The 275,321-nt window shown below is 33.5% G+C and overlaps 3 protein-coding genes across 32 annotated transcripts; 2 read left to right on the forward strand and 1 right to left on the reverse strand.

Annotated features, from left to right (window-relative positions):
* Nucleotides 1–10,278: 10,278 nt before the first annotated feature.
* On the reverse strand, nt 10,279–103,165 carry LOC143233934 (leucine-rich repeat flightless-interacting protein 2-like). 9 transcript variants are annotated; one of them, XM_076470845.1, is made up of 14 exons: nt 102,624–102,770; nt 100,351–100,474; nt 93,693–93,837; nt 50,787–50,873; nt 50,145–50,213; nt 41,566–41,667; nt 38,412–38,582; nt 35,809–35,901; nt 26,242–26,413; nt 24,923–24,972; nt 21,669–21,789; nt 19,468–19,547; nt 18,747–18,851; nt 10,279–13,497 (listed from the first exon to the last, which is right to left on the reverse strand). In XM_076470845.1, the coding sequence occupies exons 3-14, from the start codon at nt 93,777–93,779 to the stop codon at nt 13,393–13,395; spliced, it is 1,242 nt and encodes a 413-aa protein (XP_076326960.1). In that variant the 5' UTR covers nt 93,780–93,837; nt 100,351–100,474; nt 102,624–102,770; the 3' UTR covers nt 10,279–13,392. The 9 variants fall into 9 exon arrangements, with proteins under 9 accessions (XP_076326960.1, XP_076326961.1, XP_076326959.1 ...); XM_076470846.1 differs by lacking the exon at nt 100,351–100,474 and having other exon boundaries at nt 102,742–103,165; XM_076470844.1 differs by lacking the exon at nt 100,351–100,474 and having other exon boundaries at nt 102,624–102,801.
* A 9,156-nt stretch (nt 103,166–112,321) lies between these two features.
* Nucleotides 112,322–140,037, forward strand: LOC143233939 (uncharacterized). Of its 22 annotated transcripts, XR_013018423.1 has the most exons (7): nt 112,322–112,514; nt 113,236–113,384; nt 117,236–117,317; nt 129,463–129,603; nt 134,214–134,296; nt 138,000–138,072; nt 139,314–139,376. XR_013018423.1 is itself a non-coding variant. In XM_076470863.1 (6 exons), the coding sequence occupies exons 3-6, from the start codon at nt 117,258–117,260 to the stop codon at nt 139,370–139,372; spliced, it is 333 nt and encodes a 110-aa protein (XP_076326978.1). In that variant the 5' UTR covers nt 112,322–112,514; nt 113,236–113,384; nt 117,236–117,257; the 3' UTR covers nt 139,373–140,037. The 22 variants fall into 22 exon arrangements, 5 of the variants coding, with proteins under 5 accessions (XP_076326978.1, XP_076326979.1, XP_076326980.1 ...); XR_013018424.1 differs by lacking the exons at nt 138,000–138,072; nt 139,314–139,376 and adding an exon at nt 134,642–135,832 and having other exon boundaries at nt 113,236–113,385; nt 117,270–117,317; XR_013018426.1 differs by lacking the exons at nt 138,000–138,072; nt 139,314–139,376 and adding an exon at nt 134,642–135,832 and having other exon boundaries at nt 113,236–113,385; nt 117,273–117,317.
* A 39,729-nt stretch (nt 140,038–179,766) lies between these two features.
* On the forward strand, nt 179,767–260,855 carry LOC143233942 (diuretic hormone receptor-like). The gene is made up of 15 exons (XM_076470868.1): nt 179,767–179,870; nt 196,775–196,839; nt 209,304–209,384; nt 217,966–218,114; nt 222,203–222,328; nt 223,123–223,220; nt 230,530–230,630; nt 231,315–231,441; nt 232,893–233,043; nt 241,362–241,446; nt 250,543–250,609; nt 254,285–254,370; nt 255,283–255,415; nt 256,446–256,487; nt 258,992–260,855. The coding sequence occupies exons 4-15, from the start codon at nt 217,994–217,996 to the stop codon at nt 259,151–259,153; spliced, it is 1,299 nt and encodes a 432-aa protein (XP_076326983.1). The 5' UTR covers nt 179,767–179,870; nt 196,775–196,839; nt 209,304–209,384; nt 217,966–217,993; the 3' UTR covers nt 259,154–260,855.
* The last annotated feature ends 14,466 nt before the right edge of the window (nt 260,856–275,321 follow it).

Raw genomic sequence — 275,321 nt, forward strand, 5'->3', positions numbered from 1 at the left:
GACATTTTTTCCTCAAACAATATGTTCGAAAACCGAATTGTTCGAGAAGGGAGTCATTCGAGAACCGCGATACCACTGTATTTTATTATTTATCAGCATAATGTTTCAGTAATACTAGAAAATTACCATGATTTTTCAAAATTTTACAATTTGACAAATCTTTTTTTTCCTAAAGAGTAAAAGGCACGAACAGTCTGATAAAGAATGAGTTTATTCTGAGTTCAATATTACGCCTTCAAAGCATCAGCAGCATGTACAGAATCAAGATGATAAATAAGTTTAGAATGGTTGCTTAAAGTATCACTAATTTTTATCCAGGTTTAAAATGGTTTATTGACAAGCAATACTTTATCACGTCGACTGTGCACTGGGAGAATGGTACTACAAAAATTACATCTAATTTTGGGTTGTATAATAACCATGGGTATTTTTCAAGCCATGCTATTTTAAACTTGGGTTACACCCATGAGAAAAGGTGGTAGGAAAATTTGTAGGTGATGCCAGATTTTTATACAGAAGGAAAAACTTTTAAGTACACTGCTGGCCAAAATCATAAGGCCAATGAGCATAAAGAAAAATATGCATTTTGCATTGTTAGACTCAACAACTTATTCGAGTAGAGCTTCGAAAGATAAAAATAAGATAAGGGAAAATAAAAATAAAAACCTTTTAGAATTTAATAGGGAAAATGTGAACATTATGAAATTAGCCTAAATACTAGCTGGACAAAAGTTTAAGACCATACCAAAAAGAAGTCTTGAACAGGGTAGGAAATGCTAAACAAGAGGTTTCAGTAGTGAGTTGCACGGCCGTCATTGCGAATAACTGCAAACATTTGCTTTGGCATGGTCGCTATAAGAGTTTGCAGAATACTGGCTGGAATGTTATTCCAAGTGGTGAAGATGGCTTTACGAAGATCATGCACTCTTTGGAACTGACGTCCATTATTTTTATAGACTTCCTTTGCCATCCATCCCCGAACATTTTGAATGGGGTTTAGTTTGGGCGAAAACGCTGGATGGTCCAAAAGAATCACGTTATTCGCCATGAAAAAGTCCTTTGTCCTGCGGGCATTGTGAATTGCAACGTTGTCCTGCTGAAAGGCCCAGTCATTTCCACACAAGCAAGGGCCTTCAATCAATAAGGATGCTCTCTCCATCATGCCAATGTAACCAGCTGCTGTTTGACGCCCCTGTATAACCTGAAGCTCCATTGTTTCATGGAAGGAGAAAGCACCCCAAATAATGATGGAACCTCCTCCACTGTGTCGTGTAGAAAATGTCTCCGGTAGGATAACCTTATCGTACCAGTAACGTTGGAAGCCATCTGGACCATCCAGGTTAAAAAATTTTCTCATCAGTGAACAAAACCTTCTTTCACTTTTCTTCGTCCCATGTTTGATGCTTCTCAGCAAAGTTTAACCGAGCTGTTTAGTGGTGTGGAAGGAGGCGTGGCCTTTGAAGACGTTTACGGTTTTTAAAGCCTTTCTCTCGTAGATACCGTCTTATTGTTCTTGAACTGCATTCTGCATCTGTAAGGGCATTAATCTGGTTCGACGATCGGCTGGTGTCTTGCCGGACAACCTGTCGAATCGTCCTGCTCAACCCCGGCGAAATTTTCTTGAGCCGACTACTTAAAATTCTCGTTCCGTATCCCTCAGGGTCTTTTAAGAAATTTGCCAACTTTTTAGCCTTTGCCATGTTTTTACCCAATGTAACACAGGAGATGTCAGTGGGAGATGTTGACAACGCTAATGCTTGAACACAAATGACTAAATTATGTTACGTGTTTACCGATTAAAGCTTAGTTTCAGTATGGTCTTAAACTTTTGACCAACTAGTATTTAGGCTAATTTCATAGTGTTCTCATTTTCCCTATTAAATGCTAAAACGTTTTTTTTTTTTCCCTTATCTTATTTTTATCTTTCGAAGCTCTACTCAAATAAGTGTTTCAGTCTAACAACGCAAAATGCATATTTTTTCTTTATGTTCATTGGCCTTAAGATTTGGGCCAAAAGTATATTTGATGGATTACGAATAGTTTGGCATTTTATCAAGTAATTTTGTTTTTTCAATAAATTGCTCATGTCAATGCATGGCTCAGTGACCACAGAAATGCAATAACGAATCTCTGTAGAATACTTGATTGCTATAATGCAGTGCAATGATTATAATACAGAAAGAAGAGAGTTTGTCAGTACATGAAGCAGTTTGAGATTCAAATAAATCAGTTTGCATATCATCAATGTCATATTAATAACATACAATTATTATTAATAATAATTGTCTTAATAATAACAACCTCTCGGGCTTCACGTCCGTCGTTGACATGAAAAAATGACTGAGATGGTTCTTGGATTGTGTCATTATCAGTGTCTGTAAACAAAAATATATAGCAATTGTAAAGAGACACACGGCATATAACTTTAACATGACACTGTAATTTATATAATACACTAAATCAATAGTAAAGATTATTCTTGTACTCATCTATATGCAGACAAATTATAACATCATGTATTGGTATTCCTATATCAAAAACAAGCATTGTAACCTAAAACACCAGGAATTTAAAAGAGCATAACTTAAGTCAACTCAACAAATTGCATGTAAAAGGCTATATTAGTTACTAAAACATCAAATCTACATAGCACTTACTGTACTGTTCTCATGTGCCAATCTTTTTCTTTTGTTGGCAAGAAATCTTCATATATCGCCGCAATCAGTTTCACGTAGGCGTTTCATTCTGTCCGATAAGGAGTGCCAAAGGGCCATCTTATTTATCGTATATTGTGTAATCTCGTGAGCAAGACTTTTACTCATGTAGCGGGTAAATTTTAAATAGGCTTAAGATTAGTACAATTCTCAACTCCTTACTTTTGCGAAAATAAAATCCTACAAAAATGCTTAAATCTCAGACCCACAATAACTTTATAATTCTACTTCCGTGGCACGACGAGGCTTATTTGTTCTCAAATCACGATTGTTTAAGTTTAATGCGAGTGTCATGATTTGGATAGTTTGTATATGAAGGTTGTCATATTTAGTTATTTCTAGAAACGACAATTTATTGCAAGTTCTTTTACATAGCTGTTTACGAATCATACATTGTGTAATTTGTAGGTTCAATTGTCGTGAATTAGCGATTATTATATTATGACGTTACGTTAATAGAACTTTCTCAATTTTTCTTTTTGTTTTAATTAAGTATTATTGAACCAGAACAAACTAGTATTGTTTGGCATGTTTAATAGTTGGCATTATTATATAAGCAGATTTTTTTTCTGTTCTTATAATGAAAAAAATACGTTTAAGTGGGTTTGATACAAAGTGCACTTGGTTAAAAATATTTGAGACTTAAAGTAGTCGCTTAACTTACAAAATTCGTTGTAAAGATACTTAAAATTTAGTTAGAACGAGAAGAGATAGAATCAAAATGAAAGTCTTAATAAAAAAGTTTTTCAAGTTAATGAACATTTCATACATAATTAAAAATAATATACTTTCTTGAAGAAAATATCAATTGTTTTTATAATTTTGTAGCAATTAATACAATAAAATATCAGACTTATTTATAATCTTGTTTAAAAATATTCTTAATAAACGAATCGAAAATTGTCTTTGGAACAGTAATTATTGCACCAGAAAAGCTTATAAGCTTTTAACTTCTAATAATAAAAGAAGTGTTTCTGTGAATAAATAGAGTTGTGTTCGATTTGATAACTGGACTTTTTCTGAAAGTTTGCCATCTTCCAAACTTCCATCTAAGCTTTTGTTTTACATTGCTGTTTGTTTGTTTTTAACTTTCTACCATCATTTGTGGACAAATAGCTCTGAATTCTATCTTTCTGATTTATTGATTTCAGCAATCGAAAGAAAAACTTTATTGTGGCACTCAACTTCATTCTTGTACTAAATGTTCTACAAACCTTATGAAAAATGCTATTTCTCCATGAGACCACGAATATCCGAACAGTTCTTATTCTCTATCTTTGATGTAGGAACCAAATGTGGTTATGATGATAGGTGACTATCCACAAATATTTTTTTTAAAATATGTGTTGGCGAGGTTATTTTCCTTTGTTCTATCCCCCTTTCCGTTTTATGCCTAGGTGGATTTCCACAGATTCCAGTAGCATCAAATGCTTATTCCACAGCAGATAACCCGATGTAGCTTTCTTGTAAGAAAAACACACTCACCCTCAGGGGTAATTTTTGATAAAATTGTAAATGTTAGTAAGGTAACTACTTTCCAAATCTTCCGTGAATAAAGTACATGATAATGGAGAAGTGAAAAACTTACAGTAAATTCTTTTCCTACTCATAAAATCTACTTTCATTTTGAAAAAAAAATGAAGTTTTAACACATGCTTTAATTATTTGTAAAGATGATTTCTTATTTTATTTTAATGTATTCTCAAAATATGCAACGCCATTTTCAATGGGTACTTTAGTGAACAATGAAACAAAATAAAAAAAGACAACGATAATGTCATTCTAATAAAGTGTTAACTATGTATTTATTTAAAACTTTTTAAAATGAAAAATATTGTTATATGAATTTTGCTACATTGTACGTAAAACTTTTAATTTTAGATACATTAGGTATAAAACTGTCCCCAATCTTATCGACTGTAAGCAAATCACATAAATTTACTTTGCCTGTAAAATTATTAAGAATATACAGTTTTAAACTTTTTCTTTTATCATTGGGAGAACATTATTTGCACGATTAGTTTTACTTCTCGCTCAGACCTTTTGTCAATAACACTATGTAACACAAATTTTGTTCCTGGATAGTATGTGTTATTTTTTAACTGCTTATGTTGTAAAAGCACAGAAAATAGCCATTATTGTCTTCAAAACTTTGCTTTTGTGACCTGGATAATGGAATCGAGAAATTTACCTATTTTATATGTGAAAATAACCTATTTTATATGTAAAAACGGATAAATTTGCACATTTTCATTTATATAAGATCTGAATAAAACAACATATGAATCAAGATTTACATATATTTATACTAAGGTTATACAAAAATGAACAAAAATGTTGAGAAATGAGTAGTTTTTCGAGATTTGCGACTGTAATGTAAATCACTTTCATGTATCAGCCAACAAATATGGTCTCCCATCATGTTTTCATTAAAAGTTCCCTGGTAGCGGCGTTCAAAGTCTAGTATATCTTGGTGAAAGCGCTAGCCTTGCTCCTCTGAGTAGGCTCCCATGTTCTCCTTGAATTTATCAAGATGAGCGTCGAGGATATGGACTTTCAGGAACATCCTGCCGTAGTTCTTCATCGGATCCTCAACCAGTTTCACATAATTTTTGCTCTTGTAATTGCCCAAGAAGCCCCAAACAACTGCAACAAAGCTGCCCCAAGCTTTTTTCCCTTCCTACTGAGCTTCTTGAGGAATTCTGTGCACTCCAGGATCTTCTTTATTTGTGGTCCAACGAAGACATCAGCTTTAACCTTTGCCTCAGACAGCTTAGAGAAGACGTCTCGAAGGTACTTGAAGGCTGCAGGTTCCTTATCAAGAGCTGTGACAAATTGTTTCATAAGACCCAATTTTATGTGTAATGGTGGGAACAACACCTTCTAGAGGTCCACTAATGGCTCACACTTGACATTGTGCCTCCCCACAGAGCACTCGGTTCGTTGTGGCCAGTGCTTCCTGTTGTAGTGCGCTGAGGTATCTCTGCTGTCCCAAAGGCAAAGATAACAGAGAAACTTGGTAAAGTCTCCTTGGAGACCCACCAGGAATGCCACCATTTTGAAGTCTCCGATAACCTCCCAGCCATACTCATCATACTTCAAGGCTTCTAGCAAGATCTTGACGCTGTTGAATTCCTCTTTGAGGTGCACCGAATGAGCCAGAGGAAGAGACGGATGCTTATTCCCATTATGGAGCAGCACAGCTTTGAAGCTTCTAGATGAACTATCAATGAAGAGGCGCTACTCATTCGAGTTACAGGCAATTCCAATTGCCTCGCACAGGCCGGATATATTGTGGCAGAACAGAACCCATCTTGACAAGTGAAGTTCTATAACATTCTAGAAAGTTATTGAAAATTCTTGTAAGTTTGAGAAAATTCTCTCTCAGCTACTCAGCACTAAATCTACCTGGAATGTTCTGGAAAAATGGGTAAATTTGAACATTCATTTCATTACCCAGGTGAAAAGCAAAGTTTGAAGAGAAAAAAGGTCTTTCCCATTTACTTTAGGCACAAGCGATTGGGAAATAACACTTTCTGCCCAGGAACAAGAAAAAGTAAAATGTATGTTACTTAGAGTAATTCCTCAATTTTCATATCACAATTTCTTCATTTTATAAGTACAATTTGATCCCTTCATCGTTTTTGAAAGCAGTCACGTCTTGTTCCTTTAAATTAAACTTCCCTGGTATGAAAATGGTAAGTTTACGGCTTTACAACGGGTACCTATGCCATCGACAGTGAAATAAAGGCATATGATGAGAAGCTACATATTCATTGAATGTCCTGGTCCTGGACACAATGTGGGAGTTAAAGCAATTTCTGCAGCAGTGATGCTACATCATATGGTAATAGATTTCTTTAAAAATAAGGCACAATGAATAACACTTCAGGAACTCTGGGAAGAACACTGAAGGAGTAAGAATTAGCATGGATACTTCTTGCTGTAAATCAAAGTAAAACATGAACAGCGTAGATTGACGATTGTAAGTTAGGCAAATATGGCCTTTGTACTTGTACGAGTAGTTTTGAACACTGAAAGACATGCCATACCATTGATATTAACCATCAAAAAAATGGTTCTCAAACTGTGTTGAAGCTAACCGTCGTCAGAGCTTTGAGGCAGAAACTTCTTCAGACTTTGCGTTATGCAAGAATGAGAAGGTATTAAAAAAAACGTTACACATACATGACCAAGTGTGAAATAACGGTTTTACTGACTGCCTTCAATTTAAGATGTTAAGTGGTGATGTTAACTGTACATTGTGTATTGCCCAGAGGATAAGCTGAACTAGACAAGGCAAATTCCATCAGAAAATTATGGTTCTCTTTAGAGAGAAACGCCCTCGATGTTGATGGTCCATTTCTAAAGAATAATTGAGGAAGTCGATGTGTTGTTCATTATTTTACAAGCGAGTTGAGGCTTATCTATTGGCCCAAATTTTTAGCCTAGTACAAAAGCACCTTTTATAGCTCAGTTCAAACACAATTGAAGAAATTCAGACACATCAAGGTTTTTATTTCAGTAATACGATATTATCCGTGTTGTATATGGTGAAGATGCCCACTTCCTCTTTAACACACTCTTATAGTTTTGCAGAGCAAATGCTATAAATTATCAAATGGATGTTTGCAAAGTTTGTTAATCTTGATAAAACAAATGGAATGAACATTTGCATACACCTTGATGGCATAATAATGGACAAAAATTATCAACTGGTTGTTTGCCAAACTTATTCATGTTTGGTAAAGAAATACTTCCCCCTCTGGATGTGATAATGAATACTTCTCCCATAAAAAGAATACACAACACTGTTCTCAATAACATGTGGAGTGGATAAGATGTGCCATAACTGATTGCCATGAGTTAGCAGACGTACCAACACCTAGGAAAGGCCACGATATGGCAGAATATAAGTTATGGCAAAATAGTCAGAGAACAAACTTTTGTGAGTGGTGACTATGTTTCGATTTGATACATTCCAGTGGCACAGAAGCAGATCAGCTTTACCTGCATGGACCATCATTTTCAGACCCAGACAGACCGGTTCATTAACAGATAGTGCAAAATGTTCACGTACTGTGCATAGACATGCAGAACTCGTTGACAAGTTGCGATTATATATTACTAACAAACTTCTAGTGCACCATCTTGATCACGAACCAGAGGTTGAAACTGGCGAGTCAGTGAACGATGAAAATATTGGGTCATGTAATTTAAACTCAGCTGATGAAAAAGAAAGTGCCGAAAGAACCTGTCTTGTCACACGGATGTTGTCAGTACTCAGTAGGAATGTAAAGTCACCGCATTACCTACAGAGATTGTCGAGGATATTTATACATAGTTCATAGATGTGCAATTTTTTTCTGCTGGGTTCAGGTTGGTGTAGTTTGATAATTTTTTCACTCTTATTCATTTCAAGTGGCAAACTTTTTTTTTTATTTCTTAATTTTGTGCAAAGCTGCTCGAGAGCTATCTGCGCTTGCCGTCCCTAAATTACCAGTGTAGTAGGGGAAGGAAGCTAGTCATCACCACCCATTGCCAACTCTTTTACTAACGACTAGTGGAAATGACCGTCATATCATAACGCCCCCACGGCTGAAAGAATGAGCATGCTTTGGTGTAACAGATGTTCGAACCCTCGATCCTCAAATTACGAGTCAAGCATCATAACTTCCTGACCTACGCGAGCTTTGTTCAAATGTTTGGCACGCGTGTTTTCATATATATACCATTTACTCAATCTTATCTGCTATATGTTCATTTCTTTAAACTTAAGCACAAAGCAACACAATGGGCTATCTGTGTTCTGCCAACCATGTATATCAAAACCCGGATTCAAGTGTTGTATGTCCGTTGACATACCGCTGTGCCACTGGGCGGACTTATCTACTGCAATACCTTCTGTAGCGTATGCCTTTGTGGACATATGCTAACCATTTCGAAGTATATGTTTTATTTATTTTACTTTTTTTGTAAAGTTTCTAGGGAAACTTCTCTCGTATTTCTAACATTAATCTCTGTATAGAGATCCATGGTTTTAAGTATTTTTATTTGCAGTTCACCGGAATTGTGTTTTTTTCTCAGCGATAACAATGTGATCAATACACTATGCTGTCGCTTCCTTTTCGCAGCTGTGTAACGCTCCGACAAATCGTTTGAAGGAAGTCTATGAATAAAAATTTGAAAACTGCTCATTTATGATACAAAAGTATGAACAAACAACTTTCCTGGCGAGATGGACATTGGCGTAGTGAAAAAAAAAACGACAGTGAAACGGACATTACTCTTCGTGGCACTTCAACATAATGTTTATCTCTGTTTCAGGTATTTAATATTGGAGTTAAAGAATTTAATTATAGAAATTATGAACTTAAGTATGTTCGTTTATTTTAAAACAAAGGCATATTGGAATTTAAGAGCGCAAATAATATTAAAACGCTTCACGAAACCAATTAAGCCTCTTATAGAATAAATTTAGCAGTTATGGCCATCTTATTACAGAAAGGATGTCGTTTTCTTAGTTCACAGCTACAAAATTCTCTATCTGCACTCTGCCGATCACAGAATCGAACCCAGAATGTTTATTAGTCCACAAACTTATCATTGGCCAACTGAAGGATTACAACAAGGATAAAAACACATTGAAAAGAAATTCGAAGACGCACTACTGTGATTTTAACTTTTAAATAATTTGTGAAAAAAGTCTTGAAGATTCGATTTATCTGAAAAACTTCAAAGAACAAGAGATAATTTACTTGATGTGACTATGAACTAACACATAGCTGAATATCATTTCTTCATATTGAATATTCTGGCGAGTTGTTTTAAACTGTTTTATTTGTTTATTCAGTTCCGCACAAAGCTACTCAAGGGACATCAATAGATGTCCATAATTATGAAGCCCGGCATGGCCAGGTGGGTTAAGGCTTGCGACTCGTAATCTGAGAGTCGCGGGTTCGCATCCCCGTCGCGCCAAACATGCTTGTCCTTTCAGCCGTGGGGGCGTTATAATGTGATTATTCGTTGGTAAAAGAGTAGCCCAAGAGTTGGCGGTGGGTGGTGATGACTAACTTGCACTGCTAAAGTAGGGACGGCTAGCGCAAATAACCCTAGAGTAGCTTTGCGCGAAATTCAAAAACAAACAAACCATAATTATAAAGTGATATACTGTAGGAAATGTAGCAGGTAAGCACCGACTCTTGAACTATTCCTTACCAATGAATAATGGAATTGATTATTATAATGGCTCCAGGATAAAAAGAGTACGTATGTTCAACGATGAGTTTCAACCTCACTTCTCGTATTAATATAGCGAAGACATTTTAACCTCCATAATTAAAAAATATTCTTTTTTTTTCATTTTGTAATCAAAATCTGTTGAAACAGTGTTGTCCTGTATCAACCAAAAACGAAATTCTCATAGTGCTTGCCAAAGGTAAATATCTAATTTTTAAGATGTATTTTCAATTTCAAGTAAAATGTTTACAGTAAAGCATTTTTCTAGTCAGTAACTGATAATTATTGTAAAGTTTATTTAAAATTAAAACTCCATGTTTTTCCATTTGATCTATGGTTTCATGCTTATGAAATTTTTTATTCAGTAGTACAATATAAATAATATTGAAAACTTACTAAAGACTAAGTTAGAAATTAGCAAAACCAATAAAAACAAAGTATACATTTTCAAATTTTACATATAATTTTTATTTGTGGTACACTTTTCCCTAACTTAACTTAGTTCTGGTAGAGTCAGTAAAGGCACTGCATGTAATGTTTGACTTGTAAAGAACCTGAACTACACATTGTTCACACTCACTTTTTACTCAACAGAAAACCTTCTTCTATAGCAACAATAACTTTCTTCGGTACAATAAAGATACTATTGTTAACCTATATTCACATTAACATGCAAGTTGTGTTAGAGAAGTAACAAAACATTATGATACTGTTGCAGCTTTGTAGTTTAAATAAAACAGTTAAGATCCATTAATCTAAAACATTTATTTAACTTCTGTAACTACAGCACATGTTAGTTCCAAAGGTTTCTGACTGCTCCAACAAAGTTAACAATTTACAAACATCAAATTCTGTCGATATTACACATGTAAGTACACAGACTTTCTGGTAAACTAATAAATCAATGAATATTAAAATTTTTATTTATAAGCTCTCTTGATAGACAGGCAAGCTGACTTTGCAGTCTTTTATCAAATGACAACTCAAATAATGGATGCCCTGTTTATTGGAGAGCTCTGTTTCAAAAACAAAATTACATATGATACACAAGTTATTTATTAAAAAATGTCTCTGCTCTACAGAGCCAAACTAATTAATCACATGAATGAAAATGATTCACTTACAACACAGTACATATTTAATTGGAAACTCAGCATCCAGTAAAAATTGGTTCAATTGGCACTTCACTTGCTTTACAAGCCAATACTCAGCCATTATTCAATCAGGAAAATTTAGGAAAAACAAAGACACAGCACAAAACTGATAGTGATTTCTACAACTTATTTTTATACAGCAGAATTGAAAGTCAAAACCATTTAAAAATTCTTAATAAATTAACATCTAATCAAACACTTTTTGTTAAGTTTTTCCTACATATTGATAACTAAGTGAGCCAAAATACTTGAATTATTTTTGACAAGCTTCAAACGGTTTATATTTGAATTTTCACAAGAAATTATATACCATAATCAAAATTCAAACATAGTTCCCATGATATTAAAATAATGCCATCTTAAGAGGTTTAATAAAGGACAAGCTACATCCTTGTAAAAAAGTATAAAATAAAATACTGTTTGAGCTATCACGTTTTCTTATTTTTAATATACTTGGTCCTCTGTCTCATAAAAAACAAACTTAACATAGCTCAAATCCCAAATTACTAAGACTGGCTATAGCAAATAGTTGAATTATTTAAAAATAAAACTACACAGATGTCAGTATAATTTCTTTGAAGAAAATGTCAAGTATCTGTTACATTTGTCTGCAAACATTATCACAAACTGCTGTTACAATTGGAAATGTTTTATAAACAAATCTACTAACAACTTTCCTTAATTGGAATGAATAACCCTGCAACTTGTAGATATGTTTTGTTTTATACATTATGAGCCCCAGATTTTAGTGTTGTGAGTCAATAAACTAACAAGTGACTCGCATAATAAGCTACTTGTAGGAACTTGTTCACTTACTTAATATAAAACAACAAAACTGGAAGAGGATGTTTGATATGTAACTATGTATACAGCAATTTTTAATTATTGCATTCTTGTTGTAAAACTTGGTTTGGATTCAATAGATTTTTTATATTAAAAATAATCAACTGGAACAAGCTAGATACTATTACAAAAAACAGTCATAATATTACTGGTTTTAATAAACATGTCTTAAAAATGTTATTCCAAACAGAGCCTAACAGGATACCAACAGAAAAATAAAAATTGTTTAAAGTTTATTTTAAGAATAGTAAACTGTCTCAAACTACATTAAAAACTCATTAAACAACTTGTACTTGCATTACACTTCCAGTTAACTGAGGAATGCAAATTGTTTTGCAAGGTTTTAGCATAGATCCTTGTAACTACATTTAAAAATAATTGTATTTATTAGGGATATTCTCATTATCACAAATTACAATATGAAGACTTCTCAATGATATTTTTGTACCTATTAGAGCTATTATGTAACAAGTTTAGTCTGCACAACATACATTTATCAAAACCTGTTTCTTGGAATAGATGAATTTCTGGGAGGCTTAAAAGTAATTTCAAATTTTATTTTAATATTACATTACTGTAGTGAATCTTTAAAAAATAGTATCACATTGTACAATTCAGGAAGTATCCTTAACTCATATCTAAGAAAGTGTTTTCAAAAACTAAACTTGTTAATTTTCCTGGTCTAAAAGAAAGAAAGAGTCTGATTCCTATGAAGCTTAGAGTTGGAAAAGTTACTCAACTTCAAAATATAGTTAGGATCAAAGAAAGGTTCATTGCAACCCAGTTTTAATATTAAATAAACTTACTAAAAACACACTTAAGTATTAGTGTGTGTGTGTGCTTATGTATACAGACACACACACACACACACAGCCAAGTGTAAGAAATGTGTTCAGCAGCATATCACAGCTTGAGCCTTCAGGTCTACAGCATGGCATCGTAAATACTAGGCCATGCTCAGCCCACTGTTTGATTAATAATATACATGTACATTTCAAAATTTTAGAACTGATGAATGAAAAAAAAATCTTGTATCTTGCTTTAGAAGCAACAGCAGCAAACCAATTCCTTTAAATACAACACCCCACCCCATGTGTTTGATTATTTTGTGCATATATATATTAATCTGAATTGTACGAAACTTGTTTTATTATTCAAAATAAACAAAAACGAAATTCCTTGTTGGAGCATCTTTTGATTGCTAATCCATGAAATTGTTTCCAAAACATAAGATAATCAAAACTATCAAAGAAATTTAAACCTTTTAAAATATATATAAGATGAATAATACATGTAACTGAGATGTGACGTCAGTGAAATTAATATAATATTGGGGAGTTAGAAAATAAAGAAAACAAGTACATTTTTCATTTATGTACATACATGTATAATCTTGACAATCATTTATTAACAACTTGCATTTTAACTTTTTGAATAGTGGCTTATTTAAGGATGGCATTTCTTGTTGATTTTAGCTTATCCATTCTCTTCTGAAGATGACAATTTGCAGTTTCAAGCTCTTCGATTCTAGTCTGAGCTTCTCGAACCTATAAAACAGCGTACAATTAATTTCTTTTTCACATGCAAAATTATGAATAAAGACTCAATAATTGAAGAAGAAATTGCATATTTGATGTAATGAGAAAGTTGCTTTAATTTCTACAACTTGTCTAAAGTGTTAAAAAATTAAAATTACCTTCATTACTGGTAACCAACTATGGTTTTATCATACATAAATTCTGGAAATTTCTGAGAAGAATATCAGCAAATTAAAATGTTTATGGTTTAAAATAAGTCTTAGTCAAAATACAGTGCTGCACCATCAAACTTGTCACAAGGCAAAAGCTATAATGTGGGATATAAGATGTATTGGTTTTTGGAGGTAACTGCAGAAGTAGTACCCATACTGCAGTGGGAATACACTACCTACCAGTCTTAATCCTCATTCACAAAGCTTTGCACATAAAGAAATAATAATAATAATAATAGAGCAAAATAAGAAAATATAGAATTACAGAAGAGAGTAAAATGTGGGTGCGTAAGCTCACAATGTCCAACATCTATTGTCATCTTTCACTACATGCAGGCACTTGTGGGAAGGTGACTACTTCTAGAAGAAAAGAAATGAGAAAGAAGTAGGGTCCTACCTCTGAGTGTGGAGAGTAAGAAAACCTTACCTCCAAAATTTGGCATTTTAGTCTCCATTATGGTATTGAAGGTTCACGTTAACAACGTAGCACAGCAGACAAGTTATATCACACATACTTAAAGGTATTTTATAAACCTAGAGAGCTTTATATGTAATGTCTTTCTATCATATGAACATAGTTCCAGAGCCATCCTAACATTTACAGGAATATCACTTACTAACTAATATACTTTTCCATAACTTACACTGATCTTTTATTTGTCACATTGAATGTGAGAATTATCTCATGGGGCACAAGCTAAAAAAACTCTAAATTTGAGAAGTAAAAAAAAGAACATCTTCTCAAGACTATTTATGTTTTTAGAATATATGAACAAGGCCACAAGTCAAGAGCTGTCAAGGACTTACTCGTTTTTTTCATGTCATGACCACACAGAGAACACATCTTAGTAGGTTCTTTGATTTGATGTTGTTAAGCACAGATCTATACAGTGGTCTATCTGTGCTGTTCTCATCATGTGTATTAAAACTCGGTTTTTAGCATTATGTTTTCAGTGTTACCACTGAGAGGCATTTCTTTGAAACCTGACTTACATATACAAGAACACACAGAGCTTTTTCAAAATTTCATACTAAATTGTGACAAACAAGAAATGAACCAAAACATATTACAAAACACTGTTATACTGTTAACAATATTATTCCACTATTACATAACTGATATAAACAATATTTCATAACAAAAAGCTCCTAAAATTAGCCTGCAAATATGTTCAAAATATTGTAGTAGTTTACAATATAAAGTTAAAAACTGGCTTTGATGAGGCTTGATATGTACATTTCTACAGTTGTAGGTACTGACATTAAAGGAACTTGTATAGTGTTGAAAGCTGCATATCCAGTTGGCTTTAGGAATTGAAGCCTAAGGCCTCAGATTAAGGTGAACCCTGCAAAAAATATATAGGCTATAATCTATTGCTCGATATACAAAGAGTACTGTGTGATTGTGATTAGAATAAAGCATGGCTGTTTAACCAATATCATTATTAAAGTAGCAACTGCTTGATAAAATGAATCTTGCAGTCAAAATAAATCCTATTTGAATTAGCAATAAAACTGCATTTAAAAACTGTTTCTCATTTATAAATATTACATTATTTCTTGGTTTAAATATAAATAAAATATTCAAATTTTATAGGTCTGCATACAAGAAGCCATGTTATTGATTTCTTTATTTTATTTAGTACAAAACTTTCTTACTAATCTATTCAGTGTAATGGATTAGGCAACTAAAACCTAAGTAATAAAAATTGACCAGCCAAAACTGACTACAATTATAGAAAAAGCAGGCAAAAGAGATGAAACAATATTTTAGTAGTACATTGTACCCAATGTATGTGTGTGGGAAAGGGGGTGGTTGCATCATTTGCTACACAGTAGAGCTGTAAATTTGAAAGATTATATTTTGTTGCTTGGAAACCATGTAAACTGCCTTGCATAAAAGCATATTCGGAATGAATAGGTAATAAATATTTAATTGCTATGATCATGTTAAAAGAACATCTTTACATAATGTAAAATGTTGCAATTGGAAATTAAACCAGTTTAAAATTGGGTAAGGTGGGTGGTAAGTTTTTAAGGAAGAAACTGAGTATGCACAAAGGGAATTCACAAATTCTATAAGCTCTGGATAATCCAGTCCTATGCATATTTTTCTGACAATATTATGTTATTTACAAAAAAAAAACTACAATATGCATAAACAAACAAAACTTTTTAAATCTTACAAAGAAATTTTGAATATTAATATGAAAACTACTTCCAAATAGAAACTTAATGAACTTTTTCCACTGTGACTCAAAAAGTTTTTTATATCAAACTATCCTTCTAAACTTTATTGATATTCCTAATAAAATAATTCTAAAATAGCCAAGTAGCAGAATTATGGTAGTAAAGTTATAATGAAAAAACACTAAAAACAATTCATTTATATATATACAGTGTATCTAAATTAACATAATGTGGTTCCACCTCTTGCTGATAGAATGGCTTTGACTTTGGACAGGACATTTCAAAGTTCCTGAAATGTATGTTGAGAAATCACATTCCTTCTATTGACATAAAGCCACAGCAGCCTAATTCATTCATCATAACATTCAAGGATAACAAGGGACTCCCATCCATTTAGAATAAATAAACCTAATAACTTAAGCCCTGATTATTTAAATATGTATTGAAAATTCCTTAAACTTGCTATATCCATCATATCAAGAACAAAACTGCTCCAAACATCAACCATCCTCTTAAAACTTACACTGTTTAAGTGGAAGATGATGCCCACTTTATCAAAATTTACATTTGCTTCCCCTTGTCCTACTATTCTTACTATTAACCCTTTTGCATTGAGCTCAGTATAACATAACAGTTCATGCACACATTTGTACATTATGTATTTACTCTATAATTTTTGATAAAGTATGTTTACATTCACAAAATTTTACACTTTTAGTAAAAATTACAAGGTTTTTGTACACAACAAAATTCAGATTTTTCAATGAAATATTTTTCCCAAAAGATTTTTTTGTGAAAATAGTCTCTTTGCTAACTAGTCTGAGTGCAGTGATTTCATGTTGTGATTAAAAAAAAGCTATTCTTCAAAAAAATCTAATATTATTTGTGCAATCTCAAAAATCTGCTAAATACATTTGAGATGTTTGTTTTCAGTAAGACTTGATATTTTCCAATATCTTCTATACCCTGTGCAAGGTTTATCAATTACTGACCTTGTAGCTATAAAAAAATAGGGTAAAAACATAAATTATGGTTTTCTTGTACTAGAATGGCTGCATATTATAGCACAAAAATACAAATGTTTAGTCTAAATAGCTCAAGTCTCAGAATATTATAGATTTATATATATTCTTCTATATTATATTGACCTTCTAGTCATGCCTAGCTAACATCACATAACTTGCATTGATGTGATGCATGTGCACACATGTTAACATATCCAATAATATAAAACTGACATGGTCTTAGTTGTGTTTTAGTAGACTAGTATTTTGTATTATACAGTAACACTTAAATTATTATATATGTATATAAATTACTACTATTTATAAATAAGTTATGAAACTTATTTTCTTTAAAATACAGAACAATAAATAGAGAAGTAAAGCAAATAATTCTCTCTTCTAGCTACATTCTTAGAACATAGATACTGCTGGACAGAGTTTGCTATGCCTTTTAAAATTTGTACATGAAGGACATCAAAAAAAAATTTTAGATTCTATATATACAGTTGAATAACAATAAAATTCATAAATAACTATATTGATATCGTAAATTCCACTGTAATTTATTAAGCTTAGTAACAAAACTGTATTTAGGTATAAAAAAGTATGAAATATTGAGCAGACTAAAGACATAACCTACGTCCTTGAAATCTTAGATTAAAAGAGTGTAGATGCCTTTTCACAGATTAAAATGGCTTAAAAAACCAAAAGGGAGACATTTTGAGCTGTCAGTTGGTTAGTCACATCATATATTGTAAGAAGAACATATAAGTCTCTCTTTCTACAAATGAAAAGAGATGAAGGGAGATACTGTGTTTGTTTCAGTACATAAGCCATATTTCAGCAAAATAAAAAGATACGAGGTTCTTATTTTATATTTTGGTTTGACAAATATTGGTAATTTGAGTTCCTAATTTTTACAAAAATATAAACTTAGTATTGTGACATCAGAAATCATTCATGACCTTTTGCAAAAGGGTTAATATATAAAAAATATGATGCACTAATACTATCCAATTACAATAATGGTCATGAATGCTTCCATCAGCCCTCCTCTAACTCTTTTTTTTTTTTTAAAGAAAAAGATTTCAGAGACATTAAACTGTTCTTGTATGACACCCTTTCCATCCAAGTTGTCATTGTTGTAACCCTCAATTAAACCCTCTGTAACAATTCAATATTCTTCTCGAGGTAAGAAGCTCAAGACTGAAGACAGTATTATAGAAGAGGCCTAACCAGTGACATTTACAATGAAATAACTTACTTAGCCTTATATTAAATATTTCTGTAAATACAACCCAAAATCCTATTTCGCTATTCTTCTGTGGTCACTGTTATATTTATTGATATAGTTTCTCTTGCAAAGCCAAAAATGTGTGCAAATTATGTCAGTAAAGCATATATTACTTGAGCTCCTGCAGTATTAATAATTTGTGAAGTCACCTTTCTATAACAACTAACATGGAATTAGAGCTTAAAGATGTTTAATCATTGTCAAAGAGTTCAATAAAATAATAAATTAATCTGTTAGCTAATTATCTGGCTCATTAACAAAAGAATCTGAGAAAGAATTGATAAATTTTGAAGAATTTGTTTCCAAATTTTCATCTAACTACTCTATATGTATTTCATATTAAAATGTCTATTTTCATTTAGCAACTTTCCAGTTGTTATGTAAGTCTATGTAAATCTTTATTTCATTTCTAAAGCATGTACAATCTTATTAGATTTAAACTTTTCTCCAAAAATATGAGAAATGTTTTCTTGCCAAGAGTAATTTTTATAAACTGAGTAAATATTTCACAAAAGAAACATATCACCAACATTGTAAACAAGTGAATATGACACTCACTTCTCTTTGAAGTTTTCTCTTCTCAGCTTTTAGTTCATCCTCTAATTTTTCAGCATTTTCTGCTTCTGTCTTGTACCTGAGAACTTGGCTTTCCAACCGAGATACCTGTTAGGAAAATAAAACAAACAAAAGTCTACCATAACTTCAAGTAATAATGTACCATCAAATACTAAATGTCACCTTTTCTACTTTTAAATCTAAAAGTATTATAAACGTTTTATCATGAAACCTTAAATATTTAAAAAAACATTGGAATGTAAAAGGTAAACTTCCAAAAAAAAAATCACCATTTCAAAACGAAATCATATACTTCAGAATAGCACCCACACTTTTTTCCACAAGTCAATCAACAATATTCAACTTATTTTGTGGAAGAGGGGTAAAAGGTACTTTTAATTAACTAGAAGAAGTAACTTATTTCTATAATTAACTGTTAAAATGCTGTAAAAAATCTAATCATTTCCTTTCATGACATGATTCTGAGAAACAAGTGCTCATCCCCTTCCCATTTACAAATTATGGGTTTGGTTATTAACGCAGTTAATATAATAAATGAAACTTAATTTGAAAGAGCATAACAGTTTATGAACTTTACCTTCAAGTATTTTCTAAAACCAACTTTATTTGAACAAAAGCAGCATTTCACAAACAGATGTGCATATAGAAGAGAAGTGAGTATTAAGGTTGTGTATACTTCAAAATGAAGAAGATATATACTTACACTACTTTGTAATGTTGAATTCTCCTGTTGTGCTTTTTTCAGTTTAAATTTATAGTCACCGAGTTGTTTATTTGCTTCTCCTGGTTAAGAAAAATATTGTTTTATTAAATGTATGTTGTTCAAGATGCTTAAGATCCAGGACATCTAGCTAAAAAAACAAATTTATTTCACATGAATTTCAAGAAGTACAGAGTACTTGGTTAAATTCTACTAAAATAAACTAGGGTGATTTTTCACTGATAACTTTAATTTGAAGCAGATTCAAAATCCTAATATCAAAACCAAAATGAAAATATCAGGACATTCAGTTAAACTTCCTAAAGACATAATAAATTTTAAGAAATACAATATAAAATACAAATTATTTAATATTTTCATTTAAGTTTTTGAAATAATGTACCAATCAACTTTTTACCGAGAACATACAGAATAAATCTAAGAAGTTTACCAATCTTCTATAGGACCATAAACTACTTATTTATGATTTTATTTAACTTTTAGTAAAACTGATTATGTTTTATCATAGAAATATTAACATTTTACTTTCAGCCATCTTTATGGGTTGATGATGGGGTTATGTTAGTTTCTTACAGATCAGAAAAAAAGAGAAGGAAGTAAAACACAGCTATCTAGAAAAATCAGAAACCACATCAACAAAATTGTAAAAATTTATTCTTGATTTGACCAAACTGTAAGATTATAAAGCATGTTTTAGCAACAAATAAATTCAGATTTTAAATGTTTTGATTATAATATATATATTAATGATGGAGCCCACGTAGATTGCATTGATGTCTCAAATACATTTTTCTTAACTATTTATGCACTAAATTGCTCATAGGTTTATGACTGTTGTTTACAATGGCCTTAGTAACCTGTAAAACACACCCACAAAAAATACTTATAATTACAATTAATTATATTAATTACTGTTTGAGTACTTTGTGTAGTTGACAAATAAAATGAGTAATTTCATTTAATTATTTTTATTCTTTTTTACAATGAACGTTCTGACAAACAAAAACATAAAATTACAACAAATATGATGCAACATGTGAACTACACTGATAGTAAATGATATGAAAACTGTCATATTTTCAGAGTTAAACTGGCAATTCAGTTCAGTCACTGTTACAAACACTTCTTCACTTAGCTTATAAGTTTACATACCTATTTAAGATGCTGCAAAGTAAACAAACAAAGACATTTCTCACAGTCCACAAAAAGAGGTAAAGTTTGTATTTATATAACAAAAGAGGAAACAAAAATCTACTATGATTCAAGTTTGATATTTAATAAATGACAAGGTAAGAGGCCCAAGGTTAAGAAACTGCCATATCACATATTTTAATTTTCTTAGACAAAATAAAACAAATTTATACACTTCAAAACAATACCTAATGCATTACATTATAAAGTACTTTATTGATCACTATATTAGCTAAAAGCAATTGTAAATTATTACAATGAAGTTTTATGCAATATGTACATAAAAAGATAATGACTTACCTTTAAAACTCTATTCATTATATAAACTTGATTAGCTCAATATTAATAATCATACAAAATTCTGTGTTCACAGTTTGCTATTTTAAATAGCAGAGGAAATTGTAGTCTAGTTACTGTCATCATTGCAACATTCATCTGGTAAATACAACTAAATAGTTCTTAGTATAAGATTTTTCCTTACACACACATTTTGTTTATCTGATAATTATTTAGTCCTTACATAATTTGTTACAGAACTTTGATACATGATTGAATGGTATCTGATATAGAGATAGGGTGGCCTAAAAACAACACTATACATTGGAACACTTAAATTCAGTATAACTTTAATTTTAGTTTTTATATTACATTGTCAACTGTACTGCAAATCTTTATTCCAAACTGTACTTGTTATATTTTAGTAAATGTGAAGCTTTTTTACCAGCCACCCACAATAAAACAAATTACATTTGTACTTAAAGTACATTACTAACATAATACCATTCACACAATAATATCAAATTAAACAAGTGAACTATAACAAATTAAGTAGTTATGCTTAAGAGTATTCTGCATTTTGATGTTTCAGCAAAATATTACAAGTTTAATATCCAGGTTTAGTTAATATACAATAATTGCTGTATTAAAGCTATTTCCAATGTATGTCAGTATCTCTCAGTATGCATTTCTAAAGACAAGAGGAAATTACTTACTTTGAATCTCTAGAAGTTTTGTTTCAGGACCATTGGATTGTGGATCATGTACTAATGTTAACTGTTCCAACTTGGCTGTTTTCTGCTTTTCTTCTTCTAAATCACATTTTAACCTGTGTATCTAATATATTAGAAATAGCAATTAAAGAAATTTTGTAATTAGAATGCTTTTAGGGGTTAACTAATGTGAAAACAGACAGATAAAACAGTTGTTCATGGATTACTTACTATGTACATTACTATTCAAAAACTTTATAGAATAACTTAATAAAATACCAAGTAAGCAGAAATAGCTGTTGTTGGATGATGTTAAATCCTAATTTGTTGAGACTGAGAAAGGTAAGTGCTAGATGTCACAAGTTAAACAAATCCACAAATTAATGATTCATGCATGACCACATGTACATGTAAGTGAGTATTATCACTAAGTCTGTGCAGTGTGATCTCCCTTAAGGTTTGGAAGGGCTCTGATGCATGAATTGTAAATAACTCCTAAGAATGTTTTGTGCCTATTGTTTAATGTAAAACTTGTCAATAATAAATTTTAATTGTCAATAGTTGTTTCCTGAGTGATGGTCAAACGGGGCACTGAATGGAGGTAAGTAAATAGTTTGATAATTACTGTATTGTTCTAACTATAAAATATTTTGGTCTTTGTGTTATAATGTTGTCTGCATACGGCAGATTGGCAGGAGATCTATAAGAAAAATGCATATCGAAAAACTATGGAAAACCAAGTGATCTTTAGTGAAAATGTTTCAAAGGCCGTGGTTGAATCTTTCAAGGAATAGGAAAAGACATTGTTCTAGAGTGAAAATATTTTTTGTTAACATACATTTCAAACCAGTTCCCAAATTTCAAATAACAACATCAACACTTTGGAAAACCCTGTCCAAATCTTAGGTATTAAAGTAACTCGAGCATTATCTGGAAGAATCACTTTAAAAGGTTAGACCATAATCTTCCTTCCAGTTGACATAAGGTAACTGAAATTTCAACACAACAACAATAGAAAAAAATTGCACTGTACAACATACGAGTAAATGCTTTGTAAAACAAGAACAATAGTTTAAATATCAGCACTACATGCTATAAAAACAGCAACCACAAGGTTCTCTATCAAGGACTAATATTCATATATATTTAGGAGGGCAGAATATATAATAGAGATGAACTGTAAAGATTTAATTTTAACAGCTTTTTACAATCAATGCAACATGTCCAATTATACTGGAAAACATTTCAAGCTTTGTCTTACAACACATCCTTCTTCTAGAAGTAAACAAACATATACTCCATTAAGAATGTTTTTTAAGAACATATAAAAGATAATTTTTTTTTACAAAACATATGAAACATTCTGGAGTCAAGATAAGTTTCAAGTTTATTGATATGAATAAACTGAGCATAATTAAATAAAAATGAGGAAATTAACTACATATTAAGATGACTGGTCCATACTTAAATATTAGAAGTGGGCTGAAGTAACTGTTAAAGAAAAACAGAGGCAACTTTACTTGGAAAAAAAGAAGATTGATTAAATTAACCATACTGACCATGTACTACAGTTATGACACAGTTTAGTAATAAAGAAAAATAAAACAGCTCATGTAGGCTAGATACTATGAAAAGGAAGAAAACATATATCTAGTTCAAACGTATAGCAAAAGGGGGTGCAATCATGCCTAAGCTTCAAAGGTTAAGGTCTCTCAATAATAAGCTTAACTCTAATAGATACCCTAAAAATGAAAGAGTTAAAAGCTTGAAAAATACAAAAATAAAAACAATGTAAAAAAAAAGGTTAAACAATTTATAGATTCTAAAAATAACTGCAATTGGAAATACTTTTTCTAAAATACAACACTGGTGGATCATACACAACACACTGGAACACGCTATTCTTTGCAAGCCAGAAGATAGTGAAGCAAGATTATTTTGTCTTGTGCTTATTGCATCATGCCTTGTTTGACTTAATTGTTTATTAATATTTGTGGAGTTCAAAAAGGAAGTAAATATAAGGATGGTTATTATCAATCATTTAAAAACAATACAAATGAGATAGTAGGAATGACTTTTGCATATAATGCTAACATGGCTATACTACACAGTGTAGTATTATGTTAATAGACAAAACAGGACAAATGAAGCTTAATTATACTTGAATAGTTATATGAATTTTACTCTATGTTAATCTATGTCTAGGCTATAATGTACAGATTATGCAAATACAATCTCAACATAACCTTGTTTGTATGGTTTTTGAAGGATTGATATTAGCTGTCTTTACATTTACTTCCTTTTTTTGAAAGGTTTTTCTTTACTTGTTTTTCTTAATGCAGTGTTTTAATACACATAGGAAGGTTTCAATTGTAATATTTATTGTTTATCTATTACTAGCTGATAATTCCTGTTTCACCCTATATTTAACTTTTTTAAAGGAACACAATTTCTATAGTAGTGCAAACTTCTAGGGGTAACACTAACATCGTTTACACTAGAATTATGATTACATATTTAATTACTTATACTTAATAATATCTATACAAATGAAAGTACTCCACTCAGTGAAACTGGTTGATTACATTGTTTTTTTTTTTGAGTTATCATGTGATAATAAAGAACTGAAAGAAAGAAGAACAAGAAAGTCAAACTTTTTGCAATAATATTTACAGAGATTATCAGAACTTGTGATGAAGTCATTACATAAATATTGTGTTATAAAAGTAAACACTGCATGGTATTATAAAGTTCTGATAACTTGCTGATGATATCTTTAAAATATCATTTTGATGAACAATCCAAGCCATCCTTATATTGACAGTACTACTGCATACCTAATAAGCTGTTAAGGACATGTAAATTATATATGACTACATACATATCACCAGAAAATTATACTTTTGTCAGCTTCATGCTAGAAAGATGTGCAAAAAATATTTCACAAAGTGACAGTAAAATAAATAAAACAGCCAGGATTTTGATGGGTCTTGTTGGATAATGTTCTTCTCGACACTATTAATTGAAACTACATCATGCCACAGTTTAGTGATGAAATAAAAACTTTTGATTAGCTACAAATAATAAAATAGGTGATTCAAACATAAATGTAGGGTTTCCACTGAAACATATAAAGGCTAGTAGGGCATAATAAATTTCAATGATTGGAGATCAGTATACAAATACTAACAAGACTTAAAGGATTTGAGTCCTTTTAACTCACTCCCCCTGCCCCAATTACACAATTTTCAACTTACTTTGTCTAGTAGTTCTACTTTTTCATCTGCATATCGTTTTAATAGTAGATCTAGAAAAAATATAAAAAGATCCTAAAAAATAATCCAAATGCAAACAACTCACTAAAATTACTTAAATATTCTTTTAATCACAAGTTCTTAATTTAGGCCTATATAAAAAATACACAATATTGTTGTTGTTTGTTACCTTTCCATTACAAATTGGGTGGAATCCATCCAGCTTGTAACCATGAAAGAAATTATACCATGATTTTTAGTAACATATGCACATGTTTACAAAATTTTACAGATCATTGTTAACCATTACAACATTTTTGAATTAAGTATTATGATCTCTTAACTAAATAATTTTTTGTATGTTTTTTTCAGAATGTTGACTAGGCAACAAATGACTGAAAAAGCCACTAGGGGGATATTCTAAACTTCTGATTGGTTATTCACATGTCATAGGCAGAAGTATATATAATGAAGTATTTACAAAAAATGGAAAGAGGTTTTATTCAGTACAAGAGCAATACATCAGAAAAAAAAAGACAGGAAGCTATTATTTTATATTCTATCTTATCAATAATTTGAGTTCCTACTTCATGCAAAACTACAGATTTTATATTTCAACAAAAAACAATTTGAAAAAACACTTCATTCAACAAACTACATGACAAAAATTGATATTTAGGTGTGTATTTTTAATATTTAATTTTAAATTAAGAAATTAACTCATGTATATTAGGATTTCAATTATAACCCACAATTTGATGCCAAATTTATAAACATAAACTCCTAACACAGTCATTCAATTAAATTTTGAATGCAAGTCAACAAATGCAACCAGTTACCACAGGATGACTTGTCTGAGTAGGATTAAGCACAAAGCTATGGAAAGGCCTATCTGTGCTCTGCCCATCACGAGTATCAAAACCCAGTTTTCAGCAGCATAAGTCTGCAAACATACAACTGGGAGGACAGAAATATATATATAACTTATTAAACTTAAAATCTGATACAGTCTTATGATGTAATATATTAGTACCACTGCATGAAAATAATGTTTTATACACTGAAAAGTAGTAAAATAATTTTTTGTCAAGCTTAATATAGTTCATATAACATGAATACACTTGAGAAATGTTGAGAAGTTCATTTTTGCACTTTAAAACGCTTTACAAGTTCCTTAAAAGCCAATATATGTGAATCTTTTAATTTACACAATCTATGGTCACTTACAGATGAGTTGGCCCTAAATATCAACATGGCTTCCTAAAAGAACTTACTCATCTGATAAACAAAAGTACATATGATAGATATCATCAATAACTTACCTAATGAGCCTTCTCCAGCATTTCCTAAAATCTGAGCAACTTCTTGAGAAACCAAAACAGATTTGTTCTCAGTTTTCTGAGCTAAACTGTCTGGAGTGCTTCTGGAACTGCTGCAATTAACATCTCCATTCATAACAGTTTCTTCTCCTTCCACCAAAATCAGCCCATGTTGCTATAAAACATTAAGTCTCCTGTCAATATTGGATTTTTAAGATAGCATGATCATGAAAAAATATGACAAGGAGGCTTGTTTCTAATAAGATCTGTGGAATGTAAAAAGAATGTTTCGGACAAACAAAACTGTAAAAATTTGATTATTAGGTGTCAAGTTTCTGAAAGAGCCCTTTATTGACACAATTATCATGTTTCTGGAAAGGTTTGATGATTTGGCATCATTTCCTCGAACATTTTATAAGTATATTTGCTGTGCTTTCCCAAAAGTCAGTTGATTATAGTTAACATAATCCTAGAAAAAATTTAAGTAGAAAAATGTTTCTGAATGAAATATTTTGATAATTAAAGAGAATGGTCCTCAAAAAAAAATAGTACTTTGGACATAGAATATATTGAAAAATGTTGAATGTTTAAAGTAAAACTCCTTAAAAAAATTAGTTTCTTAGTATTTTAGCAAATGTCTTTGTTGTTTGTACACATATCAATAAAATACAAGCTGGATACAACCAAAATGTAACATTTTCCTTAACTGAAAATATATTTTTGATAAATACTCTCCTATTCACAAAAAACAGCTTAATCCCTTGGGTATCAGCCTATGCATTTTGGAAGCTATTAGCCTTAAACTAACTCCTACCTAAAAATAACATGTTTAACATGAATGATGTTAGTGCAAAAAAACATCTCAAAATAGCCTTCCAACATTAACAGGGTGAAACAACTTTCTTATAGCTTCTTTCTTAGATTAGACATGAGAAAAGTGCACCAAAAGTGGAGAGGGATGGCTGGAAAGGATGTTGGAAGTGAGTATCTATATCCAAAATACATTTTTAGTTAAGGAAAATGTTAAATTCTGAGAAGATACCTCATCTTGACACACATAATTCCTACAATTCACAATGACATAGTGGAAAAGCCAGTGCAAACATTGAATATAGATAAGTTCCCTTCATAAAAATCTCACAGGAAAAGACTATAAAGTATGACACCATAAGGTACAAGATTCACAGAGGCACATTCTTGAGAGATTAGTGTATAATTTTCATATGGAAAGAAGAGAAAGAAAAGCAAAAGAACCCAAAGTGCTGCAGGGATGGGCATAATAATTTGCATGACCAACCAAGCACACACACAAGTTTGACAAGCCAAAAAGCAAGATGTGTTTAGGGGCTTGACCAGAGCATACTGCTTCTGTGTCTCACCTCAACTCAATAGAACAAGATGACAGCAACAAGTTCATGCTGCATGAAGAGAGCACACTAAATGTTTGAGAAGTGGCCTATACTACACAGACAATGTCACCCTCATCCTACTTCCTACCATATTGTAACATACACAACCAGTGAGGAACTCTCAAAGCTCCAACACCCTAGCAACTAAGAACTGGTAAGTGGCAAGGTAACCCAAAATAACAGGTCCAATATATGAAAGCAAAGATTTACTCCCTGCTGGTTGATATACAAAACTGGCATGACATTGTCAGAGTGGATCATGACCAACCACTCCACAAGAGAAGATGACTAATAAACTGTGAGAAGTTTGAATATGTTGATGTGGAGTACAACAGGGAAACACTTGTATAGAAATGGAGATCCAGTCAGGGAAGAAGATGCACACAGTGATATTGGCACAGTTGAGTCACAAAGATGAGTCCTCAACAGGAGGAGAAAGGAAACTCACAACTGATGACAGTGGATCCTGATGCAGGTGCCAATGATCCTATAATATCCACTGCAGGAGATGCATGTGTGTGCAGCTTAAAATGTGCAATTTCAAGGAAGCCAAGTCAACAAAAATGAAAGAACTTCATGCACAGGTTGCAAGAATAAGTGCTTACTTGTGGTCTTATGGGTGGTGAAGGCTTAGTTCAGTTGATGATGGTTGAAGAACATATTCAAGTGTACCAAGTATTGGCTAGGCATGAGAAAAAGACGTGGAATGATTAAGAGAAGCCAATTTTTCAAGTACTAATGGAACTTCATCCCCAAGTTAAAGATATGGCAAGTGAACACCCCCATAACTCAACTCAAGACGTAAGGAGCAGACACAATGCTAACAAAAAACAACAACATGAAACTAGAAGACTAAATTCTGATGAATGAAACAGAGAAAATGGTTGGAGGAAAGGGAAACCAGAACATGTTTAAAAAGTATCCAATACATCAACTTTGGTCATCCACATATTGGGTGAAAAGAACCACTGGAAATGAAACTGTTCATCTGGAACTTTAAGACAAATTGAAACTAGTTGAAAAATAATAAGTTAATAACAAGATACCAGTTCCACAGTTTTCTTAAAGGGCATGAAGAGATAAGAGTAATATCACAGAGTAGAGGAAAGTATCCTTGAGATACTTAAGGTAAACACGGTCAGAGGAAGGAGAAAAAAAAAAAAACAGGAATAAAGAAGAAAGAGAAATAGAAAGAAAGGCCATGAGCAAGAACCAGAAGAACCCATCTCAGTCAAAAGTGGAAACCAAAGACAGGCAAAGTGAGACACATAGGTGCTTACTGGCCCAGTTCCAACTGGATAGTCAGAAACAAGACAAGCAATAACTTAGAAATTGGGAATTGGAAACATAGGTTGAATAGGCCTCAGGAGGGTAAAATTGAGGAAAAAAAAACACACACAGAAGATAATGAGGATAAATGCTAGACTGCTCTGGACCAGGTCTCCAGGGAATCATAAACACCCCAAAGACCTCTGGACAAAGTAAAATAGCTCAATAAAGATCACAAAGATGAGAGCAAGGCAAGCAAATAGTAGTGAAGAAAGCATCCCAACCCAACAAGTCCCAACATTAAAGGAACCAAGTAAGGGGAGATAGAACAGAAATAGAAGATCAAGTTAAAGTGTTAAAAACAAGAGAAAGAACCTCCCCAGAAAATCCTTCAAAAGCACAATGAAGTGTCTCAGAAATAAGGTGAAAAGATGAGAAGAAATATAGGAGAGCATTAAAAAGAAAATAAATGTGTACCAACTGGGCACTAGGAATTAAGGGATCTACTTCCCTTAGGTAGGCATGTAGGTATTTAATGTTTATTGGCACAAAGCTACAAGGCTATCTGTGCCAGACAAGATGTGGTACAGTATAGGTATAGGGTAATTAAGGTAAGAAGTAAAATATGTAAAATTAAGAACTGCCAGGAAGACTGAAGCGAGAAGTACACCCTTGCTGACAGTCACCTAAAGTTGGCCTTTCCAGTCCTGGGTTCAAGTCGAAATAAAAATTGAAATGTGCAAAAGAAATTGTGTTAAAACATTAAAATGTGTAAAAAAAAATCATGCTAAAACACTATATAGTCCAATAAAAAACCTTAAATTAAGTGTAAAAGACCAGTGGCTCCTTAAAATGTAAAAACACGAGTGAGATGGGCAATATCACTTATAACATGGGCCAAAGTCAAGGACAAACCCGCCTTACAAATATAGTTAAAATGGTGTTGTCATTCTTGGTTATAACGACGGCATGATAATAAAATGTGATTGTGGTCTGAGTGCCACATAGACTGCACATTGGTGCAGCAGTTCTAGATAAAAGGAAGTGGTGGGTTAAAAACTGCAACCAATGTGTAGCCTTGCCAAAACAACCTCCTCTCTTCGATCCTTACAGAAGCAAGAGGACCAAAGATTAAGAGAAGGTTTGATTTGAAAAAGCTTGTTATTGTGTTGCTCATTCCAGGTTGCCTGCCATCTGGTGTACAGTCTGGATTGATAACTGGACTATAGTCCATGTATGGAATGGGTACTGGGACGATAGATCCATAACAGACAGACAATTTGGAACCATCTGTATATATAGGAATGGATGGATCATATGAAAGATGTTCAGCAAAGAAAGAGCGATATTTCCAATCGGGTGTATCTGCTTTCCTCACACGACTCAAAGATAGGTTACAATTGGGGACAGTAATGTGGTGGAATAGGCTGATTTGAAGAAACTACAATGTTATTCAAGGTTAAATCCAAATCTTCTAATTGTGCCTGGATATGGGGACTAAAAGGAACAATGGTAGATTTTCTGTTATTAAAAAGTGTGGTCCATTGTGATTGGAAAACACAACTCCAGGTAGGATGCTGTGGTAAGGATCAAAGTTTGGAAGCAAACATTAGAGACAGTTGCAAACAGCAAATATATAGAGGAGTTCAGGAGATTGCACATACAGACTTTGCACGAGAAGTACAAAAAGCTCCAATGCAAAGCCGAAGCCCCTGGTGATGGACAGGATCCAATATTTTAAATGCTGAGGTTCTGAAAGAACCATAAACCACAGACCCATAGTCAAGTTTGGATTGGACGAGGGCACGAAAAATTTTGAGTATGGAGTATGGATCTGCTCCCCAAGAAGTAGAAGAGAGGACACGGAGAATGTTCAATGCTTTTAGACATTTGTTACAAAGTTACTTCATGTGCAATATAAAATTTAATTTACAATCAAATATAAGAACTAAGAACTTTGCCTCAGGGACAAAAAAAAGTACATCTCATCAAGACGGAGTTCTGGATCTGGGTGGATTCCCCATTTGCAGCAGAAATGTATACAAGCAGTTTTAGAGAGTGAAAGTTTAAAACCATTTGTCGTGGTCCACTTCAGTATCTGATTGATTGCAGTTTGTAGCTGCCGTTCAATAAGCCTCATATTTGATAATTGACATGAGATGTGAAAGTCATAAACTAAAAGATTGTTTGCAACTGTATGGGGTAGCTGTTCACTGATGGCATTAATCTTTATAATGAAAAGTGTGACACTCAGAATACAGCCCTGAGGGATTCCAAGTTCCTGTGGGAAAAATGAGAAAGTGTTGAGCCCACACAAACTTGGAATTGGCACTTCATTAAGAATTGCTGGATGAAATGGGGTAAGTTTCCACCCAATACATACGAATGAAGGTTTTGTAAGATGCCATATCTCCATGTTGTATCGTAAGCTTTTTCTAAATAAAAAAAAACAGTAACAAGATGTCACCTCAAAAAGGCTTCTCTGATTGACGTTTCAAGAAAAATTAGTGGTCTATCATAGAGCATTTTCTTCCGAACCCACACTGAATTGGTGAGAGGAGGTTGTTTGATTCAAGAAACCAAATGAGGCAGGCATTGATTATCCTCTCTAAGATCTTACTGAGACAACTTGTCAAAACAATGGGATGGTAGTTCGAAGGAATTGTTGGATCCTTCCCAGGTTTCAGAATAGGGAGTATGATAGCTTGTCGCCAAGCATCTGGATAGACATTTTCCTGCCATATCCAATTAAAAACAGCTAGGAGAATAGTAACAGAGTTCTGGGAGAAGTGGCATAAAATCTCATAATGTATATTATCAGGTCCAACTGATTTATTGCCAGACCGATGAATAGCTAGTTTCAGTTCCATCAGTGTAAGAGGGCGATTGTAGTCATAAGAATGGTCAGTTGAAAAGGAAAGAGGCAGATTCTCTGCCTGTGTTTTAATGGCTAACAAGGAATGGGATAAGTTTGAAGAGCTAGATACATGAGAGAAGTTCTCAAGAGTATTGGCAATGCTCTGTGCATCTGCAACTTCATGGCCATCAGATATTAAGATAGAGAGGGGGGCAGAAGTATATCTTCCACTCACCCTCTGGATCTTATTCCATATACCTTTTGTGCTGGTGGTTGAAGAAATGCTGGAGGTGTATTTAATCCAACATTTCTTCTAGCTTTGACATCTAACTTGCCAAGCATGTGCATAGGCTTGCTGAAATGTAATGCAGTTTGAGAGTGTGGGGTATCTTCAAAATTCATCCGAAGCACACTTCTGAGTTTTCTGTGTTGTAGAACAGGCAGAATTCCACCAAGGGCAAGGATGCCGTAGGAAACATGTCGAGGTTTTAGGGATGCATCGAGTAGCAGCTTGTATAATACTATTGGCTACTGCTGCTATACAATCATCTATGGATGATTTACATAAGATGGCAGGATCAAGTTCTAAGAGAGTAGTGAAAGAAGGCCAGTTGGCCTAGACCAACTTCCACCAAGGTACATGGATTGGGTGGTACTAATCACGGCCAATCTCTCGTAAGATGATGGGAAAAATTATCACTACCTTGTGGATTAATATCAACCTCCCAGGAAAAGTGAGTGAGTAGTGAAGGGGAACAGACAGAAAGATCTATAGCCGTAAATGACTGATTAGATGCATAAAAATATGTGTAAGAGCCAGGTTGTGGCTCAGGAGCATATGCTCTATGGTTCACCCTCTCATATCAATACAGAAGCCACTTCAGAGGGGATTATGCCCATTAAAATCTCCCAAGATTAAAAAGGGGGTAGGCAGTTGCTCAATGAGTGTATCTAGGACTGATTGAATATAATGCATTTCAGGTGTAAGGTATAGAGAACAAATAGTGATGGTACAACCCAAGGAGACTCAGATGGCTACAGCCTCCAAGGGTGTGCTCAAAGACAGGGACCTGGTGGGCATATGCTGATCAACCAGCAATGCAACTTCCCCATGTCCCCATCCTACACATAGCCTGTTGTTCCGGTATAATGAATAGTGGCAGATAGTAACTATATTTGTAGCTGTAGAAATGTTTCCTGCAAAGAAAGACATATGGGATGATAAAATTCAATCAGATCTTTGATGTCAGTCACTTTTGATTGGAAACCTCGACAGTTCCATTGGATTAGCATGGCCACGTGTAATTATATCAGAGGAGAATAAGGTAGAGTCCTTCTGCTTACGACTGCATTTTTTTTCTTTATTAGATGTGGGTCTATTGCCCTCTATGGATCCTGCTCTAGCTCGAATGGTCGAGTCTGAATTTATCGGTACGCGTACTGATGATTGAAAGCGCGGACGAGTTGTGTGTTTAAATTTTGGGGTATCAAGAGAGGGAGATCCCATTGAAATATCTTGACTTGAAGAATGTGAAGTTTGGCAATGACTGGAAGGTGTGATCAGGACAGAGATGGAAGGAGACACTGATTCGCGAACTGTGTTAAATTTGGAAAGTGTTTCATGAAGATTTGCTGATGAAAGTTGTGTAGGGGATAGGGTAAGGTCTGTTTGGACTCCTACTGTAGTAGTAAAACAGGTTACAGCAACATAAGTTCTGGTTGGAATAGGTAATAATTTTTGAGCCTCTGTGTAAGCGAGATTGTTAACTGTCTTGATATGTTGTACTTCTTTTTCTTCTACTCATTTAGGGCAAGAGGTAGAATAAAAAGGATGGGTACCATTACAGTTTATACAATGTGGTTTGAGTTGGCATTCGGTGGCATCATGGTCTTTACCACCACAACAGGCACAGGTCAAAAAACCACAGCAAGATTGTTTTGAATGATCAAATCGTTGACAATGGAAACATCATACAGGATTTGGAATATAAAGGTCACACCTGACAATTCAGATATTCTGCTTTTATTGTGGTGGAAGGACGTGGTACAGTAAATGTTGGTATTAGAACATTTGTTGGCTCCAGAATTCCATCTTTTCGAGTGAAGATTCTGCATACTGCTGTGACACCTTGGCTGGTGAGACCTGCAAAGATCTCAGATTCATGGAGAGTCCTTAAATCTCTTTCAACTATGGCTCCTCTGGAAATATTCAAAGTAGAATGAGGAGTAACACCAATGGGTATGTCTCCCAAGACCTTTAATGTCAGAAGGAGTTTGGAATGCTGTGATGAAGATGTTTCCACTAATATGTCTTCCAAACGTAGCTTTTTTTACTGATTTAGGAAAGCCAGCAAGCCCTTCTGAATAAAAAAATGGGGACATCTGCCCTAGAGGTTTATCACTTAAGAAATGCAAAATTAGGAATTGTGGGACAGATTCAAGTGGTGAGTTAGGCTGTACTGATTCATCAATACATGTTCATTTTCCGGCAGTCAGGTTTTTCTCTATGGTTTCAAGTTGTGTTATTTTTTTGTTTTAGGAGTATCCATAATAAATAAATTTTTTGGTGCCCACTGACCCCACCCACCATGGAGCCCTACAAGGGGACACACTACAGCAACACCAGGGTTTCATGAGCACTATACCTGAACACCAGTGTCAGACACAATGTCCATGACACCCATTGTGGACATCCAATGCTGGTACTCAGTTGACCCTGGCCCAAATGGACTAGCTGACTGATCCTGGGGGGCCATCCCAAGACCATCCATTTACAGGAATTCAAGGCCAAAGTGGTGTGTTGGAGTTGGATCCCTCCACCACCAGGATTCTCTTCTCCTCTTCACGGTTACCCCGCACGGCAAACACGCAGGTGGATGTTTAGATTCCAGAGGAGGTAAACTGTAAGAACAGAACCTTCTCTGGGAGGTCCCCTCACCATGTACAGGAATCCACATCAAGAGGTACTTCAAAGCAAGTAGAAGAGATTCCAAGAATTAATAATAAGCCAGGATAAAGAGTTGAGTAGGTAAGACATGTAAGAATGAGAGCATAATTGTTTAAGAAACAAGTCTGCATGAACTCTAGTATCAGGTACAGAAGAGAAAGCAAAGTAACCCTGAGGATGGGTTTGTTGCAGTTAATATCAGGAGGAATCAAAAGACACTGGAGAAAGATAAAGAAAAGAACATCTGTAAGATAACATCCAGAAGAAAATTAAAATGTTCAAGATTTTCTTCTACAGATGAAGAAATACCCAGAGCAAACCCTGGTAGGGAAAAAAAGCCAGTCAGAATCAGTCATCCTGGCCATACTCACATCATGTTAACCAATGGCCTTCATATTCTCCATAGACAAGCCTCCACTAGCTGCAGATCTCATGTTATTAATTTTTTCCCCATCACAGAACGAAGTAGAAGTTTCTGTAGCTTGAGAATTCACAATAGGTAAGCAGGAAAATTTTCTCTCTCTCTATTTTACTTTGGTAATGAGAGAAAAGAGCTACACTAGAATAAAATTTAAATTTTGTTTACTATTATAAATAGTACATAACCAAATAATAAGTTTCAAAACATGTCAGTTCTGGACAATGCTGAGGAAAGGAATGAAGTAAGTTTGAGCACATTTGTTTAGCAGAGTTACTATACAAAGAGACTGTACTGTCTTCCTATTGGTGGAAGGCTATTGTCATATGATGACGTAATCATGCGCTAGTGTCAATCATGTTAAACACATTTTTAAGTAGGAGTTATCTCAAGGCTAGTGACATGCAAGTCTCATAAGCAGATGTACAAAGGATAAAGCTATGTGAAAGATGAGATATTGTCTCAGGATACAAAAATCACTTTGTAGATTCAGAGAGCAGCAGTTATGCTGTCAGGATATCAAACAAATATTTAAATATCACACAGAACAATTACAGTATTTTAATAATAAAAACTAAAGTAAGATAAAAAGGTAACTATAGATTATATAACTTGATTTTCTTGGAAACATTAAACTGATACAACTTTCACATTCATTTATGAAACTCACCTCTATTAAATCATCTTTTCGTCTTAAGTTTTCTTTTAAAAATACAATTTCTTCTTTTATTTCTTTAGAATCCCTAACTAGCTGATCATATACCTAGTAAAAAAAATGTTTTAAATGAAATGTATCATTATTATTAAAATGTCTTTAAATTTAAACATATTTTAATATCCAACCAGTTGTGATCAAGTGCTTATAAAACAGTAACAAGAAAAATTTCATTTGAGAAATGCTTAGTGAGACAATCAAAAGTTAATTCAGTGGTCCTACCAGTGTTTGTCTCCAATTAATGATCAGCATGCTGTTGTTTAGAATAAATAAAGCTACACAAAAAACGTTTGCCCTTGTTGAATGGTCTGTGAATGCAAACTGCTTTCTTGGTGAACATGTACCTAGTACAAGCCCAGCAAACAGGAATAACCAAGCTATTTGATAATTTTATAAAATGTTCCCTCGAAATAATCTTTTTTAAATTACTAATAATAGCTACTTTTGTGACATATGTTAAAATTACTGGACATAAGATGAATGAAAATATCAGAAACATCATAAACAAGCAATGTATTGTTATAAAAAAATATTAATTACAAATAGTGATGTATAATACATCTTGTATTTTGATGCACTAGTGTATAAATGAGATTAGGAAAACTAACATATTTAAATAATATTAATGTAATGTAAAATAAATTATCCTCAATAATCCCAAGGTTTTCTTAATGTGTGGTAATGTAGCTGTTTACCTAATACATTAAACTTCTTGATCCATGAAAATTCATACAAATTTCAATAACTTGATATAGCATGTTCTAAATGACAAAATATAGCAAGCTGTTAACAGATACATTTCTTTTCTGGCAAGCTCTTTAGAATCTTGAGCATACAAGAAGTCATTTCTCAAAGCTTAGTTCCACAAATAGCATGTACATAAGATTGATATAATTATTTCAGTAAACAGAATCGAGGAAAAAAACCAAAAAACTGTATGATTTAAAAACACTTCATTTATTAACAACCATACTTCACCTATAAAACCACCACCAGCCACCTACAAAATTAATCATTATAATAATTACCTAAAACCTCTTTTAATTTTTTGTATTTACTGTTGATTACAGTTTAATAGTTAATAAAAAATCACAGTACATTTTTTTAAATAGATGGCTCAATTTATAACCAGAAACAAGTTTCATGTTGATTTTTTATTTTACTGAAAAATTGACTTTTTCTGAAATTGATATGTTTGCAGTTGTTTCTTCTTTTTACTTTCATTTAAAATTCTTTGGTAGTGAAATCATAAGTGATAGTATAAATTTTATTTTTTGTTTGTTTTAAATTTCTTGCTAAGCTACACAAGGGTAGCTGATCCCTAATTTATCAGTGCAAGACTAGAGGAAATGCAGCTAGTCATCATCACCCACCAACAATTCTTGTGCTAATCTTTTACCAATAAATAGTGGGATTGACCAACATATTATAAAGCCCCTATGGTCGAAAGGGTGAGTATGTTTGTTGTGACAAGAGTTTAACCCACGACCCTCAGATTACGAGTTTAGCCCCATGACCACCTGGCTATACCAAGCCTAGTATAAATTTAATAAATAAATAAATTACATGTGTTTACATAATAAACAATAATAATGATATTTAAAATTCTGCATTTTGTTTTGAAGTTAGTGTTTTGAGCAATATCTCCCGGTTTTCATTTATTTTGAAAAAGTCTCGGTCTTTCAATAACAAGGTATTGGTAAATCACAAGCTATATTTGTAGCTTCTTCTCGTACTGAATTTCTGACATTTTTCTCTTATAAAGACATAGCATAGTATTGGAAAATAAAGTAAAAAACTTGATAACTTAGTTACTTCAGCAAAAAAATCAAAGTTCAAATTGACTGATCTCACATGGAGATAGGGTCGCGAAAATAACAAAGTTTTACTGAAAAATATTTGAAATATACTTAGGAATCACACAAAGGAAATTTTACATTTTTGAAATCAGAAAAAGTATTTTTAATCTTATCATGAAAATTACTTTACACACAGACTATTCATATATTAATGGACAAATCTTGATTTTAGTTTATTAAAAATACTTCACTAAAAAATGTTTCTTTTGTATGTGAAAGACTAATGTCAGCTAAAAGACTGATAAACTTTGTGAAGAAATACTATATTAAGAGTTAGACATAAATGTACAAAGACTTTTTAAAACAAGTGCAAAGAGAGCATGATGTTGATCAAATTGATCAAACCCATGCTAAAAAAAAAGTAAAGGTCAAATACATTTGGTTTTATATCTTTATAACAGCTATTTCTTTCTCAAACATTCAAGTACCTTCCAAAATATTAACAAATGAAGTAAAAATTCTAATATTTTTAAGGCATTGGTTATCCACCTTTAAAATTTGAGTAATTCAAGGAATATTAGGAACTCTAATATACAGATATTCTGTGCTATATTTATGAAAAATAAAAAACAAATTCATGAATTTCTGTTGTCTAAATGAAAATTATCTTTCATGTCCACAATCAACTACATAAAAAGAAAGCTGTGTATCTGTAAGAAATAGACTTGCAAAAAAAAAAGAAAAAATTACATATTTTACCCTTGATTTCTCTTTGTAATCTTTCCTTATCTGAGCTAAGTTTTCTTCCATTTCTTCTAGTTCATCTTTTAAGGTTTCAACATTATAGCTAAGAGAGGATTTCTCATTGTCCAACTGAGCATTACTAACCATAGCCTTTTTGAATTTTTCTTCAATGTCTTGTATCTGAAGCTGAAAAAAGTAAGTACAAAATAACCCACTAATTTTACATTTGCACAATTATTTGACAGAAGCTACAATTTTTGTGAAAGTGAAAAAGACTCTTTCTTAAGGTAGTAGCTAGAACAAGACAATTTAAGTTAACAATTTTTATGCAAATATTTAATTCTGTTAGCTTTGAATCAATATTTTAACTTAATTGCTGACATTATCACAAATTACTTAATGTGGAAAATAAAAAATAAGTAATACTAAAACTTAATTCCCCATAGATTACTTTCAGGTAAATCAGTTACAAAATTATTTTATAGTAGAATTTGCAAACTTTTTTGGTTTTGGTTTATGTATGTATTTTTCACTACAGAAATTAGTTTCTTTGATTACTTTTTTTTAAATCTTAACTAAAATGTTTAGTGAGAGTTCAGCAAAAATCTTATTAAAATAGTTAAAACTTAATAGATACTGAATGCTGATTTCCAAGTAATTCAAGATATTTGCTAATGCAGCAGTATTTATTATTTCCTATATTTATAAATGTTCTTGAACTTGGAGTTTTAATCTTCACTCTAATTTTTGGTTGGTTTATTTGTCATAAGCATAAATTTAAGAATATTTTAATACCATATATAGTTTTAAAGAAATATTTTTTCCTGAATATACACACACACACACACACACATTTATTTCATCTTTGTTATCTTTAAGAAAATGTGTCTACAAGACACCAAAATTGCTTTAAAAGTGTGGTGCTCTTATTTATTCAATAAAAGATTTACTTGTATGTAAATAAAACTGAAACGTATTTCTTTTATTCATACATACAACTTACATTTTATGTTATGAACAGGATTCGAATCAGGGTCACTTGAGCTTTAAATCAAACATTTACTACTTTTACTCGACAATGTAATAACTTCAGATATTTTCTGCTTGTACATGTATACCATATTAAAATACCAAGTTTTAGTGAATGTTTAAAAGCTTATATCAAAATAAGTTATGAATTAATGATTTTACAGTACTTAAAATATATTTTACTTTTCACTAATATTAGAGACAGATGATGCTTCTTCAAAAAACATGTACTTAGATTTTCAAAAAATACAATAAATACAGGCAACACAAAAAATGTTCTACCAATTTTTAAAATAAAATTGGTATAACCTTTATGATTACAAATTATGCAAAAACAAATCTGCCATTAGTTCATGCATACACACACACAATATCCAGTAATTTCCAAGAAAGAAGGTTCTCACTATTCAGTTGTTTATTTAAACAATCCTGATTTAATTTTTCAACTGTTTATAGCACGGTCATTTACAAATCACTTATATCTGTTGAAAAGCTGTGGTTTATTTAAATCTGAATTACTAGGCCACTTTTATAACTTGTAATAATTTCTCTAGCACTTACTCCCAGTACATTCTAAAACATTTGATTAATCATAAAAAGTACATATTAAAAAAAGAATGTTTAAATTTTTACTTTTTTAAATAACTTATAATAAACTGTTACAAAGATAGTTACAAATAATTACATTATGAAAGCAGTTTTCTGTGTAAGTGTAATGCAGAAAATATATAAAAAGACTCACTATTAAGGCAATGATCATTAATTGTTTGAAAGATACTTTAATGTTAAATTTTATTTAATTTTAACAAGCCTTAAATAAGAAACATCTGAGCAAAATATTGGGAAGTTAGCATCATGAAGTTGTTTATTATGTAGGTATGGTCCTGGGAAAAAAATGACCAGTGCAATGCATTGCTCCTCAGTCTCAAATCTCTCTTATAACAATGTAGGAGATTTTTATAAAGACCTAACTTAGGTTTTCAAGGTTTTAAAAAGCTATTAAAACCTTCACTTTAGCCACACACATCCCTAAGGTGGAGAATCAGTGAGTTGCATAACAACTAAATGTTCTGGTATCAGAAGAGCTATTTTTTGCAATGATTTACACACCAAAATTTGGGATTTTAAGTTGAGGAGTGCTAAAGCAATATAGCATTTCACCTATTTCAACATATGATGTTCATCAAGACAACTCATTACATAAGGTTAAAGCTGATGCCTTCATAGAAATTGCCATTTATTATAACATATTCATCAGTATTAAAAATGAAATACGTGAATAAAAAATAAGGATGATGTAGGGATGACAATGCCATAAATTACAGAACCAAGGTAGGTAGAGATGAATACATAAAGCTATACATAAATAAATAGTTACTGCATCAATGTTACAAGCTTATGGAAATTAGCCACAGTAATACTCAATTATTCAGTGTAAATGCTTTATTCAAGCCTGAATTCATGTAAAGAAAGGAATTCAACATTTATTTGTCAAGAAAAGTTTTTTCTTGGAAAGATTTGGTTATGTGTAGAGATTTTTCATGGTTTTGTGTACTTATTCCTACCTTGTTTCTATACTTTTTGGTATTGCATCATCCTTATTTTTCAAGTTATTTTTATTACTGGTTACTTGTTGATATCATCTACAAATATAGGAAACCCTTTCCTAAAAAAAGCAGATGTCTTGAAGTAAAATGATCAATATTTTTTCAAATTTACAAATGTTTAACTAAAGTACAACCTTAACAAAAACATTTTTATCCATATGTATCTAATTGTATCTTTACAGAAACCTGCAGATATTTCACTCAATTTGTGTCTCAAGTACTGACATTTCAACTAACTTGTTAAATAAAATCTCTAAGTGATAAATGCATGATACCATGGGTAAATAATGTTTAAAGTTTCTTATTACTTTTCATAAAAGGAACATTGTAATGATATTAAAACAGAATCCTAAAAGGACAAAATATGATGACACATATGCAAGGAATTAATTATACAAACATTCAAAAATTGTTTTCAACATTTAAAGTGTTAATTTAAACAGATCAGATTGAGCTTAAAAGAACATAACTTATAAGCCTCATATGTACACTAAGTATTATACTCATTTCTTATATCACATTTGCAAACTTACTCTTAATTCTCTAGAATTATCAACAGCCTCTGTAGAATCTTCGCTGCTCCGTCTTGAGCTTGTATAAGAAAATGCACTTGAAATGAAAGATGATGATCTGACCTAGTAAGAAAAAAAAAACACTTCTTAATAAATGTCACCTTAAAGCTACTTAAAGGTATCACTTTCAGAAAATATTCATTTGGTTATTTTCAGCTTATTGTATATAATTATTATATAACCTTATCTTTAGTTAGCAACACATTTCAACAAATTAAACTTAACATTCTGCTACTATCCAGTTGTAAGTTATTGTGTATCTTAGTTCACTGGATGTACTGTGTATCTACCTATCTGTATATGCATCCAAAATAATAAATGCAGTGTAGTACCATCTATAGTACGGCATCACAGATAGAATTACATATGAACATTTTACAGTTTGGGTATTCAACATTCATAAAATTAGAAAAATAACTATGGTATAAGCAACAACTATTTCTTTATCACAAAACACAATTTTAATTAAAAGTACTGTCTTCACAACAAGAACATAATAGTAGCAGAATGTTAAGTTTAATTTGTTAAAATGTGTTGCTAAAACTGTAAATGAGGGTTTGATGATATTTTTAATGATGTAATTTGTAAACACATTACTAGAAAATGGAGTTATCAAAAAAAGAGTTTTGTTGAATAAAGGGTACCACTTTTAATTTATAAGAGCATTACAGTACAGTCTGAATTCTTTTCCAATGCAGTACTTCCCTGAAAAATATTATTAGAAAATGTTCACTTTTTCTTTCTTTTTTTTCAATGGGATATGAAACTTATAATTAGTAAATACTAGCACAAACAGATGCCCAAAGTTTCACTTAGGGTAAAAGAAATAAAAAACTCTTGATATAAAAACACGACATGAAAGAATGCATACACTAAATGTGTGTCTACCAAGAAACCAAATTAACCAAGCAAACCTCAATAACTTTTACTAGTTTTTCAACTGACTGATATCAGTAGTCTAGAAGAGTTTTTATAATAGATAACCCATATTAGTTTAAAAAATGTATAAAGATTTCAGCAGGTTTTAACTACAAAGCCAAAAAAGTATTCAAAAATTATTGTAAGATTCTTACAGTGGACTTTAAAAAAAAATTAAATGGGTGAAAATTTGAGCAGAGTGAAAAAGGTGCATTGTGCATGAGTTTGGACGTACAATACTAACATTAATCCCTGTAAGTTGTAATAACCAGTGAGTTTCAGACAAATTTTATAGTACAAACTTATGCAATGTTTAAAAGATAAGCAAAATGCTGAATCAAACCAAAAGTTAAACAAAAGCTCAGATTTGCATTTCAAATAATACAAACAAAAAAAGTTTACTAGCTAATGGACACAATTCATAAGGGCACTGTTGTTGCACACCATATTTACACAACCTAGTTGGACTTACTTGTTACAGTGGAGCGCCGTTAAGCCGCGGTATTTTGGGGGTCAACCTGCTTAACCGCAGCTTAAAGCTTTGTGACTGAAAAGCCGAAGTCGCCAACAGCTCCGCCGAGGAGCCTCATCCAGGCTATTGCGTGATCATCATATTGAATTATTGAATTAAAAATAATACTTTAATTATTGATCACTTTTTTCACGAATTTACTGCGGATTAACTTTAATCTATGGAGAGGTGTGATTTGGTAACAATGGCGGCCTCCATAAAGCTGACATAGAGAGCGGATAAGGTAGATTAACGGTCAATTTCTATTGTAATATATTTTATTTATTTCTCAAATTAAAGCAAATCCTTTATAAATATCTCCTTGAAGTTATAAAGCCAGGATTAAATTTGTAAGCCGTGTTTTTACACGTTCTTAAATTTGCGGTGAGCCGCAATAATCCTCGCTCACAAGACTTGCTACAGCGGCTTAAGCGATTTCGCAGTTTACTGGTCCGCGGCTTAAGCGATTTCACGGTTTACTGGTCCGCGGCTTAAGCGATTTCACGGTTTACTGGTCCGCGGCTTAAGCGATTTCACGGTTTACTGGTCCGCGGCTTAAGCGATTTCACGGTTTACTGGTCCGCGGCTTAAGCGATTTCACGGTTTACTGGTCCGCGGCTTAAGCGATTTCACGGTTTACTGGTCCGCGGCTTAATGGCACTCCACTGTATTTGGTAACAAAAAAGACAAAAACTGAACTTTCACACCAGATAAAAAATTCAAAGAACAAATATGAAAATAGTTCAACATGTATGATTCATTTACATTCCCCAATAAGTAAAAAAACCTACAATTGCAATCACCATAAAATGAAACAATGTTATTGATCATTCTCTGGTAGAAAAACCAGTTACAAGAGTTCATGATAAATGTGAAATATGTATTTGTATACTTATGATTTATATATGCATTGTAAAGGAAAACTTATTTTGCTTTTACAACTATAACTACTACTTGAGAAACAAATCTGAAATTGGATTTGGTACCTGCCTGTTATTCTTTACAAACTTTTCAACAGCTGATCAAACAGAATTTTTGTTTTGTAGTATTTAATTACAATTACAGTTTTGTATTTAAGTTATTTCTAATATTAAATAAATTTCATTGAAAAGTTCTCCATCACCTCGTGATTATTTTAACTGCATAAAGTTCAAGAATTGTGTATTTGCATATAAAGATTTTAAAAATTAATTGATGAGAATGGATCAAATTTCCATAAACATTATCAATGACTCAGTTTAATATATACATGATTCACTGAATAATAATTGTGAAAAACTTATTCATACATTTTACTAACAAACTACACTTTATCTAAAGAACTCTGAGAGTCTGTGTGAACTAGTACCTTCTATGCAATGATCAAATAAAATAAAAATATGCATTACAATTAATGTACCACTTTAAAACAAAATTAGTTAAACGATTTCATAAAATGCAAAGATTATATATATATTTTTATATTATGCCTAATATACTACTATATGTATTTATGAATCATTTTACAAGTTCAGCAAAACTGAACTGAAGAAATTTCTTGAAACTGTGTATTTCACAACTGTCTTAATTCTTTTAGGTTGAAAACATATGACTAAAACATAATGCACCACAAATATGTGAAATGTTTAGCTTACGAATTTCAGCGTCGTATTATGAAAACCTTATATCTTCAACAACCACTGCACATGTATATGTGGGAAGTAAGATTTCATGCAACTTCAAGTAAATATTTAGCAAAATTATGTTTATTATTTTTGAACACCAAAGATTCTGGAATAAAAAGTAAGTTGAAGGAAGGAATCTGAAACTATATGCAATTTTGTATCATTAAATTGATACCTTTCATATAAAAAACTTCAAAAACACAATTTTGTTTGTAGTTTCTTCACAAACTAGACAGAAAAATTAATATTTTCCTACACTGAAAATATATTACCAATTGATACTTAACTCCTCTCACAGCTATCCTTGATTTAACTGCCCTTTAGTGTGCAAACATTCATTTGCCATTAGCCTTGAAACTCCAATCTAATTCAATGTGTATACCACATGGTTAAGCTAATTAGCATGTGACAACCCTCTCCAACAGGAATGTGACAAACCCTCCAATTGCAGCTGACTCCATGCAGTTTGAGCCCAGTCTTCACTTTGAAATTAAGCATGAAAAACAACAGCAGAAGAGGAGGGGATGGGTATACTCACTGATTATGTGGTGTCAACAGGTATGGTGCCACAATGAAAGGGTGGAACAAGGCGGCAATTTCAAATCCCTAAGAAAGAGAAAGGTGTGTTAGGATGGCAAGAGGCTAACTCCAGTCCAAACCAGTGGCACCAGAAGGAACTTTGCTGGTCAATAGTAGAAGAAGAGCTCTCAACCATTTACTTCAGGTTTAGAAACCAGAAGGAAAGAGTAACCTCATTCCAAGAACCTGAACAAACGTGTGTGCAAATCCAGCAGAACTTGCAGAAAAAAATCTTAGGATTGTATATCCAAATAACATAAGGAACTTGAAAATACAATGCAAAGGGGTCAATTTCAGACCAAAGCCAGTAGACACTGGGGATGTAACATTTGGTCCATGGTAAGAAGAAGTTTCCAGATCACTCACATATGAGAACTTGCATTGGTTAGTCTAGCACCAACCAAAACCAGTCACCCAGAAACCAAAAACCAGGTTGCAGTAGGGAGGAAGGTTCTAACCAGAGTGGCAAACTGTCCAATCCAGATCAGTGGCACTTGGAATAAAATATCAGACCCATGCCTTCTACATAGGCAGAACCCAATCACCTTACTCATTTGAGTAGAACTGTACACCTTCAGGAGAATTTCTCCAGCAGTTAGGAGACAGTAAGTGGTAAAAACTCCTATACTCCACTGGAAGAAGAGAGAAAGAAATGAAATGAAAAATTTTAAAGGAATGCATCACTGGAGAAAGTGCAACAGGTAACCACAAAACCCTATTTTGTAAAGCAGAGTTCTCAACTCTGCCAATCTAAGGAAAGCTAGAGATGAGCAGCAATTTCTTTCTGCTTCACTTGTGTTAATTCATAGGCAGAACCCAATCACCTTACTCATTTGAGTAGAACTGTACACCTTCAGGAGAATTAAATGGTTTTCAGACATAGGTCTTTTTGTTTCAACCATTGCTGGCTTTAGGATAGCCATATCATCTACTTTGTTCTTCTTGTTTTTGTCATTTATTTTGGCCAACGTGTCTTTATTGTCCTCCTTATGACACTCAGTTGCTGGACAAGAATCTGAAGGTTTTTCTTCATGACCATAGTGTATGGTCCTGTACAAACTTACTTACAGTTATGACAGAAAATATTTGTACCCCTGTGTCACAAGTAGTTTTTTCCTCATAACTTAAAAAGTATAAAGATTAGGATAATGAAAGCATAGTGTGTTATAAATATTATACTTACACACATCTACATAAATTTTTATATAAATTAAATGACAAATAAACTGTTTATAAACAAGTAACCAAAAATAGGAGCAGAAAGTTTTTGTACATTTCAGAACATGTGAAAAAACTGATATTCCCATAAAAATTTTGTTTAGTTTGGCAAATAAACTACATTATACCATTCCAGAACTAGACACTGGGTTCATAATTATTGGAATTTAGTCAGCAAAAAATGTACTTCCAGCAATTTAGTGCTGTCTCAGTCATTATCTGCTTGGTCATCATAAAGAACAGGAAACAACTGTCCAGTGATTTAAAAAACCGAAATATTGTAAAATACAAGTCTCGTGTTTCTCTTTCCAGTGTTGCTACACAACTTAATGTACTGAAATCTACTGTTCAAAGCATAATTGCCAAGTTTAAGCTTACAGGATCAACTGCTAACCTCCCTTGTTCCAGATGCCCCATGAAAATTCCAGAAAGAACAAAGAGGAAGGTTCTCAGAAAAGTTAGTAGAAACCCTCGTTTAACATGTAATGACATACATAAACTGGTAAGGGAAACTGTGGTTGAAGTAAGCACCTCTACATTTACGAATATATTACACTCTTCTGGGTTCAAGCATGCCGTCCTCGTAGAACTCCATATTTAAAGCCTGTTCATTTAGAAGCATGTAGATAAACCCTTTACCTATTGGAAGAGTATTCTTTGGTCAGACAAGACTAAAAATCGAGCTTTTCAGCCACAATGATATTCGCTATATTTTCCGTAAGAAGGGGGAACGAAATCTCCCAAAGAACACTGTCCCTACAGTTAAACATGGAGGTGCTTCAATCATGCTATGGGGTTCCTTCAGCTCTACTGGTGTAGGCAGCCTTCACCGAGTTAACAGAACCACGAAAAAAGAAGAGTATGTTAATATATTAGGCACTTATATCAAGAATGATGCTCGGAACTTGCGGCTTGGGCGTCGTTGGATCTTCCAGCACGACAATGACCCTAAGCACACATCAAAATATGTGCAATCCTGGTTTCAGAGGAAACATATAAGCATTCTAGAGTGACCATCGCAGTCACCCGATCTCAATCCAATTGAAAATGTTTAGCATAAGTTGAAGACCAGGGTTCATCTGCATCATCTGAAAAACTTGCAAGAGTTAGAGGCCTTCTGTAAAGACAAATGGAAGAAAATACCAGTCGAGTACTGTCAAATGATCATGGAGGGCTAAGAGGAGAGATTGTGCTAAGTAATTCACCTGAAAGACTACACAACTAACCATTAAAGTAGATGCATAAACACTTTCTGCCCCTCCTATGTTTGGTTATTTGTTTATAAACAGTTTATTTGTCATTCAATTTGCATAAAAATTTATGTAGATGTGTGTTAGTATAATATTTATAATATACTATACTCTCATTATCCTAATCATAATACTTTTTAAGTTATGAGGAAAAACTACTCACGACGCAGGGGTACAAACACTTTCTGTTGTAACTGTACAACATTATGTATTGTGAGGAAGAACTGGCAACATGAGTGTGATAGACCACATAGATCTCATGGTACAAATTATGGATATCAGGACATTAGGAAGTGATGGATCTGACTGGATGAAACACAGAACAATTGCTAAGATTCAGGAGAAAGGGAGTGAGAGCCACAGAAATGTTCTGTGCATAGTACATCTTAAAATCTGGATCTAAATGGAATGAAATATGAAAGGAAGACAAGCAGGAGTGAAAGCAAAATTGCCTTCATGGGTAGCTGATGTTTTGAAAAGGAAGTAACTATCAGGGTATAAAAAGACACAGGTTGCATGGTACAAAATGTGGTGAAACAAGTACAACTTACAAGTTCACAAGCTAAAAGGAGAATGTGTATTCAAGGAAAGGTGATATAAAGAAGAATGGAAAAGGCATGAAGAAAAACCTTCAGATTCTTGTCCAGCAACTGAGTGTCATAAGGAGGACAATAAAGACACGTTGGCCAAAATAAATGACAAAAACAAGAAGAACAAAGTAGATGATATGGCTATCCTAAAGCCAGCAATGGTTGAAACAAAAAGACCTATGTCTGAAAACCATTTAAAAAATCAAATATCTAAGGAAGGGAAGTTGAGAATCTATGCCAGATAGACCAACAAAGGAACACTCTCCACTTCCATTAATACACAGATATGAATGAGAAATAGACAGTGAGATAACAGGGATGCTGCATGTGTTGATAGTCCTGAGACCCTTGCAAGTGACCAGATGAAAGTAACAAACAGGTGAAGTCAGGGTGTGGGAACAGAGGAATGAGTATCTCTGAGTTAGTTTGCCAGAAGAGTAACTGGGTGATGCAAAGCTGATAGTTCCTGGAAAAGGAACAGAAACCATGATTAAGCTTGCCAGAAAGGAATCACAAGAAGAAATCAACAAAAAGTGACATGGAGAAGAGAAATTAGACAGAAGAAAGATCCTTCCAATACTAGCTGAATGTATTTAAAGCCAAAGCCAAAAGACGTAGAACTCAGGTTCAAAACATAAAGTTTGGCATTCAACTGAGTGGCAAATGCATAAAGCTGGGAAGTATCTCAAGAGAACGTAGCCATCAGAATATGTGGGGGTAGAGAAGCCATTACATGACTAGCAATCTCATCAGAAAAGGACATGCAAACCATGACAAGTCAGCAATTGAGTTTGATGGCTGAGCCCAGAAGAGAAGCTCTGGAGTGTTAGAGCATAAGAATGGTGATCAAAGTCCCCTTTTCAGGTGATGCAAGAGACAATTATCTTGTTTTCAGAATGAATCATAACTGTCATGCTCTGTAGAGATGACAGAAATTGAAATATCACCTAACATACAGCAAAAAGTTTCAAAAGGTTGATATGAAGACCTTTAAAAACTAATAACCTGACATCTACATATTGCAGTCCACAACCAACCTTGACAAAGAGGTATCTCTGAGGAGGAGGAATAGGTACTCCCGTTGTCATGTTACCTGATCATACTGAAAGGAAACAGGAAGGAATATCTATAAATACAGAGGATCCCTTTTGAGGTGCCACCGATCTTGTAATACCCACTGCAAGAAACGCAGGTAGATATGGCACAGAGAGATAAGTCTCCAGTGATGCCCAGTATTCAACAGAAACTAAAACTCTCTTGCAAGGAGAGAAGGTGCTAATAGTATCTTTTGAACTGAAAACTCCCTGGCTTGCACACCAGAAGGAGAAAACTGGGCTCAACTAAGATGCGAGTTGAAAAAACATTTCCAGAATAACAACATACTGAGTGGGGTGGATAATGGATTTCTCCATTTTGCAAATCCAACTCACTCAAGCAGCTTCTCAGATGAGAAGTTGAGTGGATGTGGGAGACTGTAAAAGATGGAACCAGAAGAAGCCAATGAAGGAAACTGAGACAAGTATGATTTAATGGTAAACCAATGCACATTGAGGACAAAATCCAGATGGGAGAAACAGAAAACAGGATGCCAATACTTGGTCTTCTTGGAGAAAAAATATTGAGAATACTGGTAGTGCAGGAGAAACCCCTGAAGTATGTAGAGGGTGTGGTATAATACTGACAAAATATGGCTTATATTTCCTCCACTGTCAAATCAAGAGTAATAGTAACTGTAAGAAAAGATAATTGTATCAGAAAGATTAATAATATAATTGTTTACCAAACAAAACTATTAATTAGCTGTACGCACCTCTCGGCCAGACCTCCCTCGTACAGGATCACTGGGCAAATCATAATATTTATCACTTTGTTGATCTGCCTGAAAAAACAAAAAAGTAATATCAATTTCTATAAAATGATGATTTTGATCTAAACTTTTACAATGTTCATTTTCACAATAGTATTGCTTTTAATGAATCTTGAAGGAGGTTACTTTCTTCTGAAACAAAGAAATATGACAAAAAAATAATCACTACACAAATAGTATACTTATAGTAAAAGTTTTCTCTTAAGGAAGGTTGTGTTCAAACCAAGTTTTGTGTATTTCAGAGCTAAGTGTCTGGTTCACATATGCAGACATTACTTCCCTGTTCTTCTTTTAAAATAGCAACACTAAATATTATGATTTACATTTATTAAGCAGTCCACAAACTTCACATATAATATTTAAATGACTTTTCATATTTTAGCTCATGCACAAGTTTAACTGTTTATAATTTTTTTCAGCCTTACACTGGTGCTGTTGGGCACGTCTCTTAACAACAAATCAAGTAAGTCCAATAACAGGTTATCAAATTAGTATATATATATATATATATATTACAAAAATTTAAAAGCAGATCTTAGTAGAAACTACTAAACTATATTATGCTAAAAAAAAAAAGCCCATTACCTCCTGTTGTTGTTTTTGTAATTCTCTCATTCGGATTTCTCTTGCTTCAGCACGAGCTTGCCTTCGAGCTGCTAGTCTCGCTTCTGCCTGGATACAGAAAAATAATGCATTAAGAAATTTAACATAATGTAAGATACATTCACATTAAAATGTTGGTTGTAGGCACAATCTAGTGTCATGAAATACTGAAATATACTCAAAATATTACTAGTCTTTTTCTAATTCCTTTGGATACATATATTAGTTACACAGTATATCTCAAAGTGTAGCTATCCTGAAAACAGTAATGTGTATAATAGCTACTTGTTTTTGAAAGAAGTGTGTTGTATAACAGTGTTGTAACAAAATGTTATCTGTAGTTGTAATGTTATCAAATTCAGTGTCATTTACAAGTCTAACAGTGGCATTAAAACAAACTGATGTCCTATTATTTCATCAAATGATGGAGAATTTCTCTTTGCATACGATTTATATTTTTTGCTCAACAAAAAAGAAGTAGAAGGTAATTGCTTTAATGTGTGTACCATGAAACAAGTAAGCATTTGCAATCGTTACTGAATAATTCGTGATAACCTATAGTGCAACCTACACCCAGTTTTTCAGGCAGTTACACAAATTCCAGAACTGTGGATTAGAAAAAATTTCCATGTCATTACTAAAACTACATCTTGGATTTTTTTAAATCTCATACTTACTCCTTTCCTAATATTATTTTATTACTCCTATTTAACCAGATTTCATATTTAGGTCTTACAAGAAGTGTCAAAACATTTTGTTAAAAACTGAACTCATGACTAGGTCTTTTCATTACATTACTCAGCACAATCCCTTTATATTCCAGTAGTTTGTTCAAATACGATGACATCTATCTTGACTGTTCAAAGTGCTAAAGCCATTTATCACTAAACCAGTGCTTCAAGCAAGAAAAAAAAACCTGAAATTTTCATCGTACTACATACGTAAACGAGGATGGGCCTTTCAGGCATGAGAAGTCGTCAGCACGTGTATGTACTCGGTATAACTGTTTAAATGTATTTAACGTATTCACGATCCCAAACTGAGGTTAACCGTTAACATATGCACGCCTCCAAAATATCAAGTCGTTGACATTATCCATTCGATACTCTCTCAAACCAGCGCCAGATTTCCACATATGGTGAAATCCGGGGTTCATACCTACTGGCGTTCAGTGTTATTTGGTTCTTGTCACAAAACTAGGCCAGGCTTACAAATTTATGTTTTTAAATACGTCATACCGTCACGTCTGTAGCAAGCAAAGTCAACTCTAATCGTTTACAATTCTCGGCGCACGGTTCAAATTGACGTTCAATTAGCTTAAAACAAATTTTAAATATCGATGTTAAAGTACAATAAACAAATTTTTGTCTCAAAACTTTTGGACACCGTTTTCACATTGGTTCAGTAAAACAGTGAAGGCAATTCAACTATTTCGTCAGACCAACCGTCAATCACCAGATGATTATAAATAGTCACGTATCAGAACTTAGATACAGTTTAATGTATTGCTAGTGTGTGCTACATATCCACTAAATATTAACGCAAATCACATTACTTAACCAGCTATGTCACAACTTAAAAAACACGCACAAAAAACAACAACAGGCGACTATGAATATTTGATAACGATGAATTACTTTCATACTTCAATTTTTCCAATTTTGATGAGTAACACTAAAATTAAAACTAGAACTTTAGCTATTCCAAAGTAATTTCGATGGTAGTTTTTATCTTTCATTATACTCATGCAAACAAATTTTAAAAAATCTCTATATTCGTTTTATAGAAGCATCACACTATACTATAGATACTTCCAATGGTAGATAATATCACAATAGGGGGACTTAGATATTTTTTCATAAGAAAAGGCTTCTTCCCAGGACTAACAGTGTATAAATTTTAAAAACTTCAACCTGTTTGTTAAATGTGGGAAGAACGTTTTATGGGAAAACTACTTTTCCTCTTTAACTTTACACACACACACACACACACACACACAGAGAGAGAGAGAGAAACATTTAAATCGTCAAAGAAACAGAAAAATATATCTGTTAACCGTGAACACAAAAACCACAAAGATTTAATATAATTATATTCAAAATATTATTGAAATTTAAAGCAAACAACTTTTTTCATTGTTAACTTCAAAAGGAGTCAAAATCTACTAATTTTTTCTTTCTTCCGTTCAGGTTCTTCTGTACCTTGCATGTTTCGAGCCTAAATATTATCGGACCAGTTTAATAAAACTGGTATTTTTCTAGCTATAAGGTTTTGGGAGTTGGATAAAATATGAAAATGTCTAGTGATATTATTTTTCGATAGAATGGCACAAATAATATAAGAAATAAATAAACATAAGAACCACTTTTTACATTTAAACACCAACAAAAATACCGAAATCACTTTGAACTTGTGCGAATACTCACCTTAGGAAAAAAAAAAAATTGTATAAATATATTAAAGGTACGATAGAACAGATATATCCCTACCATGTCATAACTTCGAAGATAGTGGCACCTAATATACAGGGAAATGTATATTGATAACTTAGAGAAAAGTTATTACAATACATTTTACAATAGAAAAGAGTAGCAGACATCAATACGTTGTTAGTGCACTACACGATATTTATATGAGAGAGAGAAATACATGTGTAATCTGTCCAGGATTCGAATGAATCTACAGAACTAGTCCAGTCTATAAATACAACAACTTGATATAAATGTCAGATTTTATGTACAAATATGAAACTCAACATACTTACAAGCTTCAGGTGCCGAAACTTTACTGGCACGATGCCAACAAATCAGTGTCCCCTCATGGCCTGTACGGCATCCTGGTGGTCGATGTGAACAAATAATTTAGCAGACGAAAGGTTTTTGATCATACATACGTGAGTAATTGGCCAATCAAAACTCAGGATAGCTAAAACTATCTGCGTAAATGTGAAAACTATCACGCTATAATCAGCTAATTGTTTAATATGCTGGAAAGTAAAAGAGTTACAAAAATGAATAAATATTTCTGCATAGTATTACCAGTTTCGTGTACAGTTTGGCCCCTAGTTTTCACTTCTGGGTCCTTGTAAAGAACCCCTTGAAATTACATTTCACAGATTTGAAATAAACTGATATACAATAAAAATAAAACGTAAAAATATTTTACTCTAATTACAAGAGAACATTAAAATGTTAAGAAAGATGTGAATCTTTTATTTGTATTATTTAAATGTAAAATTGATAGATTTGCATGAGCTTGTCTTATAAAATACAGTAATATTAATATGTACACTGCAAAAAATGACAACACAGGAATATTTTTTGTTTTTTAGGATGGAATCCAAACTGGTTAATCTGTTTGATAATATTATATATAATAAACATCACAACAGAAGTCACGTCTGCCTCATTTTTTACATGCACAATCACAGAAGGGCTACGAATGTGGTGGATATGCTAGACAATGTAGATTTTCTTTACGGGATTAAAAATTAAAAGGTAACAGGCTTATCTGAATTAAAATGCAAAGATATTTGTGCAGACTAGAACACTGTAAAAATGTATCTCAGAACGGCTGGTATGGGTATTAACACTTTTACTAATAAAGAAGAGAACAACGATTCCACCTTCTTAGGTCATCTTCAGGTTAACCTGCTTTTAAGAATGTTTGTCAACCTGAAGGTGACCTAAGAGGGTTGAAACGTTGCTTTCCGTTTTATTAGGGAACGTGTTAGTACACATACCAGCCGTTCCATGATACATTTTTATTTCAAGTGGGTTTCTCGTCATCAAGAGGACAAAGATTGGAACACTGTTATAGCTGAAATGATAAGTCATAAGATCGTACAGTTATCAGATATGAAGGTGACAGAATTAGTACAACGTTGAAAAATCAAAACGGCACAAAGACCGTAAAGACAATTACAATGTAACAAAGTTAACTTGTTTACAAAAGCAAAATTGTACTGAATCAAATGAATTAGCAAGCTCACAGTGCTGACACTCGGCTGATTCTTCTTTGATGACGAAGTTATTCAGGTTTCTCAGCTTCTAATAAATACCCATAACCTTGATAGTTGGGTTAGATCAACCGACCCTTGGTTGGTGATAATAAACGTTAGTTTGTTTTGAATTTCGTGCAAAGCTACCTGAGGACTATCTGAGGTACTAGTCCCTAATTTAGCAGTTTAAGGCTGGAGAAAAAGTAGTTAGTCATCACCACCAACCGCCAACTCTTGGGCTACTCTTTTACCAACGAAAAGTAAAATTGACCGTCATATTATAACACCCCCACGGCTTAAATGGCGAGCATGTTTAATGTAATGGGGATTCGAACCTGCGACCCTCAGATTACGAGTCAAGCGCCATAACAACCTGATCATACAAGGCCAGATAATAAACTTTTAGCTAAATTTGGTGTTTGTGACGTGATTGGTATTGAGAATATTGAGATAAAATATCATTTTAAGGGCTTTGTATCATTATAAAGCTCTGCCAAACTCATAGAGTTAGTCATTCAGAAGTCAGAGAAATAGATGATTTTGACAACACTGATTGTCAAAGTTATATACTGAAAAAAAAACTAAACAAATTGAGCGCTTCACAACTGAAGTTAAATAATTTGGTGATTTGGGCAACTTATAAATCGATAAAAAGATAAATTCTTAGCACATATTTATAGTCTTCTGGGTCCGATTAAAGGATAAGATGATCTACTGATTCATGATGTAATTGTAGGGAGAATTATATCAGAAGCTTTTAACAAAAATAATGACAGTGACGCTATCTATTTAGCATGAGAAGCTAAAATAAAAATAGTATGTTGGACTTTGACGAACTATTTGTATTTAGAAGTTCATTCACAACAAACTGCCAAGAAACACCTGTCACTAATGCTTTTGTTATTAAATTTGGACCTCCAAATACTACTGAACAGACTACCACCACAGCTCATTCGACACAACACCAAAAAATTATCATCTGACACTGCGTAATTACTGAAATCAGAAGACACTATTCCCACTTTACCATATACCAGAAAGCGGGGACTGCTTCACATGTTTGAACTTGAAATAAGTAGCTCACATGACAGATTACCACAGATCTTGTCAATTTTGTATTCCAAATATACACTGAAATCCAAATATTTGTTCTAAACAGCTTGATAACTGAAAATTTCACTACAGTCCAATATCAACTATAGCATCAGGTTCATCTTACAGCAAAGGAATTTCGCTGTTTCAGTCTCCTGACTTTGATAGACAGTGGATGTATATGAACATCTTTATCAGGTCCGACTCTTCAGAGCATGTGAATCTTTTGCCATACTTTTACACGACAACCACCATTGCTAGCTGCAGCTATTATTCTTTCAGCTGACAGGTTAAAAAGTCCAAATATTTAGAACATGCTTGATTAGATAAAGCCCAAACTTCATTTACTTGTTCGTTTGATAACAAGCAACACAACTCTTCGTTTGCATATCATGCAGTAGTAAGTCTCTTAATATGTTGATAAAAACTCCAGTGTATTATTGCCACCATTTTAAGACCAATTTCACTCAGGTGCAACGATATGACGTTCACTGTCAACTGTACGAAATGCAAAAAAGCACTTGAATCAGGTTCAATCCTCATTTTTGGTTTTGATCAGCCAATCAATATAATAGCTGTTTAACAGTTAAATAACAAATACTAATTTATGTTTTTTCATAAGATTTTGAGTCCTCACGATTATGTAAATAAATTTTGCATATTCTACTACTATTTGTAACTTGTAATCAAAAAAAGGGGAAGTGAAGATTATTAGTAAATATATATAATAAACATAGAAACCTTTAAAATGGTAATGTTTCGTATATATATAATTTTACTATACATGTAGCAATTTTAGTCTTAGAATGATCCAGAACCATAATCTAGAAAACCTAGAGGCCAAAATGAACATGAAAGTGATATTATAATCCTCACATTCGTGTAAATATTTGAAGCCATCTTCAGCCTTAATTTGCCAATTACAAATAAAATTATGATTAAAAAAAAAACCTTTAATGGCAAATTACTTGCTCACGTTTGCCATCAGGATGTCGTACGGTTCGCCAGAGGCGCTGATCAATTGGTACCATAACAGAAAATGTTCCGAACCTAAAATTGTACAAGAATGTAAAGTTTCCCATGTGAAAAAAAAAAGTGCATAATCAACGTACTTATCCAATGAACTAAATGACACTTAGATGTCTGGATCATATGCATCACTTCCATGAGCAGAAAAATATCCCTGTCCAAATAAATTGTATCAAATCGTGCTAGCAGTGTGGTGTCGGAAAGTGAGTAGATGTATGGGTACCACAGAAGTGATGCAACATGAGCACAGACTCTCATTGTCCCTACCCCTAAGTGACAACCTGATGTTGTTATAGAATTTCCATAAGTAGTAGACTTTGGATGTAAAATGTCGTAACTGGAAGTTGATCCATTGCATATTACTGTGTCAACTGCAATGAAACTCGTCGTAACTATCAGTGCCTGAAGATAGTTATAAGTGTACGACTTTGCCTGTTTGATTTGGTAAACGTGCCGCTAATGATTATGCCAGTAAAAATCATGAACTGTAAGGACGTCAAATAATGCGAAAACAGTTGCAAGTAGTTAATATAACATGCTATAAAACTAAACAAACATTTTTTTCTCAAAAACTAGTTGGCAAACATCAACAGATTCCTGTTTCAATTACACGAAGATATGACCACCCTGTAACGCGTATATGTGGGAAAATCCTTTATGCATACAAGTGCTACTAAAAAGAAGCATCAATCCAGATCTATGTCCCCAGTACTTCATGCAAAAACCATCGACTACAATACAATTTAAACAAAAATAGATCTAAAATAACACACAACGTTAAAATAGGTACACAGTTAAAAAAAAAATTTAATTAGGTCAATATGCGACCACTAGAAAGTTGACTCTACTCACAAATAGATCTATTTCATTCATGTTCTCACACAATTGTTGAACTTAGTCTCAGTATGTTCAGAAAGTATGAAAACTGAGTTTATATTTATAACAAAAGTCGTGTAATTTTGTTTCTTTGTTTAAAATTAACCACAAAGCTACACAATGCTCTGCTCAGCACGGGTATAGAAACTCAGTTTCTAGCGGTGCCACTGTGGGAGAAAATCGTGCAATAGAAAACATGTAAAAGTATACTGTGTTGAAACTAAAATAATCCACTCTTATAAATTGAACCACCTAATATATATCCATTACTAACCAAAAATTGACACAAAAGACAGATTAAAGGTTCGATTTTCCAATACTTGTACACAATAAGCTGCTTCCAGCTCTGTGAAGAGTTCAAAGGCAAGTGCCTCCAAATTAACACATTTATTACGTATTTAAGAAATACCCACTTAATTATTGAATAAGGTTTTAAGACATATTTGTGGGATAACTGATTTACTTCTTTACACATTTTAGTCTCTAACTGAGAAATAATTACATTGCCAAGAGTCATTTCATCAACATAGGGATAACGAACACTAATACAGCTATATTTCCGCCATATTTATGGTGAAGATATACAGATAATATCCGACATGGTTTTAAAGGAGAAAAATAAATGGTGTTTATAACATGTTAACAAACAACATAAAGACATAATATGTACAATAAAAAACAATGAAATGATTGTACAAAGTTCATTAACGTAAACTTAGGGAAAAAAACATTTATCTTAAAAATTTACAACAAAAAAAAAAAAGACTCACAGTGGAACCCGTGTAAATTGGTTTACACAATATTTTTAAAAAATCGGTAAAAGGATGTACAGTAAGAACAGTGAGACTATGCATCTGATAAAAACATGGAAAACGAAGTTCAATATATACAAAAATGCTTCAGAACAGCCTCTAAATATAAATGATGACACAATCAAGAAAACAAGAAACCAACAATAAATTTACAAAAACAAGAAGAGGACAGACAAAAAAAGGTTTTAAAAGGAGCAAGAAAATGAATTAATTTATGGATCAAAACTACTTAAAACTGTTATTAGTAAATCATTAGTTTTTTATATAAATTCAGCAACAAAACACAAATGACACGTAATAAAGTAAAATCGTGACTTAACCAGGAAACAAAATCGTTTTCTATTGAAAATATTTAATAATCAGTTATCTATGCTTGTAATTGAGCACAGGGCTACACAATGAACTATCGTGTATCGAAACATGGTTTCTTACGTCATACTACTGGAATGCTATGAAAGATACGGTAATGACACAACGCATAAGATATAATGTTTAGACTGCAATAGTTTCTATCGTTGTAAATCCGCAGACATAGCACTATGCTACTGGAAGGCTATGAAAAATACGGTAATGACAATGTATAAAATAGAATGCTTAGACTGCAAGAGTTTATATACAAGAGAAACGGGTAGAAAATAATGACCAGATGCAAAACACGTGTAAAAAAAGTTAAACATAAATGTACATGCGACAGAAAAAAAGACGAAAATTTTCAAACTGTTAAAGTATTGGATTTATAGAAAAATCCAAAGAAAAATTGGAAGCATTAAAAATCAAAGGAACATCTTGACATCAATTAAACATCAGGAACACATTTATATCTGTACTAATTTAATTACATTAAAAAACAGATGGAGCTAGCATGATCATTAACACAATTATTTGATTGGATATATATGCAATTTGAATGTTGTATGTGACCACTGTTAGAAACAAAAGTTTCTAATGAAACACGAGTGTATTGTATTATTTTTCAGCATCTATTTGAAGCCATGATACATAATAGGTTAAAACAAACTCTTCGAATGCCATTTTCACATTCATTTTTAGTATTCACACGTTAAGTTTATTAAATTTTTCGTAATGTTCATGATTAAGCATGTATTCTGACAACGGATAATGTTAAAATACAGGTATTCTTTGATATAAAATGCCTCTAAAGATCAGTGTTATAAAAAAAAAGTGCTTAGCCTTAATAACATTCCACACATTACAACAGGGTCATCCACACAAACACAAGCGAACCTTACAGTCACTATTTAACTTGAAAAGCCAGCTGTACTAGATTGTTACATTCAATCGAGACTCGTTTGGTTCCCCCTCTTCAGAATCGAGGTTTTGTTGTTTTTTTTTTTTTTTTTGCTGCTGTTGTTATTTTTAAATACGAGTCATTAATGAGAAAAATGTAACAAAACGGCAATCAGTAAAACCTAGCTGAAATGTTACATTGTTTCACGCTTTCATGTTTAGTAACCTTTGTAGCATTTTAATAAAGCATGAGTACTTATTTCAATTTCGAATTAATAAGACTTTTAAATGAAAATTAATAGCAGATTCAGTACACACGTCAGCGTACATAAAACATTTCATGGTATAAAATGTATTTATGATGATAAACTTGGTCTAACTGTTTTTAGGTATGAGAAACAAGATATCACCGTTAAGTGTATAGGTTTTTGTATTTAACTACAAGAACAAAAAACACGAAATTTGGCAAAACATTTTCTATGCTAAATTATTCATCAGTTCATACAAAATTCATTATTCTGGCAAATACATTTTTCAAATAAAAATTGTCCATATAATTAATGTTTGCAAACTAATAACCCATTAATACAAAACTATCTTCTAATGACATTATTATTTTTTCTTCAGATTTTTCACTCAATAAAAGACCACATCTTAAAGAAAAATAATGATCAGTGAGATAAATCAAGGTTATTTATATATATATATATTTATTCAGTCACGGAAAAAAACACTGTGATGCTACATAAAAGACACGAATTCTACAAGCTATTTTACTCTATAAAAATATACAGATAGGCCCTTTCAGTTAGGCTAACAGAATAAAATACAAAAGCCAACTTATTTAGCTTAGTTCATCAAACTTGTTAACATTAATAAAACATAATATGTTTTGAGGTTTACAAATGCATTGTAATTAATTGAAGTTCGTTCAAACTTAACGTACTCCTGAAGCTATGTAAACATGTTCAGAACAAATGTTAGCCATCTTCACACATGTTGGCTAATAATGTGAACACTGAAATCAGTAAATAAAAGAAACATTCTGTACCAAAACGTATGGCTATTATAAAACGTTGATTATTTTAAGCCATATATGATGAATAAGCATACAATTTAACTTAAAATTACATCGAGTACTAGTTATTATATACTCACAAATTCCCAAAGTGAAGAATAAATATTCCAGACACTCTGCATTTTGTGCAGCCAAGACCGTTCACCGGATATATACAGTTACGCAGCGTGGGTGGCGTTATAAATTACACGTGCTCACAGTAATTGATTATTTAAGAACGTGTTTTACACTCTCTGCTAAGCGTACTTTACAAAGTCATTATTTCATAGAGAAATAATGCACACGAAAACTAACATAATTTTGAGTTCAGCCAAGTTATGAACCACTAAGCACCTTTACAAAAACAACTATTGCACGTTGTGAGCTGCGACTAGCACCTTACCCTTCTCTTATCACGTGCGCCAGCTTACGTAATAAACACACGTGTTAGCCACATAACCATTTTCGACACTATAATATACGTCACTGAACAAAATAATTACACCCAAGAGTGATTTTGAGTATTGCAATAAGACTATGGGGTAGAAGTGCAAAATCTCACAACCAATTTATTTCCAAAACTATATTTCTTATGTAAATAACACGATAAGAGGAAAAACAAATTCCACTTTCCAAAACTTTCAATGATTTTTTTAATTTACTTAAAAATTGTCACCGATGGAAATTTTTGTGAAATATTATAAAAGGGTTCTGTACCTCTACCATTCTATATAGTAATACGCACGCTGATACATGTCCTAGCATATAAAACAATACAAAAGTGGCGTATACCCACACACACTACTGCCCAAATGCCAAACTTCTGACACAGCACAAACTTTACATTTCGCACCTGTACAACAAACTCGTGATCAGAAAACCACCTGTATCCCAACACAGTTAATCAACAAGATAAACCGTACATATCTGTTGGAGCAAGATGATTTTTGCGAGTAGCTTAAACACAAACGAGTAATAAACGACTTACTTTTTTCATATGTATTTTGAGACATCACATAATGAATTATTACTTTTCGGCTTTATTCAAAAGATTCCAAAACAAGATTTAAGTAAAGACTATCCATAACTGTCAGATATTTCCTTCAATACAAATATATTCTGTGATAAAGTATTTAACTGAATAAGACCTCCATCAGTTTAGTAAAGTTCTAGTGTACCAAGCTAGAAACAGTAGCTATCTTAAGGTCAATATCTACTACTATACACCCACACACACATACAATAACATAAATTAGGAAAGACGGCTACCTGCCCACCTAGTTTGTACTTAATTGAGCCAATTATCTCTCATGGTCAGTTCTATGAAGCTTTATCGAGGGTACGTTCATTCGACCGTTAAAACAATTGTCTCTGAAGATGCAAGTATTGAAAATGTTGTTACAAGAAATTTTTAAAACAAATTATTCAATTTAAACGGCGGCTATAAATGTCTCAATTCTGCATATTCTGGTACTAGCAGTACAATATCATTAGAGATAAGAGATGCCCGTCTGCTCATTGCTAATAAACATAGAGATAAAACGATTTACATACAGTGTTGAAGTACCACTCTGGATACGCATGTTAATTTCTGAATGTAGGTGTTGTTAAAATGTAATAAAAAAAAACTTTTTTTACTGCAAATTTCCTAAATCATTATTTTGGTGTTATGTCGTAGAATCAAAATGTTTTAAATGTCAATCTCAAGAATACTGTTTATGTCGTTTTATGATAACAAAAGTGTAATATTATAAAATCTAAATGACATGCAGTGCAATCAATAAGAATATTTCAACGTTTTTTTTTCGAACAGTTTTGTTGTGCAGTTTCTAATATTTTGTTCACACAATCAATCGTCTGTTAACAAGTGTAAACGTAGATGAATAATTCCAACGTTTCAAGAAGGGGTGGTTAGAAGTATGTAAACAGGGATGATTTATTCAAATCTTTGAAAGTGGAGTGAGTACTCACAGTTTCAACACCGCTGAAGATTACTTGAAGTTAAAAAAAAACTTTCGAAAGAGCATATATGACTGGCAAAATATTCGATTTTGTGTGATGAAAAAATCGGAACTCAATGAAATATTACACTTTATATTTGTTGAACTTTGACAAGTTCTAACAGCGTGCATATAACTGTATATATATATTTTAAACACGAAGATAAAGGTGCATTTCGGAAGACCTATATGTGTAAGGTCGAAATGATTGTTTTGACTATGGTCAGTTTAAAACGCAATTCATGAGCATAGCCATATCTGTTACATACATTTTTTCATTGGCGTTTCATTGTAACTAGTAACATCGATTTTGGTCTGTACAACTTCTTTAATTACTCTACGTTGTCATTACTGATTTGTTTAAAAGACCGCAAAAATAAAAGCTTGCATGTATAGAACAACAGTTACCAATTTCTAAAATCATATCCAACTGATATTCATCAGCATTGTCCACTTATTGAACGAAGGCAAATAAAGCTTGTATGTAAACATTAGTGCCTTTGTAACAAGGTTCCAAATGTTCGATTTGTTTCAGGGGGTGTAACCAGAAATGGCCATTGGGGGGGGGGGTTAGCTTGAGTGCTTGACGCAAGTGCCGCAGGCGCGAAGCCATGCTAGATGGTCCGGGGGCATGCCCCCCAGGGAAATTTTTTAATAAAAACATAAAAGAAAAGCCTGAATTATGCATTCTAAGACCACCTTTTTGGCAAATTTCAGAATGGCACATTGAGGTGTGCCTTATGTTTTTCAATCATAAATAAATATATAGGCCTATATAAAGGGTGGCCCCGTAAGTCCCTACCCATCCATATGTTATTGTGTTATATTCAATAATACTAATGATGAGTTGAAGGCAGCTGTTACCTCGGCATTTGGAACAATAATCCCTGCTATGTTGAGGAAAATATCTCACAGAACATGGCGTCGCATATTATGCAGCGAGAATGAGGAACAGCACACGGATACACTGGATATATGGATGGGTAGAGACTTACCAGTTATCAGGCCCAGCAAAGTTGGCCTACATTCCTGTCATCAACATATAAAATATAGTCACTCAGGAGAGTGAAAAATATATGTATAGTGTCTATAAGCTGTATTCAAATATCATGGACAGTGTATGTTCAGATTCCCTGGATTGCAAGAATTAGCTTCACAAATAAACAGTAGGTGGCACCGTGGCTGGCTGGCAGCATCATGGCACTAACCTAGTACCATTGGCGCCATCTATACTGAATCATTCACTATAGATTGCGCCAATGGTACTTTGAATGTGACGTTGACAAACAGAAGTTGCGATAAACAATCATTCACTATGTCAAGCCTGAAAAAGCAAAGGACACTGCATGGGTTCTTTAAACCCATTCATGAGGCTGAACCTGATAAATCTGCTGCAGCCAATCAGGTTGAATCAGAATTGTCAACTGAATTATCAGAGTCATCACCGTGGCCTTCTACCAGTGCTGCCACGACCACCTCAGGTCCAGTCTGGGACATTGGAAATTACATTTCTGATGATTTCAGCATTGGTAAACAGGTAAGTCGACTCTTCATTATATTAATTTTGTATTAAAAATCATACAAACACTCTGATTAGTTTTAGACTGAATATTCAATGCTGCTAATGATTGTAAACCTAAAGCAACAGGATGTTAGGCCTGCTCTGTGAAGTACAGCTCTAAGCCTTTCTCTTCGAAGTTATTATACTCTTATAACAAACTTTCCTATGTGCAAAATAACTTAATTAGAACTATGTTTTTCTGTCTCTTTTAGATAAATGCTGAAACCAAAAAATGCCTCACTGAGAATGCCTGGAAGTCAGGGAGTGATTATGTTTTCCTCCAGTGTGATCCAAGAAAGCTGCGTTTACAGCATCGTTGGCTTTCACAGTGGAGATGGCTACTCTACAGTAAACATGCAAAGGGTGCTTTCTGCAAGTACTGCGGACTTTTTGCTCCTGATGGTGCTGGTGTTGGAAACCAGAAATTGGGACAACTAGTGAAATTTCCATAAACAAACTGGAAGAAGGCTGTTGAAGGCTTCAAGGCACATGAATTGAAACAGTACCACCAAGACAGAAAAGAAAAAGCTAACAATTTTCTACAGGTCGTAAACACAAGTTCATCTGTGCACTTGCAGGTTGATGCAACTTACAAGCAAGAAATTGAACAGAACCGCCAATATTTAATGCCTATTGTTGATACTGTATTGCTGTGTGGGAGACGGTATTTAGCTTTGAGGGGAAAATATGATTCTGGTCCAACGTTTGTAGGTGAAACTGATGAGGAGCCCATCAATAATGATGGGAATTTTCGGGCAATTTTGCGCTACAGGGCAAAGGGTGATGTCAAGCTTTCAACAAGCCTTAAGAGTACAAAGAAGAATGCTACGTATCCGAGTTCTCAAATTCAAAATGAAATCATCAATGCCTGTAATACTCATGTTCTTGATGCTTTGGTCAACAGGGTTAATGCTGCAAAGTGTTTATTTTTTTTGCTGATGAAACAACAGATATTTCAGGCATTGAACAGTTTTTGCTGTGTGTTAGATATTTGCATGCCAATGACAACTCTGTTGCAATGAAAGAAGATTTTTTTGCAATTTATACCTGTTTATGATGTGACAGGCAGAAACTTGGCTGATGTTATCACAACCAATCTGACAAAATATGGTATTGACACGGTTTACCTGCGAGGACAAGGGTACGACGATGCTGCTTCTATGAGTGGGAAATTCAATGGTGTCCAGAGACACATAACTGATAAATTCCCACTTGCACCCTATGTACACTGCAGTGCCCATTCCATAAACTTAGCAATTTCTGATGCTTGTAAAGAAGTTCCTGTGCGAAATTGCATGAGAGTAATTTCTAGCACTGAAAACTTTCTCAATACACCCAAACGAAAGTACATTTTGGCTCTTTCGGTGGAGAATAAAGCACCTGAATCGAAAAAAAAAAAAGTTTAAAAGGTCTCTGCTCCACCCGGTGGGTTGAGAGGCATGACTCAGTCATTGTCTTTCTAGAATTAATCCATGCAGTTGCAGATGCCCTTGAGATCATATCAGGTTGGCAAGACAGAGATTCTGCCACGCAAGCCAATCAATTGTTGTGTTCTATAACACAGCCAGAATTCATCATCACTCTACTTACCATTGCTAAATTGTTTTCCTTTAGTTTACCTCTGTGCAACTTACTGCAGCAACGGAACATTGATTTAGGTGCTGCGATGCATCACGCAGAAATAGTGGAAGATTTAATCAGTTCGTTCAGAAATAATACTGTGAATGAAATTAACAACATTTTCTGTGAGACTCAAACTCTGTGTAGTGAGCTTCAAATTGACATCATAATGCCAAGGCAGGCTAAAAGACAAATGTACCGTGCTAACCCACAAATCACTAGCCCTGAGGAGTACTTTCGTATTGTTGTATTTGTAGCATTTTTTGATCACTTTCTTTCACAAATGTGTGACCGTCTGTCCAGTCACAAAACTCTCCTTACAAACTTCATGTGTCTACTACCATCAGGATCTGCCACAAAACGGTCAGAACCTACAGCACAACAATGTGACCAAATTAAAGAGTTGGTCAATATATACAAGGCTTACACTGACAGCACTTCTGTAGCTGCAGTAGGTGAACTTAGGGTTTGGTACAAATCACTTGCGAACAACAGACCCAAAACGTCATACATGCATATGCAATGTGCAATGCAGAAATGTTCCCAATCATTTCTAGACTGCTGAAAGTATTTGTCAACGAGCTCGGTGGAGCGTTCGTTTTCAACTCTCAGAAGACTCAAACCGTATTTGAGAAATACCACCACTGAAGATCGATTGAATGACCTGGCCTCATTATACATTCACCGTGATATTAAAGTTGAACCAAACTGTGTTGTAGATGTCCTGGCAAGAACGAACAAACGTTTGAGCCTTTCATAGATATCCGATTGTAGTTCTCTAGTTCTGACAAAACTTGCTGTATTAAACAAGTGTTCAATCAGAAATTTGCATTCTACCATTTGTTGTGTGTGAAATTATCTGCCATTCAATCACAGATCTTTATGAATCTTCACAGGTGGCAACTGAACTTGTCTAAAAAGTGTGGGTCCACGGGGGGGGGGACCTGGTTACGCCCCTGATTTTCTTTGGTTCTGATCCAATTTTCTTACCGTATTCAATACTATTAACACTCGAAAAAAGAAATCTTTGAAACAAAAACTTTTTGATTCACCTTAAATTTATATTTTTAATTAACTTTGTTACAATTCACTGAATGAACTTGCCATTCGAAAACACACTATAAATACATACAAACGACATAACATGCTTTTAAAAAATTAAAACACAGCTGTGTAAATGGTAAGTTTGTTTTGTTTATTAGAAGCCTAAGGCTTTTTCTGCACAGTCCGTAAATTTGAACTTCCGACCAAAGGGAAGGCACCCGACCGGCAGTACCTACCATTAATTCTTCGGCTACACTTCAAACAACAAATTGTAGAATTGAACGTGACATTATGATGTCCTTACTGTTGAAATATCGAGTTTGTTTACCGGCGTCGGGTTTCAATCCCGCAACCCCCAGGTTACAAGTCGAATGCCCTAACTATCATGCCCACACAAACTGTTAGTGGGAAGAAATATGTTAAACAAAAACGTGACAGGTCTCGACGACTACACGTATTTCATAACCAACAAGCTCTACGTTTATCTTATAAAACGAAACTTTGAGCCTCCCAGCGGAAGAACGGTATGTCTGTAGACTCAAAATGGAGAAGCCGGGTTTCGATACCCGTAGTGGGCAGAGCACAGACAGTCCACTGTGTAGGTTTGTGCTTAACTACACACAAATAAAACTTTGAACGTTATACAAATGGGCAATCTCATCATAAAGAAACGTTAACCATTCTATAAAAAAACTAGAGAAAATAAAAAGTAAAACGGTTTAAAATTTTCCTTGAAATCCAATTAGATTCCGTAACAATAACAACAAAAATGTAACAAAATATTTTGCATGAAGAATCAATTTCAGACACTAATCCAAACAACACGTGGGCAAGTTTTGTTGCTATGTGACTTATACCTTACACGGACACAAGTTGCCTGCAACTGAAAGATGTATATACAGCTAAAGGCTACAGTTATAAATTAACAATGATGACGTACTCTCTCTCGTAGCTTAGTATACCATTGCCAATTAAATCTTCAATTCAAATTAAATACTTGTGTTATTTTATTTACGTCTTAAGTTTGTGAAAATATATAAATTCTGAATGAAGTATTCTAAAGTAAACTGCTCTAAATGGCTTGCGACCCTAATAATCGGGATTACGATATCCGCGGTGGGAAGAACACAGATAACCTATTGTAAGTTTGCGCTTAACAACAAACCTACTATAATAAAGGTTAGAGGCAAGGTTCGTGCTGTAAAATTTTGTCAGGTCTTAAACAATGTAATAGTTGATCTAATTTGAAAGATTGTTGTTAACTTTCAAATGTGTGTATATTTATTTATAAATATATATGTTGATAAGATCTGTCACACCAATATGATTGATGTCCCAAATAAATCGTAAACTAAGACGGAAGCCTTTTACAAAATAACAAAACTCAATTTTTGACACTCATTTTTCAAGCTTCATACGAACTAAATCTTCACTTTAGGCTACAGTTTCTCACTTGATACTTTGTACCGTAACAACAAACTGACCAGTTGCCTTCTCGGCAAATGATCGCAAAACCGCTACAAAAATTGTACTTTATGTTGATTCCAATTTCAAATATTATTGTAGATCATATACAATGTCCACATGCTAAGTTTTCAACCGTTTATGGCTATGTTAAAATAGATTGCTGTACGTCTAATGCAACAGTGATTAACAGTATCATAAAGTGAAGATCTTAAATTATTTAAAGCTTTGATACTCAGAGTGTAAGCTAATCATATCATGACTTATTTAGAATTCAGAATGATTTAAAGTGTCTTATGATATCGACCAATAATACCCACATGCCGAACCTGATTATCTTAATTTCCTCTTTATTTGCTAATATGCCGCTACATGGACAGGTTTGTTTGGTTTATTTTGAATTTCGCGCAAAAATAATTGAGGGCTATCTGCGCTAGCCGTCCCTAATTTAGCAGTGTAAGACTAGAGGAAAGACAGCCAGTTATCACCACCCACCGCAAACTCTTGGGCTACTCTTGTACCAACAAATAGTGGGACTAACCGTCACATTATAACGCCCCCACGGCTGAAAGGGCAAATATATTTGGTGCGACGGGGATTCGAACCCGCGAGCCTCAGATTAAGATTCGAGTGCCTTGACTACCTAGCCATGCAGAGGCCTATATGGACAGGCAAGTAAAATAAAAAAGCCGAATTAGCTCACGTGAGTTGTACATATACAACAGAAGTTTTAGGTTTTGCTTTTACATTAATTACACATCTTTCGACTCTTAAGGTATGATTTCCGCGCAGATCTAACATGTCACAATACACATGCAAACTGGTTTTTAAAGTTACAACATCAGTATTTATAGTGGTGAAAACTACACAGACATTGCATCGAAACAGGCAGCTCAGTGACGTAATTAGTCTCCAAAGGAAACAAAACTATGATTCTGATGATATGTTACAACCTTTGTAAGTTAGTCAAACTTCACGAAACACTTTACCTTGAGAATGAAGCAAAATACCTTACAATTATTTTCCAGTTCTACAGCTATTTATAGTTAATTATTACAAACCCTTATGCCTTCAGTAACAACGATAGAATTCTTACAGTTCTGGTTCGTTGCACGTCTACCATGAAATAAACCCTGAATCGGAAGTTGTTAAGGTTGACTTTAACAGTACGTTTGTACGTACGTAAACAACCTGTAAAAGTTCTGATGGGAGTGTGGCCGAAGCCAGCTGACCTCTTCTTTTGGTAACTGCAACTAAACTTGTTTGTGAACTTAGGTAGACCTGGAGAGTGAGTGCTCAGCTTAAAATGAGAAGAAAAAAAATTACTACGGATCACGCCCATACAGTTACATTCAGTATTTCGTTATCAACTGCATTTGTTGTGAATTTACAAACTATTATAATGCATCGCATCCCGACTGTTTTTCAATAAACACAACATGCAAAAACACGTTTACGTCAAACTCGCTGATTGATTGTACGGAAGTAAATATACCTTGCCTGCGATACCATAAGCATCGTTATCAACTGTGTCAAATTAATTCTATATGAAAAATAATCAACGTTGCAACTAAAACATGTTTGTCGTTTATTTCATTTCGAATCACCGAAGCAATTACAACAACAAGAGTGAAAAAATATGATCAGAAGAAAAAAAACTGAAAAAAAGAAAACGCTTTGTAACAGTTGCATTAAATAGCTTTAGAACTTCGAGACGATTATGCAACTTCAACTTACTACCGCCACACAAACACGCGTAAATAACAGGAAACTGCTGCGTTGGTTACAAGCAGTGCAGTTTTCAAGGTTAGCATTACAAGAAAACTCCCACGAGATTCAAGTTGAATTTTGCAAAACTTAAAAACACATAGCTCTAGCCAAAGTATTAAGCTGTCAAGTATGCGATGTCCTCGTCTTTATATGATCTAACGAACAACTGTAACAGATAGAAAACAAACGATATCTGCCGACCATAAAAGAAAGTATAGAAATCGTTTTACGAAACTTTATTCGGTTTTATTCTTATTACGTTATCATGCAGTTTACAAAAAAAAATCACTGATATTTTCATAAAAATACGATAATTCTCATTAACGTTTGATCAAAGTAAGCTACTTATAAAAATTCAAAACTAAAAATTAAGCCAATAATGAACATATCTTATTTTTTAACATACTGGTTTCTTTTGAATTTGGTGCATAGCTACAAGAGAGTTATCTAAGCTAGCCGTCCCTAATTTAGCAGTTATAGACTAGAGGGACCACGGTCAGTAACCAAAACCGACCGCCAACTCTTGGGCTACTATTTTTACTAATCAACAGTTGGATTGACCATAACATTAATTCACCTTAACGGCTGAAAGGGTGAGCATATTCCTGTGACTGGAATTTTATCCCATGGTTCGCAGATTGTGGGTTGAGCGTCCTATTCACCAGGCTTTACTTACATAGCTATCAGACTGCATTAATTTCGTGAGCTGATTACGATCATTTTGATCAATAGTTTCGATTGTAACTCCAATAATAATACTTTAACAGGTTTCAACAAATACAAAGTGATTTAGATTTGTCCTGTAAGTCCACATACTAAGCTAACAACGGAAAAGAATCATCATAATTTAAGTACTATTATAAGCAAAAATACCAGACACAACCAATGGTGTTAATGAAATTAATATTACATACATAACTTATTTCTAACAGACATAAAAACTGTTTGCTTCGTGCACTATGAATGAAGAACGTGGAAATTTTGCTTGGCTGTTTACACATAAACACGATAATCGTGCCCAAGTACATTTCTTATAAATGACACTTCCATAATTTTTATAATAAAAGAAAACTAATCTGATAACTTTGTTTGATCATACTTTAAGTAAACAAACATAATGGCCTTAAAAGAATATGAAGGATTTTACTGAGAACGACTCAAAATATTTTAAAAAAGACGAAATTAAGTACATCATGAAATTGGCCAGCATGTGGTTTTCTATTAATCTCAAAGATAAAATATATATAGAGAGAAAATTATAGCATGTAATAAACTGATGTAAACAGAAAACAAAAGTTTGTAATTAATGTATCGTTAAATAAATAAGAGATGTTAAATTCAAAATAAATTCTAAAATTTTCAATCTGATGTTTCCACTCAGCATACTAGCGCACGTTTGAACAATAAACGGGAAAACAATTTTAATAAAACTTTATTAAAAGAATCTATGACAATTTCAAACTATAAAACCACACACATACTCTTACCACATGAAGGACAGAGTCTTTTAAAGATTTGTGGTGTTCATTTGTAGAAAAATACATATTCTCTAGCCAAGAACTAACATACTTTCTATTGTTAAAATACACCTTTATCTTTTAGGATTACTAGATTAAGTCACTAAAATCAGTTGCACCTAAAAGTACAGACCCTGAAGTAAGCACCTATATTTTGTTGAGTTGTTTTTTTTCTTTAACAACCTTATCTGCAGATCTTGTTTCCTTTTTGTTGCCCTCCCCCATAACCCAACATAACTTTTGGAACTTGAATAGGTTGGTAAGCCAGTTTTGTTTTGTTTTTAAACTAAGGTTATTTTAAATCTGTGTTCTGTATTTAATCCTAAAGGAAATATATCAAACATTTCGTTAACTAATTGAAAACGTATTTTGTTTTGTTTGTTTGTTTGTTTAACTAAGCAGTTGGGATTTAGTAGTGTTTTCATAAATCATACGATATCTTAATTTTTTACGGTGTGAAAGTTTTTCTAAGCTGGCGAAGCATAGTTATAATTAATTATATTTGTCATAAGACAAGGCTTATTATATTTTTTTGACACTGGTATGGTGAACATAGTGTGTTTGAAGTAATTATACATATTCACACTTTTTCTTCTTGAGAACCTACAAAAGACTGAATAAAGAATTCAGAAGTAAAACATGCAAGCCTAAAACTAATGTTTTATAACAAACGTATTAATATTTCAATTTTTGCTTAATTTTATACCAGTAAATAATGAAGTATTCTATGTGAGGAAACTCAATACTTTCTTGGATGATGGAAGAACTTTTTAGAAGTTTACTCAGTCAGAAGAAGTTTGCAAACACAAAATCATTTCAAAATAAAATTTTATTTAAAATACTCTATTTTCCTTGAAACATTTTAATTACTGATAAATAATATTCCCTAGATACAATTATGAACTGCGCAAGCGTTCACGCTTCTAAGTAAAATGGAAACGTTCACAGTAATATGTAAAAAAAACAGCAAAAATAAACTTCCTATAATTTATTGAAAGTATACATCCATAGGAAAAAAAAACAAATCCAGACTTAACTTTCAAATGCAAAAAAGATGCCTCAGAATACGTAAAACATCCGATTATAAGAAGTATTTTATCTCAGAGACATCTGAATTTTAAGCCATAACATACCTAACTAACCAGACAAGCAAGCTGCATTTCTATTACAAAACAGTGATTTTTTAAAAATATTTCCCCGAAAGGGAGCCAAAGGTCGGCTAGAGGGGTTACCTGTTTTAACTACTTGCACCACTATACAGTAGTATGTTGTCTGTCAGCTGTTAGAAACTAAAATGACGTCACATAAAGAAGAACGCTTAATATTGCAATTTGTACTGTCGCTCGAGACGTCAGTAAAACGTAAGCATGTCATGAGAAGAATTATGCACTGCGTAGTCTACAGTACAGCACGATATATGAGCCTAAAAAGAAAGAAATAATAATGTTCGTTATTCTTAATTTTTATTTTATTTACTTTTGAAACAAAACACTTTCGGGAACCCTACGAATGTACATTCAGCTGGTTATTCGCCCAAGATATTGTGTGACTGTGTTCCTGTCACACACACTATGAATTTAAGTAGAAAAATATACATTTTTGCTTTTACAGTAAAGCATGACTGTAGCTATTAGACTGAATCAAAATCATTTATTTTGCGTTTCGTATCAATATGTTAAATCTATATATGTAAGGTTCAGCGTAAATACACTTACAGATTCATATGTCATCCAAATAAGCACCATTTCAAAAAATTTCCTGTCACGGTAATAAAATTTGTATCGAGATGAGTATCAAGTTTTTTTGACAGATGTGTTACAACTTACATGACCATACCATTTGCTTAACTAACTTGAACCTATATTTTCACGTTATTATATATTTACATGACAGTAGAAGTTCCCAGATTAGCTGAAGTTCTGTGACTGTGCACGAAAATTATTAAATCCAACCATGACTTTTGTTTCGTGACATTCCCACTGGGTTTCCTTTATAATGAAAAAGAAAAAAAAACCGTGCCAATGGTGCTCGAAATCCTGCAAAGTTGCGTGAAACATTTTCTGTTGTTCATTTTATAAGAAGTCTGTGCTCGGTCCTAGGTTAACCATATCCCGAGAAATAGGGACAAACTTCATACAGTGTTTCGTATAATGTTTTGGTTTGAAATATTTAAAGGGTCTGCCCCTAAATATACTTTCACTAACCTTATCACACTGTACCTTTGCATATAATATTTCATAACACGTTTTAAGGGAAGATGTCAATCAACAATAACGGTCATGGAACCACTTTCTCCCTTCTAAACAGGTCTCCTTTTTGAGTAATACACTGTTAGTTGAAAAAACAACAACAACAAAACAGTAAAATCAAATTTTAATTTATGTAGTACATGACACGTAAGATTTGTACCAACTACAAAATACACTGAATTATCATTTTTCAAGTAATACATTTATGGCCAGCTTACATTCCACGAGCATAAAGCAGTTTTAACTGCTATTTCTTTACCAAATAAATAACGACGAATACAACGAAACTCAAATAATTTGATAGTTGACATTTATCAAATGATTCGGAAGTCAAATCCAAACTTTACTAATAAACTTACCTACAAAATTTCGCTCTTAAAATTTCCGCTCATGATATTAACAATATAACGATTGTTGTTTGTTGAAGTTCCAGCAAAGCTATTCGAAGGTTTTCTGCGCTCGCTGGCCCTAGTACTGACATGATAGACTAGAGTGCTCTTGTGATAAAAGAGCTGAAATTGATCATCACTCTTAAAACTAAACAACGGCCCAAAAGTGTGAAGGGCGATTGTTTATCTTATTGTTATCCGATAACGGGACCGCACTCGGCCCTAATAAAACAAACAATTTTCTTATAATCTAATATTCAAATTTTTAATGACCCTGAGGCACTCTCAAAGTCACAACATATATAACAAGAAACTTTAAGTGAAGGTATTCAACAGACTCATAACTATTCAGATACATTAATTCCTTACAACTACATAATTGTACTGTGTTGCTTACATGTCTACTTTGACCCCAAAACATTCCACATAGTTATATACATACAAAAATAGCTGCGAAATGGGTTGTAATAATAATTATTTTAATTAACATTAATTAAATGTTAATGTAAGTCACTTTTATTTCCGAAAAAACTGAGCTTTTTTTTTTCCTAGCAAGTTCGTTCAGGCATCAGACAAACCTGAAAAACTAAGTTAAAAACACAGCGGGAGTTATTGTGTAAACAATTCAAAAAGTGAATTAAATTTTATCTAAACCTTGCAGTTTAATTCCATTAAAAACCAAAACACTGATATTCACCAATTCCCTACTATGTAATTGCGTTACTACAAACGTTTCTCGTCAAGTCACTAAATGTTTAACAGATGCATAAAAATGTACTTTGTCCTATTTTAATTCAGTCTGTCTGTCACTCGACTCCAGATCAAAGTTCGTAATACAACTGTTTGTTTGTTTGTTTTGAATTTCGCTAGCCGTCCCTAATTTTGCAGTGTAAGACTAGAGGAAAGGCAGCTAGTTATCACCACCCACCACCAACTATTGAGCTACTCTTTTACCAACGAATAGTAGGATTGACCGTCACATTATAACGCCCCACGGATGAAAGGGCGATGTAATACAACCGAATATCACTGCCGGAAAATCACCTATTCAATTTTTGGTACGCAGTTTAACAAGCTCTTTCCTATATGAAGAGGGGCGTGGGTTCAAATCCCTGTCACACCAAACATGCTCGCCCTTTCAGCCGTGGAGTCCTTATAATGTGATGGTCAATCCCAATATTCGTTGGTAAGAAGAGTTGCCCACGAGTTGGCGGTGGGTGGTGATGACTAGCTGCTTTCTTTTTAGTCATGCACTATCAAATTAGGGACGGCTAATGCAGATAACCCTCGTGTAGTTTTGCACGAAATTCAAAAACAAAAATCCTAAATGAAAGTTCTGTTGTAACAAACTTCAATGAAACGTAGCCGGTGGGCAACGAATAACTGCATAACTAAAAATATCGAAGAATGAAGTCACATCCAAATCTGTTAAATGATTCACAAGAAATATTTATATAAGATGTTCATGAAAAAAAAAAAAAAAGGAGGAAAACGTGCAGCCAGCTATGAGTTTGGGGTAATCAAAATATTTATTTTAAAATTTAAACAAACTAGCAATAATAAGAATGTGTCACATGTTAATTAAATATGCTTAGCGAAAATTATTTTTTTGAACTAAGCCTTTCTGACACAAATTTTCAAACACCTGGTCATTAGATTTCGACATGCGTTTTATTCATAATTTAAAACACTAATTAAGTTCTCCATAACGACTACTAATTTCACAAAATTATACTACGTAAGTACGTGAAATACCGTGATCTATTTCGTGTCTTCTCAAACATTTAAACATGTTGTAAACACTCATGTTAACGTTTTCCCAAATTAAACATACATGAAAGCACATTTCGTCAAAAATTTGTAAAGTACATCCCAATAACGACTCGAATACCATTAAATTATATATTTAAAGTGTCCGAAAGCGGTTTACATGTTATTTAACAATCTTCGTTTGTCGTCATTTAAACGTATTTTATTCATAACCAAACGAAATAAATGAGCGCGAACGACAAGTTAGTTCCTTAAAGCCTTAGCTCTCTCGGGTAAACGTCAACATACGAGAACTGAGGCGTAAATACACACGGAGACAGTCAAAAAATAATTAATTTTTTCGATTGTTGCTAAGCGCAAAGCCGCCCAATGGTCTATCTGTGTTGTTCCCACGACGGATATAGAACCTCGTTTTTTAGTGTTACAACCTTCAGGCTTATTGTTGAGCCACTGAAAATAGAGTCATAAATCTTTGTAACGTTTTTTGTTTTGGATTGAAAATGTATGCAACCCAGAACTCTGAATAAGCCGCTAAAGTATTTGCAAACTTTTATCAATGTCATGAAAGCGCAAAACATTATTAACACTTAAAGTTTCACTTAAAATGTACGAAAACTTGTTTATTGTTATAATCTCTCGACCACAGATCTCCCCGCCTTTTTTTTATATTAAAGCACAAAAAATCAGGTATTAAATTTTCATTTTTCTCAGAGCTTAGGTTCAAAGCGCAAGGCTTGAAAAAAACTGTAAGAGGAAATAAGATACCAAGTAATTCTGTTATTTGTTTTTGTTATGCTAATAATAATAATAAAAAAAAAAACACGTTATTTTAAAGCCGCACACTTTCATGGTGCTAACAACATCAAACTTGTGTGTGTGTGTGTGTGTGTGTTTTCTTATAGCAAAGCCACAGCGGGCTATCTGCTGAGCCCACAGAGGGGAATCGAACCCCTAATTTTAGCGTTGTAAATCCGTAGACTTACCGGGGGACTTCAAACTTCAGTGTATCTATAGCGTTACACTTTCAGCTGATACAACACTGTTGAATACAACATTACTCGTTCAGTTTAATTGCGTCCTGTGTACTTTCAGTAAAGTTCGAGAATTGTTTCTGAATTTCGCTCAAAGCTATACGAGGGCTATTTGCGCTAGCCGTCCCTAATTTAGCACTGTAAGATTAGAGGGAAGACATCCTATCAAATCCCCAGTCTCCGCTAAATACTAATGAGGTAATTAAAAGAAAACACCACGTTTGTAGAAGTTTCACCAACTACGTTATAACGAACGAGAATATTCGAAATTTGTTCCACAGAGTTTTCGTTTGTTTGTTTGTTTTTGAATTTCGCACAAAGCTACTCGAGGGCTATCTGTGCTAGCCGTCCCTAATTTTGCAGTGTACGACTAGAGGGAAGGCAGCTAGTCATCACCACCCACCGCCAACTCTTGGGCTACTCTTTTACCAACGAATAGTGGGATTGACCGTCACATTGTAACGCCCCCACGGCTGAAAGGGCGAGCATGTTTGCCGCGACGGGAATGCGAACCCACGACCCTCGAATTACGAGTCGCACGCCTTAACGCGCTTGGCCATGCTGGGCCGTCAGAATTTTCGTTATCTAATTCCAAACGAAGAGATACTGAATTCGGACTATGTCGTAACCGCACTTTTATCTTATATTGTTGACTTCCTCTAAGATAAAAATGTTATCTAACTTATGTGATGTGTCTTCGTTCCCTATTCCAAACGAAGAGATACTGAATTAGGACTATGTCGTAACCGTACTTTTATCTTATATTATTGACTTCCTCTAAGATAAAAATGTTATTTAACTTATGTGATGTGTCTTCGTTTCCTATTAGAATGCTACAAAAAACAAAAATATAACTACGTCCGCAAATCTTCACACCTTAACACTGTAGTCAGAGTACAAAGTTACCGATACACAAAAGAACAGAGAATATCTTATGACGAAAGTTTTCCAGTATGTCGTAACAGGGCCTGGCATGGCCTTCCGCGTTAAGGCGTGTGCTTCGTAATCTGCGGGTCGCGGGTTCGCGCCCGAGTCGCGCCAAACATGCTCGCCCTCCCAGCCGTGGGGACGTTATAATGTAACGGTCAATCCCACTTTTCGTTGGTAAAAGAGTAGCCCAATAGTTGGCGGTGGGTGGTGATGACTAGCTGCCTCCCCTCTAGTCTTACACTGCTAAATTAGGGACGGCTAGCACAGATAGCCCTCGAGTAGCTTTGTGCGAAATTCCAAAACAAACAAATGTCGTAACAATATGGACGTCTCCAACAAAGAATCAGCACACAAGTGACACCAACAATGGAACTAAACTGACATCCCAATAAAGTACTTGGCAATTCCGAGATTGAAAAGTAATGCAATAAAAGGGAACATCACCCCACCATCATCTTTTGTGAGGTAGCGCATGACCCTATCGCGCTTTCCGCAGCATAAAGCGTCATCTCCACTTTGCGTAGGCTTCACGTACTTTGGCACCGATCTCTTCGTTCACCCACAGAATTATGTGGTTGAAATAAAAATGGCTGCCAAACTTGAGCCGTATTTCTGACACCTCTAAAACTCGACCTTTGGCATTCGTAGTATTATACATACTGCTTATTTCTGTTTATTAAATAAAGAAACATTACCAACACAACCTTTGAGTTAAAATCGTAGGAAGACTATATGATTAAAATATCCATATAATACTGTTGTCCAAAAATAAAAAAAACTATAACCTACTTCGTCTTCAAAGATGTTTTCAGTTTTTTTAAAACTGCCCACACAAAATCAAAATACACCGATAAACCAACGTTGCGAAAATATTTAAACTAGTTTCACTGAACTCAACAGCAATTATTGATGTATACAAAAACCTAGCACAATCACTTAAGAATTTTCTTCATGGACAATATACGCATTCAAGTTCATCAATCAGATATAACGCCATGAGAATAAACTCCATATAACATATATTTTGATTTATCGTTAGAATCTTTTACATTAATATGGTTGTTTCCAAGCACAGGTCAAAAACAATTTCTGAAATCACTAAAGAATTGCAGATGTCAGTTATCCTTAACCAATTATCAAACGTATTAAGTACGATGAAAAAAAGCATGTTCTTTAAATTTCTTGCTTAAATAGGACTACATTGCACAAAAAAGTGATTTCTGAATTATATTTGGTAAGTTATAAGTATGTACGTTACCTAGAAGTAACAGTGTTCGATTGAGGAAGCAATAACTCCATGGTTTATTTACACTGTCATCTGGAAGCAAAAGCAATATGGTACAGAATCGAAGTATTTGTGTTTTTAAAAATAGATCTGTTACACATACGTTACAAACTGCAATAGAGGGTCAATGAAGGACAAAGAAGACAAATTACTTTATAAAAACGATACAGAAAGGTAACTCACATAATACTTTAAGAAAAAAAACTCATTAAAGGCAACTGAAGTATTTTATTAATCTTAAAATCTTCATGAAAATCCTCATGTCAATAACTTTAAAACTCATAAAAAAGAAAAAAAAATATAATCAGCAGATGAACCACTAGTTTATTAATGATGTGGACTTTTTTTTTTTTAAGTTCCTACTAATAATATCAAAACAGCCATAAAATAACCAGCTTGTTCATATCTAGGTTATAAATATGTCACTGTTCATATTACTTAGGCACACCTTATTTATATTACTTCTCAACTGATCTTAAAATATTTCCCTTTTTTAGTTAAAAAATAGTATAACGTAAAAGGTGATTTAAGTCAGTGTTTTCTCAGTTCTTTCAGTCTAAGGCTCCCTTAACTTGAATAAAAAAGATCAAGGCCCCCAACCTATAACTTTAGCATGGCAATTTAAAAATCAGTACCACAGAAGAAATAAAATTTCCTTTCTATATCATGTATCATTTAATTTATTCAACATAATATCTTTGGCTCATTGTTTATTTACAATTAAACATTGCAATTGTAAGTAAAAAACACCAATGAGGTGCATGCATGTAGGCATTCATATATATCTTAATTTACAGCAACAATCTAAAACAATATATATGTATAAATGGCTAGTATGGGTTGAGAAAAATTTTTTATGTACAATGACAATTGGGGCATCAAAAAAGATTAATAAAATAGAAAAAATATTTTAATAAAATAAATAACAATCCAATTGGTCATCTTAAAAAAAACTTAAACTGCATGAAAATATAGCTTCAACAAACTAATAAATACAAAACAAATCTTGTATTTATTTCACTGTTAACTGCAATTCAGTCTGTAAAATAGCATACAAAACAAACACATGCCACCTGACAAGACTAGTTCCAGTTTCACCTTGTCGGTATTTGGGTATGGATGATGTTAAATACCCAGGAGGGTCAGGTACATTTGACCTCTTCCTCCCTAGACAAGACTACCATAACATCTAAGTATAAATTTAAAAAAAATTCTGTGAATTACATGCTGTATGGACTAGTTCTAGATTATTTAAAAATGAAAAGATACATGTATCCACACATACAAACTCACAGTCATAAAAATAAATCAATTTAAACTTACTTTCAAATTAAGATAATGTATTCCTGTGATATTCAAATATACAGACTACCAACAGAAATATATTTAATGCTTGTACTACATAATATATTTTTAGCATAAGTTCAGCAGCGAACAAGAAAAACTTGAACAAATAGTTTTAAAAAAATCAAGCACATGGACAAATAGTTTAAAAAAAAATCAATCTTCAATTATTTAATAACACAGTGATAAAAACACTGGGGTTTCAACAAATCAGCCAGCTTCTAAGTTCAGTATCAATAGACTTGAACTGATTTTGGAGAAAAAGTAGCTTCCAGACACTTCTGTCCAGCTCTGACAGGAATAAAAATAATGACATATAACACTGTTAAGTTAGAATGAAAATTCCTGGCACAATGTTTACAATATTTTATTAGCTATGCAAATGATTATTCCTATTGTATATTGATTACAGGAAATAAAATGCAAATCTCTACATCATCCCTTAACTTGAGATTGGTCAATACGATAAGAATGCAGCAGTACAGAATCAAGCAGGTATAAGTCCTTACACAAGTGACCATTGTGGTATGCATCCTATAACTAAAACACACTTATGTATATATAATTGTCAGTAAAACATTGTTATTATTTCTTATCCTAAAAATCCAATTTCTAAATTACTTAAATAAAATTGATAATTACAATTCATGTGCTTTACTTGCTCTAAATTGTAAGAGTTGTTCATGAAAACTGATCATATATCTCCTATACCACTATTATATCTGTTCTATCCTATCTGGTCTTACGATTCCCTCGTATTGGCCCGAAAGGCCTCGAGCAGTGGATACAGCAGCTGTAGTGTGGTTGATATATTATATAACATATTCTCCATTGTTTTCACTCATTGGTTCTCAGAATTACAAAACAGTGTATGCTGTAATATTTTGCATCATCTTTATAAGGTTTAAACAAAAGTATTTTATTTCATAGTTATAAATGGATGAAATTACCAGATAATTTATGTGACATGTACAGAAGTGAATATACATGTATTTGGTTCTTTAAGGCATAATACTTCATGATAGTTACAACTACTTAATTATTTCATTTTAATTTATTACTATTCATAAAGTGTTAGCATTCTCTTTAGAATTTGGCAATTAACCTGATTACCTACAAGCAACAATTAGCCTCTTGTTAAACAATCAACCAAAATTACAATTAAATTAATGTTATAAACGTAAACAAATGAATGAAATTAGGTCTTCTGATTATTACTTTTTAAAATTATTACAGCTATCCAAGTCTCATAAGAGAATAGGTAATTAGTTGAATTTAAAAGTTAATTACGTTGATGATTAATCAATTGTCAAATTCCATTAATTGCCCAGCTCTAAATTCTTTAATTCAATTTTTTTCAAGTTTTTGTGAATGATAGTAACAGCATTCTCATCTGTTTACATTATTTAAAGGGCTGCTCAGAACCAGAACCTATCAAATCTATCTGTTATCTTATCAGGATAATCAAATTAATCTTGAAAAGACACCGAGCAATGTTTTGTGAATATATATAATGAAAATAAAACAAAATTAGCAGTAGAACTAAAACAAATTATACAATTTAAGTCCTTAACTTTTGATTTTAAAACTTCCATTAGATTTCAAAATAGGCTCAAATGAGAAAATATGGTAAACATCTTTGAAAACTCTATATATGGGCCAGTTCAATTATTGTAACACAAAAAAGGATTATCAAAACACTAATGCAATCTGACCAAACATTCACAGTTGGCCTGCTTATAAATTGATTTTAACTCATCCACAAACACACTTGCTTCTGTTGCACATTTTAACATAAAACACATTTGATTCTTGTTGCCAAGTATATGGAGGTTACAAGGTTCTTGACCCTTAGAGAAGCAGCTGTAGAGTCAAGACCCTGAAGAAAAGTGCAGAAGCAACATTATCATTTTTAGTTGTAAGATGCATTCAACAAGATAGGGCTAGTGAAATGCTCCAAAACTTAGTGTGCGAAATGTATTTGTTCATACATGCTTAGAAATGCTACCTCTTTTGATACTGCAATCACTCACTAATTAATTTCAATATTGGGCAAATTAAAAATAAAAGTTTCAAAATGTTCCAATATTATAATGCCAATTTGCAACCCTCATCTATGCTTCTCCCCTTCAGGAAAAATAAAAGACTGTGTATATGATTTAAAGTGCATGCTCTCCAGAAAATATATTTAGCTTCAATGGACTGCTCCTACTTGTTTTCAGAATGGGACATTTTAGCTTCTATATTGAAGCTTTCTTGTATCAGTACAGAAGTCAAAATACCATCTCAATGAAGAAACAGGAAAATCACTGCTACATCTACACTGCCTGAAATATTTTTATCCATCATGTATGTTCCTTTTTTCAAAAGTAACATCATACAGATAGAATGGCATCATATCATTTCCTACCAACATATATTCAAACCCAATGCACTTGTGAAAATAAACAGTATTTGATTTATCTATTCTTACACTCACAGAGATGCAAGTTTTTCACGTGATTTTTTAATACTTGTCATTGTTTATTGAATATTTGACTGGTCAACATTTATTCATATTGTTAAAAAATAAACAATGTCAATATTAGACACCTATTAAGTACCAATAACTTCTTTATTGTAAAACCCTGCTTTACAGAAAATAAGATGCAAACAATTATTTCAGGTTTTCCCTCTTTTCTAGAATTTCTTGTGGGTGTTTATTGTATTTTTAAGTATATTTGAACAACTGTAATAAATGTTTTAAACCACATCAGTCACTGTATCATCACTGACAAATGAAAAATGTTATCACGAAGCACTGTTCTTTAGCTGTTGACAAAAGTTGTTGCCATAAAGTGTCTTCACAGCAATTTTACCTTTAATAGATGGAGTAATTCAGCCAGCATTGGTTTGTCACCTTCATATTTAATTATGACATCTTCTTATAAAAGAGGGAAAGATCCTGATATGTGGAACTGCTTTAACCATTTAAAAATGCTAGACTCATAACATACACATTTAATATTCACTACTTATCACAATGTGATTACTTCTAAAACACCATAATAGTCAGTGAAATGAGTAGGCTATTGATCTGCATAAATGGAATTCAACTTAAAACTAACAAATTAGTGATAGGCTGCACAAAAATGAACATTTAATGTATTTTAGAATGACTAAGTAGCTGAATCTTTGGAAATGCCAAGTTTTTAATAAAAATATTGTTATGCTCATTCATCTAAGGAATTATTTGTGTATGTTTAATACAATGGATAATAAAAATATTGAAATATTTAATTTTAGATATTCTAAGAGTCTATACACTGCAAGTTTAAAACAAGGTTTAGATTTGCAACGTTATTACTTTTACTATATTTGTTTAGTCATCTATTATATTTCTGTGCTTTTTTGGTAAACTGTCAGTAACAGAAGAAGGCAGTGTCAATAACACTAATCTACGTAACACAGCTGAATTACTTATATGTAACAGACACCAGCTGTATGCCAATAAGACTGTTTCTGTTTTTATTTTTAATATTTTGTAACTGGTACTAGTTGACAAAACTAATGAAGAAATTTTAAGGTTGAGTGCTTGCTTAAATTCACAACTTAAATGAAGCTTATAAATTTCAATATGAAGTTTTAATATAGGTATTAGCTGGAACTTTTTCAAAGCAAATGTAAGTTTCAAGATCTTATTTTTTTAAGTTAAAATTCAAGGCTATCAATACTTTATAAGGAATTGTGTGAACACCACAACAGTGGTAAGTAATAGGAGTCAAGTGTTTAAGAAAGGAGAAGGAAAACAAATGCAAATTTAAATGGAAGCTAAATTACATGCATTTTTTCTTTTTAGCACTCAATCAGGCCTACATTATTATAAATAGAAGTACACATTATAATACAATATTATATTCATTATAACTTCAAGAAAAATGTCAATTTATGCTAATGATAATAGTAAAAAAAAACTGTAAAATAAGATATTGACAGCAGCTGATAAGTGATATAACCGGAGGCCTGTATCTAAACATCATAAAGTTATTACACAAAACAAACTCTGAAATGAAATGACTAAGAAGTACTATCAGTTATTAGAGAGCAGTTAACATACAATTTTTTTCCTTTTCAAATCTGTCCATCCAAACAAGTGCAGGAGTTATAGTTAAGTAATACTGTATACTTGTCTCCATTTTCAAATAGGAAAAACAGATTAATAGTGAATTAAGGAATTCTAGTTACACACCACAGGAAAAATGTATGTCCTTTATTTGACTCAATTCCAGTCACAGGACATACAGCCAAAATAACATTTTAAATGGCTACTATTTTTTATATATTCAAAGAGGAAAGATGTTCACATTCAAGTGTTTTACTGTCTACAGACAGAAAATAATCTCATTCTAAGTTTAATAAATACCAACTAATTAAAGTTTTTGTAATTTTTTGAACACTATCACATGTGAATACAGTGTTACTCTTTTCTGTTACTGCACAATAATTTCCTTAACCTTCTTTTAGTATACATATACAAACAGAAGTAAATCTAGGCTTATCATAATTAAGTTAAGCTATATGCATGCCAAAAAATTAATTCAAACACACTAGGTTTACTACTTACTTAAACAACATTTTATGCAATATTACCTAAAAAAGCATTTACCTAGAGTTGATGAAGGTCAACATATATTCTAAAATGTTTTGTTTGCAGACATTTTTCATACTTTATCACATACCTTTTTGGAACAATGCTATTGGCATAAGTATACTTGCCATTTTGAAATTGAACTGCTTCTTAAAATAATATTGGGTTCCAGTTTTCAGATTCTTCAGAAATACCTAACACACCTGAGCACACGTGTGTGTGTGTCCAAGAATGTAAAACCAAAAATCACCTAAGGCAAATAATTGAATGATGAATAAATTCACAAATCAAAAATGCATTTCTATCATGCAAGAAATGTTTGTCATCTCCGAAATAATTCTGAATAAGTCATCTTCCTTTCTGGAATATTCTAACCATTTAATTCTTATAACTTGTGTGTATCCACATATATTTTACCCATTTTCCGAGCATAGTCCCTTTTCCATGCAACCCAAATATAACAATAAATAACATACTTTGTTTACATATGTATTATAGACTATTATACATGTTGGCTCTCACAAAGCACTCAGAAGCTTGTTTTTTTCTTTTTTTAGGATTTGCAAAGTGTGCAAGAAACAAAAGGAAAGACACTTAGCAACTCCTTGAGTACAAAATGTTGCAACAAATTTTTGCAACTTGACAATGATTTTTTTTATTAGGGTACAAGTATTAGGTTTATAGCAAATTCTGGAAACTCCCAACCTAGAAACAAATAATTAAGTTCAATTAAATGAAAGTAAAACAACTACATTAGGATTCTATAAAGCAACATGCTTTTTAAAAAATAACAGCTAACATTTTACATTTTTGACACTACTGACACAAACAGCAATAAAAATAAAACTGTCATATGAAATCCCAAAGTAGTGTAGAGTAACAAATATAATACAGCACTAGTGAATAAGTTTAACACAGCAACTGCCAGTTTATACATTATACATTTATTTTGACCAAATAAACTGATTATATGTAAACAAATTTTGTAAATGTAATTTATCCATATTAAAATGCATAATATGTGCAATTTATCCATTATGAGGTGTACAATTTATTTTCATAATTATTTTCTCACCTTGGATTTGAGTCCTAGATCTCTCCCAGGTTAAGCTAAAGTGTTAACCCATTAGCATCTTTTATCTCAATTTGTAACCACTCAAATCCATGTACACGATGTAGTATAAAATGTACATGTAATTTAGTAGGCAATGAATATAACTTATCCACGTATAAAATATAAAATGTATACAACTTTTCCACACTGCTGTATGTAGTTTATCCATGATGCAGTATAAAATGTTTACGATATACACAATTTATCCAAGAGGCAGTATACAATGTACAGGATATGTGGTACTTCATGATAAATATAAATTTCATAATATCTTAGAACATGTTTTCTTCTGATTACAACTCTTCAACAGATGCTGTTAAAATGATCTAGAACAAAACAATAAACAAAATAAGTTATAAGCCTACACATTAACAAAGTTATTAGGATAAGTGTTTATCTTAACAGAAATAACTAGTGGTAGATTAATTTATTACAGTACACCATTGTTTATATTTTAATATAATACATAATAATAATAATAAGTACTAGTGTTTATATACATTATTAAAACTTAATACGTTATAATATTCATCAATACAACAGAGCAATGTGGATGCTTTTCTTGATACAAGTTATATGTACATTTCAAGACAAAATTGAACTACTTTGTATTAGTATAGTTGCAAAAAATCACAGGTGAGAAAATGGAAAAAAAGTAAATAATAAATACTATATCTCAATATATATATATATATATAATACTTTAATGAAACTTCTGGTTGAATGTTGTTGTTTTGAATTAAGCAGAAAGCTACACAATGGGCTATCTGTGCTCTGCCTACCACAGGTATCAAAACCCAGTTTTTAGCATTGTAAATCCACAGACATATAGCTGAGCCACTGGGGGTCACCAGTTGAAATAACAAACTTCCAAGTTTTAAGTTACAGTATAAGTAAAGTCATGAAGGCAATTCCTCAATAACAATTTTTTGTTCTAGCTAAAAATTGTTACCTTGAAATTTGTTTCACAGATACAGTACTACAATAAAATCTTTATTTTAATTTTATAGAAAAGAAGGGGAGAATATGTACTTGAAATATGACATACTAGAGATGGTGCAATGGGTATCTGCTATTTCCTAATTTGAAAAGCAGAAAGACCAAAATTGTAGGAATCACAGGTCAGTGAGAAGAACAGTGGGAAGAAGGGGAAAAAAAAATATATATATATATATATATACACACATGCAGGGTCATTATAATGTCCTTATGCAGTTTTGAATTTTCATAACTTCAGTTATATACATGAAAAATCAACCTGTAAAGAGCATTGAGAAGCATGATGCATTTATTTTACCATGATTTAGCAATAAACTTGTTATTATTTTATTTTATTAATTTGTTCATTATTTTATTTCTAGAAATGAGATTGACCCATGCCATCAATAGAAGAGAAAGTGGTTAGCTGAGCTAAAATCTGTCATCATGATCAAATGAAGATTTAGAACCAATTACAATAGAGATGCACCACACAGGAATTCTATAACTAACTGGATGAATAAGTTTAAAGAAACAGGTTCTGTCAATGATAAGCCACAATCTAGAAAGCTAAGTGTGAGGAGAATGTAGCAGCTGTAGAACAATCCTTCATTCACAGTCAATAGAAATCAGTAAAATGGGCATCTTTGGAGCTAGGTATTCCAGACTCAACAGTGCGTAAAATTCTCAGAATGAAATTTCACATGAAAGCCTACAGTATTCAAGTCCACCAAATGTTGCTAGTAGAGAATTATCATGCACAATTGACTTTCTCTCATCAATTTAATGAAAAAATTGTCAGTAATGACTCATTTTTGGACTATTTAATGTTTTTGGACAAAGTAACATTTCACATTAGTAGTAAAGTGAACAATCATAACTGCTGAATATGGGGCAATGAAAAGCCACATGAATTTGAGAAACATGAAAGAGATTCTCCTAAGATCAATGTCTGGTGTGCATTAGGAAAGGACTTCACAACTGGGACATTATTTTTTGAAGGATGGGTTGTTAATGGTTAAATAAAGTTATTTAGAAATGCTGCAAAATTACTTTATTCCCAAACTTACACTATTAGGACTGATAGCAGATACTGTTTCAGCAAGATGGCACACCTTTTCACTCTGATCTCAGAATTAGGCAGTTTCTGAATGAAAATTTCCCTAACAGATGGATTGGAAGAGGTGGACCATTCTCCTGGCCACCACAATCACCAGATTTGAGCACATTGGATTTTTTTTTATGAGGACATGTAAAGACTAGTCTTTATTCAACAAAACCTCATTCATTAGATGACCTGTGGACTAGAATAACCAATGTGATTCAGGATATTACTGAAATTCAACTGCACAATGTATTTGTAGAACTTTGGAATTGCATCACAGTATGTATACATAATGATAGTGGACATGTTGAAAATTAAACTCTCAAGAATATATCTAAGTAAAAATGTAATAAATTCATTCATTAACCCTTTTTACAGGTAAATTTTATCATATATAGAACTGAAGTTATAAAAATTTAAAACTACACAAGGACTTTATAATGACCCTGTATATATATATTAATTTGTTATAACCTAAATAAGGCTATTACACTTAACTTCATAAAGATAGAACAATATAACGGAAAAGTGCGACATAGCAACAAATCACATACATTGAAGATATTTTAGAGAAAATTAATACAGATAAAGTAAATAATATCAAATAGAAGGGCAGCACATAAAACAGCAGATCCAAACTTCTGTCTAATCATATTAGTTTTTTACAACTAAAGGATTGAATTTACTGCTTTTAATGCAGTCCTTCCTTTTGATTTTGTTTACTCAAAATTATCAGTATTAATTTTCTCCAATATAATAAGTCTGTTATAACCAAAAACAAGCCAATATAAAAATAAATAAAAATAAAAATGCTGCACTAATTTAAAGGATCTCGGGGTACAAGCTATAATGTGGGATATAAAATGTACCCTAGGTTTTGGAGGTGACTGTGGAAGTACGACCCACATTATGGTAGGGATGCACCATCTATCAATCTTAATCTCCAATATATAAACATACATACACATGCACACATCATCACTGGAAAAGTGTCCTAAATGGTGAGCATTACATAACAATACAAAATGACTGCACACAAAATATAAAGCATACGTAAACAGGAAACACCCATTACTAGGTGAGATTCTGAAACATGATGTACATCAGCTAAAGAAAATAAAAAAATAAAATAAAAAATGTCAACTTACTCCAGTCAAAGACAAACAGAAATGTGATGAATGATCAAAGGAAGAAGACATCCATTTGAGGAAGACACAGCTTGATCATGTAGATAATAGGAAATAAATTTTCTTGGAGTTGTCCACATCCCCCATTTACAACATCCTTCAAATGCCGGCAGATTTGAGCAATTAAAGACATAGTTAATGATAAATCCAATGTGAGGAAACACTGTGCAGCCTGCACCTTTCACACACAAATCAGCATAGCCCAGCCAGATGAGCTGATGAACCCTCCCAGTGAGGGTAATGGAAAAAAGTGTCAGAAAACAAAGATATTCTGGGGAACAAACAGACTGGAATGGCAGGAAAACATTAAGATCCCAATCTCGTAGAACAAAAGTCAAGGGAGACAGACTGGAAAAAAGGAAATGTTAAGAAAGAACTGGGGAAAAGAAAGCTCCTCAGAAATGGGAGAAATGAAAGCTGTTTGACAAGGTAACCCTATAACTAGCTACAGCTGAAATGGATAAAACAACAAGATGAAGAACTAGGATAGATGAAGAATAGAGGGATGAAAAGGGGTGTACTTCACAGCAAATAGACCAAAGCTTAATATACAGCCTCTGATATAAAAACAAACTAAGGTGGAATGGTGCGAGTTAGGAAGGAGGCTACTTCAGGGGTAAGTCCCCAAGTTAAGGCAAAATACCAGAAAAAAAGTCACACACAAAGAGAAAGTTTATTGACATCAGAATCAACCATGTCCAATTTGGTTGTCAGAAAAATGACCAAGATAAGAGGTAGGGGAGAGGATGTCACTCCAGTAAGGGCCAGAGCAGAGAGAACTATGTCTGAGCTGGCCAATACAGAGCATCCAGCAGAATCTGAAAAGAGTGGTCTAGATAATGGAAATTACCCAGGGGAATTATCTGATTGGAGGGTAGGCATATAGGTGAATACATCTCCAATCTTAACTGAATGCATCCAACCTCAGAGTCACAGAGGGAACACAAACCAGCAAAGACCTGGTGAGAACAACAGGACAAGACATATTAGAGGCCAAGGATGACCAAGAGGAATGTATCCTTGCCCCATCAACCTGAGACTCCAATGATTCAGGGTCCCAATGAAAGAATCTCAAATTAACCAAAAATTAATTGCATGACAGGCAAAAGGCTCAAGTAATAGTCCCAAGTAAATGGAATTAAACACACATCAATACCCTCAAATACCAATCAAGAAAGTGAGGATTGTACCAGAATAATAGAGAAAGCTAGCTGTACTAATACAGATGGTGCAGTATGATTGGTGGAAGGTAGTCATGTGATCAACATGTTCTTAAATGGCGTAAAACTGATGGCTAGATGAAAAAATCTTTTTTGGCAATGTTTAGAGGGCAAATCAAGATGCAGATTGTTTTCAGGTGGAAGGAGGTAAGACCATTTTGAAATTATATCACCATCCTACTTATGGATGGATTTTCAGTGGCACAGCTCCCCTAAAAATCACACGAAATTAGAATAGAATTGCCTCAGCACAACAGGCACAGAAATCTTTTTGGCAGATGCATTGAAGAAGATAGCTAAACTGTGTAGAGGTGAGCTGTGGTTTCCAAATTAAATGGTATTGCAATTGTTAATATAATTCTGATTATATTTGATACTTTTGTTTTGTCATAAATGAGTTTATGTTCTTAATATTACTTTAAATAAAATTAATTCTTGTAGATACTTTCAATATTTTATTTCATTTCTAAATTTTTCTGTAAGTAAATGTTTCAACTAAACTCATATTGTGCCTTATATTTAAAATAAAATTATCTACAAGTCATCTATCTTCATAAAAGTAATCAGGAAGCTTTTAAAGTAGCACTGATATTGCTACATGTATTGCACTCTGATTAACAAAGAATAAAGGTGATTAATTACCACTTACATGAGTTTTTAAACACTAAAGCAGCTTGAAGTGAGGTTATGAAAAGTCATAGCCTATTTAACCTTCACACAATCTGTACATGCCTATCTGCAATGGTCTAAACACTATCTTATACATTGCTAAGTAATTGTTACAAACACTCTCTGGCTCTAAATTTATAATAAATAAGTGTTACATTCACATGATGTTATGCAAGCAGTGAGATAAATTTAGCTTGAAAAACAAATTTTAATTGTATACAGATTCAAATAAGAACAATTTATGCTTGATTTACAATAGAATACAAAAATTAAAAGATATGAAAGTTTTATTTATAATAATAAGTAAGTGAAAAAACACCACCTAAGTATATTTTATTACAAGTTAAGGATTTTACTGCAAGAATTGTTTTTACAACAGGTACCATATTTTGGTTAATGGTAAAATCATTCTCAAATACAAAAGTTTTAACAACAAAGAACATTTTAGTATTTAAATCAACATTCAACAGCCTAACAATGCATTTAAATTCTAAAACTGATAGTGATACTTATGTACATATCAATCTGCTTGAACTGACAGATTTATTTATGGCTAAACAGAAAAAGCAACCAAAAGCTATGAAGTGTATTATGCAAAATATTTGTATTACACAAATAATGGGTGGATAATAACAACATAAGTCAAATAAAAAGTACATGTTAGTCGTGGGATTTTGATTTTATTAATAAACATTCTCATTTTTCTTTTGTTAATATCAGGTTCATGTTTTAGTACTATGACATTCTATTCATGAAAACTTTTTTTACTCATTTTTGGTTTTTTGTTTGGTTTTACTCATACTCATGAGCTTTAGAAAGTGGTTTTTGGTGTTCTTTTAACTTGATCTTTAAGTCCTGTTCCATCTATATAAAATAATCGGTAACTGTTAAACTATTTTGTAAACATTTCCTAATGTGCTGGGTTTGTCATATAATCTTCTTAACATATTTCATTTTCATTCGAGGTTGTAAAATAAAGCTAGGTATTATTTTATGATTATATTTATGTAAGAGTCTTTTATAAATTTCTGATAGAGAATTGTTAATATTTTCTATGTATTGGATAGTACAAGTGATTAGGTTTCCTTTTTTTTTTTTTTTTGCTAGAAGGTATACCCAAACAAAATTTCTAATAAATGCTTTGTTTGTGTTAACAGTTTTTGACTTTTGATTAATTACACATAGCACAAAAAGAATATACTGAGCCAAATTTAAATATCAATTTTAATTCTTATCCAGTATGATAAAATTTTGGTGATGACCTGCACTGTATTCTTTCAAATTGGAATATTTCTTTCATTTTCTTTGTTGCAACATCTTTAATGGCACTTAAACTTCCAAAAGAAAATTTTGAAAAAATTAACTATGGATCATTTTCTGTTTCTTAATAGCTGTGGTATCTGGGTAGTTAATTATAAATATTTATTGTTATACATATAACATTAGGTTAAGATTTTTATAAACCCTCAGCATTTGCTCATAAACAGAATTATTATATCTTAAAAGTACTGACTTCTGGAATGGTTTACAAGATACTGTGTGTGTGGAGAGAGTGTTGATGACAATTTTAATATTTAAGATGGTATGGTACTTTCTATATGTTGTTTGCAAAACTAGAGCAGCCTTGATGGGATACAAGCCTTAATGGACCTTGTCCATTTTTGCTACAATACAAATTCAAGAAATTCCACATTCAGGCTTTATGTGCTATGAATTCTTTTTAACTTCTAACATCATAAGCCACAAGAAAATATTGAATATGTGTATGAAAAAAATGATCTCAAAATAAAAACATCTAAATTTTATACATTTATTTGTGCAGGTTTATAATTAGTTAAATTTTTCAATCTGCTTGTTAAATAAATTTCAAAGGATAATAAAAAAATTTTGCTTCAAATACCTCACAAGCAATGTGATCTAAAGATTGATCTTCGGTAAAATACAATTTTTCTGTTGCTCTTTTGCGACCACTCCCAACAGTAGCCATGACTGAATTCTTGTTTATAACCAAAGGAATGTGCTATGATTCTTGTGAAAGCACAAAACTGCAATGAGAGACCATAAGTATATTACTTCCTGTACAAACACATCTCTATTATACTGTATTATGAATTGTTACTGAATCATTTTGTGGCATACATGAAACTCAAAAACTTGAAAAAAGAATTAGTAACAGTGTACAGAAGAGAAAAATTGTTCAGTTACCTGAACTCAAAGCATGTAACTTACTAGTTTAACAACATAAATCTTACATTTCTAGTACAAAAATAAGAAAATACTCTTACTAAAACTAAAAACCTTGTACCATTTAAAAAACACATTGTCAGATATGAAAAACTGTTTAGTATATGCAGTATTAATTAATTTATTTTATGAGTTAATACTTCACAAATGAATAGTTTTGGTTTTTTTTTATAATAATAGAGTTAAAAGCAGACAATTACTGGAAGTTGTGTTTGTATATCATTGATATCAAGGCTACAAAGATTTATAAAATGCCTCAGTGAGAGATACAGATAGACTATGACAAGACAAGAAAAAAACGGGAAGAACAGCAAAAACAAAAGCCATGGGAAAGAGAGGTTCAACCAGAGAAAAGTTAGAAACCAGTTGAAGTTAACCATCATAGGAGTGAAAAACCTAACAGTTGATATGTTAAAGCGAGATTAACAGTTTACTGACATTTAAACCACCTGTGCAGCCTTTAAATGAGAAGCAGATGATTATTGAAAGTAATGCTTACATACAAGAAAACAGAAAAGTATTGGAGTAAGGCTATATAGAAAGTGCAGACAAGTAGTGAAAGTTCAAGAAACAACTGCTGTAACTAACAAGGCACTGTAAGTGAATTATACACCTATATTATTGTGATAAAAGAAGAAAAAAGATAGAGAAGGAAAGGAATAACAATGTTACACATTGTTAGTCAGCCTTAAAGTTATTACCAAAGCAACATACTATAGCCTGAGGAAGTAACCATAGCTTTGGTTTTAAATGGGGCCTTGAAATTTTGATTTCTGTTGAAACAAGATAACTATTTTCACTGGAAATTTAACATAAAAAAATACAAAATATATTATATGATAAATTTATTAACAATGCATATACAGAAAACCTGAATAGCATCCAGTAAAACTACTGAAATAATAAAAATATCAGCTGGGCTCCACTATACTACTTTATAATTGTGTAATAATTTGTTTTGGTGTTTTATAAATCATTCATTGTAAGTTTAAACAAACTTAAACACAAATTTAACACATTTAAAACTTAGTCAGGTTCATACTCTAATGTCATCTCTTTTTTTTTAAGCTTAAATACATATATATATGGATATAGTATGCACTTTAAAATATTTGAGCAACAATAAAATCCCTTTGCATTTTAATAACTAATGTTTATGAAATTCATATCAAATATTTTCATTTTCCTAATTGAAATAGTGGAATAATAATAATAGTGGAATCATAAATCACCGCATTGTAAGTTTAACGAAATCTTCAAAGGTAAAAAATCAAGTTTTTGTGGCTAGTGTGAACTGATAAAGTGCTTCATACAAACAGTGTGGACCCATTAATAGTTAGTGAAACAAATAAACTTACATAGTGTTTAAAAATCATGTTTGAGGAACTTTATTTATCTAAATATATTGATTAATGTATATTTCAAAATTTTCAGATGCCCTCTATTAAATGTATAATATATATGTGAAAAATAAGTCATCCATTACATTAGTTGGATTGTTGTGTGTTAAAATATGGAAAGTATTCTTAATATACGTTTCCTTCTTATTTATCACAAGGTTATAAAGTAAAGGCAACCAAAACACATGTAAGAATATATTCAAATTGTTCAATACATGTGTACATGGCCTAATTATGAATAACTGTCCTCTATTCTATACACACAAAAATGATCTTTCCAATTTGTTAATGGCTCATACATTTTTACTTTGTTCATATAAATTACAGCAGCTGATAACATATAGTTGAAGAAATACATTTAATATAATGGCATATGGTTGGTTGGTGTGTTGTTCTATGGCACAAAGCAACTTGGCTACCTGCACCAAACATCCAGTAATAAGTTAAAATTAAAGTAAAATTAGCAAAATTCATAAAAGGAAATTAAGGTAAAACTAAATAAAGTTTAAAAAAACCATAAATATCACAAAACCAATGTTTACATCTAGTCTACAATGTTAAGAGAAAAACTACAATAATACAAGTTGTAAAGGGCTTCCTGTAGCATAACTGTAATTATCATAACTCACCAGGAAGACTAACAGGTAAGTACAAAAACCAACATTGGTCACCAGAAATTGGCCTTTCCAGTTTTTTGACATTATGGCCATTTTCAGAAAGTAAAGTAATAAACATTTTAAAAGACTTGAAGCAAAAGTTTAATAACTCACCAAGATGACTAACAGATAGTTCAAACAACAGTGTTAGTCACCTGAAGTTGGCCTTTCCAGTCCTGGTTTCGAGTTATTTGACATTACAGCCATTTTCTAATTTCAAATTTAACTAGACGTACTTTGATTCTTAAAAGGGAATTACATTAAAAATGTCTAATGTATAAATTGAAAAACTTAAATAGCATTAAAAAGATTAATGGCCTTTAAAAAACTAAAAACATTTTCAAGGTGGACAATGTCACTATCACCAATAACACTGTCTAACATTATGGATAAACATTGGGACAAAAGATGTTTAAAATAATGCTGTTGTTGAGTGTCATAATGACAGCAAAACAGTAAAATGTGGCTTATTGTGACCTGAGTGTTACACAGACAACAAATTTGTGCATCAGTCCCAGATAATGATGATGAATGGGGTGTAGCATCTTTTAGGCCAAGGTCCTGGCAGAGCCATAGACCAGTGATCTATAGTCGAGTTTCAAGCAAATAAGAGCACAATATATCTTTAGCATAGAACATCAATCCCCAAGTGGTGGAAGAGAGGACATAGAGGATATTCAGTGCTCTTGAACATTTGATCCACAGCTTCTTGATGTGTGGTATAAAGGTCAGCTTATGGTCAAAGATAAGCCCCAAGAACTTTGTCTCAGGGACCACAGGTAGCACAATTCCACCGATACAGAGTGCAGGATCAGGATGAATATCCCTTTGGCAGCAAATGTGCATGCAAACAGTTTTAGAGAGTGAGAAGTTAAAGCTGTTTGCTGTGGTCCACTTCAGTAAACAATTGAGGGCAGTCTGTAGCTGCCTCTCAATATACCTCATTTTCGATGATTGACATGAAATGTGAATGTTGTCAACATAGAGCTCACTTGCAACAGCAAGAGGAAGTTGTTCAGTGATGGCATTAATCTTTATACTGGAAAGTGTGACACTCAAAACATAGCCCTGAAGGACTCCAAGTTCCTGGAGAAAAGAACGGGAAAGTATCAAATCCACACGAACTTGGAATTGCCTGTCCATTAAAAAGTTTTAATAAAAATGGGCAAACGGCCATGTAACCCATATATATGGAGGTCTTGCAAAATGCCATACGTCCATGTTGTATTGTAAGCCTTTTCAATGTCAAAGAATACTGATACAAGATATTTTCTTTTGAGAAAGGCTTCTCTGACTGACATTTCAAGTTGAATCAAGTGGTCCATGGTGGAGTGCTGTATTCGGAACTCACACTGGGTGGCCAAGAGAAGATTGTTTGATAAGCAGACCACAAACAAGATGAGCATTAACTCTCTAAGGTCTTACAGAGACAGCTCTTTAAAGCAATTAGACGGTACTTTGAAGGAATCTTGGCTTAGAGAAAGGTAGGACAATAGCCTGGCACCAGGCATCAGAAGAAATATTCTCCTGCAAGATCCAGTTAAAAACAACCAGAAGAATAGCAAGGGAAGCAGGAGATAGATGGCACAGCATTTCATAGTGTACATCATCAGGTCCGATCAATGTACTGCCAGACCAACGAAGAGCCAGTTTGAGTTCCACCAGTGTAAAGGGACGATTATAGTCATAGAGACAATTAGTTCGAAAGGAAAAAGGTGATCCCTTTGCCTGAGTCTTTATGGCTAAGAAGGTGGAGGAAGAAGCAGAAGTGCTAGATACCCGGCAAAAGCTTTCACACAGTATCGGCAATGCTCCAAGTATCAGCTAGTTCCAGACCATCAGAGAGCAAGATCAAGATGGGGACTGAATTATATTGCCCACTGACCTTTTCAAATCTTGTCCCACCTGACTTTGGAACTAGTGGTAGAAGTTGTAATATGCTGGTTGTGAACTTAATCCAAGATTCCTTCTGGCTTGGATGTCTTACCCACCAAGCATGTGTGAAAGTGTGGGATACCTACGAAAAGTATCCCAAACCCATTTTTGAGCCTTCCGTGCCATGTGGCAGGAAGAATTCTACCATGGACGAGGATATAGTGTAAAACATGTTGAGGTTTTAGGAATACATTCAGAAGCTTCCTATATAATACAGTCAGTTACCGCTGACACACAATCGTCTATTGATGGCTTAGAGATGATGGTAGGATCAAGTTCTGCAAGAGCAGGAAAAGAGGGCCAGTTTGTTTGATCCAGCTTTCACCAGAGCATGCAGGTTGTGTGCCATTGACCATGGCCAGTTTCTCTCAAAATTATATGAAAATGATCACTGCCTCATGGATTATTGTCAACCCTCCATAAAAAGTGGAAGAACAGTGAAGGGGAGCAAACTGAGAGATCAATAGCAGTAAAGGACTGACTAGGTGCATGAAAATAAGTATAAGAACCATTACTGAAAAGAGATAGGTTGTGATCAGAGAGCATACACTCTACAGAACGACCCCTCCTATCAATATCAGCATTTCCCCAGAAGGAATGATGTCCATTAAAGTCCTCCAGGATTAAAAAGGGAGACAGCATCTGTTCAATGAGAGTATCAAGGTATGATTGATCATAGATCTCTCCAGGCAACAGATAGAGAGAACAAACAGTGATGGTACAACTCATGGAAACACAGATGGCTACAGCCTCCAAGGGTATGTTGAGTGGCAAAGACAGGGTGGGTACATGCTGATCAATCAACAGTGCCACCCCTCCATGCACTCATCCATCACACAGCCTGTCGTTTCTGTACAAAGAAAACTGCCGAAAGGTGACTGTATTGGCAGGTTTCAGAAATGTTTCCAGGAAGGAGACATACAGGATGGTAGGAAATAATCATTGGTTTGATGTAATCCAAATTAGAATGTAAACCTCGACAGTTCCATTGTATCAAGGTGGTCATTTTATTTATTTGTAGGCAAATTAGGTGGAGAACCCTTCTGTTTACAATGTCTTTTTTTCTTTACTGTATTTATTCAAGGGAGGTCTATTGACTTCCATGGATCCTGCCCTAGACCAACTGGGCAGGTCTTTGCTGTTTGAAGAGGATTCCAGAGACTGAGGACATGAACAAATGAGATCATTTTGGATCTTGGGGTGGGAGAAGATGTATCCGAGGAAATGCCTATACCTGGAACCAAAGGAAGTGGATCTTGGGATTTGCTGGAATGTATGTTAGGGACAAAGATGGATGTTGAAGTTGATTCATCAACTTTTTTAACCATGGAGGTCAAAAGACTTTTCATTTGGTTTGAGAACAATTCTTTTGGAGACACTGAGAGATCTGTCTGCACTCCCACTATAGTAGTGGAACGAAGTGCAGCAGCATATATCCCAGATGAGGTGGTGGACAGCAACTTTCAAGCTTCAAGGTAAATAATGTTTTGAATTGTTTTCAAATGCTGCACCTCTTTTTCTTCCAACCATTTAGGGCAAGAACAAAAGTAGGACAGGTGAGAGCCATTACAACTGATGCAAAAAGGGTCTGTTTTACACTCATAGACATCGTGGTCCTTGCCACTGCAACTAGCACATGTCTAGGAACCACAAAATGACATCTTTAAGTGACTCAACCTCTGACACTGGAAACATCTGAGAGGATTTGGAATGTATGGCCATATCTTGCAATTATGATAACCTGCCTTGATGGTGGTAGGTGGGCGTGATGATGAAAATGTCAGAATGAGAACATTGGTTGACATCATAATTCCATCTTTGCGAGTGGAGATATGCCTCACTATATAAACTCACTGGGGATAATCCAGCGAGAATTTCTGACTCTGGAATATTCTTCAAATCCCTTTCAACAATAACTCCTTGTAATGAATTCAAAGTAGCATGAGGTGTAACCTCAATAGGTATATCCCCAATTGTCTTTGAATGCAAAAGGAGTTCACTGTGTTGAGATGCGAATATTTCCACCAATATGTCACAAGATCAAAGCTTCTTTACTGGTTTTGGAAAGCCAGCAAATCCCTCCAGTCCCTTCTGAATGAAAAAAGGAGACATCTACCCTAGAGGTTTGTCTGAAAGAAAATGTAGTAAAGAAAACAAAGTACAGGTGTTACAGATGTTGAAGATTGCTGCTCACAATCTTCAAGACATGGTCGTTTATCTGTGGACTGTTTTTTTAACATTTAATTAAGTTTTTATTTGAAAAATTCATGATAAAAAAGGAATATTTCAGTACTCACTGACCCCACCCACCATGGAATCTTACCAGGGGACGCACACTGCTAAACAACGACACTGCAGCAATGCCAGGGTTTCAGGAGCACAAAACCCAAACACCAGCAACAGATACAGTGTCCATAATACCCATTGAGAACATCCAATACTGGTACCTGAGTTATGGGAGAAATACATACTCTGCATGTAAGATGGTCACTAGTTAAGACTGGACAATATTTACACCTAATAATACCAGTAAGTCTTGTTTTGTTATGTTACCATTGCTAAAATTACCATTTTACTTTAAAGGCTTAGACAACATATACAGTACTGTATTAACATTGATCCTTCCAGAGACAGCATTTGCATAGAATATATGGACAAATATCTTCTGGTCTCTGAGCTGAAACCTTTGTTATTGTAGTACAATTTCACAAAGTCTCTATAACTGTGGTTTTATGACAGCACACCATATTATCATATATTGTTATTATTATTGTGACATCATTAGTTTTATTGATAAATACTAAACAAACTGAATGGCAACTTTTGTTTGACAGCATTATTTCTTATACAGAACTGAAAGAGGTACAGTGAAAAAGTCACTTGCTAACTTTTTGTCCTTTTAACTTGATATAAATATCCTGTAATACCTTAAGACCTTCAGCACATACAGAAATACACAAATAAAAGTTTAGTTTCATCAGTAATTTTTATTAATTTATTGACTATGCTCCTGTCAATGTCATTAGCATAAATAAGAAAAACAAAGATCAAAAACCTGACCCAAGACAAATCATTAGTAATAAGGATACAGTCTGGCTAAAGGCCATTACGAACAATATTTTGCTTTATTTCACCTAGCCACTATTCAATCCATTTAAATAATCTTTCCCCAACCATCATCACATTCATTTTTTTTTTAACTGGTCTTCTGTATGGCACCTTACCTAAGATTAAAAAAATTATCAAGTCCAAATCTTTTTCATCATCCAGATGGCAAGAAACATCTTTAAAAATAAAACTGGAGATTAGTAAAACAAAATTTCCTTTTAGTGAATCCATATAGGCTTTCTTTTTTTATTATCATATTCATTTTACTTCTTTTATCATACTACAGCATCTCCCCCACTGTGGTAGTAAGACTAACTGACCTATAATTTCTAGATTGACATTGGCAACTCAGTAATACTACTCACTTCTAATGACCTTCCAAAACCAAATGTGAAGCAAAAGAGAAGCTTTTATATCTGATCTTTGACTTCCTTTAAGCTTTAACACTAAGGAAACAATGTCTGATACTAATGCTTTATTTTTAATTCATCCAAATAATGTTGACTGTTGCTAATATTAGAATGACAGTATAATGTACACTAGTAGTAGTAAACATTAGATCCTACTTTAAACTTTAACTTCAACAAAAAGTTATAGAACAAAATAATCTTACTTAAGAAACTGTACATGTTGTAGAAATAATTTATGTGTATTATATATCCTACACTCAGGTTATAATGCCAGATTCACTGTGTAATGTCATGAATATCATTCTTCAGTTTTAAACAATTTTCTTGAATTTAGTTGATATGAAATAGTTTTACATAAACTGCTACTGCTTTCTGAAGTTTTATCTATTATAGTTTGGGGGAAAGCATTTTAACACTTTTGCAGCTCTGTGAATCTACGATATTTTTAAACGTTTCAATTTGAACAAATCTGGGTTTCGTTAAATTTTGTAACCCTTCAGATACTTAAACATTAAAGACAATTAAAATCAGAGTTTAAATTTAATGCCATAACAAACTACACGAGGAACTATACAATTACTAATGTATTTTCAAGAAAGCTGGTATGTGTATTAAAACTTTAATTGAAATAAAGCACAGAAAAACATTTCGATCTTCTTAGGTCGTCTTCAGATTAACATAGTTTGTAACTGCGTATTAAAACCTTAATCAAAATAAAGTACAGAACAGTTGCAAACTCTCTTTGTTAAATTAAAGATGACTTAGAAAGGTCAATGTGTTCTTCTATACTTTATTTTAATTAAAGTTTTAATACCCATACCAGCCGTTGTGAGAATATTTTTACTTCAAGCGAGTTTCTCGTCATCACGAATGTATGATTACTAACTTATGACATTAAATATTACAAGTTAGCGATAAAAGTGTTTAACAGTTTAAGTATCATACTTAATATAATTTATATGTAAATTGAGAAAACTATAGATAACAAGATAGTAATTATAATACCAGTACAAACTATAACTGAATGGTTGGAACTTTCTTGAACATAGTTGTTTACATGCAGAATTAACAGACTCACCTCACATTGAATAAAGTTTGTAAGTATTCTACCAAAACTCTGAACTTAGGTATAACACTTTCAAAGGCAAATAAACTATCAATCTTAAACATTTACAGAGCGTGATTACAACCACTACCTGAATTAGAAAACCACCCGTATGAAATCTGCCGATCTTTCGCAATTGCACTTCCAAGTGTAAGAAACGGAAAATATAAAGTTCTCTGTTGAAACGAAAATTTATCTACATTTTACATAAGTTAATTTGATGAATATCTTAGTCACTTTAATTGTAAAAATGTAATAATAAATTATACAATTTATGAAACAACAGTGAAAAGCAATGTTCGTGCAGAAACTTCGAAGCGTATAATTCCATATTCCACGTTTTATTTCAAGTACAGCAGACATCACGAATATCACGATGTTCCTATAGCAAATAACTATTTAATACTTTAAAGCAATCCATTTAAATCAACACTTAAAAAGGAGTCAAGTTTTTAATTTATACTTTCTTGTTCAGGAAGTCATATATTCCATAAACAAAGTGATCCCCTGTTGTCCACAGGTTGTGTCGTTTGAAATTCTGAAGTACTAGTACTGTGTTGATGACTAGGCATTCCGGACAACAAATCACACTCATACAGTTTTTGATTTTTTTTCTTTTCTTCTATTGTCTTCAGAATACATCCTACATAAATAGAAAACATTTATCCTGTTTATGCAAAACGTGATTTTTTTTCTACTGAAAATAGGTCAGTTCATGCTATTCTTTTCTCAAGATTTGTATTTTACAAACCAGACCTTCAAATCCAGGAATCATCCTGGTTGTACTTTTTCTAACCATTTCCAATATATATGAAACTTTCTTGCACTTCAGTCACCAAGATTCTCACTTGATTATTTGCTACCCATGGTAGCTACAGCACGGAAAGCACACTGTGTAGCCGTATTTTTAACGAAAACAACCAAGGATGAATTTATGATTAAAAATTAATTATAAGTTTCAGTTACAATATCGAAAGTGTGACTTGTTGATCATTATTCGTATTAATTGTATTTGAAGTTAAAAAAGCATCTGAAAGAGTAGAATAGCTTTAAGAAATCGAAATCGCTTTGGAAGAAGAAATTTTATTTCCTTGTTAATCTGTTAAATGATTTTCATATGATCCTGATGCTGTAAGGTATTACTCATAAACTAATGACTGGTAATTTGGTTTGTTTGATTAAAGTGCAAAGATGCACAATAGCTATCTGCACTGTACCCATTGTATGAGCAGCTAAAGCCCCAGATTTTAGTATAATAAGTTTTCAAGGTTACTGTCAAGTTACCACTGTTAGAAATTTGTATAGTCGCTGTCTAAAAGCGTAAATGAGTGACAAACTTTTAGCTTTCTCATATGACATAGGATACTATCATTTCATAAAGATGTGTTTTATGGACTTAATTGTTTATCGATTTTTATGATATACGTAGAAATGCGTTTAAAATGTTTTGATGTTTACTAAAAGTAAGATGATGTCAGAATCCAGAATTTTTGTGGAGTATGCACAAAAAAGGGCTCAACGCAACTGTAATCAGTGAATGACAAATCAGTGAATTATTTAGTCAATAATCAGTAAATGATTCAGTTCAGTGTTAGTTTGGTTTGTTTGTTTTGAATTTCGCGCAAAGCTACACAAGGACTATCTGCGCAATCCATCCGTAATATAGCAGTGTAAGACTAGAGGAAAGGCAGATAGTCATCACTACCCACAACCAACTCTTGGGCTTCTCTTTTACCAATGAATAGTGGGATTAAGCATTACTTTATAACGCCCCCATAGCTGAAAGGGTGAGCATGTTTGGTGTGACGATGGTAAGTCACATGCCTTAACCACTTAACCACTTGATCATGACAGGCCGTTCAGTATTAGAAATGAGAGTTATAGCGTTTATTTAGTTACTCGGTGAGTTATGCTTTCTATGTAGAGAGAACAAGGTTAATTAAGTTAAATTTATATTAGTTTGACGTTTATTTTTTTAAATTAGACCTAGAAATAAATGTAGTTGTAGCAAACAGTTATTCAAGGAATAAATTAATTCGTTATGATTACATTACGTTATTTTTACCATACAATCCAAAAGAAACTTTTCATGACAGAACATGTTACAAGACTTGTGTCAGAAGCAGAATTATTTTGGTGAAAATAAAATAAAACTTTGATTGCACTTGAATATGATAAATAGTATAGAATGAAGCAAGGTCAGCAAGTCATTATGAAGACTTCTTCAGTGTTTTTGTTGATACTGAGGAAATATTGTTGGGTTTGTGTTGATTTCCACCCAAAGTCAATCATTTGCACATAAACTAGATTTTTAACATCAAACACATGCACAATCTGAAAAGTATAGAAGCTAAAATGTTTTATTTCAGTAGGCAGTTGCAGTCTATCAACGTTTTCAAACCTACATGCACATACAATTATAACATTTGTTTAGTGTATGTAATAGGACAAAAGACGTATTATATATGAAAACGAGTCTGGTATGTACGTATGCTTATATAGCACAAGGACAATAAATACGTCATTATGAATGCTGCAAAGCTAGCAACCACTCAAACATTAATAATTCTGTGGAATATAATATTCATACTCTCTTTTTAAAATAAAAGAAATTGACCAGCAAACATACTTAAATATGTAAATTGCAACATTGGCTCATCAATACTAATAATATATCTTAACAATTTTAAGATCACATCATTGATGTGATAGGATGGATCATTAGTTTTGATAGCTGTGACAACTCAGATTTTCTCGTAGTAACATAGCGTAAACATTGTGGATTTGACAATTTTACATCAGTAGCACAACGATACATTTGTGGAATTATAACACTAGAAACCAGATTTCGATGCCCGTGGTGGAGAAAGTACAAGTAGTCAATTGTGTAGTTTTGGGATTAACTTTAAACAAATAATCAAAATAAATGTATATGTTTTTGTATGACTTCTTGGAAGTTAGTTTATTCAAACACAAAGTATAAAAACATACATACCTGGACTGACTTAAGATTGTATATAGCGATTTTCAGACTTGTGAAGTACACGACTTTCTTTGTCTAAATAGAATATTTGATGCAAATGCTTTCTTAGTTTTATCTCTTCATTACAATTATTGTCCTTGTAATAGTATCTCTTGTTTTGCAGTCTTCAAACCAGACAGCCAGAAGAAGAAACCCAGTAACTTTAAGTAACATAAAACCATGCTCATTTAATCAAGAATTTTATGTTTCAAAACTACAATTTTTTTCGTTATTTACTTCTATTCACTATGATTACCTTATCACTCATTTAATTGTGAGGGTCGAGGGTTCAAATTCCCATCACACCAAAATGCTCGCCCTTTAACCATGGGGGCGTTATAATATTACAGTCAATTCCGCTATTCGTTGGTAAAAGAGTAGCCCAAGAGTTTGTAGTGGGTGGTGATGACTAGCTGCCTTCCTTCTAGTCTTACACTGCTAAATCAGGGACGACTAGCGCAGATAACCCTCGTTTAGCTTTGCGTGAAGTTCAAAACAAACCAAACCAATCCTCATTTAATCTAAAGTCCTAAAATCTACATTTTGCAGTACCTTAATATGATACACAAGTTAAAAAAATTAATTATCATTGTCAAAGTATATAATATTACAGGGTTTTTGTTTTAGAACATGCCTTTTTTACCCTAGTGACATTGTGTAAATCTGAGTATTTTTAACACTTAAAATCGATTTTTTTTCTTCAGTAAAAATTAATGCTTCAAATATTCTACCTTTCCCTGCATTACTGATGCACAGGTAACTTGGCGTTTTTATCTCACTATTTGCCAATAATGGGGTGGCTAAGTAATATTTTTGAGGGAATTATTTAAATTATGATACAAGCATGAAACTTTGCTTAAATATGTTCATTGGCTAATGTTTCATAAAATACATATTAGCAACATGAAAATCCAACATAAATGGAATTTATCCAGCCAATGTCACTTTTCAGAATCGTAGCCAAATAAGACGTTTCCCCCGGAAAAAATAATCTGTACATAATGATTACATTATTTTTCAGATTTAATATATAATAAATGCGTTTCTTATCATTTAATAGGAAAAAATACTATTAACAATACTATATTTGATTTTATTAAAAAATTAAATCAATACTTGCTTTTTCATTAATTATTATTATGCATCTCGATTCCATGGAGGAACATAGGGCCGCAATCGCTTGCGGATTCATTAACAGGCTGGTTTTTTAAGTGAGTAAATTGTTAGCCTACTGCACAGAAACCTGAGCCGTCCCTAATTTTGTAGTGTAAGACTAGAGGGAAGGCAGCTAGTCATCACCACCCACCGCCAACTCTTGGGCTACTCTTTTACCAACGAATAGTGAGATTGACCATCACATTATAACGCCCCCACGGCTGAAAGGGCGAGCATGTTTAGCGCGACTGGGATGCGAACCCGCGACTCTCGGATTACAAGTCGCACGCCGAACGCGCTCGGCCATGCCGGGCCTTTTGATTAATTAGCGTCCATTAAGATTTTATGTCACCTGAGTAGAAAACCTAGCTACACCTCTCCAACTTTTGACATTTAAATTGATACATTGCCTAATATTAGTGATTTCTGTGACTAGTAACATGTTTATTAGCATTTGAAATTAGTTAAGATATTTCAAAGTCCTACTCTGAATAGATAACTAGCTTGCAGAGCACACTGGTGTCATCACAACTGTATATTGCAGTATGAGGTTTGGCGTCAGTTAAATATAACAATATTTTAATGCTCCAAATACTACCTAACCAGGCTAATATTTTTAGAACGGGAGAGTCAAACGAAGGATTACTGAGCTTTTGTTACCTGGATGGTATACGTATCGCACGCCACTTTGTTCATGCAAAGTGCATATTGTATAAGGTAGTAAAAGTATAAGCCTTCTACCTTAATCCATTGATTTATTTGCTTCCACCAAGTATAAATGGTAAAATGACTGAATTAAATATAAACAGAACAAGAAGAAAGATCTCAAGCCTCCACCAGGCTACTACAGAAGAGAACAAAATGACAATATTATCATTATGACAAACATGCTATCAATTATTCCAGTAATGCTTGATGCAGTCAAACTAGATAACGGTGGTTGAAAAATATTATCAAAGCTGTAGATTTTTGTTGCACAGAGTTACAAATGACAATTGACAGAATGTCTACCGTTGCAAAAAACATCAAAGAAAGCAAAACAAAACAAAAGACGTGAAAAATGTCTTCATAACTAAAATCATCAAACTGCTTTTTACACAAGAAAGAGAAACCATACTTTGTTTTAAGATAAGCAATTACCGTGAAATCTTTTAAGACTTCGAGAAACGAAAAACTCTCCACAAAAATTAGTGGTTGAGATGTCATAAATTATCAGGAACATTTGAGAGGTGTAATAACAGTAAAACTATTTAACTCGAATACTTTAATTTAGAAATTGGACAACTAAGTATGTGTTCATGCTGAAAAAACAAAAGACATTTATGGTGCATTTACAATGAACATAAGTAGTACTGATAGTGGCTACTGGTTACAGTGAATTAGAATATTCACATCAGTCACGAGTAATGGTAGTTGAAGAAATGCGCATTACTCGAAATTATGCTTCTATTTTTCTTCTTGCCGTATGGATTGAACAAAGTTGACCAATCAGAATAAGTTAAACAATCTTGACGAAATAAAAAATATAAAAGCTCGTGCAATATAGATAATTAAAATAGTTGTATGAAAAGCAGCTGTGTTCAATGTTGCAAAACTGCGAACTAAATGCATATAAAGACATTTCCAAAGAGCACAATGCCTGATTGAATATTAGATACATTTTTTAATTTTCGGCTGAATAAAACTCTACTTCTATGTGCAAATAAATATAGTTCTGTATTTGCTGGAGCACTTTAAACAAGGTTTTAAAGTTGGCTTTAAATTGAAAGACACTAAAATGTAAATTAAAGGTTACCTTTTTTAAATTGAATATTGTTGCTTTATCACTGCGTGTAGTAATAAAAACAAAGATAATATAAAGTTAAATAACAAAAGTAACCGAAAAGGACCAAATAATTCATTTATAAAGACTAGCATTTATATTTAAAACAGAGCCAGTATTGTAGTAAGCGTTTTTGGTTTTGAATTTCGCGCAAAGCTACTCTAGGGCTATCTGCGCTAGCCGTCCCTACTTTAGCAGTGCAAGACTAGAGGGAAGGCAGCTAGTCATCACCACCCACCGCCAACTCTTGGGCTACTCTTTTACCAACGATTGACCGTGACACTATAACGCTCCCACGGGTGAAAATGCGACCATGTGTGGTGCGATGGGGATGCGAATCCGTGACCCTCAAATTACGACTCGCACGCTTTCACACACCTGACTATGCCGGGCCCTTTAATAAGCTGATTCGATACTAAAATTTGATAGTTCATGTTCAGTGTCTACATTTGGAGCTCACACTAAGAATGCGCAGAATCATGAATAAATATTCAGACTGCTTCGAATTCACGTGTGGTGTGTACAGACACGCCATTGTGCTAATAACATCCTTCGTGCTGCCTGTGTTGCTCATATCTAGTGTGGATTCGGTTTCACATGGTGGCCATTTTATTTTTTTCTGGCAACTAACAATATTTTCTTTAAAATAATCTCTATGAGAAAATTCATGTGTTTTTCATGCTTGTGTCACTAGGCGAATTATCATACCTGTTTTCTGCTCTTTTATGTATCGTATTCATATAAGCAATGTATAAACAAACTAGTTTAACCCTTTTCTATTTTTCACAATGAAACTACTTAACCAAATTACATGAAGCATAGAACAAAATTATTAAATAGTATTTAGTCTTGGGTTGTAAGAAATTTTATAATTATGTTTTCTCTGTAATAATTTTAGGTTCTGAATTTTTTTAAAAAAAGTATTGTATGATACAGTTTTAAAAAATGAAAACAAAATACTTTCTTTAATTTCAAAATTTCAATTTATTTTATTCTTGACCAGAAAGCTCCATTTGATATATGTGACCAGTTTCAACCTGCTTGAAATTCATTAGCAGATTTATGTTGATATTTTGTTTTGGATATGTTAGTTACAACTTCTGAAAACACTTCAGAAACTGACAAAAATTCGTCGGTGATCTGAGAATTGATTTTTCGTAATAGTAATAAGTCAGACTAGGAAAAAATAATTTTGGTCGAAATAAACTTATATACTGTAATAATTATATTTCTTTTTCATGAAACTATAAGTTGTTCTATTTATCTACATCTTTTGAATTCAGTAAGCGTAGCAGTAATAAACAATAACAAAGAATTTGAGTCACCAGAATATTTGCTCTCGCCTAATAGTCTCTTTAAATATGCAAAGTTTTGCTGATAACTTGTCATGGAAGAAAATTTCAGTAACTTTAAAAAAAATATGTATATATATATGTAATTTAACACAGAAGCATTTTTCGGAACGAAAGTATAATCTAAAGAAACTTTCGCTGTAAGCTGTATTTTCAGTCTTTTAACTTAGATTTTTGCTAGAGGGTACATAATATTAAGATTAAGAAAGTTCATTGAAGTTAAGAATCGAGATATTTCATGCAGTATGTACAAACTATGATATTGTATAAATACAAGAGTAAAAGAAGCAATAAGTATTTGTTAATCAATAGTTAATTCAGCTGCGTTTTAATAATGAGACATAGCGTGATTATTTATCTTTTGGTTAATTTTGACAATCAATTGTATAAGTAAGATAATGGTAGTTTCTTGAAATGTAATTGCAAAGTAAATCTAAATTTAACTAAATGACTGTGATTTAAGTAATACTAATACATGTATTAGACTCTTGATTTATTTATAGTAAAAACAAAAAAGTGTGCGTACTGCCCCATCCTCCAGTGGCACATTGTTTAGTCCAATGACTTATAACGCTAAAAACTTGGTTTCGATACGTGTGATAGACACATCACAAATAATCCATTGCATAGTTTTGTGTTAACTACACACAAACAAAAGTGTGCGCATCTGAGAGAAACACTCTACAATGATATTCCCAGTGAACACATGAATTATTCAACAGCTGGACTCTTGAGATGCATATCTGTTAACCCATTCATGTTGGTAATAAAACAGAAATATTTAGAATCAACACTCCTTATAAAAGCCCATAAGCAAAGCCTCATCATATGATTAGTCATTTTTTTTACGCTATGCAAAGGCAGTAGTATCTATTTGACCATTTGATAGCCCATTTTACACTACGTGCAATGTGGTAGCTACATTCCCGTAAACAAAGTGTATACTATTTGATAGAGAAGAACAAAGAAAAAAATAATTAGATCGAAACAATTCAACAGTTTTTAAACCACGTGTTTATGTCAAAATTGCATAGATTCATACTAAACGATTTTTAAACTTCCTCTGTTGAAAAAAATCAATTAGAAAATATATGATATACCCGCATATAACTTGGAGCCGCAAATGCTATTATTGTAAAGGTTGTTGTTCAGTGGCGGCGCCAAGGGGGGACTTGGGGGATTTGAACCCCCTAAAAGAACCAAGCCCCCATCAGCCCCCCAATATTGTTACCTAAATATATTCGTAAAATATGGAAAACACAATCGTCGTTGCTGCTTAACAATTAACATCAAAGTGACATAGATCTGTAGAACTTAACGTCTTCATTAAGATGAAAGATAGTTAGCCTGATAGTGACCTTACTTTAGCTCAGAGTGTATTAACTTCATATGGGATAATTCGTTTCTGCTATGTAAACTATGTCTTTATGTTATATTTCTTTTGATTTGTAGCTTTACTCTTTATGCTATATTAAATGTTCAATCTAAGCTAATCTTGATTTTCTTTATTATTATGTATTACCTGGAATTTAGGTGAGCTTTCTCTTTTACATATTCGCATATTTTCATAAACAGATTATTTCTAATTTGTAATAATGAATTATCAATCAGAGTATGAGTTTTCAGTGAAAACTGCATTGAAAGCGCAGTTCAAAATAGCACACCTTTCTGAAATGTACCTTGGTATTTACATTATTATAGTTTACCATCTATACTTCATATTGATGGCATTTTGGGAAGCCCCTCCACAGTTTACCTCAGCCCTTCAACGAAAATATCCTGGCGCTGCCACTGTTGTTGTTTTACTGTGTGTTCTACATTTTGAGTTTCGGAATACCATACACGAAACCATTATTTGGTTTTACTAATAAATGTGATATCAGAGCTCATGAGACTCAGAACAGTGAAAAGCAGCAACAACTTAGAAATTATAATAATTATCATTCTTTGTTTGTTTAGAATTTTGCGCAAAGCTACTTGGGGGCTATCTGCGGTAGCCGTTCCTAATTTAGCAGTGTAAGACTAGAGGGAAGATAGCTAGTCATCACCACCCACCGCCAACTCTTTTACCAACGAATGGTGGGATTGAATGTAACCTTATGATGCTCCCAAGACTGAAAGGACGAGCATGTTTGGTGTGATAGGGATTCGAACCCGCGACCCTCAGATTACGAGTCGAGTGCCTTAACCACCTGGCCATGCCGGGCCTATCATTCTTTGAGTTTGACTGCAAATACATGAAAGATAACAAATACCAAATTATTAAATAAACTAATATAGAATAGAGGGCACGCAAACACTACTTTCTTTTTCTGTTTACATCTTCTAGTGGGCGGTAGAATCAAAGTGCTTTCAACTTTGCTTTATGCCTAAGTGTATTAGTGTTAGAACAAGATTGTATCGCCAAATCTTTGGATGACCTTGTACATTTATTTATTAAGTTATTGCTGGTGTGCAAATTCATGAACTACATGATTTTTTTTTTTTTTGCTAGTCTTAGAAAATTTATAACGGTAATTACATTGTGTTATAAAAATGTTTATATTAATATTTTTTGCAAATTTTGTTTGAATCTTATTTAAAATAACATTGTTGAAGATAATGATATTGTGTTTCCTTCAGTGTGTGTTATTATTTATTTAGTCTTTTTTTATTAACACTAGACTTTTTTACTTTTGAATGTTTACAGCTTGTGAAATGTGTATGAAAGTTCTTGACTTGGAGATGAAATAGATTGATTAATGTATCTAATAATCAGTTTAATTGAAGCTGGAACACTGTATTGATTTATTTTTTTTGATGCTTTGAACTAGAAAATATCCATTATTCAGCTATGCCGTTTTTACTATGTCACTTAATATTTATAGGAGTTACTGATAGTAGAAAAATTACAAAAAAAAAGTGAAATTGAGCACAGATTTGAAATATTGTATAATTTGTAATCAGGAAGTCTTATGTGATAATGAAAAGTGGAAATGTTTATTGTGATAAAAATAGAAAGTAATAGGATCAACTTACTAGTACAAGTAAAATATTTTGTGTGATAAATTTATGTCAGAGTTCTTGTACTTGTTTTTCAGAATTACAACTGGCAAAATCTATCACAATCGTTTTTATTAAATATCTTGAAATTAAAATGGGAATTTGGCCCTTGCATGATGTTAATGAAAATGTTTTTAAATGTATGAGATATCTGAACTATTAAATATTCTCTTTCATTTTTACATTATATAGGATATTAACAATAATTCTGTCCCTAAGCAGCCTGTGAAAAATATAGGAATTGGCCTGAATCACTTGCATATTATATTAATTCCTGAGGTGAAAAGATAGACTGATAAAGTGCCAGGACCACACAACAGTTCTGTAAGTCTTTCATTTCAGGTATGCCAGTTGTCAGTGATTAGGTGCTTGAAGTTTAAAAGAGTTGATAATGTTACTTGTATTTTTTAACCTTTTATTATTGCATGGTTTGTATTTGGCACTATTTGAAAAGGGTCAGCTCATAACTATATGTGCAAATTGAAGATAGTGACTGGTGGGAGATATAAGGCACACTCTTACCTCCATATAGATGTCATGTGCTTTTCTCTTTGGAGAGCTTTATAAACTGTAACTCTGAGGTAAACAAAAGCAAACCATGCTTTGAAGCAGGTGGGAGCATGACCAAGTTTGTGCTGTTGTTTCACTAGTTTTTAGCTGTTGTTATGGTGCATAAAAATATGGTGGAAATAGTTAGGTTTTATTAATACTGTGAATAAGCTATAGGTGATTGAAGTATTTGAAGTTATGATTGATTGATCCAAATAAATGTTTGTGACATATTTGACCCACTGGCAACTGTTGGCAGGAATGCATATAAAAATGTTTTATCTCAAAACCTGTAGCAAAAAAATCATTATTTAAGATGTGTTAGATGAGAGTGATGAAAGTATTTAAAGTGAAGATGTAGATTACTTTTTTCAACCAAGTGTGTCACATGCAGGTCTCTGACTCTGATTATACAGATTCAAGTAAAAACATGAATACTCTACCTGCTTTTGTTACATCAGTTACAAGTTTGCCATTTTATAATATAAATGATACAAGAATTTATATAGCATGTAAATATCCTCATTTAGTAAGTTAGTTACACTGTAGTTAGGCTTATATGAGTGGTTCTCAGCACAACAACATATGTTAAATGTAGATTAACAAGTATCTTTCAAAAGTCAATACACTTTGAAACAGTATTATCTTCCAAAGCCTCATAAGTAGGATAAATTCAATCATGCCTGATATTTATGGTCTGAGTCATGTTTTAAACATTGTCTGGAAGATTGATCAGTTAATTTCAAGAAAAGAATTGCACCTGCTTTTGTGACATTTTGTTTTCATCTCTCAAACATCTCATTATACTAACTCAGAGAGGAGTGAATGATTTAGACATTGAAAGTCTTAACAAATATTACTATTTCATTTCCTATTGGTAATTGTATCAACAAGATACGTAGCATCTTGAAGTGCCACATTAAAACATTCATTCACTTTCAAGGCAGAAACTTCAGAGTCTGTGATAAAACATCCCAACAAGGACAATATAAGTCTAAATAGAAAATACTGAGAGAAAAAAATTCAGAAAGGAAAAGAAAAGGTCCAGTTGTACCAATTGTGATGTGAGAAAAGATAATTTTACACAAAAGTCTACGTGTAACTGGTATTTGCTAGTTGTAAACTACAAGGCTATAATAAGAAATCTGCTAGGATATACATGAGTACAATGTTCTTAAGTAAAAGTTCAAACTGTTTTTATAACCTTCATACCAAATAGTTCATTCACATTTTCTATGTTTTGAAAACAGCTGATGTAAACAATATTACAGTGAATATGTTTTAAATAGTTTTTAAGCATATATAATGTTAGTATTAGGTATCTGGTATTCACTCATTATTTTGTGATAAGTTCTGACCAGTGTGTCGTATTTGACATACTGTAAGGGATGGGATCGTTACGAAATGAATTTCGTATTTGCGATTTATTTTGTATTGCAAACACTAAATAAATACTTTCTGAATGACTTGAGTTTTTCAATTATTTGACTGATTTTGGCCCAAAAGAGGTTAAAGAGAGTAATAAGAATTTAACTGGAAGTTGTATACCAAGTAATCGTACTTCTGTAGTTGTAAAAATTCTAAAATATATGATGAAAAGTTCTGCAAAATCATCAAGTGAAGTATGATATTATAAATGAAAATCAACGTGATTCACTAAATGGAAATCATATATAACTAATCTGTTAATTTTCTTTAAGGATATTAATTGTTATTTGGGTGATTTAAAGAGTATTATCTTGATGTACACAGATTTTAGATAAAGTTTTATAATATGGTGTTGCACGAAAGATTAGTTAAGATAATCACATTAGAGAGGATTTGGGAAGAACTAATAAACTAGATTGTTGGATTATAGGAAACAAAAAATTTGTTCTTAATGGAGTACAGCTAAATTGGAACCTTGTTAGTAATGCTATGTCTCAGAGACCCGTTCTTGTGATTCTGAATTTTCTTATTTGTATAAATATTATCTATAGTACTTTATTAAAGTTTGTTGATGACCTTAAAATTTCTGATATTTGTTGGTTATTAAGAATGCTTGGGTACTATGAAATAACTAGGATCAAATGGTTAATTGTACCAATATTTGGCAAACTACCTTAAATTATAGTCAGAGCAAGATAATGCACTTGTGTTATCATGATTTGGATCATTCATTTAATATAGATGGGAACCCATGCAATAGCATTAGTAAAGTAAAATATCTTGGTATAGTGATGGATAAGTAATTTAAATGATTGAAGCATTGTTTTATTGCTTGTAGTAAAGTGGATAGAATTTTAGAATGTACTGATAAACATGCTGACTAAAAGTCAAAAGAGGTAATTGTCTTTTTGTATGAGAACTGCCTTTTATTCCAACAGCCTGAAGGGTTAGTTTTAGTACATATATGGCATAAGGACATGTATGCTCAAGCTTTTCCTGCTTTGGTGAGATCCACAGGCTACACAAGTGTGTTTGCTTTACAAGTGTTGCTAACTACAAAAGTAATATAGACTGTCAGCACATATACATAGCACCTTTGTTACAAACCACTAGTTAAGCCTTATTTGGAATACTGTGTACAGTTTTGGCTTCCTTATCTAAGAAAATGTACTGACTTGTTGAAAAGGGTTCAGGAGAGAGCTACTAGGATGATTCTATGGATTGAAAATTTATTTATAGTGATAGGTTTAAGATGTATTTTCCCTTGAAAGAAAGAAGGGTAAGAGGTGATCTTATTGAATCTCAGAAAATATTTCCTATCTTAAAGATGCGTATACAAGGACAGCCTTGAAGGACAAAGGCTAATGGTGTTGAAATGAAAATTTGAATTTTGCATCAATATGTTTATTTTTTTAAAGTATAAGCTTGCAGAACTATTTGCCTGTTATTATGTGATTTACACCTGTTAGCAATATAAATTCTTTGAACAGTTCCAAATGACTTCCATTGTATTTGTCATGTTAAATTAGTAGCCAACCTGAATTATTTAAATTATAATAAAAACAGGTTTGTCACATAAAATAAAAAGAAAATCATTTCTATTTTATTTACTTGAAATTGGTAATTTTATGTTGGCAAGATTTTATTCATCACTTACTAAGAATATCATTTACAATGTATAGATGGTTGTGTACTTCATTATTTAAGTAACTTAATAATTCTAAGAAAGTAGAAAAGACTGACGTTGAGAAAGTTATTTTTTTGACATAGGATTGTGTTGGTTTAGCAAGTAATCTATGATTTTGTATATCAGTTAAGAATGATAAGTGTGTGCTTAATGTGATAATCTAGCTGAAGAATTCTGTACTTTCAAACTTAGTTGATGAAGCTTCTGTTCTAAAACAGGTTATAGTCTGACCGTGAAGTTCTAATTCATCCTTAGTTATAATAGTTTAAAATTGTACACATTTGTGAAACTTATAAAAACATGTAAGGGTGTGGCTTGTTTATTATAAGAACTTTCATGTTTTATTAATAAAGAAAAGAATTTAGGCATGTTTCTAAATTTGATTTTGAAGGAGGCATGTTCTTAATATAATATAAAGAGAATAATGTATAAATAAAAATACTTGTAAATTGTGATTAACTAATCTGTAGCTAATTTAGCCCTAGTCAAACAGTTATTTGTTACAATATTTGTTTATTTCTGTATATTGGAAATATAAAAATATACTGGAATGGATTCAAAGAAGATTGAAGAGGGGTTGAAACATGAAGTACAGATATTAAAACAACAGGTTAGTTTATTTTAATTTAAACAAAATTTCAAAATTACAACATTTTGTATTGCCAAAAGAACGTTACTGTTTCCTACAAGCCTTTATATATATATATCTCCGCCTTACCTCATTTTTATGCTCTGAGATCATATTCCTCCCAACTTGTCCTAAAAATGAATCAAACTTGTATTTTTCACTGATTACACTATGTAACAAAATTTTTACTTGTTCCTGAGCAGAAAGTGTTATTTCCCAATTGCTTATGCCTAAAGTAAATGGAAAAGACCTTTGTTTCTCTTCAAACTTTGCTTTTGTGACTCGGGTAATGAAATTTTCAAATTAGCCCATTTTCCAGAACATTCCAGGTAGATTCAATGCCAAGTAGCTGATAAAGAATTTTCAAGAACTTTCTAGAATGTTGTAGAACTTACAAGAATTTTCAAGAGCCTTTAAGAATTTTCTAGAACTTTCCAGAGTGATATATATATATATATATACAGGGGCTTACCACTCACCACTTCAGTTTAGTTCTAGCTGCCTAAGAGAACACATAGATCTATCTGATTTTATTAGAGATGGCATCAAGAAGTTGTAAACATTCTCCAGATGCATTCTGCTACGTATGTGGCCAATTTATCAAGACAAGTGAAAAAGTACTCTGTGACAGCATCTGCTAAAATGTGTGAAGCCTACAAGGAAGCACTGGCCACAATGGACTGAGTTCTCTGTGGGGAGGCATAATGTCTAGTGTGAGCCACTAGTGGAAGGTGTTGTTCCCACAATTGCACATAAAACTGGGTCTTATCAAACAATTTGTCACAGCTCTTGATAAGGAGTCGGCAGCTTTCAAGTACCTTCGAGACTTCTTCCCCAAGCTGTTTGAGGCAACGGCCAAAGCTGAAGTCTTTGTTGAACCACAAATAAAGAAAATCCTGGAGTGCACAGAATTCCCAAAGAAGCTCAGTAGGAAGTTAAAAAAAGCTTGGGGCAGCTTTGTTGCAGTGGTTCAGGGCTTGGGAAATCACAAGGCCAAAAATGATGTGGAACTGGTTTGAGGCTCTGGTGAAGAACTATGGGAAAATGGGCTGCAGGATGCCCCTGAAAGTCCATTATCCTGACCCTCAGTACTGACTAAATTATAACTGCACTTTTGCCATATCTTACTATATGGTGAATGTTGTCTAACCATCCTAAATATATTTCCTAATTTCTGTAAAAGTATATTTGCATACTCTGTTTCACTAAGTTAGTCAGTTTACATATCTTATTCTTTATCAACATCAGATTTTTTCATAATTTTTGTCAGATATGGCTAACATGAACCAGTGAAAGAGAATATTAAAACTGCAACAGATCCATCCATTTTGTTCTGGTGACTTGGGTCCTCAACATGTACAATTACAGTTTTCCTTTATTTGCAAGTTTAGCACTACATGAGAAATAAGGCTTGATATTAAGGTAGAAAACCACTGCTAACACTCACATGGCTTTCTGCTACCATTTCTATCTACCTACAAGTATGTGCTGTTGTAACCCTCATCATTTTCATATCAAGGGGTAGGGGTGTCCAACATGACCCTGTAGTGCACATACTACCAACTTGAATGTTGTTTTGGGAGAGTCAGTATGAAAGATGGTTAATAACCCATAATTATGTGCAAATAATAGTTGATGTGGTTTTTTCTTTTTTTATATAGTCAAGAGCAGTGTTACAATCTGATGTATTCATCAAAACTCCAAGCCTAAAATACTTTGCCAGCATATAAGCTTAGTAAAGACATTGTATCCCTCATTACCTTTACAATAAATGTTTGATAAATCAGTACACTTTTCAGGCAAGACCTGAGTACTCTAACTTAAAACAGACATATTTCTTAACACTTGTGTTTTGCATAACGTACCCATGCATACATGTTTCATATTGTTATTTAACTACCTGGCCAAGAAACACTTCATTTTGCTACACACGAGTAATGGGAGCTTGCTAGTGGTGAATAACACGCTATCTCAATCCAAACAATTTTATATGCTCATCTCATTTTAGATAGATATGGCATTTTTATTGTCTAATTGTAGTTCAGAGCAGTGAGAGTGTTTCTTGCCAGGTATATTTCTGTTATATGCAGAAGTTATATTTTGTAATAATAATATAGCATATCACTAGTGAAAATGTTTTGTTGACTACCATCATTGAGATCTCCTATATGTGTTTGATTACTTTGTTTCACTTCAGAAATGCTACTTAATTTTCCGTGGAACTGTGAACTATTACTTTGAAACACTGCTGAAAAGATTTTTGTGCTTATGCCAAACCATGAATGAAATTTCCATCCCTATATGTAATGCATACTACACCAGTGTATAATGAAATAAGTATTATATTATAATCTTTCACAAGTAGAAAAATGACACATCCTCTATGCAGTAATCACATTGAGCACATTATTTATAACTACAGGTTTGCTCTTTCTTCAACATTGTTTGTTTTTAGGTATGTGTCTTTGTTTTTAGAATCACAATACTTTTTTTTTTAATAAATTGAGTCTTGTTTTAAAATGTTTAGATCTCCCCTTCTTCTGTTTCCACTCACCCTCAGTGTACTCATCTTCTTTCTCAACTTTTGCTTTTTGTTCATGCTTCACTCTCTATTGGACGGTCTATATTGTGATCTTGATAGCTGTATGAGAGACAACCACACCTTCCTAATCTCCACCTTGGCTTTAATATCTTCTTTTGCAGTGTTGCCATAACTTGGGTGTTTTATTTCTGAAATTTGTTTAATAAGAATGCTTTATTTTCTAGAGTTTACATCTCTCAGTCTTACATCTTGCCTTCACAACAAGATGATTGAGGATGTTTCTTATTCATTGGTAACTTGAACAGTCATCTTTTCATACATTGGTTTTTCCATTTTTCTTGGTCCAGAGAGTCAACAGCTTCTTTTTCTTCTCCTTTCATAACTTTTCAATGTCCCTCTCTCTTGGAGGGTTGGTCATCATGAAGATGACATTTCTGAAACCAACTCTTGGCTTGGGTCTGTCAGAAGTTTGGTTCTCCCATTTTATGTACCTGCTTGCCTCCCTTTGCAGAATATCTTTAGGTCACACAGGTATCTTCTCACAACTTTTCCCAGTATTCCCATAATCAACACCTTTTTGCTTCTTTTGTTGTTGTTTTACCCTACCCCCTAAAACCAATGCATGTGGATGAAGTTATGATTTGCCCTCTGGGCTATAAATGCCTTAGAACAGGTCTTCAAATTCCCCTTCTTGTCATTCCCAAGAATTTTGGAAATTGATTACCTGTTATAAATATATTGTACTTGAATCAATTTCTTGTCATTTCTTGGTTCAGATGGAAAGTTTTCTCAGTTAAAGTGGGTAGTGTTTTGTGAATGACCAAAATCAGTGTTTTTTTCTAGCTCATTAACAGTGGTTGGATTTTTTAAATTTGAGGCCTCTCCTTTTGAAATTGCTATTACTTTGAACATTTTTATCAGATTATAAGGGTATTTGCACAGTGAGCCTCCATTTCCACTAATATATGGACAACTGTCTCCTTCTTGTTCCATCCATCATAAGTTGTAATATCACTTTTCCTCAGGGGTAGTCTCATTGGGGATGACTGGTCAAGCTCTCCTAGTCCATCTTGGGCCCCACACTGTATATGGTTCATTTTCGAATCTTTTTTTTTCAATTTGTTTGTTGGGTGGGTCTAGCCGCCTTCTATACATATTCAAGATACAGTTATCAAAGCTATTATGTCTCTTTCTTATCTGTACAATTCTGGCTTCTGCCAACTTTCTTGTTTCTTTTGTATGTATGCATATGCATCATATTCATTGGGCTCTGACTGATCAATGAAATATATCCAGAGATCCACTGTTTTTCTTTTCCTCTTAGGTTTCTCTCTCCATCTTCATGTCTCACTCACATAGTGGCTGAATTTGTCTCGCACATTCCTGGACATTTTTCTTCCTCTCATCTTGCACAGATATGCATCTATTCAATGACATTCCTCCATCAACTGACAGAGAGGCACTCACTCTTGAAACCTCTGCTTTATAGCTCTGGACTTACTCTTTTGGGCCCACAGGCTCCAAATTTAGTTGTTGTTTTTACACATTCCAAGAACTTTGAACTTGGTGGAAGATTGGCTGTCTCACTTAGACTAGATCCTCACCTAACAACATTTTTCTACTTGTTTGGTCACCATTTCTGGTCTCTGCATCTCTGGCTATAAATGCTCTGAGCTAGTATTAATCCAGTCTCTTTTTCTCTGCCTGTCCTTCTTCCTTCTTTCCAGAGTGCTGTCTGCTATTTATGACACTCTTTGCTAGACCCATTCATTATTTATTTTTGTCATACTCTGTTGTGGTTTCTTTTCCTGCATCATGCATCTTTTGGAATTTGGGAAACTTTTTTCATCTTGGAGGTCCCTTTCACATAAGCCACTGACATCCATCTTTTACCACAATGTGCCATACCTTCACCTTTGATATGTTGCAAGAAAAACAGGATGCATGTCAGTATTGATTTCTTCCTTAATCTACTTGTTCTGGTAAGTATTTAACACGAGTATTTTTTCCAATTGTATCGCCTGCCTTACTGTTCTTACCATACTACACAAATGTGCTCTACCAACTCCAAAAGGTATACTGGCAGGTTGAGACAAACCAGATGCAACTCAGTGTTGATTTCTTCCTTAATCTACTTATTCTGGTAAGTATTTCACACAAGTATGTTTTACATTTGTATGACTTATTGTTCTAGCCACATTACTCAAATGTGCTCTACCAACTCCATAAGATATACAGGCAAGTTGAATACTTTCTCTTCTTTTCTGTCTGACACTCCAGCACAATGTGGTAGATTCTTTTGACAGTAATTTTTTTGTTCTAAACTTCTACTGAATGGAGAGTGTTCCATGAATAAAACAGGTGAGATCTCCCACTGAATGATGCCTTTTAAGCCTCCACCCTCCCCACAGATTGACGAGTTTTCTGTTTGATGCTACATACTAGAAAGGAGCTCACTGTTTTCGTTTCTTTATCTATACCAGTCTAATTGCCAGTACTATCCATGTTAGATTTTATCTCTCAGTTGTTTAGAGAGAGTAACATCATTTCTTAAGTTAACATTTTGCTCATGGTATCTGAGAATATGTTTTAGATAGATACCTCCTCACAAAATCACCCATTATTCTTTTCCACTTCCATTTTGTTTCTTGTATCTCATAAAGAATGTGTTTATGTCAATACACAGTTTACTGAAGGGAAATACTGCACACTGAGGATCTGTTTCTTTCTTATTGGTGGAGGACTGTAGTTTAATGCTAATTGCATCATAATCTGGCACAGTACATGTTAATTTCATACAAGGCTTCTGCACATACACAATTTTTTTTTTTATTAGCACTGTGGAGAAGTATGAAGCTGAAATACGAGGTCTGTTCAAAAAATATGCGGACTGTTTGAATTGTGCGGCTCCAGTTGGTTCCAGTGGAATCCGCTTGGTGTCGCTAGGTTTGCACAGATCAGCTGATTACGACGCCATTTCCCGATTGCAGATATCTTCATTTGTGTATTAGCTACGTGGTTTTAAGTGAAGTGCGATTTTTTCGTTTGGCGGATTTCAGAATGAATGACCTGAAGGAGCAACGACTTGCTGTGAAATCTTGTGTTAAACTTGGAAAATCTGCGACTGAAACTTTTGCTATGCTTAACATGGCTTACGGTGATGTTGCTATGAAGCGTATGGCATGTTTCAAGTGGCATGAACGTTTTAAGGATGATCGACAGTCCATTGAAGATGATGAGCGTTTTGGACGTCCTTCTGACGACCAACTGACGACAAAATCCACACGCGCGGGCAAATCGACGTCTGACTGTTAGGGAGCTTGCTGAAGAGTTTGGGATATCAGTTGGATCTTGTTACGAGATTTTGACCAAAAAATTGAAGATGCACCACATTGCTGCGAAATTTGTGCCTCAGAACTCGTGCGTTTTTGGCCAAACACTCGATCACTGTTCTTCCCCACCCCCCCTACTCACCTGACCTTGCTCCTTGCGATGTTTTCTTGTTCCCCAAACTCAAAAGACCCTTGAAAGGAAGAAGATTTGAGACGATTCTCGAGATTAAGGCAAATGCGACGAAGGAGCTGGAGGACATTACAAAAGAAGCGTACCAGGACTGTTTCAACAAGTGGAAACACCTTTGGGATAAGTGTGTGCATTGGGGAGGAGAGTACCTTGAAGGGTTCCCAGACCTGTAACTTCTAAATAAAATACATTTTGTTTTATGACATCAGTCCGCGTATTTTTTGAACAGCCCTCATACATTTTCAGGTAAAGGAAATATTAATTCTTATAGCTGATTATAATGATAACTGCTGGAACCAATGTTTTTTTAGTTATGGGTTAACATTTGATTGCATTAAAGAACAGTATTTAACAATGATGCTAACTTAAATATGCTGCAACTGTTAATTATTAATTTTTTGTGAAGTCAGTGAATTATTGAGAGAGCATTTGTTAGTAAATAAAACTGTTGTGTAAATTACAATGAAACAGTTTAGTTCATTGTTATAAATAAGCAGTATAATAAAGTACAAGAGTTTCAAGAAAATTACATACATATGAGAGACATTAGCAACTAAATTAAATTGTTATATTATTGCTTCCTGTGAAGTTGGCTTATCAGTGAGCATTAGTTTTGAGTAGAAGAAATAAAACGTTTTTGTTTCACTTAAGTGGGCTGGGCTCTTTGTAACTTTTTTCAATAGAATATTATCCTTGTTCTCACAAAAGGTATTTGTTGAAGTATTCTCCGTAAATGCAAATTTTTATTTGCCACTAACATTGATATTCCCATTTACCCTTATGTATGTTTGTATGAGATCTTCATACTAACATGCAAATTATTTGTTTCTTCTCTTTTGGTAAAACATTTATAAGAGATGAGGAGTATACCTGGCTCAGATGTGACACAGTCTCCCATTGGTGTATTGTTTTTAGTTCATTCTCTCAACCTATGGCTTTCTTTTGGGCACAACCTGAAGGGAGTTCATCTTCTTACTGGCGTTCTACCTATTGAATGTGATATTACAGCTTTTTGTGAGAGGAGAAAATATATTGTATCAGAAATTAACATTTTCCTAAACAAAATATGTATTTCTGACAGATACCTCCTTTCACATTTTCCACTCATCCTTCTCATTCCCAGTGTGGTTTAGTTTGATCAGACTATTCTTGAAGTGGTTAACAGCTTCAAGATTAGAGAGAGCACTAGTTATGATAGAGTAGTATTGCACTTCTTTTGGTAAAGGGATGCTACATAATCATTTGTTTGATAGGATGAAGATATCTCACATTAACATGTGTGAGGATAAGTGGGAGCATCATAATTAGTGGTGAGTGAAAACTTGCATTGATAGGAAGCAGTATAAGTTGAGAAAATCTTTTTGTGAGAGGAAGCAAGTATCTTTGGATATACATTTTCAGCTTAAAAAACTGTTGACTCTACCAGATAATCCAAAAGATTCCATACCCAACAGTATGTAGTGTTTTTATACAAGAAACTTAATACTATGAAAACCATAACATTTAATAGATTGTTTGATTTATCATATTCTCTTACCATCTTTTTGAAACACACTTTCCACCTACTTCACCTTAACTTTATCCATCTAAGCATTTTCTACAGTCTTTTATACTCCACTTAAATGCCCTTATCAGTTTTTGGTCTTATGACACTCTCCACTTATGTCAATGTGCCCTCTATCTTGAGACTGTATATAAACACCTCACTGAGAAACTAGAAGCACCTTTTGATCATGGTTTACTCTGATGAAATGCTGTGCTTCTTTACTTTCTGAGTTGTGATTATCATTTTCTAACAAAAAAAAATGAATATCCTGTTTTTAGACACAAATTCTCGTGTCACTGTTTTCAACATGGAAGCTTATACGACCTCCCCTATTCTTTCTCTGTTATCTAGCAGCTCTCTATCTTGGAAGTGGGTGGAAGCTACTCTCAGTTGCAGCTTTTTGTGATTTTGATCTGTTGTGAGATGGAGATCTTTATTTGGTCTGGGCTCGGTTCTCCAGGGGTTTTTGAGGCTGATTTTTCTTGATGATCAATGACATTGTGGGGGAATTTGGACTCTGTTTTTCTGGATCCTTTCTTTACTTTTCTCATACGGCCACTTTGGATCAACTGCTTTCTGCTCCTTTCCTCTAATTAGTCACTTGGGTTTGTGACAATATGGGGTTTTCTACAGTTGTCTTTGAGTCTATTTCTTTTTTGATGGCTGAAAGGTTGGGGAACTACTTAGTTTTCCTTCTACACCTGATGTTGCCATTTTAAGCTAGAAGATTTATTTACTTTTTTTTTATTACATGACAGAATAGATGTAGTTTGTACCTTCATTTATATGTTTTCATGCTTTGGCTTACCACTACCAGGTGGATGTATATTTTGATTCCACAGACAAGAACTGATTTTGGATATATGGGGCTTCAGGCTGGATCATTTGATCACTTAGAACAAATCACAATTTATTTGACCCTTACTCCAGAGCCATTAAAATCCTGGATTAATGTTGCCCTTTTGCAATCATCATTATCGTCATTGGCCTCTTGACTTTCTTCAGCCTCTGTAGGTAGTTACAGCTCTACACCTATTCCAGTGTCTTGATACTCAACATCAGGCCTATGATCCAGTGGTACCCAAAATAGATTCCTTCCATATCAAAAGTATCTTCTGCTCAATCAGAACATTGTCAGTGGTAGCAGCAACTATGTTAAACTAGGAGGGGGATATAGGGACTTGGTTACTACATTTTATGGCCAATTTATTCCCTTTACCACAAATTTGGTATATATAATTTACCACATTATCCACATTTGCCTCATATAAGGCAGTTTTATTGACTACATTCTCTGTGTAGTCAGACAATGGACATTTATCAAAGGAAATTGCACGCGTATCGAAATGGTGTCTAACAAGGAAACTCAACCCACTTCATCCAGATGTGTAAACTATAGTTCATTATGTGACCTGGCTTTTGGACAAGGGGCTAGCATTGTTCACAGTTGCCTCATATAAGGCAGCTTTATTGACTACATTAAAATACTTGAAAAGACAGAAATTCTTTGAGTCCCCAGTACTCTTTGGCTTCTCTACTTTGTTTTGTGTCATTGTCCCAAAAGACCAGTACAGTTACCTAACTAGTATATTAAGATGGCATTTCTGAACACTCATTTGAGACCTTAGCATCATGTATTATATATCTTTTCCTGAAGGTCTATTTACAATACTGCTGACCTACAGAGGTCACCAGTCAGAGTAGTTTCAGCTGATTTTGCACAGAACCTTTTAATATTCCACCTGTATCCTCAGATTGGTTCTTCCCTAAAACACTGCTGCCCAGAGAAGGCAATAAATCCTTTTCACCAATTCATTTGATTATTATTTCTCACTTTTATGACTGATCAGATTTTACTCATTTGTTTTGTTTAGTGAGAGTCTTGAAGGTTTTGTTGCTTGTGCTAATGCCTTTAGAGATGGTAGATAATGATTTTTTATTCATTGGAATAATTCAGTTTTTCAGGTTTTACAACCAGTTATATTTACAAGGTGGGTACAAAATTGATCTAGATAACTTTTTCTGGGCTTTCTTTGAAGGTGAGGAGACTTCTGTGAGTCATGTATAATCAGATTTATCACATTTCTATGTCCCTAGTGGCTTGATTAAATTGTCCATTGTAGAATTTTGTATGGACTTGTATGTGGATCTACCCTTTGAGGGTTTTTGACTAACCTCCTTTAGCTATTTTAATCACTTCTGCTAGATTATACATAGGGGTGAGTATTTTCTTTGCTAAGCTTCTCTTTTCTTTACCTTTCAGGACCCTTTACCTCATTTTCACAGGATCCAACTCTGTGGCAAGTGTACATTTATTGGACCAATTCCACACTAACAACCACTATTTTGATACACTTTATCTCAGATCTCTGGAAACAATGTGTTCCATAAGACCACCTAGAGGTTGAGTTGGATCATCTTTTATGGACTGTCATGAGTAAAGCAAAAGGGAATCCTACCTCCCCTGAGCATCTGAGCTAATATTATAAGTAGGATCCCACAAATGCTGGTGCCTCTCTTACAAACATTTGGGAAAAAACACCCAGAGACCAGGATAGAATGGCTCCCTTCTCCAAGAGTAGAGGAAATTCACTCTAACACTTCTTGATCAATACTGGGCCAGTACATTGTTCATGGAAGAATGTCTGTTGTGTCCTTATAATTCTGAATGCAGTGTGATCCTATCCTGGATCTTTAGCTGAGCATAAGTTGTTTTACTTCTTCTCCATAATTCTGAAGACAAGTGGAATTCATCTAGTTGGGGAGTAAGGATGAGAGTTCATAATTCCAGACCAAATAAGATTCTTTTTTTTTTCAGGTTAAGTAAGGCATACAAGATCCAATCATTACATTGTTGCCTTTCAGATTTCTTCAGGTTGAAGAGAAGTTCATTCACTCTGGTGTTGATTGCTCTCTTGTTGTGATTCTGGTGGTTTGGAATGCAGAACTATGGTTACAGATTGGGAATCATTTATACGTGTGTATTTGTGTGTGTGTATGTATTGCAGTCCAGTTTCCTTAGCCACCAATGTGGAATATAGGGACCATGATCCTATAATTCAAACTCCAAGTAATGAAACTTTTGCTGTCTGATTTGGATCTGGCCAATAGTGATGAAAACTCATAAAATTTCATCCATAGTACATTAATTAAGTTCCAGGTGAAGAATATACCTGTTCTGGTTGTAGTGTTGCTCTCCCACCAGGATGCCAATATTTACTGACATACTTGTTATCTAGGCTTTCTGTGGTTTCTGTATGGATAATGCCTTTATTGGCTTCTCCATCTTATCAGTGTAGGATCCTAGCTGTAGTGATAGAGGGATAAGTACTTTTTGGAAGTTAAAAAGTTCTTAAATTGAAAATGTATTTCCAATAATATTTACCTCCTGTCAAACTCTCCTACCCTTCCTCTCACTAAGAGCTAATATTAGAGACTGAAGATTGAGTCTGTCTTGAAAAATTGATAACATTATCTAAATAAAATACTTTGAGGGTGCCTTGATATACATGGAGAGTGTGACTAGACAAATATCACCAAGGGCAGTTATGTGGGGGTATAAAAGACTGGAGCAAGTGAGAAAAAATCAGACCAATGCTCAAATGGGCAAAGGAAGAAATCTTGGTAGTGAAATAATTAGTGTGAGAGGAGGTAAGTATTATTCGAAATACATTTTCAATTTTAGAAAATTTTAATTTATATTTAGACCATATGTATGTATTACATATGCATACATTTTTTAAGTTGCTAAATATTTTTCAAATTCATATATAATTTGAGAAATTAGTAAAATAGGAACATATGAAATTGTAAAACCACCTTTTCACATAAATAAAGGATAGATTACCATTACTGAGGGTTTTATAATGTATGTTTAAAAAAAAGCATATCATAACAAATGATCTAGAAAAAAGTAGCACCATTTTAATTACTCTTTTATTGTTTTAATTTTAATAGTTTAAATAATGTTTGCCAGTGATGGGAACTATAGAAAAATGTTTTTATCTAATCTTGCTCATTAGACTGTTGCAGTGATTTAGTAGTTGCATCTCTTCTGCACAAATAAAAGTTTCTCAGTCAGAGACACCAAAAGTGTATTTAGATGGATGTGTGCCCTGTCCAATGAGATGCTCTACATTGCCAGTTTTTTGTATACCTTTAATAGCAGTCCTAAATTTTAAATTTGATATAAGTTGTAAAAATAAATATAAAAATGCAGTGATAATTAATTAATGATGTGAGACTCTGGCACTTATTTGTTAGATGAATATTTAACTTGGGAGTTTGTTAGTAACTGATAGTCTCAAAGGCTGTTTCTTACTCAGTTGGTATAGTTGCTTTAAATAATTTGAAAGCAACTAAACAGTTCTGTAAATTATGATTAAAAGGTAAATTGCAACTTGTTTATTGTTTATTTCACCCTTTATCATTGACGTTCATTAGATTTAAACTGGTTGCTAAATTAGTTGTAAAATAATATATTTTCGTATGTTCTTAGAGTTCTTTCATTTTTTCAGAATGAGAAATTAATCGAACTTCTTACAAAATGCAAAGTAGTCCTTCAACTTCTGAAAAGTCGTACACATGCTTTGGTGAAAGAAAATAAGTCATTATTAAAGTTGTTGGAGCTTAAAACAAAGGAACTGAAAGATTATCAGGTTTGCTATTTGATCATAAATACATTTTAATAATGCATATCTTTAGCAATGAATCTGACCAAATTTACTTCAAAGGTTAATTTTATTCACTTTGGTATAGAATATGTTATAACATATAAGGAAATAACATTTTTGCTGAAATATTGCTTGTACAGGATACAGATTCAAAGCCTGACATTAAAGCTTATTCCAAAGAACGATTCAGAAAGTGTAACATACATGAATATTACATACCAGAATAACATGTAAATGTTAAAGCTGTTTTGTTAGCAATCTACAAAAAATATTAACAATAAAGTGAGAAAATTATTTTGAAGAATACACAAGTAATAAGAATTCAAAAATAGATAATGAAATTATATCAAATTGATAAGTTACACAAGGAGGTATTTTGATGTATAATGAATATTAAATTTAATGAAACAAATTGTAAATTTACATTAAAAATTCTAAATTCCAATAAATCTTTCACAAGATCAGCTATTCTCATTCAGTGCTGCCCTTTATATACAAACTATTTATTTTATTTATGCATGCCAGAAACCTTACACTTCCCCTCATTGGGATATATCATTTCTAATGTGTCTTTCAAGTGTTATCTATTAACCAATAGCAACATAGCATGCATGTGACTCTTTACTGAACCTTCACTTTTTATTTGGCATCATTTGACATGCTTCTTTATTTATTGTTGCATGTTTGCATTTGTTTTCCTCATGAAGTGGTTAATTATAAACTTCATATTTATCAGTTACTTTATGTCACATAACATCTGAACTTGAATTTTGTGAAACTTTTCTGTTCAATGATTTCTGAAGTTAACCTTTACATCTTCAAGGGTTACAACAGTGACAAACATTTTTCTGGCATCTCAGGTGGGGGCAATCTGATGATGGATTTATGTGCTGTCATGTGTCAGAATGTTGAATATTACAGTGTCCATCCTTTCTCCCTGGACTTTGCCATGGCTCCTACTAAAACTGCTTAGCATTTTTTGACTGACAAAGACTTTGTTCTTCTTTTTACACCTGTTCTGAACCTGGTGATTATTCTAGCCTTAATTTGATCTTCTTGGATATTTTTGTATCATATTTGTGTGGTTTTATTCCTGTCAACAACTTGTTTATTGCCTTATTCTCCATTCTTACATGTATTATTTTCCCACCATTTGCTTTCCTCCTTCACCTGATATTCAGGCTATTGCTATTTCATTAACCTCATATTTTACATATATATTTCAGAAAGTTTCATTATCCAGTTTCCTTCCTTTTCCTGTTGCTCATAACCCATTTCCTTTCCTGCTCTTTGAAATTCAAAGACATGCCTAACATATCAGAGGCACTTTGGGATTTGCTTTACATCAAGCAACTAAATCTATTCACTATCCCTCTGGGGAATTTTCTTTCTCTTTTGTTGTCTTCAAGACAACTGGGGATTGATAGCTCATCATCAATTTCTCACCTCAGCTGATTCATCACACTCCCCAAGTTTACTAAGATGCCTTTTTTTGCACAGAAATGGCATTTACACCTGGGTGGAAGGTGTCAATAATTTATTTCTCAATTATTTATTTCCTCACCCCATCCCGTTATCACTTCTGTTTCAAACTTCTCTTTGGTTTGTCCATCTTGGAGTAGTTTACTGGTTTTTGACTCTCCTTTCAGACTTGCTTTGGCCTCATAGGTGTTTTGCTCTTGATTTTTAAGATCTGGGATTGTGAATCCATAATTATGTGGGTGTATGGCTTTTTTTTAGCTCATTCCTGGCAGGAATCAACCACTTATACCCACTATCTCTTTTCTGTAGCAACTCTAGTGGACTGGTTGATTAACTTAGAGGGGATCTTCCTTTGAATTACTTAATCCCTGTGTCTTTGGGGATCTTTGTTGGTACTGACATCAGGCACACTATCTTATTTTTTATGTGTGTGCTTCATGGACCTTTTACTTTATCATGCCCTCTTGGCTCATTCAGTTACTGCTTACAAGGTCCTATCGTTTCTGACCATTTTAGTCCTTTTTGGTCATGCTTATATGAGATCCTTATAATGAACATTTACTTTATGATGGAACATTATATGGGATAATCTTTTGGCACCATTTATCTTCCTCCTTCCCTGAGAGACAATCTGCTGTAGTGGCTGGACTAAACTCATACATCAGCAGATGTGCAACCTTCTCTCCCATGCTTGATTAAATATTTTCTCACAGATGCTTTCATTCAGGGTTGCAGGGTTTGGGTGAATCAACACTACTGTTTATCATCCTTCTTGCAATTCATTGGGCATTATTTTACTTCCTTTATCTTACCATTAATTGTCTTGTGGTAGTTCATTCACATAGCTCTATGGTAGTGACTATTATTAACCATGAAAGGGGCACCTGGCACAGAAATGTCTGTTTTTGGACTTTGATCTTCTATACTGGTCTCACACTCATTACATTTGTCTTTTTGCATGTCATGTACTAGATGCTTTCAATCCATGCACAGATTGTCTTTCATGTCCAAATGAATCTTTCCCATGGAATGATCATTCAATCCACTTGTTTTCAGGGAAGTTTTCCTTTAGTAGAGATCTAACCAAATTGCTATAAAAACTCCAAAAAGTTATAAACCATATTAAGGTACATTTGTATGTTTTCCAGTACTTGTGTTATAGGCCTATATGTTAGGATGAATAAACTGTGTAAAACAAAGAAATCAAAATCTTGTAATTAAACTAGACATTATTAAGGCAATAATGAATTATTAAGAAGTTCTGATTAAAGGAAGTTATCTATATGCTTACAGAAAGTAACATATTTACTAAACTAAATCTACATCACAAATTGACATGGAAGATTTTGTCATAAATCTGTATACCAGAAAACAAATTATAAGAATTGAAATGGCACTTTCACTGACTATTTTTAGGTGTTATCCCATTAACATTTGTGAAGTTATGTAAATCACTGAAAGATATGACAAGGTAAATTAAAAATTAGTCACTGGTATGAGCAACATAAAGTAGAATTTGAAATGTTTAGTAATGTTTTGTATGAACATGTTGCAAGGTGATGTTCAAACTGTTGTTGCATACAAAATAGTTCTAGGCATTAATAACTTTCCAACCATTTTTAAATCCTGAACTATATGCAAATTTTCCCTAGATAACTTGGACTTCAAGTGTATTGTTAAATTATTGGTGTGAAATTGTTAGGTTTAAGGATAATTTGTAAATCGACTTTTGAATGAGCCACAATAAAGATCAGTTAGTTGAATAAATGTGATAAAAGATTACGATATTACGGGATAATGTTTCTGTCACCTAAACAAATAAATATTTTGACAACAATACGAAAAAAAATTATATTTAAAATTAAGCTTTCACATTACTTAGAATGAAAATGCATAAAAGATGGGATTTTACCACCTTCATATATTTAATATAAAACTGTTTTCATTGGAACTAGCTTTCAACCAGAAATAGATTTTCCCGTCAATAAATATATTGACAGAGAAAACCATTTCTGGTGGCAAATAATAAAAGAATCTCTTCATATAAGAACAGTGCATTGTGTTCCTGGAAAAATGGCTAAAATACCCAATATGAAATGTTATCTTTCATTTATTTTAGTTGTGTAGTACTTATTTGAGTAGAGCTTCAAAAGATGAAAATAAGAAAAGAGAAAATAAAAATAAAAAACTTTTTAACATTTAATAGGAAAACTGTGAACACTATGAAATTAGCTTAAATACTAGCTGGTCAAAAGATTAAGACCATACCAAAGAGAAGTCCTAAACAGGGTAGGAAATGCCCAACAACTGGGATAGAAGAAAGAGGAGCAAAAAAGTATTTTTATTACATATGTTAATATATATCTTTTCTATCATTTAAAAAAATCATTAAAAGAATTCAGAGAAAATTATAAATTCTATAATAGTTAAAATTGTGCTTCTCTGTATTTTGCATCATTTTCATTTATTTTATGTTGAGTGTTGTTTTAAAGTTTTACCATGAATTATTTTCATATTCTTTATTGTATTATCACCCTTGATATACACAAACACAACATATTTATCAACACTAAACTAAAAGCGAATAGTAAAGAGAGGCTGAATCATTCTCTTAATGGTAAATTATGAATTCTTGACATACATTATGGATCTAAGCAAGATGGAAATTTATATATCTATGTAACTGAGATTTAACCTGTATTTTTTATTTTGTTAAGCCTTATTTTTTATGTATCATAAATCAGTAATTTACAGGATATAATGTACTTCATCAATCTAGTTTGACTAGTACATTTCAATTTTGTTTTTTGTTTTATTGTTTAAAACATATTGTTCATTTAATATAAAATATTTACAATCAGCCAAGTAAAAATAAATGCAATTGGAAATACACAAATTAGTTCACTTATTTCTATTTAACATAAAATTTTAGTTTTACAAAATTTTAATAATGTTAATAGACAATGACTTTTTATGTTTCTAAATTAAAACTAAACTCTTCTAGTTTAATTATACTTTGTGATGCATAATTTGATAAAATACAATGTAATATTTTTGTTTCCTTCAAAAGAAAATAACTTGACTTCACTAAAAAAAAACAACTTTCAATCTAGATGAAGAATGAAAGTACATATTTTAAAGACCAAGAAGTGCAAACTGATCTTTTTAAGACGACTTAGAATAAAGAATCATTAAGGTATGTTAAAAAGTATCAAATAAATAGAGAAAATGTATTAATTTACATTTTTTTAGTTTCACAAGTGTTTATATTCAGCTGTGACATTTTATTTTGTTTCTTACACACTTCATCCTTTCGTTTAGAAATTAATTTAGTAGGAAAGTGCTCAAGGGAATAAAGCAAATATTAAAATGTTATAAAAAATCAGTTGTTTTAAGATACACTTAATTAATTTACATTAGATTATATACAAAATTATCTAAGTAAAACATTAAGAAAATATTTAGTATTTTTATTTTGATTATTTTTTATTTTATAGCATTTTTATTATCTTTTAAATAATTTATTTTTCTGTTTTGACAGCCAATTCATGAGAAAAAGTTGATTGAGTGATTGAATGTGTGGAATTAAAGCTACACAATGGGCTATCTGTGCTCTGCCCACCACTGGTATCAAAGCCCTGTTTCTAGCAGCAGGAATCTGCAGATATATCACTGTGCCACTGGGGGCCATAAGAAAAGACATCATTTATTTGTATTAATTTGAAAATACGATTAATTATGTATTTACACATTTTTTTCATTTTCAAAAATAATAATATTTTAATATATGTTTTCTCAGTGTAAGTCATATTTTTTTTAAATTTGGAAAAACCATTTGTACCATTCCCAAATTATAGCACTTTTACATTGCTTATGAAAACATAAAAAATCAAAAATATTGTTGTGATTTTTGGTCTTTTTGTCAATGTATTATTGTGTTGCAGTCAAAAGTGTATTAAGAGCTTAAGAAATAGATTCAAGTTGTGCACAAAAGCATATGAGCAATATGGAAACCTAGGGAGATGTAGATAAATGTAGATAACTGACATTTCAAATTTTGAAGAAGCAATTCATCTTGCACTTTGATTGGTTAGGTGTCAAAATGTGATGTTCAGTATGGTTTGTAAATTGTTGGTCTATATAAAATGAAAATCAAAGCCTGGTAATAAAAGAACACAAAGTCATGTTTAGCATTTAGTGAAATGGAATAAAATGGCAGAAGTCTTAATATTAAAAAAACTAGCTTGGATATTTTAGAATCGTATACAAATGTCTGAACACCACTAAAAGTAATGTAACATCAAATTGAACAACATATGAAGATAAAAAAGAAGGTGCTTATATTATACTATGCCATTCCTTTTATTAACATTATTATTAGGAGCCAGAATAAATTTGACATCAGAGTTTTGGAACATAAGAAAAGATATATGAAAACACTAACAGTAGAATATTTATTCATATGAGAGATTCTAGCTATAAAAGTGATTAGAAATTGACAATTATTTTATACATAATTGCTAACTACTTAATAAGAACAATAGTTAAAAGTTGCTTAATCAAAATCCTGATTAATTTCAACACCTACCAAGGTCACCTTGAGCTAAATGATTTTTTGACTTTCTGAGCCCTTAAGGAAATATGAAGTTTTGAAGCTATGTGAGAATTGTTAACCACAATGTAAAGCTGAAGAAGACTTATGAATATATTAAAACTAGGTTTGTAATATCAGGATATGTGTAAAATTGGGTCATTTGCTGTAGGTTTTTCTTAAGTCATAGCATTTTTTTTGTCATGGTGTGGTTGTTAAGTTTCACAAACTTTAATCTCAATAGATGCTCACATATTAGAAGCAGACCACCTCATGAATACAAACTTCCATTCACTTCTAAGATAATTATTTATATGATCCATATTTTTGCTAATTAGATGTAGAAGTAAGCATTTTTGAATAATTTTAAATACATAATTGTATAGCAATGAGGATTTTATGAAGAGTGCATGGTTAGCGAGAGATGTGGGACCAGTAATATAGCAACAAACATGGAAGTTTACACTGATAGCATGTTATTGCCAAGTGAAAGTTTTGGTAGTAATAACATTGCCTATTTATAATTACAAGCATTAGATATTTTTGTATGTCCAAGGTAAACAAGAATGCTCTAGTATATAATTTCATACAGCTGTTGGCAAACTTTGCATTCTAGAGACAGTAATTCGATTGAGAGCACATCCACCAGGCACTTATGGTAATTTTTCAGCAGGCCAGAAAATTTGATCAAATGCTTCGTTGCTTCATAGTGTGTGTGTGTGTAAGATAATCTTCCTGTTGTAAAGGTTAGATGTGTATTTAATTAATTAATTTATTGTACAAGTGTCTCTATTCTGAAACTCCAGTTATTATGAATGTCTTTCATAAACATATAATGTGTATTTCTTTGACTACAATAGTATGAATATTCATGATATGAACTCAAACTGTGTATAATGTCTTATTATGTTCCAGATATAATATATTTCTATTTAATCCCTTCTGGTTGTGGATATTACTCTTAAACAAAACTACCTTAGCAGGATTCCCCTGTTTGAAGGGTGCTATATCCATGACTAAAATACATATTAAACATTTTCTTAATGTATTACTCATATTCTGTACTGATCCAGATTAAACATAAATACTGTAAACCAAATGTCAATGTTTCCAAAAAAAAACAAATGAAACACATAAAAAAAAGGTGGTAATGGTTTTTTGCTAGTTGGCTGCCAAGTTAATGTTTCAGCCAAAACATTTTATTAGTTCTTCCTATTGATATGAACTTTGTTTTAAAAGTTTTTTCTCATGTTATCAAAGTGGATGTCTGATGTAAAATACCAAGTATCAAAATGAAATGTTTAGGACAAGAGAACTCTGATAAATATTTTTCTGAATCACTATCAAAACTCAAAATTTAAATAACTAAAGAATTTTAAAAAATCAAATGTATTGGATGAAGTCATGTATTAAAATATCTTTGAATAGAGTATTTAAGTTGTAAGAATTTGTTAATTACCTCATAATCATTGTAAAGAAGTTTCAGGCAAATTAAAATACTATGAACATTAATAAGAAATGATTTAATGACAATCATTTAGGTTCAGTTCATACTAAAAGATGCAGTTAACTGTAGGAATCTTTATGAAATTTTAAGTAAATTCTTTAAATTAATTGACAAAATTTTGAATATAAATAAGAATTTTTACTTGCATATATATAAAAGAATGACTACATATGATACTGACTGACAGTTTAAAACAGCATAAACTTATACTAAACTGAAGAAAATTTTTTCCAGTGTTACAAAAGATTTTGTACTTGTTAAATAGCCTTACATTCAAGTAATGTATATGTTGTGGATTAATATTCATTAGGAAAATGTACAGAATTCACTGATGGAGGGGGAGAATAACAAACATCCCATACCAGTTTTAAAAGGGAAGCTTTTGTCAAACATCAAAAACCTATTAGGAATTCCAGAATGGTGCACAGCTGTATCCTCATAAACTGAAGAAAGGTTTTGAGCACGGAAACTACTTCCTCACTAGTGTATACAAATTAATTGTGAAACATGTTAAGTTAATAAGTGCCCATACATAAATCCTATGATCAACAGAAAAATTCTCTATTATATAGTTTCTTAGAGAAAAGTACAATCTTGTGAATTGTTAAAAAAATAGTTCAAGTAAACATATGACCAAAACTAGAATTAAAATACACAAGAGGATAATGTTTCATAAGTAAAAGAATTAGACTTAAGAAACGCTTTGAAAAACAGAACTGTGCTTTTTTGCATGATTCACATAGGACCTAATGAAGGCCTTAATATGGAAACCTAAATGCCATCATTGTTTCTTTTTAATAGGCAACTGCAGTCTTAATGTCCTCAAACTACTGTGATTTAGCTACTTCAACAACTTGTTGCCTAAAGCTTGAAGGTAATAAGACAAATTGAATCATTGTTTATTCTAACATAAAAGATGTTAAACAAAAGGTGAAAGAACATAAGCAGTAATTAATATCAAATGACGGTGAGCAGAGGGTGAATAATTTTTTTCAAAACCAAGTTGATATGAAAATTTATTAAAACATTAAAAGAGAAAACTGTGAAATGCCCATTCTTAATATTAAAAAATATTAATCTCCCAGCTCAAGTAAATGAGATAAATGATCAGTTTCAAAAGAACGTACAAATTTAAAAAAAACATTAAAAGTATACAATTAAGATTTCAATTGGTTAAAAATATATGGACTTTTAATCAAGAAGTTAGTAAATGACACTGTAATATAGTGTAAAAAAAATCAACCTCAGAAAACCTTCCCAACATTAGCCAACATATGATGTAATTCTAGATTTTTCAAGTTAGAAATTAAAAATTTAATGAAAAAAATTGGAAACTAAAGATGTTATGGGAAAAAATAATTAAAAAAGAAACTTAAAGATTTTCCTTGAAGCAATCAATATAGAATATTGTTGCAATACCCACAAAAGTATTATTAAATACGAAATCAATAAAATATTATATACACAAAAAATGGAAGAAAATAAGCTGCTAAGTTTGTTGGTGTTGAACTCATTTAAAATTTTGTTGTTAAACTACGTAACACACACACACACACACAACCTGTAAGGGTGATGAAAGAAATTGTGACACATAAATACACCTAGTTTCAATACAAGTGGATTAAAATATAAATATCCAAAGACTTTAGATAGGTTAATATGTATTACCAAGAGCTTTAAAAAATCGATTAAATATTAGTAACTATTTTGAAATTAGCATTTTAGTTTTAAAGGAAAGTAATAATATGTTTCATCCCTGGAGACTAGCATAAGATAAATTTTAGTCTGCAAAATTCGTATAAAACTGCAGTTTTCCTGGCATTGAAGAAGAGTTTTGTTTGTTTGTTGTGAATTTCGCGTAAAGCTACTCGAGAGTTATCTGTGCTAGCCGTCCGTAATTTAATAGTGTAAGACTAAAGGGAAGGCAGCTAATCATCACTACCCACCGCTAACCATCTCTTGTTAAGATATTTTTAAAACGTATTACAAGACTTTCATACTCGTTACCTAATTAATGAAATATCTACTTAAAATGTTTATATTTTTTCTGTGAATATTCTGTATCATGTCCCACATTTCTGTTGGTTGTACATAAATTTTAATAATTCTTTTCAGAAAACTATTTAAAATCTGGACCAGTGAACTGCTACAAGAAGACAATTTTGATTCTCTGACGTCAACGTAACTAGAAAAAACGTAACATTTGTTGGTTCCAAAGCAAACTACCGAGAATAAAATAAGAATAAATAAATATTATGAATTACTTATAACCTGTTGTCTTGATCTAACAAAAGCTTAAATAGTATTATAAAAATCCGTAATGAACACTTTAGTGTTCAGATTATGTTTAGTGCACGTGTTTAAGATGCTGTCGTTGCAAAAAATGCTAATTTTGTTATTCTTTAAAAAATAAATAACTTGTTTACGTATGGTATATTTTCGTCTAAACTAATTACTTGGGTTTTCTGCATGTAATTAGAGATGTCATGTAAACTGAATATTGGAAGGCCCTAAAGTTTTACTGATCTGCTGGATTTGAAAGTAGTTACTTACTACAATGACTATCAAATAAAACTTATTCTTGCTTGGTTTGCTTTCGTGTCGTGCCTTTCTGGAGTGAACTTGTATTTAATTCAAATTTGGCATGTTCATTCATGTTTTACTTGGTACTTTGTGCAGGGCTCGGCATGGCCAAGCATGTTAAGGCGTTCGACTCCTAATCCGAGGGTTACGGGTTCGAATCACGGTCGTACCAAACATGCTCGCCCTTTCAGCCGTGGGGGCATTATAATGTTACGGTAAATCGCACTATTCGTTGGTAAAAGAGTAGCCCACGAGTTGGCGGTGGGTGGTGATGACTAGCTGCCTTCTCTCTAGTCTTACACTGCTAAATTAGGGACGGCTAGCGCAGATAGTCCCTGTATAGCTTTGCGCGAAATTCAAAACAAACAAACAATACATTGTGCATTTAATTTTAATACCATAATTCTGTTTGATTCAATAATCAGTTACTACCTCCTTTTTTATATTTAATGTTGTTTATTTCAGTTTACTTTGCTAGCTTTTGTTTGTGTCTTAATTCAATTTGCCTTATCCAGTGCAATTTTGTGATTATGTCTTGAATAATTTGTATTTAGTTCTGGGATGAAATTATTCAATTTTGTATCACGTTTTGTGCCAATTTTTGGATAACTTTAAATTCGATACTAACTGACTGGTAGTGTTTATTTATTTTAGTGTTATGGCTAATTTTTATGAAGTTATATAATTAATGCCATTCTTGCATTTTATTGTGCTGTAGTTTTATTCAAATCTATAAGTTTCACTTGGTTTCACTCGATTGTAGTTGGTTTTATTTCATTTAATTCTGTTTAGTTTTAATTTGTATTGTATTCCGTTTGATTTTGACGTTTGCTTATTTTAGTTTTATTTTACTAAGTGTTGTACCCAGGGCCGAATCAAGGGCAACTGATGCCCTAAACATAGCCCAACAATAGTGTTCCTCTGGGCCTCTCCATTGCTTAACTCACAAGACATTAAGACTCAATAAGTGCTGAAAGTAAAATAAAAGTTTGAAAATGTATAACCCTTCAGTTTTCTTCCAGGTCAGACTCCACAAGTATATTAAATAAAAACTTTATTTTATTTATTTAACAGATTGGGCGTGGATCAAAATCAAGCAATGACTGAGGCCTTTTGTTTAGAAATGATGAAGAAAATTACTTCTTTGATTAATGATAATTTAAATAAAAATTTTACTGTATATTTGTTTTCAATCTGAGTTAACAATTCTCACTTTGATGTTCACAAATTCACACTTTGATGTTAACAAAAATGAAACATTTACTCAAAACCCTGTAAATAAATTATTTAATTATACCTTGATATTTATTTAGATTTTAAAAAGGTTTCTTATAGATTTTTTAATTGCAAAGCCTTTGATCAAGTCTTCAAAACTAATTTGGCGTAACAAATTTGCTTCTATACTTAGCAGAGACAAGGCATCCAGCCTGTCTTGTCGTATAGTTGTTCTGTTGGGATTTTTAATAGGCTTAAAGTGAGAAAATGAATGCTCAGCTGTGCAATTTTGTTAAAAATGTCAAAAATATATGCAATGCAATGTCTACGTTTGGAAACGCACACTCAATTTTGTCTCCTATAAATATTTTATAAAGTTCAGCATGACTGAATCTGGGTTTTACAGTTTTTGTCGTACTGAACTGGCTCGGCATAACTAGATGGGTTAAGGCGTTCGATTCGTAATCCGAGGGTCGCGGGTTCGAATCCCCGTCGCATCAAACATGCTCGCCCTTTCAGCCGTGGGGGCGTTATAATGTGACGGTGAATCCCACATGCGTTGGTAAAAAAGTAGCTCAAGAGTTGGCAGTGGGCACTGATGACTAGCTGCCTTCCCTCTAGTCTTACACTGCTAAATTAGGGACGGCTAGCGCAGATAACCCACGAGTAACTTTGCGCGAAATTCAAAAACAAACAATCGTACTGAACTTATGGTACACATATCAGTGAAATTGCTAAAGTTCGGCAGAGAGATTAGTGTCCAAGTCCTTTGGGTAAGCATCAAATTAGCTTTGGGGAACATTGAGAGTACCTTTCAGTTTCAACAGATGAAATATCATCATTTGGCACATCACTTAGGAAAGAAAATCTATTTGCTATTTCTTTGTACACCTCTCTTCTTCTTCTTCTCATCTGGGTTTATAGTTTGTCAACAACTGTGTAGAAGGTGGTGATACGAAATTTATCTTTGGCATTCAGATCCACTTCTTGCGCATCTCCGTCATTGAGTACATTCTTTCTGACACATTTGCGAATTTAAGCTGCATTGTTATCAAGATCTGGTAGTATTTCCTTTGCAAAGGCTTCAAATCTTTCAAAGTCCTCCCTTAAAGTGCATAATTGGTCAGCTAATGACCCGTACAGATCGGCAAGTGTTTTTAAGCTCACGTTCTCATTTTGCAGAACCTGACTTGCTTTAAGAAACTTTTGCAAAATCTCATCCCACATGATCAACATAAAAACAAATTATAGCTCTTGCATTTTATTTGTAATATTGTCTGCTTCTCTTCTAGTGTCTCCCTTTTGTGATTGGTCTTCAACTAGACATTCTAAAGCTTCCAAAATCTTAATAAAATACTTCAAAATTGCTGTTGTTGCCGTAGTATGTGCCTCTCATCTGGTATCAGAGAGGGATTTTAACACACTTTCATTTCCAAGACAGGCTTTAAGAATTTTCCACCAGCTGGATAAGGATGAAAAAAAATGTGTAGAGCAAATGCATTGTATAGAAAAAATTAAATGCCACTTTACAAAAGTCAACAGCACTTCGGCCTACAAGATTTAGTAATGGGCTGCATAGGACACATATATGGCAAACTTATTTTCTTTTAAAATATTTTGCTGCATCCCCTTATAATGCTTAGACATGTTAGCAGCATTGTCGTAAGACTGACTTGTACATTTTGAAAAATTAAGTTTGCAAACTTCACTTAAGTATTACAATACCTGGTTTACCAGTATGGTTTTTCAGTTCCAGAAAGGTTAAAAAGCGTTCAGTAGGCTGTCCATCTTTTAAGTATCGAAGTACAACAGTTAACTGATCTATATGAGATAGATCTAGCGTCGAGTCGCCTGACAAGCTAAACTAAAATAACCAGCAGAATTTACTTCATCAACAATGAACGCGTGGACCTTCTGAGCCATTGGTTCAATGAGTTCTTCACAGGTGGTTCTGGACAAGTAAGAAGGATTTCATTTTCCAGAACTTCCATATTTCGAAATATGCTCTGCTAAACATGGATCAAACTGACTTATGAGCTCAAGCAGCCATGAAACAATTCCAATTCTGCAGTAAACCAAACTTTTCATCTGCTCCTCGAAAAGCCAGGCCACGTTCAGCTGACGAACGAATAACAGCTATTACACGCTCCAAGACATGTTCCCAGCAATTGCACTCTTCTTTGTCTTTCCAACTCTTGTTGCAAGCCTAAACCTTGTTTGAGAGTTAAGTATGTTAGTATAAAGTCTTGGTGAGTAGTGCTTCTTTCATGATGATCAACTACAATCGTATTTCGCCAGTCATCGAACCCTTCCCTGTCAACAAAACGCGATGAAAATTTAGGGACAAAAAGTATACAAAGTAGTAAACTGACCCTGTTGATGGTGAATACAATAACTACTCTCTCTTGTATTGCTCACCATTGGCTTTTATACCCCAAATAAAAGTTTTTGCAAACAGTATCTCGTTGGTTGCCACTATTGAAAGTCCGGCAAGATTTATCAAATGGCCCATTGTGGTGTTGACAGTCAGTAGGTTCACACGCAATCCAATAAGCCACATCTTCAGCAGAGAAAACGAGCCACAATCCTGGATCTTTTGCTTTAGTTTCTTAATATTCTGTAGACTGAAGCATTTTACCATAGTCCAGTAGATTTTTATTTTCAGCAATTATTTCAACTTCAGACTCTCGTAGAACAACTTGCATCAACATTAACACTATAGGTATCAGGAGAATTTACAGGCAAAGTGAGATCAGTTGTGAGACTTGTGCCAGTCGAACTAGCCTGTGACACCTCAAAGTCATCATGATGTTCTGACCTTGAAGTGGACAAAGCGGTAGTTGTAGGTGTGGAACTTGCACTACAAGTGACTTCTGATGGAGATGGGTTTTGATTTAGAAGATCATGTTGTGTAGGTTGAGTGAAAAAGTTAGCTTTCCAGTCTTGGCCACTAAATCCAAAACCTTTAGTTGTTTTTTTTTGCCAGTTTTCTTTTTTGTGCACCACGTAATTGACTTTCATCTTGCAGCCTGAAAAATACAGAAACAAAAAACACACAAAAGAATATGGATCATATATGGTTATAATGATTAGAAAAACATTGAAATTTATAAAGAAACACCTTGGTAAGACAGTCAAATATACTCAACTCTACTCTACATTTAGACAAAGATTGTCAGAAAGTTATCCTAGGACCTAGGTCCATCAACACAAAACTGAATTCATAAATACCGTTATTAATTTGCTGCATTCTGATTGGTTGAAAACAATTTGAGACTGGCTTCTATCCATTTTAGGAGAATTAGTTTCCTGTCATTGCAAAAATTTCAATAAGTTTGTTGCCATGGTAGTTGTATGCAAAAAGCATTGTCAATGGTACTATGCAAATTCATCGTGGGCCAAAAAGTATTTCAAAACAATTTCTGATCAACAACACATACTGTAGTAATCAATATACACAGTGATCATTCTGTGCTGGTACACATACAGTCATGTGAAAAAGTTAGGACACCCTATAAAAGCCTTGTATTTTTGTAACATTTTTGGATATATAGATATTTAATCTCAATTTTAACAATACTAAGAGATTATAGGAATATAACTAAACAATTACAACTGAAGAAAAGACTTTTCAAGATCTTCTGTAAATGTAATTCTACAAAAATGCATATTCTAACTGAGGAGAAAGTTAGGACACCCTCACATTTATTCCTACTTAAAATGGCTCAACTCACACACAGGTGTATCACACTAGGTGTACATGATTAGAAGATCGTTAATCAGCATTTTGAATGAGGCTTGCCCTATTTAAACCTCAGACATTTAGTTTGGTGTGCTCCTGACTGTTGAAGTGAGAGTAAAAGAGCTGTCTGAGGCCTTCAGAAAGAAAATTGTAGCAGCTTATGAGTCTGGTAAGGGATTTAAAAAGATCCCAAAGATTTTGAAATCAGCCATTCCACTGTCCAGAAAATAGTCAACAAGTGGAGTGCTTTCAAAACAACTGCTAACATGCCCAGGTCTGGTCGTCCAGCAACTTCACCCCGAGAGAAGACCACAAGATGCTAAAAGAGGTCTCCAAACACCCTAACATGTCATCACGGGACCTACAGCAGGCTTTGGCTACTGTTGATGCGAAAGTGCATGTCTCTACAATCAGAAAGAGACTGCACAAGTTTAACTTGCATGGAAGGTGTGCAAGGAGGAAACCTTTGCTTTCTGAGAGAGACATCAAGGCCAGACTGAAGTTTACCAGAGAGAATGTAGACAAAGACCAGGACTTTCGAAATAATGATCTTTGGACAGATGAATCCAAAATTGAATTATTTGGACGCCAGAACAGAGGACATGTTTGGCGTAAACCAAATACAGCATTCCAGGAAAAGAACCTCATACCAACTGTGAAGCATGGAGGTGGAAGTGTCATGGTTTGGGACTGCTTTGCTGCAGCAAAACCTGGACAGCTCACAATCATAGAATCCACCATGAATTCTACTGTGTGTCAGAGGGTGCTTGAGGATCATGTGAGACAATTTATACTAAAATTAAAGCTGAAGCGGAACAGGACCCTGCAACACGACAATGACCCAAAACATACCAGTAAATCCACCAAGAACTGGCTGAAAACTAAGAAATGGAGAGTTCTGGAATGGCCGAGTCAAAGCTCAGATAATAATCCCATTGAGATGCTGTGGGGTGACTTGAAACGGCTGTACATGTAAGAAACCCCTCAAACATCTCACAGCTGAAAGAATTCTGCATTTAGGAGTGGGGCAAACTTTCTTCAAACCGATGTCTCACTGCAGTTATTTCAGCCAAAGGGGGTAACACTAGCTATTAGGGGGTAGGGTGTCCTAACTTTTTCCTCAGTTAGAATATGCATTTTTTTAGAATTACATTTACAGAAGATCTTTAAAAATTTTTCTTCAGTTTTAATTGTTTAGTTATATTCCTATAATATCTCAGTATTGTTGAAATTGAGATTAAATATCTATATATCCAAAAATGTTACACAAATACACAGACTTTCATAGGGTCTCCTAATTTTTTCACATGACTGTATATAACATAGAATCAATTGTAAATTGTACTGCACATTGAACTACTAAATACTGGGTTAGGTCTAGGCTAGAGTACCTTAATCTTAATCAAATATATGAAGAATGAGTTGTAACCTCAACTCTGAACTCAGTTTTGACCTGAGGCTTTAGATAAACCAACAAACTATACATCAACAAAATAGGCATGTTTCTGAAACTTTATATGCATGCCTAGATGCGAAGGCATCTTCAAAACAACGGACTTAAATTGGGAATAGTCCACTTCATTATTCCGGGCTACAGTAGCGTTTCCAGTGTACTTAACTAGACTAGTTACAGTATTTAGGCCTAACCTTATTGTTGCTCGGTTCTCAGATAACAACACTAAAGTCAGGCCTAATGCAACTGAGGCCGCTAACGTTAAGCTTGGTACCAGTAATAACCTTGCTCACATGAATTTGTTCAATTCATGCCCTTTTTGACACAATCCTAAATTGATTTTGTTGATTTGCCAGTTCTTTACAGTATCTTTGTATGACCACGGTGCCACAGTACTGTACTTCTACTAGTAGTATAGTGTATGCCTAACAACGTTAATAATCATGTTGCCGTGATCTAAAAGGCCTTTAAACTGCTCCGATCAATCAGTTGGTTTCCCAGCTTTTCAGAAATGTAATAGAATATATACTGATCTGAATGTATAGACGCAAAATAGTAGAATTACATACTGTCGGCGTTGTCTTTGAGTGTCTTTCTCGTATTGTTCGTTCCTCTCATAAAAAAAAATCACCAGAGGGCCGGGCCAGGTCGGAGTGTTATGACGTCAGGATAAGATCAAGGAGGAAGTAAGGAGAATATAATTGTGATTTTCATTTTGGGGTCTAAAAATGGCATATTTGACACAATTTTGTTGGTTATTTATAAATGGGGATCAAAACAAGGGTGCCACGTTTTGAATCACATTTAACACCCGGCACCCTTATATTTATCCCTTAAATAAATCTCAGCTTCAGATCTGTTTATATTATTAGATAATCACAAGGGATTGCATACATGCCCAAATACTCTTATACGTTACATGTAATCTATGAACGTTGACATTGCTACAGTGGCGTTCCTTTTAAATTTTTCTTGGTATGATAAATTTCAAAACATGTAGCCATATACAAAGAAGTTTTTTTGTTTTTTTACAGCAAGTTGTTTGAAGCCAAAAAAAATTCCGGCTCAGAAAAGCTTCAGTGAGAAACACACTTATAAAAATATTACAAAACACGCATGAATAATGCATTAGTAATGCATATAAAACTAAAACAAACGAGACAGTAATCCAAATGTAACGTAAGAAAACAGGGCGCGGCATGGCCAAGCGTGTTAAGGCGTGCGACTCGTAATCTGAGGGTCGTGGGTTTGCATCCCCGTCGCGCTAAACATGCTCGCCCTATCAGCCGTGGGGGCGTTATAATGTGACGGTCAATCCCACTATTTGTTGGTAAAAAAGTAGCCCAAGAGTTGGCGGTGGGTGGTGATGACTAGCTGCCTTCCCTCTAGTCTTACACTGCTAAATTAGGGACGGCTATCACAGATAGTTCTCGAGTAGCTTTGTGAGAAAATTAAAAAAAACAACAAACAAACAAGTAAGAAAACAAAAGCTGAAAAAATATAAAACTAGCCACGTCTCTGTACACATTTGTTACCATTTCGTTTCACTAATGTTTCTATGGTATTATACTCTTATTTTTCTGTAAATGTGACTGAATAAAGCAGTAAAAGGTAAAACAAAACACTTCCACTGCCTATAATTTCTTATAAATAGACAAAATAGAAAGAATGATTGAGAAAAATATTTCTTCTTCAAGATCAGACATCATAATATACGATCATCTTTTACCTGAAGTTTTATAAACATTTTGTACTGCTATTTAGAGTAATCTTTCGCAAATCAATGACTTCTTATTTCAGATACTTACTTTAGTAGTTTCTCGAAACTTTAGTCACTCACCGAGCCAAATGAAACGTTTTTTTAACAATGTTGAGTAAAGTCGAACACGGCAGATAAGGACAATTACAATAAAATCGACTAAAGTTGAGTGTGACAGCGAAAGAATTAAGGGCATGATAGTTCGGGGAAAAACTCTGTAGTGCACCCCTTCCCTTGTTGTCCTAAAGCACGTGCTTATTTCGCTTAATGGTTAATCCAGGGCTGGTTGTACCCTTTGTGTATGAACAAATGAAGCCACATCTGGTTGTCTTAGTATTGGGTAAGTGTCATGTTACTGAGCTTTTGGTTTAAAGAGATGAATACAAATAGTTACGAACTATTGGGATGAGAAGAACAGTTAATTTCACGCTTCCTGATACAGGAATAATGTGCCTTTATTCAGATATATTAAGGTAATTTTTTCTGAAGGTGTTGTGCATTTAGTAATGCCCTTGTTAACCAGATTTTAAAAGGTCGTAAACTTGTTTTAATTCTCTGTCTTAGACAAATGTATCACAAACATCCTTCAATGTCACTCATGCCTACTTGACCCCTTTTTTTTTTTTCATTTCCGCTTGGGGTGAGGTCGTATTAACTTTGATTGGTGGTACAGGGGCTTAAGTTGGTTGGTTTATTTTCCTTAAGTATGTGCAATGTGAACGATGGGTAGCATAGGTAACCGTATTAAATCTTGTATTCTCAAAACGGCTTCTATGGGTATTAAAACTTAAATTAAAACGAAGTAAAGAAAAACGTTTGGACCTTCTTAGGTTGTCTTCAGGTTAACAAAGAGAGTTTGAAACTGGGTATTAAAACTTTAATTAAAATAAAGTACAGAACAGTTGCAAACTCTCTTTGTTAACTTGCAGATAACCTAAGAAGGTCGAAACCCATATCAGTCGTCTTGACCATGTTTCTGATGTATTCCGACTTCCAGTAGTCAACACTAGCTTGTGTTAGTGAAAACCTCAACGATATTTTTTTTTTTATGTATGAAAATTTTGTTTCATTTTTGTATTTACATGTGTTTATATTTACTTTACTGTTTGTGTACTGCATATTCTGTACGTAATGGTGGGAACTTATAACATTCTGGATGACACTAGTATATTTGAATACCACAACAACACGTATTTTTTACCATTATGACTTTTGCTATTGTCTTCGTCTTATGCAGAAATGTTTCTGATGTATTCCAACTGCCAGTAGTCAACACTAGTTTGTATTAGTGAAAACCTCAACGATATTTTTTTTTATGTATGAAAATTTTGTTTCATTTTTGTATTTACATGTGTTTATTTTTACTTTACTGTTTGTGTACTGCGTATTCTGTAAGTAATGGTGATAACTTATAACATTCTGGTTGACACTAGTATATTTGAATACCACAACAACACGTATTTTTTACTCTTTCTTTCAGCTGGAAGTAAGTAGCAATGTTTTTCTTAATCAAAACTAATGCAACTAAGTGTTTATTATCTGTAACAGAGAATCAAAATAGAATACCGCTGAAATGTTCGAGAAACGTTTTTTTTGTAATTAATTTATAATCTTAAGAGTAATAAAATGATCTATGTATTCAAACTTAGTACTTTTAAACTGTAGACCGCGCACGTTTCCTGGTGTAGTTCTTGTGTAGTTTTTAATTAAATCAGTAAGACGTGTTCTTTATAGATGGAAAATATTTATCCCATGTTATCCGTAAAAATTAAAGTTAACTTAAAAAAGTCTGCTTTATAATTTAAATAGATTATTTCAAGTTATGATGCGAAGAACTTGAAGAGTAATATAACTATATGTGTTTAGTAACAATAAGTTTGAAGCTTCACCTACCATTTGATTCACCATTCGACACTAAATTATGCCGATTTCGGTGAATTCAGTAAACTTAGGTAATAACAGATCGACTAGTGTCCATAAAGTGGTGAAGTGTATGTTATACATATGTGGTGATTTGAATTGTATTTTACTCTCCACAGTGAATCATTGTTTATATAGTATTTGAAGAGTATGTGTCTTAGTGATACTAATTTATTCTTCTGAATTATTCAACAGACAAGCTGCTTAAAACACTAAAAGTTAACAAGTAATCCAATTTATCATTCACTCACCACTTGTCACCGAATTATAGTCATTTCGGGATGTTTCACCCCTTATCAGTAATGTTGGACCAGAGAAAAGCGAAAAGCAAATATTGTGGTGTATATAACAGTATCCTGTTGTAATAGAATACACACATGTGAGAACATCACATCAACCTTATGAAACTCCCACACGATCTTTCCCTCAGGAAAAAAAAAAAGAGTTAGATAAAAAACATATTGTGTACAAGAGGCTAGGACTGCCTTGATCTTTTATCAAACCCATATAAATCGCAGTTGTTGTTTTTTACACTTTTTAAAGAGTCGAGTTTCATTCACATTTAGCCTCGTAGCAGGGTCGGGTAATAAGTATAAACTGGATCCCATGAACGCAAGTATGCTGAACACAGATAGATGACTACATATCATGCGACTATATGTTCTTAAAGATACGTTGTTTATATGTTTTCATAATAGAATAAATGATCGAAGTTACTATAGTTACAATGGGTCTTAATGCACAAAATTGATGTTCACTAAAAACTGAGCTCCTTTCGCGAATGTACAAAGTAGCCAACAGAAAATATTATCTGAATGAACGGTTACATAAAACAGTTGTTTTGTAAACATAGGGTAGTTACAATACCAAATTAATATATATAAATATAACAACTGTTTCCGTAACTTTTAAAACAAAATTTACAACTCATTCCGCTGTGATTAGTTTGGTTTGTTTTAAATTTCGCGCAAAGCTACACTAAGACTATCTGCGCTAACCGTCCCTAATTTAGTAGTGTAGGACTAGAGAGAAGGCAGCTAGTCATCACCACCCACCGCCAACTCTTGGGCTACTCTTTACCAACGTATAGTGAGATTGACCGAACATTATAACTTCCTCGCAGCTGAAAGGGCGAGCATGTTTGGTGAAATGGGGATTCGAATCCGCGACCCTCGGATTACGAGTCGAGCTGCGATTAGTATAGTTATAAATAAAAAACTCAGTTTTTAATTGCAAGCTACGTATTAGCAGTAATAGTAACATTTTTTTTAGGTTGTGCTTAGAGTAAGTTAAATTAACATTTGATTTTCTATACAGAAGTTTTCATTTATAATCTCGATAAACGAGTTTTATAATAGCTCAATTATGTACTTCTTACTTTTAAGTTTTTATTAGGATTGTTTCTTTCTATAAATCTCAAGAGAATTTCTATACAAATGAATATCTGAAAAATTAAGGTATTTTTCACGAGAAACACACGTAACCGAAATGGTTTGTTTGTTTGTTTGTTTTGGAATTTCGCACAAAGCAACTCGAGGGCTATCTGTGCTAGCCGTCCCTAATTTAGCAGTGTAAGACTAGAGGGAAGGCACCTAGTTATCACCATCCACCGCCAACTCTTGGGCTACTCTTTTACCAACGAATAGTGGGATTGACCGTCACCTTATAACGCCCCACGGCTGGGATGGCGAGCATGTTTGGCGCGACTCGGGCGCGAACCCGTGACCCTCAGATTACGAAGCGCACGCCTTACGCGCTAGGCCGTGCCAGGCCTAACCGAAATGGAATTTCATATATTTACATACTAGCTTGTTCTTTGTCTCCCATCAACAACCAAAATTTGAATCATAATTTCAGTAGCATAGTGTAATATCGTAAATTATATTGCGTAAAATTCTAAACAATTTTGAAAATTATTGGAGATTTGAAAAGACATCCTTTATTCTTGTTTATTTAGTTGTTTTAGCCATCATAGTTGATAAACTCGAAACTTTCTTATTCATCAATCGGACTGAGTGTGACGACCCAGCAGGTACTGTGCCTGACTATGGACCCAAGTTTCCAAGGTTCACGCTCCACATTTTGGAGCCATAGGTGCGTTATAAGAGTAATGATCGAATCAGTTGGAATACTCCAGGAGTGTTGCGTTGACTAGTTGTTTTCCACACAACCTATCACTTTTTTAAAAAGTACGGATGGTTTAATTTAGATAGCTATCAAACTGCTTTGCGCGAAATTGAACAGACAGAAAACGTTTTCGTTGTGCATTGTTATATTTGTGTATAACTGTTTCTGGATGTTATATTTGTGTATAACCGTTTCTGAATGATGTTATATACGTGTATAATCGTTTTTGAATGTTGTTATATATGTGTGCAACCGTTTCTGGATGTTGTTATATATGTGTGTAACCGTTTCTGAATGTTGTTATATATGTGTGCAACCGTTTCTGGATGTTGTTATATATGTGTATAACCGTTTTTGAATGTTGTTATATATGTGTATAACCGTTTCTGTATAAACTTATTTTTAGCAGCTAATTAAAAATTGTCCATCTCTTGTTCCACCTCTTCATACTGCAAAAGGAATAACAAAACAAACAACTTTAGTGGTACAAAAGTTCGTTTTAATATAACTAGTACGTGTAAATATTTTGTTGAGGTGAAATGTGTTTAATAAGTCAATACTTGGAGTTACTTAACTAAAACGTATTTTGTTGTATCAGCACTAATTCTTTTGTTACTTAAATAAAAATCCCAATAGCAGGCTATCTGTGATGTGTACATCGCAAAAATTGAATTTTATACAATCAACAAATCAGTTAAGTTAACTTTAAATTACCTTTCCAAGAGCACTTTGTTGATTTATAAAATTTGTGTCTAAGATTTCGTGTAAATACGCGTTTAACTCATGTCGAGAACAAAAGCATACGCTCAAAACAACATCATGTTTATTGTGTATTTGTTATCATGTAAATCAGTTTTCGTTGAAAATTTTAAATAGGCCATGGACAATTGCAGCCTTTCGTATAGTATATCTGTCTATATTTTGGAGCAAAATACCTAGGAATGTTTTGAGTGTTGATTCAAGAATACGTCTGTTTTTTAAGGTGCTTTTTGCCTAATTATTATGTTAAGAGTTTTGAGCAAATTCCTCTGAGATCTCTATTTTGAATCACTATCGTGGTTATGATATACTTTTACTATATTTCACTGATATTGTTGTGCCCTCCAATATAAAAAGCGGTACGCCTACGAACTTACAACGCTCAAGTCCAGGATTCGATGCCTCGTAGTAGACACAGCAGATAGCTCAACGTGACTTTACTCTAAAAGAAATAGTAAAATATTGTTACTCTGTAGTACCAATTATTAGAAGAGAACATACGAACCAAAAATATTAAAAGACTATTTCTTAGGCTCCAAGATGCATGAATCAAATAATGGTTACCAAACATAACAGTTTAAAAATACTTTTTGAAAGTTAACACGTCATTTATGTTGTTTTTATATCGTGTACTAAGTTTTTTGGAAAACAGTGCCACTTTCAGTTACTTAGTGCAAAGTTTGAAGAGCTCTTAAAACGTCGCTTATAATTCATAGCCGTCATTAATCTTTGTTGTTGTCATTTTTGTATATATGGCTGGAAATCTACTAGCTCTTGCATAATGACTTGAATGTTGAAGTTGGTTGTAATACGAGTTTGAGTGTCCACTTCAGTGAAAAAGGTTTTACTTATTTTTTCCATATCAAACTAGGTTTGTTATATAGTTAGCCTGTACGGATTACGAATCCAATGATTTAAGTTCGTGTCCCGTGCCACTATTTGATTAGAAAAGAAAGGTTCATGTTGTTGTGATGGATGATATTGAATATCTACATTTACTCTAGTCTGTCAGTCTCGTAACTTTATCACTATTCAGAGATAAAACCTTTGTACGTTATGCAATAGTAATTCAAAATATTTGCATTATTTATGGCAGGGAGGAATTTGGATGGTAAACGAAAGCACGTGAATTCACATTCCAAATGACGTTATACAGTAGTGTATATTAACTTTTGTCATACAGGGCTTAAATTGTTTATAATATATATATCTTGGAACATTATTGGGTCTTGAATGCTAACTTGAGAGGAAGAAGGCTTTATTTATCTTTCCCATAAGCCTGCGTGTTTATTTATATTTTTATTTCATTATACGACTAATTCCTTAACAATTCTAGAGAATTAGTGATAATATAGAATAACAGTGAAACATTCTCGTCTTACCAAGCATGCTCGTATTTTTTTTTGTCCTGAGGGGAGGGGTTTATAACGTTCGGCCAATCTCACTATTCATTGGTAAAAAGTACCCAAGAGTTTACTTTGGATATTGATGACTAGTGCCTTCCTTCTAGTCTTAAATTTCTAAATTAGGGACGGTTAGTGTAGATATCCCTCGTGTAGCTTTGCCCAAAATTAAAAAAAAACAAAACACAATATAATACATTTAATTCCATAAATGAGACTTACAAAAAATAAAAGGGTCACTTTAACAACTGTGTAAATTTAATTTCTCTCACGTGTCATGTGTTAATGTTATTGTGTAGTTCTATTCTTTTTATCTGCCCCTTTTTTTCCAGAATTATATATGTTGTTATACAACGAGTTTTTTGAAATTGCAAACAGTTTTAAGGTTCTGATTGTCAGTGCAGGAGTAGCTGTATATAACACCTTAACCGTTACTTTTATAAAAGTAAATGCTATACAATTCTGATGAAATAAACACTTAAAGTGGAAAGGCACTTTCACTGAGTATCGGTACATCTTTATGTACTCTACGTAGCTCTCCTAATTAAACACTTCTTGAAACGGAACTTATGACCATCACACTAATTACATGACGTGCTCACGGTGGTCCAGTGTTTACACAAATGATTAATCGTTTCTGTTTAAGCAGGATATCATGTATATCCCTGAAATGGACCTACATCAGAAAAGACGCACAAAAATAAATTTCTAAAAGAAACATAAAAGTTAATTCGTCTATTCCACCTGAATTTTTGTATTAAGCCCAAATTAATTGTTTGACGTTTCATTTTTCGTACCAAATAGTTGATACATGCACATTTACAAGCTTTTGTATTAAGGAAATTCAGGCCGCGTACGAGTCCATGGTTAATGTATTGGATTGTGGGACTGAGATTTAGTACTTCGCATTCCGTCACCACCAGAAAGAAAAAAATCATGATCTGTATTTTAGGGGCACTAATTCGTTATATGAGTGATGACAGATGTATTATCGACCTTATAAGCGTAGCCAACAATAGTGGGTGGAAAATTAGAGGTGACTAGCGTATATAGCTCTTGCATATCTCTGCACGAAATTCGACATAAAAACAAGAATTAATACCATTTTAACAGAATGAAATATTTATGACTTGTAAATAGCCTGAACCTGGGGTAGCATAAGATTTCACAAGATGCTCTATGGTTTTCTATTCACTGATCTGTAACTGGTTCGAAAGCATTTGCGACATTCAAATTCATCTCAGAGAAGATAAATCAGGTTGAGATTCAGTGACTACCCTAAATAAAAAGAAAAACAATATGATAGTAGTGATTGACGTGTTTCTCCAACCAGCTTCTGACAATAAGAGTATGGTAGATTGTAGTTTTAGTATCTTTTAAGGTCCATTATATATCAGTATGAACATCTGGTACTTTGAAGTGGACATTAACGGTAACAAGGCTCAAGTACTTTTTTTGTCACTTACCTTTCTAAAGGAGTCAAAGGGTCCAAACTCTGGAACAATGATCGTTTCCCACATTATACCATTTTTAACAACTACCATTGTCGGATCAGTACAAGCAGGATCAAATGCTGGATTTTTTTCATAGTGCCATTGTAGAAAAGGTTGAAATGAAATTCATCAGATCATGCCCCCATCACCCATTTAGTTATTTCCACAGTTTCCTCTTTCAGCATCACTAAAATTGTACTTGCTTTTTTGCATCTGACATAAGCAATTGCAATATTCTTTGTCTGTTTCAATGCGACGAATTTTGTACTCTTTTTCATCTGCTGCAGTTAAAACTGTTGAATTTCAGCATCTTTTGAAGGAAGTGGTTATTGAAATACATTGTGATGTGTGTTATACTTTACAAGTTTGTTCAATAATATTTTTTTTATCAGATACTAACTGTTCGATGTCAAACATTTACATTGTAGAAGACATATTACCGTTTGATGATAAACCTTGATGATAGTTTACTGTAAAAAAAAACAAAAAAAACTGGTTAAAACCTGTCTTTATTAAAGCTCATTCTATTGTGGAAACGAAAACAGTCATTTGACACATCACATAAACAATCTAGTTTGTATATGCGGATAAATATTTTCTTTTGATCAGATACCAACTGTTGGATGTCAAACATTTATATAGTAGAAGACATTGCCGTTTGATGATAATCTTTGATGATAAGTTTTGTGTAAAAAAAAAAGTTAAAACCTGTCTTTGGTAACTAAAGTTCATTCTATTGTGGAATCGAAAACATTCACTTGACACATCACATAAAAAATCTGGTTTGTATATGCAGATAAATGAGGAGTTCTTCAAACGTTAGTGGAGATTCTTAACAAAGTGCTTAGTTAGTGTAGGATTATCCTTTTTGATAGATTTTTATAAATAATGAAATTACTAATAATCTTGCAATGGTAAAAATTTTGTTTAAGCCCATTTCATGGCCAAAAATATCTTTAATCTACAAAGAAGACATCAAATATTGTTATTTTTAAAAATGGATAAATCAGTTAACCGTGTCTAGAATTAGTTACTTAAGGTTTTATGTTCGACAAAATCTTTAAGAATAAAGAAATCATGTGCCTAGTTAATATGCACAGTTAACACAAACCTGCATCCTATTAACGTAGTCAATGCAATGTGCTTTTGTTAAATAAATATTCTGCAAAACATTGATGTTTCAATATGTTGACAACTTCGAAAAATTTAGAGAAATATATTGATAGAAAAGGGAGCTGAAGAGGTAAAAATGTTTAACAGTGCATCAACGACTAAACTGAGAGTGTAGTTTTTGTACGTAAGGAGATAGAAACAAAACCGTTTTAATTGTCATGGGATACTACAGTAGCGTAAAAAAATCTATAAAAACGGAATGACTTCCGGACAGTAAACACTGTATGAGTTTTTGTGTAGTAACGCTATATATTACAGCGGATTCTATAGGGCACAGTTCAACATGTTCCCATCAAAGACATTACATTTATTCGTATCCAGTATCGTAAACGGAAGGTCCACCAAGTGATTAGGAACCTGTTTTGTTTTATTTTGATTGCTCCACTAACAGTCACTAATCATCAGTTTTTAAATGATTCGATTTGGAGAACAGCATTTAACGTACACCAAAAACGTTTACAAGCGTAATTTGACACGTATCAAAAGAATAGTTGTTCTGGCAACTGTTGATGTAAAACGCGTCTCAACCGTGAATCCAGACAGCAACGTTACACGGCATAAAACTATTAGGTTTTAATTTTACCGTGAATCCAGACAGCAACGTTACACGGCATAAAACTATTAGGTTTTAATTTTACCGTGAATCCAGACAGCAACGTTACACGGCATAAAACTATTAGGTTTTAATTTTACCGTGAATCCAGACAGCAACGTTACACGGCATAAAACTATTAGGTTTTAATTTTACCGTGAATCCCAGACAGCAACGTTACACGGCATAAAACTATTAGGTTTTAATTTTACCGTGAATCAGACAGCAACGTTACACGGCATAAAACTATTAGGTTTTAATTTTACCGTGAATCCCAGACAGCAACGTTACACGGCATAAAACTATTAGGTTTTAATTTTACCGTGAATCCAGACAGCAACGTTACACGGCATAAAACTATTAGGTTTTAATTTTACCGTGAATCCCAGACAGCAACGTTACACGGCATAAAACTATTAGGTTTTAATTTTACCGTGAATCCAGACAGCAACGTTACACGGCATAAAACTATTAGGTTTTAATTTTACCGTGAATCCCAGACAGCAACGTTACACGGCATAAAACTATTAGGTTTTAATTTTGGATCGTTGTATAAAAATAAAAATGTTATCACGTAACCCTGTTTAAGATTTTTATAACAAAAGTAAAATGATAAACGTAAAGAGCTTCTTGTTCAGTTATATTAATAGTGAAAAACGTTTCAGGATGTACTATTTAAGGTTGCACTCAATGTTATTTCACGTTATAAAATTCATAACTCCAGAATTATGCCAGTTCACCTAAAAATAATTTCAAACCTCGAACATTTTTTGAAGAATATTTTTTCATCAGTAGCAAAATTACTATATACAGTGACAAGTCTGTCATTATTTAAATTAAATGATCTTCATTGTTAGTATATTAAGTAATTACAGCTTAGAAAGTTTAGTAAATAGTAACACGCTTTACAATTAGGCACTCAGGATACATAATTTTACCCAGTATTGAATGGCCGGGTGGCTAGGGCGCTAGACCCGTACTCTAAGGGTCGGGGTTTAGAATTCTCGTCATACAAAACATGCTCGCGCTTTCAGCTGTGTGTACGTTATAATGTGCAGTCAATCCCACTATTCGTTGGTAAAAGAGTAGCTCAAAAGTTGGCGATGTGTGGTATGACTAGCTGCTTTCCCTCTAGTCTTACACTATTAAATGAGGAACAGTTAGCAAAGATAGCCCTCGTGTAGCTTTGCACGAAATTAAAATAAACAAAAAACAAACTATACTATCCTGGGAACTATTTTTTCCGTCTTTGATTATATCCGGACCGATAAATAATAATTTTACCCACTTCTGATCTGACCTACATTTGTCAATGTAACAAGCTTCTGTGGAAATCGATTTTGGGTCATTCTTTGTAACACTGGTTTCTCACTGACGTAAACATCCGATTCCACGTTTAAGCGTACCGAAAGGACAAAAATACTGGTTAATAAGATTGTTGTAATATCAAGTTCTTGGTAATGTTTCTCATGAAAATATCCAACGATTCCTAGGTGTGGCTAATAATTAGTGAACTTTTGGTTTGTGAAACTTCGTGAAAAGAATTTAGATCTAAATACATAAATAATTTTCTAGCTGAAAATAAATGATGTTATTAATGGAGAAAAATAAAATATCTCCCCAATTGACTGTCTACACTTCTTAATTTTAAATTTTAAAATTTACATCTAATGTAGTTTGAATGGACTCTGATAAAGTATCCTATCTGTTAATGTTTTTATTTAAAAACAGCTTAAACGTTCTTTAACCCTTTTGCAACTAACCAGTCATTTTGTATTCTCAGGAACCAAAGGAGAAATGGGATTTTCACAAAACATATAATATTGAATTCAGTACGAAGAACATTTATTAAAATACGCCCATATGACCTCTTGGAATAGAAGTAGTAGGTATTTCAAGTATGCACCTATGTTAAGCAGTACCATATCCTTCATAATTAAATAAATTTTTAACTGTTGGCGTTTTTATATAAATATTGTTCATCGAAGTAAAATAATGTTTTCTACAGTCCTTGACTTGTTTTTCAACAGAAAGAATATCTTTTAAAGCACTAGCCATTAGGAAATATTGGATAAGTTTTGATAACAGTTTTTAAAGGTACCTCATTCTTTACAATATTTTGTTTGTTTCGTTGCAGCTGAATTTTATCAAGTGTAGAATTAAAAAAGTTATTTACTCTAATGACAATAATTTTAATAAATGTTTTGAAATGTAAAGCCCATTTGACCTAAAGAACTTTATTGATCCCACACAGAATATCTTGAACAGGTTATTACTGTTCAGGTTTTTATGTTAACAATTTCAACAATTTAAATGAAAAGTTGGAATTTTCTTACAGTATCACTTTACTGTTATTCAAGTAATAAACTCCCCCCTCTCTCTCTTTCATACACACACTTTAGCCCGTACGGTGAGGTGGTAAGTGCGCGTAATCTAAGGGTCGGGGGCTCGAATTCTTGTTACAGTAAACATACTCGCCGTTTCAGCCGTGGGAACGTTATTTTGTACGGTCAATTTCATTGTTTGTTGGTAAAGGAGTAGCCTATGAGTTGATGGTGGGCGGTGATGGCTAACTGCCTTCCATCTAGTCTTACACTGCTAAGTTAGGGATAGCCATCTAGCTTTGCGGAAATTCATAAGCAAACAAACAAACTCATGCACACTCATGTTTACTTATATAATCAGATGTTTTAAAATGATTCCTTTCAATTTATCGGCTTTTAAGATAGTAGAGAAATAATTGTGTTGGTATTTGAAGTAGCGAACAGCGAAGAGACTAGTGTGCAAATGTATCTTGCTTAAGAATCTTTTTATAAGAGACAAGAATAACTTTGCACATGCGTTACTAAAGCACATGGTATTAGGTAAGTAGCGTGGTCACCATCTGGTTTTCTTCTTATCACAACATTTTCTTTTGTCCACACGTTTTTACCATTTTTTTCAGTTCTGATAATCTTTGAGTCTTATTTCTTTTCCTTTTTCAGTTCTATTCAACTTAAATTATCTATGTAAATATTTATTACGATTACGGTATCTACAAATGACATTCGTTTATAAGTCCCAGAAAGATTGCTGTTTTAAAAGAAAAAAGAAAAAAACCTGTTAACTATTCAAATAATCAATCAAAAGTGGGTGATCATAAAATTACTTATTCATAAACATACGTAAATGTTTGTTGAATTTCTTCTTGCTTGTTTATGATAATTAAATAAGCAATGTCAAACGGATTTGGAGTATTATTTGCTACGAATATTACAAGTAAAGGTAGCTCATTTATGACATCAAAGAAGAGCGCTTTAAAGTGTAAGGAGCTGTACATTGGATTGAAGAGAACGAGACTGCTAAAGCGGATGCGAAGATAATGAGATAAAAGGATTCGTATTACTAATAGCTTATTGACCTCAGGCATATTAATGTGCTTATTTTTGCTGTTTCACAATTGAGTGTTTCTCACTGAGCTTGGTTAGTTTGTTTTTGGTTTTTGAATTTCGCACAAAGCTACTCGAGGGCTATCTGTGCTAGCCGTCCCTAATTTAGCAGTGCAAGACTAGAGGGAAGGCAGCTAGTCATCACCACCCACCGCCAACTCTTGGGCTACTCTTTTACCGAAGAATAGTGGGACTGATCGTCACATAATAACGTCCCCACGGCAGAAAGGGCGAGCATTTTTGATGCGACCGGGATTCGAACCCGCGACCCTCAGATAACGAGTCGAACGCCTTAACCCACCTGGTTAGTTTCATTAAAAGTCAAAAATAAACTATTATTTAAGCACATCTAATCTTTTACCATTGCAGTGTTATGGAAACTTACTAAATGAATTGTAGAATATTACAGTAGTGGTTCTGGTCGTCCTATACAATAGTTTCCAAAAGGAAAAAAAAAAACGTGATAGAGAAAGTGTATAGTTGGCTAAAACTTGCACGTTGCTATGCATAATTGTGTAATAGCATCTACCAGTAACGCTGCTAAAATTCTACAATAATCATTACAGTTAATATAGATTGTGAATAGTAGGCAAATCATGAAAAGCTGCTATAACTACGCTATTCTAGGTCATTAGTTTGGTACTCTCGCTGCTATTGTATTTTTGTTTTTTGTTTTGCTTAATCCACGAAAACTTGACAAGGTTAAGCCTACTTAGCAAAATTACTAAGCACCAAGGCAGAATTGCTAGTTGTAAAGTTTTGGTTCGTACCTATAATGTTTATCAAATATATTCTCATGCGTACCCTGATTTCTTTTTTCGATTTATAGCCTCCCTGCATCTTAAAAATAATTCAAACTCCCCGATCTCTGCCTTCGGTAACAAAGAAATAGTTATGCTGTTTTTCTTTTATTACACAAGGACAGGTTAATCGAAAGGCAGAATAGGTAACGTGTCAAAGAGCCCATAGTCGCTTTGCATTTTGTTTTGATAGTCTTCTCAGGTAATTTTTTTTAAAGTATGAAGCTTTAGTATTTTACAGTTATTACATCTGGTGAAAAGGCTTATATAAGTAAAAGTACAATGCAAAGCAGAATGAAGGTTTGTGAAAAAAGGAAAGGACACAAATCCGAAATTGTCCATGTACACACTCTGGTTTCTTATATTAATTTCTTCTCATAGAAAACTACGTAATTTTAAGAGCATTAAGAAAGAATAAAAATATAAAATGAAACAGCCAATGGAAACAGTGGTAAAGAGAAAACAACTTTTTCAATCTGAAAAGTTTGCAAAAAATTAACTACATTTTGCTGGTCCCTCAGACAACTTGTTAAATCCGGCGTTTTTAGTTTTTGACTTTTCTTAATTTAATGTTGTTGTTTTTTTCTGAATGCCATGTCTCATTAGATTGAATAACTATATTAGTTTTTTTTTCTGATGTTAAATGTATGATTAGTATTGTTTAAAGAACCCAAATAAAAGAAATATACAGCTTAAACCCCTAAAAAAAAGTTTATTTTTCTCTTAATGTGCAAAGACATATTTACATATATAAATTGCTAACAACGGCAAAAACAGTTAAATGAAGGTGAAGTAAAACTGTTTGTTTTCTTCCTTCTTTTTGGATCTTTACCCACAGCTATTTAAGAATAGTCTGCGCTAGCTGTTCCTAAATTTTAGCTAATACAACAGAGAAAAGGCAGATGGTCGAAAACATCCATCGCCAACTATTTTCTGACCAAATAGTGGAATTTGGTTGTCACCATTATAACTCACTCACGCCTTCTGTTGTATGATCCAAAAGTGGATTTTAACTTTTACTTTTAAAGTACGGCGAGGTATTAATTTTTTAAAAGTAACAAAATATCCGTAATCTATCACACTACCACTGGGTCACAACCTGTCACGGAAAAAAAGGAGTTATAGTTGAAGGTATATTTACATTTGGTGTAAATTGTTTTATGAAATAAATATTTCAAAACTGCAATTCAAAAGTAATACAAAACATCTTTCATAATTAGCTAGCTACACACTAGGGTGGTTAAAATACATCAATTGTTCTACAGAGAATCAAGTGTGCTGTATTATTGTATCTCAGAACGGCTGGTATGGGTATTAATACTTTTATTGCTAAGCAGAGAAAAATGTTTCAACCTTCCTGAGTCATCTTCAGGTTAACAAAGAGAGTTTGCAACTGATCGTTGCCGGACACATGTCTTAGGGACGAGATTATAAACGGGTATAGGATTGTAAGGGGCGTTGCAGTTTGGTGTTAGGTTATTAATTAGTATAGGTATAAAGGTGTTCCTTTACATTGGTTTAATTTTGGTTTTAGTTGCTGTATAAGTAGGGCTTCTTTGATTTTGGGTTTGTTTATATTTGTTTCCCTACTTAGTATCTGAAAGTTTTCTAAGGTTATGTTGTGTTTATTTGACTTGCAGTGTTCAAAAACTTGTGATGATGTTTTTTTGTGTTCTTTGAATCTAGTCTCCATTTGTCTGCTTGTTTCTCCAATATAGAAGTCGTGGTAGTTGTTGCATTGTATTTTATAAATTACGTTGGTGTTGTGTTTGTCAGTGTAGTTTTTACATAGTATAGAGTTTAGTTTTCTACCTGGTAATTGAATAAATTTGGTGTTTACTGGAATGTTGTGTTTTGTTATAAGTTTTTTTCCAAATATTAGTTATTCTTTCGCCGACGTCGGGAACATATGGTATGCAGCAGTCTAAGGTTTTATAGTTTGTAAACACAGCCACAAAACTATGCTCACCCGATAAAATAAACGATGAAATCAATAAAATAAGACAACTCTTCATTAACATCAACAAATTTCCTCAAAAAACCGTAAAAAAATTATACGTACACACCTAGACCAACAAAAAAAAAAAACAACAACAATAAATTCCAATATACAACAAACTTTAATGAATACTTGAACTTCACGTAACCTTAGGTTCAAAAGTTTAACAAAGAATTCTAATGATATATGTTTATGGAAGTTTTGACATAAGTTGTACATAGTTATTAAGCTTGTTCCAATGTTTTCATATAATGAAATTTATTACAATAAAGTAATATAGTGAAACATAAATAAGCTGATAATGTGGAACTTATGTTCATAATATTACTTATATTCAGCAAGAATAGAGAATAGTCTTTAATTTTACATTTTGTTTAGAATTAAGCACAAAGCTACACAATGGGCTATCAGTGCTATGTCCTCTACGACTATTGAAACATGGTTTCTAGTGATGGGAGTCCACAGTCATATCGCTGTGCACTGGGGTAAAATAGTCTTTACACTTCTTACTATAAACTGATGCCAGTTTCGATTCACTTATGGTAATTGTTTCTGCCTCTCATTAATCTCACACTAGTCATTTTTTTCTGTTACGTAAACAGTAACTGTTATATAACCGTTGTGTTAAGGCAAATAAAGCACAACAGAAAAATCTATCTGACTTGTTGGGACTAACTTTTTAAAGTAACACACATCTTTAATAAGTATATTGTGTATAATGAATCAGTATTAATGAGTTATCTTCTTAAAAGAAATGGTTTGGTTTGTTTTGAATTTCGCGCAAAGTTATACGAGAGTTATCTGCGCTAGCTGTCCCTAATTTAGCATTGTAAAACTAAGGGGAAGGCAGTTAATTATCACCACCTACTGCCAACTCTTGGGACACTCCTTTACTAAAGTACAGTGAAATTGGCCGTAATTTATTATCCCCGCACAGCTGAAAGGGCGAGCATGTTTGATGTGACGGGGATTCGAACCCGCGACCCTCAGATTAAGAGAGTGGAGCGCCCTAACCATCTGGCAATGACGGATTGTTTTCAAAAGCAACTGGGTCGCATTTCATGCTTTACAATCTTCTACTAAAAGAAAATGTAGATGTTACAGTAGTGGTTCTGGTCATCCGATACAATAGTTTCCAAAAGAAAAAAAAACGCTATGGAGGAAGTAATCCCATTTTGTTGCAAGATGTAATTATGTATGTGTCTCAAAACGGTTGGTATTGGTATTAATACTTTTACTAATAAAACAGGGAACAACGTTTCGACCTTCCTAGGTCATCTTCAGGATGGTCGAAACGTTGTTCTCTGGGTTATTAGTAAAAGTATTAATACTCATACCAGCTGTTCTTAGGTACATTTTTACTTCAAGTAGTTTTTTCCTCATCAAGAGTGTAATTACATATGTTTTAAAGGAATATTTGTGAACCGTAACCATTGAGGAATACTAAGTGCCATATCTTGTTTGGAATCGAACATTATATCTGTCTCTGTAGAGCACATGGTATGTTGATGGTACTTCACAAATTTTAAGTAAATGTTGAAAATTGTATTTACCTCATTTGCAGTATGATAAAAAAACAACAACAAAATAATATGAAAATTATTAATCTTCCACGTTTTAGTTCAGAGATAAAATAGAAAGATTTTTTCCTCGTTGCTTTATGATGAAGATATGTTTTTACATTTTTAATAATGTGTTAAACAACTTTAAAAAAGTACATAAGTGAATGTTTTGCTAACAAAATCTTTGACGTCGGTAACACTTGAAACCATTTTAATAAAGAAGTGAAGCACGTTATACGTCTTTTACGTCAGAATGAATGTTTTTTTTATTATAATTGATAATGATGCTAGCAATTTTAATTTTAACACCATGCAACGTTTCAAGGAAACAGCCTCGTTAGTTTTTCTTTACACAGGATTATTATGACTTAATTATGAAGAAAACTGTCTATGTTGCTTGGACATATTTCCTTTCAGGTTAATATTTTATGAACTTTAGGCCAAGCAGTTAGAATCAAACGTATCTTCAGATTTGAGAATGTTATTTCAACTTTAAAACTTCTAATTTACTTAACAAGTACAGCTGAGCTAGAGATATCTAAACAAACCATTGGTTGTTTTCTTAATTTTAAAAGGCACAACTGTTCGCCATATCCTTTACGTTAACAGAGATTTTAATCCTTCAATTGCTTTTGACGTTATATGATACGAGCGTATTTTGTTCTCAACATTTTGAATGTCAAGCTGATAAAATTTACAAATCTGTGTGCATGAGGTAATAGGTAGATTTACACAAATCGCAAACGAAGAGTTAAAGAAACCATTCGCCGTCTTTTTTACGGTAAACAAGAAAAACAAAATATGTTTCCATTGTTTCTTGAATTATGTTATTTACACATTTAAAAATTTAAAAGTAAAGCATATTATCCTTGCGTATTTTGCAACTTAGTATGAAAACAATACAAAAAAGAAATAAATAGGTTTAATAGGATTAGGCAAACTACCTTTCAACTTGACAATAATGTTTGCCTAATCGCTAAATAGTCGCGTTATTTCCAGTTCCGAAAGAGATTTTTTAAATAATCCTTTCCTGCACCATGTTGAAATAGTTAATTAATTTATTTCCGAGCTAAGTTTAAACATTTATTTGGAATATTTCGTTTGGGGCAAGCCGACAAGATCTCATGGTGAATTACGCCAGGAAAGTGAAGACTTATTTTGCCTTAAAACCTAAAGCAAGCAGATTTTTATAATTCTCAACAAAACAATAGAAAAACAACTGATTTTCAATTTTCTTCAAACTTTGTTCTTAATTTCTAAGACTTCTTTGTAACACGCGCTGTCACAAGTTTTTACTGAAAATAACATTTTTTTCTTTAATTTGTTAGAAGCGAAGGCCCAATCTAGTAAAGGAATTTACATTTAAATTTCTGCTGATAATTACGAACTATAAGAGGAAAAATCGTGTAAAACAATATATGTAGATATATTTCACTTATCGCTAGAACATAGAACGTGTGTTTGTACGGTGATAAATTGTAGGGCCTTCTGTGACTGGAACAATCCTGAGTGTTAAGAAACTTCCCAATTTTTTAAAGCTTTTTCTTGTTGATAGAATTTCTTGCTAACGTTTAAGCTGACGTACAATCAGGATATTTTAGTGATGGGACTGACTTATTTTTAAATGATACATTGCAGTTGATGCATTCCATGTGTAATTGTTACTAAGCGAACAAGCAACAAAAATGTGTATTTGTAATTGTTTTAAAGTAGTTGAGATTAGTGATAAGTTATCAGCTATCTAAATGTGACTTTTTCAAGTTTGCATATATTTTTTGCTCAATTTTTAAAAGTTCGTGGATAAGTAAAACATCCAGCTCTCCAATTCCTTTCCTTCAATGATCGTATGATTAATAGTTCACAATAGTGGCTTCTAGAGACTAGTGCGTAAATGATTTCTGAGGTTCAAAAGAATCGTTTAAAACTTTTAAATAGAGAATGAAAAGTAACAACCAAACAAAACCTTATGCGTGTCTTCCAGATGAAGCATTTTGTGTTTAGAAACTTATCTCCTAATGACGTATTTCGTTTTCGTCATATTAAAACAGTTATTTTTAGAAATATTAAATCATATTCATTTCAAATGTTTTACTCGTATTCATCAATTTGATTTCTATAGCCGTTTAAATTTTCCATCGGATTTCATGAAATTTGGCGCATAAACGAGCGAAAATTTTACGTCATATTTATAGAGCTGAAAACAAAATTTAAATATTTAGTTATATATTCTGCATTAGAAGGGTCACAATTCTTCAACTGATAGTGCATAAATTTTTAATCTTTTCGTTGACGAAAACGCCTCTAGAAAGATTATTAGGGCAATGTCTAGGAATGTATTATTGATTTCATTGCTAAAGAAAAGACGTGGAAGATTTTGTTCTACTATAGTGTTTTTCAATAGTACTTTACGAATGTTTTAAACGACGCTAGAAAATTATTTCAAGAATATCCTGAAAACTGGGAAAATTAAAACAATGTGTGGATAGTGTGATTCTTGTCCCGGTCACCCGTTCACGCTTTCATTAGTAGGGCGCCTTAGTGAGAGTGTTTGTTAGTAAAAGTGTTGCCCAAGGATGGGTAGTGGTGATTCAACACAAACTAGAACATTAAACAAGAAAAACATTAATAGTTATTTGATGTTTTGTTAATAATCATCCACAATACAGCACTTTAATACTATAGGTACGAATCACAAATGTTAACAATAACCAAGACAGCTATTTATTTTGGGTGTATTTGTGTATTTTCTTATAGCAAAGCCACATCGGGGTATCTGCTTAGCCCACCGAGGGGAATCGAACATCTGATTTTAGCGTTGTAAATCCGAAGACATACCGCTGTACTAGCGGGTGGATTTATTTTGGTATCGAACATTATATCTGTCTTCGTAAAGCACATTAACTTTAAATTTTTGAGAAACTTCCAAAAGATATTTAGGTTCTTTACCTTCACGACTATAATTCCACTTATGTAGTATAAAGCTTCAGATATATTTATTCAGGTGCTGTTTGCTAGCTAAAATCATCATATTTCAAAGGAAAAATTCCTACAATTGTACACTAATAAATTAGTGTGACCTGTCAAGACAATAGAGAATTTTACACATGCTGAACATTAATATCATGAAATTACGTGAATATCAAGATCTTATTCTATATGATTTAAATGTTATCTAAGCTTTACGATTTGGAGATATAGATATCTGTAAAATCCTCTGGAGAACCACCTTGATTAAACACTGTCTTGTCTTTTTTTTGGGTTATGTTGACTTTTTAAACTACTGTGAATAAAACTTATCAGTTTGGTGTATAATTGTGACTAGGTTTGTTAATAAAATAATGGATGAAAAATATTTTTTTTAGCTTTTTATTTGTTTTGCAATTTTGACTCATTTATTTGGATTAGTAAATAAAAATATGCCACCATATTACAAATTTACCTTTGATCATAATCATTGTAACAAGATGATCAAGGCCTTCATTTCCAACACAAGAGAGGATAAGTGCCCGCTTTGCTCCCATATATTGTTAATAGACTTATGATTTTATTAATGAGATTTTAATTTAATGAGTAATGGCCAACGATAAATGGATGAAGATTCTCAAAGGCAGTTTGCACCTTAAAGTAAAGAGTCGAAAATGTAATGCAAAGTGATTATTATAAGAATAGAATGTCTTGTTCGTGAGCGCTAAACTTGTTCATTTTTACAATAATTTCACTCGTGTTTATTTTTTATTGTTATAATATGCTGATCACTCTGCATTAAAATAGGCTCAAATGGCAGCACTACTTATAAACATCTTCCAAGACAGTATGCTTCCGAAACTTCCTGGTTTTATATGTAATTCTGACAAATTCGATTTACTTTTCACTATGCCTCTTCATTCACGTTCAATGGCCAGGTGGTTAAGGCGCTCGACTCGTAATCTGAGAGTCGATGGTTCGAATCCCTGTCGTACCAAATATGCTTGCCCTCTTAGCTGTGGGAGCGTTATAATGTTACGGTCAATCCCACTATTCGTTGGTAAAAAAAGTAGCCCAAGAGTTGGCGGTGAGTGGTGATAAATAGCTGCTTTCCCTCTAATCTTACATTGCTAAATTAGGGACGGCTAGCGCAGATAGTCTTCGTGTAGCTTTGCGCGAAATTCAAACAAACAATCCACTTTCAAAGGTGGGTATGAACTCTTTATAACCTCTACACCAGTGGTTCCCAACCAGGGGTGCGCGATAGCGTTCCAAGAGGTGCGAGATAACATTTCAGTTTTTTTTTTTTTGTTTATATTAAAGGTACTGTCCTATGTATTCAAGAATTACGTTTGATTTTTCTTTCTTATTTTTCTTGTTATAGATGTAGCTTTTTACCTTGTTACGATAAACTATCGTTTCTACCGTCACCGGCGCAGACCGAAATCTTAATGTACAACTGTAAACAAACAATACACGAAACGTAAACGTGACCTAAATACTCGGCACAACTAATTAGGTTACGTTTGTGAACGTCGTATTAAAGTGTCTATTATTTATTTATGTTATGTATTCACGTGATCGTGACTCGAGAAACTTCCAGAAGTATCCAGAATTTATCGATGACGTCATGTGACGTATATTCGAAAATGTTCTAGAAAGTTTCGCAGAGTATATAAACCCATGCGTGATGCTATGGTAGTCAGTGAATTGTTGATTTTGTGTTCGTGCAAAAAACTTCAATATGTCAAAGAAAAGGAAATGGAATGATGATTATGTGAAGTTTAGTTTCACTTGCATCGGAACAACTGAGGATCTGCAAAAACCCCAGTGCATACTTTATGACTCTGTCCTTTCAAACGCAAATTTGAAGCCATCTAAGCTGCAGGAACACTTCAACAACCGGCATGATGAAGCAGCTGTTGCAGGCCATGATGTTGAATCGTTGAAAGGTAGAAGGGCCCGCTATGATTCTCGAGCAACCCTTCCAAAATTAGGTTTTATATATGCTGACAAACAACTGCTGATGGCTTCATACCACGTGGCGTTTCAAGTAACCAAATCAAAGAAGCCCCATACAATTGAAGAAGAGGTGATAAAACCGTATGCATTAGAAATGGCAACAATTTTTTTTGGGAAAAGAAGCCTCAAATAAGCTTAAATTAGTGCCGTTATCAAATAATGCTATTCAAAACCGAATTGGTGATTTGAGTTGGGACATTTTGGACCAAGTTATCGCAGATATCAGGGCTAGTCCCTTGAAAATCTCTCTCCAATTGGACGAAACAACTAATGTTGCAAATTGCAGTCAACTCATCGCACTAGTGAGATATGTCCATGATGGTGCCATAATGGAAGATTTCCTGTTCTGTGAAGATCTGAAAACAACCACAAAAGGGAAATATGTCTTCCAGTGTGTGAAGGACTTGTTTGCGAAATGTGATTTAGATATCCAAATTATTGGTTCTGTGTGTTCCGACGGTGCCCATGCTATGCTAGGAAATAAATCAGGATTTTTTGCACTGATGAAATAAGAGATCCCGCACTTGCAAGGTACTGACTGTTTTCTTCATCGACATGCTTTGGCATCAAAACCATTGCCTCCAAAGTTGAAAAAGTTTCTTGACACTTCTGTGAAGACCATCAACTGGATTAGGAGTCGCGCTTTGAACTATCGCCTTTTTTAGTAAAGATTTTGGAAGTGAGCATTGAGTTTTGCTTTTCAACACAGAAGTCCGCTGGCTGTCACGTGGGAGAGCTTTAACGCTCTTCTTTGAACTTCGAGAAGAAGGCAAAACTTTTCTGAAGGAACGTGACCATGATCTGCCCGGAGAAATAGAATCACAAGAATGCAACCAAATGATAGCCTATTTGAGTGATATTTTCACTTGTATGAATGACCTGAGTGTGTCTCTTGAAGGGAAAAACATAAACATATTGAAATGCTGCAAAAAGTTAAATGCTTTCAAAGAAAAGTTGCATCTTTGGTGTTGACGAGTTAAAAAAGGGAATCTTTCAAACTTTCCGTCACTCGAAGAAATGGTAGGTAAGGATGAGTCCCTAATTCCACGTGTGTGAAGAAATTGTGGATCATTTGGAAATACTATCAAAGTCATTTGATGGATAATTTGGAAGAGAACTGAAAACTTCTGAAGAATGGATTGTGAATCCATACTCCTTCAGTTTGGATGGTAATATGTCGGATGATGAAGAACTGAAGGAAGATCTTATTGAACTGCACACAAATCGAGTTCTTGAAATGCAGTTTGAAAGCAAAACTTCGGAACAATATTGGTGTTCGGCAATGGACATGTTTCCAAGACTTTGTGAAAAAGCACTAAATGTGCTCATCCCATTCGTGACGACATACTTATGCAAGTTTGGATTTAGTGCCCTTTTGTCAATCAAGACAAAATCTAGAAATCGCTTGTGTGCACAGGCAGACTTGCGGATTGTTATCAGCAACAAAGCGCCACGCTTTGAAAAACTCGTAAGAAATAAACAGGAACAAAAGAGTCATTAAATTTAAATTGGCTTATGAACATTTCAAATTTAAAGAAACTTCATTTCATGCATGGATGAAAATTTATATTTTTGTAGGCCATGTAGGGTTTATGCAGCTTTTAGTTTGTTGTAATATTTTTTTCTTTTCCAAATGTTTCGTTTTTGTTTATATATCATTAAAACCTAATTATAAAAATTTGTTTCGGCTACCTTTATTCTTAAATAAATAATTATTGTGAGGGGTGCGAGTACATATTAAACTTTTTTAGGGGTGCGGGGCATAAAAAAGATTGGGAACCACTGTTCTACACTCTTTAAGTTAGGAATTAAAAAACACATAAGTACAAACAATAAAAACCATCGTATTGTTTTATACGAATGAAATGCATTAAAGTATGAGAGTAAAAGTTAGTAATTTTAACTGCACAGTTTAATTCTCTGACAATATTCAAATACATTATAGCATGATTTATTTGGTTGTTATAAAATAAAAGCTTTCCTCAAGTAATGAGAATAATCTAAATTCGCCAAAATATTTGATCGAACCTTGAATGTATTCTTTATAAATGTAAAATTTAGCAGTATCTCTCACTCTCTTTCAATCCCACTTTGTTTGCAAGATGTAATTTTATATGTGATTCAAATCGGCTGGTATGGATATTAACACTTTTACTAATAAAGCAGAGAACAACGTTTCGACCTTCCTAGCTCATCTTCAGGATGGTCGAAACGTTATTCTCTGCTTTATTTGTAAAAGTGTTAATACTCATACCAGCCGTCCTGAGGTACATTTTTACTTCAAGTGGTTTTCTCCTCATCAAGAGTGTAGTTATATATGTTTAAAAGAAATATTTGTGAACCGTAACCATTGAGGAATACTAAGTGCCGTTTAATAAAGTAAAAAATGTATTTTACTTACTTTGTTTCATTGCAGTCTGTTCCTACTTAATTACCTTAGGGTGCTTTTTAACAAATGTTTTTATATAGAAAATATATACTTCACATTCCTGCTTATCATTCACGCTGTTTAATTAAGAAATGAACGGGCAGTCTCTTCTTGACGGTTTATAACGCCGTTACTGCCGTGATGAAAAACGTTGTTCCTGTTATCAATAGATATGCGTCAAGATTTGCACTAAGCCATATAACACAACAATTATTACTAGGAACAAAAATTTATGCTTACACTGAATCATATCATAAAACTATTATTATGAGGAATTAAAAACATTAATGAAGCCTGATTTATAGTTGTAATACTGTCCGACTCGTACGGTATGTTTTTTATCTCTGGAAAAAAATAAGTTTCAGAATTATTCAGTAAATAGAATCTGCTCTGTAACATACTCACTCGATGAAAGAACTAAAATCAGAACAAACGATTATCTAATCATTGATAACTTTCGAGTGTGTGTGTTTTCTTATAGCAAAGCCACATCGGGCTATCTGCTCTGTCCACCAAGGGAAATCAAACTCCTGATTTTAGCGTTGTAAATCCGAGACTTACCGCTGTCCTAGCGGGGGACAAATGGTGTTGAACCCAGTCTGAAAAACTGGCTTTGTTATTATTTCTATCTAAGATCTCTTAATTTTGTTAAATATGAATTTTTGTCTTTTCTATAATTAGTTAGAGATAAACTATGAATAAATTAGTTGAGCAGTATATTTTGATTTCAACAGTTATTCTTTTCTCACTCTGGTATTCACAAGATAAACTGATTTCTGGACGAGTATTTTATAGGTTCGCTTTATAATGGGAGATTGATACAGGATAATTATTGGATTTAACTAAACTCACTTTGTTTAATTTAAGAAACAAACAACCTGGATACCTGATATAAAGTGAAAATCAACCTTTCTTTATACCTAAAAGCACAAACATAACATGCACGTGTACTGCCATCGGAACAATGAACCTACCAGATCAGTGAATCAGTCAGCTGTTGTAATCTCTCGAGATATTGTTCTATTGAACGACTCACAACGAAAACCTAGCAGAACTGTTTCAAGCGGACGCTCTTTATTTAATAGAAAGCATTAGACATACCCCATAACAACAAGAGCTAACCCCATAAATGGTTATTCCTATGTAACAATTAAGGCTGTAATCCTTATATATCATATACCTGGCTAGTGAATTGTATTGTTGTCGTTGATTTCAATAATCTATGATTTTAAAGCAGTATTTACCGCGATGGAACAGGTATTTTGTATTAGAGAACAACAAAGAATCAGAGGTAACTAGAATTAAACTCACTTAACGGTTTTTGGCTCATGTGTTTATGCAAAATACGGCAAAGAAACAAACTAAATGAAAAATATTTTAAAAATTCTACAATAATATAAGAAGGTAAAAAAACCAAAAAACGCATGGTATACCTGTACACCACACTGCTCTAAATACTACGTTAGGTGATAGTCTATGTGTAGGAAATACACAGTTTTTATAACAAAACTGATTCCACAGTTGATTAAGAGTACTGCTATTCAGACGTTCATATATAAAGGGAAAAGGCCAGGCGTGGTCCATAGGATAGCATGCCATTTTGTGTTACAGATCGAAAGGTCCACAGCTCAAGGCCACAATACACCGCTAGACACTTTCTGTATTTTCAGTGGTGAATAGATTATAAGAGTGACAGTCAGTCCTACTGTTAGGTAACGCGTAGGTGTGTAGACAGCAGTGCTGCTAACTAGTTTCCTTTGTTCGGGTAAAAAAATTCCAAATCATGAAAGTGACAGTCAATCCCAGTATTCAGTTATTCTTTTTTTCTTTTTTTGAATTTCGCGTAAAGCTACACGAAGGCTATTTGCGCTAGCCGTCTTTAATTTAGCAGTGTAAGACTAGAAGGAAGCCAGCTAGTCATCACCACCACCGCCAACTTTTGGACTACTCTTTTACCAACGAATAGTGGAATTGACTGTAACATTATAACGTCCCCATGGCTGAAAGGGCAAGCATATTTGATATGACGGGGATTAGAACCCGCAACCCTCAGATTACGATTTGAGCGTCCTAACCACCTGGTCATGCAGGGCCAGTATTCAGTTAAAATACACCGTGTAGGCGGCGGTGGAACTGATAAGTTTTCCGTCTCCTAATTAGAAGTTCTAAATTATAAAAGTGGGAATTACTTCTGTTGTTGGATTAAGAATAATCATTTAGACTTTCACTCTGCTCTAATGGTTACATGTGTGATATATCTTGATGTGTTTATCAAACAGTAGGGCTGTACCAACGCAACCCTTTAAGTTTGTATTCATAGCAATTGCAACACTTCATTATATTCTAAAAATAAATTCACACTACAGCACACTTAGGTTTTAGATACGTTAATACGCTAACGTATTTTTCATGATATTTTAGTAAATACAGAGCTTATTTTACTTAAGAATGAATATAACTACAGTGGTGGAAATACGTCTTCAGACTATTTGAAGATTAAACTGAAATAGGCGAATAATTGTTTTGACTTTTATATTTCATTATTGTTTCTTTAGAATAAGTATTATACTTTATCTGCTAATAAGGTGTATTTGTTTGCAATTAAGCACAAAGCTATATAATGTTAATATTTACTTTGCCCACCACTAGTATCGAAACCCGATTTCTTGCGGTATAAGTTCGCAGACATATCGCTTTACCACTTGAAAAGGGGGGGAGCATAAGGAAGCTACTTATAATATTAGATTTTTTATTATATTTATGTTGCCAGCTATGTACAATGTTTAACTAAAACTATTATTAACTAAAATTATGATATTGACTATATACTCGATTTTATGCTATTTATTTACACGAATATTATGTTTTTTAAGTCTTTAAACTCATAATACTTAACAACATACATAATATTGTATACTAAAAGTTTTAGACTTACATAAGTTAATAAAACCAGTAATAGAACCAGATGTAAGCTGCAGTTTTCTAGTGACATCCGTTGCATCACAAGCCCCCAGTGGCATAGCGGTATGTCTGCAGACTTACAACGCTAGAAACCGGGTTTGGATATCCATGGTGATATTAGCACATATAATTCATTGTGTAGTTTTGCGTTTAACTTCAAACAAACAAACAAACATATCACATTGCTTCCTTGCGACTCAGTTGTAAGCTTGCTTACAAATCTAATATATCAGAGTTCGATACCTGAAGAAGACACAACGCAGGTAGCCCATTCTAGAGCTTTACGTTTTAAAACAAACAAATTTGACCATTGTAGTACATACACCAGACAACATACTACACTAGAAGGAAAACTGCATTATTTCAACACGATAAGCAAAACTTCTACTGTTTTTAAATATTTTAATGTGATGGATACAGATGGATAAGTATAAAGTTAACGTTTTACCATTAAAGACTTTTAATTTAAGCTCTAAAAACTTCAAGGTTCATTTTACTGGCAGAGGTCATGTCCCCCAAAAACAAAAGTAAAAAAAGAAAATTTTAACACACAAATATGCAGTTTATTATTATTATTTTGCAATTTGCAGTATATTTTCGAATTGCACTCTTGTAAGTTTACAATTAAAAATATACGAGATGATCTTCGAGTTATTTTTAGGCGCATTTTTCTATTCCAGATGACACAAAAGCGCAGAGTACCTGCATCTTGTCAGGGGTTCCAAGTCCGACCCATAAACCCACGATGTATGCGCCATCTTTCTAAAACTTCATCTTTCCACCAAAAGATCTAACTCTAGATTTGCTACTGGTTTAGTTACTGCTGACTTGCCCAAAGGGTTTTCTATCGTTTTTTAATAATTAATTTAATCTAAAGATAATTATTTTATTTTTGCCCTTATTATTACCAATCGTCTTCGTTTAGGAGCTCAATCATTTGCATTTGAATATTGTAAGTGCTTAAACTTAAAGTATGTTCTTAACAAGAATTAGTGAAAAACATATGAATTTATAGCTTTTTCTATTGTGTTTAAATATCAAAAACTTGTTGTTATATTATATCACCGAATATTTTAAAGTAGTTTATTTATTTTGTAATTAAGCAAGAAGCTATACAATGATCTGTATGTGGTGTGCTTACCGTGGGTATCGAAACCCTGCTCTAATGTCAGACGCCTATGACTTACGGCTGAACCATTGATGGATGTATCTTAATAAGTACGTTCTTATACTTTTTAAACTATAATAGCTATTACATGTTCTTATAACATAATGAGTTATCTGTGTGAATCATATGTCATAAGAATCGTAGTATTGTCACTCATTTAATCATTAAAGCAAAATAATAAATGACAAACGTTTTTATACTTGAATAGGAAATATTCAGAAAAGAACGCCCTTGGGAACAAATGTAGGGTTACAAAATATATACAATTATGATTAAAAACTTACTTTAGAATTTTTCCAATCATTTTCTTTAAATACTTTAATATATTTGACTCAACTTTTCTTCAAATTTCCAGAAGCTCTTTGACGTAATTTCTTTTTCTGACGTCATATAATCCTAGAATCTGGTCTGATGCTTACGAGTTCTTTCTGTTCTGAGGGTGTGGGTTGGTAGAGCTTATTACATTTTGTTTGGTTTCTGAAAATACTGATAGTTTGTGACAGTCTTTGCTATAATATGTCTAGTTATATTAACTTCTAAATGTAAAAAAATAAAATAAAAAGTGTAAAAATGATATTGATTTTAGATACGATACAATAAAGTAACTTTTTCAACAAATACCTTGGTCTTTGATGAAATTATTTAGGAATAAAACTCTTCCCAACTAATAAACGTAGTCATGAAATAATGAATTATGAGAGTTTTGATAAATTTCAAGTATTATATTTTTATCTGTGGTCTAAAAGATAGTGTTTCAAACGGTGCTTAAGGACGAATTTTGGCACGTTAAAAAAAGAATAATTTTAAATAGGTTTAAATATTAGTTTTTGAATAATCAGTATTTTTTTAGTATGTTTGATATTTACCAGTAGAAGTACAATCGCTAGTTCGGGCGAAATGCTATTAGGCCTATGTTATTTTCTGGAATTGTGTGACAGCTCTACAACAATGTATTCATACTTGACATTCAATAATGTTTACCAACCATGAAAAAAAAAAAGGATTTTATTGAAATAGTTGTTTAAAAATCACGAAGTAGATTTATTGAAGAACTTCTTGTGGATGCAGTTATCGATGAAATGTCTCGCTTCTCTGTTGCAACATTCACGAGATTTTCACTACAGAAAAACAAGTAATTTTTTAAGTTTATTTTTTGATAGATGTATGCTTCAACCTTATTCGTTTTTGTAATTTTATTAGTTAAATCTGAAGCATAATTTTTGTAGAAATTTCAATTGTTTTATTTATTGTTCAGCTATAAAAGTACTGTCTAGTTATAAAAATATTACCCAGTTATGATTGGTGATAATCAGTGCGGTGGTGTCCGAGATCCGAGTTCCGGACGTATACATCGCTAGCTGATTTATAATAAGATTTGTAAGTTAATAGTAAGAGATTACATACCGAAGTGACTCTACAATAACAACAATAATAAAAGTATTTTGATGACTTCACCAGGTCACCTACCTGTTTCTTGATTAGCAAGAATATTAAGTGGACTGTTTACATATTTACAATATTAGAAGAGTCAAATAAACATATGTAGACAATACTAAAGAAACGAAAAACTGTATAAAACGATGAAACACGTATTCCATTATGTGGGTCAGAGCTAAGAAACAAGCAAGTAGTTTGTGAACGAAACATTACAACCAAACAATGTAGTTTTTGTTACAGCATTTAAAGATGTAAATGTTTCGGAATCACATCAATTTATACGTACATTTATTATGTATTCTTGTATTTAAGTGTTGTAAAATACATAAAATGTAATGTTAACTTATGGATTGTAAGGTTACTATCAGAAGATCGCCAGTTATAGTAACAATAATTATTTTAAAATTAGAAATATGGAAATAAATGTATACCTGTCATAAATATTATAAATAACTAACAGACGTCAGGTATGCTTTAATATTTTACACACATGTGTTTATGCATATATATTAATTACTTGATTGAATGCCACAACATTGTAGAACAATAGAAGAGAGAGAAAAACTATGCAGCCTTCTGAAATTTTATAATAAACATAAATGGACGGAAAACTTGTTAATAATAGATTGGTATAAAAAGCTTTCTTCAAAAGTACTAAGAACTAAAATGTCAACAAAACCTGTACATTCATAAATTATGTTGAGAACTTGCTGTCAAAAACACTCACTTGGCGTTAATTATTAACATTCAGTACCAGTCATAGACCTCGGATATAAATAAAGGATAGCGTAAAGCGACCTGCAAAAGTACATATAATAGTTAACCTAAAGTCAAAAGGCTTGAACCCACAATAAAAGACATTAACTAGTGTTAGTTATATTGTAAAATCAGTTAACGAGATATCGTGCTTATTAAAGCGTGTCTATCTCAAGGGTGTGAAAATAAACTGAAGATACATAATTACATTTCTAGTTCAAGTGATTATTAACTCCAGACTTACTCCTCGATATTTTAATAATCTGTATATTTTATATGTTCATTATGTTTTGTTTGTAGCCTTTTTCGATTTTGAGTGTTGCGTACACAACGAAATATTTGTGTAGTCATGATGCTAGAAAAACACACAGGTCCAAGAAGTCTTGATAGAAATGATAAAAAACAACAAAAACAAACCTTATAACCCAAGTGTTTTCGAAAGGTGGACCTTTTTTTTTCTTCAGGGGCAAACTGATAATTCCCAGTTTGATTCATCTTTCGAAAGCTCTTGGGTAATAGGGTTTTTATTCATTTGTGGTTTATACAAGATATTATCTAAATGTTAAAGTTTTAGTTGCTTGTCCGCGTGCACAGCAGTTTAAACTTCAGTCTGATATATTTTTACGATGTATCTGAGGCAAATAACTGTTAATTTACATATAGGAAACAATTGAACTGATCGTGATGACCAAAACGATTGAAGTGATCGTTTTAACCTTCTTAGTTCTTGTTCAGAAAATATATCCACTAGATGTCACGACACTCGCAAGAATCGTGAATGGGGTTTCGGATCGGCAGTTTAAAAGTAGGCGTTTCGAATTAAACTGTACGCACTTTTCTTACACCCTCACAACAGAAGCCAGAGGTTATAAACAACGACAAAATCGAAGGAGTAACAACTACGAACAACAGACAAAAAGAAAATTTTGTGAGTACTATAAATATAAATACATATTGCTGATTTTCTACATTTTAAAGAAAACCTCAGAAAAGTAAAAAGGTAATCAAAACTTATTTGTTAAACACAAAAAAGAATAACTATTCCAATTAGTTTCCATAGCAGTTGTGTTAATGTGAAATAATTTAAGTTTGCCATGTTAAGATAACTGATAAATATCGTATCATACCATTTCTGGTTAGAACAGATATATTCATGTTAAAAAATATATATATATAACGATTTTTTTTTCATTTTTGTTTAAAGATAAGCTATAAGCTAGTTGTGCTCTGCCCACCATGGTATCGAAACCTGCTTGTTAGTGCTGTAAGTCTACACACATGGCGTTGTTCTATTTTAGTTTTTATTCTTACACTCATGTAACAGCCCGGCATGACAAGGTGATAAAGACTCTCGACTCGTAATCTGAGGGTCGCGAGTTAGAATCTCTGTCACACCGAACATACTTACCCTTTCAGCCGTGGGGGCGTTATAGTGTGACGGTCAATCGTTGGTAAAAGAGTAGCCTAAGAGCTGGCGGCGGTTGGTGGTGATGACTAGCGGCCTTCCCTCTGGTCTTACACTGTTAGATTAGTGATGGCTTGCACAGATAGCCCTGGTGTGGCTTTGCGAGAAATTCAAAACAAACCACCCATGTAACGCCTTTTAAAAAAAAAGTACTTTTTTTTGTTCGATTAAGCAAATGTTGTGGATTTGTGGTTGATTCATTAGTTGCTTACGTACACTGTTGGTATTTAATTATAGGATAAATTGAATAACAATTGTTTTTTTGATAAACCTTAATAAGTTGACACAACTGTGAAACTGATATTCTTGATTTACAACTTAAAGTGTTATATTTAAAAACAACTTTGGAAAAGTATATTTGTAAGCCCCGATATTTACTGTACTTAGTAAATATGTTTCCTGTTGGGACAACGGTTTGTTTATGGATTTACATCGTTAAAATCTGGAGTTTGGTTCTCAGATAACCCAGTGTGATGTTGCTGTAAAAAAATATATATATATATATATATGAAAAGTAGCTCTGATAACTTGGATCTGTTAATTCCAATATATGTTACATTGTGTTAAAAAATGTATGCGTTGCTGTAAAATGCTACAATTCATATTTCTTCAAGATGATCATTTTACGTAAACAGACATTTAATTATGGTTGATTGATTTTATACAATGAAAGATAACGTAAGAAGTAAATTGATAAATGCAATGCAAAATAAGTATATAGATTATGTGTTAAATGAATTGATAGCTGACATAACGAACAAATTAATATCTAACATTATAATAAACAGATTGGCTGGTATGGGTATTAACACTTTTGCTAATAAAGCAGAGAATAACGTTTCGACCTTCTTAGGTCATCTTCTAGTTAATAAAGTTATTAACCTGAAGGTGATCTAAGAAAGTTGAAACGTTGTTCTCTGCTTTATTTGTAAAAGTATTAATACCCATACCAGCCGTCCTGAGATACATTTTTACTTCAAGTGGGTTTCTCGTCATCACGAATAAACAGATTGATACCTGAGGTGTAAGTGAATTTATAGATGTTTGTTGAATTTCGTGCAAAGCTATTTTAGGACCATCCGCCTCACCATCCCCAATATTGAAAGGATAAATTAGAGGGACGGCAGTGTTTGGGTTTGTCTTGTTGTAACGAATAATAGGATCATCATTCTTGTTACGTACCCAAAGTTCCCAAAGAGCGGAGTGCAATTGTTTGTTTGTTTTTGGCGAGAAAAGAGTACGAGTCATGGAACCTCTGATCCATAGCGGCATTTTAACAACTGGGTCACGCTCAGCCCAGCTATAGCAGACCTTTATATACAGACATTTGTTTTAACTGACCTGATAACAAATAGATGGCGAGCTGACAAATTAAACAGGCGGTAGGTGATGTTTTAAACACATCGATAGATGGTATGCTAAATAGAGTTATAATTGCCGTTCTAGATTGGTAAAGAGCTTTCATACCGTATTGATGTATAAATGGGGAATAAATTTATAGCTTATATGGCGAATGATTTATTGTTGGTGTGTCGCAGTATTTGTAGATGACATTTTTAGATAGACTGACAGCTAATACGATGAAAAAAATGATATCTACATGTTAAATAAATAGGTAATCGATATATTCAATGTGTTTATTAGCTAACTTGTTGAACAGGTTTATAACTAAAATAATTATCTTGCAACAAGTGTTAAACTGGTTTGTAGATGACGTCTTAAATTGGGTTTATGGTAGAAATGTTAAATGGGTTTAAAACTGATTTGTTAAATACGTTAATATATGATATACTAAATGGAGAATAGCTGAAATGTTAAACGTCTTTACTGTTCATTTGTTAAATAGGTTTACAGATAACATGCTAAATGAGGTGGTAACTGAAATGTTAAATAGGTTTATAGATAACATTAAATGAGGGAATAACTGAGATGTTAATAGGTTAATGGATGACGTGAAATAAAATGACTAAGAATGCACGAGATAAAAAGAGATAATAGCTGGCGTGGTCAACAGATTTTATAGCTGGTATTGAAACGGGTTTATAATTGACGTGCTAAAATGGTTCATAACTGACCTCTTCAATATAATGATAGTTGACACGTTATATCAGCTATCATTACGTTCAGCACGTCAGATACTTAACATATTAAATGTGTTTATAATTGACACGTTAAAAGATTTTATAACTTACCTATTCAATAGAATAAGTGAAAGGTTAACAGGATTTATAGCTGACCTATTCATCACATTGATAGCTAATAACATTAAAAGGATTTGTAATTGACTTATTCAATAAATTAATAGTTTACACGTTAGCATAGTTTATTATGATCTACTCAACAGATTAGTAGCTGACACGTTAAAATACTTTATAGCTAACTTATTCAATAGGTTGATAGCTGGCACATTAGTAAGGTTTATAAATGACCTATTCATTAAATTGGTAACTGACGCGTTAAAATATTTTATAACAGATATATTTAATAGAATAACTAACACGTTAAAAGGGCTTATAACTGAGCTATTCATTAAACTAATATTTTGATTTTGAAAGGGTTTATAACTTACATATTCAATATAATTATAATTGACAATTTAAAATGATTTATTACTAACAGTTGACATGTTAAAAGGGCTTATAAAGATTTATTTAACACATTAATAGCTGATATATTAAAAGGGTTTATAACTGACTTATTCAATAAAGTGTTAGCTGACACGTTTAAAAGAGTTTATAATTAACCTATTTAGTAAGTTGATAGCTGGTGCATTAAAATAATTTGTAATTGACCTTTTAAGTGGATTGACAGCTGACAAACTAAGAGGGTTTTTAATTGACCTGTTAAATATCTGGCATATTATACGTATTGGTAGCTGACATGTTAAAATGGTTTATAACTGACTTGTTCAACAAATTCATAGCCGACATGTTAAAAGAGATTATAACGTATCTATTCTGTAGAATGTTAGCTGCCGTAGTAAAAAGGCTTATGAGTAGTCAATTCAATAGGTTGATAGTTAACATGCTAAAATGATTTATAATTGACCTACTCAATAAATTGATAGCTAGCATATTAAAATGGTTTATAACTGACGAGTTACAATGGTTTATTGCTGATTTGTTAAATGTGTTTGTAATTAATTTATTTAGTGGATTTAAGCATACTTCTTAACTGAAATTATAGCTCATGTATTAAATGGTCTTATGTTTGACGTAGTAAAAGGGTTAGTATCTGGTTTGTTAAATAGATTTACATTTAAAGTACTGAGTGTTAATGATAGTTGCGCTCATAAATATTTATATTATACATTATTAGCTCAATTGGGAAGTTAAGCTCCTGGTGGACCGCGCCTGTAGCAAAGTACTACATTTGCCATAACAATTTTTTCTACCAGGTGTAGTAGCAGTACCATTTTTAACCCTTACTGTATGAGTAGTACTATCATCCTTTAAGATAGCTACACTGTTTCGAAACATGTTCCTGTAGCTCTTTCACTCCTTGTTGAACTATATTAAGACGACATTGAATGTGCGAATCAGTAAGTCACATGACAGCCATAGCCGATATAAATACGCTGTATCACAACTACATTTTAATATGGTTGGATGTTTCGTAGAAAGGGTGATGCCATTGAAAACTGATCGCTTTGGGAAGGTTATGTAACAGTTCTATTCGACGCAAGCTATTCGTACATTCAGATCGAATAGATGTGTTTAGATTGAGAACTTGAATTTCCAAGACAGGAATATCTCTTGTACGTCGTGGCACTAGAGAAAAAAAACAACCAAAAAAAAAAAACAAATATATTCAACTTGAAAAACCAAGACCATTCAGAAAGAGATTCACAAGAAGTCGTATCTCAACTGTAACAAGAAAGTAATAGGAAAGAATCCGTGAAATGAAAGGTCAGTAGTAAAGGTCGTCTACAAGCCCAGGCAAGGAACGTAACAAAATCAAGAAAGATCTCTGTCTGTAAACGTGGCCAATAAGTATGGTTTGATCAAGATAAGATTTCCAGTCATTACTTCTTGTTCGTACAGCAGTAAGTCTATGGATTTACAACGCTAAAATCAGAGGTTCGTTTCCCCTCGGTGGACACAGCAGATAGCCCAATGTGGCTTTGCTATAAAAAAAACACACACACACTTTCTGTTCAACCGTTGCATACATCAAGCAGCTGTTGTATGAAACGATAATTCATACTATCATAAACACATACATGTTAGTCATGTGACCGTATCCCGAGCCTATGTTGGAATGGACACAGGAAAATCATCATTCTCGTATACAAGATATCTTATGATGAAAGTGAAGAAACTGGATTTGAAGAGGGCAGTTTTGTTTGTTTGACAATCGATACACAGTTGAAGAGCTGTTGTCAATTCTGTACGGCGTCAAATAGAAGTATGATCGGATGTGGCTACATTGACAGTAACAACGTAATGATGATCCAAAGTAATTTTACCATAACGTACTCAATCCCGTGTAATATTACCCCATTCCATTTTTGTTTTAAAATACGAGGTTTAATGATTTGTTATCTGTAATCGAAACGTTATGTCCACGTTTTTTATTTCAAGTGAGGCTATACATTCAGTGGTCACTTTATTAGGTACACCTGCTCTTTAACACAAATAGCCAAATAGCGAATCACGTGGCTGTAACTCAATATATAAAGCATGCAGACATGGTCAAGATGTTCAGCTATTGTTTGACCAAACATTAGAATGGGGAACATGCGTGATCTAAGCGACTTTGACCATGGAATGATTGTTGGTGCCAGTCATGGTGGTTCCAGCATCTCAGAAACTGCTGACCACCTGGGATTTTCGCACACTGCAGGCTCTAGAGTTTACGAAGGAAGGTGCGAAAAAAAAATCCAGCGACAAAAACGTTCTGTGGACGAAAACACCTTGTTAATGAGAGAGGTCAGAGAAGAATGGCTTGTGTCAACGGTACAAGATGGTGGTGGTGGTGTAATGGTATGTGGAATATTTTCTTATGACGCATTAGGCCTCTTAATACCATCATTTGAATGACACAGCCTACCCGAGCATTGTTGTTGACTATTTGCATCCTTTTATTGCCATAGTCTGCCAGTTTTCCAATGCGCCTTGTCACAAAGCACGCATCATCTCAAGCTGATTCCACGAACATGACAGTGACTTCAGTGTACTCCAATGGCCTGCACAGTCCCCAGATCTCAATCCAATAGAGAACCTTAGGGATAAGGTGGAAGGCAGGAGGTTCGCAGCATGAATGTGTGATCGACAAATCTCCAGGAGCTGTGTAATGGTATCAAATCAGCATGGATCAAAATCCCTAAGGAATGTTTTCATCACTTTGTTGAATCCATGCCGAGAATAATTCAGGCTTTTCTGGAGGCAAAAGAGGGTCCTATTTAGTACTAGATATGCATACCTAATAAAGAGGCCAAAGAGTGTACAGTCACATGGTATATTTGTTTTGCTAATGTTAGGCTTTCCTGATCCCCACCTGTGTTATAATTTAAGCAATAATAATAGAAAATGATATAAAAATTATGACTTTATTAGCATAGACACAGTTTATACCAGTGTTTTTTAATTTTATATTTTTCTCAATTAAGAAAGTAACGTCCTTCACAAATTTCGTGTTACGAACATAAAGAAAAAGAAAAAAATCGATTGATTCTTAAAAAGTTACTGACTTGCTTCACTTTATTAAAGTTTTATCAAGATTCATTATCATTAGTTTTCAGGAGTGAGAAAGTATTAATTTTGGAAATAATGTTATATCATACGCCTTTTTTGTTTGAAATTTTTATAAATCACACACATATTAAGGATTTGTTAAAGAGTTAAAAACAATTAAATTTTAACGATCACTATTAATAATTTGTAGAATCCTACACACAAAAAAACTGTATTAGAGTTCCATTACTTTCTTTGAATCTCTTCTGTTGGCGTGCGTGTTTTTCTTATAACAAAGCCACATCGGGTTATCTGCTGTGTCCACCGAAGGGAAATGAACCACTTATTTTATTGTTTTATAATCTGAAGACTTACCACTCTTCTATTGGTGATTGTTATAAGCTAACATTTTTGATGTTGTTGAATATTTATAACATTATTCGTATGAAAAGCAATTTAGACATTGACTTTGTTTGTTTCCTGTTAAGCACAGAGCTACACGATGGGCCCATACGTTCTGCCCATTGCGGGTATCGAAACCTGACTTTTATTATTGCAGGTTTTCATACTTATTACTGAGCTGCCCGTCATTGGTTCAGCGATATGTCTGCGGACTTACGACGCTAAAATACGGGTTTCGATACCTGTGGTGGGCAGAACACAGATAGCCCCTTGCGTAACTTTGTGCTTAACTAATAGACAAACAAAAAAACAAAATATTACTGAGTCACCAGGAAGTGAGATGAGATTCTTACAGGTCAAATACACTGCTGACCAAAATCTTAAGGCCAATGAACATAAAGAAAAAATATGCATTTTGAGTTGTTAGACTCAACCACTTATTTGAGTAGAGCTTCGAAAGATCAAAATAAGAAAAGGAAAAAAAAAACTCTTTTAGCATTTAATAGGAAAAATGTGAACACTATGAAATTAGCCTAAACACTAGCTGGTCAAACGTTTAAGACCACACTGAAACGAAACGTTAATCGGTAAACACGTAATGAAATTTAGTCATTTTTTTCAAGCATTAGCGTTGTCAACGTCTCCCACTGACATCTTCTGTGTTACATTGGGTAAAAACATGTCAAAGACTAAAAGGCTAGCAGAGTTTGAAAGTGGCAGAATTGTCGAGCTGCAAAAGCAAGGTATCTCTCAACGTGCCATAGTTGGTGAGATTGGGGGTAGTAAAACTACTGTTGCAAATTTCTTAAAAGACCCTGAGGGATACGGAACGAGAATTTCAAGTGTTCGGCCCAAGATAATTTCGACGGGTTGTCCGGCAAGACACCAGCCGATCGTCGAATCAGATTAAGGCCCTTACAGACGTAGAATGCAGCTCAAGAACAATAAGACGGTATCTACAAGACAAAGGCTTTAAAAACCGTAAACGTCTTCAAAGGCCACGCCTCCTTCCACACCACTAAACAGCTCGGTTAAATTTTGCTGAGAAGCACCAAACATGAGACGTAGAAAAGTGGATGAAGGTTTTGTTCTCTGATGAGAAATAATTTAACCTGGATGCTCCAGATGGCTTCCAACGTTGCTGGCACGATAAGGTTATCCCACCAGAGACATTTTCTACACGACACACAGTGAAGGAGGTTCCATCATAATTTGGAGTGCTTTCTCCTTCCATGGAACAATGGAGCTTCAGGTTGTACAGGGGCGTCAAACAGCAACTGGCTACATTGTCATGTTGGAGAGAGCATCCTTATTGACTGAAGGCCCTTGCTTGTGTGGAAATGACTGGATCTTTCAGCAGGACAATGCTGCAATCCACAATGCCCGCAGGACAAAGGACATTTTCATGGCGAATAACGTGATTCTTTTGGACCATCCAGCGTTTTCGCCCGAACTAAACTCCATTCAAAATGTTCGGGGGGTGGATGGCAAGGGAAGTCTATAGAAATGGACATCAATTTCAAAGAGTGCACGATCTTCGTGAAGCCATCTTCACCACTTGAAATAACATTTCAGCCAACTTTCTGCAAACGCTTATATCGACCGCGCCAAAGCGAATTGTTGAAGATATTCGCAATGACGGCCGTGCAACTCACTACTGAGACCTCTTGTTGGCATTTCCTACCCTGTTTAGGACTTCTTTTTGATATGTCCTAAACTTTTGACCAGCTAGTATTTAGGCTAATTTCATTGTGTTCACATTTCCTCTATTAAATGCCATGGCCCGACATGGCCTAGCGCGTAAGGCGTGCGACTCGTAATCCGAGGGTCGCGGGTTCGCGCCCGCGTCGCGCTAAACATGCTCGCCCTCCCAGCCGTGGGGGTGTATAATGTGACGGTCAATCCCACTATTCGTTCGTAAAAGAGTAGCCCAAGAGTTGGCGGTGGGTGGTGATGACTAGCTGCCTTCCCTCTAGTCTTACACTGCTAAATTAGGGACGGCTAGCACAGATAGCCCTCGAGTAGCTTTGTGCGAAATTCCCAAACAAACTATTAAATGCTAAAAGAGATTTTTTATTTTCCATTTTCTTATTTTCACCTTTCGAAGCTCTACTCAAATAAGTGGTTGAGTCTAACAACGCAAAATGCATATTTTTTCTTTATGTTTATGAGCCTTAAGATTTTGGCCAGCAGTGTATTTGCCAATGATAGAGCTGGTACGGCTTTTATCTATTGATAAAAGCTTTCACATAATTATAAATACTAATAAAAAATTCGTATATAAAAACTAAACAACATATCTTTTAAACCTTAAACCTTAACACAGTTTACAATTTAAAAATATTGGGACATACAACTATGCCACATTAATCTACTTTCTTAACTTTATGAAGAAGTACCGGCTTCAGGAATTATTTCAACAGTTTATTTTAAAGCTAACAGGAACTTGAGGTAGTCATATCATGAATGAAGATGCTTGTATTCTGAAGATTAAAAACCTTAAAACTATGTTTAACTATATTTTATAGATAATAACTGAAGTTTCCAAGAATTTTAACTGCATCATTTGTACGTCTGAGTAAGTTACATGTATTATAGGTGATAATAAAATACAGAATATAATGTAGAATCATGAAGGACTGAACAAATATAAAATACATATTGGCAAGAAACTCACTTGAAGTAAAAATATATTCTCAAGACAGCTGGTATGGATATTAAAACTTTAATTAAAATATAGTACAGAAGAACAATTCGACCTTCTTAGGTCTTCTTTAGATTAATGAAAAACCTGAACCTACTAAGAACCTGTTAATTTGAAGATTACCTGTCGAATCTTTCGCCATTATAGTTTAGATTACTGGTACGTTAAGGTATACAGGTTACTCTTAACTACAGAATATACTAAAAAAAAATCTGTAACCGGATGATATATATGTTTACTCAATAGAATGTTATTGTTGATTTATTTTATGTTTGAAACATTTAGGTGAGGTCAATGGTTTTCTTCGAAACTAATAAAACACAAATTTAGGCGAAATTTTAAAGTTAGTAAATTTAGTTAGCATTAACCTAGCAAGTATGAAAAATAAGTAAAGATGAAAGTTGATAAATATATATGTTATAAGTAACTATGCTTACACCAGAGGGCACCATCATGTAGTTAAAAACACATTCTTCTTACTCGGTTAAGCACTGAAAGACTGTTAAAACCCATACCTCATATCGGACTGCACCACCTTACTTCGTTATAATAGCTCTAGTTCTGCAGGTTTCGATGTGAAAGATATCGGAAAGTTTCTGGTTCACTGCATTCAGTTTTTAAATAGATATGGTCTGCAAATGTTTCCAAGATGTACCGTAGGCTTATGGTACTGAATGAGATGTTAAAGTTAGATAAAGATCTAGTTATTATATTGGTAAAGATAACTAAAACTTCTGTCATTCCTATGAATCGATTTCAAAGAGCACATATATAGTGGATTGATGAGTTGTCGTCTAGAAAGGGTCATTGTCCTTTGCAAACTGCGAGATGGACATGTTAGGCAGCTCTTGATACTAAATTCACTAACTATTATTGGTTCCACAGGAATGTTCCCCATACCATTACACCACCTCGATACACTTAAAGGATCAACTGTAGGAAGTTTTTTTATATTTCACATCTACAATCTGCAAAGAAAAGGTTGAAATACGATATATGAAAAAAATCACCTACTTACAATCTGTCATTACTCAGTTTGCGCTTTAAACATCACTGAAAGAGCCTCTTTCTGCGTGTAAATGAGATAACTAGCTACTAGAATGTACGTTTGCCTGCTTCGCTATGACATTTCCTGAAATATATTTTATGTGTTATACTTAAAACAATCTTTTTTCCCTACTGCTGAAGGAATCACTAAACTCTGACACAGTTGATTCAGTGTTACTGTTTACAAGTTGTTTTCTTTCAATTGTTTCTTTCTTTTGACATTTGGTAGCCACAGATTTTTTTCTAGTTGTTGATACATTTTGATTTCTGATATTGGTAGGCTACTATAACAAAATGTTTCAATAGTTGGTTGAGAAATCTCTTTAATAACTATCACTTACACATGAAATTCAAAGAGATACTTGCTCTTATTTGTAGATTCGCAGACAAAATATCCATAATTACAGAAATTAAGCAATTGGCTTATTTTTTATGTGAAAAAAGGATATACGTTTATGAGTATCATCTTAATGAGCTAACTGTTCACTGTATAAGTGTCACAGTGAATACATTCCTAGTTCCTGGAGACACTTTAACAGGAAAACTTTTTCGTTACGACTTCTTTAGCATATTTACTGCTTGTCCTTTACTAATGATGCAAAATAGAAATTCATCTTCTCTGTCACCAAGAAAATGCTTTTAAAATGAACTAAATACGTAGTTAAAATATATGAATATACGTTATTACGTTATATATCTACAGATGGATTATGGAAATTATATGAAATATCGGCACTCACCCACCCTCTTGTCTAGAAGGTTGTTGGGGTCCATAATCAACCTTTTCTCACTAATAATATACGTTATTTTATGGTCTTGGTGAATTACTAAACTAATCCATTTGTACGATTTGCTGAAAAACAAACAGACATATTACAGTATTAGAAGTTGCATTTTGTATTCCCACTTCAGTTCCAACTCACAAAAATTCATCTTTTCCCCTTAAGGGAGGTTTTCTTCTTCGTTTTGAGTATTGTAATAATATTTATTCATTAAAATTGAATTTTCTATTGAGGTTTAATCATACTATATAAGAACAACGTGTTAGGTTTCGCGCTGACTTTAGAACTAATTCCTCCATTCTTGTTTACAATACTGTTAACTTTGTGGATGAAGATGTTGCAGACATCTTGAACGTTTTACTGGTTGAGATTTTTTGTTTCCATAAACAACACTAAAGGAAATTAAACCACTCAAACGATGAACGTTTTTAAGTGCAGAATTTAAAAATTTTAATGTGAGACTGTCAACGGTCTCAAAACAGACACCCTACACGTTTCAATGCTCAGTTCCGTCATTCTTAGGAGCTAGATCAAGTTACATAATGAGATAGTGTTGTAATACTTATTTAAGTAAAATTCTAGATAATACCATATAATTTTTATTGTGTTACAAATGATATAAAACCTAAAATTTGTGGTCTTTTATTTTGATATTAAAGGCTTTTTCTTTGAAATATATTGCCCTTTACATCTTTTAACAGTACCACTATATAAATGCGTTTCTTTGGAATGGGCAACAAGACATTCATTTCTTCAACTAGAAACCCATCCATGGTGGTATTGTAAGACGTGTGATCGGAATTTACAGTAAATCCAACATCTAATATGTCGCCCGTGGTGCTAGAGGTCTCGCGTCTGCAGCGATCAGTCTTGCAAGCATATGAAAATATTTGTTTATAAAAAATGCAATTAGCCATCTATAGAATGTTTATTTGTTGTTAAACATAAAGCTATACGAGGGGCTATCCCTGTGGTGCCGATAATATTATATGCATCAAAACTCAGTTTTTAGCGTTATAAGCCTACAGACTGATGTCGATTCATTGGGGTTTCCTTACAAATGTGAAATATGTTATTTGGCTGTGAGTTTATTATTACTGTACGTTTTCTCGATGAAAATGTTAAGAGTTAGTTAAATTAAGAAAATATGTTGAGTTTGTTTATATTTCTCTGAGAAAAACTGAAAGAACTTCTTTGAAATGTGGTTAAACTATTTAGGTCGCACTGAGCAACTTTGTTTTCTCAGTCTACTATTGCAACTAAAACAATATCGCTGTTGTTAACTTAATAAGAAAGTATTGCCTTACGTGTTTAAATAGAACTTTCTAGCTCATATCTAATTATTCTTACGACAAATAATTGCGGTAGAGGGCGCCGTCATTTCTTGTTTACTCTCAACATTATTGTAAACTGATACTGATAAGCCTAACGTAATTAAAGTTCGCAAATAAAAGAGGTACTATGAATGTTTCTAAAAACAGAGAGTTTTTCAATATAAAGTAATGTAATCCAGTGACTATAGCGGACACTTCTATTTAACAAAAACGTCAGTATATATATATATATAGAGAGAAATTAGATTAATTTCCTGATATACTTATTTTGCAATGTCCTTTTGATATGCAATTTTGTAATGAATATTCTTTATCTTTGCTTCATTTCTTAATGATGGTTTTATTATCAACACAATATTTTAATATCTTATAAAAGATTTATATAACAAGCGTTTGTATATTACATTCCGAAACGGATATCTAAAGAATATGTAATAATTTTGCGAAATTGTGGATCGAAAATTTCGAAACTTTATTTCACTTGGAAGCAGGCTTCCAAATTAGATTTGTGTTGAACAAGTGAAAGTAACTAGGGGAGAGACTTTACAGCATGTTAGTCATGACAATTTCACACAAAAATATTTTCAAAAAACGTATAAGCAGAAACTTCAAAAGTTGATATTAGTTTCATTATATTGTGTAATATTTTTAATCCAGAATAAAATGTTCTCATTAAAGATTTTTAAAGCTATTTAAAAATCGGAGACTCAAATCACTGTTTTAATCCTGGATGTGAGATTGTTAGTGTTATTGTATTGAGCAAAAGCGATGCAGTTTCACTGCTGAAAACACAGCAAAACATGTTTACAATGGGTTGTTGTGGTTTGTAGCTGACATTTGGGATTACATGAATTATTATGTATAACTGACAGTTGAAAATATATGGGTTGTTATGCTATATGGCTGAGATCTGGATTGCATGAATTATTTTACACAACATACTTTTCAGAGTATATGGGTTGTTGTGATTCATGGCAGAGAGTTTGAATTACGTAATTTGTGATCACATAACTGACGTTAGGGAATACACGAGTTTTTGTATTACATAGCAGATAGTTGGGAGTACATAAGTTGTTGGGATACATAGTGGACAGTACATCAGTTGTGATGAACAGTTGAAAGTTGGAAGTACGTGAGTTGTTGTGATAAATAGGTGATGGGACAGACATATACATACGTGAGTTGTTGTGATAAATAGGTGATGATGGGCTGTGAACAGTTGGAAGTATGTGAGTTGTTGTGATAAAAGGTGATGTTAGGAGTACATGGGCTGTGTACAGTAGTTTGAAGTACGTGAGTTGTTGTGATAAATAGGTGATGGTTAGGAGTACATGGGCTGTGACATATAGTCAGTAGTTTGAAGTACGTGAGTTGTTGTGATAAATAGGTGATGGTTAGGAGTACATGGGCTGTGACATATAGTCAGTAGTTTGAAGTACGTGAGTTGTTGTGATAAATAGGTGATGGTTAGGAGTACATGGGCTGTGACATATAGTCAGTAGTTTGAAGTATGTGAGTTGTTGTGATAAATAGGTGATGGTTAGGAGTACATGGGCTGTGACACATAGTCAGCAGTTGGAAGTATGTGAGTCACCCTATACAGCAGATAGTTGGAACTGTACGACAAGTAACTGCAAGTATAATCCTGCCGTATCTGGGAATTGTGAATACATTTCTATTGATCGTTATTTTACAATTATTATATGTGAGTATATCTGTTAGTTATCTCAACATTTCATTTGCGTACCTGTCTATGACATGTAAATGTTATTACACATAAGTAAATGTTTAATGAACTGCTGTTAAAAGTAAGAAATTATATGATACACTGATAGCGACTGGTAAAGCATTTGGAATGTGTTTGGATAATATCGATCTATATATGATTTCTGAATAATGCTCTACGGTACATTAACATCTTATAAAATATTTTGTTAATAATAATGTATATAAAACATGGTAAGTATCATGCATCGCAGTTGTTAATATCTGTCTGTGTGTTTAACAATTTTTACAGGAATTGTAGAACATAAAATTTTATTCTATGTCTTTGATACTTGTAGGAATTTGGCTTAGAGCTGATAAAATATTGTTTAATTTCAACTGTCATTCTGCGCTCCCAGTGATTCAGTGGTAAGTCTAGTGACTTATAATCCTAAAGACAGATTTACTATGCTCGTAGTGGACACTGCACAGATAGCTTATTATGCATATTTGTGCTTAACAATGAACAAAATTAGGGTTACTTTGCATATTTTTCAAATAGGCAAAATATTTTAGAGTGAAGACATAGTGGTTTATATCAAATAAAAACTATTTTTTAGATGCGTGTCAAAGTTTATTAATATTGAACTATGATATTGAATGTATAGTATTGAACATTAATGATTGTAATTTGGGCTATCCCTAATGGTCATCTAAAGGTGATTAAAATATTTGTGGAAAATTTGGAAAATATATTAGTTATACAAAGTCAAACAAAATCACTATTTGTTTTAATTGGAGTACTAGTCATCACCACCCACAGCCAACTCTTGGTGTACTCTTTTACTAACGAATAGTAGGACTGATCATGACATTATAACGCCCCCAGGGCTGAAAGGGCGAATATGTTTGGTGTGACGGAAATTTGAACCCTCGACCCTCAGATTACGAGTCGAGCGCCCTAACTGCCTGGTCATGCCGAACCATGTATAACAAAGAAGGAGCAATGTCCACAATATTTCTCAACACCAGTGAATCACATTTGAAAAGTTAAGCAGAATAAGGATCCAAAACAAATAACCCTGCTATAGGTGAAAGAAAAGGGAAGGCTGGATAATATAAAAAACGATTACGAACTAGTTAGTCTCGATATTAATCCCATGGAAAATTTATCGTTTGCCTTACTTCTTTGTTTGAAGTTAATCACAAAGGTACACAATGGGGTATGTATGTTCTGGTCACCATGGGATATCGAAACCTGGTTTCTAGCGTTGTAAGCCCGTTCTGAAGAATAATTTTGCAAAACAAAAACTGATTATTATTTTACACACAAAAAAAATTAGGAAAAATTGAAAGAAATAATGGTCAGCAACCTCAAAATATTGATATCACCCATGTTTCAATAACTGAAGGAAGGTTTACTAATTATTTATTAGACTTATTGTGTTCCAAAGTGATCTCCGTATGCCTAATAATATACCGTTGAATCAAAATATAACATTCATACGTTTTAAAAATCAAAACTGCAATCAATAAATGATTAGTATGTAATTGGTAGTTGCACACTTTATTTCTCAAACACAAATATAGATTGTAATAACCTTTTCTCTGATTATTTTTATATATCTAAACTAGAATACGAATAAACCCTTAAACATGTAACATTTTAAATGTATGGGTAATTCTTTTTATTGACCAGAAAACAACAGATAACAATAAAAATCTTACCACTTGCTAGTGGGTCCTCCAAAATCACTGGCGAATGGCTGAAAAAGTTTCTGTGAGTTCCTTATTAGCTTCTTAATTATGATGTGTACTAATCATTCATAAAAGCATCTCCTAGTTCGTAGTGAGTCAAGCTGAACAGGATCGGTCGAAACAGAGTGTTGAACGAAAATCCAGGTATACTCAATTGGATTCATGTTTGGAGATTGAGCATCTAACTTTTAAAGACAGTATCTGTTTTCACGACCCAAACAAAGAAAACAAGGAATACGGACATCAGTTCTGCCCTTGACCATGGTAGAACTCACAATCCTAACAGTCATGCTGATCTATGTTAGTGTTGGGATCGTGTTCGTAAGATTATTTCCATACTTTGTGCAAACAAAATCAAAATCAAGCCATGGATAATGGTTGAACATCTTGTATAGTCCCAGCAAGGTAGTCTTGAGTCCAGTCTTAAGTGTTATTAATGTATGAGTCAACAGAATCATAGTACAAGTAATAAACCAGCTAATTTAGCTTTTTTTAAACTATTATACATAATTTGTAATGCCACAAAAGAACTTCAAAATAATTTGGAAAGGGTCTTGTATGTTCAAAAAACTGTCTTGTCCTGCGTAGTCGCTCTGTTAAGCCACTTTTATCCCATGGCTTTATGTTTCTATTGAGTGGATGTTATTGTGAGAAACAATACTTTGGCACACATCTAAATCAACATAATGCAGCGTTAATACATTCCATCTTGTAACATATCAAATTCGCATTATGATTTTCAGAACCGAAATGTTTTTTTGAAACATGCATTTGGCCCATAATGATGGAAAATGCGATTGTTGAAACACAAAAATTAAAATTAAAACAAGAAGAAAACACATGATATTAAGTATTCCATTTGACAAAAATTTGTTATCAAAAGGCTTTGTAAATTAAATGAGCAACAGAGAGCAATAAATGACTTATTATTTGAAATTAAAGTTTTGTTTATTTGTTTTAGAGCAAAACCACATTAGGCTATCTACGGTGTCCACTGCAAGGAATCAAACCTCGAATTCTAGTATTGTAAGTCCATAAACTGATCACTAACCTACAGGAGAACAAAACTAAAGCCTATAATTCTAACTTAAAATAAAAGCCAATAATGAGTACTTGTTAGCACTGATAAACAATATTACGTAACAATTGTTTTAGCATTATATTTACAAAGTGTAAATACTAATACCACAAATAGGGGTTTTGGATTTTCGAATTCTTTTTTATATCACATGTAGAAATATTCCCATACAGTTTATTAAGTCGGAAGCATTAGAATATCGAAAGGAAATTACCAGAAAAATTTAAATAATTTTAACTAACCAAACGTGCAGAAAACATTGATAACACAGGAGTTCGTTGACATAAAGTAAACTTTTCAAACATCTAAAAGCAAGTTTTATTTTTCTGGGTTTTAGAGAGAACTATAGGGACTGTTGGTTGCCTCTGACACACAGAGGGTAAAAACTATAGTTTTTGTTTTGTGTTAATTTTGTTCAAAGTGACGCGAGAGCTATCTCCGCAAGCCACCTTTAATTTAGCAGTATAAAACTTGAGGAAAGGCAACTAGTCATCAGTACCCACCACAAACCCTTGGGCTACTCTTTTTACCTAAGAATAACGAGATTGACCATCACTTATTACGCCGCCACGACTGAAATTGAGAGCATATTTAATGTAACAGGGATTCGAATCCAGTTTCTTAACCACCTGGCCATGTCAGGTTTGAAAATCACAGAATTAAACAAATCCTCTTTCAGTCTTATTCAGTCGATCTCATTACCATTATTAAGATCTAAAATTAAACAGTGATTTTTTTCCTAATTACTTGCAGCAAGCAAAGTTTGGAATCAGGTGTTGTTGACAATTTTCATGAGAGAGTAAAAAAGAAAACTTTTGAGGATAAGTGCAGATAGATAGGGAATTGAGCCACATGCACGTCAGTGAAAGGATATACGTTTCGTTCTTTTAATTAACAAGAATGTTTAATTGTGTCAAAAAATTAGATTTGACCTTTAGTCAAATGCTTTAGAGGGTTCCATTCATTGACTTGAATGCGTTAAAATTCTACATGCTTTACTATTATGTAGTTATTCCAGACTAATATTTTGGTTGCTAGTTTCAGGAAGTTATTTAAACTCGAAAGACTTGCAACTATTTTTTTGTATGTGACCTAATCTTCGTGCCATGTTTCACTTCCACATCTCATGCTCTTCACACGAGACGTCTTTGAAGAATGAAAAATGATATACAATAAATTAAGACTAGGCTGTGTATCAAAACAAAATTGTTTGTCAGATAATGACAGTGGGAATCTTGTTACCCTACCACTGAGCACTTGAAAACTTAGAAACATGTATGCTTGACACATATTTACATAAAAAGAAAAAATATGTTTGCCCCTAATTAGGAAATGTTCCTTCTTTGCTTTCGTTTAAATAGAGGGCGTACTATTAAATTTGACAACCTTTCATGTTGTACGAAAATTCCTATTATAATATGGTTGCATTAATGCTTCTTCAATGCAGTGTTGTTGTTTCTAAAATCTTTTTCTTCGTCAATAGTGTTATTGACGATGTTTTCAAAGTGGAGGAAGCTAACAAAATTATACCTGGGAAATAATACATTTTAGCTGAAATCGTATGAATCCCTGCTTCCGCTGGCTAAGTGGCAAAAAGTAGTTCATTATGTAGTTTTGCACTTAGATAACTATGAAGCATAATTATGTAACATGGGACATATATACTCCTGGAAAGTTTGACTTAATATATTAAGTAGCTTACATTTTTCTCCATTAAGTTTTTAAATTTGAAGATATGGTAAGTTTGACATATTATAAAAATAATTTTCTTTCCATTCAATCACAAATTTGTAGAATTACTAATGTAGTTTTCTCCCATGTGTTTCTTGACCCAATCCTATTCGCTGGTTCTTCTGAGTGTAAGTAAGGCTAATTCAAATAAATAAGAAATAATTTGTAATAAAAATAAACAAATAAATAACTTTGTGTTAATAATTCTTACCTTATTCTGATTTATAAATTATTTTAATTGATTTAATAATTATTATATTTCATTTACTTAATCTATCTCACAACATTCCAGTTAATATTGATGAAATTTACGTTATAAATAGCTCCTTAATCAATCTCTAACTACACTGATTATTGCGGGTTAAGTCTGTGGCTTTCTTGTTTTCTTTCCGCGTGCTCCGGACTTGTCCACTTCCTTTTTGCCACCTTTGACTCACTGGACATTTTCATTTTGCCCCACCTCACTTCATTGCTTCAAACCAGCCAAATTAAAATACAGTAAAATTCCCACGTACATATAAATAATCTTCCACGAGCGGGAACGAAGAGGAACCACAACGTTCCTGAACACCCCTGTTGGGGAGATAATTCTCTCTCTCGAAACTAAATCTCTGTCAAGGTTTCGTTTCATTTCGTGTCGTCATATCTTGTATCTTATCCGGTCGGATGAATCCTGTTATTGGGTGAAAGGCTTTGTCGGGACTGGATATGGCAGATATAGTGTGGTTGACATATTAAAAATATTTGCTTTTGCTCATAAGCTCTTAAACTTTATACTGAAAATACGTGTTGGAAAACTTTGAAAATATTTTTCTAAAAATTCAATTGAGTTTAGGTGTGTCTACTTATTTTATACGTCAGGAGTTTAATATATAGTTTTCTGCACATAGAATGTCTTTCCTTTACCACGGATTCACTTAGTATTATTGTTAGCATGAAGTGAGGGACTACTCAGGAAGTTCATATACGTAGTTTCTGAACAATGGTGACAGATGGCGGGCGGTGTGAACTGTAAGTTGGTGTGTGTGTTTTTCGTATAGCAAAGCCACAAAAGGCTATCTGCTCAGCCCACCGAGGGAATCGAACCCCTGATTTTAGCGTTGTAAATCCGGAGACATACCGCTGTACTAGCGGGGGGCTGTAAGTTAGAGGAAATGTGACAGTAAACCACTGATTACATAAATCTCTCTTTTTTTTTTTTTTTTTTTTTTTAAATAAAAAAAATTATCATGTTCTAGAAATGGAATATTTTCCAATTCTCGCATAATCCTTTCACATTCCATGCTACTTTGTTTCATTCATCGGAATGCAGATATTCGTATTATTATCATTACTCTTTATTTCGTGTTCCGGATATCATTTTTTTTTTCACATTAACGCCCTGACTTGCTGACAATCATTACTAGAGCACGAGTGTGTGACGATGGCCTTAAAGTAATCAGAGTGAAAATTATGCTTTCATATCACTGAGGTCTCTTTTGTTGTACATTGCGCCTAGCTAATCGTGAGATGTCTGCGCTAATCGTCCCTAACATTGAAGAGACAGATTAGAAGAAAAGCAGCTAATCAACACCATCCACCACCAACTCTTGGGATGTTCTTTATTAACGAAGAGTGAGATTAACCATCACATAGTAACGTCCTCAGAGCTGAAAGGCTGAGCAAACTCAATAATGGGATTTGAACTCACAATCCACAGATTGTGAATCAAACATCTTAACGATTAGATCATTTCAAAAAAGGAGTGGTACAATATATATGTAAAAACTGTTGGTTTGGGTTGAGAAAGTTATGTAGAGGATCGAACAACGTTTCGACCTTCTTCGGTCACCGTCAGGTTCACAAAGAAAAAAAGAGGTAACTGACCGATAGCTAACCACATGTTTGAAGGGGATTGTGTGATTGAGTGTAGGAATATAGAGGGCGTGCTTAGATGTTTTATTATATTTATTAATATAAGTATAAAGGTGTTTTTTTGTATCGATTTATTTTACGTTTGAGTTGTTGTATAAGTAAGGCTTCTTTAATTTTGCGTTTGTTTATGTTTGTTTCTTTATTTAGTATTTGGATGTTTTCTATGGTTATGTTTTGTTTATTTGATTTGCAGTGTTAGAAAACGTGTGAAGTTTACTTTTTGTGTTCTTTGAATCTGGTTTTCATTTTTCTACTTGTTTCTCCAATATAGAAGTCGTGGCAGTTATCACATTGTATTTTATAAATAATGTTGGCGTGGTGTTTGTCAGTGCAGTTTCTACATAGTATAAACCTTAGTTTTGTTCCTGGTTTTTGAATAAATTTGGTATCAACTGGAATGTCATATTTTGATATTAGTTTTTGCCAAATGTTGGTTATTTTTCTGCTGATGTCGGGAATATATGGTATGCAGCAGTATATGGTTTTGTGATTTTTTAAATCGTGGAATATATTTACTTTTGTTAGTTAATTTTGCTTTTTGTCTAGGTGTGTGTGTATAATATTTTCTACGGTTTGTGGAGGAAACTTATTGATGTTGATGAAGTATTGTTTTATTTTGTCTAATTCGTTAATTTCATCTGGTGAGCATAGTTTTATGGCTGTGTTTATTTTGTTTCTTAGTATGTTGAGTTTTTTTTTGTTTCATGTGCTGAGTCCCAAATAATGTATAGTCCAGTATGGGTGATTTTTCAAAGGATTTCTGTTTTAAATTGTGTATCGGTTCTTGTAATTTTGAGGTTAAGAAATGATATTTGATTGCTTTCTTCCTGTTCACATGTAAAGTTAATGTTGAGATGTATAGAGTTAATGTGATTGAAAAAATTTAAGTGTGTGTTCTGTAGATGTGAATCCCGCAACCGTGTCATCTACATATTTGTACCAGTATAGTGGTGGATGTAATGCTTTGTTAATTGCTTGTGTTTCAACTTGTATCATAAAAATATTGGCTAGAACTAGTGATACTGGATTGCTCATGCTTAGGCCATTTGTTTATATATTGTTGTGGTTGTTGAACATGAAGTTTGTCTTCATCGTGGTGAATTCTATGAGGGTTGCTAATTGGTTGCTGGGAATGTCTATTGGTGGGTTAGGGTGTCAGATATAGAGTTCTAAGGCTATCTTCCAGGCTTCAGCGGTTGGGACTTCTGTAAAGATGGATATAACATCAAATCTGACCATAAAGGCATTTTGATTAAGTTGATTAAGATTAGACTTGAAATTAAAAGAGTCTTTGATGAATGAGCTGGCTGATGTTACATATTTGTAGAATGCCCATGCTATGTATTTACAAAGATTGTAATTAAACGATTCATATGTGGACATTGTTGGTCGTAACAGACAATCTGGTTTATGAGATTTAGAGATGCCGTATATTTGTGGTGTGCGTGAGTCAGTCTTGCATAAGTAGAAATAAAGTGTTTTTGAAAGTGTGTTGGCTTTTTTCATTTTTAGCAGTATTTTGTTTAGTTGCGTTTCGTGTGTCTTGGTTGGATTTGTGTGTATTGGTTTAAATAATAGAATTAATGTCTCTTTTTGTAAGATTGTTGTTTTTTAGCTTTCTGCTTTGAAATTATGTTGATGGTTTTGTGAGAAAATTCTTTGAAAAAATCGTTTAAGATGTTGTTTTTAGGTGATTTTGGAAAATATAAGTTTTTTTTTTTTTTTTTTCTGGGAAGTTTGGCTGTTGGATGTCAAAAGAATTGTCGAAGTTGTTTTCTTTCTGTTGGTTGTTTTCGGTTGTTTTTTTTTTTTTTGTTTTCTGTGGAAAGTATCATAAGTTTCCAAGTTAGGTCTTCTGAACATGTGTTTTAATTTTTAAGGTTGGGATGTACCTATGTGATATTGCGAAGTTGAGTCCTTTGTTAAGTAGATGTATCTCGTCTGTGTTTAATTATTGGTCAGATCTGTTAATTATGAGGTTAGTTAATGGTTTGTCGTGTTGGTGTCTTTTCTGTTGTCTACATCTTAGTTTTTCTAGTTTTTTTGTTGTTGTGGCAGATCTTTTTGTCCCTGTCATTCCTAGTGTTGATTTGGTTTATGTTTTGTTGTATAAGTCCATAAGTCTGTGGTTTAATACAGCATGCCAGTTGATGGTCTAGGTTCATTTTTTTGTCTTTGTAAGTCATGGAGTTCTTTGTATTTCGTGTTCAACATGGCTTTAAGTAGTTTTTGTAAATTTTGGATAATGTTTGTTCATTGATTAAATTTTTTTGATAATTTAACATTTACAAAATTTACAATCCATAAACATACAATATTGAAATGGAAGGAGTCATACACACAAAAATGTTATTCAATATTTAACTTATTTGATATATATATATAAAACTGAAACATCAGTAAGGTTCACCTGTGGATTCGAATAAGAAAACATTGGAATATCAGATATTTTTTTACCTCCGTTATTAATTTCTTCTACCGATTTCGTGATTTCTTCAGCTTTACTGAAAATCTATAACCAAAAATAAATAAATAAAAAACATACATCGTTTTTCAACTAAATGTAAATAATCTAAATTAAATGCATATACTTTCCAAATGTACAAATACATAATACATTCCATATATAAATTAAGTACATTACAAATGCTCAACAATAAATGAACTTAGTCAATTATACTTTCTTTTTTAAATCAAGATATTATTCTAACTATAATAGATATGCAATTATTTACTCTATATTTTCATACTGTTTCTCTCTTCTGTCTTTTCTGTAGCCCCACGTTGGCACAGCACTAACCCTTCAGATTTACAATGCTAAAATCAGGGGTTCGATTCTCTTCTGTGGACTCAGCAGATAACCCAATGTGGCTATGCTATAAGAAAAACACACACACACATACTCTCTTTTTTGTAAGCCTAATGAAGTTTTCTCTAGGTTTCTTAATTTCAACTGGTTTTTACACATCCAATTGCTTTCGCTCTCTTACTAGTATCTATTAAGGTATCACCAAGAAAAAATTACAAAATATTTTTCGAATAATAATCTTTTACGTTAACATTACGTTCCTCAAAGGTCCGGCATAACCAGGTGGTTAAGGCACTCGATTCGTAATCCAAGGGTCGCGGGTTCGAATCTCCGTCACACCATACATGTTCGCCCTTTCAGCCGTGGAAGCGTTATAATGTGATGATCAGTCCCACTAATCATTGGTAAATGAGTAACCCAAGAATTGGTGGTGGGTGGTGATGACTAGTACCTTCTCTCTAGTCTTACACTGCTAAATTAGAGACGGCCAGCACAGATAGCCCTCGAGTAGCTTTGCGCGAAATTCAAACCAAACCAAATGTTCCCCAAAACAGAAAGTACGAAAATATTGTTCTTTTATAATTTATTTTATCTAAATACATTCATTAAAAAGGTTTACTGGTATATAGTGGGCTTTTTCGGTACATTTAATATGGAATTCATATAAAGTTATTCCTGGTCTTAAATTATCTTTTTCACCAATAAAATATTTACCGCAATTTACACATTATAAAAGACATATTACCTTCCTAGAACTGCAATTAAATGAGTTATTATTAAAACAAAATTTATTTGTTTTGTTTGTAATTAAGCACAAATCTACACAATGTGTTGTCTGTGCTCTGTCCTTCATCGATATCAAAACCCGGTTTCTAGCGTTTTAAATCCGCAGACATGCTTCTGTGCGACTGGAGGCAATTTTTTGTTATTGTTCTTTATTGATTTGGTAGATTTCATATAACCTAAATTATGCTAGAGGTATATATATAAAAGACAGTGTGTGTGTGTGTTTTACATCACGCTTGAATTCTCGAAATAGGGTAAGTCATAAAAGTCAAAATGCATTTATTCAGATAGAATAGTTCGATTACTGTTTGCCCATTAGCATTTTACTTACAAGAAGGCTGTGAGGAGAGGGTGTCGTGAAACATTGTAAGTGTAGTGAGTGTTTGTATAATAAGCCTAAAGTCAAAACGTGGTGTTGTATCACCTTGCCTAAAGCCAAGTTCATAAAATGTGTCATGAAAGTAAAAATATTTATCAATTTTAAACTTAAATTGTTTCTGAATTAAGCGGTTTTATGGTATAACACCAAATGTTTTGGCAAAAATAAACTTCTTTTATCAACAGATACTCTAAATTAAGAAATCAACAAATACATTTTTTCCATTTTTATGTTTATATATTTCATTTTATACCTTTAGTACGTAGACTGGCAACAATATAATGTTATACTTTTGTTACTAAGCAACATGTCATAAAAACCATTGTCAGAACGTAGTGTTACCAAAACGCAACGGATTCTCAATAATTGGAAGTTGTCAATCTAACTGATTTTTACCAACAATTAATCTAATACTCTACGAATCCACTTCATGAACGATCGTAATTTTTATTGGCTCACAATAGAATTTACCGACGTTTGATTGAGCCGAATGTATTTTTCTGCCTCTTTGTTGGTGAAGTTTTATTTCTCCAAATTTATTTATTTCAATCAGCTATGAAATGTGTGGTTAGGATACACTATAGTGCGGGGGTGGTCGATTGTGACTGGCTATACGCTGAGGTTTAGCCTTCAAACGTTAAACATTTAGGTAATGAGGTTTATAAGAGGTTTACACAGAAATAGTATAAACAGCTAAAAACAGAATTTAAAATCACATCGATTGTGTTCTCATCTGATGTATTGGGCAACTGGAAAGCTTTTGTTATTGTTAAAGGAAAGATTAAAACGTCATTAATGATTTTGAAACAGAAGATGTCAGGAAAAGAAAACCACATCGAGCATGGGCTGGATTTCAGATCATTATGAATATTATGAAAACAAGGATTATAAAATATTTGTTTACTGCAGCTCAAGTTATTGGTAGTTTAAAAGAAAAGGTCGAATGAAATAATAAATTAGTTAGAATATTCTTTGATGAAAGTAACAACTTTCAAACTGGTAGTAAAAACATCACTAAAAGTTTTCTGAACAAAATAAACTGGTGAGGTTAGTGTGCCATTTCGTTTGAAATATTCAAAAAGTGAATAAAATTTTCATTTCGAGCAGTTTTATTTATTAATTTTATCAGAAAGAGGTTGAATTTCTTTTCTTTTTTTGAGAAAATTGAAATTGAGTAGTTTCAACGTAGAATGTATGAATTATAATAGTCTTCACATCAGGCGAGATTGAGCAGATGTTACGAAGCTGGTCGGGTTTTTTTTTAGCATATCTGGCAACATTTTAAAGATAAATAAAGTCACGATGAGATTTATGTACTTATGAATTTAATTAACGTAAGATAGCAAAGCTATTTTAAAAAAGCCTTTAATAAATAAAATGAAAAGGGAAAGTTTTATATTCGTTTCAGCATCAAACTTACGAAGCCATAAGTAGGTCTATATTATTGTTATACTAATAGTGGCAAGACGTTGTATTCTGTGGTGCATTTTTTTATTAAAGCTATTTTTAACTGTTAATATATTTTTCAACCATTTCAAGTATGGGGTACTAAAATATTATTAAGGTGTCTATTCTAAAGACAGACTGACGTAACATTCAAATGCAAGTTACATAAATCAGTATATATATATCCAAGTTTAAAGCCAACATGAAAAACGTTGCGATCAATGTGTGTGTTTTCTTGCAGCAAAGCCAAATCGGACCATCTGCTGAACCCAGCGGGGGGAATCTAACTCAAGAACATATCCGTTCTAAAAAGTCTTAAAGAGCACCTAATGAAATATGATAAAATTGCACGAAACTACTAACTACCAGTACAACATTATTTGTAATTCTACTAAATTCAAATAGAAAACATTTTAATGCGGAAACAATAGAGAATTTTATTTCGCTTGTCTTTATTCAGTCCTGTGCAAAAGTGTTAGGACAAAGTCAAAAATTAAATTTCAGGCAACTTTTAAAGGACAATAGAAGGTAAATCACAGATGAAACATCAAAATTTCACCAATCTACGTATTTAGTGCAACAGAGACTCAGTGGAAGTGCTTGAGTTCAGCAAAGAGTTAATATTTTATTTGTCCCCTTTTTGCTTTAATAACTGCAGACAGTCATATTGCAACATATTTAATCAAAGTGTTCTTTGCAATTTTACTCTAAATGTTTGTAATACATTCCTATAAAGTTTCTTTGGAAGTAACTTTTCATTTTGATTTGTCAAGTTTTTCATCTATCAAATCTCAGATCTGCTCATTTGGGTTGAGATCGGGACTCTGTGAGGACCACAGCATCATTTGATTGACTCCAGCAGCTTCTTTCTTAGCTAAGTTTCTGCATAGGTTGGACGAGTGTTTGAGGTCGTTATCTTCTCGGTGGAGAAGTCCTTTACCAATAATACGCAAACCACTGGGTGTACCATGGCGGATCAGTATTTGATGGTACTTGTGCTGTCCATTATTCCATGTATTTTGCATCAGTAGAAAAACATATCCAAATCATCACACTGCCTCCCCCATGCTTCATGGTAGACGCTAGGGACTGAGCATCACCTTTCTTCTGCTGGACGTACAGCCTGCTCTTTGAACCAAATATTTCGAACTTGGACTCATCCGTCCATAATACCTTTTTCTAATGATCGACAGTTAGGATTTTGTAATTTTTAATAAATTCCAATCTCCTGACAATATTTGGAGATCGAATTAAATGTTTTGTAACTGCTATATGACCAAATATTCTATTCTCGTGGACTTTTTTTGATACCGTAGATCTGGACACTTTTCTGTTATTTGCTACATGGTCATTTATTTCACGCTTAAGATTAGATCAGTGGCAGTGTTCCTTCTAATTTGTGTGCTGCATAAACGAAGATACTTCACGTCAGTATCATTGAGTTTAGGTGTTCTGCCTCTTCCTTTCCTATTTTCAAATTTAACTGACTCAGTCTCACGATTGAGGATGCACTTGACAGTATTTGGGAAGCATTCAAGTCTGCAGTGATTTGTCGGAGACTCCGAACAGAATCACATAAAGGTTTTATGTAAACTCTCTGCTATATTGACAATAATCTAGATTTTTTGTGCTTGACATGGTAGTAAAACTTGATATATAATGTTAAACTGTTTTTATCAAAGTACTGTGGAGTACTATTAAATTGACTTCTTCTAGCATATACCGGTACTATATGATATATTCTTGCTCGTTTCTTTCTGTATAGTTAAGACAGTGCCTGGGGTACTATACTAGTTATTTCAGACCCTACATTTGATCAGTATGTTTATTCAAATAGAATCCTTTCTTCGTACAAGTATATGGGAATTCTAAAGAATGATAAATACTCTTTTTCTTCTCATTCAGTTGTCAACAGGGATAAGTAAAGCATTAACATAGTGTTCAAATTTACATTCTGTGATAGCATAGAAGAACTAGACCCATACAATGGAAAGAATGACAAAATAGTCTCTTGTCCCAACGTTTTTGCACAATACTGTACTAGTCTTCCGATTTCTAAAATTGTAAATACTTTTTCAGTAGCAATATGAGGAGCTTTAACGACTCTAGAAAACGAATATTTTTCGTTCGTGGGTATGAATATTTATGTTGTTTTTTTTAAACAAAAGTTGCTTTTACTTTGAGGTTATGATTAAAATTTCCCAAATAAATTACAGATGAGAGTTTCCAGTAGTTAGCCTGCCAGGCGGTAGAAAGTTCGAGGTCTAAACACACTCTGTAAGTTCACAATAGTGACATCCATTTTCGTTATTCGGTTATTATGCTCTGGCTGTGAATTGGATTGATGGTTCATGACACGAGGGCATTCGCAACAAAAAGAGTAATATGACATAACGAGATACCTTTGGTCATCTTGGCAGTTCTATTCACTAAATTAATTTAAACAAACTATATTCAAATATTTATCAAGCTTTCCTTTAAAATCCCTTAAATTAACCTATATACACATCTGAAGGCAATCTGTTCCAAATGTCAGCTACCCTGTTAGAAAAATAAAGCTGTCTTAGATTAAAATACTCCTACACTGTTAAAACTTATATTTATGTACTCTAGTCTTATCATTTTATTTTCTTCGGCTTGTTCTAAAAGTATGAAAACATTTAATTTTCAAGTTACCGTCAGTGTTTTCTATTTAACTTGACTGTATTTGTGGGAAGTATAACTTTGACGTTTCACATCTTGTTTTGATATTAAATATTTTATGAGAAATATGCTTTTAATTAACAAACATCCGACGCATTAAACGCCTTACCTATGATAATTGATGTTATTCCTCACAATTAAGCCACCCTGAATTTATATTTTATCGTATGATGTGAAAATGTTATTTGTTCCCTTATTTCGAAAGTCTCTTCCTGCTATCAATTTTAGTTCTAATGATACAGTGGGTGGAGAAAAAGCCCCCCCTAAAATTTTGTTATTTTGTCATATATTTTATTATATAACAGAAAAATATGTAAAAACTATAAGTTTTTGGAACGCACTCGACTAATTTTAACACTGGGTTTCGTAAATACCTGAACGTTTCGTGATTTTAGTTACATTTCATCATAAAAGGTGTTTTATACCTGCTGTAGTTTCTTAGAACTTCTTATTCCATCTAGCCTACATAATAATCAAACAAGTTTGATTAATCCAATTTATATATTTTTCTAATCATATAAAATTTTGCATCGTTGAGAATATAAGATTAATAGTTTTGTCATATACGAATAATGGCAAATACTTTAAGTTTATTTCAACATTTATTTATTATGTAGTATACATTTATCTTATTTTTTAAACAGGTTTTGTAGATTGGATTCTGAGGTGAGTCTTAAAAGCTGTCAGTTTGAATTTGGCTTCGCAACAGTTCTCGATAAGCAGAGGTATCGTTTTAAGTTTGTTTCTTTAAACTGTCTGTATATTTGTATGATCGCGGGTGCTGTTTCTTTCGTGGAAGTAAAAACAGATGAAGCGATTGACTAATAGTATAACGAAAAACAGGTTTTATTCTACGTGTTGTTATAGGAGATAGATTTTAAACATAAGTTGTGTTAGAATCTAATGTTTATATAAGATATAAAAGAATGTTGTTTAATGCAAACTTCCCACACATGTAATTTTTTTAAGAAGTTTCACTCAAAGCTACACAAAGAGCTATCTGTGCACAGCTGATGCTCCGATAAATTAGAGGTAAAGCAGTTAGTCAATAGCATCAAACTTCAGCTCTTGGTCTGCTCTTGTCTGACCGAATGGTGAGATTCGAATGCCACTTTTATAGTCATCCGTGGCCTTAAAGTGTGGAGCGCATTTTGGCAGCAACGGGCCGCGAACCATGAACCCACAGATTCACGGACCGAAAACACTAACAGTTAGGCAACCAGTTCCTCAAATAAAGTAATCCAGTAACCTTATGCTAAAAATAAAATTTTGGTATTCGGAAATAAAGTAGATTGATGACAAATAAACCATTTTTCTCCCGCACACAGACCGAGTTCTTAAAACTTCCAGCATAGTGGTAAATTAACAATACACTTGAGGGATTAAGAAGCTAAAATTCAGAGTTAATTTCCTGCGATGAGCAGAGCACAGTTAATTAATTATGTAGTTTGGAACTTATAAACAAACAAGAGTAGAAATTTGTTTACTCGAAAATTATTTTATTTCACTTCCGCAGCGTCTGTTCTTCTTTATCGATTTATATTTTATTTTTTGGTTTTGTTATTACTATAAGATAAAATGTCTAGAAACTACTACATGAAAAAAGAAATAATTGCGGGTAACTGAACTAGCTTCTCAGAGGTGGATGTTCTATCAATATGTTTTTTTTTTAGATTTCAGTCGAACAATGACAAATCAAAGAGAAAAATCCTTCATGAGCTTAAGGGTTTTATCAATATAAAGTTTCGAAATGATTAGCGGACATCGTTATTAAAGGCTGTCATGTGAACAAGACCGTTCTATATTCTAAAGAAAACAATCACCCAATTTATCCCAGAAAAAGAAAATTCTATGTTCCGGAAACGCTCAGATTATTGTTTTTTACTTTGTTTAAAAAGAAGGATGATAGCATACCTTAAGAAAACGTTTGTGTCCATCTTTCCAAATTCCTTCGTTTTCAGCTTTGACCATGTTGATATTAAATATATTTCTCATGTTAATATCTAAAAACTAGTCCGTGAAATTTACATGTGTCAAACTCCTTTAAATTTGATTTAAATTTCGCACAAAGCTACACGAAAATCTATCTACGCTAACCTTTCCCAATTTATCAATGAAAGACTAGAAGCAAGGCAGCTAATCATCTCCACAATCGTAAATAAAGTGCGTAAGTTTGTGCTACATACTTTCTTTGAGATCTGAGTTATAGATGATAAAATATGAACTTTCGGATGACTTTATTTGGTTTGTTTTGAATTTCACGCAAAGATGCATGAAGGTTATCTGCGCTAGCCGTCGCTAATTTTCCAGTGTAAGACCAGAGGGAAAGCAGCCAGTCATCATTACCATCCACTGCCAATTTTTGGGCTACTCTTTTACCAACGAATACTGCGATTGACCGAACATTATAACACTCATACGGCTGAAAGGGCAAGCATGTTTTGTGTGACAGGTTTTCGAACCCGCGACCCTCAGGTTGCAAGTAAAGCGCCCTTACCACCTGGCCATGCTGGGCCGGAAGACTTTATAGCATTGATAAATAAATAAAATAAATTTTAAAAACATATACTCGGATGTGAGCCATATGTTAAAACAACAATTTACGTCTGAGTCACATCTTAAACAACAACTTAAGATATGAGCAATTGTCAAGGTTTCTATATAACCTTCGCTATTTAAGCTTTATCTTCTTCAAGTTCCACACATCGTAACTTATACGCATGTTATAAATAAACCTTTTCTACTTTAGGATAAGGTACTTTTCACCCTTCTCTAGGTGATACACTAAAATTACACACACATATCAAGCAGACAGAAAGAAAAAACTCTTCAAGCTACGCAGAGAAAAAAATGATAAAATTAATTAATGTGAGAGAGTTTGGTTTGTTTTGAATATCGCGCAAAGCTACACGAAGGCTATCTGCTCTAGCCGTCCCTAATTTGGCAGTGTAAGACTAGAGGGAAGGCAGCTAGTCATCACCACCCACCGCCAACTCTTGGTCTACTCTTTTACCAACGAATAGTGAGATAGACCGTCACATTATAACGGCTATGAAATGAAAGAGTAATTTAAAAACTGTATATAAGAGTGAATATGGAAACTGTCTGCAACCAGTTGTAGGATGGTATAAAAATTATAAAATAACGATACTGTTGGATTAGTAAGTACAAATTATACTTGAGGTTTATATTCTAGCCACCGTAACTGTCAGATATCTACATGAAAAAATATAATGCAAACGAAGAACAACAAGTCCATATACACTACAAATTACGAGGAGAAAATCGTAATTTATCTGTCTGGCTCTGGCCTTATGTATATCGCATCTGGCTGGAGAATCAAGTATCTTAGAAAAGAGAGGTAATGCTACCAGGTATGCGTTTCGTATTTTCATCTGTGGGAGCGATATAAGATTAAGAGTCACTCCCACTACACACTTAAAAGTACTCGTAGTCACTTCGTGAGTGGGTTCCAGTTTTTCTGATAAGCAGTTCAAAACTGGGGCTGGCTAAGACTGAATCGTTGATATCTCTAGCTTGAATATTTAACCCATTGTGCACATAAGATGTTAAACTGAACAAATAAACAAACGAATTTTCCTCACTTTAGTTACCTATATAGTTAGCTACCTAACTTACTCTGTGATGACGATGCTGTAAAAACAAGTTTCTATCTTTACAGATGATTTTAGGTAATAATATAAAATACATCTATTAATTTTACAGTTAACTGACACGTAGTGATGTCCGAAACAGGAATGATATGGGTGAAGCAATCAACATTGCACTGTTTTAATTGGTCATATTGCTTCTTATTATGCCTTTTCTGATATTTATCAATACAGGTTATTATTTTGTTTCTATTGATTTATGACATTAATAGTTAGAACAAATTTTTGTTGTATCGAATAGGCGTAATCAATTAATTTTACTTCTTATTTTGATTTATATATCTTTAGTTTAATTTTGATCAGAAGTTATTATTAATTTAACACCGAAAATCACTGGTTCTACACCATTCTTTTTTTAAGGTAGGTGATATTAAATCTTTTATAGTCTTTAATGCTCTTTTTTCAAAGCCTCCCTAGAACTTAGACGTCGAGTAATATTAGGAGTTCCTACAGGTAATATCCTTTACGGTTCCTTGTACCTTCCTATAATCTCTGCGGAATGTTGTCACAGAATTTAACTAAGTTAAAATGTGTATCTGTCCGTGTCGTGATAGTCTTTCGTCTTCAGGTTTATTTATCTTTTCCAATAAGTTTAATACCAGCAATGATAACTTAAGTATTTTGAAAGAACTTCTTGAAGTACACTCTTGCAACCATGATTTGCTTCAAACTAGGATTTTTCCTGTTGTTTTTATTGCTTCTTTTACTTCTATTCTAAATGACGATAATTAACATTTAAATTTCTTTATCAAATATTAAAGATCGTGAGTTTGTTTGTTTTGTTTGAATCTCGTGCAAAGCTACTCAAGGACTATCTGCGCTAGCAGTCTCTAATTTGGCAGTGTAAGACAAAAGGGAAGGCAGCTATTCATCACCACCCACCGCCAATTTTGGGCTACTCTTTTACCAATAAATAGTGGGATTGACCGTTACGTTATAACGCCCCCACGGCTGAAAGGGCGAGCAATTTTGGTGCGCCGGGGATTCGAACCCGCGACTCTCAGATTACGAGTCGCACGCCTTAACCCACATGGCCATGCCGGGCCTTCGCTTCAGTTTATATGGTTGAGTTGTTATTTCTCACGGTTTTGGCCCGGCATGGTCGCGAGTTCACATCCCCATCGCACCAAACATGCTTGCCTTTTTAGCCGTGGGGGCGTTATAATGTTAGGTCAATCCCACTATTCGTTGGTAAAAGAGTAGCCCAAGAGTTGGTGGTGGGTGGTGACGACTAGCTGCCTTCCCTTTAGTCTTACACTGCTAAATTAGAAACGGCTAGCGCAGATAGCCCTCGAGTATCTTTGCGCGAAATTAAAAACAAAAAACATAAACTGAAGCTTGTACTCTACATAGTATGTTGCATAGAGGAACTTCTTATGCCTAATAGTGCCTGTAGATGAAGGTCACAGGTAAGAACAGAAAACTGTCTACTAGAAAAAAAACATTATGGACCAGAGAAAAACATTGTAATAACAGGTTAGATACCGAGGAAGGTATTGAAGCTTCGCTGCATACTACAAAAAGAGTTGTTGACGACGAATATGCAGTGATGGTCCAAAGTACTCAGTGTACAAACCTTAGAAGTGGAGAGATGCGGAAAGTTCAGTGTAAAGCCTAAGCTCCTGATGGTGGATGTGGTTTAACATCCTTAACTCTGAAGCGATGGAAGAAATATATGTCAAGACACACAGTGAAGCTTAGATCAAACAAAGGCACAAAATATGTAACATGGAATATTATTTCTTAATAACTAGAAGAAAGGACAGGGAATACGTTAAGTACCCTTTGACCATTTTATCTTCAGCTGCTTTAAGTAAAGAATGAAGGTCAACTTATGATCTAGGACAAGTTCCAGAAATTTAGTCTAAGCAATACTGGAAATTTCTACTCCATCTCAATACAGCTCTGGCTCAGGTTGCAGATTCTTTTGGGTACAAAAGTTAATAAAACTAATTTCTCAAGATGAAAATTTAAAACCATTTGAAATAATCCACATCTCTTGTGAGGGTTATTTGGCGCTGGTACTCAACATATATATCTTTTGTTCGATGACTGATAGAATACTTAAAACTCATTATTGTAGATGTTGTTTGCGCAGAGGTTCTTCAAGTTCCTGCATGAAGCATCAGGGCTATGTTGATGACACTTTAACTCAGAATGATCTCAATTAAAATTGGTAAAGGAAAATCAGAAGCAATCGAACTTAGATGGTTCCTCTTAAGGAAGGTTTCCCTCATTGACATTTTAAGTCGCGTAAGTGAAAGGTACTGATGTTCTTGAAAGGATGACCTGCTATCCTTCTCCAACTTCCATTGCAAAAAATGAATTGGATGGTATTGACTGCTACCAGTTTCCCTCAGAATGATCTCTGCTTTCAAGAAACAACAAGATGGGATAGAAGGGAAACAAATGGATAAATCTATTACAGTAAAACTCTGACTTGAGAGAAAATAGATGCTCTAATAATGAAGAAAAAATGTATGATCTGAAAGTGAATGCTCCACAAATCAAATCTTCTCATCAGTATCAGTAACATCTTAGAGAGGACTGTGTATACTAATGCATGCCAGAATGCAGAAGGAAATTAAGAACTGTTCAATAACATAATCAAAGTCTACCTGATTGATATTCTCTCCCAGTGAGAAGTAAAGAAAACAAAGTGGAACTGTGCAACTACTGAGTACATGGATGACAACAGCCTCCAGTAATGTAATGAGTGGCACAGATATGAAGTATACATAATGGCTCTTCATTAAGGCTGTATATTTACCAAACTATCCATCATAAAAACTGTCTTTCCAGGACAATAAAACTGTTGAATGTTGACATTATCAATAGGTTTTAGGAAAATTTATTGCATAAAACTGTATGGGATAGTAAGAATCAATTGACATCTTAATGTCATTTATATTTTTAAAACCCTTCACAGTTTCACTTTATCAGTGTGGTATTCTTCGCCTGGAACTTGTGAGAGATCTAGAAGAAGAAGCTTTATTTTAAACTAACAATCACTTTGTTTCTTTTATTTGTAGTATATCATTAACTTTCGTAGATTCTACTCTCTGAGCTCAAAGTGATTTCTAATAAGAATGCTGTTCATTTGGGCTGATGTAGTAGAACCTGATTGGTCACTATTCTTAATAGTAGGAACTAAAATTGGATTGAATATATATTTGTCTACGTGGTTTCCATGGAGGGTGGAATACCTTTAACCCAATTATAGAAAGACTTGGATGTAAAGATCTGAATGCGCTATCACTGTGGCAATACAGAGTGTAACAGCATAAATCTGTTTTGGACGAGCTATTTCCAATTTTCTCGCCTCAGGATATGAGGTATTGATATATAGTCTTTAACTGCTTCATCCATTTATGGAAAGAACGAAGATATAAAAAGGTGGGAGCAGTTAAGACAATGAGGAACAAATTGATTCTCATTCTGTTATGTTCTTTGCCACCATTATGAACACATGTCAAAGAACTAGTTATATGTCTTGGACTTTGAAATAGGAGAATATTATAAATATATATGGCCTAACATTAAAATTCAGATAACTTGCCGCGACACTGAAAGGTTGATGTAGTGATGTAAATGTAAAAGTCAAACTTTTAGTAAGTTGTAATCCTTATTAGAGGAGGTTTCCCGACCGTAAAAAGCTCTGATAGGATTAATATGTAAAATTTTTTGACTCAGTGATACCTTCTTACGAGTAATATAATTTATAGTAAGGAATAACCTCAAACGTTGTCCCCAATGAACTTCAATTTTAAGAGGTGTTTGCTATCTTGTGATCTTGAGGTTCAATAAACTTTTCCATAGTTAGTAATTTCTTTTATAACTTTGGAAAGTCCACAAATCATTTGCATTGTTTTACATGAAAAAGGAAAACACCTGCACTCTAGGGATTTTTAAATAGTGAGTGAAATATAATGAAATGAGGTACAGGAAAATTTTTAATATGGTGTTTGTATAATACCAGTCTTCTATATAATGTATTTACCTAATTAATGTTTTTTGTTATTTTGGATCTCAATTGAAAATAAAATTAATTTATTACCCACTAACCCAGCACCTTGCATTCTAACAAGGAGACGTGCTACATTGTCAAAGTTGGACAGAGTAATAATGCTAGCGTTTTCTGGGCACCATACCCAAGCTTCAGCATTGGAAATAATGCCCATAAGATGTATTGAAGATGTCCGATAGTAACACACAGATGGCTCCAACCTGAAAGGATAAGGTGATTCATCTCGAGGGAGTTACTTCAAAGTTACACCAATATGTGGCCAAGTGGTGTGTTTCAGTGTTCCAGATACCACTCAGTTACTAGATTCCTCTCATATGGATGTGTACTTGGACCCCAGAGAAGCCGTAAACTGTACAGGCAGAACCTTCCCTAGGAGGTCCATTTAACACATAAAATAATCCGCATCGCGGGCTTGTGTTCATGCTTTCAACAAAAGTATCAACTTAAAACTGCGGGAAGATGTTTATTAACTGAATCTCAAGTACAAAATTAGAAGGAACGACACACAGATAATTTGTGTTTCGATGTTATTTTGAATTAAGTACAAAGCTACACAATGAGCTATCTGTGCTCTGCTCACCAAAGGTATCGAAACCCGATTTTTAGCTTTGTAAGTCCGCAGACATACCGCTGAGCCACTGGGGGGCTTGTGTTTCGAAATTTCAAAACTGAAACAGGAGACAATATACAAAATAACGTTATGGTACTGTAATGAACAACAATACGTTTTTCTGCTTACATAAACGACGTGAATCTGCAATTACAGGTATATCGTTTTATCAAGGTAAGTATGAATTATTATTATAATTTAAAAATAGGATATGCAAAAGTCACAACACTTGAAATTGTGTGGAAATTAAGACAATTTCGGACCTGAAAAACATCATGTTACATGACGTTGTACAGCGTTATAAATATTTTCGATTTTGTTTTCGAACTTGCATTAATAGTTAAGTGAAATGCACAGGGTTAGCTTTACCTCACATTAAATAATGAATTTCTGAAACATTTTATGCATTACTCATAAGGCCCAGTATAGCCTAGTACGTTAAGGCGTTCGAGTCGTAATTAAACAGTCGCAGGTTCGAATCTCGGTCGCACCAAACATACTCGCACTTTCAACCCTGGGGGCGTTATAATGGTACGATCAATCCCACTATTCGTTGGTAAAAGAATAGCTCAAGAGTTGCCAGTGGGTGCTTTCTCTCTAATTCTACACTGCTAAATTAGGAACAGCTAGCATAGATAGTCAGCGAGTAGCTTCGTGCGAAATTAAAAAAACAACAAAAAAGCATTACTCATTATCTTAGAGCGAGTACACACGCAGCTATTTTAAAAATTTGATTTGTAAATCTATTTTATAATTTTACAAACTAATGAGTTATAATAAAAAGTAACTGCTTTAGTGCTACATTTTGAATTGGGGAAAACGTATTATATTGTTACTTAGCAACGCCTCTAAAAGTATATGTACTAACTTATATTGCTTCCTGCTGCCACTCTTTATCACTTTATTAACTGAATAATTTCAAATAGTTTAAATTTATAAAAAACAGCAACAAAACACTATATTTGCCAAACATTAAATGATTTTAGGCTTTTCTTTAGGCTATACCACACATTTTACAGTATAAAGATGGGTTTGAACATCAATAACACGACGTCTAATCAAACTGTGCATGCAATCGTCGAAGATATTACCGACCTTACACCCGAACTGGAATGCTACCTCAGCGACATTCTAATCCAGAAAACAGGTAGAAATTATATTTTTTCTTAATATTTGTAATATTGATGCTTCTTTGTCCCAAGATATGTTTTTGTGATTTTGAAGAGAAATGTTCACAAGCGATAATAATGTTTATGGTAGTCTATAGTACCCTCTATTAGCAACATTATTATGTACCTATTACAACATAAAATACACAAAACCTCAAACAACTAGCATTATAGATATCAATGCTTACTACGATAGTACTTAGACTATTCCCAGTCTCTGAAATTAAACATTATTGTTTTGAATGGGGACTTGCTTGGTCTATTAGTTAACGTCCTTGGATTGTGAATGTTAGAGTAAAGGGCTTAAATAGCACTTTATGTAGCTTTGTGCAGAAATTCTAAAACATTTGCAAATTTGTTTGTAAATGAAACAAGAACGACTTAATAATTATCGAAATCATTTGTTTTTATCACGATATATTCGTTATACAGAGTAAGTCATATTAAAACGATTTGAAACATGCAAATGGCAAATCATGTGATAAACATAGCCAAGTCATATTATTTGAACGTATCAGAACTACATTTTGATGTTGTTTCGCATGTACTCAGATCATAAAGAAATATTCAAATCAGAGACTTAGAATTTCCGTTTTATATACTGGCATTGAAAAACAATGTCCTCGTACACTCGATGGATTATGGATAACAAAGAGGGAGAAATGGTATGCTTTGAAAATTACAGACTTACAGCAGAGCCTTTGTACTAGAAAGTACGGTACAAGCAAGAAAAAATTAAGCCGAAAGAATTGGAAATTAGACTTCACTTCGACAAACAAGGTAAAAAAATGATAACTTTGAAACTCAATAAATATATTAAAGTGTTTATTAAAGTACCACCATTTAATGAAAGTGAAGTAGATAAATATTTCCAACATTTTAAGAAGGTTGTCTAAACGATGGAACTGTCCACAGAAAAATGGACATTATTATTACAGTGTTGTGATTGGTAAAGATTGTATGGTTCATGATAAAGCAAATATTATTAAAGCATACAAGTTAGTACCTGAGTCTTACTGCCAAACGTTTCGAGGTTATCACAAGGAAGATAGCCAAACTTATACGTAATTTACCCCCCCCCCAAAAAAAAAGAGGTTTATTTTGATAATGTTGTAATTATATGCATATTGGAAACAGTTTTGATAAACTAAGACAATTATGTACAATTCAGGAATTTAGACGTCGTGCAAATGACGACCTAAAAAGCTTAAAAGCTTGTTTGGATGAAAAGAAAGTGGAAACACTACAGGAAGCAATTGCTCTTTTCGACGGTTACACTTGAAACTACTTTTCGTAAAAAGAAATTCCTGCCAACTCAATAAAAACCTGTAACTGTCCAATCTACTAAAGTTGAGGATTCTTCTAAAAAACCCAGCTTCTCTAGTTCGAAATCTTCAGACAGTCAGGATAAAACTTCATTAAATTCTTCAAAGACTCTTTGCTATTTCTGTAAAAAACCTGGTCGTGTTATGTCCAATTGTTGGTTTTGAAAAAGAAAAAAGAAAATGAGCCCACATCCAGTGCGTTCGTGCCCACATGTGGACATGGTTTCACTATATCTTCCGATGCTGTTTATTTGGCCACTGACAAAAGGCTGATGTAGATAGGGAGGAATTTAGACCTTTTGTGTTTCTTGGTTTTGCGTCTTTGACAAATGACGCTGTTAATCCCATACCCATACAGGATCAGTTGAGGTTGAACTAAGACTTATTCTAATTAAAGGCGTATCATTATTGTTGGGAAACGATTTAGCTGTGGGAAAGGTTATTACTGAATCCAAAATGGGTAGAGGGCCGATCACTATTTTATATGAGGATTATGCTGTTTTTGATTAGAATCTACATGAGTTTCCCTCGTGTGCTGTGACTCGAGCTGAGGCCTAGACATTAAGCCAAAATAAATGATAAAATCGTATTCATAAAACAACATTATAGATTTGTCTCAGACATTTTTTTGGTTCAACATGAATCTTGTGAATAATTGTTCTACTGACAATTCTTGGTGAGCGACAATGATGGACGTGAGGAATCTGGTTCAACTGGTGAAGTTCCGTTTGCGGGAAATAAACTGATCTGTAGATCTCTTCACTATTTAAATATGCACTCTCTAAAGATGAAGTGGACACCAGTACAGCAAAAACGTATGGGGTCATGGTAGCGATATCATATATCACACCTCTATAGCAAACATCTGGCGCTTAAAACCAGAATAACGGATGCAATCGCTACTGCAACTGCAGTGAATGTGGATTGAAGTCAAATATCGGTTCGACGTACTGAGAGTCACTAATAATGCACACGCAACGTCTGTTGACGTATCAATAAAATAACTGTTTGAGTTTGGCTACAAGATGTTGAAAACTGCATGCTTGTACTTCTTTAGTTAGTTAATTATTAAATTTTAAAATAGATAAGATAGTTTTGATGCCGCCTTGTATAGTGGAACCATTTAAACTATTTTGACAAGAAAAGTGAAATAATGTCACGTTCACGCGTACTTGGTTTTGTTTAAGTTTATAAATAAATACAGCGATTTTTAAAAATGACACTTCAGGTTTGGTGTGTATTGATGGCTTATTTTTGATAACCTTTCTGAAACTTAAATGAAATAAAATACGCTGAAAATTTTATTTTCAGTGTTATCACATATCTTCACATTCTTATCTTTATTTCAATAACCATTGAAAGAAAAGTCTCTAACAAAAACTTTCTCTCATGTTACGTTTGTGAAAAGAAAGTCAAGCACTGGAACATTTACATTACTTAGCTGGTTGACAATGAAAGGGAATTGATCACTATTTGGAACGATTTAAAGTTATTGCGGTGATTTTTAAACAAATATGGGTTGATTGTGTGGTAAAAAGTTATTTTAAAACTGACTCCCCTGAAATAGTCTCAGTTTTCGAAAAGGCTTTGTAATTGCCGTGAGAATATGCTAAAGAACTTACAAATTTTACGTCACACACAATGATATCAGGAATAAAACTATGAACCATTTAAAAAAAAATAAATAAATCGTTTTATAATGATGCCAAACACACAAAACGGTGTCGTGGTTAGGCCTAAAATTTACTTTCCTGCGCTTTCAAAAGATGACCAACATGATTTAATCACAGTAACTTATGCTTTTTTTTTTTACATGTTACACCATTTTGTATATATTCGACTGTATATTTAATTTAGCACTACTTAATAGGGCTTTGTGAAATTGAAACCATGAAGAATTGGAAGACCCTACAAAGTTTTTTAGAACAATTAAATTAATTAGTTTAAAATTCTCAGATATTGCTGCTTTTATTATAACACTCACTGAACGACCATTAATCCTAAAATAAAAGAAATAAAACAGGTAAGATGTGGGAGAACTAAATATGCAGCGAGACAGTTAAGGGGTATGTTAGAGCTGGTGTGATAACTTAGGTGCTTTTAAAATGTTAAGTATTTATAGATGTGAAATACTGAAGTTAAAAGCTTCTCATATGCGAAACAGTAGTTAAATATTTAACTGTGAGATAGATATTTTGTGTACGCTGTTGTAACGATTCGTTTGCATACTGTAGAAAGTACTTTGTTTCCATTAATGAATTATATTTTAAACTAAAAATTCATTGACATTTTTTATACATATACCTGTGCGAAGGAATATCAATGATTCTTGTTCCAAGAAAGATAAGTCAGCCACGTGTCTGTTTGGATCAACATGAAAAATAGGTACCTTGTACAATAATAACTAAAGTATGTTATAATTTGATATCTTAAACAATGTCCGTCTTATATATATCGTTCATTATAGCAACTGAAATGAAATAAGTAATTATGTATCCCATACTCTCTCAACTAGCCTTATGACAATTGAGGAAGTTGAAGTATAAACACAATTCATTAACTGTAGATATTACACGGATAAGATAACCTAAATCTCAAGTGTAACATCGGCTGACTTGTAAACTTTACATATATGTAGATTTTCACGTGCTACAAAAATATTATTTACGTAGTAATTTCACGACGTAATTTCCAGGTATGAATTATACTTCATGGAAGAAATTTATTCTGTTACTTAACAGGAAATCTCTCATTTTACTGCAATGCAGTGTGGGATGGAATTTCCTGCTGGCCGCCAACACTTGGTGGTGAAATTGCTGAAATAGCCTGTTTTGAAGAATTGAACGGAGTTGCTTATGATAAATATCGTGAGTACATTATACGTTACATTCATTTTGACTGTAGATATATAATTAACTATAGGTGTTACGTATTTCAATCTTTTTCACAAAATGCTGCTATTTTTGCTGAATTTTGTTCATATAGTAGGTTTCAAGTGCATAACACATACAATTTGTATCATTTTAGAACTTAATTTATCAATTCATGACCCACAATTTTGTTGTAATTTACACCTTTCTTTTTTACTTCTGCGTCTCCAGACAATTTTGTTCTATTATCTCCTGCGGATTCTTAAATTATTGTCATAAGTAAACTTGATAGCAGTTGTGGATCATCCGTGGGCTTGTTCACACATTAGAATTCTAAATCATTCGTATTATGTTCTACCACTTCCAATATATGTACTTATATCAAATTTATTTATTTATTTAAAACTAAGATATTGTTCTAACGATATAAGTTCTATATAAATGCACCCTTTAGTAGTTAGGACTCAACTTCAGACATGTATCCTTTTAACATTGCACTTATTGTCAACCGTAGAAATTATGAAATAATATTATATTCCTCTTACAAAATCATTCTAAGTACTCAGTTGTTGTTGTGGTTTTTTCAAATAAGTCTCCATACAATTACTTGCGTTATGGAAAATAAATTATATTGCGAAACCTAATCTTGGAATTGCGAAAGTATTAACTAGGACAACAAGTTGTTGCTATAGTAGTAGCAATCAAACGTTAATTCCTTTGAATGTCGGTATTCGCCTATTATCGAGCTTTACATTTAACACACATAATGTTGTTTTTATGTAAAATTTCAGAGAACGCTACCCGATTATGTCTTGAAAACAGCACGTGGACTTCTCGAGCAGATTATTCTCGTTGCCAGCCGCTCTTAATTGACGAGGAATACATACAAGTACGTTGTAAAAAAAATAACAAATGTTTTGTTATAAAACGATGTATATTTGGATATTATCTAAATAATAAATATCTGTAGTAATATACTTACATTTGTTATAAAAATGGCTATTTGTTAAATAATAATTTGTCTATGAATACATAGCTTACCTTAATGTACTGATATTAGTTATAGGACAGTTTATTTTTTGTTATTTGCTCAAACAAACATTTAGTGAATTAATACTAGAAATAAATGATCTTATAACACCAGGATGTTGTTTTAATTTAATTAGATATTCAAAGTTTCGCTTTACAGCTTTTTCAAGAGCGTTCACTAAAATGGAAACCTTATGAATGTTATTATCATAGTGAATAATAATGACTGCACATATTTATTATTTTAAATTAATGAAATAATCTTCGACTGATTTTTTTCTCATAGTTCCAATAGGAAGGTAAATATTTATAATAGAACGAAAGCCTTGTTTTAACATTTTAATGAAATTAAATCATATCATTTAAAAATTATCAGTTCTGTATATCAGGGACGTAGATTCTGGGGGAATGGGGGATACATCCCCTCTTCATTTTAGATGGGGAGTATGGTGCATACAATCATCTCCCTACAGTTTGGTCTCTTGAATTCGTTTATTGCATCACAGACCTACAAATTGTGTGTTTGTTCTTGTGATTATCGAGTTTTTACCAATCGAATTACATAATTAGGCCTAGATGTAGGCTTTTTCAGTAGCCGAAATGTACATCTTCAATATAGGCGTGCTTCTAAGCTTTTCGATCTAAGCGATAGTTCGTAAGTATCAGTCAGTAGGCCTAAGTATACATGCAAGGCTTGCAAGTACTCTCACAGAATCTACCTACGTCTTGTATGTAGTGTAAGATTAAGTAAAATTTTCATCACAACAGATTGAACAGAGCATGAAATTCGAAAATATTACTCCCAAGCGTAAACTCCTGTGATCTAGATCTGGCAGGCCATTTGGAGCTTGGAGCTGCATCAATCTTATGTGTATATTGTGCGGTTTTCCTACGCCATTTGTTCTTATGCATGTATAGCCGGTTTTATTGTCGAACGCCTTACTCTCCTTAGCTGCCGAAGTCGCTGACCACAGTGTACGTTTAGTGTACAGTTAACGACAGGTTCAGATCCAGACGCGCCCTACATCACCCCCCTCCGCTCCCTTTAGTCTGAACCTCTAATTTACAACAGGGCTCATTAGACCTGTGTTTGTGGCCTTCATTAATTCATGAAATTTCAGATTATCACCGCCCTCTAATAAAGTGCAGGTGCTTTATGGTAAAAGAACAATATGTTCTCTTATCATAGATAGTAAAAATATTGTATTTTCTTGTATAATTAGAACACAAAAGGAGCGATTTCAACGGCCTGAAGCCTCTACTCGAATTGTATTGCTAGTTTTTGTTTAGGTGTTTTTATTTAATAGACGTGCTTATAGACATTATATCACAACGTGTTTGCGTTTTGATGAGCTTTAACAGGAATATAGTATATTTGTGATTGTTTAAGTATTTTTCGAGAAACTTGCAATTAATCTTGTCGTAACTAGCACACATTATTGTCCCAGCGATGTCCAGGCGGTCAGTCGGCTCGGCAGTCACTGTGAGGTTCACGCGTTCGACTTAAATACATTGTACGGTTCAGTTCTACTTCCATTCTGTTCTATCTTAGTTCGTTGTACGTTAGAGTGTTTCAGTAAAGACTGTATTTTAGCCTGTTGAGTCATCTGGGAAACAGATTCCAATTATGACAAGCAAGCGTCTGAAACTTTCCGATATTAGACAGTTCTAGAAGCCAGTTACTAGTACTACAAGTGACAATGCAGATGCAGATAACCCAACAACCTCAAGCAAAGGAATAGAAATTTTCCATACAGAGGAAATACCATGTTCATCAGAAGTTGAGTCTAAAAATGCTTTTTCAACTATTGTACATCACGAACCACCAGATAGTTCTGAAACAAATTTGTGCAGTAACGAAAAATCTGACACTGCACAGATACAGTGTAAAAAGCCATATCATCCAGAAGCACAACTAATACCACGAGAGAAAGCAAACTCTCAAAATATTAACTTCCAGAGCAAGTGGTTTGATGAGTTCCCATGGCTGCACTTCGACAATCAGACTCAAAAAGTCATATGCTTTCATTGTGCCAAGGCGGAAAATAGAGGCCTTTTTACAGGGAAATTGGAGAGACCAGTGGAGTATACCTTCATATTTACCGGTTTTTGCAACTGGAAAAAGGCAAAACAGAAATTCAACGAACACCAAGGTTCACATGATGTAACTCCAATGACTGTCCAGCTACGTGATGGAAAAAAGAAGCAGTAGAAAGAATGCAAAAGAAGTCTAGCCAAAATATTAAGAAGTTTACGTTTCTTACTGCGTCAAGGTTTAGCATTACATGGACATACTAATACGGAGGGGAACTTCCTGCAGTTAATGAAGCTCCTGGAAGAGGAAGATTCTGAGTTGATGGCCTACTTGTCAAAGTAAACCACATTCACATCACCCCAGGCTCAGGATGAAATAATGGAGATGTTCAGCCATCAAATACTGAGGAACATAGCACATGAAGTGCAGCAAAGTAAAATCTTTGCATTAATGGTTGATGGTACTCAAGATGTTACAGGTGCCGAACAGGAAGCAATATGTGTACGATACGTAGATGAGAACCTTGACGTCCATGAGACATTTCTTGGTTTATACAGTATTTCCAATACAACTGGTGAAACAATATCCTCGACTATACTTGATGTACTGACTAGACTCAATTTACCACTGTCAGGATTAAGAGCACAAACTTATGATGAAGCCGCTAACATGAGTGGTGCGTACAGTGGATGCCAGGCAAAAATAAAAGAGAAGGAATCGCCAGCTTTGTTTTTTCACTGCGGAGCACACAAGGCTAATTTAGTAATGCAACATGCAGTTGAAGCTTGTGAATGTGTTCGAGATTCTATCCAGTGGGTACATGAACTTGATGTCTTGCTTCAGAGGTCAGGCAAATACAAGTCAATCTTTACAAATATTGTATCGTCAGACAGCCACAATGGTCCAGTTAAATACATCCGCCCACTGTGTCCAACACGCTGGTTGTGCCGCCTGTCTGCAATTACATGTGCTAATGTTACTACAATAACATTGTTGATTCTTTGTCTGAATTAGGAAATGAAAAATCAGATGTAGCAGTGAAAACACGAGGTCTGCTGGACAGATTTGACAAAGGAAAGACAGTTTTAGGATTGTTGATGGTTCAGCATCCATTAGCTGCATTAGAGGAACTAAACCGTGCATTCTAAGCAAAATCAGCGACATTATCTGGCATGATTGAAACATCTGCAATGACAGTTGAGCAATTGCGGGTATTGCGAACAGAGGAAAATGACAACAAGATATTTGATAAAGCTGAGAGAAAGGTAACTTCCCTTGATCTGGTGCCTATTGAACTACTACGCATTCGCAGACCCCCCAGAAGGATCACAGGTGATGGCTCAGCACACCATTCTGCAACAGCTAGAGATTACTACAAAAGCCAATATTTGAAATTTGTGGACACAGTGATAGAACATCTGGCTACTATATTTAATGCAGACAACAATGACTTGAGGCAATATCTGGCACTTGAGAACATGATCACATCTGGCAAGATTGACAACTCGGTTATAATATTTTTTCAGAAATCTTTGCACAACGGCTCGAGTTTTAATTGCCCATGTTCAAAAGAACAACAAAAGCAGTACCTCTGAAAGGTGCGAAGGATGCTTACTGTAAAATGCATGAAACAAGCCAGCAGATGTTTTGTGAAGTGTTTCTTCTCATGAAAATTTTGCTTGAATATCCAGTATCCAGCTTTTCTTCATTCAGACGGTTGAAGACGTGGTTAAGGTCAACTATGTCTCAGTGTCGCCTCAACCATGTGACAGTTTGTTACACTCATAAAGATGAGGTCGACAAGATAAATATAGAAGAGCTTATGAAAGAATTCATAAACAGATCATCACAAAGGAGGTCTACGTTTGGGAACATGTAGACTAAAGGACTAAATGAATGTTACTTCAATGAAAATAATTATGTGCTACATTGTATTGATGTGTTATTTTTAAGAGATCGCAAAGACATTATAATTATTTTTATCAAACAACATGAACAGTTTTTTAGTAGATATAAACTTATCAAGGGTAATTACTAATATTAATAATATTTGAAAACATAATTCATGCAATGAAAGTTATTATTGACCTTGTCAAGTATACTCTTCAAAACAAGAAACGCAAAAGGGATATTTTTGTTATTTTCAAGAGAAATATATGTAATAACGTTACAAGCTCAGAGTATGTGATGTTAAACATGTTAAGGCATTGATTGTCAGACCAAAATGACAATAAAAGTTGTGCACTTTGAAAACGGAGGAAAACATCGGATTTTTTCGCCAAAACGCATGCGTGTCCAATAAATTTGTTTGAGAGATCTGCATGTTCTGTAAGTGCAACATGTGCAAAATCCCTATAAAAGTAACGGGTTCTCGGTTTTCATAGCTCAGTGTTAAGCCACCGACAAGCACAACGCAACAACGCCATTGGTCGCTTGGAAGCAGGCGAATCTCGATCAGATGTTGCCAGAGCTGTGAATGTCCACTCAAGCACCATCACAAGGCTATGGATCAACTCGTGACTGTCCACGATCTGGCAGACCTCGTGTGACCACGCCCGCACGAGATCGGAACATCCGGTTACGTCACCTTCGGGATAGGACCACCACTGCGACGTCTACTGCCTCAACCACACCAGGGCTGCGTAGGATTTCCGATCAGACCGTACGCAACCGTATACGAGATGCAGGAATCCGACCTCGACGTCCAGTCAGAGGCGTTATCCTCACCCAGCAACATCGTCAAGCACGGCTGCAGTGGACTCGGGCACATCGGGTATGGCCTCATGGACGATGGAGGCATGTTTGGTTCAGCGATGAATCACGTTTTATGCTTCGTAGGCAGGATAGAAGGACCCGTGTTTACCGTCGCCGAGGTGAACGTTTTGCAGCAAACTGTGTGCAGGATGTTGACAGATTTGGTGGTGGCAGCGTCATGATGTGGGCTGCCATTGCCTACAGTGCCAGAACAGATCTTTTGCACATTCGAGGGAATCTTACGGCTCAACGATACGTCGACGAGATTCTTAGGCCCCATGTGCAACTCATCATGGTGAACGTCAACGACGTTTTTCAACATGACAACGCCAACGCCCGTCCTCACACAGCCTGACTCACCACTGTCTTCTTGAGACACCACAACATCAACGTTCTTCCCTGGCCCTCCAGATCACCAGGTTTAAATCCCATCGAACATTTTTGGGACGAGTTGGACCGACGTCTGCGACGGCGACAACCTCAACAGCAGACTCTACCTCAGCTTGCAGCAGCTTTCCAGGCTGAGTGGACAGCCATTCCACAGGATGTGATTCGTCATCTCATTGCTTCCATGGGCAGGAGATGCCAAGCAGTTATTGATGCTCACGGGGTGCATACTCGTTATTAACGTTGACTTTGCAGACTTTGGATGTTCAGCAGTGAATGTGCAAAGTTTCACACATGTCATACAGAACTACCCGGAATAAACTTGTTAACAATTTGTCTCATATTTTGCCTTTTGCGTTTCTTTTTTTCAAGAGTATATAATGGCCACCTTTAAAAACCAAATGGTTTTTTTGGAATTTCGAGCAAAGCCACACGAGGTCTATTCGCGCTAGCCGTCCCTAATTTTGCAGTGTAAGACTAGAGGGAAGACAGCTAGTAATCACCACCCACCGCCACGATTTTACCAACGAATAGTGGGATTGACCGTCACATTATAACGCCCCCACGGCTCAAAGAGAGTGTTTGGTGTGACAGGGATCAGAACTTAAGCACCAGGCCACGCCGGGCCTAGTAGAATTTGACCCTCACTTTTTTTTTCAAAGTGCAGAGCAACAGTGAATCCTTGGATTCCTAGTTCGAGCACACTAACCATTAAGCCACACCCGTCTAGTTTAGAATTATGAATGTTATTTTTATATTTTATTTATTTTCCTTTCTCTCTTCTTTTTTTCACCATTTTTGACATCTTTCCGTCTTTTCTCCGATGAATCAGCGTTAAGTTTGTGGGATTGCAAAGCTAAAAATTAAGGTTCGATTCCCCAAACTGGACAGAGCGTAGATATATTGTGTATCTTAGGGATAAGAACAGTCTCTTCCCATCTCCCATTTCCTCTCCCCATTCATTTTTTACTTATAAAGAGGAAATATTTAAATTGTAAACTTACAGATAATGCATACAAATCATAAACGATTTTATGATTTTTAATTTTCTCAGACAATCCTTTGATATATGGGATCGCTGTGGTTGTTTTCTGTTAGAAATTTGTTTTCATTAATTTATGTTAATTAATGCTATCGTTAAGTAATCGGATAGGATATATATTGTGTTTTAATTTTTAATAATATGGTCATTTTCTCACGTTGTTTTGATTCGGTTGAACAAAAATGTAGGATTCTTGCGCTTGGAATCTTTATGACCATAGCTTTTTGCAAGGTAAGATGGTGGAAAATAAAAATCTAGATATTATTTTTTTTTTCTGAGTTTTCCGATATAAAGTTAAGATATGAAGAATTATTTAGACAAATTATAAAGTATCTAAACGTATTTTATATTGAACGCAATTTTAAGCAACACTTTAAACCACTATCTTTAAGATTCCATCTGAGCAGGAAAACGGGATTACTTGTGTATGTACATTTCTTGAAAACCTATTATATGACATGGACCAAACCTTTATTATGCATATAAAAGAACATGAACATGACATAAAATTCGACCGAACCGAAACTGTACACTTATTAAATCTATACACATAGAAAAGATTCATATTCCACATTAGAATATTAGTACATTTTGGTCATATATATTAACAAATTTCAAGGAATTCTTCGTGAGTCGTGGTATACCCTAGAAAATAAAAATCACGTGAATGTAAGTACAAGTACAACCATAACAACAGAATGTTACGTGTTACTATCGTAACTGTATTTTAAATACCTCGCTCACGTGTACAACAGTTTGTAACCACTAAGGAAGACATATGTGTGTTGAAACGTCAAGAATACAACAGTTAATAGCTACTAAGGAAGTCGCTAGAGAGTGTCGATGTGTCAGGTTTCAAAATGAATAGCAAACAAATGGTAGACTGCATAGACTTTTTATTTCAGGGTTCATCAGTAGGTAACTCAGCTCAGCTATAACCTATATTTTCAGGGTCTGGGCGTTGGTGTAGAAGCCACACATATATATTATGCTGGGTATGGAGTTTCTTTGATCGCCTCTATCATAGCTTTTTGGATATTTCTCTATTTCAAGTAAGTGTCTGCAATGTAGATTATTAATGTTTTTACATGCTTTATTACATTTTGACATGAGTGTGTTTGAGTTTGTTTTATATATTTAATAACTGAACTGTAAACCTTCTCATACATTAGGATGGAATAATAATATTAAATCAAAATTTAGAAACTAAGTTAATAGAAATCAGCTCAAAATAATGTAAAAATTTGGCTGTTGTATTAATGAAGACCACCTGGTCGAAACGAATATTAGGGTTTTCTCAATGATACTTAAATTAGTTGTTGCATCAGAGAATGACACTCTTTAAATACTTAGAAAATAATAATAACACTCAAACATTAAGGCCTGTGTACTAAATTGTTATTTTATGGCAAATCCGAGTATGGTTGCTACTATAATACTATAGCTTTAGACACTAGAGTACAAAACCATACACTTTGTGCAAATATATGTATTTATACAACTTTCATTACAAGTTATGAATGCTTATTTGTTAAAACATTCATAAATATTAGTAATGTCATAAATAAATACATTTAGAGGAAGATGTGAATAGTTTAAAGTTTGAAGCATTTTAGGAGTCATAATTTTGAATATAAATTACTGTTCTATTGTTATTCACAGCAGTAAATAATGGTCTTCTGAGAAGATTGTGTCTCGACTTAATTAACGTCCTTTTTCTTTTCTTTTACAAATAGAGAACTTCGATGCCTCCGAAATATTATCCATGCAAATCTTATAGGAACTTTCATACTGTGTGACTTCACTTGGATTTTGGCAGCATCCATAGATACTACTCCAAATACTTCAAGTCCGGGTGCAAAGGTACCAATTAAAATTTGAACTTTTGTGAAGAAAGCATTAGTTGGTTTACTCAGACCTTAAGGTCATAACAAAAAACAAAGTAATGAAAACGGAATTACGCAAGTATCTGATGTTCACTCCAATAAAAATAACTCTACAAAATCAATAATATCTATAAAAATGGGATTTCAGGCGTTCATGTATCGTTTTCATAAGAAAAATGCCCAGTTGTTATTATAATAATATAAACGTAAATGGTTATGTATTCAGTCGTTAACCTTAAAATAGTAGCACAAGTTGGTTTTCGTTTGTTTGTAATTAAGCACAAAGCTACACAATGGGCTATCTGTGCTCTGCCCACCAAGAACATCGAAACCCGGATTATAGCGTTGTTAGTACCCAAACATACCGCTATGTCACTGTGGGGGGCCACAAGTTGGTAAGTAGTCAGTTTTCATTCCTTACTTCAACAATAGTAACATTAGTTGGTAGATATTCAATACCAGTTTCAAAATAAAAGAGCATTAGACAAGTATTCTACTGTTATACTGATAATAGATAATTCAAATTAATAGGCATTCAGTCCTTACCCTTACAACAGTAGCGTAGGTTAGAAGGCGTCTTGTCCTCATGGTGACGCAGATAGTCCTCGTATAGCTTTACGCGAAATTCAAAACAAAGCAAACGAAATCTTCACGGTAACAATTAAATATATATTGTTAATTTATTTCGCTTTTGGTTTAATAATACAAACACAATTTGATCTATCACATATTGTAACTCTTAATACTAAAATAAATTGGCATCCAAAATATAATAATTAAAGACAACTTCATAGCCTCCCAGTCTTCAATTTTATAAAGAAAGTGTTTCTTTCTTTCGTTAATCTTTCTACTCGATTTGTAGCGTTATAAGCCTTCAGAATTACTGCTGAGTCATTGAGAGCTGCAAAAAAGTGATAATGTAATGCCTTGAAATCACGACTTTAACGGCAGAAACAGAGGTAGATTGGTTTGGTTTCAAATTCGCTCAGTTCTACTCGAGCCGTCCCTAATTTAGCAGTGTAAGGTTAGAGGAAAGGCAGCTACTATACTCCACCCACCGCTAACTATTGGGCGACTCTTTCACCAATGAATAGTAGGATTGACCGGTAAGGGGGATTCGAACCCAGCCAAACTTACAAATGTAGATCCTTTGTAAATCTCTACCAACAGAATTTTGATTTTAAACGAAAAGCTTTAAGAAACAACAGGGAAAACAATAACAACAACAACCAGAAATCATAATCACTTTTTGATAAAATTGTAAATTCAGATTAATAGAGCTTAAATCAAAGTCAAATTTCAATAATTCTTTTATATAGCATTTTAACTTAAAGAATGTATTTATTCAAGATTTTAAATAGATCACTATTATCAATTTCTCTGTAAGTATATTTTCAGCTACATTTTGAGCTGTATATTTTTACTTAGGCTTCCTGTATTCTCGTCATATTTTTGACGTATTTAATGGGCACCAATTTTTTCTGGATGTTTGTTGAAGGCCTATACTTGTTCGTCTTAGTTGTGAGAACTTTCTCTACTGAAGGCGTGAAATTTTTTACCTACGCTCTTATTGGTTGGGGTAAGTAAACTGATAATTGTTGTTACTCTTATTGGTTGGGGTAAGTAAACTGATAATTGTTGCTACTCTAATTGGTTGGGGTAAGTAAACTGATAATTGATTTTAGTCTAATTTGTTGAGGTAAGTAAACTGATAATTGTTGCTACTCTAAGTGGTTGGGGTAAGTAAACTGATAATTGATGTTACTCTAATTGGTTGGGTTAAGTAAACTGATAATTGTTGTTACTGTAATTGGTTGGGGTAAGTAAACTGATAATTGATTTTACTCTAATTTGTTGAGGTAAGTAAACTGATAATTGTTGTTACTCTAATTGGTTGGGGTAAGTAAACTGATAATTGTTGTTACTCTAATTGGTTGGGGTAAGTAAACTGATAATTGTTGTTGTTACAAATTTAAATCTATTTTTATAAAATGATTATTGCATGAAATGTGGCATTTGCCTTAATAAGTTATTAACATTTGTTTAGAAAAATACATTATCAAGAAGTATGGAAACCTTATAAAATTAGTCTGTTTGTTTTAATGGAATTGTTATCTTTCATAACTTTATTCTGAAACTGAAATTTCCTTAAAAGCAAGGAAGAAAACAAAAAATGAATACATTATAACCTGTGACGGGTATAAATAAACTTACCGTGCACCGGGAGCATTTAATATTTCAATCCTTTTGCATGTATTATGTTTATTTCTGTTTTAAATATAATATAAATAAGGTAAGTTTACAAAAATAATTTACTAAGTATGTTGTAATTGCACTAGACATACCCAATGTGGTTAATTTGCTGGACTGTGCATACTAGGGTCTGTGGTTCGTGACCTTGTCAAAAAAAATAATCGCTTTCCACACCTTAGATTCTGAGCTGCTTTGTAAATCCAATTATTAAATTTGAGTAGCCAAAATTGGGTGGAATGTATACTGTTGACTAACTGCCTGCTCTAATCTGTCAAGGTGGTATACACTGTTGACAAATTGCCTACCCTCTAATCCAGTGGTTCCCAAACTGTGCTCCACGGGATATTTCAAATTTTCGAGGGAAACACAGCGATATTGACATCTGTCGGACACCGCGCGAACTAATAGCTTGAGGTCGTTCACAGTTTTAACATTAAACCGCGCTACATTCCTTTCGATGACGTTTTCAAATGTTTGAGATATGTTTTTGTTTACTTCTACTTTCGGCTACGCCAGAAACTTCTCGAACGTTTTTGTTTCTTGGATTTTGTATATAAATACCTATCGAATCTCCGGGTCCGTCAGTAATCGAAATAACTGAACAGTGTTGTCAGTGATGTCGGGAAACCCACTTGTTGAGAAATTTATATGCAAAAACGGCTCGTTTGGGTTGAGAAAATATTTTACATAGAAGAGCGAACAACGTTTCGACCTTCTTTGGTCATCGTCAGGTTCACAAAGAAGGAGGTAACTGACCGGAAGCTGACCACATGTTTGAAAGGGGTTGTGTAACTGTGTGTCGAAATGTAGAGGGCGGTATTAGATGTTTGAATATATAATTTTATTTATTTTATTATATTAATATAGGTATAAAGGCGTTCCTTTATATTGGTTTATTTTGGGTTTAAGTTGTTGTATAAGTAAGGCTTCTTTAATTTTGCGTTTGTTTATGTTTGTTTCTTTATTTAGTATTTGAGTGTTTTCTATGGTTATGTTGTGTTTATTTGACTTGCAGTGTTCGAAAACGTGTGAAGGTGACTTTTTATGTTCTTTGAATCTGGTTTCCATTTTTCTACTTGTTTCTCCAATATAGAAGTCGTGGCAGTTATCACATTGTATTTTATAAAATACAATTTTTCAAGAACCGATACACAATTCAAAACAGAAATCCACCGAAAAATCACCCATACTGGACTATACATTCCTTGGGACTCAGCACATGAAACAAAACAAAAACTCAACATACTAAGAAACCAAATAAACACAGCCATAAAACTATGCTCACCAGATAAAATTAACGATGAATTAGACAAAATAAAACAATACTTCATCAACATCAATAAGTTTCCTCCACAAACCGTAGAAAACATTATACGCACACACCTAGACAGAAAGCAAAATCAACCAACTAAAGTAAATACAGCTCACGAATCAAAAAACCACGAAACCATATACTGCTGTATACCATATATTCCTGACATCAGCAAACAAATAACCAACATTTGGCAAAAATTAGTAACAAAATATGACATTCCACTTAATACCAAATTTATTCAAAAACCAGACACAAAACTGAGGTCTATACTATGTAAAAACTACACTGACAAACACCACACCAACATTATTTATAAAATACAATGTGATAACTGCCACGACTTCTATATTGGAGAAACAAGTAGAAAAATGGAAACCAGATTCAAAGAACATAAAAAGTCACCTTCACACGTTTTCGAACACTGCAAGTCAAATAAACACAACATAACCATAGAAAACACTCAAATACTAAATAAAGAAACAAACATAAACAAATGCAAAATTAAAGAAGCCTTACTTATACAACAACTTAAACCCAAAATAAACCAATATAAAGGAACGCCTTTATACCTATATTAATATAATAAAATAAATAAAATTATATATTCAAACATCTAATACCGCCCTCTACATTTCGACACACAGTTACACAACCCCTTTCAAACATGTGGTCAGCTTCCGGTCAGTTACCTCCTTCTTTGTGAACCTGACGATGACCAAAGAAGGTCGAAACGTTGTTCGCTCTTCTATGTAAAATATTTTCTCAACCCAAACGAGCCGTTTTTGCATATAAATTTGAACAGTGTTGTGATCAAGTGTCTGCGAGATCTATCGAAGTTCAATGAATTATTTTGTTGATTTTTAGTCCTTGTGCAAAGAAAGGGAAAGATTTTTGAACATTAATAGGAAGTGTTGGAGTGTAGAAAAGGATGGCGAACCACAGACCAGTGGCAAAGTCGTGAAGAAACGGAAATATTGGAAATATGATGATAGTTATCAAGATTCTGGTTTTACTTCGGTAGATATCAATCATGAAGAGTTTCCCCAGTGTGTATTATGTTTGAGAGTTTTGACTTCAGAGTGCATGCTTCCAAGTAAACTAAAACGCCACTTAGAAACCAATCATCCTAACATGGCTAGTAAATCCCGTGATTATTTTACCAGAAAGTAACTAAAATAACAAAAAGGTACATTTTTGAACAAGCATCAACACCAAGCAATGCTTTGCTAACATCCTATAAGGTGGCACATAGAGTCGCGAAATACAAAAAAGCCTGTCTATTTCTTCAATTAGCTGATCGTTGAGGTCTTCAGCCATATGTTGAATTCTACGACTGATGGTATTATTGGACAAAGGAATTCGGGTTACAGCTAGATGAGGCGATGGGTGGTAACAAGGATGCGCATTTGATATGCTACACAAGATTCGTGGATGGCGACAAAATTCTTCTCTTTTGTAAAAGTATCGCTGCAGGTACAAAGACTCAAGACTTATTTGAGATCCTTGACACTTTTATGTATGAAAACAACTTAGACTGGACTAAATACGTTGGCGTCTATACCGATGGTGGTCGCTCTATGTCTAGCTGTTATGAAGGATTGTAGGCACTTATACGAAGCAATGTTCTTGATGCACTGTGGGCCCACTGCATGATCCACAGGGAAGCCCTTGCTGTCAAAACACCTGAGTCCTTCACTGAACCTAGTTCTGGAAAATGTGTTGAAAGTGGCGAACTTTATAAAAAACTTGACGATAGAAGGCGAGGTGTTTTTTTGAGAAAAACTTTGTTAGGATATGGGATCTGAGCACACATCTTTGTTGTACTACTGTAGCTCGTGATGGCTTTCCCGTGGGAATGCACTGTTCCGTGTGTTCAAATTACGACAGGAACTGTAATGTTATCTCGAAGAAGCAAAACACGAATGTGCTAAAAACTTCTTGGATACTGATTTTTTTCCAAAATTAGCATACCTGTGTGATCTCTTTGAAAAAACTGAATGCGTTGAATCTCTCTCTGCATATTCTGAAACTTGCAGAGAAGGCTTTAGCCTTCAAAAAACAGTTACTACTATGGAGAAGAAAAATGAATGAAGATGAAGGCAAACGCTGTTTCCCCCTGTCGCAGCAGTTTGTTACATCCAATGAAATTCGTTTGACCCACGAACTAAAATCTGTTTTTGAGGAGCACCTAACACAGCTCAGTGATTGGTTTGAAAATTACTTTACAGAAGTATGGAGAAGTTTGCATTTACCTCTACAGAAGAAGAAAATCTTATTGAGCTGTCTTGTGACAAGACTTGAGAAACTGTCAGTGCCTAACAGGCACACATATCCCATTAGTAATTGCGGCTAGTTAAAAATGAAATAAAATATTGTTTTTACTTTCAATTTACGTGTATTATTCTTTCAAACGGCTACTAAGTTGTTAGAACATAAATACTTATTAAGTATTAAGTTGTTTGGACCTAACTACTTAATAAATGGAACGGTTAGGTTTTTCTTTTTGCCTAGGGTTGTCGTGAAAACATTGCTGAGACACTAAGGGCGCTGTAAATCGAGAAAGTTTGGGGGTACGCTACTCTAGTTTGCAAAGGTGGTATATACTGCTGATTAACTGCCTACCCTCCAGTCTGTCAAGGTGGCATACGCTGTTGACTAACTGCCTACCCTCTAGCCTGTCAAGGTGGAATATGCTGTTGACGAACTGCCTACCTCCTTAGTCTGTCAAGGTGGTATATGCTCTTGACTAACTGCCAACCCTCTGACAAAACCATAAAAATACTTATATTTATGTATTTGTTACAAGTGATTGTAACGAGGCATTACAATAATAATAAGACGGCTAAGTATGTAGATTAGTTCTCGGTCTTGGAATTATTTTTTAATGTCATGTATGTTTTCAAACACTCGTTTTAACGGTAGCTGATTATTACGAGGGCTGTTCAAAAAATACACGGACTGTTTGAATTGCGCGGCTCCAGTTGGTTCCAGGGGAATCCGCTTGGTGTCGCTAGATTCGCACAGATCAGCTGATTACGACGTCATTTTCCGATTGCAGATATCTTTATTTGTGTATTAGCTACTCGGTTTTAAGTGAAGTGCGATTTTTTCGTTTGGCGGATTTCAGAATGAATGACCTGAAGGAGCAACGACTTGCTGTGAAATTTTGTGTTAAACTTGGAAAATCTGAGACTGAAACTTTTGCTATGCTTAACACGGCTTACGGTGATGTTGCTATGAAGCGTACGGCATGTCTCAAGTAGCATGAACGTTTTAAGGATGGTCGACAGTCCATTGAAGATGATGAGCGTCCTGGACGCCCTTCCACGTCAACTGACGACCCACACGTCGACAAAATCAACACCCTGGTGCGGGCAAATCGACGTCTGACTGTCAGGGAGCTTGCTGAAGAGTGTGGGATATCAGTTGGATCTTGTTACGAGATTTTGACTGAAAAATTGAAGATGCGCCGCGTTGCTGCAAAATTCAGCCCTCAGAACTCGTGAGTTTTTGGCCAAACACTCGATCACTGTTCTTCCCCACCCCCCCTACTCAACTGACCTTGCTCCTTGCGATTTTTTCTTGTTCCCCAAACTCAAAAGAGCCTTGAAAGGAAGAAGATTTGAGACGATTCCCGAGATTAAGGCAAATGCGACGAAGGAGCTGGAGGACATTACAAGAGAAGCGTACCAGGACTGTTTCAACAAGTGGAAACACCGTTGGGATAAGTGTGTGCGTTGGGGAGGAGAGTACTTTGAAGGGGTCCCAGACCTGTAACTTCTAAATAAAGTACATTTTGTTTTATGACGTCAGTCCGCGTATTTTTTGAACAGACCTCGTATTTCAGTTACTGTTCTATTTCAGTGATAGATGTTTTTACATTACAATTTAGAAATAGAAAAAATTTATACAAATCCCTCTTTATACATTATATATGCATAATTACTATATATACTTCATTCAAATAAAGCTAATATATTTTGCTCGCTAGGTTAAGGTAGATGAAGGGTTAAGTTTACAACGCTAAATTCCGGAATTTGATTACCCGTTGTGGACAGAGAGCTGATTACCTATTGTGTAGCTTGAGCAAACAAACTAAACTAATTCCTTTGTAAACGGTTCAATAGTATTAAAGATTTTCATACGATAACTTGGAATAAACTCCAACTAACCAATTTGCTTTCTAGTCTTTATATTTTCATGTTGTTAATTTTTAATGCGTAGAACTATTTGCCTTTAAATTCAAATATAAACATATAAAATATGGATTTTTCTGATCGTAGCATTACGTCTTTAAAACTTAGCTTTCTTCAAACATGAGGCGAAGGATGTTTATAAAAACATATTTTAAGGTTGAATAAATATCGTGTAAATAACGTAAAGAATGTTTAGAAATATATTTCAAACTTAAATAAATAATATGTGTATTATGTAAAAAATGTTTATATAATATATTTTAAACTCAAGTAAATGTTAGATGTGAAAAGTTACAAATTTTTTTTATTATTATTATTAGGTAAATGTATGAGTTACTAACCACAACAGCTATCAGTGACGAAGTTGGTTTCATTCTGACTACATCTGGCCAGGCATAGCCAGGTGGTTAAGGCATTCGACTTGTAATCCGAGGGTCGCGAGTTCGAATCCCCGTCCCACCAAACATGCTCGCCCTTTTAACCGTGGGGGCGTTATAATATGACGGTCAATCCCAATATTCGTTGGTAAAAGAGTAGCCCAAGAGTTGACAGTGGGTGGTGATGACTAGCTGTCTTCCCTCTAGTCTTATACTGCTAAATTAGGGACGGCTAGTGCAGATAGTCCTAGTTTAGCTTTGCTCGAAATTTAAAAAAATGCAAACAAACGAGTGAAGAAACGTTTCAGTCACCTTTCGATAGAGCAAACTAAATTTGTTTGATGAATTTCGTGCAAAGCTACTCAAGAACTATCTGTGCAACTATCCCTGATTCTTAAGTGATAAACTAGGGAAAATACAGCTAGTGAACACCACCCACCGCTAACTATTGGGTTACTTTGTTGTCCGATACATTACAATGCTTCTCATGTCTGAAAGGGCGAACGCGTTCGGTGAAAGGGTGCGAGTTCCTGATCCATAGGTCGTAAGTCGAGTACCCTCAACAACAAACCACGCCAGGCAGGCCACATTTACACTTATACATCAAACTGATGTAAAAATTATAGAATAAAATGTTATTACTTTTAATTTCCTAACGATTTGGGTTGGTATTAACCTCTTAATGAGGCTGCATGTAGAAAAGAATATTTATGTTTTCATTTGCATACAGTTTACTATAATTTCGAAATACGATATACTGTATATAAGACAGTTTAATACATGTGAATATTATAAGTATTTCCAAATATAGAGGTCTGCGCAGTTTTTCTCGGTGTGGTGATAGAAATTACAACGAGTGTTTTATAGCATGAAGTTGGGACTGAGAACATAGAAAGTGGTATATTACACTCCACTGGAATAGGCCATTGCATCTATAGGATTCAATGTCATAACTAACAACCAAGTTTGATGTTTGTCACTACCTATGAGGAAAAAGAAAAGCTGGTGAAAGTCCCTACTTTTGTAGATTGTGTAATTAATAAAAATAATAAATATAATCAGAACTGAACTTAACTACTATACAAAATCGAAAACTATTACCCAGAATACTTCTTTTTCTGGATACACCTTCTACAATGCACAGAGTAATATTCAATCAATCAACAATGATTTCTAAACATAACGAAAATTATTTTATGTTAAGACAATACTATATGTTTCAACAGACATTTCAATTAGACATAGACTAATATTTTATTAAAACATGTATTATTTCTCCACATGAAATAATTTTTATTTTGTTTATTATTGTATAATGTGCTTTCTTAGTTTATGTGTTTTAACAATATACACGTTATTGACTGTTTTGACTTGGATGTTCGAGTGAAATTTAACTTAATATATACGTATTTACGTTTGTATGCGTTACTTTGCTGATGCATTATTGTATTTTTCATGTAAAAACAAAGGTGAAAAACACAACTTACAAAATTAAAAGTTGTTCACTCATAATGCCATTAATTTTGTGAATTTTCTGTTAATTGTTTTGTCAACTATAATTAACGACGAATTATCAGAAGTATAAAAGTCGACAGACTGTAACAAAACAAACTTGTTTTACTGTATGTTGAAAGTATAAGAAATTGTATTGTAAAATAAACACTTTTTGTTATCTTCATGTTATTGCTATTGAGGGCATGGTTTAATGTTGAATCAATGTGAAACATTACTGTTCTATTCTCACTTTCCATTCCAGGTATTCCGGCAATGATTGTTATAATCTGGTCTCCAGTTAAAGCTAATTTCTCTTCGAATGTCACCGAGGAATTTCTTCCTCTTGAGTAAGTAAAAAGAAAATTTAGGTTTGACAGGAAGAAACTCAATATCTTATTTGACGTGATCCAGATTTTAAATGCAGTATGCATATCTATCTGATTACAGACTTGCCCTTTATTGAGTTACTGTAACATAATTTACTTCTCTTTGTGTTAGGTAGTGATCAACTAACATCTACAAGGGTAAAAAATATACTTCTTTTCTCTTAATTCAAATTCTGTGAAGGATAAATATATACATAAAGATCTACATTGACGTTACTTCGTTCTGTAAGATAACATTAGTTTCCACTTTCATTAAATACGAAAGCTGCTTATCTCTGGAACTGTCCACTGTTAACAACGATATCGATGATAAATGAATGAAGTGCACGACAGTTTGTGATATTTTAAGTTTCTGATTAACCTTGTACGCCAGACATGCACTATTACTTTAGGTAATAAAGTACGTACTACCAGGATGCGCTATTTTATTTCATTGTTGAAATTAATAATTTTTTAGTTTAGTTTAACGATTCATTAATCGGACCTATGGATATTCCTTTGAGAACTGGTATTACCTAAAGTATTTCATTAACACCGACCGCACTAGAAATTTGTAAATATTCAGATTAGTGGTTCCAAAATTATCAGCCTAATTCGGGTGGCTTAGCAGCATGCTTGAAGGCTTATGAAACTAAAATTAGTGGTCGGTCCTTGAGATGGGCGCAGTTCAGATAGCGTTCAGTTTTGTACTTAAACAAATAAGCTAACAAATTGATACGGATAACTTAAGTATTTTATCAAACTCATGGTTCTAAAACGTATTTATTGTTTCTGTATTCTATCTGCGTACATAAGGATCTATGTATAACTTATGTAATAAGTACACAAATAGGCAATAGAAAATCCTGAAATAACATACCATAAATTTATATACATGTGCACCTCAGGAAGATCACCTACCAGTGATGAATCTGATCTGAATGATTTTATATTACCACTAAAACCAGATTTATTATACATGTTTATCTTCACATCCTTAGGACACTTATTTCATTGTTTCTATAATTTGTATGTAATATACCAACGGAAAACACAAACAGTGCCTGAAACTGTCTATTTTTCAGGTAATTCCCACTAACGCTGTTTGTAGCATAGTTAGTTGAGTTAAATACTTGAGTTACTTCAATATAAATAACCTTGATCGTTCTTACTTTGATTACGTGTCTAGAAAACTTAACTACTGGTGAGTGCCTCACCAGCAGCAAAACGGTATGCCTGTGGACCCATAACGCTATAAATCCGGTTTTAATACCCGTGGTGGGCACAGCACAGATAGCCCATTGTGTAGCTTTGTGCTTACTTCTAAAAAACAAACAAACAGACTCTAAAGTAACTCAAAATAAATATGCTAGACCACAAAGGAAGAAATACACAAACCCTCTGTAGCTTTTTATATTGTCCTGTTTCGCAAAAAAATATATTTTATACAGAAGAGAAAAATAAAGAGATTCATTTCAACCACACGGATGTAAGTACAAGTTCTTTAAGTAAATCACAGGGTAAACTTTGTTTTAGACTGACGATGATGGTTTTATTATTACTTTCTTTACTAATAAGGTTGAATATAAAGTGTTCGAGTCCAGCTGGTTTCGTTTGATTAGCATAATATACTCGCGCTCCGCTATGGATTTCAAAGCCTTTACCTAGGATTTACAGAAATATGAAGATCATTCCGGTGTCCAGTACTCGAAATTGTATTCCAATGGAACATCTACCCGTTATACCTGAAAATATGAGCAACATATGTTCCCGCTAAAAAGAAGATATGAAAACAGTTTCAAACATGATGCCTTCAGGATCTTGAGTGGGGCTAGTATTACAAAATACGATGACAGATTCGGGTTCAGCGTTTCTGAAAATATTCGGAAGTCCCCATTATTCCTGGGTGACCCTCAAGACATAATTTCACCCCTTTAGAATGGTGCGTTGTAAACAAGGGCATCCCATGGCCTCTCCCAGTCCGCCTCCCTATTCTGGTCTTGCTAATTCCAAAACTGTAGAACGTCACATACAAACAGCAAAACTACAACGCGAATTAATGTACGATTCCTATTTCACAAGTTAAATCAGTGTGATGCAGCATTTTATATTGACGTATAGGTTTAATTATTGATGTAATTATCGTAAAGTAGTATGAAACAATGTTTGAAGTTATTTACTTGGATACTATAAATGCTTTGACATTAGAAAAAAACAACTGAATGAACGTATAGATTGAAAAACTTCTATTTCATTTTCTTTAGATTATTTATTACAAAGATACGTAATGGATCATCTGCGTACCCTTCAAACAGGTAATCGAATCCCGGTCGAGGGTGCACTTACCCTCGACCAACTGGCAGACGTTCTATAGGAAAATAAATGTTCGTTTTTTGTGTTTCTTTACGTCGAAGAAAATTCTAAAATCAGTTGCTCGAAAGAAATAATAATATTTTATGTTCATCTGAACTGTACAAACAGTATTAAGAAATTCTGAAATAGCAGTACAATTTTCATAGTATTTAGAAATCAATTTTCATAAATTATAAATGAGGCCTAGTCTTTGTAACTGAAGCATGAGTATCTTTCTTATTCTTTTACCTTTCGCGCTACAAGCGATTTAAAACTTAGACTGAATGTTGCACAACAGAAAGACGTGTAATTTAATCTCTGTGTTCTTAGACGCGGGTGAATAGCTTTGTTACTCTTAATCCAATTTAGTCCCGATTATAACGAGAGTAATAGGTTTGGTAAACAAAGCAGACTCAGTCAAGCCTATCACTTTAATAGCAATATGAATGATGAGAGAAACTTGAGAGTTAGAGATGGCCACTGATCAAACAATAGTCACTTACTCTGTATCACAGCCAGTCTTGTATTTGGTAGTAGTATTATCCCTGTAATTTGAGTCTTTTCAGTACATTATGATCGAAATTTCTTTGGAAATACCTTTCACATGAATTAATTAAATCTTTTAAGTGAAAAATTAACCGACGTTTCCAAAGTTATTAATGAGAGGAATTATATCGATGCAAGGAAAACGGCTTCAAGAGAGGGCGTTATCTTTACAATAACTAAAAATCAATATTTATTGCACTGTAAATAAAGAAATGTAGGATCATAGTTATTTTGAATATGTTGCTATTTTACGTTAAAATAATGATAAATTACGTAGAGATATTTTGTAACAGGGTTTGGCTTTGCTGCCAACTTAGACGAAATGTGGCTGAATTTACAGCCATATCATGTTTTATATTAAAATATTAATTATATTAAGTATGAATTAAATATTACACTACATGCCTTTCTAGTATATTTGAAAAATTGTGCTTAATTTCATACAATTAGATTATGCAATTGTATTCTATTTAACATCAAAGTAAAGGAACAGAAGAATTAACTGAACACTTCCTACTTCATCACTGATGAAATGAAAGCCCACGAACAAGGATATGACTAGTTCATAATACGCTTTCGTCCAACACCAATATACTAAATGATGGCTTCCCTGAGTCAAAAGACATAATCATTAGACTCGGCTGCTAAATCATATTGCGTAGTTAGCACTAGTGTCTTTTATACTGAGTGGGAGTTGGTGTCTATTAGACATAAAATTTACTTAAAAGGTATACTTTTAATATCCCTAACCGAGTAATGTTAAATTATGATCTTAAATATGTAAGACAGTAATAAAAACACAAATACTGTTTTTGATTTCATTTATCATTCTAGGAAAGACGAGTTCTCCCACCCCTGCACCCTCAATTCTTTCTAAACCGCGTTTGTTTAATCTTTGTTACTTCTTGTAGGTTGTGCATCAAGTAAAAATCTTGTTTTACAATTTGTTGTTCTAGAGTAGCTACAACGTTCGGCAAAACGAATCGATAAATAAGCTGCTTGTATTGTTTTATTTGTTCACAAAATGTTTATTTATTTTTTATATATCAAGATATGCGAAAGACAAGTTCGTTTGTTTGTTTTGAAGTTAACAACAAGTTACTATCTCTGCTCTGCCCATCACAGGTATTGAAACCTGGTTTCTAACATTGTAAATTCGTAGACATACTGCTGTGCCACTGAGGGGCACGAAAGGCAAGACTTTCTATTGCTACTTTCTTTTGCAATAGTTTTAAGAACTTGAAATCATGTAGTCTTAAATATTTTAGTACTTGGAGGAAATGAAAGACATTTTCGGAAAGAACACTTCAGTGTTCTTAAAATCAGGAACACTCATGAACTCTTACTAAGTGGTCTCACTTTGAAGTGATATAAATTAGAAGATGATAAAACATATTTATTTTTGTCTACAGAGTTTTAAGTGGTTCATTCTTGGAACTCTCTGCCTGAAATATCTTGCTTACTGAGAAAGCTCTGTAAAATTACGTTTTCTTGTTTGTTTTTTACAAAATAAACCAATGTAAATTGACCAAATTTCCAGAAACACCAACTGTATAAAAGTCATACGTTTTACTGAACAATATTGGTTCAAGTTTCTTAAGATGTTTATTAAAAAACACGAATCATACAACGTCCTTAAAGAAACCATAACATACGCGTCTTTCGTGTCTATCTTATATAACTCTTCGAATAATGTGATAATGTCTGACTCCAGGGTTCCCATCAATCAGAAGAAACTTCAGGGGGCAAAATGCTTTTCGATGTTAAAAAAAAAACTAGAAAGAAATGTACAAAATGGGTGGTTATATATATACTACTTTGGCAAATACGGATAACAGGACATACAATATTCCTGATGTCTATGACTCACACATTGATAAAGAAATGCATTCACTATGATTATAGAATACTATAAGAACAAATGAGAGAAAGTAGAGAATGTGATAATATCACAACCACATTATATCTATTATGTTCAGTGTCGACTAGGCCTTTCGTCTGAACCAAGGCTCATCAGGCTAAAAAGACAACTATAAAGTATTGAGAGGTTTTTGAAAATACTTTACCTTCTACCCTCGCCTCCCCAGTGGCTCAGCAGTACATCTGTTGAACAATAACAATGTATCTCAGAACGGCTAGTATGGGTAGTAACATTTTTATTGATAAGGAGAGAACAACGTTTCGATCCTCCTAGGTCATCTTTAGGTTAAGAAAACGAAACAGTTGTTTATTAGTCTTTTGTTCAAGTGCACTGGTGGACTGTTTTACAATCCAGCCGAGCTAGTAATGTGACCGACAAAGTAAATAAGAAGTATTGCGACATCTTAAGTCCACACAACAGGACTTTAAACAGCAACTGAAGTGTTTTACATGGATTTTTTTTTTTTTGTGCACGCAGTGATAGAATATGTAGAGATATTGTTAAAAGACTGTCTATAGTTACTTAGAAACTATACGCTAAAACAAGCCACCAAACTAACTTTCTGGTACAAAAAACAATATAAGGTTAATTATGATTTTAAGGCGTATACTATAATGTTTGCAAGTTAAAGTGTGTATGCGTGTTTTAGTTTGTTGAATGAATCATGTTTCTGATGGGCTATTTACATGCATTCTTGATATCGGTGAAGTCGGCGCAATACATTTTGTAGCTCATACCTAATGCTACTATTAACAATGCACCAGAAATGATTTTTGTGTTTACACCTTTCAGTATTGTACATGACACTATTTATTTCAACATTTGGGTACTAATAGAGACTTGTTCTTGTCTGTACTCGAATAACAGTTTTTAAATAGAACGATGACTAAACAGAAACTGTTGTAATTTATTTTAGGAATGGTTTTGAGTTGAAATTTGACGCCTACTAAAGAAATATTAGAAACACTAACGCAGTCTTGTGACTGGTTATGCGTGACTTTTTGATCAAGAGAAGATAATTTCTGTTATTTCATATTTCATTGCTATTAATACAACGTTTCGCTTTATAACACTCGAATATTACACTTACTGACCTACATTTTAATAATTTTAGTTTACTTTAGCATACAGAAAAATTAATTCGTTATATATTGTGCTAACAAGTTATACTATTTAACATAACATAACGTTTTGCAAAAACACGAAACCTATCGGTTCACTGTGGCTGTTTCACATTCTAAACTAAAGTAACTTAGAAACGCACACCTTAAAGTTAGCCCTTATGATTCATATACTTATCGAGCTTTCTCTTAAACTCATTCAATATACTGCCTCCACAACATCACCACCGACTACTCTGTTAGAAATAATATAACTGTGTCAGCAGAAGGTGACTCTGCCAAAACTTATGTTTGTGTTCCTTAATCCTACTTTTCTTCTGTTAAATGTGAAAAAAGATGATGCATCAACATTATCAAGTATATAAAATACAGTACCTATATAAGACACCAGATAGCTTTCACTATAATCAGTGAAACTAAGGGACTTAATCATGCCATTTAAATTAAATGTCATAATAATTTGAGTTAATCGTCCATATGTGAACGTTATTAACAGCTGTAAGTATGAAGTAAATGTGTCTCCTTTAAATAACTGGTGAAACATCAACTACACCGATTCAGTGATATTATATCAGGTCATCTCATAAGTAATGTCCGAAAATTTAACACAGAAAGTGCATCGTCATTTCTGTCTTTGTAGAAGGCTTTAATGACTAAAATATGCAGTAGGACGTTTATAAAAATTTTCAGACAAATAAAATAAACTAACCAAATTTAACTTTTTCAGATCATTAATCTTATAAACCCTTATGAAGATGGATGTGTCTAAGGAGCACATTAAGTATATAATGCTTTATGAGTTAAAAAAGGCAACAATGCAGCAGAAACTACACGAAACATTCAAGGTGTTTATGATGCGAAATCTCTCAATGAAAGAAAACGTCGAAAGTGGTTTCAAAAGTTCAGATCAGATGACTACGGCTTAAGTGATGTGTTACGTTCAGGTCGTCCTTTGAGTTTAACGATGACTTGCTGCTGGCTGCACTTGATGAATATTGTACTGTAACAGTTGAAGAACTAGTACAGAAGCTTAATTCAACCATTCAATAGTTCACCGTTATCTACAACAGCTTGGAAAGATGCCAAAACTTGGAAAATAGGTCCCCCATGATTTGACAGAAGCCAACCTTAGAGCAAGAGTGGACATTTGCACTTCTCTGCGCTCTCATGAACGTAACTCACCTTTTTAGGGCAGGATAGTGACTGGAGATGAAAAATGGATATTTTATGAAAATGTTAAGCGCCGCAGACAATGGCTCAGTACAGATAAACTGGCTAAAGCACAGCCCCAAATGGACCTCCACCCTAGGAAAGTCTTATTAAACGTTTGGTTGGATATTGTTGATGTGATTCACTTTGAATCGCTGCTACTCAATGTAACGATTACATCAGACTTCTATTGTCAACAGTTAGAGCTTTTGAATATTGCACTGAAAGAAAAGAGGCCTGCTTTGATCAGTCGTAAAGGTGCTGTGTTACACCAGGATAATGCACGTCCCCATACAGCAAGGATCACATCTGCAAAGATTGAAGAGCTAGATTAGGAAAAACTTCCACATTTTCCTTATTCTCCAGATCTTGCCCAATCTGATTATCATCTATTCCGAACTTTGAAGAACTATCTTGATGGAAAAAAAGCTTAGAACACATGAAGATGCCAAAACTACCCTCTCTACCTTCTTTTCCTCCAACCCCCAAGAATTTTATAGAAGTGGCATTCAGAAGCTTGTGGATCGTTGGCGGGAAGTAATTAGTAATAGTGGAACATATATTATTGATTAAATAACATTAAAAGCGTTTGAAATCCTTCCTCTTTTTCTAAACCTAAGATCGGATATTACTTCAGGGATGACCTGATACTTACTATTCTCGGTGAAACTTTATAAGTCATTGAAAAAGTTCATTATGAAATCAATGGCTCTAAAGGTCAAGCGACTACAAACATGTAGGATCCTTCTGTGGAAGTTCGTCTCCTATAGTAGTGAGAACACAGCATTTACCGAAATGAGGTAGTCAAATTAGTCCGTTTAAGACTCATGTTCCAAAATATTACCATTAACCCAAAAAGGAAGTTATTTCGCAATATTTTACTATTGTCATTTATTGTATTATTTTTTGTTTGTGATGATATAATAATCAACAAGATACGGTAGTGACCTGTTTCTAACTGAGGATGGTATAACAAAGATCAGGATACAGTAGTGATCCGATTCTTACTAAGGATGGTATAACAAAGATCAGGGTACAGTAGTGATCCGGTTCTTACTAAGGATGGTATAACAAAGATCAGGGTACAGTGGTGACCTACTTCTAACTGAGTATGGTATAACAATGATCAAAGTACGGTAGTGATATTGTTCTCATTAAGGATGGTATAGCAAAAATCAAAGTATGCTAGTAATCTGATTCTTATTAAGGATGGTATAATAAAGATCAATTTATGATGTTAAAAAACACGTAGGTTCAAGAATGATAGAGATGGAATAAAAACACTATAATCCTAGCGCATTTGAAAAGCGGATCTTTCTTCTTCAGGGCAAACTGAGAGTTTGCCAGTTTGCCCTAAAGAAGAATGATCCGCTTTTTGAAAGCGCTAGGGTTATAGTGTTTTTATTTCATTACAAAGATCGAGGTACGATAATAATCTGATTCTTACTAGGATGGTATAACTGAGCACAGTTTTATTTTTTAAAGAGCGCATTCGCCTCTTGATTTGCAAGTTCTACTTTTTAAAGAGTGCATTCGCCTCTTGATTTGCATCTATTTTTTTTTTTTACGTACTATTGTTTTTATTTCTACCAGTAAAAGTATCGACTACGTATTGATGAATGACAGTTTTTCGACGTTCATCATGTCAAACACCACCACTCCTCCTTTGCATCAAAAACGATCGAAAGTTTAGCGTTACATTTAAACTAAATGGAATGTAAATAATCATTCTGCAATATGTCTAGTAATGATAAAACTCCCGAAACTCGTATGTAACAAATAAAATTATTTTGCTCTTGTAGTCTCTCTTACTGTAATTCAAAATTTACTCTTTAATTTTTGATTCTGAGGAGAATCTTGTTTAAAATATGACATAAATTGTTTAAATAAATGTATTTTCAAAACTTGAACGTTTCTATTTATTTTTAGGTGTCCCTGGAAAAACAAAGATAACTATGATTTCATTTTCATTGTTCCTGTCATATTTGTTTTAGCGGTAAGCCCTCTATTTGCCTTTTCGTTAAGTAAAAATACACAAAGCTTTATGTGTCGTTCTTTCCTTGAGACGAGGCGCTTTTCATGAAATATTATAAGATTAATGAGTGTTTAAATGTGCTTACAATGAAATGTACGCTACATATATTTAAAGGAGCGGGTTTTTTTTTGGAAGGAAAATATATACGACCTTCAACATAGAACAGAATTTAAATGGTTTGATTGTAGCAAAAATGTTAAAAAGATATTTTGGTGTTCTCAGCATTAGAATGATTAATTTTGAAATTTGTATTTATTATGCATCGATCGAAATAATTAAGTTGTTAAATAAAAGTTTGTCTGTATCTTCCATATATTTTCTAGGTTTATTTTACTGTGCTTGTAAATATATATATATATTAACTGCAGTCTCTGGGAGATTAACTATTTTGCTTTAGAAAAATATAATATATTATTGCAATTTTCTTTTTGACAATATTAATTATATTTTGAATTTCTTTGAAAAATTCTTTTGAGTGTCATAACTGATTGTTACTGTAACTAATGGGAAAGATCCCATGGTTAAAATTTTCTTACGTGTCTCATATAGTAAGGTCGTTAAAATTGTATAATAACATATGATTATACGAACGGAATACTTACTTGTGTGCGTGTGCTTTATAGCAAAGCCACATCGAGCTATCTGCTGTGTCTACCGAAGGGAGTCGAACGCTCTAATGTAAATCCTTAAACTTACCGCTGTCCCAGCGGGTACGAATACTTACTTTTTCACAACAACATGGATACCTACTAGGATACCTGTATCTAAAGCATGCTATTTTCAGTAGATATGAGCATTGAATAACAAATAATTTAAAATTGTAAGCTTACCTTAGTTCTTCAGTAGTGTCTGTGGCACGAAAATTAAGTGAAAAAAAAAAGGTTCGCAGAAGACAAGGTTATATATATCAGGCCTACTCTGAGTTTAATTGGCACACATAATATTGTCCACACATTTGTAAGTTATTGGGCTTATTTTCTATAACATTATTTTCATTATTACAAAACAACTGGTATTATACTATACTGTTTCGAACACTAACAGAAATGTGTTTAAAAATTTGTGTTGTTTTAACCTCCTATGAGACCACAAGTGCACAATTATAATTGTTTTCGAATATGAGGTTCTTAATTTCCCAACTCTGACAACATGTAACACCATTTTTATACACTACTATTTTTTGTTATTTATTCTACAGTTAATAATTGTATACTTCATTCTAAGACACTTTTTATTTCATCTTAACCTCTCTCTACTATCCAATTTATTACCAAACTTTCAAAATTAATTATTTCTTTTATTCACAAAAATTTCTGTGCTCATTATTTTACCATCTACTGTTTTTTTTTATTAAGTTAGTATGTTTCACGCTATTATTGGATATAAAAACATTCTGTAGGTTAGTTGTATCTCACTTCCTTTTCCACTGTCCTGACAACCCTGTACATCAAGTACACAGAAATGAATAAAACTTTATAACCCTAGCGCTTTCGAAGGACGGACCTTTCTTTCTCAGGTGTGTCGCCAGCTGGGACAGATGTAAGTCTTCGGATTTACAACACTAAAATCAGGGGCCCTATTTCCTTCAGTGGACACAGCAGAGATTCCGATGTGGCTTTCCTATAAGAAAACACACACACACTTCAAGTGCAACTTGGGAATAATGGTGTAATGGAATGAGTGATATAAAGAGTATTTAGTGACGTCTTGAAGGTTATTCGTTTTTCCAGGAACGGTTTATCTCTCTGTGTACTGTTGTTAATATTACTGCACATTTTGAGAAACAAAATATAAGTTTATTTACTTTTATTTTTACATTTATGAAGCAATAATAATGAAGTAAAATTACAAGTCAATGTTTCTATATTTATGAGATAGTGAAATCTTATAGGTCTCGGATGTATTAAGTTGATGACATCCATATACGTTTTTTGTACATCTTGATTTGTGTATAGAAAAAACCCTTTAAAATTAACAAGTATCAGTTTATCCAGTTAATAAAAAGTTCGTGACTTATATGCGTCTCAACAATATCATCAAATGTAAGTGTTCTTAATATGTGTTAGGATATGTTTATTGACATGATGCTATTGAAAATTGTCTTTATACACACACACACACACATCACTCCCTACTTGGAGTATTGGCTCCTCAGTATCTAATACATCTTCCATTATCATGAGTTCTATATAAGTCAGAAGATTACCTTGATATAATTATTTCTAATCTTTGTATAGAAGCATTTCCTCTTTGTTTGTTCACTTTGTGATTAAATATATCACGCAGCTCTTCATAAGTAATAAAAATGATCATTTTATAATAATAAACCTCCACCTGCATGACAAGATAGGCCAAATTTCTTAATGAAATTTGCTGATGGTTGCTTCTTATAATGTGGTTGATGTGGATCTCTAAACTAAATAACAACTTCATAGAAAGAAATTGAGAAGAGGTTGGTATAGGTATGACAACAGAATTATTCTCATAGTATGGTTCTTCATATTTATTTGGACGCGAGTCGGTCCTGAATTTTGGAGCTGGTGAACATGGTTCTAATCTGGGCGATACCACAAATTATTCCCTACATGTTGAGTTGTTAGTACTTTATAAGAGTGAAAGTCAGTTCCTTTGTGTGGAATTGATAGTAGGGTTTTGCTGATTGGCTGTATTCTATCTGATTAGTAGTTCAAAATTAGGAACAGCAGCAAACAGTCTTAATAACATTGATATAAGTATAAATACTTTCATTTTCTCTTATAGAAATATCATACGATTTACGTTGATTTGAAACTAGCATATGTTCATTTTCAGCTTCTTCATATTTTTCATGCCCAAAACAAAATAAAAGTTTATGAGCATCTTCCTGATATTAGTAGAACAATCAGAGGTGTTCCTAAGCCTTTGGAAATTTGATGAAAAAGTGACAAAATGAGATGTTTTATACAAGTCGTTGACTAAGTACGCATTATTAATAAATAATGTTTGAACTACCATGATGTATCACGGCTTTATAATTTAGTTATACGTTCCAATTTGTGTAAAATACGATATATTTTGTAACCGTATCATATGCAAAGTTGGATGTAGTGTAGTATTTTTGTTATCGCACTATAATATATACAGTATAAGTAACATGTGAAAGAGTTTTTCTCGTTTTTTATCAATACTTATTGCATCTGCTTATTTTTCTGATATCATCAATGTAACACTTAAAGGTATAATTAACAGATAACAAGGGGTCAAATTTAATCTACAAAACTGTTTCAACTTTAATTGCCCCCCAGTGGCTCAGCAGTATGTCTGCGGATTTACATTTCTAAAAACCGGGTTTCAATACCTGTGGTGGGCGCAGCACAGATAGCCCATTGTGTAGCTTTGTGCTTAATTCAACAACAACTTTAATTTTTACAATTTGAAATACATAATTATAACATTGTATCCGAAATTCACAAAATATCAGATATTACAAAATAGATAAAGTCTGAATAAGGCAAGAACAACTTGGATTAAGAAATGAACCCATGGAACTCTAGAGCTAAACGTTTTGCACGAAGCGGCAATTAACAATAGTGTAGGAGTTTATAATTATACGTACAGTTTAGGTTATATACTTAATGTTATCATCTGTTATTCTAGGTTAATCTGTACTTCCTTGGAAGAATAATGTGGGTTTTAATCACAAAGTTACGCGTCAGGTCCACTGTGGAACATCAACAGTATAGGTATTTTTCTTAACTTTCTTCACGTAAATGCAAAGGATGGAATTTTTTTATTAATATGGAATTACCATAAATATCAAAAAATTCTAGTTTTATACAATTGTATTACATGTGATTTAAAGTGTATTGTGTTTACTGATAAATTAAAAGTTATCACAGACATTTTTTCTGGAGTTTAGAAACTAAGAACAAAGCAAGTACAATGAAACGATAGTAAGGTTAAAAAATTATATTGGAGCTTTCAAATAAACTATTGAAGTATCTACTTTTTTCAACTATTCCCATGTTCTTCTAGGAAGAGTAAAAACTATTATTTATGGTACCACAAAAGAACCCTTTTGAAACATTTTATCAGCTCAGGAAAGCTCCATAGGTACTTCAGGCAGAATTAATGGTATACTTTTGGAGTTTTAGGGATTGCTCATATCTTTTTCTAAAGTGGGATAACGTTACAGCTTCTTTTCATATGCCTTTTTAAAGTTGAATAAGCCGAAACTTCGTTGACCTCTAAAAACTTCTAGGAGCAGTCTATTACAGGCCGTAGGTTATACTAAAAAGTGAAGAATGAAAAGTGTTTTCGAATATGTGGCGACGTTTATCCTTAACTAAAATGTTATTTTACTTGCATATGTACACACCAATAAGGCAGTCACATTTTGTTCGATATTCTTGTTTCATATTGTGGTACCACAAAATTCGTGAAATACTTTATGGGAATTTATATATGCTTATATATTTAACCTACATGTATTTATATTACTTCATTTGCACATTGTGGAGCTGTACGTATGTTTATATATTTAATTTATAAATATTTATGTTACTTCGTTGAAATGTAAACAGATATTTTGATGCATTCTAATACACACACAAAAAGTATCTTAGAAAATATTATTTTTCTTGTTTCCTTCCCAGAAAAGCTGCTAAAGCTCTCCTTGTACTTATTCCGCTTCTTGGAGTGTCCTATGTCCTGGTCATAGTCACCCCAACACAGGAGACAGCTCGAGTAGTTTTCACATACCTCCAGGCTACGTTACTATCAACCCAGGTATTTTTTTTTTTCATTCAAAATACTGTAAAGACTGAATGAATATCAGTCTATCTGGTAGACAAACTCACTTAAACAATAGGCAGTTTTCCATGCCAAAAATAAATAAATTTGCATTTGACGGTTTTTATGCAATACTAAAAGAAATAACTTTAAAAATCCAACTAGGCACATCTTTATTTCAACAAGAAACCTAATAGATATATTTCAGCAGAAATAGGTGATAAAAATATATGGTTAAAACAAGGAACGTCAATATTGTTCAAAGATATTTTTTTATTTTGTTTTAAATAATGTTTTTACTATTCTAGAAAAAAACGGTTAAGCCTATAATTTAAAGATGTTGGAAAATGTATATTTTATAGGTTTATAAGCTCTTATAAAATATTCTGCATTACAAAATATCAATTGTTCTCTGATATCTTTATTACATCTCATCTTTTGGAGTCTCGTTTCTTTTTAATTATGCTTTTTCGATTATTTATATACTATTTTGCAATGTATCGAAAGGAGTCCGATGAGGCCTAAATTATTCTTAATTTTTAGTAAAGCTATTAATGTAGGTACAACAAGAAAATAGTAGTATTATTTAAGAATAATTTTATGTCATAATAGTTGCAAACAATTTTTTTTTAATTTTCAAGGGAAAACAATAAATTCACATTTCATTTGTAGCTAATCTCAGCAGAGTTTCAGAATTCATGTATCATTAAGATATTTATGTATATGTACGTCAAAGTAACCTAACTTGTTCCATTTTTTTCCAGTTGTTGTTGTTGAACAACAAAGTGGTTGTATTTTGAGGATTGAAGGAAAAATGTAATGTTATGTTATGTTGCTTTATAAAAATACCTTTGAAAGCTAGTTATCCACGGCACTTCACTCGTGTGTATCATGTTATTGGACAGAAAATTTAACACACATGCTACTGAGTTTCAATAACTAAATGAAATATTTGCCTGTCATTACTGTGTAAGAGTACGTATTGTAAACATTGTTTACTAAATAATATTCTCTTAATTTGAAACAGGGATTTACAGTGTCTCTTTTGTATTGCTTCATGAACGCAGAGGTGAGTAATATTGTACTTTTTGTGCATATTTAAAAATGCCATTTTTAATATCTAAAGCTATAAATAATTTTTTTCTGAATTTAAGAAAAGCAAGTTACAGTTAATTCACATTTTTATATTTAAAAAATATTTTTTGTTTAACTCTTACTATTAACAACTGTAGAAACGGTAAAGGTTTAATAGATTTTTTAACATTCTTTTTATTTAATTTTCTACGTAAAAATAATTGCAGTTCTATTAAATAACGGAGTTATCCGAAACAGATTATTCTTTTATTTTTAAAATAATTAATTTATCCTTCATATAGTTCTTCATATGCAATTAAATTAGAATTTCATTATGTTTTAGGCTCGGCACTGCTAAATTAGGGACGGCTAGCGCAAATAGCCCCCGTATGGCTTTGCGCGAAATTAAAAACAAACAAATCATTATGTTTTGAAATAAAACACTGAACGAAAATACTTGTTTTTAAGCTCAACTGGTTTTTAAACTTAGATTGACTGAACACAACTCGCCCCTATGAGCTGAAATGTCACAGTTTTAATTTCTTAACATCTGATGAGTACCTCGGGGTGGCAACATTTCCCGATATACTGCCGAATTTTGCGGTACGTTAAATGCAGAATTTGAACATTGAAATAGGGCATTTAGTCAAAAAAACAACAACAGCGAAAGGTACTTTGAAGGATATTTCTATGTTGTTTAGGCATAAATACTCGAAATGTTATGATCGTTTGAAAATTTGAAATGTCCGCTACATTTTTCGGAAAGTTCACTCTTTTCCAGGTTTTCTATTTATTGTCTTGTTCTTTTGCTTTTTCCTTCTTTATTTCTTGAAAATACACTCAAATGAAAGACAATGCTTTTACCGTTTCGTTGTTTTTGGGATGAATATTTATCTTGACCTTTGATCAGGATAATAAACTCGAGTTTCGTTTTAATTTAAACAGATCTTCTGTGTGGTTTTGTGTATGTTAAGCCTACTGTGTCTTTTACACTACAAATCAGTGTGCCACACAAGCTACAAAAGGTTAGAAGAAATCAAGCACGTATATTATTATAAGAAAAATTTAAGAAATTGGGTAACTCGAAAGAAAAAGAGAGCAAATACATTTTTAGAAACGTGAAAACACATCTATTGGAACACGATGTAGCCCCTAATTACTTTCAATAACATAAACAGAGAAAAGGCATGGTTTGTAGTAACTGAAATAACTTCATGACCTCTACAGGAAGATGGGTAAAAATGCCAGTAAAATGGATTTCAGTTTAAGAGAACAAAAACAAACGCAAAAATAAAGGATATTAAATAGGCTATTGGGGTTGAATTTCTTTTCTAAGTAGGTAAAGCAAAATATAAAATTTTAGCCTCCCAATAACGTTTCTTTGTTTTTTGAATTTCGCACAAAGCTAGCCGTTCCTAATTTAGCGGTGTAAGACTGGATGGAAGGCAGCTAGTCATCACCGCCCACTGCCAACTCTTGGGCTACTCTTTTATCAACGAATTGTGGGATTGACCGTCACATTATAACGCCCCCACGGCTGAAAGGGTGAGCATGTTTGGTGCGACCGTGATTCGAACCCGCGACCCTCAGATTACGAGTCGAACGCCTTTACCCACCTGGCCATGCCGGGCCACTCCCAATAATGAACGCACCTCATTAGAGAGAGATTCCATGATCAGCCAATGTGATATAATTTGTTAATGCCAAGATGTGAAAAATATCACTTGAAGTATTACAAAACTTCTTAACGAGATACCACTAAATTCATTTTCAAAAACCCTGGGGTATACTGAAAGTTAAATAAAATAACTCTGCAGCCATGGTGACCCAGTTATGAAAGCAAATAGGAATAGCACGAGTTATTCAATAAAACTATGATAACACTTAATAGGTGCCAGTAGAAACAGAAATGATAAAAACGTAGGAATTAAAGTTACCCCTTGAGGTAATTCAATTCTTAGCAATAAGAGCGAATAATTCAACAATTATTTTAATATGATACAAAGTAAAAGAGACGTGAAATATTTTTATATTCGATGTTGTTGAAGCTGAATATAAGTCCCAGCAATAATTTTGGAGTTATTGATTTAGTTTCACTAATAAGAGATTATTCAGTGATTTGTTTTAAAGACCAATAGGCTGCAACATTGTATAATTTTCAAAGACCTGTACCTCCCTGATGTCTTATAGCAGACAACGTTTTGGCTTTTATTTTGAATTCTTCAGAGACGGAAACGTCACATTCATAAAATTCTAGTTATAAATAGTCCATTGAAAATTCACCACTAGCAGATCAATATATTTTAAACTGAAATTGAAGCTGATCCCAAACTTGATTTTTTTTATATAAATTGCACTTTAATATCACATCACTATGTATGTATTAATAATTTACCAAAATCCAGGAAAATGTTTTTGAAATACAATAGTTACGTAACTTATAAAAGTAGAAAGGAAAAACAAAATTAAGTTATTTTTGGTATATATCTCTTCCTTAAGGTTCGGAATACTCTCAACTACCACTTAGAACGTTGGAGAACTCTTCGTAATGTCGGAGGAAGGAGAAGTCGCACCGTTAGCACTAGGAGCAATTGTTTTGGAGAAAGTATGAAAACGTTCACCACTGATACAAGAGAAATTAGTAGCAACATTTCCACCTGATTGTTATTTACGTCGGGAAGTACGACCTCACAGGAAGGACTAAAGAACTTCAAAGAACTGACTCAGCCAATGAGAAGGAGTGTGTTGAACTTTCTGGATATTCCTACAGTTAATTGAAGTTGATTCTGAAGATGATAGTATTTGTAATTTCGTATTGCTTGTGATCTTCGATGGACAATATTATATATATCATGCTCAGTAAAATGCCGAAAGAGTATACGTATTTGATATATTAAACTAATGCTTCAGCAATTTCTACGTCCATATAAGAAAAAACATACGCTAAACCTAATTTATAACAATATCAATTATATGTACCTTTATTATATCAGAAAAACACGTAGGTTAATCAAGTGATGAAAACACTATAACCCGAACGCTTTCTAAAAGTGGTCCATCTTTCGAAAGAGCTGGGGATATAGGGGTTTTTATCAGTTATATGTACCTGTATTTTTATTTGTTGTCTTACATATTACGTTGATAATCAGCTTGTTACTTCAACAGTCACGTAACAATTGTCTGTGATTAAGTTACACATTTTTTGACTATTGTATGTTTTTTAAAGTTCATTGTCAACTGTTATTTTCAAAGCCTAATTTAAGTGGGATGATTGCTTTCCACGGAACTCTTATGTGTGGTATATATGTCTGTATTTATTGTATTCTTAAAAGAAGGCTTTCTACATAATGACTTGTACAAAAAAAAAGTCACAGACAGGCCATAATATTTCCATTATCTGACCTATCATCGTCACTTCCAGTAAAGTTCTTCGCATGAAACTTTTCTGAGCTAAAACACATCCTTACAAAACACACATGAGTTGCAGCATTAAAGAATCCATGAATAAGAAGCTGTAGAGTTTGTTAAAATAGAAAACCAAATTTAAAACGTTAATGAAATTTTACATACTATTTCCCACAACAAATCTGACCCCAGGCAATCTAGCAGAATTATCCTGGTTATCATATATTATCTAAAGTGTTAACAGTCCTTGCCAGTCCTTAAAACACTTTTATTTTTTACAGCTCATTGAACATTTAAAGCAAATTTACCCTGAAATTCCTGTTGTTTTCGAAATGAAGCAAAAGCCCTTGAGGTATCCTTTCTCCCACAATGTCTATTCCCTTTGTTCGATGTAAGCTTTAAGTTTAGGAAAATATTTTCTTTAAGTAACGAGGAAACAAACAACACTAAGTCATAGCAAAACCAGTTTCTGGCACAACTTAAAACAATATATTTTATACAGTACAAAAATGCAGCCATTAATACGTTGGATAAAAGACATATTTCCTTTATAGAACGGTTTATTAACCAAAAATTCCATTGTAAAAACTATGGAAAACTTTGTTTCACCGTAAACTTTAACTACCCTAACCGCTTCATCAATGACATGGCTCTGGTGTAGAAACTGGGTTTAAATGAAAAGCTAAATGAAATAGGCTTATTGAATCAATATTTTAAGCACTGTCATCCCAAATATGTGAATTTTGACACCTGTATTAATGGTCTTTATGTCTTATATAAAAGTGTTTTCTTTCTGAAAAATATAAGAAATTTCTGTTTTACAATATTTTTTTCTGTTATTTCATCACTGACTTTTTAACTCGTACAACTTAACTAAACTTATTTTTATCTCTTTATTATAAGTGTTATTCAAAGCCTATTGTTTTTTGTTCTCGTTTATAAATGTATTATTATTGAATTTCCTTTTGAAAGTCTTTTTAATATGCCACTCTTCAGTTCATGTATAATTAAGTGATTTTGTTTGTAAACATACCAGTTGTTCTGGACAGTAATTCCTACACAAATAGGTATTACTCTGTGCCGTTATTACTTCAAAAATTACTTTATATTTCTGTTTCCAGTTGCTTACGCATCACACACACGCGTGCAATGCTAATTTTCACTTCGATTTTGTATGACGTCTCACTTCCGTTACAACATTAACTTCTAATGACGACAAGTCTACTTTCGGAAAGCACTCAAGTTAGTTGGGTTTCTTTTCTAACGTATTTGTAGTGTATATGCCAGTAGGAAATTTTAAACAGTATTTCAAAATGTGTCATAGACAAGATTAACCAGTATAGAAAGTACTTATGTGATCATTCGGTACCTTGGAACACTTCTTCAAGTATTAATTTCTAACAACATTATTTTTACAAGAAATTTGCTTTCCGGTGCAGATGGTAACTGGTAGCATCGCCCTATGCCTAAAACGGCTATGCTTAACGGCCTTAACCGAAAAGTGCGAAGTGTGGATTTTTTAATGGCGATAACAGGATGCTAGCTGTTGACCAGCAGATCCACCGTTACTTTAACTAATAGGTCATGTTCGCTCAAACTTCTTAAGGACTCTTTTCATTTTACATCTCTTAATTTTTTATTCCACTGCACCTTATTTTCTTCCCCTTTTTAGGTTATTGGTCACTGAAACTTTTATATAGTAACTTTGACAAAAGGAAAATTTTGCTGTTGATTTGCAATTTGCACAACAGCCTAAAGTTTCATTGTACTTACTTTTTAAGTGTAATTAATTTATGAATGTACATGCATGTATTCATTTTCAAGTTAACTAGAATATTGTTTGAGAAACAGCTTCGTAATGTGTCAGTATTGAAGCGACGAGCATTGTTTGAGAAACAGCTTCGTAATATGTCAGTACTGAAGCGACGAGCATTGTTTGAGAAACAGCTTCGTAATATGTCAGTACTGAAGCGACGAGCATTGTTTGAGAAACAGCTTCGTAATATGTCACTACTGAAGCAACGAGCATTGTTTGAGAAACAGCTTCGTAATGTGTGAGTATTGAAGCGACGAGCATTGTTTGAGAAATAGCTTCGTAATATTTCAGTACTGAAGCGACGAGCATTTTGAAAATTGCCGAGTAAAGGAGAATTACGAAAGCGACAAAGCACGAACGTTTTGTTTACAACTTCTGAAGATAATGACGTGGAATAATATAATGCCTTTCAAATAACGTTTGTGGTAACCTATGTTGTTGCTCATAGTCGTGTACAATGTTTAACAAAACATTTATTTTGTGAAAAGAAAGAAAGAAGCCAAAGTAAGGAATGTATTGTTTTTGTGTGCAAAAAACTCTTAGGGTGTGAGACTCTTTACCTGATGCATCTCATCATAATTAAGTGTAGAATAAAATCCAGAAACACGTAAATATTTAGGTAGTCACTTCAGTATCCAAAGGATTATACATCACGTTGATTAGCTGCTTCATGGGAGGGGAATGGGGTTGATGTTATCAAAGATGATAAGACTATAACACCAAAAGTTTCTACCAGATGACGCATCGTAAGGAACGCGTTGTTAGGCCACCATTGTAGGTCACTAAGATGTTCAGCAATGTGTCACCAGACTAACTTATGAATGGCTGAAATTATAGTTCCATACTAAACAGACGGCCATAATGACTGATTATATAATAATACCACAAAGTATAAAGCATATTTCTAGGCCGTCACTACAGGTGACCATGACTCATATAACCAGGGGTGTAGATATTTTACACCCGATGAGGGGATGATTTTTGCAACCAATTATGGGGACTGTTCAATTTGCAAATTGGTAGTGATTACGTGAACTTGGTAGCAGTAAACTTGCAGTCACAGAGTAATCTTGTTGCCACGATACTTCAAAATTTCCATGTAGGTTTGTACAAGTGAGGTGTTGTGAACAGTTTTCAAAATGTTAACAGAATAAAAACAAATGTGTCACAAATTAACTACCACACGAACTTATTCCAGCACACTGTACAGTAAAAAAGATGGCCATTATACTTGACATGCGAACTCTTGAAAATAACACATCAATACAATGTAGCACATAATTATTCGTACTTTTCATTGAAGTAAGATTCATTTAGTCCTCTAGTCTACATGTTCCCACACGTAGACCTCCTTTGTGATGATCTGTTTATGAATTCTTTCATAAGCTCTTCTATATTTATCTTGTCGACCTTATCTTTGTGAGTGTAACAAACTGTCACATGGTTGAGGCGACACTGAGACATAGTTGACCTTAACCACGTCTTCAATCGTCTTAATTGGGAAAAACTGCATCATTCGCAGCTGGATACTGGACATACAAGCAAAATTTTCATGAGAAGAAACACTTCACTAAACATCTGCTGTCTTGTTTCATGCATTTTACAGTAAGCATCTTTCGCACCTTTCAGAGATACTGCTTTTGTTGTTCCTTTGAACATGGGCAACTGAAACTCGAGCCGTTGTGCAGAGATTTCTGGATAGAAGTTTATAACCGAGTTGTCAATCTTGCCAGATGTTATCACGTTCTCAAGTGCCAGATATTGCCTCAACTCATTGTTGTCTGCACTGAAACTAGTGGTCAGATGTTCTATGACTGTGTCCACAAATTCCAAATATTGGCTTCTGTAGTAATCTTTAGCTGTTGCAGAATGGTGTGCTGAGCCATCACCTGTGATCCTTCTGAGGGGTCTGCGAATGTATGGTAGTTCAATAGGCACCAGATCTAAGAAAGTTACCTTTTTCTCAGCTTCTTCAAATATCTTGTTGTCATCTTCCTCTGTTTGCAATACCCGCAATTGCTCAACTGTCATTGCAGATGCTTCAATCATGCCAGATAATGTCGCTGATTTTGCTTGGAATGCCCGGTTTAGTTCCTCTAATGCAGCTAATGGATGCTGAGCCATCAACAATACTAAAACTGTCTTTCCTTTGCCAAATCTGTCCAGCAAACCTCGTGCTTTTACTGCTACATCTGATTTTTCATTTCCTAATTCAGACAAAGAAACAACAATGTCACTGTAGTGATCATTAGCACATATAATTGCAGATTGGCGGCACAACCAGCGTGTTGGACACAGTGGGCGGATGTATTTAACTGGACCATTGTGGCTGTCTGACGATGTAATATTTGTAAAGATTGACTTGTATTTGCCTGACCTCTGAAGCAAGACACCAAGTTCATGTACCCATGGATAGAATTCCGAACACATTCACAAGCTTCAACTGCATGTTGCATTATTAAATTATCCTTGTGTGCTCCGTAGTGAAAAAACAAAGCTGACGGTTGCTTCTCTTTTATTTTTGCCTAGCATCCACTGTACGCACCACTCATATTAGTGGCTTCATTATAAGTTTGTGCTCTTAATCCTGACAGTGGTAAATTGAGTCTAGTCAGTACATCAAGTATAGCCGAGAATATTGTTTCACCAGTTGTATTGGAAACACTGTACAAACCAAGAAATGTCTCATGGACGTCAAGGTTCTCATCTACGTATCGTACACATATTGCTTCCTGTTCGGCACCTGTAACATCTTAAGTTCCATCAACCATTAATGCAAAGATTTTACTTTGCTGCACTTCGTGTGCTATGTTCCTCAGTATTTGATGGCTGAACATCTCCATTATTTCATCCTGAGCCTGGGGTGATGTGAATGTGGTTTTCTTTGATAAGTAGGCCGTCAACTCAGGATCTTCCTCTTCCAGGAGCTTCCCCTCCGTATTAGTATGTCCACGTAATGCTAAACCTTGACGCAGTAGAAACGTAAACTTCTGAATATTTTGGCTAGACTTCTTTTGCATTCTTTCTACTGCTTTTTTTTCCATCATGTAGCTGGACAGTCACTGGAGGTACATCAAGTGAACCTTCTGGAGATGTATCGAATCTGTGCTGAGAGGAGGATTGGTGTTCGTTGAATTTCTGTTTTGCCTTTTTCCAGTTGCAAAAACCGGTGAATATAAAGGTATACTCCACTGGCCTCTCCAATTTCCCTGTAAAAAGACCTCTATTTTCCTAATTGGCATATTGAAAGCATATGACTTTTTGAGTCTGATTGTCGAAGTGCAGCCATGGGAACTTACCAAACCACTTGCTCTGAAAGTTGATATTTTGAGATTTTGCTTTCTGTCGTGGTATTAGTTGTGCGTCTGTATGATATGGCTTTCCACACTGTGTCTATGGAGCATCAGATTTTTCATTACTGCACAAACATGTTTTACAACTGTTTGGTGGTTCATGACGTGCAACTATTGCACTTTGCTTGAGGTTGTTGGGTTATCTGCATCTGCATTGTCACTTGTAGTACTAGTAACTTGCTTGCAGAACTGTCTAATATCGGAAAGTTTCAGACGCTTGCTTGTCATAATTGGTATATGTTTCCCAGATGACTCAACAGGCTAAAATACAGTCTTTATTGAAACACTCTAACGTACAACGAACTAAGAAAGAACAGAATGGAAGTAGAACTGAACCGTACAATGTATTAAAGTCGAACGCATGAACCTCACAGTGACTACCGAGCCGACTGATCGCCTGGGCATCGCTGGGACAATAATGTGTGCTAGTTACAACACAAGTAATTGCAAGTTTATCGAAAAATACTTAAACAATCACAAATATATTATATTCCTGTTAAAGCTCATCAAAACGCAAACACGTTGTGATATAATGTCTATAAGCACGTCTATTAAATAAAAACACCTAAACAAAAACTAGCAATACAATTCGAGTAGAGGCTTCAGGCCGTTGAAATCGCTCCTTTTTGTGTTCTAATTATACAAGAAAATACAATATTTTTACTATCTATGATAAGAGAATATATTGTTCTTTTACGATAAAGCACCTGCACTTTATTAGAGGGCGGTGATAATCTCAAATTTCATGGATTAATAAGGGCCACAAACACAGGTCTAATGAGCACTGTTGTAAAATCGAGGCTCAGACTAAAGGGAGCGGAGGGGGTGATGTAGGGCGCGTGTGGATCCGAACCTGTCGTTAACTGTACACTAAACGTACACTATGGTCAGCGACTTCGGCAGCTAAGGAGAGTAAGGCGTTCGACAATGAAACCGGCTAGACATGCATAAGAACAAATGGCGTAGGAAAACCGCACAAGATATACATAAGATTGATGCAGCTCCAAGTTCAAAATGGCCTGCCAGATCTAGATCACAGGAGTCTACGCTTGGGAATAATATTTTCGAATTTCATGCTCTGTTCAATCTGTTGTGATGAAAATTTTACTTAATCTTACACTACATACAAGACATAGGTAGATTCTGTGATAGTGCTTGAAAGCCTTGCATGTATACTTAGGCCTACTGACTGATACTTACGAACTATCGTTTAGATCGAAAAACTTAGAAGCACGTCTATATTAAAGATGTACATTTCGGCTACTGAAACAGCCTACATTTAGGTCTAATTATGTAATTCGATTGGTAAGAACACGAGAATCACAAGAACAAACACACAATTTGTAGACCTGTGGTGCAATAAAACAATTCAACAGACCAAACTGTAGCAGGGGGGATGAATGTATGCTCACCCTTTTACATAAGTGAAACAGAATGTAACTTGAAAGTAAGGTCGAAAGAACAACAAACAAAAAACATCTTCCCAGTTCCATGAAAACATGACTAAAAATAAATACACTTTTTCTGAACAGTTTGTTTGTTTGTTTTTGAATTTCGCACAAAGCTACTCGAGGGCTATCTGTGCTTGCCGTCCCTAATTTAGCAGTGTAAGACTAAAGGGAAGGCAGCTAGTCATCACCACCCACCGCCAACTCTTGGGCTACTCTTTTACCAACGAATATTGATATTGACCGTCACATTATAACACCCCCATGGGTGAAAGGGCGAGCATGTTTGGCGCGACGGGGATGCGAATCCGCGACCCTCAGATTACAAGTCGCACGACTTATCACACCTGGCCATGCCGAGCCTTTTCTGAACAGAACATCACAGGACTAAAACACGATCCTGATACTAACAGAAAAGAACATCGGAGAAACTTTATTAATAAAATCAAACAATTCCACTATTAAAAACACCCAAACTTGTCTCTATATATCTTTGATCGTTCTTCTTCATATGTTTCTTAGTTTATGTAAGTATTTTACATTAAATTTTACATAGTTTTGTATATTGATTCATCTTTCTATTGGTTTTGTTTAACCATACCTAAATAATTTTTAAAATTGATGCGGATTAATATTTATACGAAAAGAAATCTCAAAACGGCTGGTATGGGTATTAACACTTTTACAAAGCTGTTCTGAGATACATGAATAAGTAACTACAATCAGTACGTTGTTAGATTTTCAATGTTGATTTAAATACCAAAACGTTCTTTACTATAAAAACTTTTCTACTTTATAACACTATATAACACAAATTTTGTTCCTGGATAGTTTGTGTTATTTCTTAATTGCTTATGTTGTAAAAGTACAGAAACTGGCCATTATTTTTTTCAAACTTTGCTTTTGTGACCTGGATAATGATATTTATAAATTAACCTATCTTCTATGTAAAAATGGGCAAATTTGCAAATTTTCATTTACATAAGGTCTGAGCGAAACAACATATGAATCAAGGTTTACATGTATTTATACTAAAATTATACAAAAATTAACAAAAATGTTTAGAAGTGAGTAGGTATTCGAGATTTGCGACTGTAATGCCAATCACTTTTACGTATCAGCCCCCAGATATAGTCTCGGCATCCGACTTTGTTAGACGAAGATCTCTGATCAAGTCATTGAGGTCTCTTTGGTTGGGGTAGCATGGGTTTATCTCACCAGCTGCATTTCTGAAATTGTAATCTGGATCTTCAACGTCTACCTCCTCTTCTGATTTGCTGCTCTCTGTCGGAGTGGGAACAGGGAGCTCAGGGCAGTGTGGCACTGGAGCGAAGGATGATGAAAGGTCCGGATACATGAGAGCAGATGCATTCTTGCCACCCCGACATTTGGAAGGATCCACCATGCAGAAATAGCAATTGCTTGAGTGGTCAGCAAGTTCACGCCAAATTCTTGGAATAGCAAATTTCATGGTTGTCTTTTTCCCTTCTGTACGATCCTGCAAAAGAGCAAAATATAATTATTATGAAGAATAAATTTATTTCATCCACAACTAATGTGTAAGAGGTTCATATAAAATATTTTATATGTGATATTTTTGGAAATTAAAAAAAAGATGTTTAAGTTTTAAAAGGCCTAAAATGTGTATAATATAAAATCTTACTATTCAAGCAAGCAAAAATTGTCCGTCTTACCTTCTAGAGATTTTTTGCAGTGCTCGCAGGTAAAATGAGGTGCCCAGGGTTTGTCTTGATCCCCGATAGACATGCTGAAATATGCCTCGTAGGCTTCACACATTTTAGCAGATGCGGTCACGTGCTCCATGTTTGATATTGCTGGTGCACAAAAGTATGGCTGACAGAAATGGGAAAAACCGTTTCTTAAATTAATTTACTCTAATCCTGCCTAGCAAAAACGTAATTTAATATAAGAACATTCATAACACTTTTGTCAAAAACATTGATCTTGTACTTAATGTATTTTCAATTATTAAGTTTCATTATTCAGGTCATTCGGAGACAACAAGCAGTATCAAAGACAATATGTGGACTGTATTCCTCTACTGAAAGAAACAATATAAGGAAAATTTACTATTTTTGAGAGGGAAGAAGGTATGTAATATAAGATTGGTCTTTTGTGTTACATTTTTGACATACACCAAAAACTGTATTTCTAACTGACATCACTAGAACTAAATGAATCATACTGATTTTAATTGGTGACTTGACTGTATTGTTCATTCACTTATATGAGCATGACTTCAATGTCATTGTCTAATGTTTTTTTAAACAGCTGCTACACAAATCACTATATGTACCTAATGAATATATTTTATATAGAGAGTGAGACAAATACTATCTATTTGTATGATACATTAGATAATGTTTTTAGCTAAACTATTTCTTTTAACAAGTTGACCTAACATATGATCCTGAGACTCACTGTTTTTATATGCATGAACACTGACTGATGATTAGTTCCTTCAAGAAGCATATAAAACAGCCTGGTAAATAGCTATGTGTTTGAATATTAGTTTAACATTTTGTATAATTATTCATTGGGTGTGTCAACCAAACACCCAGCATTGTAATTTTATGAGATATCAAAAGAATTGTTAAAAGTATTTTATGTGTTTATTTTAAAAATGGTTTATTATGTTTCTTATATTTTAAAAATCCTGAATAAATTCACAAATATTCTTCACCAGAGAACAGTTGATGTTCTAGTAACAGTTAAAACTGTAATCTAATGTAACAATAAATTTCCAACAATCCATAAGGTGTAATGTATAAACTAACATTGAAACTTAAAACAGAAATTCGAACATTTAAATATTCAATGTAACTACTTTTATTGTGAAATGATGTTAAACAAATTAATATTTAACCAGTGAGCAAATAATAAATATGGGATTATTTTTATATTACATTTGTAAGTTTCTGAAACATATTAAGCACAGTTGTGTTCAAATTCATAAAACATGAGCATGTGGTATATAATTCGGAGGTTTATTGGTTTTCTTAGATTCAGCAAAACTGTACATTTACATTACAAATATAAGAACAAGTTGTACAAGTTGACCACAAATATATTAAGTGATTAAACACATCTGTCTACTTTAGTATTTCAGGTCATGAACTTCACTTGATACCTTATACAAAAATGTGTAGTATCAAGGAAAGCAAACTTACACACACTCTTCAATAGATAAGCTGTGTACAGTATAAGGTTTAACACTTTGAGAAGTGGATAACGTATGAAGTCCTCATGACTAAGCACACAGCAAGTACAGTAGTTGCATATGTTTAACTCTGTTTTCATCACAAAGGTCATGTTTAATATGGTAATAGATAATGTCATATGAAGTATTAATTACAGGAGTATTGATCATGAACATATAAATAATCAGTGTTTAATTATTTTTACCGTACCACAGCAGATGAGAAGTTATTTTAAAGTTCATTTCTGAGTATTTTGTCATTTAAAGAAATATTTAACAAGTATAATAGAAACGAAGACAACTGACAGTAATAAATAATTTCACAAGGTACAGAATTAAATTAATTAATTTGAAAAGGATACAATAGAATTACCTAGAACTTGTTAATGAGTTGTGTTATTAATAAATTAGTGTTAATCAATGAAAGAAATCACTACAAGTCTATAAAGTTTTTCACCAGTATCATAAATATCAATATTAGCAGTTTTCAGTTTATTTATCTATACTTCTGTATCATGATGGTTCAAACATCTGTAAGACAAAGAACACTTCATGGGGAATATTGTATCTGTTGAGGTTCACACAAGTAGTGGTTTGTACTGTTTTAGGTTACTGATGAAGTTATGGTCATAAAATTCTTTCAGAGAGCATTTTGGCAGTGTATAAATATTTTAACACTTTCTTGTATGTAGTAGATCAGCAGCAAATATTCTAGATGTATGATAAATATTGGTAGTTTTTTTTAAATTAGTTTTGATACATAATTTTTACAATATGCATTTTTATACTATTTTTTCTTCATTTTCTTTTAGTGTGTAACATTCTCTGTTATATATTTTTCTAAATGTAGTTACAATATCTTTTGTAATTCAGACGTAAGTATTTCGTCAGTACTATTCTTTTGTCATAGACAAAAGTTATATGATACAATTATCAGTGATGACGAGAAACCCACTTGTTGAGAAATTTATATGCAAAAACGGCTCGTTTGGGCTGAGAAAACACTCAGAAAAAATTTCACCGAAATTTCCCTTTTTTATTATGGATCCTCCAAATAAAACCTTAAATAAAATAGTGAAAAAGCAGTCCATAGGTAAACAACCACGTCTTGAAGATTCTGAGCAGCAATCTTCAACATCTGGAACACCTGTTGTACTTCATTTTCTTATCCTACATTCTCTTTCAGACAAACCTTTTTTCGTTGAGAAGGGACTAGAGTGATTTGCTGGCTCTTTTGAGTCATTAAAGAAGCTTCGATCTAGTAACATATTGATGGAAACACCCACATCTCAACACAGTGAACTCTTCTTGCACTCAAAGGCAATTGGGGATATACCTATTGATGTTACACCTCATGCAACTTCGATTTCATCATGAGGAGTTATTGTTGAAAGGGATTTGAAGAACATCCCTGAGTCAGAAATTCTCGCTGGTTTCTTCACTCAAGGAGTTTCTGCAGTGAAATGTATCTCCACTCGTAAAGATGGAATTACGATGCCGACCAATATTCTCGTTCTGACATTTACATCACCACGACCACCTGCCACCATCAAGGAAGGTTATCTTGATTGCCATACATTCCAAACCCTCTCCAATGTTTCCAGTTCGATCACTGAAAGACGTCATGGTATGGTTCCTTGACGTGGGCTCCTTGCGGTAGCAAGGACCATGATACCTACAAGTGTGAAAGGGACCCTCATTGTGTCATTTGCAAGGGCTATCACTCTTCCTACTTTCGTTTTTGCCCTAAATGGTTGGAAGAAAAAGAGGTGCAGCGTTTGAAAACAATTCATAACATTACTTATCTTGAGGTTTGAAAGTTACTGTCCACCACTTCATCTCGGATGTATGCTGCTGCACTTCGTTCCACTACTACAGTGGGAGTGGAAAAAAGAATCGTTCTCAAAACAAATAAAAAGTTTTTTGACCTCCATGGTTAAAAACGTTTATCAGTCAACTTCAACACCCATCTCTGTCCTTTACATACATTCCAACAAATCCCAAGATCCACTTTGGTTCCGGGTACAGGCATTTCCTCGGATACATTTTTTCTCCTACCCAAGATACAAAACGATCATTCGCTCACGTCCTCAGTCACTGGAATCCCCTTCCAACAGCAAAGGTCTGCCCAATCGACCCAGGACATGATCCGTGGAGGTCGCTAGACCTTCCTTGAATAAAGACAGTAAGGAAAAAAGACGTGGTCGTAAACAGAAGGGTCCTCCACCAACTTCGTTTACATGTAAATAAAAATGGCCACTTTGATACAATGGAACTGTCGAGGTTAACGTTCTAATCTGAATGACATCAAAACACTAATTGCTTCCTACCATTCTGTATGTCTTTCCTCACAGGAAACATTTGTGAAACCTGCCGATACAGTCACTTTTCAGCAGAAATGATAGGCTGTGTGATGGACGAATGCATGGAGGGGTGGCAGTGTTGGTTGATCAGCATGTGCTCACTCTGTCTTTGCCACTCGACACACCTTTGAAGGCCGTAGCCATCCATGTTTTTTTGGGTCATATCATCACTGTTTGTTCTCTCTATCTGTCACCTGGAGATACATGTGACAAATCAGACGTTGATGCTCTTATTGAACAGTTGTCGTTTCTCTGTTTAATCCTGGGGGACTTTAATGGACATCATCCCTTCTGGGGAAGTGTTGATATTGATAGGAGAGGTCCCTTTGTAGAGTATATGCTTTCTGATAACCATATCTCTCTTTTCATTACTGATTTTTCTACTTATTTTCACGCACCTAGTCAGTTCTTTACTGCTAATGATCTCTCAATTTGCTCCCTTCATTATTCTCCCATTTTTAATAGAGGGTTGACAATAATCCACGAGGCAGTGGTCATTTTCCTATAATTTTGAGAGAAACTGGCCATGTTCGATGCCAACCGATCTGCGTGTCCCAGTGGAAGCTGGATCACGCAAACTGGTCCTCTTTCACTGCTCTCGCAGAACTCGATCCTACCATCTTCTGTAAGCCATCAATAGATGACTGTGTGGCAGAAGTAACTGACTGTATTATACAAGCAGCTACTCAATGTATTCCTAAACCTCGACACGTTTTCTACTATATCCTCGTCTGTGGTGGAATCCTACCTGCTACATGGCACGAAAGGCTCAGAAACGGGCCTCCACCTTCTTAGTCATCAAGACTCGGGCAGAGCAACCACCTCTTTTCTTTTGAGCTAATTCTCTTTATGACTATAATCGTTCCTTTACACTGGTGGAACTAAAACTTGCCCTTCATTAGTCTGGCAGTATATTAGTTGGATCTGATGATGTACACTATGAGATGCTGCGCCATCTATCTCCTGCTTCTCTTGCTATTCTTCTGATTATTTTAACCGGATCTGGCACTAGAATGTCTTTCCAGATGCCAGGCTGTTGTCATACCTTATTCTAAGCCTAGGAAGGGTTCCAAGATTCCTTCAAACTGCCATCCAGTTGCTTTGACGAGTTGTCTCTGTAAGACCTTAGAGAGGAAAGTTAATGCTTGTCTTGTTTGGTTCCTCGAATCAAACAACCTCCTTTCGCCCACCGAGTGTCGGTTCTGATGACAGCGCTCCACCGTAGACCACCTAGTTCGACTTGAAACATCAATCAGAGAAGCCTTTCTCAAATGACAACATCTTGTATCAATATTCTTTGACATTGAGAAGGCTTATGATACAACATGGGGTATGGCATTTTGCGAGACCTCCATATATATGGGTTACGTGGCCATTTGCCAATTTGTATTTAAAAAAAATTAAATGGACACGAGATTCCAAGTTCGTGTGGGTTTTACGCTTTCTCTTTCTTTTCTACAGGAACTTGGAGTTTTTCAGGACTATGTTTTGAGTGTCACACTTTTCAGTATAAAAATTAATGCCATCACTGAACAACTCCCTCTTACTATTGCCTGTTGTCCCTGAGACAAAGTTCTTGGGGCTTCTCTTTGACCGTAAGCTGACCTTTATACCACACATCAAGCAGCTATGGGTCAAATGCACAAGAGCACTGAACATTCTCAGTGTCCTCTCTTCCACCACTTAGGGAGCAGATCAATATTCTATGCTAAAGATATATCGTGCTCTTATTCGATCGAAACTCGACTATGGATCACTGGTCTCTGGCTCTATTAAGACCTCGGCTTTAAAATGCTGTATCCCATTAATTATCAAGGACTTCATCTCTGCACCAGGGCTTTCTGCACTTCCCCAGTTCAGAGCTTATACAAAGAGTCTCATGAACTTTCTTTGCACGTCCGCCATTTACAATTGTCTTTACTATGTGCTTAGAAACTTCGTTCCTCACCAAAGCATCCCATCTGAGGTTGTGTTTTCTTCCTCAGTGGGACTTACTTTTTACAGAATAGACGATCTTACATTGCTCCTTTTAGCTGGATAAATTGGGTCTGTCCTTGGATAGCATTGGTGTATTATCTGGTCATCCTATCCCACCATTGCTTCTTACAGTCTTTAAGTCATCTGCAGTGAGCAACGTGACAACAAGCTTTTCCAAATAAAACCCTATATTGGACTTTGGCCGTCTTGCCTCAGTACGGATCGGAAAGAGGAAGTTGTTCTAACTAGACTACGCATTGGTTACAGTTTTCAATTCATCGTTTTCTTTTATCTGGAACTGATGCACTAGTATGCAGTCTGTGTAACACTCAGGTCACAATAAGCCACATTTTACTTTCTTGCAGTCGTTACGACTCTCAACGACGGCACCATTTTAAACATGTTCTGTCCTGAGGTTTGTCCATAACGTTAGACAGAGTTATTGGTGATGGTGACACTGTCTCCCTTGGTAATGTTTTTAGTTTTTTAAAGGCCATTAATCTTTTAATTTATACATTAGACCTTTTTTTAGTGTGATTCCCTTTTAAGAATCAAAGTCCATCTACCTCGATTTGAAATTAGAAAATGGCCGTAACATTAAATAACTCGAAAGCAGGACTAGAAAGGCCAGCTTCAGGTGACTGATGCTGCTGTTTGAACTACCCGTTAGCCATCCTGGCGAGTTATTATTATAATTTTGCTACACGTCTTTTAAAACCTTTTTATTACTTTCCTTTTTGAAAATGGCCATAACGTCACATAACTCGGATACTGGACTGGAAAGATCAACTTTAGGTGACTGACAGTAGTTTTTCTCACCTGATTCAGGACCAGATTTCTTTAATTTAAACCACAGTCTTCTAAAGCACTTGGGTTGTTTATTGGCACACTTGTTCCAACTGAGAACCAGTTTTCTTTATTAATCTTTTCACCAGTTACTCTATCAGTTTTGTCTATTGACACAGTATTAAATTTTTTGTCACTCCATTTGCTTGATTGAGTAACAAATTTGTGTCAATATTTTATACCTTATTTACCACCAGTTTTCTATCATGCTGTTCTCTGAGGTATTAAAATTCTTAAATGTTAGTCTTGTCAACCGATTGTATAACAGTTTTACTATAAAGTCATCTACTCTCTCTTATAAAGTAACTAATTCTTTCATTGTCAGTATTGTTAACTAACTCAATATCAGGTTTACTTTGGTTGTTATGATGTAAATGCTAGGAATGTGTGATTATAATTAA

The sequence above is a fragment of the Tachypleus tridentatus genome, chromosome 12 (genome assembly GCF_004210375.1).
Source record: "Tachypleus tridentatus isolate NWPU-2018 chromosome 12, ASM421037v1, whole genome shotgun sequence".
NCBI classification, from domain to species: Eukaryota; Metazoa; Arthropoda; class Merostomata; order Xiphosura; family Limulidae; genus Tachypleus; species Tachypleus tridentatus.

Excerpts from the sequence above, each read along its gene's own strand:
- LOC143233934 (XM_076470842.1), bottom strand. The coding sequence starts at position 69,949 with ATGGGCGTGATCCGTAGTAATTTTTTTTCTTCTCATTTTAAGCTGAGC. Across the intron at positions 38,583-41,565 it reads ATAATTCTAGAGAATTAAGA|CTTCAGATACAAGACATTGA; the intron begins GTAAGTTTGCAA and ends TACTTTTTTCAG. Across the intron at positions 21,790-24,922 it reads AAGTAGAACTACTAGACAAA|ATACACAGGTTAAAATGTGA; the intron begins GTAAGTTGAAAA and ends CTAATATATTAG.
- LOC143233939 (XM_076470863.1), top strand. The coding sequence starts at position 117,258 with ATGGATTCAAAGAAGATTGAAGAGGGGTTGAAACATGAAGTACAGATA. Across the intron at positions 117,318-129,462 it reads TACAGATATTAAAACAACAG|AATGAGAAATTAATCGAACT; the intron begins GTTAGTTTATTT and ends TCATTTTTTCAG. Across the intron at positions 138,073-139,313 it reads TTGTTGCCTAAAGCTTGAAG|AAAACTATTTAAAATCTGGA; the intron begins GTAATAAGACAA and ends AATTCTTTTCAG.
- LOC143233942 (XM_076470868.1), top strand. The coding sequence starts at position 217,994 with ATGGGTTTGAACATCAATAACACGACGTCTAATCAAACTGTGCATGCA. Across the intron at positions 230,631-231,314 it reads TGGATATTTCTCTATTTCAA|AGAACTTCGATGCCTCCGAA; the intron begins GTAAGTGTCTGC and ends TTTTACAAATAG. Across the intron at positions 254,371-255,282 it reads GTGGAACATCAACAGTATAG|AAAAGCTGCTAAAGCTCTCC; the intron begins GTATTTTTCTTA and ends TTTCCTTCCCAG.